Source organism: Pipistrellus hanaki (assembly GCF_964339955.1).
Source record: "Pipistrellus hanaki genome assembly, chromosome: 7".
Classification (NCBI taxonomy): domain Eukaryota; kingdom Metazoa; phylum Chordata; class Mammalia; order Chiroptera; family Vespertilionidae; genus Pipistrellus; species Pipistrellus hanaki.
The window spans coordinates 71,155,159-71,431,625 of record NC_140509.1 but is presented as its reverse complement, the minus strand read 5'-3'; the positions used below and the strand labels follow the sequence as shown (position 1 = coordinate 71,431,625).

At 39.3% G+C, this 276,467-nt stretch overlaps 2 protein-coding genes and 1 pseudogene across 6 annotated transcripts; 1 reads left to right on the top strand and 2 right to left on the bottom strand.

Annotated features, from left to right (window-relative positions):
• Positions 1-33,378: 33,378 nt before the first annotated feature.
• On the bottom strand, positions 33,379-158,510 carry ARHGAP18 (Rho GTPase activating protein 18). The gene is made up of 15 exons (XM_084889638.1): positions 158,292-158,510; positions 91,689-91,885; positions 88,146-88,381; positions 84,483-84,546; positions 78,596-78,774; positions 69,108-69,273; positions 65,085-65,176; positions 60,609-60,686; positions 57,597-57,756; positions 54,945-55,027; positions 49,333-49,539; positions 48,636-48,776; positions 40,754-40,878; positions 36,584-36,645; positions 33,379-35,426 (listed from the first exon to the last, which is right to left on the bottom strand). Exons 1-15 carry the CDS (start codon positions 158,402-158,404, stop codon positions 35,335-35,337), a joined length of 1,995 nt encoding a protein of 664 aa, XP_084745764.1. The 5' UTR covers positions 158,405-158,510; the 3' UTR covers positions 33,379-35,334.
• LOC311625422 (single-stranded DNA-binding protein 2-like) lies at positions 143,033-143,964 on the top strand (annotated as a pseudogene). The gene has a single exon. The product of its transcript is annotated as a single-stranded DNA-binding protein 2-like (transcript).
• Positions 158,511-227,338: 68,828 nt separating the features above from the next.
• Positions 227,339-241,609, bottom strand: TMEM244 (transmembrane protein 244). Of its 4 annotated transcripts, none has more exons than XM_084889757.1 (5): positions 241,369-241,602; positions 233,808-233,958; positions 233,093-233,166; positions 229,079-229,204; positions 227,339-227,821 (listed from the first exon to the last, which is right to left on the bottom strand). In XM_084889757.1, exons 2-5 carry the CDS (start codon positions 233,816-233,818, stop codon positions 227,763-227,765), a joined length of 270 nt encoding a protein of 89 aa, XP_084745883.1. In that variant the 5' UTR covers positions 233,819-233,958; positions 241,369-241,602; the 3' UTR covers positions 227,339-227,762. The 4 variants fall into 4 exon arrangements, 2 of the variants coding, with proteins under 2 accessions (XP_084745883.1, XP_084745884.1); XM_084889758.1 differs by having other exon boundaries at positions 233,808-233,893; XR_014795517.1 differs by lacking the exons at positions 227,339-227,821; positions 229,079-229,204 and adding an exon at positions 233,279-233,414 and having other exon boundaries at positions 233,110-233,166; positions 241,369-241,609.
• Between the last annotated feature and the right edge of the window lie 34,858 nt (positions 241,610-276,467).

Here is a 276,467-nt window from a genome sequence, read left to right as displayed (position 1 = left end):
ATAAATACAGCGACTCTCAACCCTAGCTAGACATTAAAATCGCCTTGGGAGCTTAAGAAAAGAAAATAGAATAAAATATATCTGAATATTACTCCAGGCCTTAAAGTATAGGTAATCCCTGCGTAGGGTTCTGCCTTCAGCATTTTCTGAACAACTCCAGTCAATTCTAATGTGTGACAAAGGCTCAGAATTCCTGAACTTCTACTGCCCCCTTGCTTTATGGGGAGAAGCTATTGTAGAAGGAGCCCAGGGAGATTTGATAGTGGGCTCAAAGTCTCAAATCAGTTATGTTTCCAAGTAGACCCAGGAAAGTCAATCTAAACCCAAACAGAATTCATTGAATCCAGTGTTGGCTAAATTTGTCCCATACCAATCCATACTATAAAGGGAAAATTTAATGGAAGAGAAAAGTTTCTCTAGCATATTTTAAATTAATTTTCTACCTCAAAAAGGTAGATTATTTTTAATCTCAAAACAAGATGAAATGTTTCTTTCACCCAACCTTATCCCCTCAGTAATGTCTTCATCTCCTGACACCCGCAGCAATCATGAAGAAAGCAGAATACTGCCGGCACCGGTTTGGCTCAGTGGATAGAGAGTCGGCCTGCGGGCTGAAAGGTCCCGGGTTCGATTCCGGTCAAGGGCATGTATCTTGGTTGCGGGCGCATCCCCAGTAGGGGGTGTGCAAGAGGCAGCTGGTCGATGATTCTCTCTCATCGACGTTTCTAACTCTCTATCCCTCTCTCTTCCTCTCTGTGAAAAAATCAATAAAATATATTTTATTAAAAAAAAGAAGAAGAAGAGAACAGAATATTTTTCATTTAATTCCCAAACACCCACTCCTCCCAGGTTGTCAGCCCTCTTCTTTAAGAAGGTGCTTTGTACTTTGGGAGAAAAACGTTGGCAAGGCGAGTTTTGTTGAAGTTACCATGGTGAACACCACGGATAAGGAAAATAAGAAACAGAACAGACTTTAGCCTCAAATCACCAGACTACTGCCAGGCACTTAAAACTTCAATTAGTGATTTTATAAATCATAACTACTTTCTCTTTCTCCACTTTAGCCTATTGCCCCCAAATATAGAATTCTTCTCACTTTTCTGCTTAATAACAGAAGAAAAGATGAGCTTGACAAGTTTCAAATTAACTGCCCTCCTCTCCTAGCCTGATTGCTCCTAACCCCTCTGCCTTGGCCCTGCCACCATGGCTTTGTCCAGAAGGTCTCCCGGTCTAATTAGCATATTACCCTTTTATTAGTATATATATATATATATATATATATATATATATATATATATATATATATATATATATATATATTAGAGGCCCAGTGCACAAAATTCGTGCATGGAGGCGTTGTCCCTCAGCCCAGCCTGTACTCTTTCCATTCTGGGACCCCTCAGGGGATGTCTGTCAGTTTAGGCGCAATCCCTGTGGAAATCCCTCTCACAATCAAGGACTGCTGGCTCCTAACCACTCACTTGCCTGCCTGCCTGATTGCCCCTAACCACTCTGCCTGTCAGCCTGATAGCTCCCTAATTGCTTCCCTGCCAGCATGATCACCCCAACCACCCTCCCCTGCAAGCCCAATCGCCTCCAACTGCACTCCCCTGCTGGCCCTATCACACCCAACTGCCTTCCCCTGTGAGGCTGAGGGCACTGGGGGGCTCCAGCTGAATGAGGAGGGGAGGCTGAGGGAACTGGGGGCTGCCATCTTGTGGCTGTGGTTGCCATCATCTTGTGATGGCAGTCAATTAGTATATTCCCTCTTTATTAGATAGGATATACCATCAGCACATTTCTGTGACCATTACCACTTATGTAAATGAATAGAAAAAAAGAAGACAATATTCACAACATACTTAAACAGAGGAAGTTGTTTTATATATGCTTGGGGATATTAGGAATAGCTACCTAGCAATTACAAATCAAAGAAATAACGTGTTACTTAACAACACTACTTATTGAACTTTTCAGTAGAATGGATTTTCTGAAGAGCTGTTTGTATATTCAGGTTTAGAGAACTACTCATTTACCCTTGGATAGATCAAAGTCTGCTTTATTCAGGAAAGTTGACTCCCTGGAGCTCAGTCCTTCTGTAGGGACAAGCTTAATGATAAAAAAAAAAAAAAAGGTAGTGGCAGTAGAGGTAGTGAAAAGTAATTAGATTCTGGTATGTTTTGAAGGTAAATTAATGTTTCCTAAAGTATTGCCTGTGGAGTATGAAGAAAAAAAAAATAAGGTACCGATAACGTCTAATCATCTAAAAGAATAGAGTAGCAAGTATTCTGGGATAGAGGATGGAGGCAGATGAAACTTTATATGGAAGGGAAAAGCAGGAGTGTAGTTGTAGACATGTTGAATTTTAATTTGCCATTAGATGTCTAAGTGCACCGTAGTGTTGGCCGTTGGATGTAGGACTCTCAGAGTTCAGGAAAGAGGTCTGAACTACAGATATAAATATGAGCGTCATCAGAAGGTTGGTGTTATTTATAGCTTCAAGGCTGAATGAGATCACTAAGGAAGTAAGCATAGATAGAGGCCTATGGACACTGTAACATTAAAAGTATTAAGAGTGCAGGTGTCATAAAAATTATTCAGAACTTGAAAATGAACAAAAGAAATTATTGGGCGTTCTTTTGGTTCAGTACTGGGCCTGACTTTCTATTGACTGGGCTATTTTACAACTCTGCAGGCTTAAATGTATCTTGTAGACTTTTGTCTAGTAGAAATGTAAATAATTTCTGTCTAGTAGAAGAGATAGCCCCCAAAGTAACAACTTTATATCCATCAGAAATATTATCCTAATATCTGTGCATGTGCATGGGAATTTATAGCTTCTCAAATGCTCTTTAGACCAGTTTAACATCTTATTGGTTCTCTCAATAAATTAGTTAAATAAAATCTTTGAAATGCGCTCAGATTATATTTGCCTGAGAGTCAGTATTTAACCTTTTGAAAACTAACTATACTTTAGCAGAAGAGAAAGAGAACAAGGAACCAGTTGAATTTTCCCAGCTTAATTTAAAACTAAAATCCAGGTCACACAATTTCTTCACTTATGATTGAATTTTTTTCCATTTCCTAATCCTATGTTCCCATTGCTACATTTTTTATGAAGTAAATATTACTACAGGAAGTTTAAATCATGTTTAAAAGCTTAAGAAAAGAATTACAGCTTTTTACTTCACTTTTTATTGAGAATTACTCTCTCTTGATAACTCAGTCTCAGCTTTTACGAGCACACATATAAATTGTCTTACCTGCTTGGTCTTGTTGGAACCAGCAACAGATTATTTGTGGCCAAATACACAATGGATGGATTTTTATGCTACTTTACAATGAACTTTTGATATTTGAACTGTCAGATAGTAATACATAATCATAAGAACATAGAGATAATTTTTAATCATTTCTTTACTTTTGAATTATATAACACCAAACAATGATTTTAAGTAAAAAAAAAAAAAATTAGGTCAGCCTGTTACTTAATGTTATTTTATATAATTTGTTTATATAATATTTCTAATAAAATCCATTCACTTACATATAATTGAAATAAAATTATTTATTGTTTTGTTTTTTTTTTAAATCACAAAAGAAATATCTAAATAGACTTAACCAAAATGGGAGGGTGTGTTTGGATTGGCTGGCTTAAAATGCAAGCTATGCAGACTACACAGAACTCATCAGTGATGTCCCAATGGGCACTTCAGGGAGATGGCCCATCACTCCTAAAACTGAAGTATCGGCATTAGAAACAGTTGACTGCTGGTGGGGAAAGACATGCAAGACATACTGACACATGATGAACAAATATAAGTCCCATATCAAAGCTCGATAAAGAGATGCTACAAATGTTAGGTAAGCATGTGTTATTGAGATACGTATTTTGCATTAGCAAATCTATTGAGAACGTTTGAGGATTAGAACCATCAAGGATTGTACTTAAATACAATATATAAATGAATCTTCCAAGAGGTATAGGATAAGCCAGCTAATCTCTTTCTATAAAGCAAGTGAAAATAGAGATAGAGAGGGAGGTAGGGAGAAAATGAGAAGGGAGGGAAAGAGAGAAAAAAGATTGAGAGTTAAGAATAAAATATTCCTTAAGGTTTATTTTTAAAAATTTGAACTAATGAAAATGTAAGTAACAATTGTATGTGCTCCAGCATAATAAACTATTGAGGAAGATAATCTTCCCACATCTATTTCCCTTTTCCTGGGAAGAATCCCCAACATTTTCTTTGAGACTAACCCTTTCTTTCCCACTATCCCTGCTGAGGAAATGGGTGCTGACAATTTCATCAGTAAATCCCACCCCATCCACCAGCCTACAGTAGCTGGGATGATAAGAAATCCAATCAGAACTAATTAGTTTTCTGATAGGCCCATCTGAAAAGACACGCTCCTCTCCCTCTCCAGCGTTAGGCACAGTGCACATAAGGATGTGACAGCTGGGACTGTTGCATCCAATTTGCTACTAAGTGGGGAGAGCACAGATCTGCCAAGGGACCTCAGAATGGAACTGGAGGATGAAGCTGATATTGCAAAGTGACATTGCAAAGCAGAATGGAGAACCCATAGCTTCCGTGAGCAAAACCCCATCTGAAGGCTGTCATAACTCCTGCCTATTCCACTACACGCACCAGGATAACTCTTTTGTTGTTAAAGACAATATGAAAGCTTCCTCTCACTTGTAATGCTCAGTTCTAAGCGATAGATGCTCCAAGTATAGGCTCTAAAAACACAATCTCCAACCTAATCCTCTCAATAGTTCTTAGGGCAGCACTCTTATCGTCTCCATTTTATATGTGAAAAAACAGATGTTTAACATAATATGCCCAAAGTCACCCAGCCAGGAAGTCCTGGAATCATGAATGATAAATTGGAGACGTTCAAATTAGGTTCAATACTTTCTGAAAGTAAAGTCTTAAATTATTATTTTCCTTATATTACTTTTAAAAAATAAAACTTGCAGGATTAAGCTAGGGTTAAAAAGTAGTTATTGAGCCAAAACAAGTTTGGCTCAGTGGTTAGAGCATCATCCTGTGTACTGAAAGTCCCAGGTTCGATTCCAGTCAAGGGCATGTACGTTGGTTGGGGGCACATCCCCAGTGAGGGGTGTGCAGGAGGCAGCTGATGTTTCTCTCTCATCGATGTTCCTAACTCTCTATCCCTCTCTCTTCCTCTCTCTAAAAAATCAATAAAATACTTTTTTTTAAAAAAAAGTGGTTATTGTGAGTCCAAGGCTGTTCTCATTGAGAAGAGAGATAAAGGCTATCATTCTTGACCTTTCCTTCCATAAATATTTTTAAATCCTAAAATGCACAGGCATTGTTGAAATGAGAAACATATATCTTATCCATGATTTTTTAATACATAAGTAAAACCATCCAAGCTGTACAAAGGTGTATATACCAGAATAGTAGGGTTTTTGTGGAACCTATGGAAAGAACAGAAGCCTGACCTTGTACGGACATGTAATTAAGGACTGAAAGCTAGGAGGTTTCCCCAGCAACTACTCTGCCTGCATCTCTGTTTCCTACTGTATTGCTCCTTCAGTCTTCTCTCTCTCCAGATGGAATCCCCAGCTATGGCTGCATGTAACTAGACAACCTCTGATTAGAAAAGTTATTTTCAAGAAACCTACAGAGAAAAATTGTTGCTCTTACTCCACATTTTAAATTCCCTGGAAACAAAGCAGGATTGTCTGGGCATAAATCGAGTGTTGACCTCTTGTGATCAAATTAGCATGGCCACAGGGAGGACCAGGGGGTGCCGATGCACTTGCACACAATGCTCCTGAGGGGCTGAGAGGAGGAGCAATCCTGGAGAAGAAGGAAACTGTCTACACAAAAGCCCAAACAGCTATTTTACTGCAGCATGGCAGGAAGACAAGACAAGACAATGTCAGTGCTAAATTCAGGGCACACAGACACTCGGGGGAGAAGAGGTTCTGAGAAGTCAGGAAAAGTTTTGAATTCCTGATGGGGGCTGATCAACAATGATTCTGTACCCAATTCCAATGTGTGGATTTTTCTCCTCACACCACAAGCAATTATTGCAGTCAGCTGGGTGTTCTACAAGTCAATGCAATTCTGATATTATCTCCCTGGAGATCATACAAGATGACCCCCTATCCACTTCAGACACCAATCACCAAGTCCCAAGTCCATGTTGTCATCTGTGCTTCTGACTGACTGGCTATAGATCAGAGGTTTCAATGACCTCCCTCTTGGGTTTGATTAATTTGCTAGGGCAACTTGCAGAATACAGAGAAACGTTTTGCTTCCTAGATTACTGATTTATTCTAAAAAGGCACAGAGCTTCCATGCCTTCTCCAAGGGGGCCACTCTTCCCCAATCTCCACATGTTCATCAACTGAGAAGCTCTCTGAAACCCATCCTTTCATGGAGGCTTCATTATATGAACATCATTGATTAAATCATTAGCCATTGGTGATTATTTCAACCACCAGTGCCTCTACCCTCCTTGGAGGTCAAGGGGTGGTTGTAGGTGGGAGGGATGGCGGGAGGAATAAAAGTTTCAATCTTGCCCTGGCTGGTTTGGCTCGGTGAATAGTGTTGGCCTGAGGACTCAAGGGTACTGGGCTCAATTCTGGTCAAGGGCATGCGCCTTGGTTGTGGGCACGTCCCCATTGCGGGGTGTGCAGGAGGCAGCTGATCTGTGTTTGTCTCTCATCGATGTTTATAACTCTCTATACCTGACCCTTCCTCTCTGTAAAATATATATATATATATATTTTTTCAATTCCCTAAGCACCTGGTTGGGTCTCCTGGCAGGGAGCCCCCATTCTTAGGTTACCTAAGTGCTTGCCAAAAGTTGCGATATTAACATGACAAGAGACACCTTAATCACTCTCATCACTTAGAAAATTCCAGTGGTTTCAGAGCTCTGTGCCAGAAATCAGAGGAAAAACCAACTATATATTTCTTATAAATCACAGTATCATAGACCTGTACTTGGCCATAAGGGATTTGGGAAAAAGAAAGAAAGGTAACCTAAATAGAAAAATCTAAATCTGGACTCTTACAGAAATGATCAGATGAATGAAAGTATAATAATTAATAAAATATGTAACAGAAATAGGCACCAAAAATAAAAAATAAAATAAAAAAGAACTGACATGTTGCAACTAGAGCTTTTTGATGTTCTCAAAGAGATTGTAAGAATTATGTGGTGTCTCTTAGAATTCTTTCAAAGAGACAGATGACAAATAAGTTTCAAAACCAAGTACTGGTTTTGAAATGAAAGTTTTATCACCACAACTAAAAAATATATATTTACTCATTGATTAAATGATAATGAGTTCTTGAAATTCTTCTTTCTCCGCTGCTTCTAAACAACCTCCTATGCCTGATAAATCAATCTAAATTGCTTTATAATTTAAAGGCTGAGTGTCTGCTCAAAATGTTTGATTTGTAGTGTTTATTGCAGTCCACATTGTGCAAATATGAAAAAAAATTTAATTTTCTTAATGAAAGGGCTATAATTGACTAAATCTAATGTATTTTTGAACGATTAATAAAAGTATTTTCCTCATGGCAATAAGACAGACATTAAATAAAAATATTTCTCAAGAGTGAATAATAACCTAGTAACCTCTTTCTCATTGTCTGCCAACTCTTTATAAATATACTAGAGGTCCATTGCACGAAAATTGTGCAATAGGCCTTCCTTCCCCTGGCTGCCAGTGCCAGTTTTTCTCCGGCACCCAGGACCTAGGCCACAGAGGAGCCAAGCCTTCAGCCTTTAGGCTTGGCTCCTGCCGCAGCAAAGCCTTTAGTCTTCAGTCTTCAGTCTTCAGTCCTCAGTCTTCACTCGGGCAGAGCCTTCATTCTTCACTCCGTACCTGCATATACAAATTAACCCACCATTTTGTTGGATTAATTTGCATACTCACTCCTGATTGGCTGGTGGTCATCATGGAGGTACAGTCAATTTGCATCTTTCTCTTTTATTAGTGTAGATTCAAGTTGGAATATGGTCACTAAAACCACAGCCAATTCCATAGAACTAGACAAGATTGTTTTCCCACACAAATGGAATAAACCCTATAAAACTCATATACTGCCCAGGTGGCATGGCTCAGTGGCTAAGCATCAACCTATGAATGAGGAGGTCACAGTTCGATTCCTGGTCAGGGCATGTGCCTGGGTTGTGGGCTCAATCCTGAGTGTGGGGCATGCAGTAAGCAGCCAATCAATAATACTCTTATCATTGGTGTTTCTATCGCTCTCCATCTCCCTCTGTGAAATCAATAAAAATATATATTTTTAAAACTCATACAATAAATTTGATGCTTTATAGATCAAACATTATGATTCTCATAAGTGATTTTTAATATTAATATTCATTATAAAATGCCTCTTTCACCCTTTTCTCTCACTCTGTCTTTTCCCCTTTTCTCTGCTTTTCCACTATGCCACTCTCTCATTTTCAAATAACTTAATCTTGATAAATTCCAGGCTCAGATAACTATTATAGATATGGCTATTTAAAATAAGAAAAAGAAAAGTTTGTCACTCTTCTCTAGCAAGCTGCTGAAGACTGTATATTGAATAAGACAGATGGAATCCTTTGTGAAAGAGACAGGTAAGCAGAGCAGTAAATAAAATAATATAAAACCTTGTAATAAGTGCTATAGGGAAACAGACAAAAACAGCGAGAAACCAGTGGGAACCGATTTTAGAATGAGTGCTCAGGGAAAACTTTTCTGAGCAAGTGACCCTTATACTTTGGGGTGTGGTACAGCAGCTCCTAGTACCACACCCCAACAGCTTCATGACTAGCTTCAGTTTGAGAATTCTGGTGTACAATGCTCTACTCAAATGTGCTCAGATCCAAAGGCTGAAGTAAGCGAAACATCATCAAGGAAAAACCTGACTCTCAACCACTGAGCTAGACATTCTAATTCTATTTACAAAACCACAGAGTTTTTATTAGCAGCCATTTGGCAGATGTATAAATTCTGGGTTGATTTTCATATTTAATCACCTGTTATTATTTCTCACACATGCACACAAGTGCTCACAGTAGGGGTTCCTTCATACTGTAATTGTGATTAATTTTTTACACCTACATTTGGGGTTTCACATTTCATCTTACAACTTTCCCTCCACAATGTCCACGTTGTTTTTAGAATACATGTTCTGCCATCTGGGTGAAACAGATGGATGGATGGATGGGTAAAACATCTAATAATCCTCAGTAGAACAGTGTTTTATAGTCAGCAATGCTGTCCTAACACTATTTCAAGCTCTGGATCCTGTTTCTATTATTTGCTTATCATTGCCCTACTTTCCTTCTTTTTTGGAATTTGCAGGCAGTCATCACTAGGAACCAAGGAAATTGCAACTGCAGAGGAAAGCTTACCATGAAGAAATAATAATTTATGAAGTGGTACCCGGTGGCCTGGGCCATTATAGGCTCCCCGTGAGCCTAACTCCCTTCGGGGGAAAAGCTTATACAGTGGGAGGGCTGAGTCCATGCATTTCTGATTCTGCAACCCCTCCTGGCACAGGGTGTGCAATAAGCAACTCTGCTAAGTGATCAGGTTTCATGGCACATGTAATGAGAGCGCAGCGGGACTTCAGCAAACAGCAAACATGGGAAACAACTATGGAGAAGTTAGGGATCACACAGAGGTGGCTCCTGAGTCAGAATATTCTTCCTGTTTCAGGCTGAAGTCTAGGGAAACATAAATACAATGGTCTATTATTGTAAGACTGTCCAACAACAATGGGCTTTGGTCGCTACCAGCCAGGGTATGTTGGTACCAGGCCATCTTGAAAGTAATTCAGCTGGTTATTAGTCTCTGAAACCATCCTGCCTTTCTATAAGACATAATGATAGTAATAGTAATGATAATACTTTTGAAAGTCTTACAATGAGCTTTTAAAAAAAATCAGCATGCTCTAATTTCTAGAAAAATAAGATGGGATAAGGGATATAGTATCAGATAACTCATCTTTCAAAAGCTTTGGGGGGTTAGCATTATCCCATTGGATACTTGAGACTATGGTTTCCATTAAATGAATTATCTCCCTCGAGATAAATTTAACAGGTGCTAAGAACTCGATTCATTTCTTCAGTGACTTTTTCTCAAAACTTAAAGGACTCCTGTGTGTGTATTTAGACTCTAGAACTAGTAGTATTTCCTTGTGTATAATTGTCCTAAAGAAAAAAGGCTGTAAAACTTCCAGAGCTCTCTTTTTGTTGTTTTTACCTTATTAATGTCCCTTCCATGTCTCCAAACACTCCCCTTTCCAAACTTCCTTCTCATTTTATTTATTTTTTATTCATTTAATAAAAATCTCTTACTTGGCTTCTAGTGGTGTTTAATCCATACCTTCTTTTAATAAAGTGAATATTTAGAAAGAGAAAAGAAATCATTACCGATTCAAAAATGTTGTCAAAGCCATCAACATCAGAAAACCCAGAAAAATAACATTATTATCAACTGTCTAGCAACCACAATGATCCTTTGTTTGTTTGTTTTGTTATTTTTAGCGAACAATATTTTGATTGCCTTTTTTTTCTGGTAAAAAATATAAAATATCACATTAACCATGGTTTAGGTGCTAAAGACCACCGTTTGTCCCATGCTACGTCTTGATTGTTTCGAACAGCTCCCTCGTGAGTCCCAGTTTAGGTTTGAAAGTTTTGAGCCAAAGTCCCCTCTAAGCAAAGAGGAAATTGCTTCTTCGTCACTTTCACGAGTGTGAAGGCAAAAAGATTGGGCAAATCAGTCATTAGGTATAGACCAGAGAATCCCAATTCATAGGTTCTGGTGGCCTCTTGCTCTCCTTTCTAAGGCTACGCATACCTGAGCTGTGAGTTACCTTCTGCACAGACATTAGCATGAGCAGGTTTCTCACCTGGTAGTGGCTACTGTAGCTGCCCCGTGTCTTGGGCATTTGAGTATGTTGAAGCAGGGTGCAGAGAGGGGGATCTTTAGCTCAAAGAAAACAAACAAAACAAAAAACCCCTAGCAAACCTACCAAGTCTACCAGACAAGCAGTCTCTGACCAGGGCAGATGAAGAAGTATGGATTCTCATTGACTTGAATCCTACAAAACGGGCTGGATCTCAGTTTTTCTGTGTTAAGACTAAATAGCATTTCTTTTGTGATGCTTGCTAAGAAACAGACATGAAAAATAAATACGAAAACTATGCTGACCTGAAGAACTATTTGCCTGGTCTTCTGCAGATGTAATTTGAAGGAGCTGGTGATAAAGAAACTAGAGTTCCTTAGAGGCCTCCATGTAATTGCAAAGGAAACACTTCCAGAAAACTAAAATGGCAAGTATATTTAAGGTAATTCCCTATGAATGGCCGTTGGCCGCCACCATCCATTTTATTATTGCTTTTCTAAATTGCTTTCTTGCTGTTTCCTACCGGAGCCTCCGATCAGTCTCTAGGCGTCGTTGGGAAGGCTGGTTCGAAGTAATGACACCTGGCACAGAGCTGTAATTGTTTTATGTGCAGGGCATGTTGCCCTGTGCGGCGAGTCCTTTCCTTCATTAAGAGACCTTGAATCTCATAGTGGGCTTTAAGCACAGAGGAGGGCACCTTGCAGCAACTGCTTCAGTTTAAATGGAATTTCTCCAGGAAGCCAGGAGCACAGGGTCAGCCTCATTCAGCGACTGAGAGGTGGTTGGGAGGTGATGAGGGCACAGTGTGAGTTCCCCGTTGATTACCTCGCATCTCCAAGTCCACCTTCCCCTCCCTGCTCTGCAATATTGGGGCTGAATTCTGCAAGCTCTCTCCTCTGCCCGCTGGCCCAGTGTCTGGCTCTGAGAGGGGAGGGCCACGGGACGGGGTCTCTGCCTGGACCGCGGTGCTCAGCTGGTTGGGCTGCTGCCCAGTGTGGGTTTTTTCCAGCAATGCATGGCTGCCAGTAGCAAGTGACCCGTCTATGGGTGCTTCCCAGCACTGTCCCTTCACAAGTCATCACAGCGGTGTCCATAACGGGGCGTTCACTGGGGTCAGTTTCTCTGCAATCTCCTTCCCCCAGGGGAGGACCACTGCCCAGCACATCCCGTAAACAGTTTCCCCGCTCACACCCCGGGGAACCCTCACAGCAGGCACTTCAACAGCTGCCTCACCCGCCCTCCCCAGCCTGCAGAGTTCGGGGCTCAGCACCGCTGTGAGGTGGCTAACCCCGGCACTCCAGAGGAGAGGTTTCCAGAAAACCTCACATGCCCCGCCAGCTTCCACACGCCCCTCTGCAAAGGTCTGCATCTCTGTCCTGGGAGATGTGGCCTTCTTCTGGGGACCTCCATCTCAGCACCAGGGCTGGTGGCCATTTCTGTATCTGCTAGTCTTAAACACTGAGTGGCCAGGTTATTATGATCTCTGAATGCATAATAATCTGGCCACTCAGTGTATATCCTATATAATAAAAGGCTAATATGCAAATTGTCCCCTCCGCCAGGAGTTCGACCAGCAGGCGGGCCGGCCAACCGCCCATGTCCCCTCCCCCTGGCCAGGCTGGACAGACCCCACCCATGCACGAATTCATACTGAATTACTGAATGGCCAGATTATTATGAGTTCAGAGATCATAATAATTGGCCACTCGATGTATTTGTTAGCATTCTCTTGATTTGGATGGACCAATCCCTTATGATAACAATCTTCTGTTAAATGTTTATGCAAACTTTGTTCAATTTCATGTGTGTTTTCTCTCTCCTGCTGGACCCTGACTGACCATCCCTCGGTGGGAACGAAGAGAGGTAGGTGCTCAGTGGGTAAAAGAAAGAAGAGCTACTCCATCCCTGACATTTCCCTCTCACGTGACTACCTGCCTGCAACCTCCGTGGCCCCCTTGGCTGCTGTCTGCCAATGGTGCTCCCTGGCTAAAACCCATCGATGCTGGCCCCTTACAGGCTCCCGCTGCCCTCACTCCTAAGAGCTTCTCCGAACATCTGCCCATCTCAGACACATCTAAGGGGAGAGAGTAAGAAGAATCACTTTAATTTCTACATTAAATGTACCGAGGTAAAACCTGTACTTTGACCTTTAAAAACATTCACTGCTTGATATTTTGTAGCAGAGACTTAAATAGAACTTCCACCTGATCGATATTGCAAATTGCCAAGGTAGTGAAAGCCCCAGAAAATCATGCTGAGACATGGCAGAAATGTGTTCATGATGTGAGGGTCAGTCAGGAATTTCTGAATTGCACTGGACAGTATCACAACCACGGTAGCCTGGCTTTGACACTATAATCCATCTCCACACGGCACACAGCAAATCAGCGCTCATTATATAATTTTTCAGTGCATGACCAAAGTCCTGACAAATTGACTTCCCAAGATGACCATAAATAAAAGAAATGCACTGTGAAACTCTAGTGTGGTCGCCTAGAGGTAAGTTAAACATTCAAGTTAGAGATTCTAAATGAATACTAGAGTTATTTCTTTTATCTATTCCCTCTACTGGCCTTTACCCTCTTGACCCAAATTAGAATTATGCTCCAATTTTTAGGTAACTTTAATCTCAAGTAAGAAAGAGAGAGAAGCCGAAACCAGTTTGGCTCAGTGGATAGAGCTTCAGCCTGCGGACTAAAGGGTCCGGGTTCGATTCCAGTCAGGGGTATGTACCTTGGTTGTGGGCACATCCCCAGTTGGAGGTATGCAAGAGACAGCTGATAGATGATTCTCTCTCATCGATGTTTCTAACTCTCTATCCCTATCTCTTCCTCTCAGTAAAAAAAATCAATACAATATATTGAGAGAGAGAGAGAGAGGGAGAGAGAGAGAGAGAGAGAGATTCATCTGAAAAATTAAAACCTGAGCATAAAATATGAAATAGACAATGGGCTTTCTTCCCAATAGCAGAAATACATGGCCAGATTTTGTTCCACTATCTTCTAACTTAACCAAAGTAAACGTCACTTTTCCATTATTTTCATTGTTGTTGAACCTAAAACAGTGAAGTGGTTGTAGACTCCTTGGTGACTGTAAGTGCCTTGAAGTGCTGATTTAATGCTTTCAGGAATATCCTACTTTGTTTAGGTTGGGCATATTGATTGTGCTAAAGCTATGGAATTCTCCAAAAATATACACTTATGCCTGGAATATAACTCTACACATTTGGGGTGGGTGTTAGGATAGAAAGCAGATAACATTAAATGTTAAGGTTCTCTGCGATTCTAAATGCCCCCATACACCACCAGCCCATTTCTCCCTTTGTTCTCTTTAATGGTTATTCCTGAGTTACATCATCACCAAACTTTCTAACATCTCTTTTTACTTGAAAGCATCTAACTAAATATACCTATATGCTGTCATTTGGAGTATCTTGTTTCATTCCCATTTGCATGTGTACCTCATTTTAAAAAATAATACTGCTATATTCCCACTTCCTTTGATACTTTCCACGTATTGGGTTCCCAACCATCAAGAGTAGCTTTATTTGTCCTTCTCCTTTTGTTCCACAAAACCTCCCCCTTTTCTTTCATCCTCATAAAGACAAACTTCTCATCCATGGCACAAATACTAGTAATCAAGTTGAAATTTACTCCCATGCCAGCTTGTTTATAACAATATCGGTGCCACTCATTTCCAGCACTAGTTTTTCTTCTCAGCAATTCAGGGGTTATCAGATGCTTCTTTTTTATTCTCTTTGAGGTATTGACATGGTATAGACTTTAGAAAACATGAGAGAGAAGAATAACAGGGACTTTTGGACAAAAAAAAGGGGGGGGGGTGGTAATTGGGACCATTAGCCAATCCCATTTTAGTGAGCCGGGTCACACAATTAGTCTTCTTCAATAGCCATTTCATCAGGCTTTTCAATTTTGACCAAGGCAGCTTTGGAATAATGAATAGTTATGCCCTATATGCTAACTAATCTGGGCAAGAGGCAAGCATGCAAGAACGAAGAGAGATGTTCCTACAAGAAATTTATAATAGCTTACTTTTCTTCAGATCACATTTTATATAACCTTTCACAGCTTGTTAAATGGCTACCAGAAACCATTTCCAGCAAGCTCAGAAAATGTCCTTCACCCTCCTCTTTCTTACTTTGAATGGACAATTAAAAAAAAAACAATAAATTTAAATATGTCTATGTATTGTAGTTTTAAAAAGTAAAAGAACTGGGGGCTCTAAGTTAGAGTCGAGTCCATCAATTTGCTTGATGACCTTGGGTAAATTGCTCTGCTGCTTTGAACCTAAATGTCCTCATCTATAAATGAGAATATCATCTGTTCCTAAAAACCTATCACAAGGAATACATGAAAGCTTACATGAAAGGATTTCATAAAATATAAAATGCCAAACACATGGTAAGTGCTATCACCCAACCCAAGCCAAAGATTCGAGTGCAAGGACAGCTTGTCAGATGAGGTGGGAGGTTACAAAATGTGCTCTTGGGACTTTCACTCCTCAGACCACAAAATGTCCTTATTTCACTTCAGCATTCTCATTTTTCACTTCTTAAGGAGTAGATATCTTCAGTGGCGGTGCGTAGAGATATATGGGTCTCTGGAAAATGACCTTACTGTGCTGAAAGTATAAAAAAATACCCAAATACTGATACTTAAGTGAACTTATAGTATAGCATTTTGTTAGAGGAAACCAAAAATCAATAAGTAAATGATGCAAAACTGAGTCCTTTCTCATAGATAAAGAATATCTCCCTCTATGTAGAAATAGACAACAAATTTTCCAAGGTAAAATATTTTCTTCCTATACATGTTGCAATCTTTTGACTTTCCAGTCACCCCTTATTTGTTTTACTCTAATCTTCACAGAGGAGCCTCTGCATACCCCCATCCTGCTTCCATCTCCTATGCCTCTCTTTTCTTTCATCATCTAAAATGTTATATAGATGCTACCCAATCCCAAATAAATATCTCCAGCTTGAACTTCTCTTGAAAGACAGACTTTAATATCCAGCTGCCACTCATCACCTCCAGTTGGATATCTATGTGACTCACACTTAGCATTCCCCAGATTGAACTCCTGATCTCTGCCCTAAGTCCAATTACTCACAGTGTTCTCCACTCTCCCTTTGATTACCCCGAAAATCTTGGAGTTGCATTTCTACATCCAGTCTGTCGGGAAATCTTGTTGCCCCTACCTTTCAAAGTATGTCCAGAATCTGCCGAAACCGGTTTGGCTCAGTGGTAGAGCGTCGGCCTGCAGACTGAAAGGTCCCGGGTTCGATTCCTGTCAAGGGCACGTACCTTGGTTGCTGGCACATCCCCAGTGGGGGTGTGCAAGAGGCAGCTGGTCGATGTTTCTCTCTCATCAACGTTTCTAACTCTCTATCCCTCTCAATTCCTCTCTGTGTAAAATCAATAAAAATATATTATAAATAAATAAATAAATAAATAAACAAACAAAGTATGTCCAGAATCTGACTACATCTCACCAATCCCATAATATCTCTCACCTGGGTTATTGCAATCACTTTCTCACTGGTATCTCTTGTTCTCATCCTTGTTACCCCCACTTCCACCCTAAACTTTGAATTTATTGTCAAAATAAGAACAGAGTAAATCTTTTAAAACCTGCATCAGGCCTGGCTGGTGTTGCTCAGTGGTTGAACCAAGAGGTCACCGGCTTGATTCCTAGTCAGGGAGCATGGCATGCCCAGGTTGCAGTCTCGATCCCCAGTGGGAGGCATGCAGGAGGCAGCCTGTCAATGTTTCTCTCTCATTGATGTTTTCATCTCTTTCTCCATTTTCCTTCCTCTCTAAAAAATTCAATATACATATTAAAACCTGCATCAGTACACCCCATTTTATTCAAAGAAGAGCCTTACATGACCAGCTTCACTATCCTCTCTCTGACCTCATTATGTTATTACTCAAGTCTGGCTCACTCTGCCACAGCCACACTGACCTTTTTGCTATTCTGGGAATGTAGCAGGTGCATTCCCTTCTGGTGGCCTTTGTATCAGTTTGTCTATGACTGGAGAGTGCCCTTCCCTAAGTCCATACATCTAACTACTTCCCATTGCTCATTTTCTCAAGGAGGCCCACACTAGCCACCTTATTTAAAATTGTAATCTTCCGCTGAAACCGGTTTGGCTCAATGGATAGAGCATCGGCTTGGGGACTGAAAGGTCCCAGGTTCGATTCCGGCCAGGGGCATGTACCTTGGTTGCGGGCATATCCCCAGTAGGAGGTGTGCAAGAGGCAGCTGATTGATGACTCTCTCTCATCGATGTTTCTAACTTTCTATCTCTCTCCCTTCCTCTCTGTACAAAATCAATAAAATATATTTTAAATAAATAAATAAATAAATAAATAAATAAATAAATAAATAAATAAATAAAATTGTAATCTTCCTCTTGTTTTTTTATTTTTTCTCTAAATCCATAGCACTTATAACACCAACATGATAGTGTTTATTTTCTGTCACCCTCTATTAGAATATAAAGACCATGAGGGCAATATCCTAAGTAGAGGACCTGGCATGCAATAGACATTTGTTGAATGAGTGTCCTCAGTATCTCAGTTACGTAAATCTTGAAAGTTGGGTTGGATGGCATTTTAGTTTCCTTTTACTACTCTGACAAATCACCATGAACTTAGTGGCATAAGACAGCACACATTTATTCTCTTGCAGTTCTGGAGGCGAGATGTCTACAATCAAAGTGCCAGCAGGGCTCTGCTTCTACTGGAGGCTTCCGGAAGAATCCAGCCCCTTCCTCCCAATCTCATGCTTCTGTGACCACACCTTTTAATATTTACTTAAACCTCCTGCCTCTTTTTATAAAGACCTGTGGGATTCCATTAGGCCAACTCAGATAATTCAAATTATCTCCCCATCAAGATCCTTAACTTAACACATCTGCAAAGTCCCTTTTGCGATATAAAGTAACAATCATTGGTCCTGGGAATTAGGATTTGGGAGCCCATAACTCAGCCTACAACATGTGGAAAACAGTTTCATGGGCTGAGCATATGAAGCATGGCCTAACTATTGCTGAAGAGATGTGAATGAAACTACTATATTCGCCAATATACCAGGCACGATAAGGAATAGCCAAATAGGAGATCAAGCTTCAGTGAGATAACTTGGGAGATACATAATATAATTTCTATTTAAATAGGCACATAGCCAGTGTGGCTCGGTGGTTGAGCATCGACCTATGAACCAGAATGTCATGGTTTGATTCCCAGTCAGGGCACAGGCTCAGGTTGTAGGTTTGATCTCTGATAGAGGGCATGCAGGAGGCAGTTGATGGATGATTCTCTCTCATCACTGATATTTCTCTCTCTCTCTCTCTCTCCCTCTCCCTTCCGCGCTGGAGTCAATTATATATATATTTTAAATAGGCATATCTGGAGATGGAAAGAAAGCCAGTAGAATTGAGTTAGAAAAGTTTTGAACAAAAAGGTAAGATATAAAGCCAAGAACTTAGTTGGAGGTGAGACATGGCAATTCTCCTAAACCATATTAAAGATGTTGGACTTGGTACTAAAGGAAATTGTAAACCACTGAGGGAACTTACACAGGAAAGTGGCTTGATCAGATTTATATTTAAAAACATATCACTATTGCAATAGGGTGAAAAAAAAATGAGAGAGCAAGAGGGTATGTGAAGCCAAAACTGGTTTGGCTCAGTGGATAAAGCGTCATCTGCGGACTGAAAGGTCCCAGGTTCTATTCCGGTCAAGGGCATGTACATTGGTTGCAGGCACATCTCCAATGGGGGGTGTGCAGGAGGCAGCTGGTCGATGTATCTCTCTCATCAATGTTTCTGGCTCTCTATCCCTCTCCCTTCCTCTCTGTGAAAAATCAATTAAAATATATTAACAAGCAAACAAACAAAAAAAAGAGGGTATGTGAAAAGACCAGTTGGAAAAACGATGCCATAATCTAGGTCAGTGGTCAGCAAACTGCGGTTCTTGAGCCACATGCAGCTCTTTGGCCTGTTGAGTGCGGCTCTTCCACAAAATACCTCGGCCTGGGGAGTCTATTTTGAAGAAGTGACATTAGAAGAAGTTTAATTTTAAAAAATGTGGCTCTCAAAAGAAATTTCAATCATTGTACTGTTGATATTTGGCTCTGTGGACTAGAGTTTGCTGACCACTGATCTAGGTGATAGTGGCTTGCTGTTCTATAGAGTCTTGGTTTTCTCTCTGTAAAACGAAGATCATATTATTAACCTCACCTGATGATTGCAATGCTTCAACAAGAATACATTTAAAGCACCGTGTTGGGCATTTAAACTGTGCTTGCTACTGACATTGTAACTCTGAATCAGACCTAGCTACCCATTCCTAACAGAAAATTACAGAGATACTGCTTAAAAGGAAATAAGGTATTGATTACATCTAACACAAGGTATTTAAAAACCAATAAACCATTAACAGGAGCACCGTGGGATAAAGAGCTGGCCTCTATCACTTAATTAGGTCAAGAAGGCATGTCTGTAAACACCTCCTGCTGAAGGAAGCCAGAGATGACCAGGAACTCTGAGAGAATTTTCAGTCCGGATTTCAACGTGTTAACGAAAAAAAACATTGAAACCTGAAAAGAATTTTTGTGAGTTTATTTTAGCCAAACTTTTGACATATGCCGGGAAGCTGAACCTCAAGGGATTGAGATAATGCTCCGAAGAATGGCGGATTACTTTTCTCTATTTATACACTGAAATCAAAGGAGAGACATAGGTGGGTTACATGAAATTCATTGGTGATGGAGTAAGGAGGCGGGAGAAAGCAAAGCGGTGGGAAACTCCTGGGATTGGATAAAAAGTAAAATGATGGACGTGTACTCAGGTGAGTGCAGGAACAATTAATATGATAACGAAGGAATTCGAGGCATCTGTCCTGGCGCCCATTACATTTGGTTGTGCCCAAGGGCTCCGGAAAAAGGGAAGTTACAAGTTACCCAGACTTCTCATAGATATGTTATCTTAGAGGCAAAAAGGCAAATGGGCTCAGTAAAAGGATCTAAGTTGAACTTTGTCTGGGAAAATATTGGCCTAGAACATGACTACCCACTATAACATGTTTGTAGTTAGATGTTTAATTTTCAAAACATCTTTTGTGGTTATTTTAGGTCTCTAAGTTTGCAAGACTGCCACGCAGGCCTCCCCTGAGCTTGTCAGGTTAGCATGTGGCTCTTTTCTTTCACAGATGTCAGTGAAACAACGAGAAACAAAATCACCACTGGGACTTCTGGCTGCCAAAGACTGAATATTAGGAAAATGAAGAATGTGGAGGCGTCTCAGAAGGGCTTTCTTAGTGTCACCAGGCAATGACTTATCATAGTATTGTATACAGACTCCTAACATGGGTATGACAAGTGGGTTCAAGTCTTGGTTCTGTCACACTAGGTTTGCCACTGGGAAAGTCATGCAAAATCTGAGTCTTAGCTTCTCTTTCTGAAAGTTGAGGTAAATATGAAAAGACCTCATACATGGGCCAGACATTTTTTTTTTAAATATACTTTATTGATTTTTTACAGAGAGGAAGAGAGAGAGATAGAGAGCTAGAAACATCAATGAGAGAGAATCATCGATCAGCCGCCTTTTACACACCTCCTACTGGGGACATGCCCGCAACCAAGGTACATGCCCTTGATCGGAATCTAACCCGAGACCCTTCAGTCCACAGGCTGACGCTCTATCCACTGAGCCAAACTGGTTTAGGCCATGGGTCAGACTTTAATGAGAAAATGCTTACACAGTGCTAACAGGGTATGCATAGAACACAAATGGTTGCTATTGTTATTAAGAATACTATTAATTACTGTAGCTTTTTTTCTTATGTTTATCAGTCCAGTACCTTTCAGGGAATTACAAATAGCATCCTGAAAGGTAAGAGAGGCCGGAAAGAGACCAGCAAGCAAGCATCACAGAGAGTGTCAGGGTCAATAATACAAAGTCATCTTTACCAAACACAGATCATGCGCACCTATGACTCTAGCAAGGATTAAAATGTGTTAGCAAACAGCAGACTAAGAGCCAGGAAGGGAAGATGTAGGCAGGAGCCAAAAAGAGAGAATGACAGTGTCGATGTGCCAAGAGAAGCTCATCTCCTAGAGTGTCTGGCTCCCTGTCACCAGGAACTGGGCAGTAGACAAGGAAAGGGGGATGAATGAGAACACTGGCTGCTCTCTCAGGGCTGCAGCTGCCTGCTCTGGGGAAATACAGCCACATTAACCCTCCTTGAATGAAGGGTGGTAAGAAGCTGTTTGCAGGCTTCTCCAGAGGGCACTGTCAGAGTATGAAAAAGAACCACTTAAAAAGAACAAGATAGCCCAAGCAGGTTTGGATAGAGCATCGGCTTGTGGCTAAAGGGATCCAGATTCAATTCCAGGCAAGGGCACATGTCCAGGTTGTGGGCTTGATTCCCAGTAGGGGGCGTGCAGGAGGCAGACAATCAATCTTTCTCATCATTGATGTTTCTATCTCTCTTTCCCTTCCTCTCTGAAATTAATCATATTTAAAACAATAAATACATACAGACAAGATGGCTTTGTCAACAAGTAAAATTCAGAAGACAATCTTATTAGATATTATCAAGACTAAGAGAGCCCATGTTTCTGAGCTTTCCAACAGATTTGAATGGCCAAGCTTTGTAAGTTGTATATGGTCAAGGGGGGAAAAAGGGAGATAATCTAATTTTCCAAAGCCAAGGAGGTAAGTGTAAGTCAAGAATAAGAAAAGGAAGGGATGTCTACATGATTGAGCCTCATCAGAAAGGAGGGGAATAGGGGAAGTCCCCCGGCTGACATCTTTGCTTTTGATGTCTTGTGAACTCAGGCTGAGCTGAGTGCATTAGGAAAGAGAAGTGCTTCGGTTTCATCTCAGCAAATACATTAGAGCAGGCACTTGGAATGGCTGTCATAAGATGAATTTAACAATTTTTAGAACTAAGAAGTATCAGATGTCTTTGGCAGACTAGATATGATTGATTATGTGTCACTCTCGTACGGAAAAGAGTTCAGTGGCTCCCCATCGCCTCCCCATTATAAGGGCTTTGCCCTGATTTTGGAAAACTTCCCCTTTCTCTGCTACATCACCATAGCCGTGATGGGACAAGGAAACCCTGAGTACAACCCAACTGGCGCAGAGACTAACAAGAGGATGATCAGTCTAAATTCTAAATGCCAGGGGAAACTATCAGACCATCTCAATTCACGTGTCTGCTTTTGGTCCAAATAGACATGGCAACTAGCACGCCACAAACATGCCTTGGGGAAGGGAAACCGTGAATTTGTAAAAGATCCCAAAGTGTGTCTAGCCTGCCATCATCCTCTCTTTCTTGCCTACTCCCTGAACTGAAGCACATTGGGCAGTTTGCCATTCCTTTCACTTCCTTCCTCTGTTTTTCCTCCTGGTACAATGCCCTTGTTCTTTTTCTTTTTCTTTTTTTTTTCTTCAAATATATTTTTACTAGAATCCCAGTGCATGGATTCATACACATTGAAAGGAAATTAATTAGAAGGTGACAGGTGGGGCAGGACTGGATGAGATGGGCCAGACACACCCTGGAGCTAACCTTCCATGGTCCCTCCCTGGCCAGCTTTACGTGGGGTGGCCCTGGGGCTCAGAGGGAATCTGCAGAGTGAGTGGGGTCCCTCCAGCAGGTGGGGTCCCTTGGCCTGGCCCATGGGGATCCAGCCAAAATTGGCAGTCCAACATCCCCCAAGGAGCCCTGGAGTGTGAGAGAGTACTCTGCAAAGTTGCTCTCTCTTGGCAGCTCCTGCATTGTCTGCTCCCGGGTGGTCAGTGTACATCATGGCTACCAGCCAGTTAGTCAGTCATCTGGTTGCTTAGCCTTTTAAATATATAGATTGATTTCAGAGAGGAAGAGAGAGGGAGAGGGAGACAGTAACATCAACCATGGGAATCATGGATCATCTGCCTCCTGCACACCCACTCTGGGGATTGAGCCTGCAACCCAGGCATATGCCCTAACTGGGAATTGAATTGTGACCTCCTGGTTTATAGGTCAATGCCTAACCATTTAGCAACACTGGCCATGCATGCCCTTTTTCTATAGGTCTACTTATTGGGGGAAAAACAATCAGACACAGCCTTCAAGGACTAGGTTAGGAATTGATCAGAATACACGATTAGATTCGTAGACCTTAAATCATATTTTATGGTGGTAAGCTTAAAGGACATGGATCTTAGTAAAGATTACAACATGATATCCATTGGGGATGTGTTGTTTCCTTACCTGGAACATGTATGGATGCTGGCGTACATATCACAGAGGCCTGCTACTGAGGTATTTTAATATTTTTGAACCCCAGCCATTCATTTCAAAATCACAGCATTATCATCTTAAAGAGATCACCTGTGCTATAATGTTGACTTAGTCCCAATTGGCATATTGACTGAGCCTCGTGCACAGTCACAGAAGGACCACCAGCCCTGAGTGGTCACTCATCTGCAGAACCACAGGGCCGACAAGGCACTGGACAGGACAGGCTTGAGCGGCCATGAAGCCCCACCTCAGCACCATCTCGTGGGGCTCCTCTTACTTATTCAAGTGCTTCGACATCTCCCTCTTTCTCATTCCCAGAGCATTTTTGGTTTTACCTTCTGGATTAGGTCATGAACTTTATTGGCTCATTGTGAGTGGATGTGCTTTGCTGTCCATAAGAATCCTGGCACAGCCACTTAACTCACCTGGTGGAGAAAGTGTCTCACTGGTAAAACAGGGGATAAAAATATCAGCCTCTTAGATGTGGTGTGAAAATTACATGGCAACATATATAAAACACAGAGCAGGTTGCCTGGTCCAAAGTAACTAACTACCCAATAAATCTAGTAACATCATTAAAATCTAATAAAGCTAATAACATCATTATTATTTCTTGAGGGAATACTCTATAGCTTAACCCCAACTCTGCCACAGCAACAGAACCCCTACTCACTCATTTTCATTGCCACAGACCTAGTTCTATTGAAAAAAAGGAAAAAAAAGAAAAAAGATTTAACTCATTGTTTCCAGCCTGGTCTATCTGTGGTATGCTACCTGGGCTTCCCATTTAAACACTGCCTCTTTTAACAATTATCCAATTAATGTGTCCTTTCTCTGTGCTCCAGTTAGTTGCACCTGTTCCTGCCTCCCTCAAATCAGAATCCATTTGCTGTGAAAACATCCCCTATCACCAGCCTGTATCAATGCTATCCAAAAATCTAAATCTAATCTCCTGTGGGATGCATAATACTATTGATTTTTATATCACCACAATATAAAGCCTGGTGTAGCACACAAGCATGCCCTAAACGGTTCAGAAAGACATAGAAAGAAGGAGAAGAAAGTGGAATAAATGGATAGCCTTGTTTCTCTCAGAACCTTTAACGCATGCCTATTACCTCAACATCGTCTTAACGTAGTATCAAGTAATGCATAATCATTTATTAGCAATCAAGAATGTTAATTTCTTCTTCCTCCTTAACATGAAGACAAGGATGAGTATGATGTCCTAGAATATGTTTCAAGATTCCTGGACAAAAGGTGATGCATGCATAATCTCTCAATAGTTAATTCTTTGTGTGTTCTCTGTAGAATTCTCGCTTGACAAATACAAACTGGGTGATTCCAGCAACCAAAGCTGAGGTGCTTCAAGATTCTTCCCATTGAAATGAGAGTTTTAGAGGTAATGATTAAATCACTTTTTTTTTTTTTTTTTTTTTTTTTTTTTTTTTGTATTTGTAAGAAGACTACTGTCAAGTGACAGAAAATTTTAACTGATTGACCATTCAGAACTGGGCCACTCTCTGCAGCTCGCCTTTTGAACCCCTCAACAGGGAGGAATTCCTGTTCGCTTTGGCCCTGGCATGTGACTTAAGACAGAGATTACATGAAAGCCACCATTTAGTGCAGGTTACTAGAGGTGCAACAAGACAGAACTGAGCTCCCTCGGTGCAACGAGAGGTGAACATCAAAAGAGGGAGACAGCGAAGAGTGGGGGCTGCTTTCTCTGAAGCATCTCTGGGTGCCGCTGGTTGAGAAATCAAGACTTCAAGTCTCCAGATGAAAAGCTTGCTTGTGACAAAACCAGTGCACATGGGCTTTGGTTGGAAATATCACAGAAGCAGCGTTTCTCTTACAACCTGTGTTTCTCTCCTACAGCATGTGCTACCTGTGAAAGTGACTTCTGAAACCTGCAAAGAAGTTCTTTTTCATGGAGGACTCTTTCTATCAGAGCCAAGGCAAAATTTTATTATTGTTCTTGTTCATCTTCACCCTAGGATTTTTTTTTCATGATTTTTAGAAAGAGTGGAAGGGAGGGAGATGGGGGAGAGAGGAGGAAGAGTAGGAGGAGAGAGAGAGAACAATTGGTTGCTTCCTTCCCCAGGTACCTGACCTCAATGGGAAATCAAAGCCACAACCCTTCAGTGTGCGGGCTGATGCCCTAACAGTAACAACAGCCAGGGCTCCCATGCAGTAGTTTAGGTCAGAAGTTAAAAAAAAAAAAGAAAGAAAAGAAAAAGCTGGATGTCAGGTCCAGATGCAAAGATGTGAAGTCAATTGAAATGAAAGAAAACATTTTATTATTTTTTATATATTTTATTGATATTTTACAGAGAGGAAGAGAGAGGGATAGAGAGTTAGAAACATCGATGAGAGAGAATCATTGATCAGCTGCCTCTTGCACACCCCTTACTGGGGATGTGCCCGCAACCAAGGTACATGCCCTTGACCAGAATCGAACCTGGGACCTTTAAGTCCACAGGCCGACGCTCTATCCACTGAGCCAAACTGGTTTCGGCAAAATGAAAGAAAACATTTTATTGCAATATTTATTAAATATAAGATTTGAAAAATGACTGACCCAGAAACAAGACAAGACAAGAAGTGGGCCTCTGTCAGCAGGTGCCTCTAACACCAAACGCCCAGGAATGCTCCCAGGAGTGAAAAAGAGATCAGAGGGGAAATGCACTGGGTAAGAGTTTGTTTTCTTCTTAAGTCTTTTGGTCTGGGATACAGGGAGAGATCTTTGTCCCTTAGGCCAGTCTGCTTACCTTAAGTAATACAAATTATATTTAAAGTTGAGTTGACCTCACTTGAAATAGAAGGAAAATGTTCTGCAATTATTTCTGTGCCCTGTATAGTACTACAGATACCCTGAGGAAGTATTGCCACCAATTTTCAGGTGGAAAAGTAATATGCTATTGGAGCCAACAGCCCCGAATGAGAGAGATAACATTGATAATTGATAATATTGATTATATTGCCACTAATAAAAAACACTGAAGTTTATTGAATACTTACTATCAGGAAAATATAGAATGGGCTCTTTATATGGATTCATTAATTCTAGTAAGCTTCTAAGGAATAAATATTCCTTTATTTCTCATTATGCAAAGTAGAAAATAAGGCACAAGTAAGCACCTTGTCTTGGGTCACATTAATTAACCCCAGGAGTCTGGCACCAGTACCTATGTTACCTTCTTAAAATATTATTTAATTGCATACATTTAAAAAATGATTTAACCCAGCATCCAAGGTCCCCTATACAACCTCCTACTTCTGCTGCTGCTTACTGGTATCGTATTTATTTTCTCTTTTGTGTAGCAGCAGAACTTCCTATAAGAGATACCCAAATTCACAGCTTTTTATATTTTTTCACCTACTCTCTCAACCCTACTAAAACCAGACTTTCTCACTTTACCTAAACTGCTCAGTAAGGTCAACAATGGCCTGCACATGGTCAATTCCTAGACTTTAGCTCATTTGAGTAGTAATTGGAAGATGCTATTACATCACTCCCTTCTCCTGGATATCCTCTCTGCTCTTGGCTTCTGGCACATCACAACCTCTTGGTTATCTCAATGGTCCCTTCTTCTAATCTCCTTGCTGGCTCCTTCTCACCTTTTTAACCTTTTACTGAGTAGCTCCAAGACTCTTGGATTTCCTGTGATCTCACACAAGCTCATGGTTAAAGTTGAAGGACCGTTAACAAGCCAATGATTCCAGGCCAGACCTCTCCCACTTCTGCACAGATAACTGCCTACTTGACATTGTCACTTGGATGTCCAATAGGCACCTCAAACTCAACACATCCCGAATCCCTCCTTCCTCTGAATGTGGGGAGCGGCTACAGTGTTTGGACAGGTTCAAGCCTTGGATTAATGAGAGAGCACAGTCCTCTCGTGGCCACGTGCAAATCCCAGCTTGGAGGACAGAGCCCTCTCAGCACAATGATAGCCAACAGCTGTAGCTGTAAGCATGAACCTATGGTCTGAACACGTGGCCCCACATGCTTGAGTGATGTAGGCTTGATAGAGTTCAGGTGCATGTCATTGAGTAGGATTGAAAGCCACGAGAATGTTGTAAACATCTTGACCACGCCCTTACTTTGCCTCGTGGCGTCTGCTATAAAATAAAGACACAGCTTGTGGGTGGCGGTGCTGTCTCTCAGAGAAGCAGCGTCCCACTGAGACCCAGCTTTCATTCTCTTGGCTCTTTTCTAAGCCTTCCAGCCACCCCCACGCAGGGTCACCCTTGGCCGTGATGGCCCGGCACATCTGAATACCTGAATAACCTTCTCTTGTTAGGAACTCTAGGCTTCAAATTGCTCAAATAAAAAATCTTGTGGTTATTCTCCATTTAAAGTGCATAATCTTTCTCTCATTACAGAAAACCTGTAGGTTCTGCCTTCAAAAATATATCTAGAATCTGCCACTTCTTATCACTCCACAATGACTATTCTTACCAACTGTCCTCTATCCCCTCAAAAATGTCCTAATTTGAGTAAATTATAGCTCCACTAATAAACAGAAGGCTCTCCATGGTCTCAACCCCATCGCCACCCGTGTTACTGTGGGCCTCACCTATCACTTTCACTGGCCCTCACTCCACCAGCAACGCTGCACCCTTGCTAATCCTGGGTGAGCCAGCTACACTCCTGCCCTTGGGCCTTTGTTCCAGTGTACCCCCTCTGCCTGGAATGCTCTTCTCCTGGGTATCCATGTGGCAGGTTCCTCACCTTCTTCAAGTCTTTGCTCAGTGATTAGCTGTCCGCTGAGACCCTGGTTCCTAGTGCAATAAGCCTGTCCTCTCTGGTTCCATTGCCTTGCTCATCTTTTTTCTGTCTCCATTACACTTATACCCTTTTTCTTTTTTTCAGATGAATATCTTTTTTTTCTTTCACTTTTTTATTAAGGTATTATATGTATACGTATCTTACCAATTCCCCCCCCACTCCCATACATGCCCTCCCTCCCCAGACTTTTGTGTCTGCAGTTAATACCCTTTCAACATACACATAATTTTATCTGCTTATTAATGCATTTTATTTCTTTTTTTTTTTTTTTTTTAAATCAATCTTTATTGTTCATATTATTACAAAGGTTCCTCATTTCTTCCCCCCTCCACCAGGTTCCCACCCCACCCTCTGCCCCCTCCCCATCCCCCATTGTCCTCATCCATAGGTGCACAGTTTATGTTCAGTCTCTTCCTCCCTCCCTTTCCCCGATAGTAAATCCCTTTTCAGATAGTAAATCTGTTACTTAGCATTTTCTCATATCAATAATACCTCCACATGCCCAATGATACACTTCACACAAAAGACATTTTCAAATAGGTCAACCAGCCTCATCCAGGCCCCACCCAAGGCACTCCCAGATCAACACCCCAGCGTTATACTAACTCAACACATCCAGATCTAAGCCTTCATCACTTGATTCAGCAGACCCTCAAGTTCCCGCAAAAGTTTCCAGCCATGTCTGAGAGGCAGCCGTGGGCAGGTACAGGCGAGGAGCGAGCTGTTTCGGGCCTGGCTGCTCCGGGCCTGGCCTCTGTTGCTCTGGTTCGTTCCACAACCAGCTGCTCCGGGTCTGGTCACTGCCGCTCCCGACCTAGTTGCTCTGGGCTTGGCTGTTGCTGCTACAGGCCTGGCCGCACCCGACCCGGCTGCTCTGGGACCGGTTGCTCCGGTCCCGGCCGCTCCGGGCCTGGCCGCTCCCAGCCTGTCAGCCGCTGCTCCTGGCCTGGACGCAACAGACCCGGCTGCTCCGGGCCTGGCCGCTCCCAGCCTAGCAGCTGCTGCTCCGGGCCTGGCCGCTCCCAGCCTGGCAGCTGCTGCTCCTGGCCTGGCCGCACCAGACCCGGCTGCTCCGGGCCTGGCCGCTCCCAGCCTGGCAGCTGCTGCTCCGGGCCTGGCTGCTCCCAGCCTGGCAGCCGCTGCTCCTGGCCTGGCCGCACCAGACCCGGCTGCTCCGGGCCTGGCCGCACCCGACCCGGCTGCTCCGAGCCTGGCCGCTCCCAGCCTGGATGCTCCGTGCTTGGCTACTGCTGTTCTGGGCCTGGCTGCTCCCAACCCGGCTGCTCTGGACCGGGCTTCTCCGGGCCCAGCCACTCCGTGTCTGGGTGTTCCTGGCCTGGCCACCCTGGGCTTGGCCGCCTCTGCCTCAGGCCTGGCTGCCACTGCCCCAGGTCTGGCTGCTCCAGTGCTGGCCGTTGATGCTCTTGTTCTGGCTGCTGCTGCTCTGGGGCCTGGCCACTGCTGCTCCGGGCCCAGCTGCCACTGCCTTGTGCCTGGCCATTCTAGGCCTGGTCGCCGCTGTTCCAACATTCTGTCCCTATTTTATCTTTTTTTTTTTTCTTTTTTAAAAAAAAAAACAAAACGCATTTATGTTGCAATGTTGGCTGGTGCGTTGAGTTCTGACTTAGTCTTTGATTTTTCAAGATCTTCTTTGTATTCTTTCTTAAGTAATTTTACTATCATTTGCTCTCACTTGATTTCTTCACATTGAGAACTTCTTTGGTTTCTTCCTCCTTGTCCTGGGAGCTCAGCAGGTTGGCCTGTGGCACCCCTTTGTTCTCCGCGGGCTCCCACGCTGCTCCAGCCTGTTGCCGGGGTCGGCGCCGCCCAGGAAGCAGCCCCCGTCCTTGGCTCCGTTGCCAGCGCTCAGCAGTTGAAGGCTCAGGGGCACCCCCCCCACTGGGGGCCCCGTCGCCCGGCTCCTTGCTGGCGCCCGGCTGGCCGGTGTCCGGCAGGGGCTCCTGCTCCTCGTGGCGTTCCTCCAGTCTGGAGCTTTCTTTCTCCCTCCCACTAGGGGAGTCCAGGATCAGAGTCAACAGACTGTCCTCTGCGCACAGTGTGCGGGACTCCGGGGGCTCGGCCTTTCGCAGCGCTCCCAGGACTCCACCTCACAGCTCCGTCTCCCCCTGCCCGAGCCTGGGTCCCCAGGGACTGGCCCAGACCTGGAGTTCGGGGCGGTCCGGACTGAGGCTCAGAGCTGCCGCCGGAGGCTTTGTTTCTTCCGGCTAGGGTAATCCAGCATCAGAGTCAACATTCAGTCCTCTGCGCGCCATGTGCGCGCGACTCCGGGGGCCCCGCATTTCGCCGTCCCCCGGGATTGTCTCCCCCTGCCGGAGCCTGGGTCCCCAGGGTCTGGCACATAACTTGGGGCTCAGTGCTGCCGGTTCGGGGGTTCAGCCCAGGCTGGGGGTTCTATTTCCTTCCTGCTAGGGAACGCCAGGCAGCACCCAGCCCTCTCCTCCTCTCCGGCTGCGTCCTCTCCGCGCGAGCGTGCGTGCGAGTGCGCAGCATGTCTCCGTACCTTAGGCTTTCCTTCAGCTCCTCTGATTTTCCTTCTGGTTTTCTCCCTCCTTCCTATTGTAGAGTTTTCAGTCAGTCGACTACCTGTAGCTCTGGGCAATGTCCACTCTACATTTTAGTTGTATTCCCTTGAAATTGTTGTGAGCTGCTGCGGCTAGGTGTATACCCGAGCAGCCATCTTGCATCCTCCCTTGCATTTTATTTCTTATCTGTCTCCCTCCACTAGACTATAAGCTCTATCAGAGTAATTTTGTTCACTGATGTACCTCAAGAGTAGGCCATGCCTGGCACATATACACTGAGTGGCCAGATGATTATGATCTCTAAATGCATAATCATCTGGCCACTCAGTGTATATCCTATATAATAAAAGGCTAATCTGCAAATTGTCTCCTTGACCGGGAGCTCAACTAGCAGGCAGGCTGGCCAACCGCCCATGTTCCTTCTCCCTGGCCAGGCTGGCCAGACCCCACCCATGCACAAATTCATGCAACGGGCCTCTAAAAGTATATATAATATATATGTATATATGTGTATGTATATATTGGGTCGGCAGCTAAGTAATTGCGGGTTTCACACACATATGGCTTCAGTTGAATTTTTAGGTTTGCAGATGTAGTACAAATGTAAAACACATTTTGTTATTGATAGTTGGCTATTCAGCTGTTAATCAGTAAAAAAAGTTTTTTGATCTGTTTTGTAGTTTTCGTTTGGCGTTCGTTGAAAAATGGAAAATCAAAAGGAACATTTTCGTCATATTTTGCTTTTTTATTTCCGCAAAGGGAAAACGCATCGCAAGCTCATAAAAAGTTATGTGCTGTTTATGGTGACGAAGCCTTAAAAGAACGGCAGTGTCAAAATTGGTTTGCCAAATTTCGTTCTGGTGATTTTTCACTCAAAGATGAAAAACGCTCTGGTCGTCCAGTTGAAGTTGATGACGCCCTAATCAAAGCAATAATCAATTCGGACTGTCACAGTACAACACGTGAGATTGCAGAGAAGCTTCCTGTATCACATACATGCATTGAAAATCACTTAAAACAACTTGGCTATGTTTTAAAACTCGATACATGGGTTCCTCACGAAATTAAAGAATCACAGTTAACACAACGCATTAGCAGCTGCGATTTGCTAAAGAAACGTAATGAAAATGATCCATTTTTAAAACAACTGATAACTGGCGATGAAAAATGGGTTGTTTACAACAATATCAAGCGGAAAAGATCGTGGAGCAGGCCAGGTGAACCAACTCAAACAACATCAAAAGCTGATATTCATCAAAAGAAGGTTTTGTTATCAGTTTGGTGGGATTACAAAGGAATTGTCTACTTTGAACTCTTACCACCCAACCGAACGATCAATTCTGATGTCTACATTGAACAACTAACGAAATTAAACAATGCAGTTGAAGAAAAGCGGCCCGAATTGACAAATCGAAAAGGTGTTGTATTCCATCATGACAATCCAAGGCCACACACATCTTTGGTCACTCGGCAAAAATTAATGGAGCTTGGTTGGGATGTTTTGCCACATCCACCATATAGTCCTGACCTTGCACCATCTGATTACTTTTTGTTTCGATCTTTACAAAACTCCTTGAATGGTAAAAATTTCAATAATGATGATGATGTCAAATCGTACCTGATTCAGTTTTTTGCTAATAAAAACCAGAAGTTTTTTGAACGTGGGATTATGATGCTGCCTGAAAGATGGCAAAAGGTCATTGATCAAAATGGGCAATACATTACAGAATAAAGTTATTTAGTTCCATGAAAAAATTGTCTTTGATTTTCTTTAAAAAATCCGCAATTACTTAGCTGCCGACCCAATATATATATATGTGTGTGTGTGTGTGTGTGTGTGTGTGTGTGTGTGTGTTTTCTCATTATGATTCTTCTGCTTGAAATAGACAATGCCAAAATGTCTAATTTTCGCCCAGAAAAACCTCTTCTTCACCTTCCCCACTCAGTAGGTTAAGGATAAAAGCAGACTAATATAGGAAACATAACAATTCTGAAATGAATTATAATTTACAATTTTCAGAATTAGTGATTAAAGTGAGAGATCCATGGTGTTCTTATCTAACCAGCACCGAATCTGAACAGCTTACATTTGAACTCAAGTTCACTTTCAAAGCTTCCCAGTTTAGCCTCAAAGAAAACCCTGACCAATACTGCCACCTACTGATCAGTAGGTGAGAAATCAGGACAATGAGGTTGAAATTGCAACCCAGTTTAAGTAGGAAAGGGCAATAATGAAAAATCCCACTAAGTCATAAAATAAACTGCTTTTCCCAAAGAGTGCAGGGTAACCAGTTTTCCATAAATACTCTCTCTCTACTTTTCACCAGCAACTCCCTTAAAAATTAGGATGTTTGAGGCTCAAAGCAAACATAGTTGCTTTTATTTTCCATCACAGAGCAAATAAAAACTAATCTACTCTCAGTAAAATTAACTAGAAAAATAATTACAAAAAAGCATTTGGGCCCTGGCCAATTTATGTCAGTGGAAAGAGCATCGACCTGAGGACTTAAAGGTCTTGTGTTCGATTCTGGTCAAGAGCTGGTACCTCAGTTGGAGTGCAAGCAGGAGGCAATTGATGGGTCTCTCTCACATCAATATTTCTCTATCTCTGTCTCTCCCCTTCCCTTCCACTCTCTCTTTAAAAAAAAAAAAAAAAAAAGTGGGTTAATTCTAAGGCAATAACATATGAGGCTCTACACTATCAAGTTTCTCCTCTTTAGAAGTGTAGCTAGACGTCTATATTAGTCAGTTAAATGCAGCATTGTTCAATGTCAGTGAACATGGGTCATGGGTCATGAGTTCTAAGAAAACTTCAAAATGACGTTTTCATATTTATTTACCAAGATCTGGCACTTTTTCATTCCATCCCCACCCTCCGGGGGTTGTAAATATGGTAAAAATTAGTTGACATACGATTTAGGATACCATTTATCTAAATCATGATATTCACTAACTGCTTTTTTTGAAGTTGTATACCTAACCTGCTTTAAGTCTTTGATTTTGCTTTTATGTTAAGTGCTTTCATGAAATTAAACCATTAAAACTGCTTGCCAACTGGGAAATTAATATATATCATCAAAATCAGAACCAGAACACACTGTGTTTTGAAAAATGTTAAAGAACAGAAATTTGCTAAGAAAAAAAAAAACCAAAGAAGGAAACAAGTTTCTCCCACAGGTCTTCCCATTTAAAAAATTCCAAAGGAGCAACAGGGGCAATAAGAGGGTAGAAATGTCTTTTAACAAAAACAAAATTAGCCCATTAGTACACTCATGAACACGTAGGATTAAAAGTAATAATTCCAAGAGAAGATAATTTAGAAAAATGCATTTAATTATAAAAAAAATTTTAAATAAAAAAGCAATGGCACAAATCACTAAAAAGTTAAACGATCATATATCCACAGGCCGTTCTTGTAATTATATGCTGAAAATTTATGACCGTTCTCATTAACAGCATTTTCCCTCCTAATTAGAGTGACATCGAGAGCTTCTGAGAATGTGTCATTTTTCCTAAAGTACTACTAAAAGTATCATAAACACGGTTTGTGCAGCACTCATAGACATCACCTTTTATTTACTACACTCTACACTCATAAAATATTGAACATTTTTCTCTCACTTTATTCCTCTTATTTACAGAGAGGCTCATCTCTTGTCACAATACAGTTTGTGCATTAAAATCCCTGGGAATAGTACTTGTCGCAGCATTTTAATAAACCTACTCTGATTATTTAAAATAAGTACACAAACAAAAGCTTGTTCATATAACTGTGTCATACCCAGAAGAATAAGTCTTCCCGCAGACTTACTTATGAGTTAAAAAACAAAACAAAACAAAAAAAACAAAAAAAACCCCTCTTTGGGTAGAATACATTCTCAACAATTCCTGGATTAGACTCTCATGCATATTTATATCCCTAGTATGACAATAGGTAAAGCTAGCTAGGACTTTTAAAATTTCTTTTAGAAGAGGGCAGCATACATGAAGTGATTTGGCTTTCACTCGCTTATTATCCATAATCCAGTTATTCCACATGGACATATTTTATTTATTCTTAGTATACAAGTCTTTAATGGTTCCGGGGTAATTGGCAGTTTCTGACAGTTCTGTTTTTTTGGTAGTGGATACAGCTCTGTGCACATATGTCAGATGAACTGGAAAAAAAAAGCAAATCACTTCATATGATACAGCAGGGAGAAGGAGAATGTTATCTTTTGAACAAATGATTCAAAGAGATGAATAGTCAACATTTGACAGTCACAGGAATACTACTGAGTTTGGGCTGTTTTAAGACGTCCTAATTTCATAACTGGCCATACCTGGCATTTGTTATCCTTTCTGTTAAAAAGCAAACCTAATTGGGGTCAGGCAGATGTGAGGAGGAAAGGTAAGAAAGTATATATTACCGTATACATGATTTTAGGAGAAAAAAAAGTGAGAGGGAAGAGGATATATTTCATATAAAACAAACAAACAAACAAACAAACTATGTCACATCTGGGCACATTTCACAGGGTACATGAAAACAGCCTACAAGTTCATTAAGCCTCCTTCCTCTCACTCCAGAGATATTTATTTTCTAGTAAGGGTCAACATAATAATTAACATAATTCTGGCAGCAGCACAAATCTCTAACTTTTTGAGACTTGGGAGTGTCACTGTTCAATGGTTGGATGCATCCGAATAGCAGAAGAGTCCTGCCCTTTCTTCCTTTACACTCTTGACCAAGCAAGTATTACTGAGGAAGTCCTGGGGTTAGCTCAGCAGGTCTTCTACGAAGGCTTGGACTTGATAACCCATTCGGCATTCGGGTTGAGCTGATATAAGTCCTTCATGTAAGTGTTATCATCGAGGCAGCGTTCCCCTATTAACGACAGGTTGCATTGGTTTCATACAGTGGGGTCACTGGGATGCAATTTTAAATGTAAGCCTATGTCTTAGACTTTAAATACTTTTCATCGTTTGATATCTCCCATAAAATTATACTAGTAAAACTGGCCAAAAAACATTGGAGAAGCCAATTTCGTGGTCTTTCTATACATGCACACGTTTCGAATTAATTTAGGAGGTTGAAAGTACTTTGTGTGATAGGCTTTTAAATGGTTCCTTAAAAGCATATTCATCTTTATGAATGGTGACAACAGTTTTGAATCCCCCTAAGAAAGAAATCATTCTTAATTCCCCAAAATCTAAGAGTAAAATATAAAATAAAATACATTAATATTTAAATATTCTTTACTAATCCAGGTTTCTACTGGAGCTGTGGATATTTAAATTTTAAAAAGGAGCCTTCATGGTTCTGCATTCAACTTTTAACACTTACTAACATTTTTAAGTCCTAAAAAAAAAAAAATTCTACAGAACTTACCTTAAAATATTTTCAATTACTATTTTGAAATAAACACCATTTCATTTATTTGTGAACAATTTCACCCTTACCATTATAAGGTTCAAAAAATGGGGGAAACATGTATTTTAAATTTTAATAAATATATGAGTATAATAAATAGGCAAATAAAATATAAGACATGGTCAAAATTAATCCATGTATCCTATTTCTGTTTCCTAAATTACTAACATATATGTGTGTACTATTTAGTAGGCAATCAGCAATGGCAAAAATAACTTCTGCTTTCACTAAAAATATCTAGTACTGTACTATAATAAAAATGTTATCTTGGTCTTAAATAAGCTCAACTACTTCCTTTATTAAGATGAAACATAAGCATATAAAAAGGAAAAACGTTTTGAAAAACTTAATTAACCATTCTAGAAATTATATCTATTTTAGGAAACTTGCCTTGGCCAACCAAGATTCAACATGGATGTGGATTTGTACAGAGGAGCTCCACGTCTGAAGAGAAAGGCCAGACCACTAAACAAATCCATAATACTCACCAACAATGTACGTTGTGCTCTATGTTACTTCTTCTACCTTACCTTCCCCCCAAAGTTATAAATAATAATGAATGGCAATGTCCAGTCAGCATATGAAATACAGAGAGAGAAAAATACGCTTACCAATATTCCCTCCAATTTCATACAAAAAAACTTCCCCTTTCTTGAGCGTCTGGGCGATCCCACTGTTAGGGGCAAAACAAACGGATTAGTTATATCATCAGACAGCTTGCAGGTAAATCACTTTAATGTGCTTGGGGAATTCTGGCTTGTATGGAAAATTCATAACTTAGACACACTGTAATTATCTCCACATTTGTATTTTCCCATCTGTTAAATGTGCCTAATATGTAATAAAAATGTCACACCTGTAAATTAAAATAAACAAATGGCAGAGGAGAGGCAGTGGAGGGCGGATGCATAGGAAGAGATCAATCAAAGAATTTATATGCATAACCCAGGGTTACTGACAATAGGGTGGTGAAGGCCTGGGGAGCGGTGGAGAGTGGGCTAGAAGAAATCAATGGTGGTGGGGGAGGCGGGGAGAAGGGGGACAAATGTAATACTTTCAACAATAAAAGATGAAAAATAAATAAAAATAAACAGGTGGAATCATATATCTAAAAGCAGAATAATAAGTGAAATATCTAAATTTGTAAAATTAAAAAGAAGGTAACACAACATTTTAATTTGCCAATAAAATAATATGATCATCTACTTAGCATAGGGACCAAAAAGGTCTCACTAAAACTATGAAGAGAAATATCTGCACCTTAGTTTTCCCAATACTCCATAGTATTTATTATCAGAGGTTTGCTGGGCTGACAGGACTGATGTGATGTAAGATAAATGTAAAGAATTGGACATGGCTCATAACCCTCCCATATATGGCCATCCAAATATGGGAGTACATACACTCAAAGCAGAAGTGAATACTTTGCCATAGCGTGCATTCACAGGGTTAAATTCAAAGGATAAGCTATTAGAGACATTAGGGTCAAACAATAAAAACGTAAAATTTGGTGGTTTTCGAAACTCTGTATACTAATTACCTGCAAAACCTGCTAAAGATTCTGTCCCAGAGCTCTGAAAACTCTGAGTTAATATGCTAGATGAAGACCAAGAGTTTTTTTAAATGCTCCATAGTGGGTGCTGATGCATGGGAAGGTTTGTGAACCACTCGTATAAGGCCCTGAAGGCACATTCCCTGGGACTGAGAAGAGAAAACCAAGACTGACTCTTATCCAAACTGTTATGAGAAATATGGTACGGCAGAAGCTTTCCTAACCAACCATGTAATGACTTAGCTGGTTATCCAACTCTGTCTACTCTACTCCGCGCAGGGACATATAATGTCCTCACGCGTAAGAACCACCTGCTGGCTTGTATTCTAACTAGGAGGTTTTGTTTCTGAACAGGTCGAACCAGTGTATGCATATTTTTGAAATTAAACAATTTAATAATTTTATTTTTTATTTATAATGTAGTACATTTCCTGGTAAATTATGAGTATACCAAGAGTATCATTATTCCTAGGAAAACAAAATTGAATGTTTTGGGCGACTAGATTTTTAAAAAATCTCATCCAATATTGCTCTCAGATTGCTTCCCCGTTATCTGTGTTCTTGTTCCAATTGAGAGAAACATAGATTTCCTGGTACACGTAACCTTTTACGTAATGCTAATCAACAAGCCCACACACAAAGACAAGGAAGCAGCCTTTACCAAGACTGGTGAGTGAATGTGCAATTTATTGTGCATCTATTTTATCTCATTTATATGCTCTTGGCTTTGGTAGAAAAAGTAGAGGAGGATGAGGATGGACAAAAGTAGGATTTCTAACTGCCCCCACGCAGATGGAATGCAAATGAGAGAAGGGGAAATAGTGGAAGGGGGGATATATATATATATATATATATATATATATATATACACATTTATTGAGCATTTCAATTATTAGATGGTCCAGCCAGACAGTGCTGTGTGCTTCATGTTTACTTTCCTAGTTAATCCTCAAGACTATAATGTAAGTCCTATCATGGTCCACTTTTATAAACGAGGAACCTGAAATTTGAAGACATTATAAAAACTAGCCTAGGATGAAATAGGAAAAGCTGGCATTTTAATCTAAATCACTGGCCTCCAGCGCCCCCAAGCATAAGGAAAGGGGCTGAAGACTTGTGTGTGTGGGGGGGGGGGAGAGGAAAGGAGGCAAATGGGCAGAGTTCAGTGGACTTCCCTCTGGGTGGAGCAGGATGGGGAAAAAAGGGGAAATAGAAGAAGGACTCTGCCCCAGTAGATAGCAAATGCTTATGTAATAAAAGCACCACCAGCAGAAAATCCAAATACACAGAAAACAACTGTCACAATGCTGGTGCTTCTGATAATACCCTAAATATTAAAAGGCACAGTTGAGTGTATTATACAACATCACAACCACATCTTGTAATATGTGCACGCAGAGGAACAAAAGTGCCAACTGCATTGAGCCCTGGTGTCCTGAAAGTGAATGCTCTGTAAATTAGCCAGACCCAGCCTGGAGGAGCGGCCGCACCTCCAGATACACTCTCTGGGTAGGGAAGAATTCTTCCCACAGTCCAGTGGGGTCAATGGCAGCAGTTGGCATCTAAGCCATGGCAGGGGGTAGAGAGGAAGCGGGTTAACTGCATTTTAGGTCAGAGACCCTTTAGGGAGCAGAGACATCTGAAAAATGCCAACTGCTCCCAGGACTTAATCCTGAGAAATTCTAACTGCCCCTGAACTCAGTCCCCCCAAATTCCATCTGCTCCCAGACTCCGCACCAATAGCCCCAGATCAAACATGGTCTCTAGCTAGACCCTCTAGCCCATCTGGACAGTGGTTCAGGATTTAGAATTCGGCTCCACTGCCTACAAAATGCATGGTCTTGGGAAGTCTCTCTCCTCAGGAAAACAGAAGTCATGTGAGAACTTACTATGGAGCGCTGTTGAGAGGGAAGTTCACGCTGGCTTACTGAAAGCCCAGATATTACCAATAAGCCTCTCTTTTATGTCATCACCATCTGCTCGCTATGCAGGCTCATCTCTTTCCCCACTTTGCAAAGCTCGAGGGGAGATAGTTTAAAATATACGTTTATATCCCTTCCAACACTGAGCAGAGGGCCTTCCACGGAGCAGAGACATAGTGAGTGTTGGGGGTAATTGTGTGGCAATCCGGGAGCATTTGAAGAAAGCTGCCAGGGGGCCTCTGAATGTTAACGTGAGGAGATCAAAGTCTATGGAAGGCTAAGACCACCTTCCTGGGTTGAGATGGCAAGGCCCCGGTTTCCCTGGCTTCTTAAAAATGTATATCAGTTCGTTTTCAATGAGTGGACGTGGGGAAGGGGAGGGCATTACAAATATAACCTTAGTTAAAAAATAAGAATTCAAAGGCTAAAAACCGAAAACCCAATACACTTGTTTGAACCTTGGAATGTCAAGAAAAGATAAATGTAAACTTTGATATCATCGGAGAGATGCCAATGGCTTTCAAAGGACTCCTGCCCTACCTGCCTTCAAACAGAGGGAAGGCTGGGCAACTCAGTGAGGGCAGGAGCTCAAGGGGCTGGTTGTCCTCCCTTAATTCTTCACCTTCTGCTTTTAAACATAAGGATTTTTTATACATTATATTTTATAGGAAAAGAAATGTCTTGCTGAAACTGGTTTGACTCAGTGGCTAGAGCATTGGCCTGTGGACTGAAAGGTCCCAGGTTAGATTCTGGTCAAGGGCATGTACCTTGGTTGCGGGCACATCCCCAGTGGGGAGTGTGCAAGAGGCAGCTGATCGATGATTCTCTCTCATCGATGTTTCTAACTCTCTATCCCCTTTTCTTTCTCTCTGTAAAAAAATCAATAAAATATATTAAAAAAAAAAAAAAGAAGTGTCTTTTATTTGTTTGTTTTAATCCTTCTGTATCCCAATTAGTGATCATGCTAATACACAGTAATTACCCCCGAACCACCACAGTCTGGAAGGACAGACCATGTGGTCTCATGAGCCAGGCCCGGGCAGGCCGTTGAAGGGATGCTCGGACACCCCGGCTTGAAACAGGCTCCACGCAAACACAAACTCCGTTAGGTGAACTTGACTCCTTCCAACAGTCGAACTGTTAGGTCTGCTCCTCCTCTCTGCTGAAGAGACAACAATCCTATGCACTTCATACCACCCCTAGTTTAAAAAAGGAAAAAGAAAAGAAAAAGGAGGGGCAAGGAAGGGAGGGGACAAGCGAGCTAGTGAGTTATTCCGTGAAATAATTAAAACAAAACAGGCCTCTACCTTTCTTGGCTGAGAAACCTGGCAAGCACGTCACTGGCTCTTAGTTCTTCCGTGAGCTGTATTGCCATGGAAACTTTGGAAAGATGAGGAGCTTGCACTCGAATCACTCCCTGAGGAACGTCAGCCTGCAAAGCAATAATGACACTGGAACAAAGCTGGCGGCAGCTGGAACTTGTAACTCTGTGCGATGCATTATATGGTAAGTGTGCTTAACTGCTATGCGTTTTACTTCACTACATAAAAACCTTAACTACTGGATAATGTAATTTGCTAAATTACATCAAACCTCAAATATCCTCTTAATGGTGATAGGGGAACTTTATAATGCCTGTGCAGTAATGCTTAATTATTTTTAAAGATGTAAAGAATGACAGCAATAACCATTACTGCCATATTAAGTGCCGACTTCGGAGGGTTATCGAGGGGAGGGTGCTTCTTCATGCAGCAATTTATGACATTGAGTCAGAATAGGTATTTTGTGCGCTGTTTCAATGGGTGCATTTTTTAAAATCTTCCGGCGCATTCACAACATTTGACAAAAAAATTCTTGTTCCCGAGAATATTAAAGTAAAATTAAAAAGAAACACACTTTTCTACACATTGCCATTGTGTTGGATCCTCACTTAACTAATGAGCTTACAGGGTGACCACATACTTTGAACTTATGGTTTATATTTGGAGGGATATCAAGGAAATATTTTAAAGATTATAATATCAAAATATCAGCTATGGCATTCAAAATATTAGGCTTAATTAATCCCCAATCATTCTGCCAAACGAAATAATTTATTACTTATAACCATATGTCTTAGTAAGACCCTAGAAAAAAACAACCTGTACAAATGTTTAAAGATAACGCTTTATACATTCCAAGTACCCTCAAACTTATGAAGCATCTACTAAGTACTAGGCATTGTGCTAGGTCTACCTATCTAGCAGATAAATAAGACACAAGCCCTTTATTGCACAATATTCTTTTGGGGCTCACAATAGTTTTTTTGTTTGTTTGTTTGTTTGTTTTGTTTTTTGTTTTTTTTTAATGCACATGGGCTTGAATTGCTTTATTTTCCCAAAATATACAGCATGGATATAACACAGGAGGAATCAATGTGATTTCAGAGTTCATCAAAAAGAATATGGCTTCCTCATTAGGCTGCCTAAAAATGTAGGCGTCTCCAAGAGATTGAACCCTGCTCCTCAGAAACACCTGGGATGAGCGTCAGGAAGGAAGCTACACTGCAGAAGACTGCACAAGGGAGCACGGATGAGACCTACACCTGTTCCACCTGCAGAGAGACCACAGAGGGCCTGGTGGCAACTCAGAAACCCTATCACGGTCACCTGACCACTCAGTGAAAGGCACCAGTTCAGTTGACCACACAGTATTCCCTCCCCTCCTGGGAACACACAGGAAAGAAAGAAGAATGGGAACCAGAATGAAAGACACTACATGGATAATTCAGTCGTTTCCTCCTGCAAGGAGTCACCAGCATTAACCTGCGTCTGTGTAAGGATGCAGCCCCTTTTTCTCGAAGAAGCTCACGGAGAAAGGCCCCATAATATGACTACAGCCTACAGGTTCTCAGGGATCATCCTTTGGAGAGTATGGCCATCCTTCCCTATAAAACTCAGCCCTGAGGTCAGTGTGGAGTCAGTTCCATAGCTGACACAGGAACCCAGAGCCTCTCTGATAATTCCAGTTTGGAGGGAAGAGGCCCAGGCACCAGGTATTGGGGCACTTCTGGGTTCTCATGCGTATCTGAAATGTTAGGTAACTGTCATGTTATGGCTTTGTAAGTGACACTGGTACAGGTTCCTTGTGGCTTTGGAATTAAACATTTCTCACACCTTTCCCCTCAGTGAGCAGGGGGTGATGCCTGACCAGCTCTGGGTGAGTTTAACCCTTCCCAAAAGACTAACTATAATTTGGACTCATTTCACATGGGAATGGAATATCAATGCTCTTGAAAATCTTTTCACTGGGCCAATGGCACACCCCACCTTCCCAGGCTGACTGGCCACATTCCCTGACAACTAGGAACCTGTGTTCTACTAGGAAGGTGAGTGCCCTGGTGGGGATAGGAACAGCTCTCAGAGTGTTCATTTCTGTGGTATCATATCCCATCCAAATTCTCACAACAATATAAAGACTGAGAGGGACTCAGTGTGGACTCTACCGTGCCCTTTACAGTTGGAGAAGAAATGAGTTTAACGGATAAAGATGAAGCAACTGAAAAGTGTTTCTGGAAAGTTTTTCCTGGATATCTTGACAAGAGTGGCCAAATGATATTTACTAAAGATGATAAACAATACGCAGTGCCAAAGCTCTCATTTAAATGGTGTATGACAATTACCATTAAGCTCCAGAACCATGTTGTATCAAACACTAAAGCTATTAGTATACTAATTACACTGAGCTGCCAAACTTTGAACATACACAACATGCCTGATCATTAAGCCAAACAGTCTGTTATTAACCTGAGCCATAATAATAACAGGATCTCTGAATAATATTATCATTGTAACCTGTGTGTGTGTGTGTGTGTGTGTGTGTGCACGCGCCCACGTGCGTGCTTATGAGCTGAAGTTATGTGATGCACAGCAAGACTAGAAAAGAGCAGTATTTGACTAATACACCATTAAAATTGAGTCACAAAGGATTTTACAACTTACAAAACATAAGTTAATTTCTTATGCAGGCAAAGACTATTATAATAGAGAAAATTATCTCCCAGGGTTGTTACATGTTTTACATTTTGAACTCAAGCATATTTCTAAAAATGTGGTTTTATTTATTATTCTTTGGATAAATAAACAAAGATTTTGGTTGTTTTTTTCCCCCATAAGGTATAAATACTACATTAGTCATATTTTGCACTCTAGAGATTAGAAATATAATGTCAGAGCTTTAGAAAAGGCATTCATTTTTTTAATTAAAAGCTAATTTAAATGAAAAGCTGACATTTTTCATGCACAGAGAAACCTTTTATCTTCAAAAGGGCAAATTGGGAATACAGCTATCTCAAAAAACAGCCAGATAGCATAACACATATTTTAGAAAATTAAACAAGGACATTTTAGCAAGGTATCTTAAACTAAAATGGCATATTCATCACGTTGGTCTGATTGGAAGTAAAAATATAGAAGGCATTCTCTACTACCTTGAACTGTCTCTATTCTCATTATAATTGGGCCTTGATTACCCAAATGCTGAAACTTTACCCAACTCACAGATTCAGAGAATTTTAAAGAAGGGTCAGAAAGAGCTTTCAGAGTTAAACATTTAATTTACAAAGAAATAAGCTCTGAATGGTTTTCTCTTTTAATATGGTATTTTTATGCACTATAAAAAAATCAAAGGATATCTTAAAAAGAAACATGATTTTGTTCCTGATTTTGTAACTTGATTTTCCACATGGGTCCCCAGGTAGATCAAAACATCAAAACACAGACCTAAAGCAGATGCCTATAACAAGACTGGCCACAATACTTGGGTCAGAGCTGTCAGTGAAACCAGAGATAGACGAGATAGACTTCTAAACGGAGATGTGACTGAAGACACACAACCCATCACAAAAAACCCGGAGCCCACACTGCACTGCCCACTCCAGGGTTCTTATGGATTTCTTGTCCATGTCCAAAGCTCTAGACCTTCAAATGTTACAAGATTATTCTGGAGCTTTTGGCCAGTCATGCAAGCTCTCTGAAACTTGAGTTCCTCAACTATCAATGAAACGTATGACACCAGATCACCCTGAGTTAACACTGAAGTAACCATAGGAGAGAGGACTTTTGTTCCCTCTGCTAGTGAGGACAGATGTGCTAATCAGTTTGGCTTATTTCACAGACTCTCACAAAGCCCACATGCTTTCCTACATGTGCAGCTTCCTTTTACTTTTAGAGGTGAGCTTGACTGACAGAAAAAAAACAAAAACGCAAATCTAACTCCACCATGGACTGGAGGGTTGCAGGATCCAGTAATTCATGACTAGATGTTCACCAAAGCTGCTCTGGATCCTTATCAGGCAAAGATGCAATCTACGGCCATTATGGAGGAAAGAATGGAATATCTCTATTTTCCTTAAAAATACCAAATGGAGAAAAGGTGTGATGAGAGACAAGATAGAACAAGATCAGAAAAATGAGTCTGATTATTGGTGATGGGTTTATGGGGGTTCATATACTATTCTATTTTTGTGTATGTTAGGAAAATCTCGTAATAGTATATATAGAAATGTCCCAGTGCAAGATGCTGCTAGCTATACTTATGGTTAAATCCCATTAATCCGACCTTACCCTCTCATTTTATAGAAGGAACTGAGGCCCAGAGATGGAAAATGACTTGTCACTACCATCTTACAAATAGCAGAGCTGGGCTCTGTCTGCAAGCACATGCTTCTGATGTGTGATGGTGTGTACATTCGTGTGTGCATGGTGTGCTTGTGTGTAGGAGAGTGTAATACCAATCCCAACTATATAATTGAAGGCTATCATTACATGGTTATTTGTAATGGTCTATCTTTTTGTTATTCTTTTACAAAGCGTTTCTTCCTGAAGTAATTAAGAGATGAGATGAGTCTCATTAGTATTTAAGAAATTCAAAAATTTACATTTGTACCAAACAATTAATATGCTGTAGTCATTAAAAAATATGTCTTATTAAGTAGATTGAGGGTGTCCTTTACAACCTGGTTTATACTATTCATTTACCTAGTCAAGCATGTCTTAATAACATAAATGCTTAATTATATACACTGAGTGGCCAGATTATTATGATCTCTGAATGCATAATAACCTGGCCACTCAGCGTATATCCTATATAATAAAAGGCTAATATGCAAATTGTCCCCTGGACCAGGAGTTCGACCAGCAGGCAGGCTGGCTAACTGTCCATGTCCCCTCCCTCTAGTCAGGCTGGCTGGACCCCGCCCATGCACAAATTCATGCACTGAGCCTCTAATATATATAGTTATACACACACACACACACACACACACACACACACACACTGAGTGGCCAGATTATTGTGCGTTCAGAGATCCTAATAATCTGGCCACTCAGTGTATAGTTAGCATTAATAGCATACAGAATGCTTTAAAAAAATATGACCTTGAAGAATTTTCATGATCTACAATCTCCTGTCTTACATCCTTCAGTCTCTGGCATCTGGCTTCTTCCATCAACACGCAATGACAATGCTTTGGAGAAAGTCACAACTGGCCTTTCAAATACAAGCTCCAGTGGACCTCCATCCAGTGTTAACATCACTCAGCTTCCCTGCAGAATCTGGTGCCACTAACCAAGCACTGTCCCTTACTTCCCTCCACCTCTGAGCTTCTAAGACCCTACAATCTTCAACTTTCTCTTACGTCCTACCATCTGTTGGCCTCTTTCACAGCTCCTCTTCCATGGCCAACCACTTAAATATGGGCACATCAAATAGTAGTTTAACAAACAAATAAAATATCCGCAGTTTTATGCCCTATAGTTTTGTGCTGCATATTCAAATGCTTTGGGCAATGAGTCAGGAAACATAAAATAAGAAAGCGGCAAGGGCGGGAGTGGGGAGACAGTGGCTTATCCAGAGTAGTCGGCCCATGTTCCACCCAAAAGGAACGGTTGCTACTCAGATCCAGAAGATGGTTACCCTGCAGGGAAGGCCCCCTACTGAGAGGGGGCCACAGGCATGCTCCCACATAAAATTTGTCAAGTTAAGATGGAAACCCAGACTTATATGTTAAACCTTTTAGCTTTAAAGTTCGGGCAACTGATGGAAACTTATGCAGAAAACTCTGATTATTTAGTGACTCACCACATACCCATAGTATTGGATATGATCTTGTGCTTTAGTTCTTGCTCTGTAATTGTTTCCTATGTATATTTACTCTCCCTAATAAAATAATAGACACTTGAAAAAAAAACAAACAAAAACTGTGGCAACTGATTAAAAATTTTCAACCAAAGCAACAGGCCAAACGAACCTCCATGGGCCATGATCACATATAGCTACAACTCCGCCAGGAAGCTTGCTCTGCTAGCAACACCTGTCTCTTCAGTTTGCTGCCATAATAAAACCTAGAGTTTTTCACATCTCAGCTCTGCTCCCAAGTGAGGTCTCTCGAATGCCCATTTCCTGTTCTGTAGCCCAATATTCCAGGTTCGGGCTTCCATCCCACTCCCTCTCCCTTCTACGGTCAATCCTCTCCTTGCTCCCCGTGGGTGAGCACCAGCCCCATCTTCCTGTGAATACCTGGCAGGGAGTGTGGGCTTGGAACCAAGGAGGCACTTAGCAGCATTTTGTAAAGAGAACTGCTGAATTTCACAGGAGAGAAAACCAAAACGTGGGGAAACCGAGTCACGCCTAATACATGATACAACCGAGATTTAAAAATCTCAAGTCTTAAAATGACAAAACAGCTTCTAAAAAGTACAGAGATCATCCTCAGACCAGCTCTTGCTGTAAATCTAAAGAAAGCCAAGTAAATGCTGTTTTTCTGTAAATGACAAGAGTATTTACATGCTACCAAAAAGTAACTCCTAATTTTTATTTAAAAACTTATTATTACAAAGGTAAAGCACAAATTCAGTTTCCTTAGCTATATACTGGGCCTAAGAGTATCATGTTATTACTGCCATCAAAAGAAAAAAAAGGCTAGAAAGTCACCTAAGTTAATATGAAAAGCAGAGGTGCAAAACACAAAGACATTCAAATACTTATAGTGCTTTTAGAAGAAGTAAATATCTGAGTTAAATAGAAATGATCTCAAGAATCCTTTCTAACCTAGATCAAGCCCTTTCCCCCCCCGAAAGGGCTTGATCTAGGTTAGAAAGGATTCTTGAGATCATTTCTATTTAACTCAGATATTTACTTCTTCTAAAAGCACTATAAGTATTTGAATGTCTTTGTGTTTTGCACCTCTGCTTTTCATATTAACTTAGGTGACTTTCAGATACATAAAAATTGACCAAAAACCTTTAAAGACAAGAAATTTTGTTTTGTAAGAGTAAGAGCTATCGATGAATAAAGGAGGGTTTTGTTGTTGTTTGTTTGTTTCAATTATTAGATCCTTAAGTAGGCCAAAGCAGAAATACCAAAGGCTAGTGACTGCATTTCTATATTATTCCACAAGATGGCACCATGTAACTGACTAACATCAATGGTGATGGGGGGGGGGGGGTGTCTTCACTGTAAATAGAACAATAGAAACCCTTTCGTTTCACGTTAAGGTTTCAAGTTAGAGCTTTGGTTAACTCTCTTCCCAAATGTGTTTCATGCAAATCTCATGATTTTAAACCCAGATTTTAATGTATTCTTACAGCAGTCTGTAAATATTTCTTTTTTCTTTTTTTAATATTTTCGTTTTCTCCACGTTCTTCTTATGATCCAATGAAGAACCTTTAAGTACTTACTGAAGTCCAGGAGTGCCCCAGGCACAACACAAACATGGACCTCCCTGTCTTTGTGGGTTAGTTCTTTTTCCCCATTTCACAGATGAGAACATTCAAGAACAAAGACCGGAGTCCACACAAGGGATTCTTGGCTCACTAGACATTCCGCATTCCCTGGGCAGCTGGCGTCTCCAGGAAGTGCTTTGCTGTGTATGTGTGGGTGGGTGTGTGCTGAGACATTCTGGTCTTATCTTCCTTTGTTACCAATTAACAGCTCACTCCTTGAATCCCCAACACCTGAGCAACAGTCCGGACCAGCATTACCCGGGGCAGGAGTACTTACCGCCACGGATGCGTCTCACTTACACGTCCTGCTAGGACCTAAGACTGTGTAGAAAGCCACACAACAAACACACGCAGACCTCTTTGCTGTGTGTGATACTAAAAACAATACCGAAATCTGTGCAAACACATAGCTTCAAGGTTTTCTTACATCATTTGTGCTTCTGTCTTGCTTGTCATATTTTTCTCGGTCGTAAGCCATTTTCTTCAGCAATTTCTTCACTGTTTTCTTATCTTTCTTAAGATTTTCGGTGTTTTGCTTCCTCACTTGGTTGACAAGAAACTTGGGAATCTGTGGAGAAATACAACTAAGTTTGGGGAGGTAAGAAAAGCTGCAGCATTTTAATCTATGGAAATAATTATATACTCAGTAAGGGCTTCGCCTCTTGGATGGAACTATGCCATTTTGCATGCCCTCTGCATTAAATCGGTGAAACAAAATGCACTGTATTATTCATTCACTATGTGCACAGGGAGTCTTATCTGCAGGACGCAACTCACCATCTACTGTGCAAAGTTCAGCTAACCTGCAGTCCCCGTCTAATGGCCATCCAGCTCTCCCAGAAAGAGAGAAAGAAAAACTCACAAATACGTGAGAGCTGACAGGTATCTAGCAATAATCCCAGAACAACCGGTACTCAAAATATTTTAGAAGTGACCAAATTGAAAGAATAAAATAATGCTGGCATTTTAAAAGTTAAGATTTAACACATGGATATTACATTTTTTAAAATCACATTTGAAATCGCCTACATTGGTTGGTTACCTTTTTATGGAGAAGATAACAATTAATAAAAAAGACTTCAGATATCATCACTCATTAACAAAGCTTAAAAATATATACTTACTGTCCACAGAATATTTTGATACCTAATCATTAAGTGCATGGTATTAGCTGTCCCAGCTGCCATTGCAAATTCTCGCTGTTCGCTGGACTTCAGACCGAATGCATGACACATGAAGAGGTTGGGGGCCATGACCATGGCCACATTCATGACGGTCATCTTATTTTCCTCTTTATTGTCTATTACTCTTTGGAGAAATTCAAGCAGGGCCTGAAACAGAAATGACTCTTGGAGATTTGTGCTGTATGTGAAGATGAGAGATTAGAGCACTGTAGCACATGGGATTTTTATTTAGTTTAAAAAAAATTTTTATTTAGTTTTTATTTAATTTTTATTTAGGATTTTTATTTAGTTTAAGAAAAAAATTATGCTGAGCATAATTTATGCTCAGATTGATGCCAGCCACTTCCCACCTCTATTGAAAAAAAGTTATGCCCAGCCAGTGCGGTTCAGTGGTTGAGTGTCAACAGTTCAATTCTTGGTCAGAGCACATGCCCAGGTTGTGGGCTTAATCCTCAATGTGAGTGTGCACAAGGAAGCCAATCAATGATTCTTTCTCATCATTGATGTTTCTATCTCTCTCTCCCTCTCCCTTCCTCTGAAATCAATAAGATATCTATTTTTTAATAATATATATAAGTTATGCATAACTACAGCTCACTAGCCACATCCAGCAGCCTGGCATGACAGCTTCTTCATTTGGTAAATGTGCTCGGAGGTGAGGCCTGTGTCTGCTCAGGACTCTGGGACTAGGACGAGGGCAGAAAGGTTCAGACACAGGTGGTGGGGACAGGAATGGAGATGTGTCAGGCCAACAGCCTGCCAGAACCAGGGAGCACTGGGAAGCAGTTTAAAATATGGTACCAACAGTCAGTTGCTTCAGGAAGTGTGTTCTTTTAACTCCAGGGATTAAAAAACAAAACGATCCCCTTAAAAAGACTCATTTAACCTTAGTTTCATTTGCTCTAAGGCCGTGGTCGGCAAACTGCGGCTCAGGAGCCACATGCAGCTCTTTGGCCCCTTGAGTGTGGCTCTTCCACAAAATACCTCAGCCTGGACGAGTCTATTTTGAAGAAGTGGCGTTAGAAGAAGTTTAAGTTTTAAAAATGTGGTTCTCAAAAGAAATTTCAATCGTTGTACTGTTGGTATTTGGCTCTGTTGACTAATGAGTTTGCCTACCACTGCTCTAAGGTCTTCAATAGCTGCCATGAAATCTAAAACAAATGGGGGTGATGATGGGGAGTACAAGGAAATGAAGAGAGACAAAGAAAAGAGGGTCTTGAAAAACACATGAATGAATGAATGAATGAATGAATGAATGAATGAATTGGACCTTTTCACCAGAACAGGCTAATTTATGCTCAGATTGATGCCAGCCACTTCCCACCTCTATTGCCAACACTCAGGGGTCCTCTGAGCCGTCCTGCCCCCAAGTCACAGGCAGATGACCCTCCTCCTGAAAGGGCCTGGAGCTCTAAATTCTTCCTTTGCCTTCTTGCTTGATTGATGTTGCTTCAGAACAGTAACAATCATAGGTATTCAGTGTTCTCTATGGGTGAGGTTGCTTTGAGTACATCAGGGAGCTCATCTCACCTAGTCCTTGCTGGAGATCGATGCTGTAATTATCCCCACTTTACAGATGAGAAAACATTGGCTAAGAGAATGTAAGCAACTTCCCAGGGGTCATAGAGCTAGCAAATGGTGGAGAAGCAATTTAATGGCAGGTCTATTTGGCTTTTGTTTCTGATTTCTTAACTACTAAAAGAAATCAAGTTTTTTATTTAGCTTCAAATCCCTACCAGAAAAAGGTCAAATAAACTATACCAAAATGGAAAAGGGGGTGAGTGGGAAGGTATTCATCTCCCACAGCATTTCAGGAGGGAAAAACTCCTAACAGGTTGATCTTGAATCAGATTTAGCTGCTATACAGATCTGAAACCTTTGAAACAAACGAAAGGCATAGCCTCAGTATCTAACAATGAGATTTATATGTTTAATTCCCAGTGGAGTGCTCAGAAAGTTAAATTGTAATCCAAGCATAAGGTTTTATAGAAACAATACCTCCTCAAATGAGGACAAAAGATTAATCAGTGAGGTTTGGGGGGAAAATATTTAATTCTGTTCCATAGAGCAGAATAATTATTCAGGGATCAGTGTATCTCTTTCTTTAGGAGCATAAATTACAAAGATTAGGTAATGAACCATTTTAATTGTGGTGTGCATATGCAATAAGGTTATTCAAAATATTACTGTCAGAATATTAGAATGTGTGTATGTGTAGATTTGAAATTAATAAAATATTAGCTGAGCCTTGCTGAAAGAACTTCATCTTCAGATGTACTTTCTCTTCATCTAAACTCTAAGAACTGCCCTTTAAAAAAAAAGGTAGTTTTTTTTTATTTTATAAGTATTTTATAAGTATTACTGGACCCTTATAAAACAGGTTTAAAACCCAGTTTAACTGCCAGCAGTTACTAAATTCTAGCTACGTGTGATTCTAGCAAAACCTTTTGATGTCTCTACTCATTGGTAAAGTGAGAATACTAATCTTCTAGCCTGCCAGGATGAAGTGAGGGAGTATATGTTAACAAACTTCCTAAAAAAAAAAATTAAGGCTAGATCTACCATATGATCCAGTAATCCTCTTCTAATAATCTACCACCAAAATTTAAAAACACTTATGTGTAAAGATATATGCACCCCTACGCTCACTGCACCATTATTCACAATAAGCCAAGAGACAGGAGGAGCCCACGTGTCCCTGATGGATAGAGATGTGGCACATACACAGAGTGGAATGCTACTCAGCTGCAAATGGGGAGATTTTGCCATTTGCAGAAACATGGATGGATCTTGAGAGTGGGTATTATGCTAATTAGACAGGAAAGAAAAGAACCATATGACTTCACTCAAATGTGGGATATAAAACAAAAAAAGCAACAAATGAACAAACAAAACAAACTCATGGACACAGACAACAGAACGTTGGTTACCAGAGAAGAAGCGGGGGTGAGAAGGAGGAAGAGAGGGTAAAGGGGGTCAAACACATGGTGATGGAAGGAAATTAGAGCACAGTTATTGTATGATAAAGTTGTACACCTGCAATGGATATAATATTACCAGCTAATGTTATCCTAATACACTTAACATTTTTTTTAAACTACAAAAAGGATAAACAAATGCCAATAAATATATTCATATGGATCCCTTATTGGTATCTTAACATCAGTCTTTGTTACTCTTCTAAGTCAAAAAAGGTATGATTACTGATCAAAATGCACAATAATCCAAACTAAAAAAAAAAAAAAAAAAAAAAAAAAAAACAGAAAGGAAGAAAGAAAGAAAGGAAGGAAGGAAGGAAGGAAGGAAGGAAGGAAGGAAGGAAGGAAGGAAGGAAGGAAGGAAGGAAGAAAGAAAGAATATCCTGGTCAAGCAGCTTGTCCAAAGACACCCAGAGCCTTATGCTTAACCAAGAACATGGTGTTTAACCCAGCACCTCCTCTCCCTTAAATATGCTGTAGAAATCGTCTACACAAACACTCACTTCCCTCCAATGGCACTTGAGGGAGTGGTCTGAGGGCTGGAGAAATGGGAGAAGTTTGCATTAAGCTTCCTGAAAGTACTTTCAGACGGAGTTCCCCTGGTCCTTTATGGAACTAAATTTAAATGGCTTATTCTCTTGTACAAATGGTACTTGTTCCACTGTTTCTATGATGAGAAATCTTGTTTGAAACCTTCATCAGATTGGCTAGTTTACACTACTAAAGCTTATGTGAAATGGTAAAATGACTTGTTTGCATTTTCCAATGTTTTTATCCCCAAAACATATTTCCAACCTTACTTATGAAATTGTACTCCCAGTCACTTTGCATATAAAAATTAAAACCGCTCACATTTTTTAAAAACATGCATTCTTAAACAGAATTTTTTAAATGATGGTCCTGATTTTGAAGGCAAACTACAAAAATGAATTGTAGACCAGCCTTGCCAAGTAGTGACCATACTGGAAGAAGTGTTTCCTCCCACAGCTGTTTGGACTCATTGAATGCAGGCGTATTTTAAGTCCATCGTGTGTCGTTCAATTCCCGCCTTCTATTGGTCATTTGAAGGCCCACACACACAGACAGGCAACTCCATGTGAACAAGAAAAAGAAGGATTAAACCCCCATTTGCAGGGAGTTGAAGCCTGTGTTATGGGCACAGCCAGCATCGAAGGCCCACACACACAGACAGGCACCTCCATGTGAACAGAAAAAGAAGGATTAAACCCCCATTTGCAGGGAGTTGAAGCCTGTGTTATGGGCACAGCCAGCAAGCAGAGGACAGACTAGAACCAGTCCACTTCATCCTGAGCCAGCTGTCCCTGCGTCAGCCACCACAGCACACCCCTACCACGCCGCCATGGTCACACAGCGCTTGAATGTAACCCTGTCTAGAGCTGGCCTCTGCCTCCAAAACAAAACCAAACCTGATGCTCTCATGACTCATCTGACAATCATTTAAGCACAGATTTTTTTCTGACTTTGTCATGGGCTTAACTCTTTGGGAGTTCTCGTGTAGCAATGGAGTGTTTTCACTCCAGAATCCTTAAACACTGCTTTAGTCCAGACAAGCTGAGGATTAACATTCATTCATGGGCCTGGAAAAATTACCCCTCACTTAGTGTCAGTTCAAGGAACCTAAATGAGATTCAGGAGAAAACTTCCAAAGATTTGCCAACTGGTTGTTTTGTTTTCTTGACATGAAATTTCTTGTCATGATATTTCATTTTAAATAGAAAGAAAAGTAGGGATGTAGAGGGTAAAAGGGTAGGGGTTCCACCTTTAATTGTATAAAAACAATCTTTTGAAGGCAATGGCAAAACTTAAGATTAATATTCTTTCTAAATTATACTTTTATTTTTATTGATTCTTTTTAAGAGAGAGAAAGGAAGGGAGAGGGGGAGAGAGAGAGAGAAACATTGGTGTGAGAACCCTCTGCCCACTTCACACACACTTAACCCAGAATGAAACCCAAAATCGGGGTATGTGCCCTGACCAGGAATCAACCTTTCAGTGCACGGGACAACATTCAACCAACTGAGCCACACTGGCCATGACTCTAAATTATACTTTTGACGTTTTCTCTTGTTCTTTTATAAAAGTTTACTACCCTATGGACTCTCATCATTAAGGAAAATAAATTAATGTAGAGCAATCTACCAATTATTATAAAAGACTGACAACACTTCTAATAAATGGAATTAAATCATATAATATTAGACCAAAACGTTTTGAAATCATGGTAAACATCAGCAACTCAGGATAAGCCCTCAGGGAAATAACTAGGATTTCTTTGAGTTTCTCTGTCTTTAGGCTAAACGAACATTTTTAAATCATCATTTTAACTTAGTCCAAACTCCAAACAAATGTAACAACTTTAGGCAACAGTGGGTTATATGTGATGACTAATAAGGAAGGAAGAAAGAGAGAAAGAAAGAGTGAGGCTTCCCCAGGTGTCCTTAAAAGCAGGTTTTTTCTTTAAGGGTTCCTACTGATATTTCCATGACAACATCGGATTGTTTTGCCACAAACAGTGGCTCTGAGGGACAGGTAAGGGAAAGGAGTCCAGCTGACCTTCAGTGTGTCACGATTCACATCGGGCAGGAGGAGGACGAGAAGGTTCAAAGCCTGTAGTTGTTGCTTCTTGGTTGGAAGATCTGCAGACAGATTATTAAATAAATGGGAGTCCTTTTCTTTGCTAAACATTATCTGTGCTTTCTTTTTTGTGTTGTATGAAAAAAGTTATTTAGCATAAACATCACTGTGAAATGTAAGACCACAACCTTGGGGAGTGTTTGTGGGAGATCAGGGAACCGCCCCCCTCCCCCATCCCTTACAGAGCTTCTCTCTCAGACGCTCACTCCAACTGCGATCATTGGACAATCGGCCCCACACATTAGTGCTTTGAAACCAATTTCAACGTCTGCATGGAATTGTGCCCCCATAAAAAGACATATGGAGGCCGAAACCGGTTTGGCTCAGTGGATAGAACATCGGCCTGCGGACTGAAGGGTCCCGGGTTCGATTCTGATCAAGGGCATGTACCTTGGTTGCGGGCACATCCCCAATAGGGGGTGTGCAAGAGACAGCTGATCGATGATTCTCTCTCATCGATGTTTCTAACTCTCTATCCCTCTCTCTTCCTCTCTGTGAAAAATCAATAAAATATATTTTTTTAAAAAAGATGGAGGACAGGACAGTGCATGTATGGTGTCAGGGTGAATCTGCAACAGTAAAGTCTGTTTCTTTTGATGATGAGTGAACAGATTATGTGGTAAGAATCCATCAATTCCAACAGGAACATGTAACACAGAGCCTGAGCTCAATAGGTGTTCAATAAACATTTGTGGGATGAATTGGAAAACCAACCAGCAGTGGAAGAGTCTAAGAGGTACATGATGATCATCATTGATAGTTATCACATTTGGTAGCCCGTGTAACATTGGAGTGACAATCATGGGTATTTGGAGTCATCCTGGCATTTGTTTGTCAGGGATAAATGTGGTCCTTTAATCCACATCCAAGGAATGTGTGTAAAAGAGCACAACTGAGCCATTGAAAAAGTATTTTAAGCAGAAGATGATTTCCATCACTTCTGCCCAAGAAATTCTTAAGAAATGTCATGCTATGACCCACTGGAATCATCTCAATATTATTACATGCTTGAAGAATAGCTTGGAATACAACAGAATATTATTCAGTCATTAAAAAGAATGAGATCTTGCCATTTATGACAATGTCGATGGACCTTGAGGGAAGTATTCTAAGTGAAATAAGTAGACAGAAAAACAAATAACATGATCTTTGCTTATATGTAAACTCTATTCAAAATAAAAAGCCAAGCTCATAGGTACAGAAAACAGATTGGTGATGTTTTGATTGGGTGGGAGCAAATGAGTGAAGGGGACCCAAAAGTACAAACTTCCAGTTATAACAGAAATAAGTCAGGGGATGTAATATACAGCACATGTCATAGTGACTACACTTAATAATACTGTGTTGCATATGTGGCATATGTTAAAGATTCTAAGAGAATAGATCTAAAATTTCTCCATCACAAGAAAAAAATATCCGTAACTATGCATGGTGACATATATTAATTAAACTTATTGTGGTGATCATTTCACAATCATACCCTATATACCTGAAACTAATATGATATTATATATCAATTATACCTCAAATATAATTAAAAAAAAAAAAAAAAAGCTTGGAATAGTTCTGGTTGACATTGTAGCTCACCATAATTGTTAATTATGGTTCCCTTTCTACCCTCAAATGTGAACACATCTGAAACCAGTTTGGCTCAGTGGATAGAGCATAGGCCTGCTGACTGAAGGGTCCCAGGTTCAATTCCGGTCAAGGGCATGTACCTTGGTTGAGGGCACATCCCCAGTAGGGAGTGTGCAGGAGGCAGCTGATCAATATTTCTCTCTCGTCGATGTTTCTAACTCTCTATCCCTCTCTTTCTCTCTGTAAAAAAATCAATAAAATATATTTTTTTAAATGTGAACACATTTGGAAGTGAAACAGCCGGTCACCAGGACGTTGCATTTTCCCTTTATTGTTAGCCTCTCGGGACTACAGGGATAATGATCCCAGCATATAGATCTCATAATAAGATCTCTGTGCTCACTAGAAAGGCATGGAGAACTATCTGAGACGTCAATTTGGAGCTTGCCCAAACCTGCAAACTGGCAAGACAGACGTAAGGAGCCCGCTGCCCTCCACCAATGCGGCCGTCACATGACTTGTTCCCCATGTCTGCCTGGCAATTTCAAACACTTGACTTCTCAGAAAATAATCACAGACTCTGCCAGATCCCCTCGCGCTCTTGTGCTATAACTGTTAATCCACAGCTTCTCCAATATAAGTGTTGTTTTTAACACTTGGCAAGAAAAAAATGTATCAGAGATCTTGCGTGACTCATTCTATTCTAAGAGAAATGCAATGTTTCCAGGTTTGAACAGGAAAATATATTGTATTGCTTAAAGGGCATGCAATCCGTCTGTTACCCAAAGAGAACATTCTGTTTTCTGTTTGCCCAGAGACGTGTAGTTAGAGAGGAAAACGACCGTGTGGCATTGGAGCGCCCGCTGACACCAGTGAGTCACCAGGTCTACCCAAGCATATCTGGTCCCGCTTGTCACGAAAGCGATGAACAGGGTGGCAGCACCCAAGACTGCCCCCCCCCCCAAGTCCACCCCCGAGGGGGCCAGCACTTACTCTGCACGGCCTGGAAGGCTTTGAGGTACTCGCCACTGAGCAGCGGCTGGGGCAGCTCGCGGATGAACAGCTTCAGCAGGCTGGCTGCATCGTGCTGCTTGACACTTTCCCAGTTAAAAGTCCCTTCGTAAAACTTTGCTTCCAGTTCTTGGCAAAGACTCTGAAAGGCAGGAGGAAAGAAAAAACAAAACAAAACAAAACAAAACTACCAGTAAGTGCGGTCCTCTTTTCCTGCAGAGTGTGTGATGCATTTCCCACTTTACAAGCGATTCTGCTCCTTGGAAAAGACTTGTGAAAAGTACCCACGTGTCCAACACTTGTCCGTCACTCAGAAAGCACCCCGCCCCTCCCTGCAGGATGCTTTTCCAAAGGAAAATCATAGCCAAGCCAAGAGGTTCAGAAACTTGACACGTTTTCCTGGACACGCTTCAGACCTCCGGCAGTAAAGGTTTAATGAAAAGATTTGTTAAAATGGTCTTTACATTGGGGGGGCTTTATTTAGATATTATAATTCTTCATTAAATTAACAAAAGAAAATCATTCATTGTTTAAAAATACAGTCTGTATTTCAAATGATTTAGCAGTTCATTCCATAACAAAATGGCAATCCATCTCTGAGCCTAGAGCAGAAGGCTGCCCTGATCAGTCACCTCAGGGAAATAGAAAGCCAAGTTCTGCGGCTAATGAGGCATGGAAATACATCAATACACCTGCCCTCGAGGCAGGGGCCTTACGTGGCACAGCCACCCGCTGCCAGCTGCAGAAAACGGTCTGATCTGTGTGGAACGAGCACTGCCTCGTTCATTTACCTCAAGGACCCTACAAAGGTTGCTGAAGTATCGGTAATAAATCAACTTAGTTTCACAATTACTATTTTCTACATGCCTTTCCACTGCGGCGTACATCCTATTATGTTAGAAATCTCTCCAAGTCCCTGCCACTTTCTCCTATTATTTGAAATGGTTCTCCCAAATTAACGGTCTTTGTTCTTCGTACAAGGTGAATTTATTACACTTGCTCTTCCCAATTCCACTCTCGTCTCTACCCTAATTATTTCTGTAATTGGTGAAATTACATAAAGGTAAACCTAGAAATGGGGGGATGGCGGAAAGAGAGGTGAGGGAAGAGAGAGGATGAAAGAAGGGAGGAAGAAGGAGGAGGGGGGGGAGAGGGAAAGAGAGAAGAATAGGAGAAATGTTGTGGGGCAGGGGAAAAAAGATAATCAATAATTTTGCATATTATCTTTATTTATAATGGACCAGCTGCTGCCTAGTTTGTAGGTGACAACAGGCTGGGTTGCAGGGTAGAACCCGCTGAATCCACTTAATTGACCTTAGGAACGACATTTATTTGGATGCATTCTCTGCCAGCAATCCAGTCAAAATATCAAATACACATCCCATTGGGTGCCACAGTGAACGTGTTCATGACTTGTGAGCTGGCCATCTCATGCTGCTCATGAATGCTATGGACAGTGAGCTGAGAAGCAGTACTCTTGCCAATATGGGTCCTAGGAAGTCCCAGTACCTGCTTTTGAGTCTTTCTCTGTCTGAGATTGTGCTTCTCCACAGAACAGATCTCAGAGTCTCACACAGCACAGCCGTGATTGACTGGTGGTGAAATTGCCGTAGGTGTTCACAAATGAACTGAGACAATGGCAACTTATCACACTCACAAGGGCCCCAGGACAGTCCCGGGACGTCTGTTCACCAAACACCAGACCCCAGGGACACAGGCTGAATGAAATTTGTGAGCAGGGAATATCAGGTGACTGGAATCTGATCAAAATGAGATCCCAATGCAGTAAGAGCCAAGTAGGCTGAAACTGGCCTCCTAACTTGAGGCGGTTTATCAAAGTGAGAGGTGATGGGAATGCGGAAGGTATGAATCTCAAACCCACTCCTGGCAGCACCACTGCCAGTCACAGGGGAAGAGGGTGTGTACCCGCCGGGGTCCCTTCTTTCTGCTCCAGCTCTAAAGGTTCCCTCTGGGTGGGTCTTAAGGAAAGGAGCAGAGAAAATCTCTTCCCTCTACCCCAAGTTCTTTGGGATTTGCAAAGTCAGGAAGACAATACATTGGATGTGGGCAGTTTAGAGCTACAGCTGAGTTTGGAGGAGGCAAAGGAAGTTGTTAATGACTGCTAACCCAAACTTTCCTAGATGCATTTCCCAGACGGAGCTACAATGAGGCCCCATACAGTGCAAATCCCCTGAGAGGCCTATGAATCATGCATGGCCCGTAGGGTAGTTACACCTTGGCCATGCACTCATTGGATGCCTTAATCCCCAGATCAGGAGCTGGGTAACAGACAAAGGGGAGGATACACGGCATCCTAGGAGAGTGGGAAGGAAATATCATCTTGAGAAAAAAAGCAAGGGATGGATCAAGAGAGGCTCCAACTGGGACCTCTGGAATAACCTTTTTCACAAGCCAGACTCTGGCTACCCAGAGGCCAGGGAGACAGGGAACTGTGAAAGTCAGGAAAGTGACAAGTCAGAGTCTCATTTCGGCATCTCACTGAGACTCATCATGTCAAGTCTCCTCTTCTGCTCACCTGGTGGAGTTTGTCATCCTGCCTTCTTCAAAAACAAACAAACAAATTCCACTGCTCTGGACATGCTGACTAAATCTGTCACCAGCCCCCTATTAACATTTTGACTCATGGTGTTCCCTTTTCAGAAGGATGAAACTACTCATCGTTTGCCTGTTGACTTTTGTTCCTATGTTATGTTTGCACAGTAGAGAGATTGTTTGCCGCTTTGTTGATTACGGTATTATTATTACATGTAACATGGTGATTTTTGAAAAGAAGGAAAAAAAGAATCAAAACTTACACAGAAGTCAGAGGAGACTACAGGAGAACTAAATATAAACTGGATGTCAAGAGGTGTTATTGCTATTGAGTCTACTTTGCTAACAACAGGGAGAAGGGTTGGGAGGGCGAGTTAACTTTTAAACTGTAAAAGTATAACGAAACAATAAAGTCTGACATTGAGAGAACCGAGAGAGTACCTTGATTCGAATGGCAGCTCCAGGAATTCTTAAGAGGCCTTCGGTTTCCAAACCTCCCTCTTCGATTCGGGAAATCAGCTGTGTGTAAACAGAAGGACATTCTGACTTTGGTATTCAGAACAGGTACAACTCCAGATTTAACATCTGTTTCACATACGAATAAATGAAACTGATTACAAGGACACGGAAACAGGATTCTGTGAAGTTCTGAAGGAAACTGCACTACCACTACGCTTTAACCAGTGAGTCCCAAAACTTGCATTAGAATTTAGAATTTAGAAAAAGTTGGGTCTCATACTCCTTTGTAACAGAAGTATATCATTTCACGCAACAGCTGTGGGACTCCAAACAAACAGAAACTGAAATTTTTCATTGTTTACAGGCAACTAAAACCATCCATTTCTTCTGCTTTTCCCGAAACATACTTTCCACAATCAAATAAATCTTAGGAAATTCTAGTATTTGCACATTTACATCTCTTTTTTAGCTTGTTCCAAGAAAGAATTATTTATGGTATGGAGGCAAAAAAACAAACTGTTTGCAAATATTCATTTTTAAGCCTATAAGCTTTTCATGGCAACGGTAAATAAAAATTAGTAAAAAAGAAAAAAGAGAGAGAGAAGAAAATAGGGCTTCTAAATCATACTTCATACTCTATTATTAATGAATGTAGATCTCTCTACTTCTAGAACCCCATTAAATTAACAAAGGTTTTGTTTTTTAATGTCTATGTTTGCCTTCTTGCCCACTACAAAAAGGCAGACAGACATTGCAATGACATACGTTGGAAGGTATAAAAGGTAGGCAGGCAGAGGGATCGTTCAATTGGAATATGCATTCCCTGGGCAGTATATGGAGGCTTTATAGGGGGACACTGCTATTTTAAAGAAACCAATTTCCTTGTCCCTCAGTTTCAATATAAGACATTTACTAGCCCCGAATGGGTTTTCCTTGCTACCACTCATGCTCCCTGCACAATAGCTTCCCCTCCTTTATAAAAAGCAGGCAGACTCTTCAGTCATCCCTAATCCTGCTGCAGCACTCTCTGCAGACCCTAAAGCAAAAGATCTCCCTGCGTGCCAAAAGAATGTAGAATTGTCATTTTTCCCCCCCTCATGGAAACCTCCTTTAATGATTAACCAAGGCTCTAGAAACTACGTACAGCTTACTGTTTCCCCCTGGGTTGTAAGAGTGTCTTAGGAACAAAGCATAGCATCATAAATGAGTCTTTTGACCTTTGTCTAGATGTTCTAAAATGAGATATCCTCTCTAGCGTGTGGACACTGGACAAGATGGCATTTTTTCTTTAATGACCTTATCTCTTCTATCCCAGGATTATGGCCAAAGAATGAACTGATCTTGAGGGAGTTAGGTAAGAATAAAACAAAAAATAGCCTCAACATTCTCCAAAAGATTTATTATAGTTGACGAGAGAAGCATCTTTAGGCAATCAGTCAATGCAGTACATAATTTTTTGAAATTCAACTGCAATATTTTCCAAGCCGTGCTTTTCCAATTACACTGGATAAAAACCCACATCAAAATAATTAACATAATTATTTTACATTAGACAGGCATTATTCAATAAAGTGTTTAAAACCAAATTTACCAAATAATATCATGTAATAGTTATTCAATGTACAAGCAATATGTGCTTTATTTACTCTTATACAATGTTTAAAATGTTCTAGTAACAAAAGATGAAATTATATCCTAGCAGCTATAGCAAATTAGTTTTTACCAACATAGGCCTTTGCTCTCATTAAATACAAAGGAAAAAATTGATCGTGATTTCTAAATAACTGACTGAGAGTAATCTTTGAATTTTTTATATTTTAGTCTTTTTTTATTATTATCTAAAACTGAATACTAGCACTAGATTGGGGTATATGTACAGATTGAACGAATGTCATGTTTTCTCATATTTTTCACTAAGAAAATAACATATTTTAGCTCCCACATTATATTGCATTATTAAAACATACTAATAATTTACAGCTTTCCTTTCATTTCCAACTTAATACAGACATGAAAAATAACTATATTGATCTAAATATTTTCATCCTGCTGTTTTTAGTAATTTATCTTTCAGGACTTAGTCTGTAATTTACCAGCAATTTTAATGGCATTTCCGAAAATACATTCTATATACTTAAATGAATTAAAAAATCAATTGACAAAGAGTATATTTGATTTGGCTGATTGGTTTGACAGTAAGAAAAGAATTTGCTCATTAGGTATAATTTTTCAATAGAAAAAAATTAAGAATATTTTTATTTCCCCAAATCTTTCTGAAAATATGGTTTAAACAAATGTGCCTCTGAGGAAAAACAAGAAATAAAGCTCACAGATAAGTCTTACTAAAGCCCTTTTTGGGAATATTTCTCAATAGTTGAGAAAATATAATCCTCTAAAGACTACTAACAAATCTCTTTTGCAAATCAGTGGTTTCTAACTCTTTCTTTTCCACAAAATTGAGGTAATACCTAATTATTCAGTTTTTCGCTGATAAATAAAAAAACTATTTTTATGATAAAACACTGTGATTTTTTGGTTTATAATTCAGAGAGGATGCAAACAGATAAGTATTTATTTAAGAATAAGCTCTTTATATGTCCCCCTTTTTAATGAATCAAAATACTTTAGGGCTATTATCCAATAGCCCTAAATATTATTCAAACTAAGGGGCAGCCAGGGTCTCCAGAAGAAACCACAAATGTAAACTAACTACATGAGAAAACAATTTCAAGAAAAAATGACAAGGGATTGGATGCAATCCTGACCCTAGTCAGGAGGTTCACCAAACTTTCGTGGAGACCGAATCTTCCCCTTCCCCAGTATGGGGTGAATTTGGTGTGTTAACTCAGGTACTATGCCCAGTTATTTGGTCAAGTATGTAGACTCTGAATAAAGAAAATTACTCTCAGCCGAAACCAGTTTGGCTCAGTAGATAGAGCATCAATCTGCGGACTGAAAGATCCTAGGTTCGATTCCGGTCAAGGGCATGTACATTGGTTGAGTGCACATCCCCGGTAGGAGGCATGCAGGAGACAGCTGGTCGATGTTTCTCTCTCATCCATGTTTCTACTTCTCTATCCCTCTCCCTTCCTCTCTGTAAAGAATCAATAAAACATATTTTTTTAAAACGAAAGAAAATTACTTTCCATACTGTGGATGGGCCTTGTAAGAGCAAAGAATGAGGTTCTCAAAGCAAAGACTGCAACCCAGAAACCCGGCCTTAGTTTTCAACTGGCAGACTTTAGACTCTAGACTGCAATATTAACTCTTGCCCAAGTTTCCAGTCTGCTGGCCTGCTCTACATACTTCAGACTTGCCAGCCCACACACTCTCATAAGCCAGTTCTTTAAAATAAGTCTCTTTCTCTGGAGAATACAATTGGTAGAAAGGATGGTACTGAGATCCCTGCTTTGTACAATCATCTGTGTAGAGGAACTGACACCTTTTATTGACATTAAAAGAATTTGAATAGAGGACTTACATTTGTGAACAGCTCTCTGTTATTCACAGGCAGTGTTGATAACTATTTAAACAGATACAGGTTCTACTGGCAGTGACTAACAAAGGCTGTTGAGTAGGATTAACTGTACAGAGGAAAAACATTGAGAAACAGGTTTGGATACAATGGAGAACATGAAGAATAAAGGAGTCTGAGGTTAGCAGGTAAGATGGGCAAAAGTAAACAACTGGCTTGGAATAGCAGAAGAATAAGTGCCAAGTAGGTTGAGCTTTAGTATTGATGATTTTATCGAGTCAATCAATTGTGAAAGTTTCCCTTGCCATTCTTTCCAGAAACTGTGATATGCCTGGTGTGTTGCTAAGGATCTAGAGCTTGGGTTGTCCATAACTGATCTGACCTGCCTTCTCCATTGTGCATTCCCTGGCTTTTACCATATGTAATCTGTGTTTCTGAACAATGATGGCTCAGAGATTAGACTGAAATTCTTGCATTGCCATAGATAATCCCCTTAGGGATAACTGAGAGTTGACTAGACAAGTGACTTGACAGTTTAACAATCATTTTCTAATTCTACTTTATGGTTTCTTGGCCTAGTTTGGAAGTAGTCACTGGTAAATTAAATTGGACATCCTCACTGTAAATAAGAATGCCTGGAATGAAATATTCATGAAGATTCAGTTCCCTAGAAATTTATAAGCAGTTTCCATTTCTATGTATTATAGAATCGAAATCTCAATTACATAAAGCCAGCTAATATAAGACGGGAAATTGATGCCAGGTAATCACAGTTACAATAGTAACACAAAATGCATCACCATGAAATAAAAATTATGAGCCCTTGAAACAAATTTGCTTCCTGAATAGAAAATCAAAGTACAACATAAAAGAGCAGATCAATTGGAAAACTATATTATAATAGTATGAATGCAAAAATAAAAATGAAAACACTATTAGTTCAAGTATGATTTTTCAATGCTGACTCATTCAGGCCTACTTACTTTTTGAAATATCAAAGGTATTCGAGTTCCTGGGACTTTCCTCTGATCTTGTTCTAACAATACTGTCAATGGAACACAAAAAAGGCCAGAATCTGCAATGAAAAATAAAATTTCTTCACTTCCATCAGTCCATAAAAGGTTAATGCAAAATGTGAAGGCATAAGACTTCTAATATTGTCATTCAATCAGACAACTATTTATTGAACACCTATCAAGTGAATACCAGTGCGTAGTCTTTAAGCATATACCTCCCCAAAGTAAAATCCTGGCCTTGCCTTATAGAGTAATATAGCAAGGAAAGACAACTAGACAAATGATCGCAAATAATCTCCCGAAATAACTACAAAAGTATAAACTGCTGCATAAGAGAAATGAGAGTCCTGTGGGAATACATAAATATGTAAAAATTTACTAAATGCAGTCAAATTGAAAGTTTTGGCTTAAAGCAAATGTCACTCATCTCTTCCATACTTCACTGGCATATGACATTCTACAATACAACAAACTATCAACACTCACCTTTGAGAGATCAGCGAACATTATGATCTTGTTTTACAAACATTTTTCTTTAGAAAGTATAGTAGATGTTTAGTATTCTTGAATTTAAATTCATAGTTTACATATCTGGAAACAATTCCAGAAAGAATAACAGGTAATAATTTCTAATTTTTCTAAATTAAAATCATATGCCTTAAGTCTGATATGAGCATAGCTTGTACCCAGTACCTCCCACCTCACCCCCATCACCGAGTGAACGGCTAGCAAAGGAGGGTCACACACATCATCAAGGGAGGTATAAATCACTGTGAACATGGAAAGGGGAATTATCTTTGAGATGTGAGCAGACACTGAAAACTGTGACACTCAATAGAGATGCCATTCATAAGAATGGCAGTAATCCACTAAACAACTTTCAGTTTAAAAATTAAGAAAAGATGTAATCTTCAAGAATGTTCAGTCTAGCTTATACGATAAATAGCTTTGATTAGATGTAAGAACACTTAAAAGGATGGAAAGAAAAATCTGTTCATAGTGATACTCTTAATAAAAATGACAGAATTTCTCTTAACACTGGCTTCTCTTAACACTAATACTAGTTAACCTGTTAACCGGGGAGTTCCCTTTTTAATTACGCAAAGTACAACGGGCTCATACTCTTTCACTAGGACGTGTCAGTACGTCACGCCCAGTGGATGTATATATTATAATTTTTTAAATTTATACTTAATTAAAATAAATGAAATATATATTTTTTCGTTTATTTATATATAAAGCACAAAGGAAAATACAAAATTACAAACAAATAGAAAAGAATACCAACAAAAAAATGAAAACATCGAATTAAAAAATTATAAATTTTACAAACAATTATAAAGATTAAAAAATATATTTTTTTATTTCTATACACAATAAAAAATATTAAAAAGTTAACAATTACAGAACAATAAACAAAAGCACACAAATAAAATAGAAATATTGAGTTTAAAAAATTGAAATATAGATGTAAAAATTCAAAACTCAACTTCCGTGTGATATATTTTAAAACAATTGTTGATACATAGTGCTACCTTACAATCTGGACACCAGTATGTAGATTCTTTCCTAACACCTTTTTTGTAGCAAACTCGGCATTTCCTGGATTTAGTTTTTCCTATATCTCTTTTCATTTGTTCTGGAAAATGCCTTTCAACTAAGCGTGATGGTTTAGATGTAGAGTTGCTTGTTGATATCTTTGGGTGGGTTTTCACTATGTTGTTATCTACCAATTTCTCTACACACTCTATCAAAAAGTGTAATCGATCCAAATGACCTTTATCTTTTTTGTATATAATATATGCATTGAAGCAGCACATATCAATTAATCGTAGAAAAATTTTTTTATAAAATTTTTTTACCCTATTACGGGCAGCCATGTAGGCCACCATAACTCCATCTCCCAAATCTACGCCGCCCATATTCTTGTTATAATCCAGGACAATATTCGGTTTTTCTTGCTTTCTTCCTCTCTTTTCAATCATTGTCTTTTCGTCATTATGAATAGAACTGAGCATCAATATGTCTTTTTTATCCTTACATTTTAAAGCCGTAAGTTTGTCTTTGATTCTTAGTATATGTTCATTTTTCTGTAATTTTTTTGTTTTTATTTCACTGGGGATTCCGACTCTGTTTATCCTCATTGTTCCAACAATGTCTGTATTGTTTTGACACAAGAGTTCAGCCAAATGAATTGACGTATAGAAATTATCTAAGTAAATCCTATACCCTTTATTCAGTAAGTCATGTGTTAACTCCAAAACAATTCTTGTTGATTGTTTTTCTTGTGGGTAGTTCGAACCATAATTTGTGTCCTTGCCTGTGTATAAAATTATATTTTGTACGTATCCAGATTGGCTTTCACTCAAAATAAACAACTTCATTCCAAATCTAGCTCTTTTTGTAGATATATATTGTTTCCAAGATAAATTCCCTTTCCATAATAAAAGAGATTCATCTACGCATATTTCTCGTTCACATACATAAAAACTTTTAAACTTTTCTAACAAATTATTGATGATTGGATCAATTTTATATGTTTTTCTGTTATATAAAGGTTGGAGATATAAAAAATATAAGTAAATATATAATACGAAAATAGGTAGGTAAGTGTAAGTACATACCCGTCACTGCTCACCCAGAACACGTCCACCACTCTCAACAGCGAAATTATGCTGATTCCCTCCATGTCTTAAATTCATGTCGAGACATGTATGGATGACTAATACCTTTGTTGTTCGGAAATATACGTCCCTCCCGTTTCAGGGCGCAACATATATTTCAAGGACATATTCATATGTCCTACCCATATCAGATATTGTTTGACGTATTTATACGTCCCGTTCGGTTAACAGGTTAATAGTGCTGGGATGCAATTCTAAAACATAAAAATCTCCTCAAGCCACTTTTAAAGTCTTGTGCACAGCTATTTAAATTATATTTTCACTTTATATTTGGAGAAGGCTTTGTGATAAACTTCTAAAAAAAGCATGTGAGGTCTTCATTATCCTCAAAGGACGTGCGGAAAACCAGAAGCATCATTTAATTCAGAAATTCACCGTGCCAAGCTTTAAGCTAAAATACTCAAAGGAACTGAGCACAAAATGAGGTCTTCTGGGGCCCAGCATGGAAGAGGGCCTGAAGGGAAGGCACACTTCAGTCCTACAGAGAAATTGCCTCTAAAACTTAAATCAGGTGAACACTTGTCTTTGCTAATGTTACCATGGCAACTCAATAATCCTCATTCTTGGTTTCTCTTTAGGAGATACCGTTAAGGTAAAACAAGAGGTCTGAATTTCCTAAACAGTGAAGCTTTGTCAACAGAGAATTTTCTGGATTTCCAAAACAATAAAATCTTGGAAAAACAAATATTGAGAAGCTGTATATTCTCTAGTATATTATTTAGAATACTGTAAATTTATAAAATGGGTAAAGCTGCATACAAAGGAAAAATTACACACATCCATGATGAATACAATTTAGTGGTATTATGCATCACATAGCATATTTTTCTTAAGGGAGAACAGAATGTGTTTGTAAAATAGTTAGAAGTAGAATGTTAATGAACAAAAGAACTGCTAACTACCCTATGTATTTTCCATCAAATAAATAAGCAAAAATAATTTATCAGAATCAACCATCTTAAAGTCATTTTTCAAGATTTTATTTTGGAAATAAATAAGTATTATGTAACAAATGCATTATTTAGTTTTAAAGGAGAGAGCATGTGAATTAAGATTACTTGATTCCTAATTTCCTTCTACAGTTAATTAATTTTTTGATTATGCCTTTATTTTCAACACTCTAGGAGACAGTGCATTTTTATCAAAGTATAAATTTTTGAAGGCAGTGTTTTAGAATCTATATTTTAGATACCTTGTAGAGGTGATTTGTTTTATAGATATTTTGCCCCTAAAAATACGATTTAAAAAGCTAAGCTGATCCTTGCTGTTTTAGAAGTAAATCCAACCGTTTCTCATTTCCAATTACCTTTTGTTTTGATCTTCACAGCTTTTTGTTGTTTCAGTTCAATACCCAGGACATCATAGAGGGCAGTCAGTTCAATCAGGGCTAAATGGCAAACCTTCTTCATGTCCTGGGGCGCCAGGTCACCAATCCTGGTGGTGCCTGTCTTGTCTTTTGGCAATCTGAAACTCTACAACAAACACAGTTAATTTAGTCAAGGTGTACAGTATCTACCCTTTTCTTTTTTTAAAATATGTTTTATTGATTTTTTACAGAGAGGAAGAGAGAGGGATAGTCAGAAACATCCATGAGAGAGAAACATTGACCAGCTGCTTCTTACACACCCCCCACTGGGGATGTGCCCACAACCAAGGTACATGCCCATGACCGGAATCGAACCTGGGACCCCTCAGACCACAAAACCCGACGCTCTATCCACTGAGCCAAACCAGTTTTGGCTACCCTTTTCTTTGTGAAAGTTAAAACTGCTAGTATAGAATAGTGACGATGAAAGCTATGGTATGATTTCGCGAGTCAGGATAGAGAGCTAAACTCTCCCGATGATGCTCCCCAAGTCTGTGGGGAGTTTAGGAGTGAGTATCTGAAGTCTGACAAAGAATGGAACCAAACCATGGCTAAGAGAAGAAGACAGTAGACCCAAAGGAGAAAAAGAACTCTAGTTAACGGACCATCAAGAACCAGAGAAGATTAGGAGTTCGGTACAAACCAGAAGGAAGAAGGAGGGAAAGTGAAAGAGAAGGAGAAAGAAGAATAGTAACCACTAATGAGTGCTTACAATATGCCAGATACTCTTTACCTACATTTGATATGATATGATATACGATATAACATATATAATTGTCATTAAACCCAAATAAAGTAGGTACAGAGGAGCTGTACAGCATCAGGGAGGGAAGAGCTATAGTAATTAATTTTTTTATAAATATGGCTATTTTTCATAAAAAAGAGTTAACTGTGGTATTGTGCTTTAAATTGAATTTTTTTTTAATTTCTCAATTTTAATTTATAAGGTAAATATCCATAGGTATAACTACCATAAATGATAGTCCTCCTCCCATTTTTTAAAATCCTCACCTGAGGATATTTTTTCCATTGATTTTTAGAGAAATGGAATGGGAGGTGGGGAGACAGAGAGAGAGAAACATCAATGTGAGAGAGACACATCCATTGGTTGCCTCCTACATTGTGCCCTGATCAGGGTCAGGGATCGAACTTGCAACCAAGGTACATGCCCCTGACCAGAATCGAACCCACAACCTTTCAGTCCACTGAACCAAACTAGCCAGGGATCCCCTCCCATTTTTCAAACTGTTTATTTATTAAAAGAACTATTCCTTTGTCTGCATATTCATGTTTTATAATTCAGGAACACAGGTCAGCGACAAAATTCCGTGGAACTCAATCCAAAGAAATTCTTTACATTCCAAAATCACTTTGAAACAGCCTTGTTCATCTCAAAACCTTTCCTGGAACCACAGTTTCTGTAATAATCTTCATACCCCTTTGTTCTTGTTTCAGTCACAGCAAGCATAGAGAGCGGCAAGTCCCAGAGAGACAGCCAACACTCCAACAACATGAATTTGGAGATGCCTGGCCTAAGGCCACACATCCAGGGATTCATCAACGTCTTCCTGACTTATAAACCAAAAGCTTTTTGAGGACCTCCATAATTTTTAAGAGCCTAAAGGGTTATGGGACCAAAATGATTGAGAGTCACTGCTCTAGAGCACATCCTAAAACCCACCACTTTTGGTAATGGAGGAGCTAACTCCTTTCAACCAAACTCAACTCCAAGAAAAAAACCCTTCAAGTTCATTATAGGAGAAAGAAGCTGTTTCTTAACTCTTTGTAGTACAGTTGTTTTTCCTATGAAAATGTTCAATAAAACGGTAACAGACTTGATTGAATATGCATCCTAAGTGAATTTCCAGCACAAGGGTTAATGGCCTCCATGGTGCAGTGCACAGGGGTTGAGAAAGTGGGGCCAGACTCCAGGTAGCAAACCTTGTCTCCATCACCTACAAGTTCTGTGGCCTTTGGCAAACTCCATCATCTCTGTGTTTCAGCCACTTTATCCCTAACATGGGAATGATAACAGAAACCACCTTATAAGGTTGTAGTGGGGCTCAAATGACAAGTAGTAAGCTCTCAAAAAGTATTAACTACACTTTTTTCACAGAAATTTTAACTACATTAATTTCATGATTTCATGGTTTTCCCTTTCTCCTGAATATTACTGCAAGTTAAGAAAAAATAATGATGCAAATAATAATAACAATTAGTATTTGATAACTGACTTCTCATTCTATTCTGCAAAAGTCCCCATATGGTAAGAATTATTGCAGCATATTCTAAGGAGGGAAACTGAGGCTCAGTAAAGGGACTTAAATAGCAGCCAGTGATGTAATAGGGATGTAGCTCAGATCTTCTAAATCTTGAGTTCAGTAATCATTCTATTCTGCTCCAGTTTTCCACCCACCGCAGTCTGCAGGAAGGTGTCTAGGTTGATGGCATTCATTTAGGACTGTGAGGCCCTCAAGAAGAGGAGCCATGTCTTTATCAGCCTGTAAAGGTGTTCCGTCCGTCGATTCAGTGAATGAAGATACACACCCTACAGGCAGAACACACAGAATCCAACTCAATGAGGGGCAGGGCCACCTCATTTCCTGTGATGTGTACTGAGCTTCACCTTTAAAATCACATAAGACTCATCACCATTTCCTCATGCTTGGTCCCAGAGTTCTGCTAATTGCTTTGTTTCTTGAGGACTGAACCCCATCCTACTTCACAAGCCTTTACTTTTTTTTTTTTTTGTAAGTCCGAAATGTTTCATTAAAATCAGTTGCTTTTGGTCTAATAAGCCAAACACATATGATATAATTATTCAAAGCATTACCCGAGGTACATGTTTAAAGAAACCTGAAGTATTATCAGTTCAAACATTTGATTTACCCTAGCAATACAAGTCATGAGCTTTATTTATTTACTTATTTGTTTAACATTGTGCTTAATGAAAGGACTTAGTTTCTTTATCCCAATGTTTAATTCATGGCAGCTGCTTTAAATATTTATGAAGTTTCCTGTCGTTCCGTTTAGTTAATAGACTGGATGGCTCAGTTCCTTGGCTAAGACAAGGCAGTGCAATTTCTGCAAAGGAAAGCTCTTTACATTTTAAAAAATGTGATTAAAGAAAAGAGTGAAGTACAATTTTGTTTTTGAAAAACATAAAGTCTTTGGATCTCATGTGTTACCATAAATTAATCAGATAGCTCTTTGGTGCTGTACCCCTCTTTTGTAGGCCTTGTAACATGAGAGGTCCAATAGGTACTTCATTAGTTATGATGGAGTAGACTCTTTTACTCATCAAGTCACTCGAACTTCAACTGGGAAAGCAAGGGAATTCGTTCTCTCCTGGCCAATTTCCACAAGATAACTTTTTTATATCCTCTACTAGGAGATTCGTTTCCTAAGATTTTTTTTCATATGTAAAATGTCATTTTATTATCGTACTAGAGGCCCGGTGCACGAAATTTGTGCATGCATAGGGTCCCTAGGCCTGGCTGGCAATCAGAGCTGATCTGTGGAGCGACCTGTGAGGCAGTTGGGGGGAGAAGGGTGGCACTGCTGGTACCCACCTTGGCTGGCCTGGCACCATCCATTCACCAACCCCACCCCCTGCTGCCAGTAACCCCCTTTTGTTTTTAGTCTCCAAGAGTGATATTAAATTTCTATTTTATATGACAGACCAAGTAAACCAAAATCATTTTATATCACCTCCCAAGCTATCCTAAACAATTTGCCTATAGCACCAATAAAATAACACAGTGATCCTCCCGATATTTCCAATACCCTACTGGTATCATACATAGTTATTACAGTATTATTGACTATATTCCCTATGTTGTACTTTACATCCCATGGCTATTCTATAACTACCACTTTGTACTTAGTCCCTTCACCTTTTTCTCCCAGTATCCAAACAACCCTCCCTTCTGGCAAATATCAGTGTGTTCTCTGTATCTATGAGTCTGTTTCAATTTTGTTTGTTTTGTTCTTCAGATTCCACATATAAGTGAAATCATACGGTATTTTTTTCTCTGACTGACTTATTTTACTTAGCATAATACCCTCTAGGTTTATCCACTATTGCAAATGGCAATTGAAAAATTGAACACACATATATATATTAAAAAGGACACAAACTCACACTTACTGGTAAATTCAATGTATTAAATGGCGTCAGCATGGTTTTCCAGGAAAGACTGGCTTCAAAAGCTTAGTCACTGAAGCCAAGCCTTGGCACACCATGTAATCTCTTAACCTATTTCCTTGTATGAAAAATAGGAATTGGAATAGCAACCTCATAGAGATCATTTGATAAATAAATGAAATAATTACAGAGTGTACTTCCTGAGATATGGTGGGTACACAACAACACAATTAGCAGTTAAAATTTTCAAACTAAAGCACATTGAAAGTTATAAAACCTGATCTCCAAGTTTAAAAGGAGACATTTGAATCCACTGTGACATCATAAAGAATTAACAAAGACAGTTTGATGCAGAAAGAAAAAGGAAGTGAATATAAAATGAGGTCAACAGAGAACAATGTATTACATTAAGCCCAAATGCTTATTGACAGAAGCAGAGGAGCATGGATAGAAATGGAATGTGAAGCTTTCCCTGCTTACACACCTGCCTGAGTGGTGGATATAAGTATTCACTTCATCAAAAATGCTGAGGACTTGTGGAAAGCTTACATGTCCATGCCTACTAGCAGACACGTGGATAAATGACTGGTAGAGAACAGATGCGTAAATACACACATGATCAATTAGAAATATTATCAAAAACATGGCATCTAATAATTTCAAGGATGATTTTATATATTTTAGCTATTGTGAGTTCAGTTAGGAAAGACTTTGAACAGTAAAGTCAAATGCTGGGCTCGACCCCAAAGGACTGGCTAAGGCTTTCATGGTAAGCATGGAGCAACAGAGTGGTAAAAATGGTAAAGTCATTTTAAGCTTGGGGCTCCACATGAATAAAATCAAGACAGTCTGTGAGCCCAAATCAGTTTATTAAATTGGAGACTAAAATGAGAGAGGAAGTTTTGTTTTACATCTATCAAGTAAAGATTAATTTATCTTATTCCCTTATTTGAATCAACAACATTAAAGTAAACAATGTCTTCATTTTGTTTAATTAGACTCTATTCTCTGTCACTTTAAACCCTTCCCATCTGTTGAGATGAAGATTGTCACTTTTAAAAGGTGTTTCTGTTCAGACTAGTCTGGGAGTGTGGATCATCTCTTTAGGCATACTCCTTTACTTTCCCCACTAGGCATACAAGTTCTTAAAGGCAAATTCTTAAAAATATATGATAAAACCTGGAAACAACCCAGATGTCCACCATTAGGAAACTGGTTGAATAAATTATAACTGTGATACATTATCTCAATGAGTACAATCCTATATAAAAGGCTAAAAGCTAATTGTCCTCACAGGTGGGAGTTCGACCCACCAGGAGTTAGACATGTGCTGACCACCAGGGCGTGGCACGGAACATGGTGGATATCGGCAGTGGGTACTGATAGCGGGCAGTAGTGGAGGCGCTGGCAGCCGCGATGGGCCCCGATGAGAGTGGGACCATGCCGGATGTAAGCTGGAGCCCTGATTGCCCTGCCAGTTGCTCCAAAGATGGAAACTAGCAGTGGTAGTGTGTGGCGGGGGCCAGCGAGCAGGTGGCACCAGGCCAAGGTGGTTGCGAGTGGGGGCCCCCTGATTGCCCTGCCAGTTGCACTCTGTGGGACAACCAGTGGGGCAATCAGCAAGTGGGTGGTGCCAGGCTAAGGTGGGTGCAAGTGGGGGCCCTGATGGCTCCACCAGCCACCCCACAGATCGGCCCTGATCGCCAGTCAAGCCTAGGAACCCTACCCATGCATGAATTTCATGCACCAGGCCTCTAGTACATCTATAAAAAGGAATGAGTAATATTGTTCTATACTACTGCGAAATAATCTCCAAAATATACCACTAATTAAAATCAAACAAACAAGCAAACAAACAAGCAAACAAAAAACCTCAAGGTGGAGAAAAGTGTGTATAGTGAGGTACCATTTATCTAAGAAAGAAGGATAAACCATAAAATTATAATAAGAAATTTACCTGTGAGGAGAGGGAGAACAGAGTGATGGCTCAAGGACAGAAGCCAGACTTTTAATATACCTTGGTTTTACATTTGACTTTTAGACCATGCAAATATTTTACATGCTTATGAAAAAAAAATCAATTTTTAAAAAATTTATGATTAAAAATTGGAAATAAAATGAAACAAATCAACCCAACCAGGTATGCAGTTGGTGGTTTAACCACATGGAGAATAACTATCCTAAGCAAACTAAAACAGCAATTTTATGGTTGCATAACTTTTAGGATATACCCCCAAGGATACAAACAACTAAAGAAAAAACAAAAACAAATATAAACTCTTTCTGGTAACCAAATTATTGCTGGTGGTGTTGGTATTGTTAGCTGAGAGTGCTGTGATTAATGGAGGATAAAATAAACAAGCAATTATGTGATACTCTAATCAGATTATCTGATGCATCCTAAGCACCACTGTTCTCAATGTGGAAAAGAGAAGCCATGGCTACACTATGCCCTCTGAAAAGACTGTAAGCAACAACCACCCAGAGTCAGGAGTACTCCTGGTGTCTCAATCAGTCATAAAAGTTTATTTCTACTAAACGGAACGAACGCTTCTTAAAACAGACAATTTTAGGTCTGCAGCATAAAATAGCCCGGAAAAGATGGGAAATTTTTTCTAACATTATGTCATATGTCTAAATCCATGAATTAAGATGCTAGTTTTACAAGAAAATTAAAATAAAACAACATTAATTAGTCACTAGTGAAAGATAATAGGAAACAAACAAAACAAAAAAAGAAAAAGAAAACTAGTAAAGGAAAGGAAGCAACCACTTTAAGAATGTCTTCCTTAAAAGATGTATTCCAATTAATGAATTTTAAAAAGAAGTTAGCACATCATCCTGGAATTATTAATAAGCTAATAGATCCAAGCGTTGATCAGAAAGAGCTGCTATTTTACAAAAAGGGGAACACAACCAGACATTTTGTTTCTCTAGTCACACCTGAAATTGTTCTCACACTCAAAAAAATGAACCTGGATATGATAAATCTAGAGTCAATCAAGTAACAGGAAACAGAAAAACATGGGAATAAAATTAGTCAGAGGGGGGACTTCTCTATGAATTAATAACTACATTTTTTTTAAGAAAGAAATTTCAAAGAAGAGAGAGGGAGGAGAAAAGAAAGAATAGGGGATAAGAGAGAATGTAATGAAAGAAAAGAGAGAGGAAGAAAGTGAGGGATAGAGAGACAAAGGAGAGAGAAGGAAAGGGAGAGAGTTAGTTAAAAAGTCTTAATCGATATATCAACCAATTGCAATGCATAAACCTTATGCATAGAATCCTAATTCAAACAAACTATAAAAACATTATGAAATTTGTGATACAATTTGAAATCTGAACAGACTGAATATTTGAAATTCAGAATAGTTAGCATTTTTAGATACAATAATGGTAATATGAATATGTTCTAAAAACCCCTCTTTAGCATTTAGAAATACATACTGAAATATTTATAGAAAACAAATATAATTCAGAAATTTGTTTCAAAATAATACAAAATAGGAAACTGATTATGGGTATGTATAGGTCAGGACTAGCCATGTGTTAATAAATGTTAGGGTAGGTGATAAGTATGCAGGGGTTCATCACACTATTCTTTTCAATGTTTGCATGTGGGAAATTTTACAAAATAAATAAATAAATACTTAAAAAACTAAGGCATTCAGTAGCATTGTGAACACTCAGTACCTACAGCTTGATTTTGAAATACAATCTATCAATAAAAGGAACCAGTCCTCCTTGAAGAAATAGATTCTGTCAACTCTGAGGGGAGGAAACTACAGGGCGCGCCTGAGACATCTTGTACGAGAAAGAAAGTCATAAATGAATGATGAGGGCAGGTTACAATGACATAGGAACCAGCTCAAAGGGCTCCTATTGGTCCAAGTTGGGTAAACTTGGACAGCAAAGAAACGTAGTGATTTATAAAACACCGAATGAAAACAGGAACCTTCAGCCCATAGTGATATTCAATAAAAAAATAAAAATAATCTACTCTTATTATAGTAGATTGTTGCCAATCAATGTAGAATTGTCACAGAATTAGAAGATGAGTATTTCTCAAACACCAGATTTGTTATTGTCTCAGGCAAGGATGACAAATGTATGGTGAGTCCTCTGGGGGATAGCTTATTACTGACAAATTGGATGTTCACACAGTTTCAAGGACCACAAATTAATATTAACTGCATATAGGCAAAGTCATCTTCCATCCCCAATAAAGAAACCACCTCACATCATGCCCTTCTGATGATGCAATAGGAGGCATAAACATCATCTCAGCAGAAGTGTAGGTGAAAATGTTTAAATGGAAATTTAGTCATAAAAAAAATAGACAAAATCAGAAATCTGATTTGGACTCTTCAAAACTATTAAAACCAAAACCAGGTCACCTGACTTATATTAAAATACACACACACTTGCATCAAATGCAGCATATAACCTTTGTTTGAATACAGATGGGGGTTGGGAAGGGAGAAACTATAAAGAAAAATGTAATATTAGGAAAATCCTATCTAATAAAGAGGAAATATGCTAATTGACCCTCCCACCATCACAAAGATGGCAGCACCCACAGCCACAAGATGGTGGCACCCAGACCCCTCAGCCCCACTGGGGCAGCAGGCATGCAGCTGCTCCCAGATGGGTCCAGCAACTCCACGGGCCTGCCTCTGGAGTCCCACAGTCACCTCAGCCACCCAGCTGCCCAAGGCCAGCCCGAGGCACAGGTAAGCCTTGGATGGCGGCTGCCTGGGTACCCAGGGCCACCCAAGGCTCAGGTAACCAGGGCCAGCCGAGCTTGCACTGCCAGCAGTGGCAGCATCAGAGATGTGATGGGGCTTTGCCTTCCCCTGATCATCAGGTCACCTCCCACCCCTGTGAGGACTCCCAGACTGAGAGGGAGCAAGCTGAGTTGAGGGACCCCCCCTCCTCCAGTGCATGAATTTTTATGCTCCGGGCCTCTACTTTTAATATAACCATATGTATATATAATTTGGTTTTATCCTTCAACTTCTTAAGTATTTTGAAATTGTGTTTTGTTAAGCTTTAATAAGTTAGTGTTTATGTTACCAGATAAACACAACCAATACATAGGTAGATACAGACAGAGAGAAAGTCAAGGTTACAACATGTGAATTGTTGAATGAATCTACATGAAAGCTGTTTGGGTGTTTGCTATACCATTCTTCCAACTTTCCTCTGGGTCTGAAATTTTCAAAATAAAAGGCTAATTAAAAGCAAAGTCTGTTTAGTGACATCTGAATAGTGTATTACGTACAAGTAACGGCACATCGTTGCCTTTGTTCCTCTGGGTCCTATCCTTGGAGCTCTCTTTCTGATTGACAGCTTGCTCTGCAAATGACACCTCCAGGTTGATATCTGTTACAGAGGCAGGTGCCTCCTCGGGCACCAGTGGCGTCAGCTTCTTTTCACCAACAACTAGGCTAGACTCCGGGTCTGGGGGTAAAAACAAAAGACCCAAATCATATGCTTTATTTATTTATTTATTCATTTATTTATTCACTTATATATTTATTTTTACTTCTAATACATTGACTATATAAAAACCTTTGAGAAAAATACTATTTACTACAGGCAATTATTAATGGCTAGTTTAATACTAAAAAGTATACTCAAGAATCCTACCAATGGTATGTATGTTGGCGGGGGGAGGGGGAAGATAGAAGAAATGGGATCGCCAGAAATCCACAGTTCAGTTGTGAAATCTTTCTTTGAAGTCCCAATTTGTAGCCAGAGTTCACTTCCAAAACATTGCTGAACAATCTCAAATTCTGAATGACAAAACCTCACAAAAAATTAATGGAACCCAATGAAAAAATGGACAACAGACCTAAATAGATACTTTTCGAAAGAGGACATTCAGAAAGCCAGGATACATATGAAAATATGCTCAAAGTCACTAATCATCCGAGAGATGCAAATCAAAATGACAATGCAGTACCATCTCACACCTGTCAGAATGGCTATCATCAATAAATCAACAAATAACGAGTGCTGGCGAGGATGTGGAGAAAAAGGAACCCTCGTGCACTGCTGGTGGGAATGCAGATGGATGCAGCCAATGTGGAAAACAGTATGGAGTTTCCTCAAAAAAACTAAAAAATCACTCATTCTCAGTGATCCCACTTCTAGGAATATATCCCAAGAAATTAGAAACATCAATCAAAAAGGATATATGCACCCCTAGGTTCATAGCAGTATAATTTGCAATAGCTAAGATTTGGAAACAGCTTAACTGTCCATCAGCAGATGAATGGATTAGAAACTGTGGTATATCTACACAATGGAATACTAAGCTGATGTAAAAGGGAAGAGAATTCCTTCCATTTGCAACAGCATGGATGGAGCTGGAGAACATTGTACTAAATGAAATAAGTCAGTCAGAGAAAGATAAATATCACATGATCTCACTCACTTGTGGAATATAATGAACAACATAAAGTGATGAAGAAAAACAGATCCAGAGACAGAGAAGCATCAAATCAGATGCTCAAACCTCAGAGGGAAGGTAGGGGAGGGTGGGGATAAGAGAGAGAGATCAACCAAAGAACTTGTATGCATTCATATAACATAACCAATGACACAGACACCAGGGGGGTGAGGGCATGAATGAAAGTGGGGTGGGGGTGGGGGCAATAGAGGAATAGGGACACATCAATAAAAAAATAAAATATTTTTTAAAAAGTATTTAAAAATTTAATGGACTTCATCGTTGTTTTATTGAGGTTAGTTGTAATCTGTTTTAGAACTAGCAAGATGCTATTGAATTTCCCCACAGTAGAACAGATTCCTGGAATAAGACCATTTCCACGCCCTGCATTTTTTCATTCTGGAATGTTAACCTACCTATCATAGTAAAAATTTCAAAACAAGAAATATTGCCAAAAACTTATCACTGTGGGAGTCAGGCCTAGAGGCTGCTGGTACAGGAATCAATAGGTTTTTGCATCTGATTCCATGAAAGACTTAAAGGTCCTATGACTATAAACCTAGTCAAATAACTTCCAGACATTAACATCAACATTTCAGAGTATAATGAGCTTAACATTTTGCTGTTAATTCTACAGGGAAAAAATATTTTAAAGCCTCTTTGCTGAAAACACCAGGTTTAAACTTTGGAGAAAATATTTCTAAATTTTTATTATTTTGTAAGTTTTTGGTTTTAATACAACTCACATTTTAAAAACCCTAGGACCAATGATAGGATTGCTTTCATTTTCTCATTGCAGAGCTTTCATTCATGGAGAGCAGAACTGAATTATAAAACAAACTTACACAGTACATTTACATATTATATACTAATATAACAAGGTAATAGAAGTTAATGTTAAAACGTAATAAGTATGTCATATGTACATTTTATTAAAAGCATCCTACCTTTAGGAAAATATATTTATAGTCGTTTAAATTTTTTTTAAAAAAATTGGTTTTACTCAAAAGAAAATGAAGAATCAATGCACATCTAGTCTGATTCACTCCCACTCAACAAGCTGGCTGGCTTCATGGTCATGTGACCTGAGCTCTCACACAGGACTCCAGGCTCAGAAGGGCCTGCGCTGGGATTGATGCTCTTGCTCTTGAAATTTGAACAAGAAGCCCTTCATTTTCAGTTCCACTGGACCCTGCAAATAATATACCGGTCCAGGTGGCCTCTCACGGCTAAGAAAGTGACTAAATATTTTCCTATGTCAATTCCAAAATAAAAATAAATGTGAAGCTCCATGATAGTATTTATCTGCTGTCATCTATGCCACATTGGATGCTTTTCAACAGCATCCAATTTTTTTTAATTTGAATAACCGGATCTTCATTTAATTAATTTTGAACGTGAGTTAAATGTCAAAGCCCATTTTATTTTCCCACTGGTTTAGACTGCTTTATGTTTTGGTGTGAATATATAGGTTGGTTTCTTAGGAAACCATTTTGAGAGGGAAAAGATTAGCCATTTTCTTAAATTAGAAGCTGCCTTTCCAGAATGTGAATGCTTATGGGCAAGAATTTTAAAACTATCCCCTTTTCTTTTCAACACCCCAGGTTAGAGTTACAGTAAATACCACCTCCCAACCATGAAATAGCCTGTACCTAATTCAAAACTGAGTAGAAATTTTATAAGTTATAATACAGTCAAAACATAAATTTCCTCTAAAACATGGCAAAAACATGCATACATATAAACATAAAGGTTAAAATGGTAAATCAATTCAGGGAAGATAGTAGGAAAAACAGTTGCAGGGGTAATGTAAGGATTTCGCTACAAGAAATGAATACTTAATTGGTTGACAAAAGTACCTGACACACACATACACATGCATCTATATATATGTAAATGTGAATATGCACACAAACATCAATTATCTAGTCTCAAAAAAGAAAAGTTAAGCCTGGCCAGCATAGCTCAGTGGTTGAGCATTGTCCTATGAACCAGGAGATTACAGTTCAATTCCAAGTCATGGCACATGCTGGGATTTTAAGCTCGATCCCCAGTATGGGGCATGCTAGAGGTAGCCGATCAGTGACTCACTCTCTCTCTCTCTCTCTCTCTCTCTCTCTCTCTTTTTCTCTCTCTCCTTCCTCTGAAATCAATAAAATATTTTTTAAGTTAAGAGAATGCTGAGATAAACCTCTGGCTCTTAAAGTCCCCAAGTGTAAATACTAAATTTCTTTAAACTATTCTCCTTTGGTTTTAAAGAGGTCAATTGCACAGGGTTACAAGCATTTTACAAAACTCCTTGAAGTTTTTTAATTGTCCAAAATATCCCAAGTGCCTTTATTTTTTAAAAATAAATTTCCTTCCTCGGTGGAAAAAAAAATTAAAATAAGAAAATCTACATATTAATATGAAAGTTTAAAAATTATTAGGGCATTATGAATATATCTAAATGCATGGATTTAAACACTTGGTCTTTCATATACATAGAGTTGTAGAATTTGATAAAACATTAAGATTACTTAGCAGTAGATTAATTTGAAATGTGACAATCTTTGCAACATTATCACTTTATAACTTACTCATTTAGACTAAGTAGCTTTGATTGAACATGTTTTTATAAAATCCCAAGTGTAGGGAAAACATTTACAATAGACTGTGTCATACACGCCTTCAGATTTCAAGCAGAAAGAGCTCCACATTCGAACTGTAGACTATGTTTTCCATGCATTTCATCTAGAATCTTTCAATGTTTGCATAACATAACACTGGCTAATGCACTGGCCAGCAAAAGAGCATGGCACTGCCCAGAACAGGTGCAGTAGTAAGTGCTCAATGACTTGGATGGCATTACACCCGGGCTCCTGTCATTCTGATTGGAGGCTCTCTGCCCACTTCATAGCATTCCAGCAAAAGCAGATGTAAATCAGACAGCAAGTTTGCCACACTTCACCCGCCTGCTGCAAGCCAGGCTGGAAAGTGCACCTACAATGAACATGTCTTCCAGGACTTCTGTGTACATAGCCTGCATCACCATCTCTGGCAAGGGAGGAAAACATCAAGAAAAGACAATATTTTCCTCAGTGTTCATTTAGCAGTCATCAGTCACTGTTGCCCAAAACCTAAAGCATATTGACATTGGCACAAAAGTTCATCTGTCTCTCTTCATGACCAAGCTCTCTAGCCAGCCAGCACTAGGGATTCCAGTTTGCTTGCCATTTCAATGTTTGCTGGTATGTAGACTTGGGGAAACATCTAGTAATTTCATTCTGACAACACATACACACACACAAAACTAAAGAAACCTCTACACAATAGTAAAAGCAAGTGCTTTTATAGATATAAATATACAGACATATTTGTGTGCATGCAAACATTTACAGATATACAGATGTATGTGTATCAGTGTGTGTGCGTGTGTGTGTGTGTGTGTGTGTGTGAGTGTGAGTGTGTGTGTGTGTGTGTGTGTGTGTGTGTGAGTATGTGTGTGTGTGTGTGTGTGAAAGACAGGTGCAGAAGAGTTCTCAGAAAAGTATGGAAGAATAAAAAATATAGACTCTGGATACTCCAAGATTTCAAAATGCCTCATGTAATCTTGGACTAACTCCTGATTTTTACAGAACATTTGGGAACCTTTCCTAGTCTTCCACAGTCTACCTGATACTCCTGCCCAACTATTTCCAATCCAACTACTAATGGCATGGACATTTCAGGCCCTAGATCTTAAGAACATCAATGAAATTTTGTTAAGTTTTTAAATAACAACACATTAAAAATCAAATTTTTAAGCTTAAGACTATTACTACTTTAATTTCAAACATTTTCCTTTTTTTGTAAATAAATGAAATAGCTGTAAATTCTTTCTTTTTTTAAAATATATTTTGATTTTTAACAGAGAGGAAGGGAGAGGGATAGACAGTTAGAAACATCGATGAGAGAGAAACATCGACCAGCTGCCTCATGCACACTCCCTACTGGGGATGTGCCCGCAACCAAGGTACCTGCCTTGGCTGGAATGGAACTTGGGACTGTTGAGTCTGCAGACCGACAATCTATCCACTGAGCCAAACTGGTCAGGGCTGTCAATTCTTTCTCGATAAGTACTAATAAAGTCTTAATATTTATATTGATCCATACCTTGAATTTCTAATCTACTTTTCAAATAATAGGTATAAAAGCATAAAGGAGAATTATAATCAATTGTCCAAAATATCTTAAATATTTTAAAAATAATTTCTAAACTTTCTGAAAAGCCATCCTTTCATAAATTAAGAACTTATGATTTGAAAACAAGATTTCAAATTCTCTGCTCCACTTGTTAGCTGTATAGCTTTGGGAAAGTGATTTTACCAGTTCTCTCATCTGTAAAATGGGTTAAAAACAATATCTGCTGCATAGAGTTCTTGAGTGTATTAAATTAGGTAAACATCTCCATACAGTACCTGGCACATGGTAAGCTTTCAGGGAAAGTGACCAAGTATAGAGATGTTAGAACAGATTAACACACAAACATTAACTAATCATCATCATCATCATCATTACCATCATCATCAAAGGCTCACTATGTGCTCAGCTTTCTGTTACTAACTACTTGGGTACTTACTATCACTAATTTACTAAAATTTTCTTACTAGAATTGCAAGTGCATGGTTTAAAAGGCTGTCTCTGTTTGTTATACTAATAAATGGGAAAATACAAGAGAACTGGTCCAACATACCATCTTTTCCTTGGTGTTTGTTTTCATTTGTTCTGGCTGACTGTGATTCAGTGCCATCTGGAGCCTAAAGATAGAAAATGGGCCATTTAGTCATCTCCAACTCACAACCAGAAAAATGGTATTGTAAATAATTCCATTACTAACCTTTAGAAAGAAGAAGCGTATTCAGAATTATAGCAATCACAGGGGAAAATGTACCATGGTTATAATCAATAAAATATTCGATTACCCACAACTTGTAAGACACAATACTAAGCATCATGAGGAGTATGAAGAATGCCAAGAATGTCCCCACTACTAAGGAGGCCGTTGTATAGTTGAGGGGAAAAGACAAACAAATCAAAAAGCCAGTGATATCCATCCATTGATGAGTACACAAACAAAATGGTCTAGTCACACGATGGGATATTTTTCGATAAAGTACTGATGCATGCTACAGCATAGATGAACCTTGAAAGTTACCAGCCATAAAGGCCATATATTATATGATTCTATTTCTATGAAATACCCAGAAAAAATAAACCAGAGAGACAGAAAACAGATAAGTGGTTACCTAGGGGCAAAGAGGAAAATATAAGATTGCTAAAGGTTATAGGCTTTCTTTGGGAGATGATGGAAATGTACCAAAATTGATGGTGGTGATGGCTGCAAATATGTGAATATACTAAAAAGCACTAAATTGTAGACTTAAATGGATGAATGGGATGGGATGTGCACTATATCTCAATAAGGCTATTATTATAAAAGAAAATTACAGAGTGACAGGTGGGTAATAAAATAGAAATCTTCTAATTTAAAAAAAAAAAAAAGCTAGTGATGTGAGATAAATTAAAACTAAATTACCAAATGGGTAATAAGAGCACAGATATTCAAAGGAACCCCTTTTTTCAAGGGGTTGGGGCAGTGACATCTGAGGAAAGCAGCCCTCGAAGGGCTTAGGGACACAGTCAAACCTGCTGACCCTCCTCACCAGTGAGTGTGGCCAGGCGGCTTCCTCCTTCCCATGGTGGGCTCCAGAACGAGCTCAGGAAGCAGGAAGAGGGGTCTATCAATCACACACAGATGTCTAATTGAATGAATTGTTTTTAAAATAATCATTCCATCGGATTTTCATCTCTACACAAAAGAAGGTGGCCTTTGGGGTCGCCCTCACCATACATTTCTCCTCAAGCTGTGAGCCAAGGATCTCCCTCCCTGCAGGCCAAAGAAGAGTCTAGAAACACACTGGGTCAGGTGCATAGACACCGTTCCTTCGGGACTTAGAGGCTGGGGCACCCGGGAGAGTGTATGGCAACTACCAAACCCCAGACATGGCTCAGGGTCATGGCTCACTCCAGTCCCCCTTGAGACTGGGCAATACCACCCCCTCCCTCTGCCCACAAGCCCTCCACGGCACAGTGAACACAGGGAGTGATCCTAATCGTACATACGAACACACGCTTTAGAGCATGTGGTCAGAATTGTTTTCCTCAGCAATTGAAGATGACAGAGCAGATGGTACTCATTTCTGTATTATGTTTCCTGGTGTCAGCAAGGGCTTCATAAGGAAGCATTTAAAATGGAAGAGCTGAACACGGACTTATTTGAGAACAGAGGAACTGGGGGTGAAGATGGCTGGCTCACGTTTGCTTGAGGGGTGGAGGATATGGCTCTAATGGGCGGCGGTTTCAATTAAAAGGCATGCAGTGTAAGCAAGTTAATGCTATTTTAAATTACATGACTCCATCCGATGATACAATCTACCAATTACCTTGAACTCAAACCATGTCGTTTAGGCATTACCGGGGATTTGCTGAAAAATCCTGCTTCTAGCACCAAGTAGCAACAGCCTCTTGGAAACTGGCATGAATCCCACAATATGTATTTTGCTCAGGCTCAGCTCTGTGTCCCCTTCCTCTTTGACTTCCTCTTGCTTTTCTTGGTAATACTATAATTCCTAACCATTTATTTTTCTAAGAGCTGGAAACCTAGTTATGTTCCTCAATTGCAGTGGATGTCCAGTGCGGGTAAGCAAGTGCTTGACTGCCTCAGCTCCAAGACTCCTGCCTGGAACAATCCAGTGACCCCAAAACTGTAAAATGGACTGGATATGCCCGACTGGCATGCCTCAGTGGTTGAGGGTCTACCTATGAGCCAGGAGGTCAGGGTTTGATTCCCAGGCAGGGCATATGCCTGGTTGTGGGCTTGATGCCCAGTGTAGGGTGTGCAGGAGGAGGCAGCTGATCAATGATTCCACCTCATCATTAATGTTTCTATCTCTCTCATCTTCTCCCTTCCTCTCTATATCAATAAACATATTTTTAAATTTAAAAAAAAAGTGACTGGATTTGCCTCACAATTGACATGTAAATGGAGAAGAAATCTGCAATTATCCAAGATTTCTTAGAAGAAAAAAATGTCTTCCAAAAGCAAAAACTACATGGCAGAAAACTACCTTAAATATAAGCCTTTTCATTCCCTCATTTCTATAAAGAATGATGAAATTTTTGTTAATTTTTATTTATAGTGTAAATAGTCTCACGATCTGATTACTTACAATCAGAAGAATGTATGGAAACCCAGATATAGCAGGAAGCATAGTGGTTAAAAACACATACTAGAGTCAAACAAATTTGGGTTTACTATCTACGGGACATTGAGCAAGTTATTTAAAGTTTATGAGCCTCCGCCATGGAAGGAAAACAGTAAATTTATCCAAAAGACAGCTGTAAGGATCAATTAGTTAAGGCAAGGAAAGTAGTCAGCACAGTGAGTGTTCAGTAGTGTAAGCAATTATTATTATTATTGCTGTTATTATCACTGCAATCGTTGTTCACGATGCCTTTTGTTTGCACTAATTCATTCCAACTGCCCCACTGGGGCCAGAGCGATTCAAGGTCATTGAGAATAGGCATCATTTAGTTCAGTGATTTTTTGGGGGGGGTGGGGGAGGGGGGGAGGGGGAAAGAAGGGGTTCTAAGACTTTCCTGATGAAGGAACGAATATTATTTTCTACATAGCCTACCAACTGTTTTGAGTAGCACTGCTCTAGGCAATATAGGTCTCCTACTTTCCCATTCTTCCCTGACATTTTTTCATTCACGAGTCCCACAGCGTCTACCAGACTCCACTAGCTTCCACTAATAAATTCATCACCTTAACAAATTTTCAATCAAATCTTCCATGTGCTGGGCACCGTGCTAAGTGCTGGATACAAAAGGGACATTGTTTCGTGTTTCGGGGTCCCTGCTTTCTAATTCCACTGCAGTTAGCTCCCTCACTTCTCACTTCCAATCATCATCAAATGAGTCTAGGAAAGAGCAAACATTCCTAGAAGAGTTAATAGCTAAGGGAGAACCCCCTCCCTCCTACTTCTCTGTAAGTAACAATTAGTAGTCACGTGGCCTGGTGTGGGCGGGGGCACTCCTAATGCTCCAAGGACTCAGACGGAATTGTAACTTGTTTAATTTTCTGCCCCATCAGCATTCCCCCCTAGAAGGAGGACAGGGATCAAGTCCCTCTTGATCGCTGCCAGAACAGAGCTCCAGTGCCTGGCACGTACTGTGCTCATGCTGTTTTCCATGATTTAAATTAAACTGGATCAGTCTAGTTGATTCTCAGCAGTTATTCCTTTGCCTTAACATAAAAAACAAAACAACAACAACAAAAGCCAACACCACCTACTTTTTCTTTGGACTCTGCCTGTTGAGCAAATATGTCTCTGACGTCAGGAATGTGGTACTGTTTGTTCTTTTTCCTCAAGGTCTGGGTGACGGTCTCTACCCGTTTCTGTACAGCTGCTGCCTGGGTCCGGGTTAATGTTGATAGAAACACCATGCTTTCTTGGGGATCTCCGGCAGACTCCGCAAAGAGGTTAGACAACCCAGCCTCCTTCAGCCATTCTTCTTCCAGCTCGCCCTCTGAGACAGAGAGAAATGGTATTTAAGATCCCAAAATATGAGAACTTGTACATTTTTTAAGCTTAAAAAAAACAAAACAACAACAACCTCTTACTGAAACTCTTCTTTTACAACCGAACCACAGTGCTAACAATCATTATCTGGAACTTGGACAAATGCCATAGACTCCAGCTACAAAGATACCAAGTTTTAGATCCATTTCATACATACTCCATTAAAAAATTTAAATGGCTTCACATGTAATTAACCTCTATAACTTCTCTGCAGATGAACTGTGGGAAGATAATACTGTTCCCTTTCCAGAGATGAGCAAGCAATGAAAGTATAACTTATTTCCATCAAGGTATAGAAGGAAGTCAATACTGTGGAGATCCATTAAAGCCCTGCCTCTTGGATTAAATTCAGCCCTCCCCCCCCCTCCCCCCGAGGTCAATGCTAATTGATGGGAAGTTTTGTTTTCTCTGTTCACTATTGCTGACAGGGAGTGTGACGAAGAAATAAAGAGCATCTGGACAGCAGGGACCAATCCATTTCAAATTAATTTTTTAATTCCTCTGGTCAGCACATCAGACTCATGTTTTCTACAAATTAAACAAAAACATACACACTATTTTAAGAAGAAACAAACAAACAAACAAAAATACTTTATAGGCAACAAATTACACAACTAGATCAACTTAAACCACTAAAAGTAGGATGTAAACAGTAAAGCAAATATTGTCTGAGAGCTAATAAAAATGACAGGGAAAAAAAAAAAACAGAACAGATTTACACCAAACACCAAGTGTATAGAGCAAAGTGAAAGCCTAGTTCTTGGAACACAAAAGACCTGCATCCATACCTATGTCTGCACCTCAAAAGCCACATCACTTTGGAACAGTCACTTAGCCTCACGCTGACTTCTTTTTCTCATCTGTAACCTACAGCACAGCTGTCCCGGCTGCCTCCTGAGCAAACGTGAGAATGTTATATGGGACGAGCTTTGCAGGGCTCCATTACAGCTTATATCACATGATGTAGCACTGACTAGTTTTGCCTGTCTATCCTTCTACACTATGTAAACTCCTTGAGGGTAGAAATCAAGTATTAATAACCTTGACTTCAAGAAACATAATGTAATGCCAGACATTTTGCATGCCCAGCAACAAAAACTCTTTACTACTGACATAAATTCAGCCATTCTTATTAATGCTGTTAAAGTAGAACTCAGGAAGGTGTATAAAACCAAATTGCCAGGGGAAAAGCTCATACTGCCATGATAAACAATACTACGATATCAAGTCATTTATTCCACTAAAAAGTAGAGGTAAAACTCAATTTAAAGTCAAAGAAAAGGCATGGACATGTAAAAACATTCCTGGTTTTCTCGTTAATCACCTAATGAACAACTATCTATGAATTTATTTTCATCTTGGAAAAAGATGTGGAATCTAAGGAACAAAATAACCCAATGAACAAAATAGATCCAGAGACATGAAAGCATGGAACAGACTGATGAATTTCAGAGGGAGGCAGGGAGGGAGTGGAAGAGAAGAGATTAACCAAAAATGTATATGCATCTATGCATAACCCATAGATACAGACAATAGACAAATATGGGAGGTGGGGGGGAGGCTGGAGGTCAGGTAGAGGAGGTCAATGGGAGGTAAAAAAGGGACATCTGTAATACTTTTAATAATAAAGATAAATTTTTAAAAAAGAATTCTCTCATTGTAAAAAAAAAAAAAAAGTGAAATAGCTAATGACACACGGGAATGTATCAGGCCTGAATGCTGTTTCCTGTAGAATGGTTTCTCCTTATTCAGCAGGTCACTGTTGTGCTGTGTCTACTGAGACAGGCTGAGATGCTGCTATCACAAATAAGTCTGACTTTACTGGTAAAGTGAGAAAAAGAAATGAAAGAAAACCCAAACAAAGGAATGAATGGGCTATAATTTATATAAAGAAAAATCTGCAATTTTCATTTTTAAAATATTATTGGTAAATTTTCCAAGCAATACTATAACAAAGGAGAAAGAACTGTTAAGGTAGATTTCTCTGCTCAAACAAATCAATGCTCAGTCATTTCATGAACAAGTCTTCTATTGAAAAGAAGATCACTACTAGTGGGTAATGAGGTTCTTACTGTGGCTTTTACTGTGGCATAGAAAGAAAACTATATAATAAATGTCAAAATTGGACATTAAAACTTAATGACTGCTTGAATTTAAGATTAAAAGATGTAGTATGGTGTGTCATCCCCTGCACCAAAAGGTCACAGGTTCGATTCCCAATCAGGGCACATGCCCAGGTTGCTGGTTGGGTCCTCTATGGAGGTGTGTACAGAGGCAACCAACTGATGTTTCTCACATGGATATTTCTCTCTCTCCCTCTCTCTTCTTCTCTCTCTAACTAAAAACAGCCAAAACCTGTTTGGCTCAATAGATAAGAGCGTTGGCTTGGGGACTGAAGGGACCCGGGTTTGATTCCGGTCAAGGGCATGTACCTTGGTTGCGGGTATATCCCCAGTAGGGGGTGTGCAAGAGGCAGCTGATCGATGACTCTCTCTCTCATCGATGTTTCTAGCTCTCTATCTCTCTCCCTTCCTCTCTGTACAAAATCAAGAAAATATATATTTTTTAAAAGTTACTAAAAACATATTTCTAAGAATAGTGTGAAATTTAAGGGATGGGGGGAGTAAAAACCTCCCACAAGGAATAATTCACAAGAATCTCTTTTCCTTCTAGAAAGGACTTGGTGAGCAACAAAATAACTCTCTTCCAACATTGGAAAGGCTATCATGTAAAAATAGAATAGACTTGTTCTACTTTTTCAAAACGCAAAACTACAGCATGTGAGTCAAAGGGGGTATAGCCAATCATAATCAATGGAATAGAGATAATCAAAACAACTCAAGCTGACTGACTGGAGGAAAAGCAATAACGCTGTGAGGCAGTGAGCTTTCTGTGAGCATCTACCGTCACTGGAAGCCATGTGACCATTTGGCTAGGATACTACAGAAGGAATTCAAAGGGAGGTTAAATGATTCCAGAGATCAAGTCCAACATTAAAATTCTATGACAGGGTGAGCTCAGCCCACAGGATTGTGGCCTTATAAGCTGAAAGGAATTTACTGATGCCACTTGAATTTGGCAGCTGCATCCATAAATCTGTCACAGATGGTCATTCTCAAGTGGAAAGGCAACCTGCATTATGTTTCTCCGGTCGCCCTCCCTTTAATTATTTGTTGTTGTCCTCCCCTTCTTCCCACGCATTCTCCCATAAATGCATATGCAAAGCAAACAAATTTTACTTAGTTTGTTCTTACCATCAGGCTCTTTGACAACCACCACCTCTTGATCTTGTCTGTTCTCACTGGATTTCTTGATATCGTCTATTTCATTCCAATAGTCCTCCATAGATGACAGCTCATCCACGGAATCCTGGGAACTTGATCGATCAAATGCAGGCTTCTCCTTCGCTTTGGAGGTTTCTTGGTTCATAGTGTACTGGCCATATCTGCGACTATAAATTCAAAAGAAAACATGGTTCGTTTTAGTGCACGGGGAAGTGCTACCGTTTCTAAAATATCATGGCACTGAGCTGAAAATTTGGAAACTCCTTAATAAAACCAGAAATATATATTTTGAAACCATTTATCTTGAGATGCTACTAATTATAATATACTTGTAGAAGGAACTGTTTCATTCTTTACCTCCCCCAAACAGTATGGTGAAGAACAAATAACAATGTAAGAAATAATTTTTTCATTTCCATTTCACTTAAATAATTTTGACTTCTTTATACCTGAAATTTTGTTCTTAGAAAACAACAGGTTAAATATTTATTAGAGGTCATTAGTTAAATAAATTGGAATTGAATTTGTACACAGTATTTCATGTTTATCATTTATATCTGTCAACCAAACTTGGTCCACCTTTATGTAGCAAATATCTGAAATCAATTAATTAGGTGCTATTTGAATTTACATTTTATTTTGGAACCAAAACATAAACAGAAGAATAACATATTAAGTCCATTTTGCTATAGAAAGCAACATTTTTTAAAAATATGGTTTTATTGATTTGAGAGGAAGAGAGAGAAAGATAGAAACATCAATCATCGATGGCCTGCTTCCTGCATGCTCAATCCTATTAGGGAATGAGCCAGAAACCCGGGCATGTGCCCTGACCAGGAATTGAACTATGGCCTCCTGGTTCTTAAGTCAATGCTCAACCACTGACCCACACTGGCTAAGCTAGAAAGCAACTTTTTTGGTACCCATTACTGATACGTATTTTTTAAAGTGATGAAACTTTCATTTTTTGGAAAAATTAACTTATGGGTGATTCTGAATGAATATCTAGGGTTACCACTTAAACATTTATTTCAAATATCATCTATGGCTAAAAGGATAAATTGAATAAGTGAAGGTATTTTTATGACTTTAAGTTAACTATATTTTTCTTTATAATTCACATCTCACCTTCTACTAAAATTTAATTAAAGGACCTTATAATAAAAATCCACATAAAACAGAAATTTTAAATTCTTGTTTCATATTATTTATATTGAGATAAAGGGACAAAGCCCAATTACTTTTAAAAAAGGAAAATTATCATTTATGGTGCCTGTCCTTTATATTCAATAATTTTAAAAAAGTACAATTTGAGTGGGGACAATAATTGGTAAACTGGTGTTTTGTTATTCTAATTTCATATTGTTCTTTTATCTTCCAGAAGATGTTAGGAAGCAATACTTTGCTAGACTAGTTTTACTAACTGCACATAGAGAAAATAAAAAGAAATGCAATAAAATGAAATTCTTTAATAGCATGTGAACATTTTTACATTTAAACTGGCCTTTCCTATCATTATTTTAAATAGTCAGATTTAATACTACATAAGGGAGAGAGGGGTCACTAATCTCTAGTCAAAGCTACGTAGCCATTAAATTTGAACGGTTTCTTAGAAAAAGTCCAAGAATTTAATTGCCTATTGATGCAAATAAATGCAATAGAACTGACTACTTAAATGTAATACGCTAATCGTCTAGTTTTATTCCTTGAAAGATGGTTCTCTTTGCCTTGATTATGCACTGGTTGCATTAATGAGTGCACAATCGCTATAATCTCAGCTCAGAAGCCGTGGAGGGTGGTGATGAATGAGTGTTAGGACGAGGGCCAACAGGAGGAAGTCTGGGCATGTTTTCTGTGAATCTCTTTCCTCCAGTCTCCATTGTCCATTGTTTGCCTCCCCCATCCCTTAATTCAAGGACCACTTCCTCCCTCCCTGCCCCTACCGTCCTGTTTACATCCCTGTATCCCAGTCTCTTCCCCTTCTCTCACCCAAGTGGCCTCGATAAAGTCACTGTTCTCATTTGAGAGTTCACACTGCTTCTTGAATGAAAATGTGAATGAGAAAGCTCTCTCTCTCTTTAAAACAAATAATTGTTTTTACATTTCTGTGATCATCAGCTCAAATTCCTTAATTCTGCTCCATCAGGGTAGCTAAAGGTAATTTACATTATGTCTGCCACATTCATTTTGGGTTTAGTTCATGTCCCATAGAGGCCCTAACCTTACTTTTGCTTTATCTTTCACTGTAACATAAGATTGTCTACCTTATTCCTACCTTCTACAACCCTCAGCACCTGGAAGACTATGACAAGTACTGTGGAATGTGTGAAGCATAATGACTAATGCCAAATAATTTGGTTTATCTGCTCACAGGAAGGAGGTGCAGTTGAACTTAAACTACATTAAGTCTTTCATTCCTGAAAGAATGTGTTTATTCTGGCAAGAACTTTCCAGTAAATTTCCATTAAGATAGTATGTGCAGAAAAATGCAAGGGCACTGAGTAACAGCATTGTTACGTAAATGCACCTTCTATATCAAGCCCTGCTTTCACAATAGACACAAAGCAAAAATCTAATCGCTTAGTGCTGATGGATCCACTCAATATTTGGACCTATTCAAAAGCTGAATAGGTTTTCTGTGAAAACCTGAAGAAGATACTGAGTCATGGAAAGATTGATTTTTTTAAATCATTGGTATATGTCACAAGGGAACATTTTTTTTTTTTTTTAATAATAGAGGATGCAGAGTAAGGAGGAGATAAGAAGATCTCCATAGTCAGCATGCCATGCATTTTATATTTTCTCTGCAAATGTAACTGAACATTCTTTAATTACTATTTTCATCAATAAACATATCTTTTCAGAATATGTTCTACTTTTAAACTCCAGTCAGGCAATAGCTAAAAAACTGGCCCTTCTTAAAACTGTCCTGGTAAGAGGCCAGTTAACTAGTTTTCTCTCCTCTGTGTTTAGAAGTATGTATTATGATACCACGTTCATTCTGCAAATTGGGTTCAAGAACATAAAGCAACATCTGCTACACATAATGAAGTGCAGAGCAGAAATGTTTTATATTTCCAAAAGATCCAAGCCAACACATAGTGCTGAAATCTAAGAAACACAGTCTGTACCTCAGGCAACTACCAATCATCCCCACCTGACTTACTGGCCAAAGACTGTTCTCATTCTCTCTCTCTCTCTCCTGCTCCAGAACCCTATGTGCTAATCCCATAGCCACTCTTTAAACACTCTCATTTCTCATCTTTGACAACTACCAACAAAACTGGACACCGTCCTGTAAAAGAAGTTGATTCCTAGGTAACTGCAAGAGTCATGATCTTGTGCAACTAGCATTCCAACACATTATAGTATTATCACTTTGCCCCTTCTCCGTGGGCACTGTCACCAGCAAATACTAACTTTATAGACCCTAATTCAGGAAATGTTTTTCTTTTTCATCTTGATAGCAGGATCCCATGCTATGTTTATTAAAAAAATAAGGCTTTATTCCTACAGTGTTGCCTGCTGGTTAGAACATCAGCCCAGACAGAAGGGTCATGGATTCCATTCTCGACAACCAATCAATGATGTGTGTCTCTCACATCTCTCTCTCTCTTTCTCTCTCTCTCTCTTTCTCCCCCCTCACCCCTTCTACTCTAAAAATATCAAATGTAAAAAATATACATTGTGGGGCTTTTTGCCCCTATATTTTTCCCCAAGTATATTTTCTCCTATTTTCCTGTGATATTTTTCACTAATCAGTGAATTTTGCATGAACCAATATTATTCTAAGTATTAGTAATGCCTGTTACTCCTTTTGTCACAGAGAATAGTAAACTGGTCTGACACAAAATGCTCTTCACAAGGAGGTGGAAGTGTCCAGGCAATACACTGTGCTCTAGTGGATGAAAACAAGCCAGTTAATGAGTCATCCTAGTACCAACACCGTCAGTGAAAGAACATAGACCATGGGGCTGGGAGTGCTAAGTACCAAATGGCTCCAGTTCTACTTAACCATCTCTGTGATCTGGGAAAATCACTTAACTTCTCTCATCCTAACTTTTCCCATAAAATGGGAAGAGACCAATAATCTGGACTTCTTTGCTTGTTATCAAGTTAGAATTCTTCCTGAAGTGCCTCATAAGCAACCATAAAGAGGGCACTTAAGTTAGCATCTTTGCGAACATCTGGTTTAAACTGCTAACTCCATGTAACTGCCCTCCCACCGATTAGTAAGATCACCTGTACCCTCTTCAAAGGTTCAGATTTATTTATCCTCCAGGACAGCCTTTCTTAAGCCTTACAAGGACTCCACACTTAAAAAGTTTAAAGTAATCCCAAAAAGCTTTGGCTTATATAGGTTACATCTATTAATGTGTATACTATTATATATTAAAATGGAAAAATTACATACCGATTTACTTAATAATAACAAACATCTTAACATTTTTTTTAAATCTACATTTTTCCATACAAAAAATATATGTATATAGTGAGATGAGTAGCATTGTTTCATTTTTGAAACTGTCTTGAATGTCTGGTTTAATAGAAGACATCTGGATTCTCGCATCTGCTTCTGCATTCAATCTTTCGCCATATTGCATGTCATGTAGTCTCTGCCAAACTCCACTGTATTCTTATGAGAGAATGACAGTGAGAAGGGCCAGTAATGCTGTGGTGTTGCTATGAAAATCGTTTTTATCTCCTAGACCCCTGAAAGGACCTAGAGACCCCTAGGTATTCCTGGACCACACTTTGAAAACTGCTGCTCTAGGAATTCTCAAAAAACAGCACCTAATGCACTTCTAAAAAGCACTTTTTAATACCGCGGGCAACCCTCCAGAAAGCCTTACTGAAGGAAACAGACATGCTTTCCTAGTGACTCTTGACCTACTTCTTTGTTTATTTTAGTTTAGTTTTACAGCCTTTCATCAAAACGAGGACTTAATCCAATGCTATATCCATATTTAACTTACACTACAATGAGAAATAATAAAAACGTCATTGAGAAACCCCTGCCTTGCCAACGTCTTTTATCATTTGCTTTTATCCGTCCCTATAAGAGGAAGAAGTTCTCTCTAAGCTTCCCCTTTTGGCCAGGGCACCTGAAAATGTGTATTTTCCTTAATGCTCCTTTGTCTTCCTACAACCAGCTCAAGGAGATTATTTGGAGCGAGGACATTTCTCTGAGCCATCTGGCCCAGCCTCTGCTCGTTGTATGTGTCCACTCTATCAAGAGGCCTGTTGCTACACTTCACAGCCAGTCTGTCTCCTGTTTCTGCCTCATCCAGAGGCATTTCTGTGACCCACAGTCTGTTTTCTTGAAGTCCTTTGATGCTAGGACTTGGTTTTGTTCTTTTCCTAAAAAGTCCTTTCTTAAAGAGATAGTTTCTTTCATGCTCCTCATCAGACATGTATTTCCAATGCAGGGGGAAAAAAAGTTATTGGGTTGGGAGATGAAGACCGAAAAAGAAGGTTGATATTTTGTTTTGTTCTGGTTTTAATGTGAAGGGGGGAAAAAGTGTTTTTTCTTACTCAGATCATGACTTATCATCAAACATACGGACCAAGTATATTTTAAATGAAGTCATATTTATTGACATGTATACTTTAGAATGATATTGGATGGACCCTAGAGAGTTAAATAGATCCCATCATTTTCTAAGTGAGATAATGAGGCTCTAGGGTTAAATTTTCCCAAAGTCACCAGCAAAGTGGTGGTAGGTTAGAGTCCACATTTCTTTTTCAGTGGTAACCTTATTATACCAAACAGCCTAGAAAGGGGAGAATTTATTTTATTTTATTATTATTATTATTTATTATTATTATTATTATTATTTTTTTTTTTTGCATTAGGTGCTTCAATCTCTCTGGTCTGTATCTCACCAAACAAAAACCAGAGTGATCCTGTTGACAGGCTATAATTAATGTTTTTAAAGGACCACAGCATTTATCTAGAGAAAAATACATTTAACCATCATACCATACCTCTTTAAAATGCATAGAAACCTTTTCCAATGCATTTTCTTTTCTTTTTTTAAAAATATATTTTATTGATTTTTTATAGAGAGGAAGGGAGAGAGATAGAGAGCTAGAAACGTTGATGAGAGAGAAACATCGACCAGCTGCCTCTTGCACACCCCCCACCGGGGATGTGCCCGCAACCAAGGTACAATACATGCCCTTGACCGGAATCGAACCCGGGACCTTTCAGTCCGCAGGCCGACGCTCTACCACTAAGTCAAACCAGTTGCGGCTCTAATGCATTTTCTAAGATACGGTTTTCATACTGGAGTATAACTTCAATATACCCAGTGTGTGTGCTTTTTTTTTTTTTTTTTACTGTTTTGAAGATGTTTAAAAATTTTTAAGTATCTTAAAAATTCACTCTGCTTTTCCATCTATATTACCTTTATGCTGGGGGAAGGGAGGTAAACAGCATGAATTTCTGATGTGTACATTTTTCTTTTTCATTTTGGCAGGGATATTAAAGAAGTAATCACTGCCATAAAGGGATGGTGCCACTATTAATACTCTGTAATAGCCCTGTCCATCAGAATACACTGGATTTGAATGACTATGAAGAGCTGCAGCCTATGAATGACCCAAGTCATTTTCCCCCCTTGGAAGTGAGTGCCTACTATTGTTTAGCTGAAAGCAGTAATTATTAGAAGTGGCTCTGACAACCAGGAAGAAAGAGCGCTGACAAAGCCTGGAGGTAGTAAGAAGCTGATTAGAAAGCAGGGTCACACTGGCCTCTCCTCACACCAGGCAGCCTTCAGAAACAGGGGAAAGGACTCCACATCTTCTCTCCCACCCAATCGCTATAGTTTTTAAAATATATTGTTAATTTTCATGCTTCAAGTAAACTTACTTTTACTTTTTGCATACTTTACCCCTTTGATTTAGAGGGAACAATAAAACTTATTCATTACTGCTCTCAACTTCCTTTTTTCTTTAAAAATAATACTCCCTTCACATCTGTCTAGCACTTAATAGTCTTTCAAAGTGTCCACCCAATTTTGAATCACAGCAAAACAATGAGCAAATGAACTGATTATTCTCTTAAAAACGCAACATTGCCTAAGCGAAACTGACAGAAGCAGTCCATTAGTGACCCTGTTGAGAGATAGCTTTGATAACTTGGCATTATCCCTCTTACAGAAAATTATGGCAAAACCAATTTATATGAGAACATCACCAAAATAGGGATATAGGCAGTGAGCACCACCTAGACTAGTAGCAAGAAATAAGGCAAGGTACAAGCCAGAAAGGCATATGGGAGAGTCGGCTGGCAGTCAAGGTAAGTTGAGAACACTCCCTTCCCATTTAGATACAGACACAGGGTGCGTAAAGGGGAAATTATGGGCTATCACTGGCCACCAGTCATGGGTCTTTCCTACTGTAGAGTTCTAGTTTTGGGTGGAAGTGAGATCCTCTTTGTTCCCCAAATCTCTCTCATGAGGCCGTTCTTCCTCTTCAGTTGGGGAGACAACAGTAGCCAAATGGGAACCAAGGGATCGGAATATCAAGTCTTCTTCCCAAACAAAGGATGAAAGTATCTGCAGTGGGGCTTTGACATAAAAGGTCAAGATCTTGCAACATTGGTTCAGAGCATAAGCGAGTGTTTGCATATGCACTTCAATTATCTATCACACTCTTTTCCAGTTTGGGGGCACAAGGAACATAAGCAGCAGTTTCCCAGGACACCCTCTATGAGGTGGTCCTGCTCTGGAAGTTGTCATTGCTTAATTTCATAACTTGGTACCTCTCTGCATGGGGGCTAGAATAAAGACAGACATTTCCTCCCTTCTTCTGTCTCTCCACAGCCCTCACCACATCCTGTGCTGATATTCACACTTGTCTCTCTACCCCTAAATCCTGTGTTCCTTGGGGCAGGTGTTTTTCATATGGTATCCCCAGATTCAGCAAGGTCTTGCCATAACCGATGCTTGGGGACTGTTCAGTTAATCATTGCTGCTTCTAAAACAACAACCTCTGCTTAATTTCTAACGTGTTTTTTTTTTTTTTTAATTTACTTGCACAAAATTATAAAGGAATAATAATACCGGGACATGAAAAGTAGATAGTAAAGAAATCAGTCATCAGAAAGCCCTGAAAGCTCATTGATAAGTAATTGTTCTAAGCATCTGTAACTCTTGGATGTTTAGTTTGAAAGCAGACGTCCTTGTCAGGGAGAAGAAAAATACAGAAGAAAGGGCTGATTTCATATCAGACTGTATCTAATATTAAAGTCACAAACAAGCACTGGTATACAGTTTGTTAAGATGCATTGCCTGGTTCCATTAGGTCAACTCAATCTCTAAAACAAATTTTGAACTCTCTGTTGGATGCCTACTATATATTGAGCACCTTACCTGAGATGTTAATTCAACCAAGCTATTCAAATGTTTGCCAGGAGACAGATTATACATGACACTAACACCAGGTACGGGTGGAATTTTCCAGTTCCTTACTGAACTAGTGGCCCAGACAACTGTCCAGCATGGGCCTCTGGGTCATGACCTCCCCTTTAGAATCACCTCTAACACGCTTCAGGCCCTGCTGTGGTATACCATTCCTTCCCCAGTAAATTTCACTTCCTCTCTCGCTGCCACTGCTACCCCCTCGCCTCCACCTAGTCCTCTGCTCAATCATTTCCATAGGTTCAGACCAGTAATTAGACTCGAGGTTTGCCTCCCTAACTCATCCTAAGATCCCTCCCTCTCCCTCAGTTTCCCAACAGTCCTCCTGGGTTTGCACTCACTGGTCTATTAGTAAGACTGTTCTTTCTGAGCTGGAGTCCAGCTTCCTCACCACAATTGGCTATACAGTGGTGCCTCACACAACGAACTTAATTCGTTCCAGGAGCAAGCTTGTTATGCAAAAAGTTTGTTATGTGAAAAGCGTTTTCCCATAACAATACATGTTAAAAAAAATAATTCGTTCTGTAGCATAAAATATGCTAAGATGACATAAAAAAAATATGCTAAGATGACATATTTTTATTTAGATACATCTAAAAACATAATTTTTTTTAAAAAAAAAACACACATTTTTTTAATTTTAAGACAGACTAAGTAGAGTCTACCGAATCTTGCACATCTTCATCCATTTTCTGCTTTTTGGCCGATGGTTTCATGAAAAACCTGTCCAAAGTTCGCTGTGTGAGGCGTTCGTTATGCGAGGCACCACTGTACCAGGTTCTTGTTTCACAAAGTCATCGGGCTTCAAAGGTAGTAGTTATCAGCATCCAAAATTTTCACCAAGCTTTTAACCATTTACTTTTATTGCTCCTGACAAGTCACATTTTTTGCCTTTTCCATTGCAAATCTGTGCTCCTCTGTTCTTTCTGAGAAATCAAAGTCCTCAACACATTTTCAGAGGAGAAATGAAGAAAAGGATTCACTAATGAAGACCAAGAGTCTTTCCATCTTCTCTGATACATTTGAACCCATCATTCAAAAGTCCCCTGTCATGCCATCTATTAGATTGGAATCTCATTATTATAATTTACCAATATGCCTTAGACCCACATTAATATAAACAGATAAGTTTTTGCCCGCCAGTGTACAACTCTCTCACATATTAAATGTAACATACTTCAAGATCTGGAACCCAGAATAGATGTTTAACTGTTGGCCAGAAATTTCATTCCAGGTGCTGACTGAATACAAGTTGACAAATTACAATTTTATGACATCCCCCCAGTTCACGAAGTTGCTATTGATTTATAGCGTCTGCCATCATATGGGTTCTAACAGAATATTTGTCGATATCACACACAACATATAAACATTAATATCTTTTAACTTAATTTTGGAATAGTATTGGATATAATAATAGTTTTACTTATTTCCTATGGGCAATTTTTTTTGCCTTTTCATAAGACTTTTATGTATATATTAGTGGTTGAGTGCACGAAATAAATTCATGCATGGGTGAGGGGTGTCCCTCAACCCGGCCTACACCCTCTCCAACCTGGGACGCCTTAGGGGATGTCTGACTGGCCTCTCGCAACCCGGGACCACTGGTTCATAACCACTCACCTACCTGCCTGCCTAATCGCCTCATTAGCAAATTACCCTTTTATTAGTATAGATTAACACCAACTTTTCTATGCTAATAAAAACATGGACAAAAGGCAAAATTAGGTGAAAAAAAAAAACAAAAACCCCATTTTGGTAATAACTAAAGCTAAGTAAGTGCACATATTATGGAAGAGATGTGGGAATTATTATCAGACCCTTCATAGTTCTTTGTGACTATTTATTGCAATAAGTAGGGAAATCATCTCACATATCAGGGAGGCCATAGAGGCATAAAGGCAACCTTTCACCAGCAGCAAAAGGCAGACCACAGATAAACAGTGGAAGACAACATTAAAAGTGAAAGGATATCTGTGTTTCAAGGATATCAATGAAAAGAGAAAGGATATTTAAAGATTATTTCAAGGTAATGCCGGTGGATGTAACAGTAGAACAACTGGAAGTAGCAACGACAGCCTGGCAAATCCTGCGCAGGAAAAGAGAAAGCTGCTGCACGTGGACTGTGAAGTGTCACTCCAGGGAGAGCTCCACGTGACCTTCAAATACTATAACTCTCCACCGATAAGGACTGAAGGCTGGGGAGCATTTTGTAGGCCAGGTGCTAAAAGGCAGCTCTACCGAGAAGATGGAGAGGGTGGAGAAACAATTTCCAGCTAATCCAATAATTTAGTCAAGCTTAGAAACAATTCACCCATAACATTTTCCTCTGCATGTCTTTAACAAGTCAGTAACCAAGTAGAATATGTGGATATTACAGGATAGTTTTTTCCCTTTTTAAATGAGATTATCTAAGGCTGCTTTTTTTCTTAATATATTTTAGAATCTCTCTGAGATGACCCAACACGAGACAGATGGGAATGCAAGTTGCCTAAAAGATACATGAAATACGGGATATAAGAGATCAACCGAAGGACTTGTATATATGCATATAAGTACAACCAATGGACACAAAACTCTGGGGAGGGAGGGTATGTATGGGGGGAGCAATGTATGTATGAGGGGGAGCAAAATATGTACACAGATAATAATTTAATAAAAAAATATTTAAAAAAATACATGAAATACAAAAAAGAAATGTGGGAAACTCAAGGCAATTTCCAATTGTAAAATACTGCTTGGGGATGAGGACTTTAAGCTTAACATTAGAGGGGGGAAACCAAAACAAAATAAAAATCCCACAAAAACAAGTGTGTTCACCAAAAGTCACAGACTCTCTGCTCAGAGGACAGATCTCTATTCACAAGGCAGTGACTATGAGGTTTTGCAAGGGTTATATGGAAAGAAATTGTGAAAACCTCAGTGGGTGAGGTAGCAAATGCAGACAACAAAGAAAAAAATAATTTCATAAGTAAAGATAACTGAAGTTGTTCCTTAGCATTACCACATACTCTAGCACAGTTGTGGACACCTGGAGCTCTGGCAAATGCCACCAAATTCCGGGAGGATTTAATCTCTCCACCTAGCTGAAACCGGTTTGGTTCAGTGGTAGAGTGTCGGTCTGTGGACTGGAGGGTTCCAGGTTCGATTCCGGTCAGGGGCATGTACCTTGGTTGAGGGCACATCCCCGGTAGGGAGTGTGTGCAAGAGGCAGCTGGTCGATGTTTCTCTCTCATTGACGTTTCTAGCTCTCTATCTCTCTCCCTTCTTATCTGTGAAAAATCAATAAAATATTTTTAAAACATAAAATAAAATAAATCTCTCCACCTGGAAGGTTCTGTCACTGTCCGTTTAATTCCTATCCTGGTCACCTTCAGAACCCTTAAGTCTCAGGCTCAACTCCAAGCTTAGGTAGACTATTGTTCACCTGCTGCATACATGGGACAGCAAAATTTTCATGTATCCAAAAGCAAGAGAGCTTTTGCTTCCAAAATGCCATTCCATGTGGGAATTCAAATAGGCTAAGAAGTCCACATGCAGTTAATGACCTCGAGTGTTTCCTCCCTACCCACAGCCAAGGCTATTGGCACTCTTTAAAAAACCGATGCTTAATCAACATCCAACTCAAAGATTTCCACCTCCAGTCATCCTCTGCCACGTCTCTAATTCTCTCCTCCTCCCTTTCCATTGCTCCATACCTGGATTCTCCTTTATGCCCATTACTCACCAAAGAAGCAATCCAGGTTGTTTGATTTCCCCCCCCTCTCCCCCCTTAACAAAACCTGCTGGATCACCATTCTGAGCCCCATATTCTGCACTGGCCAAGACTCCTGGGACTTCACATCCCAGGTAGGTCTGATTCCCCTACCCTTCTCCTTACCAACAAAGACAGTGGGAGAAAGAACTGTTGTCTCAGGAAGCTAGCACTGCAGAAATATCAGCCAATTGGACTGTTGAAAAGAGAAGAGAGCCTCTAGAAACAAGAACAGAGTCTAAATTTAAATTCTAAAAGGAGAAGGTGAAAGAATTAGGAGAATGTAGTATGCCCAGGGCAGAAGGACACATTTGTGCAGAGGGTACCAAAGCCATAGTAATCAGGGTGGGTGATGGCATCAAAGATGAACTTTCTTTATTGTCTTGCCAGGATAACTCTTCAGAAAGACCCAGATAGTTAAAATACTCTACAGCAGTGGTCAGCAAACTGTGGCTCGTGAGCCACATGCGGCTCTTTGGCCCCTTGAGTGTGGCTCTTCCACAAAACCACGGCCTGGGCAAGTCTATTTTGAAGAAGTAGCGTTAGAAGTTTAAGTTTTAAAAATGTGGCTCTCAAAAGAAATTTCAATTGTTGCACTATTGATATTTGGCTCTGTTGACTAATGAGTTTGCCGACCACTGCAGTATATATCCAAGACTAAAATCTTTTTTTTCTTTGTTTTCTTGTTTGTTTTTTTAACTTCAATGTTTGAGTGCTAACTATTAAGGGTTCCTATCTCATCAAGGACTTTTAGTTATTTGCTGAAGCTGGTTTTATAGAGTAAAACATAACTTTTATATTTGTGAAACTCTTAAGTATATGCCAACCAGTCTAAAACACACATGTTAATTTCTGAGTCCAATAGCTTTATGAATACAAAGTTTCACTGAACAACAATCTCCACATTTATTCGTTAGTCTTCCTCCATTATGGATGTTGGTCAAAATGCTGTCCGTTTTGTTTTTGAAAGTCATTGTGGTTACGGTTTCACAATCAAATGAATCCACATAAGGAAGTATATTTTCCATTTCAGGTACTAAAGCGGACACTGGAAAGACCCCAAGAGTTGGAGTGCAGTCAACACATCAATGTTTTAGTGGAGTGATGCTATGGAGCTTGGGTTCTTGTTGGTTAATAATAAACAGATAACTAAGTTGTGATCCATACATTCATTCAACAAATATTGACTCCTCGTTAACTGTGAGGAGTCCAAAGTCTAAAGAAGCACAGGTCTTCACCGCTGATCCCAGAAAGTCCATATTATAATGGAGGTAAATCATGTAGGGAAATAACAATACAAGGCAGCACTGGCTTCGTGGTATGTAGGTGATACAGACAGCAGGCGCTACAGTGCTCACTTCCACTGAAACAGAGACAGGCACAGATGCCAGAAAGGGTAACAAATGTTTGAGCTCTGTGAGAAGCTTAGAAGGGAGATTCCAGGCCTTTGCTATACCTCATTCTAATTTTATCAAGCTCTCTCCAGAGCCAACAATGTCTTCCTGTTATTTGATTCAACTATACTTTCCTCTAATTTAAGTTCATTTCCTCTAAGCAAATAAAGAATTCATCAGTATCCTATTTATATCAACCCCTTTGCTGGGAAGAGGTTTAAGCCATTTCTTTGCTATACCTTGAATTGGCCAATGAGTTTATTTTTCCTTCTATATTTTACAAAGTGGTGTCTTAGAATTATAAACATATATATATATATATATATATATATATATATATCCTATGAGTACACATTCTTAACAGCATCTGAATTATGAAGAACTACCCACAGGTAACTGCATATAATCTTTGGTTTGAAATTTTCCCTTTGGGTCTTTTTTGGATTGGCTCTGCAAGTGCACCATCCTGGCTGTTGCTCATTTTAAAAACAAGTACCTGTTTAGGCCCTCATGGGTGGTCCTTGGCCCAGACACCAAAGTTAGAAACCTAATCATAAATGCTTTTTCGTCCTCACTAAAAAGAAGTGAGCACTATTATTGTTTCCTATGGCTCTGCCTTCTTTTTTAAAAAGCCTTTGCTGATCATTTGCATTAATATTATGCTAATAAAAGTAAGGGGATGCTAACTAATTCAGTCTCTTCAGTAGCAACTAAGGATCACAGATAGAGAGAGAGGGAGAGAGAGGGGCAATTTACATATTTTCATGATTGGAGTGAATTGGCGTTTAAATACTTGTCACCATTTCTGAAGAATAATAATACATGTTGGGCCAGCCTGGGCAGAAGTAATTTCTCCGGTGGAACCATCTAAAGCCCAACCATTTCAAGAGACATTCTGCTTCTAAGTATGCATCTCAGATGACAAGGATGAGCATTCAAACACAGGGCAGCCATCTGCATCATAAATAGATTTCAGTTCCTCCCCGCAAAGGGAATTCATTTACTGCTGAAGGCCATTCACTTTCACTTCTGAGTGCTTATTCCTCAAAAAGCTTCCAAGTACTGTGAGAACAATGATTAAAAGAGGATCTTTCCATCTGCACCACATTAGACTACAAGACAGCCCCTCCTGCAAAACTAGCTTTGCATAATTCATTGTGCCATTGTACACTCTAATCAGGGAATGGCAATAAGCTGTGGAGTGAGCACAGAGGAGGAAAAACCAACACTTACTGGCTCCCTTCTAGGTGCTCACCTAGCTCTCACTTTTGGCTACTCTCCATGAATCATAGTACATGGACCCTCACCTTATCTCCAATAGGTTCTTAATCACACCTGAAGTGCTGTCGTCATTTTTAGTGCATATTAATGTCCCAAGAAAGAGTATTTCCTAGGTGATTATCACCCGATAGTGTAGAAAAGAAAATTCTACTGGCAGACAAGAGAACTTGGGCCGACTCCAGCTCTGCTGTTTCTTCTGTGCGCATGACGGATACATCCACCCTACAAAAAGGAGGAGAAGACCTCGCCTCTTCCAGTCCTAAAAATTATATAAGTCTCATCTGTTCACACTGATTTTCACCTATACAGCCTTCCTTTAACTTGCCACTTCCCCTTAGGGTTGCATTTTTCTAAGGAGGAGAAATTAAGGCGAGGTAGGTTAAGGCCTCTCTAGGTTGCCTCACTTGCCCCTCAACCATCGCAGCTTCACACTGATTTGTTTGTTATTTGGAAATCCATGTAAGCAGAAAAAGGAATCTATGGAAAAAGAAAATTCGAAAAACAACTGCTTTCAGCATCTCAAGTTTACATTAAAAACTTTTAAAGTTATATGCTTTTAAACACTGAAAAATTAATTAAGCAGATGGTTTTCACGATGAAATGTATAGGATTTTTAAACCAGAAACAGTAGTGAGAAATTATGTGGGCAGTAGGGTTAAAGCCAGGGAGCAAACTTTATACCAAAATTTCTCACTTTCCTTTTCTTATTACTCCTAGGGCATGGTAAAAATAAATAGAAAAACATTTTGAGTTTTATATTTACAGGCAACATAAATGTATAGGTGGCATATGGTAAGGTCACTAAGACTTAGTCTGATAGTTCAACAGGAATGGAAAGAATTGTCCCACAAGGCACTGCAACGTGAACTGGATTCAATTGCAGTGTCTTCACATAAAATGATTTTACTTTCCAATCAATAACTCATAGCAATTGACAACTTCACCCAACTCATTAAGCAATTGACAGAATCTTAGCAGGAAATCTTCCTGAGTAGTTTTGACTGTGACAGTAAATTGCTTTACACCAGTGCTACCAAAATAAAATAAAATAAAGTCAAATAAAATAAATTATTGGGTCGGCAGCTAAGTAATTGCGGGTTTCACACATATATGGCTTCAGTTGAATTTTTAGGTTTGCAGACGTAGTACAAATGTAAAACACATTTTGTTATTGATAGTTGGCTATTCAGCTGTTAATCAGTAAAAAAAGTTTTTTGATCTGTTTTGTAGTTTTCGTTTGGCGTTCGTTGAAAAATGGAAAATCAAAAGGAACATTTTCGTCATATTTTGCTTTTTTATTTCCGCAAAGGGAAAACGCATCGCAAGCTCATAAAAAGTTATGTGCTGTTTATGGTGACGAAGCCTTAAAAGAACGGCAGTGTCAAAATTGGTTTGCCAAATTTCGTTCTGGTGATTTTTCACTCAAAGATGAAAAACGCTCTGGTCGTCCAGTTGAAGTTGATGACGCCCTAATCAAAGCAATAATCAATTCGGACTGTCACAGTACAACACGTGAGATTGCAGAGAAGCTTCATGTATCACATACATGCATTGAAAATCACTTAAAACAACTTGGCTATGTTTTAAAACTCGATACATGGGTTCCTCACGAAATTAAAGAATCACAGTTAACGCAACGCATTAGCAGCTGCGATTTGCTAAAGAAACGTAATGAAAATGATCCATTTTTAAAACAACTGATAACTGGCGATGAAAAATGGGTTGTTTACAACAATATCAAGCGGAAAAGATCGTGGAGCAGGCCAGGTGAACCAACTCAAACAACATCAAAAGCTGATATTCATCAAAAGAAGGTTTTGTTATCAGTTTGGTGGGATTACAAAGGAATTGTCTACTTTGAACTCTTACCACCCAACCGAACGATCAATTCTGATGTCTACATTGAACAACTAACGAAATTAAACAATGCAGTTGAAGAAAAGCGGCCCGAATTGACAAATCGAAAAGGTGTTGTATTCCATCATGACAATGCAAGGCCACACACATCTTTGGTCACTCGGCAAAAATTAATGGAGCTTGGTTGGGATGTTTTGCCACATCCACCATATAGTCCTGACCTTGCACCATCTGATTACTTTTTGTTTTGATCTTTACAAAACTCCTTGAATGGTAAAAATTTCAATAATGATGATGATGTCAAATCGTACCTGATTCAGTTTTTTGCTAATAAAAACCAGAAGTTTTTTGAACGTGGGATTATGATGCTGCCTGAAAGATGGCAAAAGGTCATTGATCAAAATGGGCAATACATTACAGAATAAAGTTATTTAGTTCCATGAAAAAATTGTCTTTGATTTTCTTTTAAAAATCCGCAATTACTTAGCTGCCGACCCAATAAATAAAAGGCAAGCCTCAAAAATGATGAGCTCAGTTTGGACCTGCTGAATTTAAAATAAGTGGAAGACTCCTGGGTGACATCAGGACACCTACAGCTCACACCATCTTCCGTGAGATTCATTTGTCTACCTCTGTGCCTTAATCAATGGTCCTTTGGGTGCAATGTATTCCCAGGACCATCAGCACCAGCATGCAGAGGCAGAATCCCAGACCCCTTCCCTGATCTGCTGAATCTCAGTCTGCCTTCGCCCAAGATTCCCAGGTGTATCCTAGGCACACTCATGATAAGCAGCTGACACAGGTACCGCCTGAAGGGAGGATAATTTTAGAAGGCATCCACCCATACTGGAGTGGCAATGAGCTCACAGGAAACAAAGCAGTTTAAACAGGATAAAAGAATCTGTGGGGCTGGAGGAAGAGGTTTCACCTTTGGAATTTGAAAAGAATCATCATAAAGGTAAACAATGGCTCTCCTTTTTTTTTTTTAAAGGACATTAAATAAAAACCAAACCAAGAAGAAAAGGAGGAAGAAACAAAGGAAACAAACTCTTGAAAAATAGGGGGGGGGGGGGGGGGGGGGGGGAGAGAGGAGGAGACAAACACAAGGGAATCCATATTTAGGCTATAAAAAAATTTCTATTTAGCCCTAGCCAGTAGCTCAGTTGGTTGAGGTGTCATCCATAAACCAAAAGATTTCAGGTGTGATCCTACAGAGCAATGTTTCTCTCTCTCTCTCCCTTCCTCTCTCTCTCTAAAATCAATAAAAACATATCCTCAGATGAGGATTAAAAAGAAACAAAAAACAAACACTTTTCTTTAAATCCAATACATTAATTTGAAAGAATATATGTACACCTATGCTTATTGCAGCATTATTTACAATAGTCAAAATTTGGTGTCACCCAAGTGCCCATCAGTAGATGACTAGATTTTAACACAACAGAATACTACTCAGCCAAAAAAAAAAAAAAGAAGAAGAAGAAGAAGAAGAAGAAGCAGCAGCAGCAGAAGAAGAAATCTTACCTTTTGGGACAGCATGTACAGACCTGGAGAGTATTATGCTAAGTGAAACAAGCCAGTCAGAGAAAGGCAAGTACCATATGATTTCACTCATATGCGAAATCTAGTGAACTTAAATAAACTTGTAAACAAAATAGAAACAGACTCATAGATAGAGAACAGACTGACAGCTGTCAGAAGGGAAGGGGGATTGGAAGCTTGGTAAAAATTCTAAAGGGATTAAGAAAAAACATTTTTTCAGACACAGACATCAATATGGTAATTCCCGGAGGGAAAGGTGGAGGGAGGAGGTAGACGAGGGTAAAGTGGGGATAAATGGTGACTTGGGGTGGTGAATGTACAATACAATATATAGATGATGTATTATAGAACTGTCTATCTGAAACCTATATCATTTTATTAACCAATGTCACCCCAATAAATTCAATTAAAAAATAAAAACAAATCAGAGAACTTTATTTTAATAAAAATAAAGCTTCTATATATGTTTAAAATAAACTCATATCAATGTTCCTGAATATTCAAGGATGCTGAACAACGAATTCATTTGTTGAAAAGCAAATTTGATGGGAGTGGAGGAAGAATAAATGGAAACTTGGCGGCCACTACTAGCAGGGCAGAGGGCAGCAGAACCAAGAGAGAATCAGAAGGCCTGAACTCTAGGCTGGCTTCCCCAGGCAGGCACCTTGCCTGCACACCAGTCTCCCCAGCTGCGTGATAAGAGGTCTGGAGAACAAGACATTCTCTTCTCAGACTCACCAGCTGAGACTGGCGACGATTAAGCTGGCAAAAGGTGAAGTTCACTTTTTGCCTCCAAAGACTCTCTGACAATAACATGAAGAGAGTTCCATCCCCCCATCCCCCTCAGCCCAGTGCAACTGCCTCATCCCACCAACTCACCCAGCGAACAACTTTCCTGAAGTTTCGTTCAGAATCCAACAGAGACGCAGAGGTGATCTGCAGCCTACCGGGCCGTCTTCTGTGCCCGGTCTCCCAGGTGACACTGCCGTCCCTGGCCGGGTTGCCACGCACACACCCGGGAACACACCCAGGAGCCTGAGTCCTTGCAACCAAGGGCCCCTCCCACGACCTGTGCAGGCCGCTGCTCCCTGCGGGGCGAGACCTGCTTCCGAGCGCTTCTGGCCAGGTGCCAAGTGATTAAACACCACTGTGCATCATTAGCATTCCATGTAGAAGTCTTTTTTAGAACTTGGTCTTACCGCAGGTCACTGCAGCAGAGCTGGGAATGGCACGCTGTGCTTTCATGTGGGGAGCGTGCACAGGAATACAAATATGGCAGGAGATGAAAGCGCGGCACACAGACAAGGACAGGCCGCTCTTTCAGCAGCAGGAGCCCCGCTGCATGGCCATCAGGCACCATGCCCACTTCTCGGCAACTTGGAACGCGTTGTAAACACGCACTCCCTCTGAAGAGAGTGCAACGTGTCTAGTGCCATCTTCTTGACCTAAATGACGCCCCAAGATGGATCTGGAGAGGTGGTTTGTTCTTCCAGAGCAGATGCCCTTCACATTAGCATGTGAAAGCTACTAAAGCATCTCCTGCAATGAACTCTTCCCTCCGCAGGAAGTTGCATCGGATGGTCCCCTCCGAGAGAGAGCAACCCCCCCTGTGCATGCCTTCTATCTGGTCCAGTGTGCACGGGGTCAGCTCTTCAGTTAGCATCAGGATGCCTAACAGCTCACACCATCTCTCATGCCATTCATTTGCCTTTACCTCTGCGCCTTTAGCATGGGGAACCATTCAAACACAGGGGCACACTAACCCTGCCAATTTTTATTCCAGATCTCAGTTCCCACAGAAAAATTTAAAAGCCCGAATCTGCTGGGAAATGGAGGAAATTCTCATCCTGTATCTCAAATGTAAATGCTAATTAAATTTTCATTATCTACGCCACACAGTCGCTGCATTGCAAGGATAAAAGGAGCACTTGATCATTTGCCAGGAACAGCGATCACAAGACGAGGTAAGTCAGCACCATCAGCCCCAGTTTAAGGATGAAGAGACTGAGGCTGAGGAAGAAATCAACAGGACACAACCTAGGCCAAGTGGCCCCAGACCCCATACCTCAGTCTCTGCAGGAGAAAGGCATTTGAAACCTGTTCTCAGAAAGTCGGGTTATGATGGAGAGAGAGCTGGAATGAACCTAAGGATCGCTAAGTCAATTCATTGTTAACCGGTCTGAGCTCCACAGCCAGCCCAGGAGAGGAAGGGCAGTAAATCCATTGCAATTATCAATGTGCTAAAGACATAAGTGAGACATGCAAGCACTCCAGTCTGTCTTCCTCTAACACAGGCTTTATTTTTTAAGAGCCAAAGAACTGAGTCCAAGTTCAGCCTGAAGCCCTCTGCAACCTTAGTTTCCTAGGTCTCATAAAGCCCAGCCCTTAATTATTCAAATGTGAACCTGGCAAGGTAGAAAAATTGGATGCTTTGCCCGGTGACAGACAGGTAGTTAGTTGCTGCACCAAACCTCTAAAAAGGTTTCTGTGTCCCAGCCAGTAAATAGCATAACCAACTACCCTCCATTAGGACAGATGGTATGATGACAGAGAAAACACATTACTCTCCAACTTTATCACCGGGGCAATAAAAACAGGCAATAAATACTCTTTTATTGATAATTATTTTCCCTCTGTGAACTTTGAGAGCCTAACCCACTGATCCTTTGGCTAGTCTAAGGAACGATTAACCATAGTGTTACAACTTCATATATTTGCCAACATATTCTCACCTTTTGAAAATAACTCCTTTGGAAAGAATGAGGCTGTTAATATTAAGACTTTGAGACATCACAAACTAGGAGCCTTCAGGCTGGATCTGGCTGGCAGAAATGTCTGTTTGTCCAGCAGGTGCTTCAAACACTTTTAGATTGGCTCCCCACGTTTTTTCTCTTGCAACATGTCCTTCTGGGCAGTCAGCAGGTGCCATGGGGCTGGGCCCTATGAATAGGGGATATCATTCTCCAACCCCAATTGGGAATCCACATGTGAGGAGGGCTGACAAGTTATAAGTGGATTTCAACTGTGCAGGTGGCTCCCCAACTCCCTGAAATGGTTCGAGGGCCAGCTGTTCTTCCAGTTTGCCATAGTTCCCACCAGTCCTGTCTGGATGGTATGCTACTTGGTGGTCCCGATGGGCACCCGGTTTTCAGTTTCTGCTTTCCTGCATCAATAGTACGGCATTAAAATCACATGACCCACTATTTCAAACCCATCAAATATCTAAATTCCGCATCAAAATAGGGCTCACTTTATCAAGAAGGAAGCGGATGTAGGAGGATGGCCGAGGGATATGAGTGAACTGGGAGGTTGGGTATCTTGATTCTGGTTCTTCCTCCATCAGGAAATAACTGTATTACTTTGATCCAGTCATCTAACCTCAATGGATCGTGGTTACTTCCTCATTTATAAAATGGACAAGTTGGGCTAGCTACTTAAGATTTTTATTTTTCCAACTAAAATCCTGTAGCATGTCTCTTATTCCCATCCTGTACAAATATAGGCATTCCCCCCCCCCAAAAAAAGGGGGGGTCTTAGTGATGGGGCACATGAGAGATTCTAGTTGCATAAATCAGAATTTGATATATGGTTTCTATGTTTTTCAAGAAATCTTAGGCAAGTTATCTAAAACTCTTTGTGCCTGTTTCCTCACATTCGTTCATTCATTCAATTTATTGAGCATCTAATATGCAATGGGTACCTTCTAAATCCTGATGATTCTGCAGGGAACAAAACAAAGTCCCTGCTCTCATGAAGCCTACATTCTAGTGGCAAGAAGACAGAAAGTAAGCAAATATTTACAATCTGTCAGATGGTCAGAAATGCTATGAAAATAAATCAAGTGGGCTAAGAGAATGGGAGAGGAGAGGTTGGTTGGATTATTAGAGATGGGAAGAGAAGACCTCTCTGATAAGATACTGGAGTAGATATCTGGTGAAGTAGGGAGTAGGGGAGGTTTAGACACGCAGCTATTTGTGTATAAATTGTTCCGGGCAAAATAAATTGGTAGAGATTGCTCTAGGAGTTATAAAAACTTAATGATGCAACTGGCAAGCAGAACTCCTGACAGAGTCCTGTGATGAGCTGCTTCCTCCCCCACTTCCACCCTCCTCCTTCCCCCTCCCCTAAACAGGTAGAGTCTTCAGGATGTACTGTCTGCCTTTACTCAACACCAAAGACTGCAAAGGAAAGCAGGCCAAGGGTGAGAAGACCTCACCTCTAATTCCATGTTCTAACCAATGACAATCTACAACTGTCAAATCCTATTTTTGAAACAGCACCGAATCCTTCTTCAGCTGTGTTCTGAGAAAAATGCTTTCATAATAAAGTACTCCAAAATACATACACGTCGTTAAAATTTATGATCTGCTCTCCTCGGAGAGTGGGAGACGAGCACAGAGGTTAACATCACAGTCTCCATGTCAGAAAAACCTGGATCACGTCCCAGCTCTCTGCTTGTTGCCTGCATGACCTTGGGCAAGATCTAAACTTCTCGGAATCACAGTCTCCATTTTTTCACCTGTGAACTGAGGAAGAGCAATGTTAGCTCCTTTCAGAGTTGTGGTGATACTTGAATGAGCTTATGTTCCTAAAGCACGTGGCACTTTTTTGGCACAGAGGATAGTGCCCCGTGAGGAGGACCTATTTCTTTCAGGGCTACGGTTTGCAAGTTACACACATCAATTCTGATTAAACAGGAGCAAAGTTATTTTAAAAGCTCACTGGCTGGTTCCCTAAATGTCCAACAGCCAGGAATAATGCCCCAAATCTTGCCATGGAGTGGCCCGGGGATATTGACACAGCAGACAATGCAACACACACACACACACACCATGCCTGCAACACCAGATACTGCCCTGTTTTTCAGTAAAAGGAGAGCTCTGCCTCCCAGCAAAGTTGGGGAGGGAAGGAAGGAATTCCCCAAACCAGAATGAGAACTCAGATGCTGGACAATCAAAAGCACTGGCAGTGCCCAATGCCACCACTATTGCAATATACACATCCTTTGGAGTATGTGCTAGTTTGCTCATGCGCCTTCCTCACCCAGAATGCCTCCGGCCCCTGCCCTACAGCTCAGCCCCATCCCGGAGGCTCCTGCGCTGGGAAGCCTTCCAGCCTGACTCCGCTGCCTGCTTCAGCCCTTCCCGGCTAATGCTCTTACAAGGGACCTCATTATAAACTGATTTACACCCTGACTATGCACACACCTTCACAAACAGACACAAACCCTTTGGCGAATACACAGGGCAGAGATTAAAAATAAATGCACATACGATTATAAATAGCACTGCCTGGTTCACTAATCATCCCATGAGTGTATATCTCAACCCACCAATGAGGCCGTAACTCCTTGTTGACAGGCAACACCAGCCTTTTCTCCTGTCCCTGTTAGAAGCCCATTTCCTGTTCTTTGCCAATGCTTAATACCTCCTCCTTTAAATCTGGGATAGGGCACAGTTTTTACATTGAGGGCCTAGTATCTAATGAATCTACACCTATTCTTTTGTTGAGAATAGATTCAAACCACCATATAGAATGGGAAAAGTAATTGGTGTCAACAAATTTCACAAAAGATTAAAGCACTGTAACTAATAATAATCACTTCATAAAATCATTTTACTTCTTATTTTCAGATTAAAAAAAACAACAACAACAACACAACAAACTCACTATCTTCCCACTCTAAAAAGTGGGGGAATCCCACACTGCCCCATTTTACCAAGGAGGAAAAAACAAAACAGGCTGGTAGTTTTTTCCCATGGAATAATATCCCCATCTTGTGGGCACTGTTGTTTAATGTTTTTAAAAAAAATCCTGGTGACATTTTCAGAACTGTGACATCTATTAATACTGTTCAGTGTTAGATAGAATTAAACTACAACCCCTATTTGGCCCAGAAACATAACCCTATGTCTTTAATAAATGCTTTCTGCACAGAGCACTTACAAACTTAAAACAATTAAAAGCCTACAATATTGAGGCAGGCATCAAGCAGGTTTACAGAAAAAGAAAAGATATATATATATATATATATATATATATATTTGGATCCAGAGATACCTAAAGAGGAAGTCCTTCCGTGAAAGGGTTCTCTCCTCCTAGTGAGTAATAAACTCATTGAGGAAACATTTATTGAGTTTCAGGGTGTCTAGCACAGTTTTGGCTATTATGCTCGGGCCAGGATCCGCCAAGCAGAAGGCAATATATAAGTGAAGGGCAAGGAGAAACTGACAAGAACCCCCGTGGTTCCAGCAGGCTCCTGACCATGGGCAGGAGGCTGATAACATCAGCCTGGGCTTTTGTCCAAGGGAAGCAAGGTTAGCAGGCATTCAGAATATGCGTGTGCAACAAATATGAAAAACAAGAAGGGAGAGGAGGTGGTGAGACAATGGAACAATGGACAAGCAAGAGGAGGAAGCATTGGTAGTATCCATTTCATCAAGGGGACGAAAGGGCATGCACATCTATCAAAAAGAAGTAAAGACAAAAAATGGGAAAAGAGTCTGAGAACACTTTCCATCTCTTTTTTTTCTGCACTTCAAATGCCCCTTGAGAATCTGAGCAAGTCTGCAACTCACAGGTTCCACGGATATTTAAAGTGCCCTTGTCACTTCCTCCCATCCTTTTTGAGATAATTATCATGCAACAAGCTTATTTGGTCTTGCATATATTCACTTTCCTTCATTCAGATCGCCTTTTAGTGGAGACAGGGGAATTGTGCTTCCCAAGCCAGACATGATGTCAACCCACCGTTTGGAGCCATCATTTGCTTCGGAACAACCTTTTCTGTTAAGGAAGGTTATCACTGCAATGCAGAGCGCATGTGCAGAATAAATGCAGCATGCTCAGCCATTAGTCCCCAAACCATCCTTTTATCCAAATATTGACCAAAAATATGTACAAACACCCTAAATTCGACAGGTTTCATCATCTCCAACTTCTCTCTTCAATCTCTTTGTAAACCATAAAAGGAGTCAGCACAAGAGCAGCCTGGTCCAGTCTCCCATTCAAGACCCTCCGCTGCCCGAACTTTTTGCCCCCCATCCAGACTGAGGTCCATCTCCCACTTCTCTCTTCAAGGACCCAACTGGTCCAAAAATGCTTGCTTGCCGAGCAAACCCCACCCAGGTACCTCTCCTGCCCCAAGAGCCTCCTCTGCACTCCTTCTCACACCCTCCCTACTTTTCCTAACGCCCACCACAGCCATTGGATGCAATCCCCAGTTCTAATGAGATCCCTGTCATGAAAAAGCCTGGTGTCATAAGGACAAATGCAAGCTTTTAAAAACACTCTTTCAATTACAATTGATATTCAATATTATATTAGTTTTACATATACAGCATAGTTAGATAATTATATAACTTATTAGAGGCTCGATACACAAAATTTGTGCAAGAGTAAGCTTCCTTCTCAGAGCTGATGGTACCAGCTTCCCTCCGGCACCTGGGACCTGGGCTTAACCTCGCAGCCCTGGCTTCATCTGGAAGGTCCTCGGGAAGGATGTTCAATCTAATTAGCATATTGCACTTTTATTACTATAGATAGATGTGGTGATCCCCCGACAATTCTACTACCCACCTAGCACCGTACCTAATTATTACCATATTATTATGTTCCTTGTGCTGTACTTTATATACCCATGACTATGCTACAATCACCAATCTGTATTTCTTAATCCCTTCACCTTTTTCACTGAGTTCCTCAACCCACATCCTACCTGGCAACTACAAGTTTGTTCTCTGCATTTAAGAGTTGTTGGGTTTTTTTTTTCGTTTTTTTTTCTTTCATTTATTTTGTTCTTTAGATTCCACATGCAAGTAAAATCATAAGCTATTTGTCTTTCCCTGTCTAACTTATTCACTAAGCACAATATCTTCTAGGCCCATCCATGCTGTTGCAAATGGTAAGATTTCATTCTTTGTATGGCCAAGTAATATTTCATTGTATATAGAGGGTGTCCCCCAAAAATGTATACACATTTTGAATAATTATTAATTCTAATGGGTTAAAAGTCTGACAAGCAAGAAATATAAAAATGTATGCATATCTGATAGCTAATAGTTTAATTATATTTCTTGCTTGTCAGACTTTTAACCCATTGGAATTAATAATTATTCAAAATGTGTATACATTTTTTGGGGAAACCCTTCTTTATCCCTGTCTATAGATGGGCACTTGGGTTGCTTCCATACCTTGGATATTGTAGATAATATGGCAATGAATATAGGGATGCATATATATTTTTGAGTTAGTGTTTTGGAACAAATGCAGGCTTAAGTCCAACAACACTGCCATTCACTACACGTAGAAACTTGGGCAAACCATCTAACCTCGCTAAACCTCCCTTTCTTTACTGTCAAAATAAAATAACAATACCTACCTTGCATGGCTGCTATGGGGATTGGAAATAATTTATATAAATGGCCAAATGCTGCAAAGTAAATACTCAGTAAATGAGGGTTGTGATTTTAAAAGGAAACAAGACTGTGAGTGCATAAGTCCAGAGAAATGAACAATCGCACGATTGGTTGGCTGTTGCACCAGCTGTGGACTGCTGGGGAGCAGGGCCCATCCTTCTCCATGAACTCTGTGCTCCAACCACCACACCTCACACTCAATAGGCACTCTTTAAAGAGCAACAACAACAACAAAAATGACTAAAATAACATGCAACAAAACATTAACATAACTATTTTCGGTACTGGTTTTTTGTTTGTTTGTTTTGTGGTGTTTTTTTTTAAATATTTTTTTATTGATGTCAGAGAGGAAGGAAAAGGGAGAGAGAGAAAGAAACATCAATAATAAGAGAGAATCATTGATCGGCTGCCTCCTGCATGCCCCCTACTGGGGATTGAGCCTGCAACTCCAGCATGTGCCCTGACCGGGGGTCCAACCACAGACCTCCTGGTGCATGGGACACTGCTCAAACAATTGAGCCACACCCTCCAGGCAGCACAGTGTTATAATTTAAAAATAAAATAAAAATTCCAGAAGAAAAGGAAATCAGTAGTGGGTAGCCAAATTATTTGAAAAAACTCTTACATGACCTACTTCACATCAAAAGGAGAATCATCCAGATGCACCTAACAATATGAGTGTGAAGTCGTAACTCCTATATTTTGAATGCCCTGCCCCCACTGAGCCCTCCACTCAAGGCTCCCCTCCTCTCTGGATTGCCAAGCCAGCAGACCCTTCTTCCTGTCATCCCATCCTCCCTCATCAGCAGGAACCTGGTTCTCCTCACAGGTCTCTCATGTCCCTCCCCTCGAGAGAGATCTCAACCTCTTCAGCCCCACTGCAGTCACAAAAAACTGCTGATTTCCTTCCGGTACCCATCCTGAGGCTGTTTTTAACACTTCCCAGTATACACATACTTCTTCAAATCCTAATATTCATGAAGCCGTAGTATTTTAGAAATGTCAGAAGCTAGAGACATCAGAGATCCTCTAATTAAGTGGTCCTTAACCTTAACAGACTTGACCTTCACAAAATAGACATTTTATCAACTTCACCATTATTATACTGAAGGGAAATTCAGATAATTTATCTCTACATAACTTTACTAAGATAAATGTGTGAATGTACATAAGGCCTTCAGCATATTAGGAGAAATAAAGAAATATAATTCAGCTGATACCGGTTTGGCTCAGTGGATAGAGCGTCAGCCTGAAGACTGGGAAGTCCCGGGTTCGATTCCTGTCAAGGGCATGTACCTTAGTTGCGGGCACATCCCCAGTGGGGGGTGTGCAGGAGGCAGCTGATTGATGTTTCTCTCTCATTGATGTTTCTAATTCTCTATCCTTCTCTCTCTCCCTTCCTCTCTGTAAAAAAATCAATAAAATGTATTTTTTAAAATATAAGTCAAAGATTATACATTTTAATAAGTGAATTAGTGCTTATAGATACTAGAAGACATAAGGAGGGGGTCAACTGCTCATATCTACTAGTAATGAATGTGTTTAGATTGGGGGGGGGGACAAGATCAGAAAATACTCCTCATTTAAAAAAATATAGACTATAAGATAATAACAAAGGGACAGGTGGCACATGGAATTAAAAACTTGAGTAAAGGTAAGAAGAGATGAGACATTTTAATATGGCATCCTTCAGAAATGCTCACTGGGTCATTCTTAAAGCCATAAAGGACAGTAGACAATTCTGTTTGGCAGAACTCTCTTGAAACTGTAGGACGTCTAACACAGCTGAAACCTTCCCTAGAAAGAATGAGACAGCAAAAAACACTCCCCCAAATTTCCAAAATGCCATTGAAAGAGCAACATTGCCCCCACTGAGAAGCAGATACAATTCAACTTTATTCATCCTCATTTTGTTTTTGAGAACACAGAAGCCCTACGAGGTACACTCACAGCAAGTTACTGACGAGGACACAGCTGGTTTCAGAAATAAATCTCATAATCACCACATACACCTACCTACACACACACACACACACACACACACACACACACACACACAGAGGCACACATATGCACATGTGCCCCCACACACACTCTTCTCTACTTACTCTCTTGCTTACTCAGCTCAGATTTTTCACCCCTGCCCTCTGCAATCATCGCCCTTAGAATTTTAACATCTGTGTCACTCTGACCCCACACTTCACACCTCTTGCTTAATTATGCATGCTCACTTATCCCAGTGCACATCAAGTCTCATTAGTGGTCAAAGCCTGTGTCTTATTAACTCAAGTCACAAAACTCTCTAATTCACGGTTCCCCTTCCTGAAGCATGACCAACCTGCTCACTCTCTTGGGGACTTTCCAGTTCCCAGCCAGCCCATTCTGTCAGCCTCTCTTCCTTCCCACATCGCACTCTCTCAACACGGCTCCCTCAGCTCTGCCCATCCTACATTCCTTGGCTCTAATGCTTTTCCTTAGTCCTCCCTGCACAGAACTGCAGAGTATGTGAATGTCCACATCCCAGCAGACCTGAGACACTTCATATTCATTAGCTACGATATAATCTATGCAAAGTAGCCCTGTGTAGCCACTGGAAAATGTCCTTCCATGGCTGTCCCACATCTCCTGAACCCATCCCTGATTCGATGTACAGAATAAAGGACTTTTACAAAAATCCCGCAACAAGCTTTGAGGATGTCTCTGCCAATTATGTCTCTGTTCATGCTGTATGGCCAAGTGGAATGCCCTCTTTTTGAAAAACCAAGTTTTATATTTCCCTTAAAATCTGGTTCTTGTTAATATCCTCAATAAAGCTTTCAAGCTCTAGGCCATATGGATCTTTTAATTCTCAAATTATTAATGACAGGTTTGCAGAGATGAAAGAAACTTTTAGATGACCTAGTCAAATCATTTTATTTGGCAGATGAAGGAACTGGGACTCCGAGGTGAGGAAGCAGTTTCTGGTCATATAACTGGCTGTTTGCAGACAAGACTGCAACTCACGTCTCTCCCTTCCTGCCCAGTTTCTTTCAAATATACCAATGGGTAATTTAATAACATTTATGTACCTTTGAAAAACCAGAATGTTTTTCCTTTAAACAACTTTTTAAAATAATAATAATTATTTTTATTAGAGAGAAACATTGTTTAGAGAGAAGCATCAATCAGCTGCCTCTGGCAACCCCCACCCCCTGACAGAGAGAGAGAGAGAGAGAGAGAGAGAGAGAGAGAGAGAGAGAAACATTGTTGAGAGAGAAGCATCAATCAGCTGCCTCTGGCAACCCCCCCCCTCCACCAGAGAGAGAGAGAGAGAGAGAGAGAGAGAGAGGAACATTGTTGAGAGAGAAACATCAATCAGCTGACTCTGGGAATCCCCACACTGGGGATCAAGCCCTAAACATGGCCATGTGTCCTGAAAGGGAATCATCCCATGACCTCTCCGTGCATGGGATGATGTTCAAACCAATGAGCCACACCAACTAGACTAAAGAACTTTTTTTAAATTATTATTATGATCTCAGAAAAAGGAAGGGAGGGGGAGAAAGAAAGAAACATTGACGAGAGAGAAACATTGATTGACTATCTCCTGTATGCACCCTGACTGGGGGATTGAACCTTCAACTGGATATGTGTCTTGATCATATGTATGTATATAGGATGATGCTTCAACCATCTGAGCCACACTGGCCAGGGCAGAAAATGTTTTTCTTTAAACACATACTTTTGGGTAAATTTTAGAAAAATAATTACATTATGCTTCACATTGTCATTTATTGAGCACTTACAAATGGAAATGTTTTTATTTGCTACATATTTTCATACTACATGGAAATTTAATGTGAATGTGTCTGTGTGCTATGACATTCAATCAGTTCCAACTTCTGAGGACCCTGTGCATGGGTGATGTCCACAATGATCTGTTCTCAACAGCCCTGCTCAGCTCCTGTAGACTCCTGCCTATGGCTTCTTTTATGGAGTCACTCCATCCCACACTTGTCTTCCTCTTTCCTGCTGCCTTCTATGTTTCCCAGCATTATTGTCTTTTCCAATAAACCCCTGCCTTCTCAAGATGTGCCTGAAGTAGGACAGCTTCAATCCAGTTCCTATTTCCCCTGTTCATTTCAATTTTTTTCAAGTCAAAAACTATCTCCAGCTTGCTTTCCAGGACAATGGAACCATGCCAAAAAAAAAAAAAATCTTCAATGGAGTAGCCAAAAGAATGTCCCAAGTGATGTGTTTTACATCATTTCGGATTCAAACCAGGTTTAGTTTATAAGTGTTTTTCCTCTTTATTTTATGACTAACTAGGAAGGTTGGAGTAAAGAAAATCACAATATTGAATCTGAAATCATTTTCTACATTTCTAAAAGTGTGCCTTGCACACCTTAATTATTGTTAATTAAGTGGTAATGATCAGCACACTTTGAAAACTCACAATCTCTGTCTCTTTGCAATTTTTCAGCCCTCCAATCATTTATGTAGTAAACATTTAGGATGGCCACATTAGACTGTTGCCATTCTTTTCATGAACTTACTTTTACTCTCTGCTTCTTTTAAATTAATGGACCATTAGTTGATTTCGTTTGATGGTATTGGAAGAGAAGACCACACCCAAAATCCAGACGCATTTCAGAACCTTCAGGTACAGAAAACACTTTCCCAGCATTAAAAATCTGAGGTTTCGCCAAAACCAGTTTGGCTCAGTGGATAGAGCGTCGGCCTGCGGACTGAAGGGTCCCGGGTTCAATTCCAATCAAAGGCATGTACATCCCCTACCGGGGATGTGCATGAGGCAGCTGGTCAATGTCTCTATCTCATTGATGTTTCTAGCTCTCTAGCTCTCTCCCTTCCTCTCTGTAAAAAATCAATAAAATATATTTTTTTAAAAATCTGAGGTTTCCATCCTTTGAAGAACTCCTACTCTTTCAAGCTATTTTATGCTTGATTGTATGTGGAAAAGGAAAGTGGATATTCTCCCAAATCCATTCAGCTGAATGACAAAATAGGAAAAGGTTTCAAAGATACTGGCTCAAATTTCATTTTCTTAATCTCTTGGACTCACAGAGTAATTCACACACACACACACACACACACACACACACACACACATACACACACACACACACACCTACCTACCTCTTTGAAAAAAGGTGTTAGTCGCTGATTGGTTTTTAGCTTCTCCCCAACTGCCTTAAGCTTTTAATCGCTCCTTTCTCATTAAAGAATTTCACCTTACTGAAGTATTTTATAAACTGTCTAAAAATTTCAATTAGCTTTTTTTTTAATCTACATGAAAAGTGTCAGTGAAATTTTCATTATTACAACCATCCAATATTGAAGCAAATTAGTGTAAGATATTAGCTAGGCAAGTGATACGCAGGTAGCTCTGTAATACACATCTATTACAGGAGCGGGGCCATGGGCTGGCTGCCTGACTCTATTATTAACTATGTAATCTTAAATATATCACTTATCTCTCTGGTTTACTCCCTTCCTTATAAATCAAGGGAGTATAGAATGTGAACATGATATATGTTCAATTAATTACAAAAAATTACAGCAATTACAAAAAAAAAAAAAAAGAGTAATATATTTCTGTAACATACCTAAATGAAGAATATATATTTGGCCCCTCAGTAGAGGCTTTGCCTAAGAGCTAAACTATGAATCCCTTTTGCTTATAACACCAGCTCATTATCACATATTAAATGTGTCCAATTGAATCTACAAATAATTTACAAGTTTTATTATCGGAAGGTGTCACTGCTATTTTTTTATTTTAGAAATTTTGACAAATTGCTAGTAAGAGAGCAAAAGAGTCAAGAGGGAACAGAATAGCAATGATCCCAATAGCTTGCACTCACTGAGCTCTCCCCAGCAGCCAGGCGCTCTTGAGACGTTTGCACAGGTAATACCTTGCCAATAAGCAGGAGAGCTCTCCCCAGGCACTGGTGATGCACCGTCAACTTATTCAGGTGGCTAGCCTCTCCACCTTCCAACACCTAATTAAGAGGCTGAGCGGCAATATGAAGTCCTCACACTAACCACTACAGAACCCTAAACTTGTTTTCTACATCGACAGTGAGAGTGGATGTTGGAGCATTCCACTACCCAGCGCTTTACTCTGAAAAGTCCATCTAAAAAGACTGGCATTTCTCTATGAAACACAGCCATCTGCTGCTTGCCCTACTTGGTATAAATGGCTGTATAACCAAGGAAGCAGCCTTGGTTGCAACCTTAAGAGATTATGAGAAACTATTTCAGAAGGAATAAGAAACAGAGGCTTAACAATTTTTCCCGCCCCTTGTTCTTTGGACAATATTTAGTACTCAAGGCCCCTCCCTATGTCCCTATGATACCTGCCCTGCCAATCAGCTAGCTCTTGGTTTCAAGCAACACACTCCCAGCTCAACCAATAGCCCTTCATATCACCCTACTCCACATCACCTTACTCAGTGCTTGCCCACAATTGGAGGAAGCAATTTTATACCATGTAAGGGCTGACCAATAGGTGGCCTAGCATTATTTAAATAGCATCTTTTTTTTTTTTTTTCCTGATGAAAATATAAAACATATCCACCAAAAAAAGAAAAAGAAAAAGAAACCTGGTTATCGTCATTGTGGTCAGGTCCTCAATATAGTATAGCCAGTGCCAGATTTTGATTCTTTCCTGGCTGTACCCAGAGGAGGCTGTTGAACAGTGAGAAAAGTGGGTGAAAATTAGGAGAGCACAGAAGGCCAAGCCTCCTCACATCAGACACAGTTGGTCAGTGTTCTTGCCATAAATGGGAAAGTAATAAATCAGTGGCAACAGCTGTCTATGTCTTTTTACAAATGGCAGTGGTGAGGATGGTTACTTCTGCTTTCTGACTACCCATAAAGGTGAAATGACCCCCATGAGCTGCAGAGGGACAACAGGTCAACCACCACTAGAACCTATATCACTGGGTAACTCATTAAATATGGCTCAAGGTATTTAGTTGAATATTCGTAAGTCCATACAACCACCAAAACATCCAAAATCAACCACTGATTATCTATAAAGGGGTGAACATGCCATGTACCCACACCCTTAGCATCTGTAAAGTTAAGAGATCATGCAAAAAAACATTCCTTTTCCATCTTTTATGATGATGGGATGAAAACACTCCACCCATCCATGAAGCTTAATATAAATACTACAGCTTTGGAGACCTTTAATTTTAGATTGTTGCAGCAATATTCTTTAAAGTGCCTAGACAATAAGATGCATGCAGCAGGCACTTCACTTAACATTCATCAGGGATTCCAGGTTCTGTTCTTCCAACACCTGCGGGATGTGAGTGACCATGAACAGCCACTAAACATTCACCAGTGATTCTGGGTTCTGTTCTTGGTTCCAGCACCGGCTGGCTGTGGGTAACCGTGAACAGCCAGCTAGCTACCTTATGTCTCCTGACATTATGTCTCCTCACCTCCACATCCTCACATGTAAAAGAAAGAGACCAAAATGACACTAAGTCCCTTAAACATAAAAATCTATGATAACAAGGTAAAATTATTATTCTTGAAAATGACCTAAGAATCAGTGATTTATCTGAAAACAGGTGAAGAATTATTTATCTGGAAACAGGTAAATTGGTTGTACATTTACAAAATTTTAAGGAAAATAGAATATTCAGGACATGAACACCATTAAATTTTTATATCGCCAAACCAATGTAAGTAAATTACAAGACCAGATATAAAACTGTAAATTAAGAGATACTGTCAGGCTCCTAGTGCCAAAGGTCAGGTTTAAATAAAAAGTTACTTTTGTTGACGGATATACTCTTTATTGACCTTTTTTGTTGTGCATAAATATCATATTTGCTTATGATTCTGTGAAGCTCATTTAATTCTTACTTGTACTAAGCATGATACACACCTTACAATTCTGCCTCTGAAAGAAATAAGGCACAGTCTCAAAGCATTTAGATTCTACCTCACGGTTAGATTGGATTTATGTGGGCTATTTGTCAAACTTTGGAGCTGTCCTAAAATTGAATGGTGATGCTTAGAGAATAATATTCAATGACAGACACAAAGAAACAATGGTCGAACTAGTTCTCAGAATCTCCTCACCACTAAGAGGCACTGAAAAGGCTTGCTGGCTCTTTCCTTGGATCTGCATCCCCAATCGCCTTGTCTGTTGCCAATGACATTCACGAGTCTCTTCTTCCTATCATCACATTTTCCTTGTCCTCACAAAAACATTTACTCCCAATCTTCCCCACTTCCACCCACAACTAGAACTGAAGCTTCCCGCAGAGAAACACTACTAATCGCAGAGTTATGAGTAATGTTAACTTGTACGGGAAAAGGAAATGGGAGATGGTAATAAATGAAAAGTAAAACATAAAACGTGTGTATTGAGTGCCATGCCCACTTTCTTTACCAATTATGCTTTACATTTCTACGTGTGGAATGAAACATGTTCTTGCAAGAAAATGGAAAGGCAATTCCAAGTGTGTTGAAGAATACTAGCTGATCCTAGTGGAGGGGCAGCCTTCAAAGCCAGGGTTTTTTCAAACTACACCTCCCTGAACCACAGGGATCCATATGGGTAAGCCCTTTGGGGGTCTCTGAGCAATGTTTACACAAAACACAAAATTGAATTCCACCTTACAACTCTGCACACATGTTGGAACCTAAATGAATCACTGATGAAAAAAAAGCTGCAGTTCTACATTAATCTTTTTCGAAATCCAGGGTGACACATTTGTGCTCAAGAAAGACTGTCTATGTTAAGACTTCACTCAGACACATACAACGCTCAGCAGGTGCCCGGCAACCACACCATTGATTAAGTTCAAGCAAGAAACAGAATTTTATCTATTATCTCCTCTGCCCAGTCTTCCTCCTAGGCACTGGCCACACGGCAGTGAACAGAACAGACAAAAACCCCTGCCCTTGTGCAGACATAGCAACCAAGTACATTGTAGTTTAGAAACAAAAACAATTCTAAAGGGCATCTGGGGAACCTTGAATATAGATTGTGTATTACAGCAAAATGACCTCTGTTGTGCTAACAGTATGTAGTGCAGTGGGTTTCAAACTAGCCTGTACATTAGAATCACCTGAGGACCTTCAAAATGATACTGATGCCTCGGCCCCCTCAGGGATTTGGATTTAGATTGAATTACGTAGCCTGGAGTGTGGCCTAAGCTTTGAAATTTTAAGCCTTTTAAAATTAAAACTTTGAGTCCAGATGTAAGATTTATGTGTACTCATTATCCATTTTAAAACATTTCTAAGTGCGAAAATTTTTCATGATTAAAGTTGGGGAAACAAAATCAATCATCTTGTTCGCCTGATCGTCTGAGACAGGATATGAATACAAAATTCTGCAATTCACAAGCAGAAAACTACTTTCAGATGATGGGACATGTTTCACCAAGTAGCTTCATTTCAACTTACTAAAATAACTTTGCTCCAAACTTTTTGTTGCCATGCTCTTCATTTAAAAATACTTGTAAGAGGTTTAGTCCAAAATTATCCCAGCTTTGAAAGAACAGTGGCTCACTGACATGATTGTGAACATGGACTTCCTCTGCAGAATGCTGCAGGACCATGATGCATTTGGGCTTTATCTATACTGACCCTAAAAACATGCTTTATACTAGACTTTAAAATAAAAAATAAAAAATGTTTTACTTGTCCTAATTTTCTTCTTTCTCCTGAAGATGTAACAAAAGCTTCCATTTAATATTATACCATTAGTCTAGTCTAGTTCCATCTGTCATCTGGACAGTTATTATTCATAAGGGAAACTGTACTTATTATTCATTATTTATACTCACCAACTTGATTTTTTTTTTTTCCTGGCAAGAACATAAAAAAAAGAATAGTGAGAAATATAGCTGTAAAAGTAGATTGGAGCTCTGATTAGAAAGATATTCATACTTAAAGCTGTTCTCATTTGGAAAATATTTAGTAAGAACCTACTATTTGCCAAATAATGTGGGTACAATTATAAACAAGCCAAACAGGATCCCCAAATTATAGTCACGCTGGGAATATGGACAAACACCCATGACACAATTAGAGCACTGCTTTTTAAAATACACTAGACCAGGCTTGCATTAAAAGTGTACATTGTACCATGTGAGACTGTACACTGTATAACTGACCATGAAAATAAACTTTAAAATTTTAACAAATAAAAAAAAGAATACATCACACTCACATAAATAAAAGAGGATGCTTCCTAAAAATTAAATTGGGTTATATAGTCCTCGTGATTGAGTTGCTTTCCATTTCCTTTTTATTACTTTCCTTTTTTGTATTATTTCATGTGGCTGCAAATGACTACAAACTTGGTGGTTTCAAATGACAACCTTTTCTTTTTTTCCTCTTAATTCTGGAGGCTAGCGATTCAGAATCAGAACCACTGGAGCCCAGGTGTCAATGGAGCTGTACGCCCTCCAGGGCCTGCAGGGGATTCACTCCTTGCCTCTTCCGGCATCTGTGGGCACCAGCTTTCGTCTGCTGGTGGCCACGAGACTCAGAGTCTCTGCCTCTTTCGCATGCCTCCTGTGTGTATGAAATCTCCCTCTGTCTTTCGCAGGGATGGCTGTGCTCCCATTTGGCACCAACTAAATAATCCAAGATAATCTCCCATTTCAAGATCCTTAACTTAATTACATCTCCAAAGACTTTTATTCCAAGGAAGGTTTAACATTCATAACATCCAGAGATCCCAAGGATTAGGCCCTGAAGCCTTTGGGAATTGTCAGACCACCACACCTACATGGAAAGCCTTGAACGGAAAGAGGACAACACCGGGAAAACCAAGGTGACTAAACCAGAGCAGCTCCAGTTCTGCTGAAAACACACCTGATGATTGCATCTGCCTCTGTGCAGGTCCCAAGTGCAAGGTGGTTTGCTCCTCGGAGATCTTGTGTTTGTGATGAGAATTTAATTAAACGAGATTGGAAAGCGCCATACAAATGACATGTAATATTGCTTGTTTTTCTCTCCTCTGCCTCCTGAGTCATACTTCAAATTTCATTGCAAAAACCCCTTTAACTTTCATTTACCCACTTCTGGCTTGATTTTTCACTTTGGGAAGGGCAGGGAGAGAGAGCACCACAGAGTTCCACAAGACAGCCCAGCACAGGGCCAGTTCTCAGGGGTCTTTAATGAGGGGGGGGTGAAGCTGGCAAGGCCAAAGCCTGGTCTGGAAGAACTCTGTAGGTAGGACCTATTCAACCTCTAATCCTGGGACAGTGACATGGCTTTCAACCTGGGGACATCCTAGTTATAGTCACTTTTCCATAATCACAAAAGTCAAGCTTGGCGAGAGAGATGCTAAGACGTCTAAAGCCAAAATTATATGGACAAGAAGAGTGGGGCAGGGAAACTTCAAGATTTCCAACCAAAATGCTGAGGAGCCATTATTGTGCCTTTTGTACTTCAACAGCCACAGTAGTGGAGGCAAGGCCAAATCTTTGCTTTCCTGACCGAACTATTGAGTAGTCACAGGAAGTGGAGAACTACTGCTGTTCTAGAATCCACGAAGCCAGTGATTCTTTGCTAAAAGTCTTAATCAGGAGTATTTCCTAATATTGTTAGTACATAATAAGGGTATCCTCTGTAAATGAAACCACCCCGATGTAGAAAATTTAACATGTAGAACTTAACAAAATTTAACAAGTCTATATAACATTGGTTTGTATATAGACTCCATCTACTTTTCTCCCACTCCAGATGTGCACTAGTATATAAATTCAATCCCTAGACTCCTAAGCAAGAATAAAAATACCACATCATATAATGATGATGCCATTACAAATATACTTCCATTGCATTTGAGCTATTTACATTTTTTGCTTTTATAAAGAGTAAGCAAAACAATTCATTTCATTGTCACATTGCCTTAAAATACAGCATCCCTGGCGGGGTGGCTCAGTTGGTTGGAGTGCCGTTCCATACACCAAAAGGTTGGGGGTTAATTCCTGATCAGAGCACATACCTAGGTTATGGATTCAGTCCCTGGTCAGGTTGCCTATGGGAGGCAAACAATTGATATTTCTCTCTCTCTCTCATCGATTCCTCTCTCTCTCTCCCTCTCTCTCTCTCTCTCTCTCTCTCTCTCTCTCTCTCTCTTTCTGTCTCTCCCTCTCTTTCTCTCTCAGAATCAATAAAAACGTATCCTCAGATGAAGATTAAAAAAATACAACAACATGAAAGAAAATGCAAAATTACTAACAAACTGAAACCCAAGAGTTGTCCGACGTAGGACAACCCTTCTGGGACAGCGCGGAGACCTAAAACCAGGAATCTCACCTGCCTTCTTTCCAAGAACATGGGGAGCAAGCTCACAGGTCAGGCAGCCTATCATCTCCGCTTCCTCAATAACTGGCTGCCTTCACGTAGCGGATGTTCCAGGCAGCTACAGAACACCTCTATTGTTCCCTCTCCACTGCCTCACTGTGCACTATCCTTCCGCTACCGTGGAATATATAAGATTATATTCTCTTACAGAACCTATTTTAATGTATTAGATTTATGATGCAACAATTATACCAACAGAAAACACTGTTAAACAAAATAATAATAATAATAAAATTTTAAAAAGGGAAAAAAATAATAAATAAATAAATGAAAACACTGTTATTACAGAATCATGGGCTTTTTAAGGGAGGGTCACTGAAGATCCAGGGTGTGAAAGCAGACATTGCCTCAAACCCAATCACACCTTCTGGACCAAAGTCCTTCTCCACCGTGCCCCCCTCCCCCACCTCCCCAACTTTGGCTGAATCAAGGAAAGGACAGGATTGGTATCTCTAAGTATGAAGGCATGCAGTCACAGAAGACATACCTCCAGTTTGGGAATTTAAAACAATCCATGCGATTTCTCTTTGCCCAGCCAGAATACTGATATGACCCCTGAAAGTCCTTTGCCTCATTTCCAAGTGGCCTCAGGCTAGCTTCCCTTTCTGGCCCAGTTCCCAAAGCAAAAGAGCAGGTTTTAGAGCCAAGTAGCAGCACAAGAGGAATGAAACCAGAGCTGCCACCAACACAGGCTGCAAATGAAATCTCCTCGTGGACACCCAGATCTCGTATCAGTGGGTAGTTATTCAAACATACATTTCTGACACTGGTGCTAGAGAATCAAGTTCTTTTGTTCTATTAGGTTAAAAAATAATAATAATAAAATAAAATAAAACACCAGAAAAAAGAAAACGTAGAGGTACGAAGAAAAATTTTTATTTCCCAAAACATTGTCATGTACTCGGCAATCATTTATTGACTATACACAGCATGCTTGGCATTATCTAGATGGTGGGATGCAGGGATAAATAAAGAAAACACTTTCACTGCTTTTATGATTTGTATTCTAAGATGGGTACAATAATGTACACATATAACTGAGAACAAGGAACTATACAAAAATATTTTTTAAGTCACACAAATAATGCATTTTTGTCAAAGAAAAACATAATACATTTTTGTCAAAGAACATAGCTTAATAATATTACTCTTCTATTAGCTGTCCTTTCTTCTATTTCTTCCTCTCTTCCCCTTTTGCTTCTCTTTTTCTTTTTTACTGCTATGATTTAAAGCACTTGTTCTTAGACTTACTCCAGAAAAAAAAAAAAAAAGGTATTTAAAAAAATGTTTTATTGATTTTTTTTTGTGGGGGCGGGGGAAGGGGGGGAGAAGAGACATCAGTTTGTTGTTTCATCTCTTTATGCATTTATCGCTTGACTCTTAATTGCCCTGACTGGGGATTGAACCTGCAACCTTGGTGTATTGGGACGATGCTCTAATCAACTGAGGTACTCAGCCAGGGCCAAAGAAGGGCATTTTTAAAAAAATATATATTTTATTGATTTTTTTACAGAGAGGAAGTGAGAGAGATAGAGAGCTAGAAACGTCGATGAGAGAGAAACATCGACCAGCTGCCTCCTGCACACCCCCTACCAGGGATGTGCCCGCAACCAATGTACATGCCCTTGACCGGAATCGAACCTGGGACCCTTCAGTCCGCAGACCGACGCTCTACCACTGAGCCAAACCGCTTTCAGCAAGAAGGGCATTTTTAAAAAGAAAAACTATATCTAATTACACTAGCTTCATTTAATTAAAAGAACATGTGATCATATGCATTCAAGTATAAACCACCAATAACAGGTCCTTTTGATTGAAATTTGAAATTAGAGAATAAGAAGAATACTCAGTAACAAATAGAGAAAAGCCCTGATGGGTCAAAAATGTAATGGAGAATACAGGTTGGAGATAGCGATGATTTTTCATATGTCACACTTTTTACCAGGGCCAGATCAATTTACCTGTAACAATGCAACAACGAAGAACCAAGGCGTGTCTTTGTCCTGCATGGAGTGGGTGAGATGAAGGGGGATACCATCAAGCATCTTACAATGATGTAGGGATAACTGGAAAGTCATCCAGAAGTGTCACCATGGGGGAGTTTTGATAAGAACATAATGCAGAGAAACACACTTGTGAGAAAATTACTTTTTTAAGAGAGGCCGAAAAAGAGAAGAAGCCAGAGGCCAAGAAACAGAAGGCAGTTGAAGTGGCGACCAGGGTGCAGCAGCTGAAAAATAAAGGTCTGAGAAACTCGAGGAAGAATAAAGTAGCAGAGCTCAGTAACAGGCCCGCTGAGCAGGCCTGAGCAGAGAGATGTCTGTGATGACTCAGATGTCACGAGTGGGACCCTGCAGGCCAGCAACAGGATTGCCCGTGCAGGGAGGAAGTAAGAGAGGAAATGATGCAGGAGACAGCTAGGAAACACTGTAAATAGTTACATTTCTGTGGTTTCTTCTGCAAAAATGCATGTGTCAAACATTCTGCATTCTACACCTTGGTTGAAATATAACTGAGAGAATAACTACCTGTTAACCACACATGCTTTGAGATAGCACGTCTAAGAATGTGTGTGAAGGGAAAAAAATATACTGAGGAAAAGTCCATGGTGGCTAGCTCTGCAGGAGTAGATGTGACCTTTAACTGTCTTCTTGGCGTTTAGTTATTTTTTTTTTCAAATGTTCTGTAATGAGAATGCTATTTTGTTGGTAGAATTTTTGAAATTCCCTAACTGCCTGTGTTAGAACATTGTGTGTTTCTAAGTTTCATGGATACACATACACACACAAAATGTGTATACCTACTTTATTTTTTTTTTCTTTATTTTTTGTATTGTTTGAAGTATTACAAATAGTGGTATATATGTCTCCCCCCCCCCCCCCCACCTCCCCATTGACCTCCTTCTGGCCTCCCCTATCTACTTTAAATATTCTGGAACTTTTAGCACTCGGAGGGGGAGGGGCACTCCAAAACGCCATGACTATATCCGTAGATATTCATGTGGATCATCGTGGCGGGCCATCTAGGGAATTTCACATATAAAGACATGTAACCGAAGTACACTGATTGGTCATATGTCAGGCAAAGTTCATCATTGAAGCCAAGAAATTGCAGCCCATGAAATAAGTTCTTTAATCTAAAGCCTGACACTGTCAAGGGCCAACATCATAAGGAGCTTTTCACCAAAACCCGTAAAAAGCCACTTAGGAATTATAGAGGCTATCAGCCCTGAAATGCTCTCGTATTAAATAAGGTGCTTCATGGTCATAAGTGGAATGGGTACAGGGCCCAGCCAGTAGACATAGTAAAGTCACTAAGAGAACAGACTTCAGAACAGACTGCCAGGGTTTTGAACCCAGTTCTACCAATTTCCTAGTGTGTCATCTTGAGCAAGGTTCTTTACCTCTGTGCCTCAGTTTCCTCAATTATAAAACAGAGATAATAATTATCCCTACCCTCATAGTATTGTGAAGTATAGAGGAATCAGTATTCACATATAGGATACTCTCTAAATCACACAGGACAGTACCAGGCAAATACAGGGCAAATAGAGTTAGCTATTGTTATATATTTTTCATCATAAAAAAGCCCAGCCTTCTCAAATATTATCCTTAAAAGCAACTGTAAATTGTTAATCAAGTTGGTGATCATTTGATACAGTTTTGCCATGTTCAAAAATATAAGTTGCTTTCTTCCCTTCCCACTTCCTCTTTTTCTGTCCATCTCTGAGCTACATACAAAGACTAATCTGATCGATACTAGAGTTCCTCAAAAATAAAGGCATCCCAAGGGTGAGAGGCCCAGATGGGTTTTTCCCCAGTGTATCATGCTCTTCCTTGCTCGAGCCCTCCCCTAGGAAACCAAAGAAACTTCTTTACTCAACAATCAGTATGTTGGCAACAACTTTCAAAATCAAAAGCCAGCTGTCCCACTGTAAAATAAAATTCTGTCCTAAAGTAAAATGAAATAAACATGTTTATTACAAAAGGCTGTATTATCTAGATCTCCCTCAGAGCAACACAGCCTCTCAGAGGCCAATTCAGAGAATTTCCTCCTACTGAACTTGCCTTCCCATGCTCCCCATCCCCCACCCCCTCCCATTCACCGGAGCTCCCTGAGCATGCCACACATGATTATCAGGGAGCACTAGAAAGTCAACCCACTCCACCCCGAAATCTGACCAATGACAGTAGCTTCTAGCCTAGCTCTCTACCAATAAGATGCCAAACCAAAGGTTTCCTGGTAGGTAAGCTGACAGATGCCAGAGGCTTACCCAGAATTCCCTTAGCTCCTCACAGGTAGTTGAGTTCTTCCAAGGTCATCCTCTTCCCTGGGCTACTAGGAAGGCCAACCAACCACTTTGATATTCTAGCAAAATGTAGGCTGAGAGCTTCCAAATCCTCATAACTGTAACCATGATTTATATACTCTGGCTTTCTCCAGATTCACATTTCTTTCAGAAATCAGAGACGTCACCTCGTCAACGTTCACTGAATTATCTCCTAAAAACCATCTTACCTAATATTATACAAACATGTAAATTAACCATACGTCCGCTACACCCACAGCCAATCAGAGTGAGTATACAAATTAAAAGGCCAAAGATGGCAGCCGCCCAGCTGCTCCAGGCACAGAGTGGCCAGGCAGGGCAGGACACCTGCTATGAGAGGGAGAGAGGAGCGGCCAAGGGATCTATAGGAGTGGAGTGCCACAGCAAAGACAAAGAAGACAGACTCTGGCTGAAGCAAAGGCCTGGGTCCCGGGTGCTAGAGGAATACTGGTGCTGGAAGCCAAGGGAAGGAAGGCCTACTGCAGGAATCTCTTTGTGCAACGGACCTTTAGTTCTTTATAAGCACAGGTTTCATCACTTTATGATGTCAAATGGCTGCAAATGCTGAGCAAGCACTATGCTTACTCGTTAAGGATCAGCCCAGCTTCTACATACCACATCCTCAAGACTTGCAACCCTAGTCCAGGAGTTTCAGGGGGAAAAATCATAAACTACCAGTTTCCAAACTTACAAGTAACTGCAAATGGTAAACCATAGTAACACAAAGGGTCTGAGAGTCTACAGACAGAGCTTGAGCCCACAGAGTTAAGAAAGTATTCTCTGCCTGTCTGCAGCAGACAAGCCATAACTTCTTTCTTCTCCTCTGCACCACCCGGACCCAACAGGGCACCCCAGCTCAGGCTCAAAGCCCATTCCTTAATCCTCAATGCAGGTACTTTCCTACCCCAAAGCAAAATCCTGCCCAAACCACTCCAACAAGATGACACTTTCTCTGATCTTCTTAATTAAATGTAAGATGTCTTTCCTCTGCAAATGCCCATAAGAGGTTGTTGATTTCTTTAACCTCCATTATTGTGGTCGTAACTTCCTGTTCTGCATCAGATGTGACACAGCTCATCATCCATAGCAGAAATGAGAAAACCCTTATAGGAGTCGATCTCTGACTAGCATAGGGCAGAACACAAGTGCCTGTTCAACCAACTTTACACAGGTACCAAGGAGTTCACACAGGTACCAAGCAGTCTGTTGTTGTTTTTTAATGATGTCTCATCATAGACAGCTGTACTGGGTAATAAAAACACAATTCCTACTAGTGACAATGAGTCCATCTTTTGGAGCTTACACAAAACTGATTCTAATGCACAGCATCTAATAATTGTCATATATATATATATATATATATATATATATATATATATATATTCTACTTCCTTGAGAATCACAATGTCATAAGGCCCAGAGGCAGATTCCAAGTCATTTTTTACCATCCAAAATGTATGTGCTGTTACTCTTCTTTGTCTGGAATTTAACCAACAAGCTGAACCAAGGGGGCTAATCTAACATTTCTAGGGGATTAAGTCCTTGTTACCACTAATGACCGTTCCCCAGACAGGCCTCAGGGGCCTCAGAGCAGTTGGGGAGCAAACTTATCAATCTCTATCCTAAAAGACAACAGCCTGGAGAAACCCAGCAGCTACCAGGCAATGATTCTCCCAGGTGAAGGCGGGAGCTTCTCCCAGGAAGGAGAAATGCACAGATAATGTTTCAACATTTGAAAATTTCTCCAGAGGACTTCAAAGAGAGATACAGGGACAATAATCCATATATATATATATATATATATATATATATATATATATATATATATATTGCATTAAAAAGATTTTGGCATACATAATTTTTGGCATAGTTTCAGAAATCATTCCAAGTGTGAAGGCAAAATACATACATAGAGCCACCTCCTGTTCCTCTTTTCATTGCTCAGAAAAATTATACAATTTCGACTCACTTTTCATGGGGATCTGAGACAACAGCCCCCCTGGATAAACAATCCTTCCCATACTTCCCGCACTCCTGGCATCCCAATCTTCAATTTTCCATTCTGAATTCAGAACCTACAATTCTGAACCTACCATTTAAGTCAACTTGTCATTTAATTTTAAAAGGGCGATGGTTAATGTCTGTTTTTAAAATAATTACGTAAGTTCAAATTATGAATCTAATGTTAATAACAAGAAAATCTGGAATTGCTTTAACTAAAGAGTCCATTCATAACATTTTGTTCATCACAAAATCAACACAAATTTCCTGCCCATGTAAATTCATATGTACATAGGTGAAATGATTTGTATGGAAATTATAAGTAGAAATAAAGTTATTCATAAACTGCTAATAGTATCTTCATGTTAGTATAGTGCTTCAACTGGTACATGCCATTAAAATAAATAAAACTACTGCTAACTAAATATATGCTTATCAGATATATTCCTACAAATGCTATTCTTAAAATGAAAAAGCCCTAAATATCTGATGTGTAGATTTTTACACTAGTCTCAAGTCATCTGTCATTACATAACCATGTATATTCTCCAAATGTAAAATGATTCATGTTCCAAACATAATAAAACACGATGACAATTCAGAAAGTAAAGAAACAACTGATTATTTACATTACTCACAGGTACAATTTTAGACACTATAAATAATGTTTATTTTCAAACAAATAATTAATATTGTCCTTCTTTGGCACATAAGGTAATGTAAATAAAATAGTATGTCATGTAAATATTTATTTTGAAAATATCCATGCATAGGAGAGGAAAATATTCACTCATATCAATAATGCAGCATTATATAGATTTGTAGCATTTAATACTCCTCTCATAAAGAAGGAAAACATTTTGTTCTGTGATTTCATGAGTTTAAACCACATATGTCACAATTTATGAGCTTCATGAGGGTCCAAATAAATCCCTAATGAAATTCACTCTTTCAATCATTTCTTCAAGATGCTTGGAGTATTAAAATTTCAGGTGAAAATTTGAAGATGAGTTCTCCCCAAGCATTAAAACTTACTGGCCAGAGATTCCTCAAAACAAAATTCAATAATAGACTTTTTTTTTTAATATGTATTTTATTGATTTGTCACAGAGAGGAAGGAAGAGGGATAGAGAGTTAGAAACATCGATGAGAGAGAATCATCGATCAGCTGCCTCTTGCACACCCCCTACTGGGGATGTGCCTGAAACCAAGGTATATGCCCCTTACCGGAATCGAACCTGGGACCTTTCAGTCCGCAGGCCAACACTCTATCCACTGAGTTAAACCAGTTTCGGCCAATAATAGAAATTTTTAATTTTAGTCCTATCAATTAAAAACAACACCTGTCTCACTGGCCACCACCCAGGACGCTTATTTGAGGGGATGTGAACTACCCCACAATGGCAACAAACCAAAGGTCTCTAATGGATACCCCCTCTCTGTAACTATAGGAATCTTCTCCTACCATCGTCTGTTCTCAGGTCTCCCCAAGGTCACCGAGGGGTTATGTGCATGCCTCCCTACACCCAAGAGTGCTGGTAACTGCTATGCCTCAGGTTCTCACTCCTTCCTGGTCAGCCCTCAGCAGCCTCCAGGCTCCTTGGATGCCCCTGCAGGCCCCCTCCATTGCCACCTATGTCTCAGGTACAACCTCTCCTGCAGCCACCATGGCCTGCCTCACTGCTGCCACTGCTGGCACCTCTGTAAGGTGTCAGCAGCAACTGTCCCTTACTTCACATATGCTCTCCTTTCTAGTCTCTGCCCATGTTTCTGTTCTTCGCCTTGATGCCCAGGACCACCACCCCACGTCCTTTCCACTGGCCTGAGACAACATACATTCTTCCTTCTCCCCAAGGAGACAGGGGTCCTGTCAAGCAGCCTGACAGGACCCCTTTCTCAAGACAATCCCATCATGCCAGGGCTCCCCGGCAGCACAGGGTTCATATATCCTTCCCCTTTGCTGCACTGGGGCTGCAGACGTAGCTGTTTGAGAAGATCGCTCCATGCAAACCATTTTTCCAGGTACAGGGACAATGGACACAATGTCAAGAAGCTATAAGGACATGTCAAGGGGCTTAGAAGGCACAGAGTCTTGGGAGGCAACTGGGAGAGCAAGCAGTCTTCACCCAAAGAACTCTACCTGGGACAGCAGTGCAGGGTGGCATCCCTCAGAGAGCAGGGGTGCTCGGAGTGGGCACAGAATGCTATTCTTGCTAAGATTAGCAACTTGTGGCAGGAGGATATGTCATGCAGGGACACCTTGGCCTGTGAATCAACTATTTATAAAACAGGTCTAGATTTAGGACCAAGAAGGCAATTCCCCAACCTCTGGCTTCTTGTCAAGTTCCAAATTACTTTGCCGAAAAGCAGGCAAGCTCCAGAAAGAGCTGTGGTGAGCTGATCACTTGGTTGTCAGTTATAAACTAAGAAATCTATTTGCATTTTAAAAAAATATCCATGGCTTAAGCTCTGCAGCCACCCAGCCAGCCCTTGCTCGCCACCTCCTTCAATCACCTTCTTCAATAGTTTCTGTAATTTAATGAAAAGCGCTTTTGAAACAGCAAATAAGCCATTTCATTTTGATACTTTTGGGTATGTGGTAGGCTAAGACTTTAATGCTGTTGTGGGCCCTGGAGTATTTGAATGACTTTATTAAGTGGACAGAGTTGTTTGTTAGCGAGTGTGTGACATTTCCACACTTGCACAGTGGAAGAGAATTGCTTATTTGGATTCCAGTGGGAAGTTCTCAAGTAACAGAGAACAGGGCACTGGGACCGGCTAGTCAGGGAAGACCTGCAAGCAAGGTAGCTTCACAGCTGTTTCACTGTCCTGTTTCAAGGGTTAAATATGACTGTTCAGCTTTTGTAGAAAAATACAACCATCAAATGGCAATGATGGTTGTGGTAGTGGCGGCAGCAGTATATTTTAAAGGTATTATCTTGTCACTGCGTCACACTGGAGATTTTTAATGCATTTGAAGAGTCTCCAGTTTATAAATGCCAATGGGTAGAGAGAGAAGAGAGGCCCCAGACCAGGTCTCTGTCCTCCATTCAATATACCGGTACTTTTACTTCTCCATCAGCTCCTGCGCCCCCAGCACAGCCCAGACTGCTACTTTGACAGAACCAGGTCACAGCCCTAGCTGGTTTGACTCAGTGGATAGAGCATTCTATGGACTGAAAGGTCCTGGGTTTGATTCTGGCAAAAGGCACATGCCCCGGCTGCAGGCTCGATCCCCATTAGGGGGCAGCTGACCAATGATTCTCATCATTGATGCTTCTCTCTCTCTCTCTCTCTCTCTCTCTCTCTCTCTCTCTCTCTCCTTTCCTCTCTGAAATCAATAATATATATATATATATATATATATATATATATATTTTTTTTTTTTTTTTTTTTTTTTTTTTTTTTTTTAAAGAACCAGGTCACGGCCTTCCATGGCAGACCCTTCCCATGACCTAGGCCCCACTGCCATTCACACCCATGCTCTGAACGAGAGAAACTGAAGGGAGAGAACAGCAGCATCTAGGCCTCTCAGTAGAATGCAAAGGACCCGGTTCAGGCCAGAATTGATCCACACACAAGCTGTGTGACCTGAGGCCATCTGTTCCATGTACGTGAGCTTTCTCTTCCTTAAGACAAGGATAATAATTCTCACCTATGAGGATCAAACAAATGCTATTTTTAAACATTGGACAGTACTCAATAAATATTGGTTTTTCTTTTCCTCTATGTGATCTAATTTGCCCCAGTTACATGAATAGCTCGCCACAAAATGCCAGGAGACTCCTCTGGGCCACACCGAATTGTTTACTAAATGGCAGAATTTAGTAAAACTATTTATTACCTGTGGCAGTAAATGGTATCTTGGGGCCTGAAAGTAGTGAAGGTGGTCTCCCAAAGCACCGACTTTACCACCAGCACATGCTCAGAATGCAGGTGGGATAATCCTCTCAATACCAAAGAGAGCGGAGTTTTTGTTATTATAAAAATGAGCACAAACGACCAAACAATCGAGCACTCTGCTGTGGTTTATCTTGCTCTGTATCTACTTCTAGAAACCACATTCAGTTTACAAAAGTTCGAAACAAATAATTTCTGTGAATGACCTAGTGGGGAAGACAGACAGCAGACTGCCCAAGTTCAAATCCCAGCCGTGCCACTGTCTCAGCTGGAGGACCTTAAGCAAGTCATTTTAGCCTCTGTGCCCCCATTCCTTCAGGTGTAAACTGGGGATATCGCCTACCTGCTTGGGGTGTAATGAGGATTAAATGAGTTAACATAGCCTCTAACTTGCCTGAAAGCCTATATTCTGAAAATTTAAAAAAAAAAAAAAAAAAATTAATTAAAAACACTGAGATTGTCCTATTCTTTTAAATGCAAAAAATAACATACCGCCGAAACCGGTTTGGCTCAGTGGTAGAGCATCAGTCTGCGGACTGGAAGGTCCCAGGTTCAATTCCGGTCAAGGGTATGTACATCGGTTGCGGGCACATCCCCAGTAGGGGGTGTGCAAGAGGCAGCTGGTCGATGTTTCTCTCATCGTCGTTTCTAGCTCTCTATCTCTCTCCCTTCCTCTCAGTAAGAAATCAATAAAATATATTTAAAGAAATAAATAAAAAAATAGCATACCACATTTTGACCCTAGACCCTCAACACGTTTTTTAAAACATAATGCACAGCAAGCCTCCAACACGAAATCAACAAATGATCATGTTGAATGCAGAATGCTTAAAATGCTACTCACTGAAGATCAAGAACTAGTATGATTACTTGTTGTTTCTGGGCAGTGACAGGGCAGATGCCCTCTGGACCAACAATGGGTATGTTTTCACCATGTCCACAGCATACTGAAAAAATAACTCGAGATATTTCCCCCACATCTGTGTTTAAAAATTCATACTGGGTTTGCAGGCATACATATAAATGCTTCCTCTAAAAAAACATAAGCTGAAAATTGTCATATTAAAAGACTTATGTGCTGTGAGGCTTGGTATTAAAAAGTAAACAACATTCTTACTGTGGAAACACGTTCACTAAGGGGTGACCCTGCAGGGCAGGCCTGTGTGGGTGAAATGGATGGTGGCCAACAGAAGAAGGGCAATTTAACATTAACTAAAAATACGTTCCTGATTCCAAATTATACAATGTTTCTGCAAATTAAGAGAAAGCAATATTTTGGATTTCACAAATTGTGATCCCTGGAACAGCAGTAATAAATGTTCTTAACAAAAAAAGCTCTTACTAATACGCTTCTTGCTACAAAAGTTTTTAGAAATTCATAATACATGCTAAGATATTACATGCTACAGGAAGTTTGTTTACACCAAAACATTAGACCACAAAGCCCTTTTTCTAATAGAACACCTAGTAACAGTGTTCCACACACAGTTTGGGAAACAAAGACCCAACAATTTGGCTTATTGTTTGGAGAGATTTTGCTTTAAGCAGATTACCAAACTCAGGCTTACTGAAATATGAAATCTATAGAAAGTTATTAGAATGGGCCTTTCGCTTTATGGATACCTAGCTTGGACTATGATTTCAAGCTTCTGGCTTCAGACTGCGCTCAAAAGGGAACACAATTGACCCTTGAACAATGGGTTGGGGGAAATGGAGTGGGGACACCACCACCCCCAACCCCCACAGTTGAAACTCCACTTACAGCTTTTGACTCCCTAAAAACTTAACTACTAATAGCCTATTGTTGACGTGAACCCTTACCGATAACCGACAGTTGGTTCACATGTATTTTGTATGTTTCATGTATTATATACTGTATTCTTACAATAAGGTAAGCTAGAGAAAAGAAAATCATAAGGTGGTTTTTTCAAATTGTCACAAATCGCCAACAAATTTCCAATATATTTATTAAAGAAAATCCACGTATATGTGGGCCTGCGCAGTTCAAACCCATGCTGCTCATGAGTCCACCTGGGAGCTGCTCTCGGCACAAGCATGTGCGGCAACGGCAAGAGTAACAGCAGTGCCGTCCCGTCCAGCACCAGGCCTGGGGTAAGTTAGCACTCTCCGTTTATGAATACCTGGTCCATGTGCAAGAGCTCAGAAATCGGCCCAGACATTTCCATCAGAGATGAGATGGGGGAACAACACCACATTAGGGGAGCCGCCAGGATTCCTACATTCTTGGTGTATATTGTGCGATCTCTACTGTGCAGCTCCAGAAAGACAGGAAACATGTGGACATTCAAGGGAAGCAAAAGCCTTTCATGATGATAGTGCTGCAGCAGCTCCCCAGTCCAGTGCCAGGAACCATTCCCCCAGGAGGTCCTGTACCACCAGGGTCCTTTCAACCTTTTACATCACCTCGGTACCCTGGAGGTCCAAGACGCACAGTGAGGATACCTACCTAACCAGGCACTTAGAAGGATCCCTGGAAGTCAGCCATCACTTCCCAATATGGTGGGCCAGTGCATAGAATGGCACCTCCAAGAGGAATGGTGCCCTTAGACCACAGAACTATGGAGGTGCAATGAGACACCCACTGAATGTTTTAGGTGGCCCTGGAATGCCTAGAATAAACATGGGTCCACGTGGTGACAGACCTTGGCCAAACCCAACAAATGCTGATTCAGTACCATACTCCTCAGCATCTCCTGGGAATTGTGTAGGTCCTCCAGGACATGGAGGGCCATTATCCTAGTCTAACAGATTCAACCAATTCTGGAGACAACTTGTATACATTAATGAATACAGTACCTGCTAGACCTAACAGGCCTAATTTTCCAATGGGCCCTGGTTCAGAAGGACCCATGAGTGGATTAGGAGGAATGGAGTAGCATCACATGAATGGCTCGTTAGGCTCAGGAGGTTTGGAGGGTATTTCCAAGTTCTCTCCTACTTGGAATAGCATGACAATGAGTGTGTGATCCATCACCAAGTCTCATGAAAACCACAGTGAGTCAGCCCTTCACAGAACTACTAGGGAAGAAAATTATTCATCACACTGTACAGTTTAACAAAGGAATCTCAGTCACACCAAACCAACCTTTTTATTTCCTGGTCTCTCCCCTATTTTGTGAAGAAAGTGGGTTCCAATGTGATTCAAACAACTGTACAGAGCAGCATGTAAGAATTACCCTAAAATGAACTGCAAGTAATTCTCTGTGTGTGTATATATGTGTGGGAAAGAGAATGTATTATATATGTGCATATATTATATGGTCAGATACACATGCATACATTGACCCATAAAACACTGTAAAATGTTATGACATGACATCTTAAGTAGAAATAAGTATGGACTTTCATTCCATCCTTTTTTCACATTTACATTTTAATTTTTAAAAATTGTTCCTACCCCTCCCTGAACTATGTTGTACTGTTTATATCACTGCTTTATGTATGTTATTTTTTAAGGTGATTCAGATATTATGGTTTGGTAAGTGTCTCAATCATATATAGGAATAAAATAGTTTATTTGAGAGCTTTCATTAAATTGCATCTGATGCAAGTTATCCTGGTTGGGAGGTGGGGGAGGAAGAGTCAACTTTCATTTCTTTCCTTTGCTTGAAAAATGGAGATGATATGATTATCAATCTGTAGTATAAGAATGAAAAAAATTTAGTGAAAATGTAGTTCTCTAAATGACCCTAAAATCTGAGGAATTAAGTTTTCTGACAAAACATTATCATCATTCTTATAGATAAACTAGAGGCCCAGTTTCTCAGGATAGTTTCTCAGCCCAGCTGGGACCCCTTGGGGGATGTTCACCTACTGACTTAGGCCTGCTCCCCAGGAGATTGGGCCTAAGCTAGCAGTCAGACATCCCTGTGGCAGCCTGGGAGCCCTCAGGGTATGTCCACCTAAGTTGCAGTCAGACAGCCTTAGCACTGCCGAGTGAGAGGCTCACGCCACCACTGCTGCGCTCGCACCATCAGCCTGACTTGTGGCTGATCAGAGCTCCCCCTGTGGGAGCACACTGACCACCAGCTCCTGCATTGAGCATCTGCCTCCTGGTAGTCAGTGACCAGTCATTTGTGGTCTCTGCCTTCAGGGTCAATTTGCATATTACCCTTTTATTATATAGGACTATATAGGATAATTTAAATTGAGGCAAACAATGGCAATCATAAACTGAAAATACAATGTATTTTTAAAGAAATGTAAACATATTCTAATCTTAAGGTACAATTTTTTTAAAAATTCCCTTCTTTGAGGGAAAAGCATTCTGGAGTTCAGAGGTTATCCTAGCCATTTATCTCCCTCCTTGCTGTGTCGGAAGTGTGGCGAGAGGCAAATACAGCTTAATAATAGTTATAATAAAGGTTTGTAAGCAAGGAAGAAAGGAAATCCTGCAGTGATGCTACTGAAGTGTAAAGGCCCAATGATAACAGTTATGAGACAATTGCTAAATGTAACTCATGTCCTGGGAGTTGAAAAACCAAGTAATTCCAATACTAATAATTAATTTTCATGTAGCCTCTGGGATGTCTTCCATATGTACTATACCATCTCAAAAATATCATGTACTCCAAAGTACCACATCTGGGTCCAATAGTCCCTTAGCATAAATATCACTGGATAGATGTAAACAAATAAGGGCCTTTGGCAAGTTTGCTGCTATCAAATAAAAGGAACATGTTCTTTGCAAGGAATATTTCATTTCCCAGGACCCTATTCTTTCCAAATTCAAATTTACATCCTTTTTTGAAAAATATTTTTAAGAACCAAACATAAGCTTTTGATGGGAAGAAAAAGAAAAAAAAAAAAGACCTGTACTAAACTACAAATAATAAAAACCCAACCCTTCCAAAATATCAAATATCAACTCACAAATATAGAATATGGGATCTATCTACTGCTAAGGATAAAGAAAAAATAGGGCAAAGAAAAATGCTCTTCTAGTGGAAAATTTTGAAGTCAAGCTCCAAGGAACAAAAGTTCCTAAATTACAAAAAAAGCTACCCTGTTTCTCCGAAAATAAGACAGTGTCTTATATTAATTTTTTTTCTCCCAAAGTTGCGCTAGGTCTTATTTTCAGAGGATGTCTTATCTTTCCATGCACTAGGTCTTATTTTAGGAGGATGTCTTATTTTCAGGGAAACACGGTAGTAAGCCCAGGAAAGGCAGATAAGGACAGATGTTTGTTGCCTGCTGCTGATGGCTTCCCTATGTGAAAGCCATTCCCTCACTCAGAGGTGAGGTCTATTATTCCATGATCCTGAATCTGAGATGGCTAATAATTAATTTGCCAATACATTATGGCCAAGTGGCACTGAGTAACTTGTGACGCTAGGTCCTGAGAAGCCTGGCAGGTTCCACCCAGACATTATAGAATGCTCACTGTGGGGTAAGCCAGCAAGCGTGTAGGAAGTCTGACTACCCTGATACCACCATGTCATGAGGAAGTCCACGCTGATCATGAGGAGAAGCTGTCAAGAAGAGAGATAGAAGAAAGAGATGACCCAAAACAAACCTGGACATAAATAAGCTTTGGTGACCCCACCTCAGGCCTCCTTGCTTGATGGACCTCAAGAAAGAACTTGATTATAATCCTTAAGAATCAAGAAAGAAAATTATTATTTTTTTTTTTTTTAAAAATATATTTTATTGATTTTGTACAGAGAGGAAGGGAGAGAGATAGAGAGTTAGAAACATCGATGAGAGAGAGTCATCGATCAGCTGCCTCTTGCACACCCCCTACTGGGGATATGCCCGCAACCAAGGTACATGCCCTTGACTGGAATCGAACCCGGGTCCTTCAGTCCCCAAGCCGACGCTCTATCCATTGAGCCAAACCAGTTTCGGCAGAAAATTATTTTTAAACCACTAAGTTTTGAAGTGGTATGTTAAACAACAGATAGCAAACAACTACCTTGAGGTTCAAGATAGGGGTTAAGGGTTATGGTGCCTGGGCCAGATCTCACTTGCAGACAAAATTTGACAGGGTGGGGGTGAGGTAGGGGATTTAGTTTAAATAAATAAATAAATAAATAAATAAAAATATACATATATATATATATATATATATATATATATATATATATATATATAAGTTTACTTCTCCCTTGATCCAAATAACTTCTATCAGATGATAGCTTTGACTGTATTATTTGAACCAGAGAGAAATAAACAGACACACACTCAGTAACTCTAGTAAAAACATTAATTATAGAATAAGTTGGTCGAGTTACATGTTTCTAGACCACCTATAAATAGCCAAAGTTCCTTTCAACTTTCAGTTGCCAATATCTTTCCTTACCCAAACCAAATCTCAATTACTCAACCACAAATTATTTTAACATTTTATACCTTAAAAGAGAGAGCCATGCCACAGCTTCCTAAATATGATACTGAGAAAGTTGTTTTAGAAACCATTTGAATTATATGGGAAGCTCTTCAGAGCAGGAATTCTTACATTTATTTATTTTAGGCTTATCGTTTACACCCAGCAAAACTCTTCACAGCTGTTTAGTCAAAGTAGGTACTTTTAAAAATAATTTAAAAGTTAAGAAATTCCATATTTACATATCCTAAATGTCTATCTAACCTACCCAAATCTCTTTCTAGGTAGGATTTTAATGTTATGCTGCTCATCAACAATATATGATCCCTACTATTTGCCTCAAAATATGATGGTATCTGGCAGACATTAGCATGGAGAGATACACCAGATCCCTAAAGCCAAACCACCCAAACTTCAACATTCTTTTTAATGTGAATCCCAATATTTTTCTGCACACTTCCAGTTTCATAGCAGCAAGATGTTAAGCTGTTTATTTCCCAGTTTATTACATTAATTACATCATACAGTTTTAATCTGATTCAAGTAGGATAGCAAGGCCATATATCAACTTTCACCTCCTTAAATTTTCCAAAATAAATGACGCATCTAGACATGCCCAATCCCTAATGGGAGACAGGCATATTTGGGAGATGTGGGAGGCGTATTTATGGGGGTTTGCAGAGCTCCCCTGTATCTTGTGAAACACATTGTACTCAGAAAGGTAAAACTAGAGGCAGCAAAGGACACAGCACCTTCACTTCTCAGGCCACAAAGGTCCTGAGAGGCAACAAAGAAATATGGAAAGATAACCCCCAAGTTAGTTAAGATTTCATTTGGGTTTGAAACATTTATTTCTAAGAATGTTATTGGAAAGTAGTTATATAGCAGCAATGCCATAAATAAATGGTGCTTGGGGTTTCTCTGGCTGGTGAAAAAAAATCTATTAATCCATAAAATGTCACTATTGGAGAATTTACAGCTCAGTGGAATTTAAGTATAATTTCTGCTATTCCCCTCCACCCTTGAATGCATTTCTAATTGGCATATGTCTCTCTTCTGCCTCCAGTTCAACTTCCTCTAGATACTCCCAAGGAAAATGTCCCCAGTCTCAGAAGAGGAAGCAAGCAGGCTGCCCTTGTAAGCCATTTGTACGCAGGAGTTGCTGAGTTCCTAGCAGCTTCAAGTGCAAGATGTGGGGAGGGCTTTGACAAGAACTGGCTAAGCAGACAGTTTTCTAGCTCAGAAGCCAATGAGCTTTAGGCATTCAAAATAAATGTATTATGTATGATATAGATGAGGAGAAAAATCAACAGCTCCGTTTTCAAATGTGTGCCCTACATGGGAAAGGGGGTGGGGCACAGGGATCAGGGGAACAGGGTGGGGAAACACACACCCCCAGATCTCTGCCATGGATATCACACCCAGCTTAGCCCTGCTCCGTGAAACAGCACTTCTTAGTTATGAGATCAAGAGTTGTTCATAAAGCACATAAACATGTTGTAAGAGCAACAAAGGTGAAAAACTATCCTTCCTTTAAATATTTTACTTTAGCCAAAACCGGTTTGGCTCAGTGGTAGAGCATCGTCTGCAGTCTGAAAGGTCCCAGGTTCGATTCCGGTCAAGGGCATGTACATTGGTTGCGGGCACATCTCTGGTAGGGGGTGTGCAAGAGGCACCTGGTCGATGTTTCTCTCTCATCGACGTTTCTGGCTCTCTATCCCTCTCTCCTCCCTCTCTGAAAAAATCAATAAAATATATTTTAAAAAAATAAATAAATAAATAAATATTTTACTTTAGTTACAGTGATTACTTTTACCTGCAAGAATTCAAATAACCTAAAGTCAATTTGCTCACTGAAGAATATGAAGAAATAATTTTTTCTTGCTCTACGTGACATGATTTTCCATCTTATTAATAGTACAAATGATTTAGAAATTTACATCTGCCCAAACTAAACTATGAAAAGTAATTCAAAATAGGCACCTGAGCCCAACATTCAATATTTTTAAAGCCCTTTTTGGTATTCTTGGTAATCCTATATAATAATATAATAAAGAGGTAATATGCAAATTGACCATCATTCCAATGCACAAGATTGCCGCCCCCATGTGGACACAATATGGCCACCACAAGATGGCTGGCAGAGGAGGGCACTTGGGAGCAACCAGGCCTGCAGGGAGGACAGCTGAGGGGGACCAGCCCTGTAGGGAAGGGCAGTTGCAGGGGGGGGGGGGGGGACCAGGCCTGCAGGGGAGGGCAGTTGGGGGTGACCAGGCTGGCAAGGGAGGGCAGTTAGGGGCAATCAGGCTGGCAGGGGAGCCGTTAGGCATCCATCAGGCTGGCAGGGGAGTGGTTAGGGAGTGATCAGGCTGGCAGGCAGAAGTAGTTAGGGGCAGTCAGGCAGGCAGGCAAGTGGTTGGGAGCCAGAGGTCCTGGATTGTAAGAGGGATGTCCCAGATTGGAGAGGGTATAGGCTGGGCTATTACATCAGGTCTCTAGTTATTGAAATAAGCAAGTTCTGAGATATTTTTATAACTCATTTCACAAATGTTATTTTTAAAATTAAGACATTACACTCCATGTATATTAAAGCAAACATGCTCTTCCCAAGCCATTTACAAATTAATCTCAAAAATCTGACAGCCCTGAATCATCACATAAAATTGTTGTGCTTTATACAAAGCACTCTTCTGAGTACATCACATGTATTAACTAATTCAAAACTTATAAACTCTTGAGTAAGATATTATTATCCCCAGTTTGAAATAGGAAAATAATCTGAGGCCCTACAACATTAAACAAACTGTCCAGGACTCTGACCTGGACAGCCTAGCTCCAAAGTCTGTGTGTGTAATCACTACACCCCACTCCCTCCCACATTCTTTCACTCAGTCCTTCATTCAAACTTTTATTAGCACAACAATTCTGGTTTGGTGAAATGTCTAGGGAAATTTTAAGATACTGTATTAAAAAGGATTTACAAAAATATTCCTCATCTTCATATTTTTTAAAAGCCTCCAAAGCTACATATTTGATCTTTATAATTAACTTTGTGAGGCAGACAAAGCATTGTTGTGCTCATTTCATAGGTAAGGAAGCAGATAAAGGTATGTTTTTATGGCTTGGCCTAGATGCTACCTTCCTTCTACAGGCTGCCCTACCCACCGGCTACTTAAAAAGACCCCAAAGACCCTCAAAAGGTCAAATCATGGGCTGTCTGAGGCAGCTTAGAAAGATTCATGGGCAAATATGACCCCCTTTCATAACTTGAAGTTAGAAAACAACAATATGGGTCTGCTGGCTAGGAGACGTAAGACGATAGAGGGCAACAAGGCTGAGGCAGCCATTAAGAGACATGCTCAAGCTCAGAGTAATGAAATTATAAGGCCAGTGGACTGCAGAATCTCAAAGATAAAGCAGGCATGCCACATGGCCGGTCATAGAGGGAAGAAGACAAGCAATGTTTCCTTGCCCTATGACCCAAATGCCTGCAAGAAACCTCATTCTCCCTAAAGACACTTAAGTGTTTTTTGTAGCTAAAAAGCAACTACCAAAACACATGTGTAAAGGCAATGACGTTTCACACTTCCTTTTAACACAGAAATTTCGATACTTAGGGGACTTGAGTATGAGAAAGACTACAGATGTCACACTGGGCACACACGTCTCCATGGTTTCTGTTTATTTCTTGCAAAAAAAAAAAAAGTGGGGGAGAGTGGGGTGGGTGGAGGATAAACTTGGCCAGCTCACAGATCACAGCAATAATCACAGAAGTTAAATACTTTCAACAATAAAGATTTTTTAAAATAAAATAAAAAGAATTTATCTTCAGAGTTACCTACACATCATCCCTTTTGTTCCCTCTGCCCTAACTCACTCCCAAGATCTTTATTCATCCCCACTCTCCTCCCATAAGGAGACTTCTTATTCTCTACCTCTTCTTATCAAAAGAAAAAGAATTACATTAAATATTAATACCAACCAAAGGCAGCTAAGGAAGTGAGACTTCACTGATGATCTATGACCATGAAGCATAGGGAACTTCTACTTCAGACAAATGTGGCCTTGGCCTCTAGAATAGTGGGGTCTTTATCTAATATGTGAATGATGCCCATGTTTATAGCTAACAGGGAATTTATATATATAAAAGGCTAATATGCAACTCCCTCTGGAGTTGGACTGGGAGACCGAGAGTTCGATTGCTCACTATGACATGCGCTGACCACCAGGGGGTGGCACAAAACAAAGGAAGGCCTAGCCAGCAGGCAGGGAAGAAGGCCCCAGCAGCAGCCAGAAGGCCCCCATGGACCCTGATCGCCAGCCAGGCCTAGCAACCATACCCATGCACAAATTTCATGCACCAGGCCTCTAGTTTAAAAATAAGGCGGGGGGGGGGGGGGGCGGGGGGGCGGGGGGGAGGAATCATTTTACTGATCCAATAATTAAAAACTATTTAAGCTTAAATGCCATGCAATCCAATAGCAATCAATTGTATATCATTAAAGGCATTCATTTTATGAGTTCATTTTGTTGCAATATTCTTAAAAGCCTGATAAATACTAAGAACTTAAAACATAAAAAGAACAAGCACAGCCGAGACCAGTTTGGCTCAATGGATAGAGCGTCGGCTTGGAGACTGAAAGGTCCCGGGTTCGATTCTGGTCAAGGGCATGTACCTTGGTTGCGGGCATATCCCCAGTGGGGGGTGTGCAAGAGGCAGCTGATCGATGACTCTCTCTCATCGATGTTTCTAACTGTCTATCTCTCTCCCTTCCTCTCTGTACAAAATCAATAAAAAAATTAAATAAAATAAAAATAAATAAATAAATAAAAAAAGAACAAGCACAAGCCCCACTTGGGAAAGTGAGAAATACAGTGCAGGTGGACAAAGAAAGAAGTGATCATGGGATACAAGGAAAAGTTTTCAGCAGTGTTTTGTGTTGTCTTTTGGGGTTTTTTTTTTGTGTGTGTGTGTTTTTGTTTTGTTTTGTTTTGGTGGGGGAGAGGCATATCTTGAGATTTATGAATCCTTATATATTATATGAAAGGCGTAAAGATAACATAAGTCCTTTACATTAAGATGGCTTTAAACAGGCCCACAAAAATCACAAGCCTCACAGATGAGGGCTGCTAAAAGTTAAATAACATAACTAAGTAAAGTTAAGACCTGCCCATTTGGAATACCGGGTGTGTCTTTTCACAATTCAAGAGAAAAATATAGATAAGGCCTCTAAACTGTATGATAAAGAAAGTCACTCCCACCTCAGGAAATGGAGGATTAGGTTGATTCAGAAAACAGTAATCCATAGATAGGTTAAAAATGATTTGGTCAGCCAAAACCAGTTTGGCTCAGTGGTAGAGCGTTGGTCTGAGGACTGAAATGTCTCAAGTTCGATTCTGGTCAGGGGCAAGTACGTTGGTTGCGGGCACATCCCTGGTAGGGGGTGTGCAGGAGGCAGCTGGTCGGTGTTTCTCTCTCATCGACGTTTCTAGCTCTCTATCTCTCTCCCTTCCTCTCTGTAAAAAATCAATAAAAATATTTTTTTTAAAAATGATTTGGTCACCAAATCCTACAAGATTAGAATGAGAAAACATGCCCTAAATCATAAGGTTACAAACATAAAAAGACATGTAACTTCAATTATTGCATAATTGCATTGTAAAAAGTCATAACCATCCCCTCCTTCACCAAAAATATTCATAATTTCAGATAATACACAAATTCAGAAGGAAAAGACTCTACTCATACTATAGCACATAGCTGTTGTTGTTGTTTTTTAATGCTTTGAATTTGAATAAAAACTGACTTACAAAGAACAACAATCCCTTTTCCTTAAAGCTTCTCTCAAGATGTTTCTGAGTCACATGTCCAAAACTGAGCTTCAGACCTTGCCCTGTCTACCTTCCCTTCACTCTGGAAGTCTTCCCGATCTAAATGAATAGAGTTGCATAGGCCAAACCTTGCAACAGAATTTAACCAGGCTCATTTGCTCACATACCACAAACATCAGGAAATCCTTCAGGCTCTACCTCCAACATATGTCATGCTCACCACCTCCATTACCTAAACAACCGAAACCTTGGCCCAACAAGCCATCACCTTACCCTCCCGAGTGGTGTCTCTTCTACAGATGACATTCAACCAAACAGCCAGAGGAACCTTTTAAAGCTGAAATATGCTCTGTCTCCCCCATGTTCAAACCCCTCCCCACTCACTGGCTTCCCATCTCACTTGAAGCAAAATTAAAACCTCTTTCCTTAACTCTTGCCCCCATATATCTGCAAGGCGCACCTGCTCAGGTCTTCATTTTCCACTCCAGGCCCTCCTCTTCCCAACCCAGGTGTTTGTTTTCATTGTAGCCACAGCTCCTACACAACTGTCTGGCACACAGTAAGAGCTCAGTAATTACATGTGGAATGACTGCGTGACCGAATGGCTGTGCTTACTCAGTAAGTTGTTAGAACCCAGAAATAGGAAAGCCTTAAAAAGTCCAGAACTAAGGCTAAGTATATGAAGAAGGCCATCATCTTCCATTTGGCCCTTGGGCAGTGGTAGTTCTTTTTTTTTTTTTTTTAGGTGTTATTTAAAAAAAAAAAATTTTATTAATATTATCTGTGTACATATTTTAACATTGCCCTCCCCCCCATACTTACCCTCCCTCCCCAGAGTTTTGTGTCCATTGGTTGTACTTATATACATGCAGTGGTAGTTCTTAAGGAGGGAACGTGGAGGCTGTCAAAAGAGGACCCACCCACATTCCACCTGGTGCTAAGGTCAATGTTTGCAGGCCTCCTGTGTGGCTCACCCATGCCCCCAGGCAGGCCTGCTAACTTTAGTTCAACTTGTAAATGTGGCTCTAGTTGAAAAGGACACTTGTAAGATCTTTCAAACTCCAAGGACTGAACTTTTGCATGATGGTTAATTTTCAGTTATGCCATTTTTAGTTAAGCACATGGATTACAGCCATGTTTCTTTACTCATGACAAAATGTTTATGAAAATGTAGCATAATATCTATGTTATATGGCGCAAGGCTCCACCATTTCCTTCCTTTCCTTTACCTGCTGTGAAGGACAGAAGCAGCTAGCTATGAACCAGGCACTGTTTTGTGGGCTTTGCATGGATCATCCCACTTAATCCTCCCAATGAAGGGAGAGCAGTTACGAAGTTCAATTTAATAAGCACAGAGTTAAGACTTTCTCTAAGACCACACTGCTAACGAGGGCAGAGCTGGGATTTGAACCTAGGTAGGCTGGCCACAGAGCCCAGAGATTCAGGATGTATGTCACGATGACAGAGTGCCTCTTGGTTCTGCTTATTCAGCATGGAGGCACATGTGGTCAACAAAACAAGACCCTGCATCACGAATGCTATAACTTATTCCTAAAAGGCATTTTTTAAAAACCTCATCTATCAACTAGAGTTAAGTCCAATTTGGAGGAAAATATCTTTGACATCAATATTTATCAAAGTATTAGCTGAAATGATACTAAACAAACAAAATAGTTTTCCTTAAAAATGATAGGAAAGTCAAGGGAGAACAGTAAGAATAGACAAAATGCACTATTCTTGGAAAAACTGCTTTGCAAAGATAAACATAAGTTAATCTGCTTGAGCCCTGGTAGGGTTGTTCAATGGTCAGAGCATCTGGCCCTTGAACTGAAGGGTCTCAAGGTTTGATTCTGGTCAAAGGCAAGTGCCTCAGCTGTAAGCTCAGTCTTCCTCATGGGGGACCAAGAGGTGAGAGGGGAGAAGAGTCGATGTGAGAGACACATGGATGGTCTCCTCTCTCTCTCTCTCCCCCTCCCTTTCACTCTCTCTAAAAATCAATGCAGAAAATAGCCTCAGGTGATGATTAACAAATAAATAAATAAAAATAAAGTGGTTTCTACAACCGCCATCCCCAAATATTAAAAAAATAATAATAAATAAAAAAAGACCTGCTTGAAAATAAACAGGTAAATAAAGTTTTATAAATATAGCTACTCATAAAGTGGTTTCCTTTGTAAACATTTGACTGTGTACAAGTCAGAACAACTAATATTAGCATGTATCTTTAAATCCTAGTGTTTTAATGGGAACATGTAATCCCAAAAAATTGAAAACTGGATTCAGTAAATATTTGAGAGGCTCTAAGAGTAGGAGTAATTCTTTTACTGGCATCTAATGAATGTTTCCTGATCGAGAGGGCTAATGCAATAGAGGGAATTTTAGATGCACAGATAACTTACAAAAAGATTGCCGAAACCGGTTTGGCTCAGTGGTAGGACGTAGGTCTGCGGACTGAAAGGTCCCAGGTTCGATTCTAATCAGGGGCATGTACGTTGGTTGCGGGCACATCCCCGGTAGGGGGTGTGCAAGAGGCAGCTGGTCGGTGTTTCTCTCTCATCGACATTTCTAGCTATCTATCCCTCTCCCTTCCTCTCTGTAAAAAAATCAATAAAAATATATTTTTAAAAAAAAAGATTAATTCCCTACTATCTCAGCGTTTCCAAAGACCAAATAAAATAGGACTTGGTAAAGTAAGGTTAAAAATCAATCACTTTCTATGCATATCCTTAATCATACACATAGTCCTTTATACCTTTCAAATGGCATATACATGAGTTCATCTTATTAAACTAAAAGTTTGATTAAGTAACTCATCAAAGCTCATACTATTTTGAAGAGATGAAATCTTGCAATTAGCCACGTTAGATTTCGGCACTCCCTCCTGTAAGTTTTCAATAGGCAGTAGTGCGGGTGAGGATAGGAATGGGGAGAGGTGGAGTCGGAAGGACAGAATCTAACTTTTCCCTCTTTTTAAGAATTGTATTTCTTTGGGTTTGGTTTTGCCTTCTGGGAGCTTTTTTAAAAATAGGCATCAACAATCAACTCTGTGCCGAGCAGCTTCCCACTGGCTGACCAACCTAGCCAGAGCCAAAGTCCTATGCACTCCCTCCTCCGCCACCAACTTCAGCAAGTCAAATTCCTACCCCATCCACCCTCAAATCACTCCTCCCTCCATCCACTCCCTCCCTCCCACTTGCACTATCTCAACCCTTCCAGGCTAAACAGGGTACCTCCCAAAGTAACACTAAGCTTATCTGATAAGTTATTCCCTGCTTAAGGGACTGGTTCTGCTCACTCCACCCTGCCTTTCCTCCCAGCCCTCAAACCAGAGCTCCCATCTTCTCCGGCCTACATAACTGTCCCTAGGACTCAAATTCGGTGGTAAGAATTTGGAGTCAGTATGAACAAGCAATATGGCAGCCAGCAGGAGCACTCACTGAGTGAGCAGTGCCCAGCCTGCCACATGAGTGCCTCCAGATTCTGCTTTAGCTGAGACCAGTCTGTTCCTCTCTTGTGTTCTCTCAACCCACAACAGGCTGCAGAACTACCGACACAGGATAAGGCCTCCAGAACTGGATACGCAGCCCCAGGCAAAGGCCTAGACCCACAGACCCACAGACCCACAGACCCACATTCCTGGGGTTGGCGTCCTCAAGGGGAAAAAAAAAGTCTGGCCTCACTTCCCTAAGGTTCTTCTACTCTCACAGTAAAGATCCAAGATGTAGCTCAGCTCCTCGGACCACCCAGAGGAGAATGTCACAGGAAAAGGTGCCAAGCTGGCTCAATTCTGACAATGGTGACGGTTAAAGTGGACTCGGAGTTATGAAAGGTATGGGATGGGGCTGGGGTCACAGATTGCTTACTGCTGAGAGGTTACACCACTGTTCTATAAAAGATAGATGAAAACACTGCATGATCTCACAGAAAGTACTTAAAACAACAGGAAATAAAATGGCAATGTGCCTAAGGCCCAGGAGGCCGGTCCCTCTGGTCTTTGGAAATGGATTCATTCTCAATGGAACACACACTGTGCTTGCTACAGAAGAGAGGTTCTGGTCAGCCTGGGTATCTTGGTAGAGCATGGCAGGCAGGCATTCCTTTAATTTGTACTCCCCTCCCCACCCTACCCCCAATTTGGGGATTTTTAAAACAAGTGAAAGAAGGCATTATTTCAGCTTAAGGCATAAGCATAAGTCAGTCACATAAGAACAAAGGAGGTTTTATTATCACATTGAACGTCATGGAAGAAACGTGCTTGCTGACAACTGCTGTAGTGTCCCACACAATCAAGCGTCCAGGCCAATATTTACCATTTCTATCTAAGGCCGAGATGAAAGTATTCGGATAGTGAGAAGGTCACTAAGGGAACGAAGAGGGGGGGAAAAAAGTCCTTGAAAACAGCACCAAGTACACAGGTAGAAAGGAACTTCGCACCTCAGTGGTCTGTGGAACATTTGTCCTTTCCACCTATAAAGTGATTTAACATTAACCGCATTTCTCTGCCCCCCCCCACACACACACAAAAAAAAAATCCCTTTTGAAACCCCCCACCCCCACACATGCACACACCCAATTCCACATACACAAAAAAATATGAAACATACTGCCTCAGGCCAGTGTTTTAGGCTTTTTGCCTAAGAAGTTTGCTTTCAGCAAGGAGAGAGGGAAAGGGAAAAAAAAAAAAAAAAAGACTCTAACAACAACAGCTTGTACAGTGAACACCCCCCTGCTGTTGGCACACTCTCCCAGCTAACAGTTCCAGCGCTGAGCCTTGAGCCCATTCAAGAATTCCACCTCATAGGAAGTGTTTCAAGCACAGTCATTCGATCTTTCGGCGTTTGCAAATGCACCTGCTAAGCAACAAGTCTGACAGCCATAGCCTCAGCCCTCCCTTACCCTGCCCATCTTAGCCAGCAATTACAGGGGGGCTGTGTTCAGACTTGGGACTAGATGGGATGCAAAGTTCATAAAAGCCCCGCCAACCACGTCTGCGTCGGCAGGAGGTCCTCTTCCACACGCCGGGTCCCTCCTCTGTCCCTTCCCCAACGCTACCCTGTCACTTCTTTCCTGGAGCAGGTGAGCGGGTGTTTTTTGTTTTGTTTTGTTGTTCTCTGGCTTTCCAACGCCAGGGCTTACCTGGAGGCGGCTTCCTCCCCTCCCTGACCATGGCTCTCCCCCACGGCCCGGTCCTTGCTGCTGTGGTGGTAGGCGGTCAGCACGACCCCCTGGGAACTGGAGAGCCAGCTCATGGTGAGAGAAGGGGCATAATTCCCGCGGTGCTGACACTGAGAAGGGGAGTGAAGTTCCTGGCTCGCCGGGCAACTCCGCTCATTAGCATCGGCCGGCTCCTCCTCCCTCCCGGGGCCAGCGATTGGCACGGGAGGGGCGGGGCCTGGCCCCTGAAGGGCTGCCCGGCCGTCCAATCAGGAGGCCTGTGACTCAGTATTGTCTCAACCCCCGGGGCCCTTCCAGTGTGAATGCTTCTGTCGGTTGGAGATGATAGAGGGGTGGAGGATTCCTGGTGGCCACCACCCAGGAGGAATTCAAATCTGATTCCACTGCCGGGCTGGGCTGTGGCCGCCCCTCATTCCAAAAGAAGCAAGCAGAAGGCGCCGGGGCTGGGAAACAAGGAGTTACCGCAGAGACTTGTCCCCTTCCCAATTCCTGTTTCCATCTGATAATTTCTGCTGCTTCATGTAACACGAGTAAGGGCATTTCTTAACCCCTTCCCGGCCGCCGTTACCATCCACCACGGCAGAAACCAGTGAACCTGCTGCAAAAAACGGTGCGGGTGACCGGTCCCCAGAGAGACCTCACCTCTTGTGTCAGGTTCAAGTGTCACAAAAATGATGGTGTGCCCTGCGATGTGGTCTTCTTTCACATAAAAGTCCGTGCCAAGTTTCAAAACGCCTTTCAGGAAGAGGAGAGACAGAGAGACAGAGAGAGAGACAGAGAGAGAGAGAGACCTATCTACCAACACTTAAATGAAATCTATTCCTGAGAATAACAAACAAAATTTAGCATTTGTGAAGCACTTACATATGAGGCTCCCTGTGCCAGTATTCAGTGTAACCCTGTATCTCTCTATCTTTATCTCTCTGTCAAACACATACCCTATATCACAGATATCTTGTGTATTTTGCAAAATATGACAAAAGTGAAGCTTAACATACAGGTTAAGTAACTTGTCTACCATAACATAATTGTTCTGTGTCAGAAGCTAGGTTTGAACAGAGTTCTGGGCTGAATTCCACTTTTTTTTTTTCTTTTTTAAACCAGCATGCTGTTCTTTGTCTTATAGATGAGGAAACAAGCTCAAAAGTTATGAAAATACAAGACACGTTTCTGTTCTTTCTCCCTTAAAAAAGTCTACTCTCTTCTACATACCTACAGTTCTAGGTTGAAGTGGAATATTATTGATCTATCAAAAATTCCTCATGCCCTGACCGGTTTGGCTCAGTGGATAGAGCGTCGGCCTGTGGACTCAAGGGTCCCAAGTTCGATTTCAGTCTGGCACATCCCCAGTGGGGGGTGTGCAGGAGGCGGTTGATTGATGTTTCTATCGATGTTTCTGACACTCCCTCTCCCTTCCTCTCTGTAAAATAAATAAATAAATAAATAAATAAAGCAAAAGCAAAAAAATATATAAATAAATAAATAAATTTTAAAAATTCCTCATGAACAACTTTTCAAAGTCATCATTCCATAAATGGATTTATACTTTTTTCATTACTTAAAATTATTATGAGACACAGACAGTGTGGTGAAGGCCTAGGGTGGGGGTTGGGGGGTAGAAGGAGGAAGTGGGGAGAAAATAGCGGACATCTGTAATAATGTCAACAATAAAAAATAAACTTTAAAATTATCACGAGAAATAATTACTTTATAGATACTTACACACACTTAAAGTATTTAAATTTATTTTTTAATCCTATCTTATCTTGGGAACTGTCATTTTCGAAAGCTGGCTGGATGAGGAATTAAATGGATTTAATATGTCCTTAGAAAGTATACTAAATTTTAAAAATTAAGATTGGTAATGTTTGACAAGTTGTTCCTATGCGCATACCAGTGTGTGAACCTATGACGATGATAAGTTCACCAGTTTAGGCAAAATGAAAAATACAGGAAGAGCCCTAACCAGTTTGGCTCAGTGAATAGAGCTTCAGCCTGCAGACTGAAAGGTCCCAGGTTAAATTCTGGTCAAGGGCCTGTACCTTGGTTGCAGGCACATCCCCAGTAGGAAGTGTGCAGGAGGCAGCTGATCAATGTTTCTCTCTCATCGATGTTTCTAACTCTCTATCCCTCTCCCTTTCTCTCTGTAAAAAAAAATCAATAAACAATATATTTAAAAAAAAAAGAAAAATAGAGGAAGAGGGGCAAAAGGTAAGCTAATTGGAGTGTGTAAGTTCTGTCTTTTTAATGTCCTTATGTGGAAAATAATTAATGATCTGAATTGCAAAACTACAGGAATAATCTGTCTTATATAATTACCAATGGTAGGCCATACACTCTACCTCTTGGAAACTCTTTGGTTCTCTTTGTTCCTCCATCTCACTCCTATTTTTCCTTTACTTCTCTGGATCTTTTTATCTTCATCATTTATTGTTCTTCTATTTTACCTTCTTTCTTTACTATATCCTCATGAGCACTACCATCTCTGATGAGACAATTCATGATAAAGGGAGATTCTGCCCAGTTTTAACCAAAATGATGAAGTTACATCTTTCCTATTGATACTCTTTCCACTTTTTAAGTAATAAATCACAATATGCAGATTGAGATGTAACTCTTTTACAGGTTCAAAATAAATTTGGGGTTCACAATAACCATGCTTTTTTAATTTTTGAGGCTGAAAATAAGATGTGGTATAAGTTGATTTACAGAGCTTAGTTCATAGAATTTGAATCCTACTAATTTACTTTTCAAGTACATGGAAATTCTCTGCCCACTAAGTAAACCTTGTTGTTATTGTCTGAGAATATTAACTACATAAAATAAAAATAAAATAAAATAAAATAAAATAAAAACAGTTAATAGGATTGTGCCCTGATGTTCACGGCCTCACATATAAGCTCAAGTAGATTAAAAATGGTTTTCAGAATTTTCTAATGACCATCATGGAAGCAAACTTTACTACCAATATGCTTCCTTGAAACGCTCTTCCTTTCCACAGCTCAAACCCTACCAAGATTTAGCTAGAGTTCATCCCTTATACCACACTACCCTTTCTCATAGAGACACAATTTATTTCTTTCAAAAAGTACTCCCTTCCCCAACCACTATAAACAAACACCAGGAACCTAATGTCCTTGAAAACATTAATATTCCAGGTCATTAATGCCAAACACTTTCCTGTTATGTAATATCGTGGAAAGCAATTCAATAACAGCAAGAAGCTTAAACATTTATTTCATTCATTCCTTTTAAATGGGGTGTACTAGGTGACATAAGCAGGAAGAAGGAAGACATAATTTACATACCCAAATGGTTATTAAAAATAGGGTGGAGATAGTACTGCAGCCTCAGACAATTTCACAGTCATATTAAAATATACTAGAAAAAAACTCTAGCAGTATCAAAAGGTCATTACTGGTTTTTATATTTTGATTTAGAAACCTTCTTAGTAATATAAAATTACATTTAAAGGGCACTATAACTACAGTGTGATGAACACATTTATCAAAATTTTGCTTAATCATTTGCTGTCACTGTAACTGGCATTGATTAAGGAGAATGTGTATTCAAACAAATTCTATAAGGTGACTAAAAGCCTGTATAGGGAGGGACACAAGGCCGCGTGAAAGCTGACCTTTCAACTGGCAAAGTTAAACTCAATTTACAATAATATATTATAGCAAGAACTTGAATAAATTAATCATCAACTGTGAAGTTAAAGTTTTACATAGATGATAAAACCTAGATTCATACAGTAGCATTGACCAATAAAGGAGTGTGCTAGTATCCCCTTCCTGATGTATTACCAAGGCTTTTTATGAATAATTCTTATAAACCTGCAAGCAAGCCAATTCTGTACTGAGGAACTGCAGACTGAAATGTATTCCACGTACAGAATCTAAACTTACTTTCTTGGAAATTGCATCATTGTTCCTAATTCTGCCTCTGGGGAAACAAGGAAAAAATCTTTTCCCTCTCCCCCAGCAGCTTTAAAAAAATTCTGCATTATTCTCAGGTTTTTTGTGTGTTTTTTTGTTTTGTTTTGTTTTTTTTTAACTGTTCCTCCAGGGAGAGAATACTAGCTGGAATAATTTATAACTGCTATTGCCGCAAGCTAATTTAGGCTACTTAGCAAGTATCTAGTAAAGATATTTTTTACAGATAACGAGTTAAAAAGTTTAGTGCCAGTAAATAATAATAGCTACTATTTAACTGTTTACTCTTTGCTAGACGTGGTACACAGTCTTTCATTTAAGTGTCACAATCCTGAGAGACACGAGAATTATGCTCACTTTATAGATGAGAATTTGAGATCACCCAGCTAGGAGGTGGCAGAAGCAGCTCATGTAAACCTGGATTAATATGACCATTGAGCCTGAGTTCTTAAATATTACAGATTACAGCTGTCTCGAACTGACACTATGAAAAAAAATCCACATGAATATTTAATGAGGTAAAGTCATTTACAGCAAATCTAAAGTGTTTAACCAAATGAAATATTGATATAAGTGCAATGCTACGAAGATTAACATTCAGACACAAACACATTCATTTCTTTCCTGGTATTTTGAAACTTCTTGTTTTTATGTCAAATTATCAGGTGGAGTATGGCCTAGTATACATACAACTATATAGGTCATCATCAGTATGCCATCACATCTAAAACTCTTTCTGCTAATAGAAATAAAAGTATTCTGAGCATTATGATTATAAGCATTTTCTTTAAAAAATATATCAGGCCAAGACAGATTAAGGTTTAAGGACTCTGAAGCGTAAAATGTTTCATAGGTACAGAACTTTGAAAAGGATCTTGCATGAGCAAGACTCTGAGGGTTTAACTTCATTTTGCTTCACGGTAAATCCACCTCTTTTATCAAAATCAGCCTTGATTGCACAATTAGTCAAGGCAACATGCTTTTCATTGGCTTTTTATTCATTGCTGAATACAAGTGGACCCATGTTGCAAACAAAGTTAGGAAGAGTGAAGTGCATTCCGGAGGTAGACATGTTCTGAAATGTAGCATTTCGCTTATGAGTAAAGACTCAATTTAAAACGTCTAGATTCATATCAATACTTAGATTTGCTCCAATTCAAAAGCCTTGGCTTACTAGTAAAGTAGATTACAAAAGGATGCTGATCTCCTTGTCAAGTGAGAGAAGCCCTGGGTGACGTGGTGAAGCTGAAAGGAAGGGCTAAGTTGATTGGTGACTCGGGAAAAAACAAGGGAATGGAAGCTATAGTTGTATTTTTAAAATAGAGGTAAAAAAATAAATAAATAAAAATAAAGGTGGTTATTGCCCAGCCAGCATGGCTCAATGGTTGAGCATCAACCTATGAACCAGGAGTCAAGGCACATGCTGAGATTGTGGGCTCATTCCCAGTGTGGAGTGTGCAGAAGGCAGACGATCAATGAGTCTCTCTTATCATTGATGTTTCTGTCTCTCTGGCCCTCTCTCTTCCTCTTTGAAATCAATAAAAATATACATTTTTTTTTTAAAGGTGGCTATTTGTTCCAAAATAAAGGTTATTTTATAATGTTTTAGAGTAGTTCTTGGAACAGTGATATTATTGTTATGAGCCAAAATACTTGATAAATCTTACGTTGGGTATATTGTATTTATTTCATTGTTCATAATTTACTTATTACATTGAAAATGCATTTCTTTGTAAAAGAATATATTTCCAGTAAAATAAGTAAATTATATTCAAAATTTCAGATATAATTGTTTATACTATTTTTTTTGAGCCAGACAGAGTCCATAAGATTCAACATATTCTCAGTATGCCTCCAGCAAAGATACACAATGTAATGCTCTAGACTTTACTGTAAAGGCTTGTCACCCAAATGCCCATGCCTCACTCTAATTGAGAAAAAACCTCCTTATATAATATCCTAGTCCCAAATTATTTGTGGTCCAGAAATATGCTCTGAAAATATCTACAAGATACTTATTTAATAATTTGGCTAGTTGTTTTGTTACAAAGGCTCAAAGAACATGGCTTAGAGTCATGAGGATCTTGGCCTTCTAAAATTTTTAAACAGAGTCAAAATTATAGGGTTGAAGTTGTCCAGAGTTTATAGCTAGTGTAAATGGCCTTTTTTTTTTTTTTTTTTTGACAGAAGCAAATTAAAAAAAAAAATTATGCAACAGCTGGTCAGCCAGATGTTTACAGAGCCAGGACTCTAAGATTTGAGGAAAACATCATATCCTGGCACCGGAATATTTTCTGCACTATAAACTGCTCAAAGACAGAGAATGCCTCAACACAGTCCTTGACTCAATCAAAATGTCTATTGTAGCTTTTATGAATCACTCCTAAACAGTCCTAAAAATTTCTATCTAACGCTTACCAAAAAATCTATAAGGGTCTCTACAACTCAAATAGTGAAAAAATTTGAATTCTACTACATAAAGTAGAAAATATCAACTTGTCTTGCCACTAACTATATTTCATTTTTGTATTCTTCTTTAAAAATATGTGAGATATATATTTTTCCTTTCCCAATAATTAAATTGTATGTTTACTATCAGATATGTCATATTTCTGTAAGTAAGGATTAATATGTAGCAATAAACATAATAAAATGCCTTCCAGTCATCATCCTTCAAGCACGCCATCATATATTTTATATACACATCAATACCCACAAACAGTGTAGATTAGATATATCCATAAAGAATGGCTTTTATTACAAATTGGCATGAGAGAGAAGAAAAGCAGGAAGAAAAAGCACCTCGGTGGGACAAAGGTAGATTCTTCCATCAGAATTTCCATATACTCTTTATATCACATTGTCTCTTCCTCTTAAACAGAAGTAGTTTTTGAAAGATCTTCTAGAAGGTGAGTGTAACCTTCCCAGTCTTTGAGTTTAAATCATACTATATGATATTCTGGGAAATTTATTCACTATCGTTATAAATAATTCAAATCAAGTCAGTAGAGTCACATTTTTGGTCACAAAAAAATGAGACAGATCAGAATTCTGCTTAAGGCCAGTCTTCCCCTCTCAAAGGTAATACTTGCCTTACTTTGCAAAGATCATGAATATACCCCTTAGAGAAAACAAATTGAAATAGACAGAGACCTCTAGGATTTCATTTCTTTCAAGAGAGATTGTCTTTATAGTATTCAATGCAACCTATTGTAAAAGTTCACATATTAGAGGAATATGAAAGAAACTTAGAACCACGATCAAACACTTTTAAAAAAAGATTCTTTCAAAGGTGTCTAAGTGCAAAAATTTTACCACCTAATATTAACTAGAGGCACAAAATAAGCCTGGTGGAGACTCCTCAAATGTCCTAAGAGCAGAATATCTTATTTAAAGGTTACCAGAAGTGGCCTGCTGTCTGAGGGAGGCAAGTGGGCTAGCCTCTGAAAATCCTAATAATTTTCCAACAGCCCACAATCTCAGCACTGACATCACGTCATCTTGCAGCCACTGGCTCACTTTAAACTGATAACCTGAGGGAGGTATAAGCTGAGTGAGATATAACCCAGCCCGCAGGATTTTGTCCAAGTCAGTGGTTGTCTGTAATTGTAACATCAAGCATCCTATAATCAATGCAAAATTGAATGATTGAATTATGAGGGAAACAACTAAAATGAGGCAAATAATTCCAACATCTATTAAGGTTTTAAGAGAGAGGGCACAACTAAAGTAATATGCATGTGTGATGTTTTCCCCTAAGCTTTCTGTATTAAACATTTATTATTCTGCAATTAGAGACAATTCTAGTAAACATATATCAAGTAATAACACCTCCTGGGGTGTTGAATTAGGGTGGGGAGAGCAGGGCTTCCACAGGAGAGAGAACAAAGGAAGCTAAGGCAGATTCCTGCTGACTGCTTCCATAGAGTCCAGGTGTGCTCACTGCCCAGGTGTGTTTACAGCCAACATGCGGTGAAAGAGGCAAGATGGGGAACAGGAGCGAGATTTGGAAGACCCAACATAAAAATACATAAATTCGTACTAGATGTTTAGGGCCTTCCTAGTGCCTTGCAAGTATTGGTTCTGTATTTCATAAGCAGTGGGGAATAATGAAAGGTTACTGAGCAAGATAGTAACACAGCTCTACTAGAAGAAAGATCAGCATGGTGGCTATAAATAGCAGAGATGGGAGGAACAAGATGGAGAAAAGCAATCCATTAGGAGGCAGCAGTTACAGCAGAGCTTGTCAGGTGGGAGGGTGCTGAAATACACCAGCAGTGGCAGAGCTGTCCATTCTTCATCTCCTCTCCCAACCCATGCAGCATACCCAGTGGCAATCCTCAGGGATATTGTAGCAATAGAATCTTTGGGACCCGGTAGATTTGTGGAAGTGAGAATGGAAGAGGGAGGAGTTCCTAATTACCACATGACTTCGAACTTAGATAAATGGAGATGCCTAACTAATGCTTAAAAGCAAAGATGCTTTGAGGACAAACTCTGATAAGGCCCCTCAGTAGGAAGGCCTGAGACAACACGCTGTATGAGTACCTACAAAGGGCTGCGTGGGACAGCAGTAGATAAAGAAAATGTGTTGAAAGCTTTCCTTACATCTTTTGGACCTCTAGCTAGCTCTCCCAAAGAGAACTAGTTGTCCAAAGGGTTTTGCCCTGTGCCTGTTTCATGAATGAGCACTTACCCATTCCTCAGGGATGCTTAATTTCAGCACTAGGAGTCTACTTAGTTCCATTAAATTTCAAAACTGTCTCGGTAGCTCAATTCGTTAGCACATTGTCATTCGGATATGCCAAGGTTGTGCATTTGATCCTGGTCAGGGCACAAAAGAGAATCAACCAATGGCCCAGCCGATTGAACAACCGATTGAATATGGTTGAGCATCCACCTATGAGTCAGGAGGTCACAGTTCAATCCCCAGTAGGGGTCATGCAGAAGGCAACCAATCAATGATTCTCTGTCATCGTTGATGTTTCTATCTCTATCACTCTCTCCTTTTTCTCTCTGAAATAAATTTTAAAATATTTTTAAAGACTCAACCAATAAAGGCATAAATAAGTAGTCAACAAATCGATGTTTCTCCCTCTTTCCCTTTCTCTGTCTAAAACCAATAAATAACAAATTTTAAAAACTATTTCACATGACCAAAGTTTTTAATTAAGGATAAAGGATTAAAAAGGGAAGGCAAAATAAAGATGGGAAATGTGAGCTTATTGAGCACCTATTAAGTTTTGGACACTTCTAGGCCCTTTAAAGTATTTTCACTCTCAATCTCATCTTATCTACAGGGATTATAAAGCTGTAATTAGTAACCAGCACATCGCCCACTACCATACAGCTAGCCCTTGGCAAAGTCTGGAAGCAGCTAGCCCCACTCAGAAACCTAACTTTTCATTTCAAATAAGCACCCATATCCTTTTCAATTAATTTTGATGCTATGTTATTGCTGAAGTCCATCTATTGATAGTTCCTTGTTATTTGATCCATTTGCAACCTAACCAAAAATGTGATTACCAAATAGAAAAAAAGAAATGTTGCGGCTAAAAACAAAATCTTGTTATTGAAATATCTCAGGCTAAAATGAGAAAATATAAAAGTGGTTTCCTTTGCACCTACCAGTGATTCACTCAGGATGTTTAAGGCCCTGAGGTCTAATACCTACCATCTAATACCTACCAGATATTGGTCTGTCACAGTATAGTACTAATGGTTTGGCACCAAGCCCTGTGATTTCAGTAACAATCTTTAGCTTCAATCCATCCTCATAGTTTTGTTCTATCCAAACACAAGAATAGTATGAATTGATTTGTGGATCATAGTCATTTTGAACATTTGGTTTACACCATCTTGAATCAATTTTCTGTGAACAATGAAAAGAGGAAAACATCTGCTCTCCCAAATGTGAGGCCAGGTGATATAATATCCTTTTCCCTCTTCCTTTTCCTCTTCTTTAAATAGAAGCGCCTCTTTGTTTACAGGATGAGGGCAAGAGGTAAAATCCTTTCCAAAAAGGATGTGGTGTGGGATATTGTTGTGAAGGTATTGTGTAAAATTGTTACACAGGCTGCTTAAGAAAATCTAATCAGCAACAAAACATTGCTCAGCTCTCACCTATGTCTAAGTTACCTGTGAGAATGTCTAATGGAACATGGGGGTTTGTGGAAAATTAGAGGTTTCAGAAAGCTCTCTCTTAACTCATTCATTCTGCTAAACCTCTGTTTCTGAACCTGAAAATGAAAATTACATGTTTCTACCAGACAGGGCTATATTCTAAGATATAAATAAGCTGGTAGAGGAGGTATAGAGAAAAACAGGAAAATGCATTCATTAAATTTGTTCACTGAATGTCTATATAACAGAACTCTAATATAAATGCTTTATACCCATTGTACAGATGGAAATGCTGCACCTCAAAGATTAATTCATTCAGGGCAAGCTTGGTGTTCAAATTAAAAAAGAAAGTAAAAAGGCAGAGCCAGGATTCACAATAAAATTCTTTTGATCCAAAATATATGCTTTTCCCATTATTCTATTGAGAGTATAAAGCAGCATATGCATATTAAGATGAGTTTTGTGTTATTCTAGTTTATCAAATTTAAGAAACCTGTCCTTATTAATAAGATTACCATCCATTATTCTGTAAATCACTAGTCATAAAAAATACTGCCAATAAAATTATGAACACCATCACTTGTAAGTTGTATCCCAATTTCATAATGAAACTAACATATATTTTAGAATTGATGAAATATAAAAAAAGGATGAAACAGACCATTTTTTTTCAGTCTCACATAAAAGTCACAAATTTGGTTCTCTTAAGATTTGCCAGGTATATGAATTATATCTATATAGTCATTTATTCAATCAATAATTTATACATTTATTTAAAATACCATGTGCTTAGCACTGTCTCAACCCAAAGAATATATACCAAAAATAACAATCAAGCTACCAAACATATGACCTAAAACATGTTATCCGAAAATGGTTCTTACCAAAACCAGGCGACAGTGTAAGTGCCCTGGGTATGGGAAAGAAGACTGCAAAGGTAAGAGGGAACACAAGGCAAGAGTAGCCAGTTCCCCCAGGAATGGACCCAGTTGTCAGTCTCTCGTGGAAACACAGAGGTTGAGTTTCTTGCAGCAGTTACTTGCCTCCCCATTGCTCTTGTAAACAACTGATTTCAAATGCAAAGGTCTCATTATTAATATGAAAGCCACTACTCTATCCTTGTTTAAGTTTAAGAAGGCTCATGGGCCTTCCAGAGCAGTCCAGCAGTCCTTACAATGGGAAATGGTTTCACTGGAATCTGCTGAGGCCTGGACTTTGCAGGTCACCCCTGTACCCATTCTGTGCCATGCCTTGGTTTAGGGCTCTTGGAAAGCCACAGGGGTTGTCCCCCGGGTGACCCACATCTCACATTTTCACTGGGCTCATTTTGTTAGGCCAGGTTCCGTGTGCTGTAGCAATTCACAGGAACGCCCAGGGAAGGCCTAAAAACCATCCGATGTGCTCTGGACTATTTGGCAAGGACATAGTTATTTCCTTCCAGATTTCTGTTCTACATGAAGCCGTTGACCTATTGTAGCCTGACGGATTTCAGATAAAAGCATTAACTTCACAGCACCAAGCTACTCACCTGTCCCATTGAGACAGCAAACTAAATTAATTAATAAAAAGACAATTCCTAACTAACTTTTGATAGTTTTGGCATTTTCTCGTCACTCTCCATTTCCTAAATTAATGTGAGAGTCACTAAACTGGTCCTAAGATATCACTCATGGCATCAGTATTGTTAGTTCATCTGACTATTGTTCTATGAGGATGCGTTCTTGGCTGCTTATCAGTTAATTCATTCCTCAAATACTTGTACCATGTACCTACTAGTGCCAGGAGCTATATTAGTTGATGGTGATGAATTGATGAATAAGAATGAAGTAATAACTTGCAAAAAGCTAGTGGACCCCATTCCTTAGATTCACCAGTTGGAAAAAAAAAAAAAAAAAAAAAAAAAAAAAAATATATATATATATATATATATATATATATATATATATATATATATATGTGTGTGTGTGTGTGTGTGTGTGTGTGTATTATATATATATATGCACTTATTAAATGCCACTCTTTGCTATTTCATTTCCATTGTCTCAGTTAACCCTCACTTATTTGCTTCTGTTTCACAAATGAAGAAACTGAAAGATTAATCATAAAGATTAAGCAATTTATGAGAGAGAGAGAACTAGCAGGACTCACATTTGAACCCAGGTCTCCTAACTTGATATCAATCATCCAATCTTTTGACTAAGGCAGGCTGCTCATAACATCCCTTCAAAAAAATATATGATTGTTCAGTTAAGTTCCAAGCAGATTTGTTTTGAGTTGTTCTGAGCATTGTTGTGTTTTTAATGGAGGCCTGGAGCACAAATTACTAGCAACTACGCACAATACTAGACCTCCAGTACTCAGGACACCAGTTAAGACTCTATTTTTCTTTTTTTTTAAAATATATTTTATTGATTTTTTACAGAGAGGAAGGGAGAGGGATAGAGAGTCAGAAACATCGGTGAGAGAAAAACATTGATCAGCTGCCTCCTACACACCTCCTACTAGGGATGTGCCCTTGACTGGAATCGAACCTGGGACCCTTCAGTCAGCAGGCCGATGCTCTATCCACTGAGCCAAACCGGTCTTGGCAAGACTTTCAATTGAAAATGTAGACAACCAAGAGACCCTCTTATTTATTTTGACAAAAGAGACACATGGAGCCATATTTCAATCATACAAGTGCGCTACACATTTTCTCTGTAGCAAGGTAGTCTTATCCTTTCAAGAGAAAAATTAAGCAATTACTACTTCTCAGACTTTGTAAGTGTTAAAGCTATAATATAGTCATGGAAACTTCATTATAATGAATTATGGGTTTATAACAAAGGATCGTTACAAAGGTGACCCACTCTTACACTGATACTTGGTCCCAGTAACTAAATTCTCTTAGGTCAGAATCAGCTATATAGCGCAAAGCACTTATTAGTATTTGTGAACCAGATATGTCAAAGTACTCAAATAAAAGCCAGTGACCTGAACAAGGACCCAAGTAAAAGCCTCAAGAGTCCCGCTTCCCACAGAGGTGGGTAGACAGATCAGGGCAACCCCAAGCACAGTGTAATGGAGAGAAATGCAGCAGGTTTGGGTCTCTGCTAGGCTTGTTTTATAGCTGATAAAGTGTTGGAAGTCTGTGGTAAGAATAAGCTATTCTTCTGAATCAGTCATTGTTAACACAGCCCTGTAACACCTGTGGAGAAAAAGCAATGCTAACCATGCATTCTGAAACAGAAAGGAAAAATAATCATTTTCACTCTACCCTTTTCCCTCCCCTCTCCTAAAGAAACCAGAATCGCTATCACACTAGAACTGACTTATCGGCCAATAGTCTCATCCTGTCTTTATCTCACTGAGCCCCAGAAGATATGATAAACATGCATCAAAAGAAGAACCCAAAGTCCATAATTCACTACAGCACAGCAGTAAACCACTGCTGCCAACGCTAATCAGCAACTATAATTAAGCCTGATTATAAATTACAAGTATCTAAATTTAGAAGACCTTTGCTTTATAAAATCCTAGATGTTAGAGACGTTATTAACTTAGCTACTTGAAATTATTCCACGGCTGGAAACAGGCCTGTAATCAGGATCCTCTCCTCGGACTGACAGGGGTCAGAGGCAGCGATCTAAAAACCCCTGCCCCCTAGATCCTGGATGGCCAGGAGTGACGGGCAGCAAGATAAATGGGGGAAATGTTTGCTGCTCTAGCCTCCTAGTCTTTGCAAGGCCTTTTGTAGGAAACTTCAAATCATTGAGGGGAACTTAGTTAAGGATAGAGCTTAAATAATTGAGTGTCACTAACTCTTTTTTCCTGACACGGTAGTGATGGCAGTGGGTAGCCATTCCTGATAATCACAGGACGATAAACACAGGTCAGGCATGCTGGCGGGTAGGGACGGTCTTCCTGGAGAGAGAGTGACGTAGAGGGACTTGCTTTGGAAAAATAAAGCTAACACCAGGAATTCACTGTTTCGAGTTGATTTTATCTCAGAGCATGTCAGCATCATGTGCCTGTGCTTTGATCTGGACATCTTTTGTCCGTGCAGTCATCACAGCACCTGCCACTCCCACTGCCCTGCCCACCGTGCCAAAATAAGGGGTAGGTAATCTTCAACAGCCATCCGCCTCCAACCAGAGTTTAGGCTTAATCCAGGGATACAGGCGTTAAAAAAAAACAGTGGTGCCCTGGCCAGGTGGCTCAGTTGGCTGGAGCATCATCCTCTACATCAAAAGCTTGTGAGTTCAATTCCTGGTCAGGATTTAAAAAAAAAAAAAAAAAAATTACACACACAAATCCACAGTAGACACTCCACTCCCCCCCCCCCCAATCACATAAAAACAGATTAAAAATAAAAATATATGACCATTCTATTTTATTAACTGATGACTTAACTTTTTACGCTGCTTCTGAAACTGCCAAATCAAGTGAACAAGTTCATTACTTTAAACACATCTCCACAGTTCCTCTGACAAGCCTCTCCCGGAGCATGAGAATGATGCTCTGATAAAAAGCCAGGCAGCCTTGCTCTGGCCAGTGTTGTTCCTTCAGTGGTTAGAGCGTGGGCCCAGTCAAGGGCACGTACCTTGGTGGCAGGCTGGTTCCCCAGCCCAGTAGGAGCAAGAGCAGGAGGCAATCAATGTGTCTCTCCCCCATCGATGTTTCTCTCTCTCTCCCACTCTCTCAACTCCCATCTCCTTCCACTCTATCTAAATGCAAAAGAAAAATATCCTCAAGTGAGGATTTAAAAAAAAAACAAAAAAAAAAAAACGTAAGGCAACCTCAAGAAGATATTGGCATCAGGTTAGAAATACTTTAGGGGCCACTCCACTTCAGACCCACATGTTTTTTATCCACCTGTCATTTCCATCAAGTATTGATATGAAAAGGCAAGATGTTTACCAGTTATCTTAATGACAACTCTTCAGCTTTAATTTGATTGCCACCTGCTGGCTGCAAGACAAAATCTTCCCTCTGCAACAAAAACTGCTTGGCAACTCAGAAGGACAAACGTAAACAAATGAATGCTCTGTCATCAGCAAAGCCAGTTTGGGTGACATCAGGTTACCGAATAAAGGGAAAGGAAACCAACATGCAATGTGTCTGTTGTGTGCCAGGCACTATGATGGTGAGGCAGGACAGAAGCCAGGAAAATTCCCTGGCAAGTGGAATGGGGAAACAGACAGAGAGCTGAACTGGCCCGACAGTGTCAGCCAGCTGCAGATGGTCACGAGGGCAGAAAGCTCTGAGTACCTAGGGACAGGCAAAACTGGTCCTGAGGTTCAGACCCCTGACCTTTCCTCCACAGAGATAACATCTAGGCCTCCATTGTATTTCAGCTCCAGGCCCAGAAAAGCAGCCAAACCAGGAGGACAACACCAGAGCCCGCTGCAATGACTAACTGCACCCTGGCGCTGACCAATCAGTGCAGACCATGACCCTGCAAGAGCACACTGGAAAAGCTGATGAATATTCTATTGTATTAAGACCCTCCCTTAAGACCTCCCCTAAGCTCCTTTAAAACCCTCAACAGGAAAGACCTCAACTAGTACTGTCTCTAGGGCTCTCCCTCCAGGGAGTAGACCTGGGCCTTCCCCTCTTCCCCCTCCCCCGCTGCCTCTTCCCCACAGGCCAGCATGCATCTCCTAAAGTTGGAGGGTCCCCAAGACACTTACATCCTAGGGAGCAATGGGCACTGGCAGCTCATCCAGAGCTAACCCCCCCAACCTGTCTTCAAGGCCCCTTTGTTGCTGCTTCTGTCCTAAGCCCTTCCTTGTTCACTGTCCCCAGCTGTAATAAACTTCTTTCAAAATCACCTAGACTCATGTTGTGAAATCTTTCCTGCACTAAAGCCAAGAACACACATACTACAGGCCCCTGAGGCAGACCCGCTAGGGCCAATCCCTGTCCAGTAACACTAGGTCCTGCAGAGATTATTATTACATTTTATCAACACCACCATTTTAACTGGCTTCCCATTTCACAACTAAAAAGCGGTAATGAATTCAAAAACAACTGTCAGATATCAGCTTTTCTTCATCATCACCACCTGCTCTTTCCATTATCCCATGATTCTCGCCTGCCATGGTGTGCCCATCTTCTCGTACACTGTACAGAAGATACCGATGAGTTGGGGCTTTGGGGCAGAGCTACCCACTCACGGAATGGTCACAAAGCCTTCATGAGATTTCATTTTAGGACTGAAAAGTTAGTCCTAATCACTTTGTAAATTTATCAGGGAGAGCCAGCAATGATTAGTCCATGTAAAATAGAATGAAAATAAAGCGATTTCAGACCATCAGAACAAATTATGAATTTCAAAGTACCATTCCGAACATTCCATTTTTTAGCAAAAGAAGAGAAGAGGGTTAAGTATTTTTCTTTGATCCATTTAGGTAATAGCTGTGCACCTATCTCCGCATGGTCTTCTGTGCTGAAAGCTGTGTGGCTTACACACATCAGCTGGCCTCAAGGAGCTCTCCATCTAGATGCTGAGAGACTATAAAGGAAAGCTTCCGTACTCAGAGCCCCTTTCTCATCTACTGTCTCATGTGTCTCTGAGAGGCACTATCATTGAAAATAACAATGGCTACTATTTGAGGGTGTCAAACACTGTTCTAAGCACTTTACATATACTCACTAACGTAACCTTCATGCAATGGTATGAGATAACCAGTATCTTTCATCTCTTTCATCAATAGCAAGGGTGAACAATTAACCCCAAATCACACACCTATCTTAAGGGATAAACTGGTGTCCAGTACTTGGCTCCATAATTCATAAATTTATGCAGTCCTAAGAGAAGGATGATTGTCACAAAGCCTTCATGGTATGTCACAGGTTAAAAAGAACCAAGCCAGATAAGCACTTTATAAAACTGCAGGGATAGGCAGCAATGATTAGCAAAGCACGGTGGAACAAAAACATTGTGAGACCCATGGATAAAAGGCCCTACACTTGGAGGAAGCATCTGAACTCCATTTACATGGTTTATCAAATTAGAATGATCATCAGCTTCTAAGGAAAATTCAAAGGCCTGCTTTATGTTCTGGAATCAATTGGAAAGAGGAGAATTAGAAACCACTCCGAACATCCCTCTGGAAGTAACACCTTCACAAAATCATTTTCCTGAGATGAAATTCTACTTGGAAGTTTTAGGAGGAATAACCATTATTATTTAATAACCATTTATTGTATTCAACTAAAATTACTATAATTGGAGGATGTATTAACAACTAGTATTTACCACCAATGAAATAAAATATTGACACTGAAGATGGTATGTGTATGATAAGATACACAGACATAAGTCATAGCCAAGAGTCAGCAGGGAGTAGACCTAAAGGGATTTGATAAGTGGCTCTATGGTTTTCTTTATTTTATTTATTTTTTTACCATATAATGATTATGTTTGTTTTTCTTTATGAGACTAATGGGAAAAAGAAAAAGAAAAATGCAAGTGAAGAAAGGGAAAAAGTACATTGGTAAATGTAAATTACTCCATGAAGAATTTTTGTTGTTCTAAAATACATTACAATCATTGTCAATAGCTTGAAGACAGAAATGCCATGGTCTGTCTTTCAGCTGACAAACTGTATTTGTTTTATGCCCTTGTTTTACATTTTAAGAAAAATATGTATTAGAGGATATATTTTTTATTGATTTTGGAAAGAGAGGAAGGGAGAGGGAGAGAAAAACATTAATGTGAGAGAGAAACATTGATCAGTTGCCCCTGACCAGAGTTCAAACCATAACCTGGGTATATTCTGACCAAGAATTGAACCAGGGACCTTTCGGTATAAGGGACAATGTTCCAATCAACTGAACCACATCAGCCAGAGCTATAACTGAATTGTTAAAGGTGAAATCAGTGTTACATTCCTGAATTAATCCCAACTTGGTCATTATATATTATCCTTTCACAATCACAGATTTGGTGTGCTAGTATTTTATTAAGGATTTTAGTAAGGATTTTTGCATCTAGTGTTATAAATAATATTGTAACAATTATTTTTAACTAGTACATTCAATAGTAAGATCTAATGGTGATTCTTATAACCTCCATAATTTCAAACTAGTGATAAGCACAAACAGCTTTTAAAGATATTTACAACAATAGTTATGTGGTATGAAAATGCCTGTGAGCTCTATTAGTGACAAGGTAACCATGTTCTGCTAATAATACTGTGGTTTACTACCTATGTTCTTAAAAGAAACATTCAATTTCATTGAGACATTAATAAAAATAAATTCAAAATGTTTTTCTTTTCAAGTTCAAATATTGGTTAAATAAACAATAAATGAACAGTAAATTATGATATAAATCAAAATGAAATAGTTGTTAGATTAAGGTATCTATATTCTTATTTCATCAACTAGTTTGTGGTGTTAGATTTCTTATTAAAACTATATTTCTGAATGACTCCAGGTCCCCTTCCCTTCTTTTTATCCAGTTAAAAAACAAAAGTGACTCAATGCCACTGAATTGGATACTTAAAATGGCTAAAGCAATAAATTTTACTTGTGATGTTTTGCTACAATTTTTAAAAAAAAGCAATGGGGCTGAAACCAGTTTGGCTCAGTGGTAGAGCATCGGTCTTTGGACTGAAGGGTCCCAGGTTTGATTCCGGTCAGGGGCATGTACATTGGTTGCGGGCACATCCCCGGTGGGGGGTGTGCAAGAGGCAGCTGGTCCGTGTTTCTCTATCATTGACGTTTCTTGCTCTCTATCTCTCTCCCTTCCTCTCTGTAAAAAAATCAATAAAGAATAAAATAAAATAAAAATTAAAAAAAAAAAAAAGCAAATGGGATCACAAAGTATTTAGGAGGTTTTTGTTTGTGGGTTTTTGTGGTGGTTTTTTTTCTTTTTTTTTCTTCAGATTGTTGGGAGGCAGGAGTATAACAAAATGGAGGTATACAGTAACTATATATTTTTTAAAACAGCAATTTATTTGGATAACCCAGCAACTTAAAACTTTGCTGAGCTAAAAATGAAAACAAAACTGAGAGGAAAAATTAAAGAAGTGAAAAAAAGGTAAGAAATTCAGTTAATCACATAAAATGTGCCTACCACAAAACAGAAAAGACACTTTCCTAGAAACAGTAACAACATATCAGGAAAACAGCATCAATAATAACTTTTGGGGGGGGGGGGGGACCAAAAAATTCTATAATTTTTTCTGTTTATATCTTGTAGCTGTTGTTTTTCTTAATCAAATGTGAAAAGATACAAGTGTTCATTATGAAATTAAAACACAAAGAGCTCCTTAATTAGAGAAGCATTACTGCAAATGACATCCCCATTATTACCACGTAAAAGGCAAGAGACAGCTTACAGCTCACATGTGACTATAAAGCACGTTAACTGGCTTTACAATAAAACACATTCTAGTACCACATAAGAATTGTCTATGAGGGAGATTTTTATGTGGCTCATGAGTCTATTCCAAAAGATATTCCAGTGTAAGGGTTTCCAGTGCACTTTGATCTGTAAGAAAAACTTGTACTAATGATCCCCAAGGCGTTCACTCCTCATAAATTTTCTTCAAAGGGACACCATTTCTGGTTTGTTTTAGAATAATCAGTAGTCACTTTATAGGCAAACTGCTTCTTTATTCTAGAACCTTAATAAAAAAATAAAAAAAAACACCTCTAGTATTTAAAGATATGTAGAAAAATCAACTACATTTAAACTTGATCCATCCACAAATACCTAAATCAGACAGGTGCTGTGACTTTTATTTTTGTCATTCTTAAAAATAGAGCACTCTTTAAATTGGCTTACAATTTTCCAGGTTTCCCTTATAGGTAAGGTAGCATGTAACTATAAGGAAAAATAATCAATGAAAAAGAAATTCAGTTAATCACATAAAATGTGCCTACCCCAAAACAGAAAAGACACTTTCCTAGAAACAGTAACAACATATCAGGAAAACAACATCAATAATAACTTTCAGGGGGGAAAAAAACCAAAAAATTCTATAATTTTTTCTGTTTATACCTTGTAGCTGTTGTTTTTCTTAATCAAATATGAAAAAGATTTTTTTAGAAGTATCTATTTTCGTGATTTTGGCAGGCGGCAATAAATTTAGTATTTTGTTACTTTGTTTTTATTAAAATTAAGACCAAAAATGTCTGTACTTTTAACTTGTGATCTGCTGCAGAAATTGAGTTAATGAATCCATTTTTCTCTTTACTTTTTGTAGATAGAAAATCTAGGATGGTAAATGAGAAGAAACCAAGGCATCTAGGAAGAGTGAGTATGTTCAAGAGGCCATCAGCTATTACTTTGTCCCATTGAGCAATTACTGAACATTTGAGCTCCAAAGACACAAAAATAGAACATCATCACCACCTCTCACTTCTGCTTCTAGCTTCTGTCCCCTTTAAAGATTTAGACCAAAAGACTTTTTGCAGGTACTTAAATAACGAATGAGAGGAGTATAAAGGAAAATGTATTTATCATTTCCGCATGAGCAGACATGCCCTTTCATTCATGGAAGCATAACTTTCCCCAATGACTCTATTATTTAATGCCAATATATTGCTATTTGATCTACTATTAAGGCCTAATTTTTGGATCCTGACACATGGACTCAAGCATATCTTCCATTCTCCTCACCATGCATTTCTATGCCTGATTCCTTCACCCTCTCTTTTCAGGATTCTAAACTTTAATGTCTAACTCATCCCTCTTGAATTCTTGGAGTTGACAGTTTATTTGCTGTCTAAATCCTGTCCATCTCTCTCCACTTAGCTAACTTCCGCCAAGCATAACTTCTGACATGCCACACTTATGATATCATCCAGCACATATTCTAGCTGATCAATTCCTAATCAAATCAACTTTAATTTCCAGACTAGATAATCCACAAAATAATGGATTTGACTTTATTTTGCAGTAATTCTCTAAGCTTTTTGAGAAGTGGGAGAAGAGATACATTTGCATAGCCCAAGACTCCAACTTGATAATCAGGACTCTGATGCAGGAAGTGACATATGCCAATGGAAAGACTACATCTTGCTAGCAGAATGTGAAACATGCAAGAGATTTGACAAATTCAACATAAAATAAGGTATATCATCAAAACATTAGTGAAGAGCCCTAGCTGGTTTGGCTTAGTGGATAGATTATAAACCAATGGACTAAAGGTCCCGGGTTCAATTCTGGTCAAGGCCACATACCTCGGTTGAAGGCTCTAAGCCCACCCCTAAGCAGGGCATGTGCAGGAGGCAACCAATTTATTAAGTGTCTCTCTCGCATCAATGTTTCTCTCTGTGTCTCTCCCTCTCTCAGCTTTCCTCCTTCCCTTCCACTCTCTCTAAAAAAATCAATGGGAAAAAAATGTCCTCAGGTGAGGATTAACAACAATAAAAAGGCTCCAGGCAAAGGAAATCTTAGAGCTGCTGTTGCCTTTGGCTTTTGCAAGAGTCCTGGAAGACACTGACTCAGCCTGTCTCACTTCATGGCTGGCTTCATTCTGTCTTAATTAATTTGGTTTTACTTTAACTTACACACAAACATACAAGCCACACAAATATATCACTAGAAGTAGTTATTACTATGCTTAACATTTTTGTCAAGAGCATGTATTCTAAGCCTATCAAAAAATGCAATTATTTCTCCAGGGAAGAAAACAGTTAATTACACACACCTGAAATAATTAGATTATTCAGATACTGTACATTCTGTAATGCACAAAAACAAAACTTTGAGTCTCATGGTATCGGAATCAGAAGTCAAACACAATAATCAAATAATTCAGCAGAATTACATGGTTTGCAAATTACCTGCTTTCCATTTTCCTTTTCTATATCCAATTACTGAAAAGACAGGCAATGTGGTGTGGGGGAAGAGTTCTGAACTTGGGCATCAGGAGTCCTGGATTCTAGTGTTGGCTCACACTGACCAAGTGTTACTATGGGCAAGTACCTCAACTTCTCTGGCCTTAGTTTCCTTATATGTGAAAAGGGAAGACAGATGAACAAATAACTCTAAGACCTCATCCAGTCTTAATCCCTCCAGTTCTAGCTTCCACTTTGGGGCCCACTGATCCAGTTATGGCCCTGCTCCCTACTTTAGACTTTTACTTGGACCAAGTGTGAGGTTTTTGTACTGCTGTCCAGCACCCCCTTTTAGAAAAAAGGCCATTCTATTATAAGACTGACTAAACATCTTCTCTAATTTTCCCCTAGTTTTATTAATATATTATTGACAGATAGCATCATATTGGTTAAAAGCATAAAACATAATATAAGTAACATATATATTGCAAAATGGTTACCACAATAAGTTCCATGAACACCCATCACCTTATGTAGTCCCTTTCTTTTTCTTGTGATGAGAACTTTTAAGGTCTACTCTGTTAGCAACTTCCAAGTATACTGCACTGTCACCATTCTGTACACATTATACTCCTCAGAATTTACTTATCTTATGCGCCATTGACCACCTCCACCCTACCCTCTCCAACCCCCCATCTCCCAACAACCACTAACCTATTCTGTTTCTATGAGTTTTACTTATTTATTTTTTTAGATTTCACATATAAGTGATATCATACAGGTGCAATAAAGAAATACAGAAGAAAGAAAGCAGGAGAGATGAATTACTGCCAACTTCTGTGTGATATGAATGTGTAGGTAGTTGACAAAGGATGATAGTAGACTGTTTATAATTGCAAATGAGGTTACATATTAAGCAGGTTCTATTTTGCAGCAAATAACAAGAAGACAAATCTAAGCATGCTGGATCACATCAGAGAATTCCCTTGGCTCTTTTAGGCATGCTTGGAAGAATAGGAGTCACTTGGATTGTGTGTTCTATCCTTGAGCTCCCAAAGGGGAAGGAGGGCAGGAAGAAGAGTGTTAGTCACTGCAATTAATTACTCAAGGAATTTTCTAAGCTATGATCATCTATCCTTTGGAGCTTTCATCTAAGTACCTCTAAGAACTTTTGAATATTAATTATTATAACACTGTCCTGAAATAATTTTGGGCTTTGATTAAAATTACATGCCCTACTTTTGAATACTCTCTTCAGGTGTGGAGCCTAAAATAATCCTAGAGGATTAGAGCTTGAATGGACATTAAAGCTCATTAAGCCCACCTTCACCTTTTTCAGATGAGGTTCTGAGACGAAGAGGTTGAGAGACTTGCTTGATTTCAGTCATGGAGCAGACCTCGCCACACAACAAATCACATCCTGCTCACCAAGGTCTTACTTGATCTTGTGCCAAAATAACATCCTATATAATAAAAGGCTAATATGCGAATTGTCCCCTCAGGAGTTCGACTGACCAGGAGTTCAACCACTCACTATGATGTGTGATGACCACCAGGGGGCGGTGCAGAACAAAGGAAGACCCTGATCGCTGGCCAGGCCTAAGGACCTACCTATGCACAAATTTCAAGCTCTATTTTATAATCATCTTTACCCATCCACCTCCTAAGTTACTAAAAAATGTATTTATAGATAACTTCCTTAGAGACAAGGCCAGTGTGGAAGTGGGAATGCCTGCTGACACATCATGGGTAATCTGGGAACCTAAACAAAACATTTTCTTTCTGAGATTTCCAATAGTTGTGCTACACTCTCAAAATGAGAGAAATCAAAATTAGATTCATTATCTCCACATGATGAGTTGCATACAATTTTGGAGTTGGAAGAGATAGATTGTGTTCAATGCTAAGAAAGCAACCCCTAAACATCAAAGAGTCCACTTGATCTAGCTATTAATATTAGAACTCAAAAGCTCAAGTTCCCCTAGGAAACAATAGGCCACCACTGAGGGAGGTGAGGACTCTCTGAAGGATGAGTGAGAAGAGGAGAGAACATTGAAAAGAAAGCTAAAGAACAATCAAGTAACTCACATTGTGGCACAACTCTGCCCCTCAAATGCCACCTTTATCTCAAAGGAAGACCAAATGTGACTTGATTCAAAGTTGAGCATTAGGAATTAAATAGGCCTGGCTCCTCTAATTGGTGGCCATGAGACCTCGGGCTTTTTCATTTCACCTCCTTATGCCTCAGTTTTCTCACCAAAGTGGTGGTAATAATAGGAAACTCCCCCTAACAGAAGTGTTGGGAGAAATAAATGAGATGATGCAAATAAACAGTAGTAAAAGTTAGGCAATACTTTATTTAAGTATTCAATAAATTAACTCTTAAAACTCACTTCAAAACTAATAGCCTATTTTTTCTCCAAATACTTAACTCTTAATAGTTTCTGTAGTTGTGAAGTACAAAGTCACTCATGAGGATTTTCCTTGAAAGATGCTATTTTCCTTCTTTCCTAGAGAGCTATTTTTAAGAATGAACATAGGAAAATCCCTTTCAAAATTTTTATTTTATGTTGAAAGTATAGGGCTTCAACTAATCCTTCCGTCCACCAATTTTGTTTTGTTTTGTTTTACCATTGTTTTTTTATTACATCTTTAGAGACATTCAGAAAACGAGATGAAATTGACCTGGGTGGCATTGGAGCATCTAATCTGAATGCTTCCTTCTTTGTTTCAGCCCCTGCAATTTCTTCCTTTGTTTCCCCCCCCCCCCCCCCCTGTTGCTCTACTCTGTCTTACGAGGCTCTACAACTCTTCACAGAAAGCACAGATAATCAAAAGAAAAATGGACGAGAAAAATCATAAGTAATAGTTGAAAATACAAATAAATTGAGTTAATCGAGTCCAAGGCCTGGCAGTTTCATGATCTAAAAACAAAGATCCCTAGAGAATTAGTGTGTCCCCTTTTTTGGTTTGTGCCCTGAATAATGTCACAAACCCTGCATCCTTGGTAACATATACATTGAGTGGCCAGATTATTATGATCTCTGGTATATTATGATCCTATATAATAAAAGGCTAATATGCAAATTATCCCCTCTACCAGAAGTTGGACCAGCAGGCAGGCTGGCCAACTGCCCATGTCTCCTCCCCCTGGCCAGGCTGGCCAGACCCCACCCATGCACAAATTTATGCACTGGACCTCTTAGACACACACACACACACACACACACACACACACACACACACATACACACACACACACACATACTGAGTGGCCAGCTTATTATGCATTCAGAGATTATAATAATCTGACCACTCAGTATATTGTTATGTCTGAAAAAGCATAGAAATTCATTTTATGGAGCTCATAGGAGTATTCCTTGACTCTATCATGTTTTCAGATTTTCGATTTACTTTGATTTTGCTACAGTAAGGCCAGAGTTACTGAATAGAAATAGTGCCAGGAGATCCATTTGGTTAATCTTCTGCGAAAAATAAAGAACTGGCTTTCTACTTCGATTTATCAAAGTCGTACTCCAAATTGGAGATAAGGCAGAGATTTATACTGGCAAAATATCAGGTCAGGTGTTCCTCACATTAGTTATCGGTGGCCTGAATCATTAATGATTCATTATAGAAAATAAATTCTACTGCAAATTGGAAGAGGTTGCTTGTAGCCTATAAATGTCTCCCATCTCTTTTGTTCTCACACGCCATCTAGTGTTCCTTTAAGGGAATATTTAGCTAAATTCTCATCCTGGCTGGAGAAGTGAATGCCTTAGCTTGGAAGAGATCTATCTAGTCAAAGCCCAGCCTTCATTTTTTTTTTTTTGTACGACTCCGACTCACTAATTTCTAGAAGTGAAACACAGATACTTTCTGATAGGTATGGGATTCGAGTTTATTTTGGGATAGTGGAAGGCGTCCTCTGTAATATCCCGTTGACTTTACTGTATCTACTGTTCATAACCATCGTTTATTAACAGTTTCAGTCGCACAGAAGTGAGATGCATACAATATTCCTCATAGAAACTTAAACAGTGGTTCTGGTGTGAGACCAAAGACTGTGATTTGGATAAAGTGATATACTTTACTCAGCCTCAGTTTCATCATCTGTAAAATGGGAACCATCATATCTACATCATCATTATATCTATTTCAGAAGGTTGTTATGGAGAGAAAGAGAAAAAAAAAAGAATGCATGAAATTCCTAATAGACTTTATGCTCCATGGAAGCCATGGATTAATGGCTATTTTTAATATTGTCTGATTATCCCTATAAAATGGAGTTCTCAGTAGCCAATAATTGATTGGATCAGAACCCATCTGGGCAAATCAAAATTAGATTTGTACAATAATGGAAGTATCTTTTTTTTCTACTAACAATTCTCCTGTGGCATATGCAATGCAGTGTAATAGGTAACCATTGTGGCTCTAACGTTGGCAGGTGGGGCTCAAACCCCAGGTTCTTTCTCCAGCCACGGGACCTCAGACTTTCTACTTGACTTCTCTGTGGTAAAGTTGCAACATCTGCCATAAATGGATAAATGATAATACCTATCTCACTGTGTGTGTGTGTGTGTGAATATTAAATAACAAAAGCCATTTACTTGGCATTAATACCAATAAAACTGTTGTAGAACTACTGATATTTAACTAAACCTAAGTTTTCAAGAAAAGGATTGCTGCAATATAGACACTGATTTCCTTAGCTAGCAAAACTTCTATGTTTTAGGTGTTTCTGGTAAGTATTGTTTACAAATGTCATCTTTTTTTTTTTTCTTTCAAATGTCATCTTCTTGGAAGATCTTTTTGGTAGAAATAGTTCTGTTTCAGTGTAAACAATAATTTCCCATGATTTCTTGCTCTCTGGCCCGCATGCTGTAGTCATGATGTCATTTAGTCCCCAGGACAATGCCTGGGAGGAGGAGGGCGTGACCGTTTCCCTGATGTACAGATGAGGAACTGAAGCCTTGGAATTAACATACCCCAGTTCATGGAGCTAGTATGTATGGAGAATAAATAAATAACCAGGACTCCAATCCAGCAATGCTTCTAACCTCTGGGCGAAATAGCCTCTCCACTTATATGAATGGTCCTGTGAGTACTTCCAAGTGAAATAATCCCCAGGTTCTAAAGGAGATTGCTTAACTTCTCTAAGTCTGTTTTCCTCACATATAAAATGAGAGTGATTTAAATAGATGGTCCAAAAAAAACTGAGAACTTAAAAAAAATATTTATTAAATGTACTAGGGGCCCAGTGCATGAATTCATTCACCTTGAAAGGAACTATGGGCTGAGAGGCTGTGGTGGGCTAGGAGCAGGTCTCAGCCCATCCTCTGCACCCCTGCCCAGCCCCCTCCTGTGGCAGACCTGATACCCTATCTGCCAGCAGTCCTGCTCCCACCACCATTGCTCCCACATGCTGATAGTGCTGGCACCACTTGCACCTGCTGACAGCACGGAGCTATTGGGGAGGGCACCAGCAGCAGATGCAAGCGGGGCCAGTGCCATCAGCAGGTGTGAGCGGTGGCTACTGCCTGATTGTCCCTCAGGAGCAGGGGGAGGTGGAGAAGCCCTTAGGGGCAATAGGGGCCGGCAGCCACCGCTCACACCCACTGATGTGCCCAGTGATCAAAACCGGCGCTGGGTGCCGGCAATGGGTGCGAGTAGTGGCTCCAGCATGGGTTGCGGGTGTGAGTGGCGTCTGCCAGCCCAATTGCCCCTCAGAACTTCTCCACCTCACCCTGCTCCAGAGGGGTGGGTGGGGGTCTGCAGTTACCGCTCCCGCTGACAACGCCGAGAGATCAGGGCCAGTGCTGGGCACCAGCAAGTAGGTGTGAGCAGTGGCTCCAGCACTGGCAGCCGGTGAGAGTAGGGCTGGAGCTGCCAGCAGATGCAAGTGTCAGGCAGGACTATGGTGCACGGGAGCAAAGAATTTTTAGTAACCACCAGAAGCTCATCCCAATGACAGCGACCACTGCCTCACCTTGGTCTGGCGCCCTGCTCACCTTCTCCACCATCCCTCTGTGGCCTACACCTACCATGTTCCATGCTCTGCAGCCTGCTGCCCACACCCACCATGCTCCACACATGCCATCTGGTGGTCAGCATATGTCATAGTGACTGGTTGTTCAGTTGTTCCGCTGTTCAGTCTATTTGCATATTTGGGTTTTATATAGATAGATTGGGGTGACATTGGTCAATATGAATGTATAAGTTTCAGGTGTGAGTTTCTGTGTTACAAGATGTATATACAAAAATGTTAGAATTTAAAACAATTATTTTTTACTTCATGAATCTGGTTCGTGAATCTAGAAATGTATTTATTTAAAATTTTTAAATATAATTCCTCACAACTTTTTGGTTGGATTCTCTAATTGGTATTCTAAAAATTATAACTCATCTACATCAGTATAACTAAAAGTTAGATTTGATATTATCTAATTCAGAATTTTAAAAAGTATAAGGATATCCATCCTTATGTATATAACAACTTAGCTCTGTATTTGGTACCACAATTTATATACCCAGATTTAAATATAGTGTGTTAAATCTGTAACAAAATTGTGTAATAAGACTTGCTTATTGGTTCTACCTATTCTTCTCTTATTCTGTAATATTTAATGTTAAAAATCTCTTTACTCATTAGCCAGTCCCAAATTCTTTATATTAGTAAATATCAAACACGGGGGAAATCTGCCACAAACCAACCTGAATATCAGCAGGGGGGAAAATCACCTGCTGCATTTTGTTTTTCTTTCCCTCAAGGCAGCCCAACACATTGAAATTAAAAGGAAGATGGCAATATTAGTTTAACCTTACATTCTTTAGCACTCAATTAACACACATCCAACAGCTGGAATGGGGCTACTTGCTGTTACAGTTCTGACATAATAGGCAGCACTGAACTTAGGCTCAGCCCCATAAATCATCCTACACAGCCCAGCCTGTGGGTGGCCTGGCCCAGAACGTGAATTCTTCCGTAGTAGTTCCTTTGCTGAGGGAACTGAGTCCTTGACAAATTAACTTATTCATGTCGTAATTACATTTGGAGTAGAAAGAAGGAAGAGGACACGCCCCCACATCTTCGACCACCCATTGCAATGTCCGTCATCTTTCACACAACACGGTCGGCATTCTCTTCACAGCACTCACAACTCTGGCATGTTGATGAGCTGTCTCTCTTTCCTCATCAAAAGTCGGGCTCCATGACATCAGGAAGTCAAGTATGTCTTAATCTGAAAACTCTCCACGGACCGAGATAAACAGCGATGGTTGGTGTTGAGCTGTTAGTGGCCTTCTCCTGCACTCAGAAGATGCTGGCTCTGCCAAGACACCATTTTCTTTCTGGGCAGGGGACATTTCAGGATGGTTGTGCGACTCTCCTCTTAACCTTCTTTCTTAGGTATTTCTCACAGAAACTCTCATGCAGCAGCATGGACTTCATACATCTCCATCATGTCTGGAGTTTCAAGGGTCTTTACATACTGAGATTCTTATAAGCATCTTCTTGTTTCCTTAAGAGCTGTCTATAACCTGCCCTGTGATGTATGTAATAAGATGTACTCCCACACTGATGCCTCGCTTTTTAAATAAAACCTGGGAATCATTTAGGACTGGGAAGGATGGACAAGCCTACATCCACAGCTCCCTTTCGGCACCCTCTGTTCCACCTCTATCTCACCCCTCCCCACCCCTACCCTGTGCCTCAAATCATTAGTAGTTCTGGCAAACTACACATCTGAACTACACATGAGCTAACCATCTGTTCGCCTTTGATTACTTCCACTGGGGAGTAGACCTCAGCTTGCTGCCAGACCTGAGAAGAGGCCAGCAGGTGACAGCAGCCCAGGGCTTTATGCTGCAGCCTGGTTTGTAAGGCCAACCTTCACCTTGTATTTAGGGAGCCAGTGAACGTAAGTTGCACAGAGTACCGTATCCCTGCCAATGGGGGCATGAGTAATGGAACAAATGGTAGCCGTGCTGGTATCACACAATGTTATCCTGGACTTGGGTGTGTGGCACTTATTCTTAGCCTCGCTATTTCCACTGTCTCCGAAATTTCCCTTGATAGCACCTGAAATAGGCCTTTTTTTTTTTTTTCTTGACAACTTAGATAAACCAGAAACCTACATCCACTGCCGGGTAGCATCCCACAGGCCTGACAGAGCTTTGTGGGAGGCCCTACCCAGGCACAAGTAACTAACGAGCGTTTCTAAGTGCACAGATCCCTGGCCTTTATCCTCAGGAAATGTTGGTTCTCAGGAAGAGTAAAGTTGAGCCTGAGAATCTGAATTCTTTCAAAGTTGTTCACAAATCTCAACCCTCCACCTCACTATATCGGAAGCATATCATTTTGAGAGCCCACACACTTAAACTATGCTCCTAGGAGCAATGCAAAAAGCAACAATAACCAAGTTCATTTTGCTCTCAGAACAAAGGGAGCATTTATTCATTCATCTGTGCATCAGGCACCATGCTATTGTAAAAATTGGCAGGGAAGATAAAGATGAATAAAATAACAGTTCCTGTAGGTAGGAGAGACTACAGTGCTATGGGGTCCAGTGCAAAATAAAAATTCAGGGTTTCTTGTTCGAGTAATAGGCATTTCAAGACAGTGACAGCAGAGCATTAAGCCAAGCACAGGGCCCATCTGACCGCGGGCAAAACCTATTCATTTTGGAAACCCACGTTCCCATGAGCAATGAAAAAAGAAATAGGAAGTACTTCGTTCTACTCCCAAAACAAGGAAAGCCCTCAGCTACGCCCATGACACTGGCCCTGCCAGCATATAAAGGAGGGATCTAGAGCATTCTCAACTGACAATTAAAGTTCAAACAGGCAAAAGTGATGAGCTAATAAAAAATTTTTTTTTATCATTAGGAGTCTTCTATTTTAATCAATTTTTCTATGTAGTTGAATAACTAGTCCTTGCACTTCCAACGAAGGTACTTAAAATCATAACAGTCACAGGATAACAAATTACTATTCTCCATTATATTGGGGTTTTCCTGGGTGCCACTGCCTTCTAGAAGCTATAAAAATAAATCCCTAGGAATAAAAGCTTCCCTTTGTAGAGCTGACTGAGGCATAGCAAGTGATATCCATGAAAAGGAAAGAATAACAAGTCTTCATTTCTGCTTAACTCACAATAGCTTCTAAATATCCTTGCTAATCTCCTAATGAAATGCAAAAAAAAAAAAAAAAAGTAAAATTTTTACGTAATACAGCCAGCTTGAAATTTGAATTAAAACTCCAAAAGCATTTAAAAATGAGCCCTTTTATACTTCAGAGCATTATTCTGGGTAAGCATTTGCCAAACTCCTGTTGACACTCCATGTTAGTAATCATCATGATTTCATGATATAGGATTCTGTCTGCAGTTTAAGAAGTTGATGGCTATTTTGTTATATGAATTTGGGGATCTAAAACCCAAATCTTGGTATGTATTCTTATCCTTGTAAGGCCAGAGTATTTTTATTTGCTTTTCTGGTTATTTTTTTCTGTTGTTGTTGTTGTTGTTGTTGTTGTGTTTTTAAAGTATAGACCAAAGGCATGACCGAAATGCTTGGTCTTCAGAACCACAGTGCTTAAGAGTTCTTCGTGTGGCCCATGACCGTCGAGGTTACTACATTACCTGGCAAAGTACCAAAGGTTTGGTTCTACAGGTATATTCATGGTTGTTTTTCCTGATTTGTATTCTGACATAAAACTAGCTTCAGAACATTACGAATAGCAACCAACAAAATTAAAATGAACACAGCTATATGGTATGCTGAAACAGTGACGGTGGGAAAGTGGATCTCTAAATAAAAGTACATCCAGAGCAACAGGGGTTTATTGTTGCTTTAAAAAAAACAACACAACTACCCAGATGTTCAGGGATGTTTTCTCCCTGCACGCACAGGAGGAAGAGCCAGGAAAGAAAACTTCTCTAGTGCCATTGCTAGCTATTTCCAGAAGGCACTTATACATTTGAACTTGCTCCCACTTAACCATGAATGGGTAATGAGATGTGAGCTATTCATCCCTCCCTTCAAAATAAAACCTCACTCACTTTCAGGAAAAGTGGAAAGGGAAATTATCAAGTATATAATTACAATTAAATTTTCATAGTAAAAAAGTAAAACTTACAAACTAATACTTACTAAATTTTACTAAGGAAAAGAAAAAGAATTTTTTTTTTTTTTAAATTTTTTTTATTGATTTTTTTACAGAGAGGAAGGGAGAGAGATAGAGAGCCAGAAACGTCGATGAGAGAGAAACATCGACCAGCCGCCTCCTGCACATCCCCTACCGGGGATGTGCCCGCAGCAACGTACATGCCCCTGACCGGAATCGAACCTGGGACCTTTCAGTCCGCAGACCGACGCTCTACCACTGAGCCAAACCGGTTTCGGCAAGAAAAAGAATTTTTGCTGAATTGAACACAGTGTACCTTTTGGACAAAAGTCCTCTAGAAACTAAATGCAATGGACATGTAATAAACAACATTTTACTTTCTAGTTTTTCTTCAAACTGAGACTGTAATGAAATCTATAGGTAACTGGAACTTCAAACTTAGTAGTCAAAACATCTTATACAGACCTTGACTAGCAAAGCCCATATGATAGTTAGAAAACATGATGATGAAATAAGTATTCATCAAAATCTTTCTTTTAAAAATACAGACCAACCCTGGAGAATCTGATTAGTAAGTCTAGAGTGAGGCCCAAGCATGTTTTATTTTTTAAAATAGAATTTTAAAAAATCCAGGCTATGACCAGCATGGCTCAGTTGGTTATCCCATGCACCAAAAGGTTGGCAGTTCAATTCCCTGTAAGGGCACATGCTGGGCTGGCAACCTTAATCCCCAGTAGGGGACATGAAGGAGACAGCCAATCAATATTTTGCTCTCACATTGATGTTTCTCTCTCTCTCTCAAAAATCAATTTTAAAGGTCGTTCAAAAGATTCCTTAGGTGTTTCTGGGACATTGTTTTCAATGAATGGTTCTCAAAATGTGGTCCCCTCACTAGTAGCGTCAGCAACATCTGAGAACTTGCTTGAAAATGCAACTTCCAGCTTTAGCACCCAGATCTACTGAATTGGAACCTCACTGGGAGAGATTTAACAAGCCCTCAAGGTCATTCCGATTCATGTTTGAGAACAGCTATTTAATCCAAAAATGATCTAGGTCAAAATCATCATCATGTAATTACTAAAATAAAGCAACCAGAACTTTCACTAGATTTTATTTATAGTTTCCATATTCAACACACAGATCAAAATCAATCTAAGAAATGTATTTCTCTATAAAAGGACCTAACAGCTGCTACTGCAGAAATGTTCCCACAAGTGATCACTGTTGCCACTTTGACCTCCTTCCCTGGGTTAGAGCAGAGGTCAGCAAATGTCTGCTGTGAAGGCCCAGATGTCAGTGTCTCCAGCCCTGCAGCTCATATGGTCTCTGTCACAATCACTCAGTCTGTCATTCACAATATATAAATGAACGGGTGTGTCCGTATTCTAATAAAACTTGGTTTACAAAAACAGGTGTCAGGCCAGATTTGACAGAGGACTATAGTTTGCTGAGCCCTGAGGTTAAGTAGTGATGGCAGACTAGCTGGGGAGGGAAAATGAAACATAACATCTCTCAGCCATAAATGAACACTCTCCCATGAGCACAGATTTATTCAATATGGAAGTTTCTCCCAGGTGAAAAAGAACAGACTACAAAGAAAAGGAGAAAAGGAGAACATCTTTTGTCTCATTTATTCACTTATCACTTTTTCACATAGTAAATACTAAATAGATTCATACTACGTGCCTGGAACCAAATCTCAAAGCCCTACTCCCATAAACCCAAGTCCAACAACAAGAACAAAATATAATTAGAAATAGACAGTGTGCTATGGTACTCCCAGACAATGGAGTATTATTCAGCAATAAATAGAATGAACGAACATGTCATGAAAAGAAAATGGGAAAATAAAATACTTCTTACAAAATGAGTGGAGACAATCTGAAAATACCATATGATTCCAACTATCTGACATTCTGGAAAACACAAAACTATGGAGATAAATAAGAGGTAAGTGGTTGTTAGAAATTAGGAGAAAGGGAAGGATGAATCAGAAAAGCACAGAGCATTTTTAAAGCAGTGGAAACACTATGTATGAGACTATAATGGAGGATACATGCCTAATACATTTGTCCAAATCCATAGAATGTACAACACCAAGGGTGAACCCTAATGTAAACTATGGACTCTGGGTGATTATGGTGTGTCAATACAGGTTCATCAGTTGTTAACACGTGTATCACTCTGGTGGGAGATGTTGATAACAGGGAGACTAGGCATGTGTGAGGGCAGGGGGTGCATGAGAAATGTCCTTTCAACTTTGCTGTAAACTTAGAAGTGCTTAAAAAAATAAAGTCCATTAAAAAACAACAACAACAAAAACAACAACAATGTTATATATGCAAGGAATGAGAAAAGAGCTCTGATAGGATTATTAGTTGAGGGATCGTAGAATGTAAAAATAATGCCAGTGAGACATCTTATACCATATTGGGTTTTTTTTTTTTGTTTTTTTTTAATAAATATATTTTATTGATTTTTTACAGAGAGGAAGGGAGAGGAATAGAGAGTTAGAAACGTCGATGAGAGAGAAACATTGACCAGCTGCCTCTTGCACACCCCCCACTGGGGATGTGCCCGCAACCAATGTACATGCCTTTGACCAGAATCGAACCCGGGACCTTTCAGTCCACAGACCAACGCTCTACCACTGAGCCAAACCAGTTTCGGCTCTTATAATATACCATATTGTTGTTCCAATTGTGATAGTTCTATTCCAATACGTTGCACTCTCTGGCCCATTAATTCGGAAATCTCAGCTCAGCTCATGGTTTCAGGATTAAGTGAAAGAATTGTTTAAGTGAGCCCACTCATCCCTGCATCTTCCAGAACTAATGAAGTATCTGGTACTTAGAAGGCATACAATCAATATCGGGTAATAAGATGAAGGAATAAATTACCACTGAGTGGCTACTAAAAACAAAACAAAAAAGAAAGAAAAGAAACAATGCTTTAATAATGATATAATTACTCCAGGAATGTAAAAGGGATGATTGATGAGCTCTGACGAAGCTAATGTTAGGTCTGGCTCTCCAGGAATGAATACAATTCTGTAACTTGGGGAAGGAGGAGAAAGATATTCTGGGTAGAGAAAACAGTAGGTACAGAGGTAAAAAGTTCAACATTAACACACAGAAGAAACAAAGATCAACACAGCTAGACCACGGAGTAAAAGGGTGAAAAGGAGAAGGAGATGGACTTAGAAAATGAAGGCAAATTGTACCTTGAATATCTCAGAAGTTCAGAGATTATCTGGATATGTGTCATTGATCCATATAATCTGGAAACCGTTATCATCAAATACTTAAAAAAATGCCCCATAGATGACTGTCTGAGCACAGAGGGCCAAATAGGCGAGCATTGAAGGAATGCTTAATGGACCCCATTAAAGATGGAAGGAATTTTTTGAACCAAAATAATGTTCAGTAGAATGGATGAGAAGAAAAATTGGGGAGACTTTTCTGAGCCTGCATAGATAGTTTTTCCTATTAGATCCTAAGAAAACTATCTCCTTTGAGTCAAGCAACACAACAGGAGAAGCAACCAAACCAAGATAAATCCTACTCTGTTATAGGTATGTTGAATTTCAGATGTTTGGTAAAAGATCAAGTGTAGTCTCAAATGTGTATTTAATAGAGTAACCTATATGAACCCATTCTGAAAGCTTGAAGACACAAAGCAAACAAACCACTAATATTTTAAAGCAATCAACAAGATATGACACACTTGTAAAATGCATTGCATTTTTAAATCAGGATAAGAGGTGAAAAGGGCACATTCTTGGAAAGCCAGAGAAGACTATTGCAAAATTACTCCCTTTCATCATTTAGGAAAGGAGGGAAGTCCAGTTCTTTTCTAACTGCTAAGTACTTCTGGAAGGTAAAGGAACCAGGAGCAAAGTCCTTAAAAGAAAAATCAAAAAAAAAAAAAAAAATCATCCATGTTTGGTCCTCCCAGCTCCAAAGATTTCCTCAGTCCATTATAGGCCAGAGCAGGCCTCCCAAGTTCAGCCTCTTACCAGGCTAACTCTAATGACAACATTCCAAAAATGGTGTGGGAGTTCTAGTAAGCAAGTCTTTGCAAAAGCAGGGATAGTGAATAACGCAATTTACATATACAGCCCTAGCAGGTTTGGCTCAGTGCGTCAACCTGCAGACTGAAGGGTCACGGGTTGGATTCCGGTCAAGGGCACCCACTTTGGTTGTAGGCTCGATTCCTGGCCCTGGCTGGGACAGGAGGCAACCAACCTATGTGTCTCTCTCACATCGATGTTTCTCTCTCTTCTACTCTAAATAAATTAATTAATTAATAAACAAACAAACAAACAAATAAATATTTACATATACAGTCAGAATGTCAAATCCAGCCTTCCTAATCCATTGGAATGGAATGATACCAATCTGAGATATGGGAGGTGACAGCTACTAAAGACAGAATAGGCCACAGGTCACTGAGCCCAAGGGTATTGTGTACAGTAACACAGCTAATGAATAAATGACTCTATGCACATGAACTTATTTTTTCATCCAGACTTAGAGCAAGCTGTTTTCTAGTATAAGCCAAAAGAGATGTTTTATCTGAATATCCAGAATAAACCAGTTTCCTAAAAATAATATGTTGGCTTCAAAAAAGAGTTCACAGGATACCAAAAATATCATATATAAAATTAAGTGGTAAGATGATAAAACATGTCATTTATTTTGGGGCCAAGTCTCAGTGTTTTCTAAGTTTTCTATAGGACAGATACCAAAAATATTACATTTGGGTGGTGGGATTATGATTTAGTATCTTTGGGAATATTCCGTGTATTTTCCAGGTTTTCTACCACCAAAAAAAATACATTATTTCTGCAAATAAAAATAAAATATAATTTAACAAACAAAGGAAGTTTACACGTGCTGGCTTCCACCTCCACTGCTACCTCCTTAATTCAAGTTACCAATTTCTTCTCTCGGCCTACTGCTATAGCATCTTCCCTGGTCTCCATACTGTCCCTCGTAGCCCTATAGTGGATTCTCCATTTAGCAACCAGAGTGCTAAAGCCTTAACGTCCTCCAGTGGGTTCAATGCACTAAAAAAAACTCAGTCTCTGGGAGACCCATTGACCTGGCCCTGGCCTATCCATCTAATCTTAACTCTTAACTTCCCCTTCTTCCCACACCGGTCCCTAAATCTTCCCCTCTCCACCATCACGCTTTCCCCTAACTTCCCCCACCCCCAATGCCTTTCTTTGTTTTTGCTACATGACATCGGTCTCTAGAATAAACCAAGCAACTACAATAGGAACATCGTACACAGATTTCAATTTCATTCTCATCCCAGATCAAACATATCTTCAGAGAGGGATACCCTGTGTATCCCACAGAAAGTCACACTATTATTGACAGCACTTACAACACCCTGATATTATCTTATTGTCTCTTTCCCCATGTAGACCACCACCCTCTCCCACCACACGGTAATTAATATAAGCCCCTTCAGACCAAGAACTTTATCCATCTTGTTCAAAAATCTACTTTTATTTATTTATTGTCATTGATTTTAGAAAGAGATAAGGAGGGAGGGAGGGAGGGAGGGAGAGAGGAAGGGAGGGAGGGAGGGTGGGTGGGGAGGGAGGAAAGAAGAAAGGGAGGGAAACATCATGTGAGAGAGAGCATCTATTGGCTGCCTCCACAGGCATCCTGACTAGGAATTGAACTCAACACTTTCTGGTGTATGGGATGACACTCCAACCAACTGAGCCACACAAGCCAGGGCCAAGCAGCTATAGTTAAATATCACAACAGAGCTCATCAGATACATCTCTGAACACATAATAATCTGGCCACTCAGTGTATATCCTATATAATAAAAGGCTAATATGCAAACTGTCCCCTAGACCAGGAGTTCGACAAGTAGGCCACTCATTGTAGATGCTCAATACACATTAGGTTAGGAAGGTGGGGGCAGCTATCAACTGGAATGGTTTTACCTGAACATTGCCTTCAAGTTTAGTTCATAATGTGCTTGGGGGAGTGATTAAGATTGTGCACTTTCTTTCTCAGCACGCCATGACATTACCATGGCCAGTTTGTGTGATATACTGAGTAGAAGCAGGAAATGGGGATTTCGTTAGGGATGTTCTTTTGCATGCTTCTGTGGGGGACTTCTTAAAAATGAAGGTCTCCAAGAGATTCATCAGGTTAACTCTGCAATGACTTAAGAGTGATTTAACCAAGACATTCAAATACAGTAATACAAGAAACTTAAAGATGAAGGAGGAAGAAGTAGAAAATAGACAGTGATTTGTTCCAAGAAATGCAGATATTCAGATTCCAACATTTTTTAAAAGAAGTCATCGTGAACTACCTTTATCCCTCCCATTCCACAGAAACAATGTCACAGAGAAACAATACCAGCCTTATCTTTATTATGCTCAAACCTTCTATGTATCTGTGTTCCCAAGATAACTTCCTAGCATTGACAATTTGAATGTGGCTGGCTGGGCTAAAAGCTAACTATGCCCTTGAAGAAGACACAGAATCCCTGGAATGCTGTAGATGAATATATCAACCCTGGAACTAATTTGATATTTCTGGCTTCTTGCCTAGACTCCAGTTAAAATTTGAGTATTTCCAGTTCTATGCAGGTACAATTATCCTTTCCCCAAGTTGCTAAAACCACAGCTAGAAATCACCCTAAGACATGGAAAATTCATTTATTAAATCAAAAGCCATAAGCGTTAAGAACTTACACTTCCATGCTATAGAAAGATAGTTGATTAGTTTCTTTAGACTGCTATAAAAAATCTGAAGTGGGGGTTGCTGAGAAAGTTCTAAATTTTATTAATATTAAAACATTTCTGACCATGTGGTTCCTCTCTTGAAAATACTTAGGCTGTATTTTAGTCTAGATTTTGAGAATGAACAAACATGACCAAACCCTAAACATTACAGTAGTTAAATCTATCTCAAAGATAATGGTAAAAATAAAAAATCAGACATAAGTTCTTCCTTAATGAAGGAAAAGGCAGGAAAAAAAAATACATAATGGGACTTAAGTTCCGATACTCTTTTATTGTTAAAGGAAGAAAAAAAATCCACTGTAAATACATTTGTTTCACAGACAAAGCCACTGTAAGGGAATTTGTAAAATTCCACTTTTTTCCTATCTGATATGGAAGAGACATCAATGGAGGGTAGTGAGATTGGTGGGCAGGTTAGGGACAGACTCAGAGGGTGGGAGGGCCTCACCACCATTTCCCACCACCATTCTCACCTCTTAAAAAGGGAAATGTAAGGGCTTGCACTGAAATAGTTTTACTTTTCATCCCATGTCATACCTGGATGCGAGGGGAGGGAAGGTGTCTACCTCAATATCCCTCCACTCCTCAATATCCCGATGTGGGAATAATTTCCCCCCCGTTTTTTTCTTCCAGCTGATTGCTAAGGCACTGTTCTAGGTGATTGCTGATTGCAGTTCTTAGCAGTAAAAAAAACCTCAAAATTTAAGTCTAACAGAACAGGAATGATCATCACTGATTAGGTGGCAGGAAGCACTTCCCAGAAACCATTCCAGAGAGAGAGAGAGAGAGAGAGAGAGAGAGAGAGAGAGAGAGAGAGAGAGAGAGAAAAGTAGAGAGGTTTTGGAAGTCAGTGTTTCTCAGTAAAATTGTGGGTCATTGGGAGCTTCCAAAAAGGATGCTTCTTATGTTAATTACACTGAAGGACACCTGGGTTGGGACTGGCTGACCTCCAGCCAGTAGAATAAGTAAAGGTCAGAAGCCAGACTGTATTAACATCCCAGTATCCTGGCAGCAGGACAGCTGAGATCTCAGAACTTGGGGTACTGCAAACTCATAAAGTTGAGGTATTTACATCAGAAAAGGGAGGAAGGAATGGATTTCTCCTAGTCCCCAGGCTAGTAAGGAGACTTTAAAGAACTTGGTTCCTACTATAGAAGAAAGCTGATTAGACTGAATCCCTACAGAATAAACTAAAAATAGAAAGTTTTACCTCCAACACAAGCTACATCCATTATCCTTTCTCACTAGAGGCTGTTCACTTGGTCATAATTAAATGGGCACGCAAGAGAATGTAACCCAACACTAAATTATGTTTAAAAGAAAGCTTTAAATGTGATAATCTGTCCAGAAATTCCAACTTTTCCACCCCTGTCAAATATTTACCATTCAACATCAAGTATCTTCTTGTCTTCCCCTCACTCCTCCCTTATCACCTCCTGATTGGTAATCCTGTTGTTTTTGTTTTGGTAAGAAAAGTTTTTTTACAGTCTTAGAGAAATAACTCCAGGCTACAATTTTAAATGGATTGTTACTAGTAAATTTATGTTTAGATTAAGCAGGAAGTAAACCTAATATCAGATTAAAAAGAAAACATTTTTCCTGCCCCATTTGATTACAATTGCTACATGTTAACCTACTATTGTTTATTCATTTAGGATTGATGTGGAAGAGTCATCCTTTCAAAACTTCCAGCCAAATTAGTAGTAATGAAAACTGTAGCTTTTATTTCATGGCATTCTGGATAGTGTTTACTTGGTAGCGCAGAGTTAAACCCATTTGTTGGCAAGGTCTTGGTTTATGTTCCCACAGACTCCTCTCTCTCACTTTTTTTTTTTTTTTCTCTTACCTGAAGAACCATCTGAATGTCATCAAAATGTCATTTTGCTCCCTAACCAGTTTGGCTCAGTGGATAGAGCATTGGTCTGCGGACTAAAGGGTCCCAAGTTCGATTCTCCTCAGGGGCATGTACCTTGGTTGCGGGCACATACCTAGTGGGGGGTGTGCAGGAGGCAGCTGATCAATGTTTCTAACTCTCTATGCCTCCCCCTTTCTCTCTGTAAAAAAAGTAATAAAAAATATATATATTTTTAAAATGTCAAGTTGCAACCACAAAATGACATTTTGAATGTTTTTGAACTGATGCCTCTGGGGGGAAAGCCATCCTGATCAACACCCAAAGAATACGAGGGGTGCTAATTTTTTACTTTTCTTTAAATTTGTGGGCTCCTATTTATTTCAAGAGTAAACGCTGAGCACTTTTTATTATTATTATTATTATTATTATTATTATTATCAGTAACCGGATAACTGTAGCATGATTATTTCCTTTCCAGTCAGCTTAAGTTCAATGCTGATCACAGTTGATGCAGAATTTTAATATTTTCAATTTTTCTCTGTTAGCTGTAATAAAATCATACATACTCTGAAAAGGCTCCAATTATGATGTCCATTTACCTTTTCCCAGAATATAATAAGAATCTTATTTGTTGTTGTTAAGTACTTTGAACTTGGTCTTGCAAATAGAGGCCTACATTTTACCAAGCAGGTCCAGAATAGGGTCAAGAAGAATAACAGGGCTAAGAAATTAACACTAATGATTATTGTCCACCTCAACCTGAAAGGACTTTGTAAATCGTACCAAAAAAAAAGTCCCTTTTCTCAGGCTTCCCTAAGAACAAACTTGTCACGTGAGAACAAGGCTACCAGCGACCAGACCTTCTTCATCTGTGGACCCCAGAGCTGATAACCGCATCGCAGAGAGAAGAGCGGGCAGGGGTGCCCTCCTTACCTGAGGTGGAAGCAGTGCACCAACTTCGTGACCACTGTCACCATCCTCCCCAGGGCCAGCGCCAGCAGCGCCAGGGTGGCAAGAAGCGAAGGAGGAAACAAGGATGATCGGAGTTCCCGCTGCAGGGATCTTCCCAGGGCACTTTCTTCCGAGTCACACCCCCTCTCTCTGGCTCCGAAGTTGCACTCACTCGCGCGTCACGGTCATTTCTGCTCCATCAGCGGCAGCTGCTGGAAGCGCCGGCTCCAGCCTGGGCACCGAGTGCGGGGTCCGGGGCTCCGCGGGCAGCGGGCGGGGCTGGCGGGCTCCCGGGAAGCCCGCTGGGGCGGCCGCTGCAGCTGAGGATGGAGGCGAGAGCCGCCGCCGCTTATTGGGCAGAGATCCGCTTTCCAGGAACGGGATCTTCAGCTGCGGCTGGAGCCGATGCCTCCCCAGCCCAGCAGATGCCAGGGCTTTGCTGTGAGCCAGAGAGCGGCTCAGCTACTGAGCATGCTCCGCTTCCCCCGCTCCGCCAGGGCGCTTCAGCGGGGCGTGACCGCTCTGGCCGATCTGAGAAAAGAATGAGAAGTGCGCAGGGTGTGAGCTTTGGTGGAGGCACTTGCTTGAACTTTGGTCCCCATCTATCCCCGCGGGGGAAGGGGGGGAAGGGGGAGGGGGAAAGAGGAGAAGAAGGAGAAGGAGGAGGAGTAGAAGAAGAGGAAGAAAAATAGAAATCTATAGAAAGGAAAAGGACACATGGCACTGACTTGGCAAACATTTTTTTAAATACATTTTATTGATTTTTTTACAGAGAGGAAGGGAGAGGGACAGAGAGTTAGAAACACTTGATAAGAGAGAAACATTGATCAGCTGCTTCCTGAACTTCCCAATGGGTATCTGCCCGCAACCAAGGTACATGCCCTCTACCAGAATTGAACCTGGGACCCTTGAGTTCACAGGTTGACATCCTATCCACTGAGCCAAACCGGTTAGGGCTTTGCTAAACACTTTGATTGCTAGGTTCATAGGGATGTGTGGAAGCTAACAGTAGTGCTTAGTCTTTAACTCTCTCCCTGCACAACTAAGCTGCCTCTGGGGTCAAGTATGTGGTGTAGACAGTGAAGGGCTTTTTAATCCTAACAAATCACTGTCGCCCAAGAAATTGGTATGGAATTGCCTATATTTGAAAGTATAGGCGATGGGTCACAAATGAATGGATCTCTACACAAGTGACATCTGCCTCTTAGACCATGACTTTCTTAAGTCTTGTGTAAAGTAATTGTGCAATTTTTGAAAATTAAATGTTAACAATCCATATTCTAACATACATTTTGAAGTGTAAATCTTTCAGATGGAAAGCTCAGTGGAGGCAGAGAATGTCACTTATTCATCATTGTGAACCCACGGCCTTTCTCCGTGCCTGCTAAGGGGCAGTGCTCCATAGATGCTTGTGGAGTGAAGTGTGGGTCTGTCAGATAACCTGTAAATCACTCACAGGGAGGCGGGACTTCTTGAATTTGATATGGGCTTAAATCCTGACCCTTGAGCTTCTCAGCTTTGCACTTGGGGCTGGCCAAGTGTTTGAAAATAGAAATACATTAAATTTTTGTCGTGTGTCTAATGCATAAGCAAAATTGGCTTTTGAATATGATTTTTATGTTTCTGTTGTAGTGTATGTGTCACCTTTTCTTTAAAAAATGTTATTAAAGGAAGGGAGAGGGAGAGAGATAGAAACATCAGTGATGAGAATCATTGATTAGCTGCCTCCTGCACCCCTCCCTCTCCCCCCCTCCCCCTTCACCACTGGGGATGGAGTCTGCAACCCGGGAATGTGACCAGGAGTGGAACTGTGACCTCCTGGTTCATAGATCAACACTCAACCACTGAGCCACACCAGCTGAGTGCCCCTTTCTTTTTCTTTCCAGCCCTCTAAGATGTTTTTGGCCAAGTTGAGCCAAATCCAGAGCATGTTCTCTCTGCTATTGAAGCCAGGGACATGGACTTCATGGTTTGCAGATAACAAAATAGTTTCATTTTGAAAATGTCTAGCCAGCCATTTCTGTTAAGTCTGTGGAAGGTGAATCCACGTGGCTGAAATGAACCTTTAGCCTGAGAGAAGGGCCCGTGAGAGTCTATACAGAAAACACGGGCGAGCAGAGAGTCAGGTGTTTCTGGAATCCTTACCAGGTGCCACCTGGCCCATTGATCCAACCTGTTAGGCCGGAAAAGCTTTCTCTCCCTCTTCTCCCCCTTCTTCCATCCTCTGATTACCTTGTACTCTCCCTTTAAGACTCAGGTGCTGCCTGAGTGCAGAGAGAGTCCAGACACCCTCCTGGCCCTCTCCGCTGAGCTGTCTCCAGTGCACAGTGTTATCACCACATTTTTTGGATTGTCTTTAGCTAAATCATGCCCACCTACCGCCAGCCATGAGTTCCTTATGGTTAGAGACAATGCTGGCTGCTTGCATCTATATCCTTTTATCCCTCTGCACAATGACCAGCTTCCCTGTGTGTACAGATAAAATTGAAGCTCAGAGGGAGTCCTTCTAATTGTGATGGCCATCGCTTCTCGGCCTTTTGGCTAAGATCAAGTGTCTAATTGTGATGGCCAGTGAGAAAACTAGAGGAGTTAATCTAGGGACATTTCCAAAAGGAAGTGATTCTAGAAGGAAAATTAATTTTTTTTTCAATGTAACCAAATCAAAGATTTCATCACTTGAAAGGAAGATGCAGATCTTCCGGTTTGATACATACTAATGACTAGGGTGGAGCTGTTGATGTTCTTTAATCCTTGCTTCTCTGTCCAGAATAAAAATAGAAGCAGAGCTGGAACCGGTTTGGCTCAGTGGATAAAGTGTTGGCCTGCGAAAAGGTCCCAGGTTCAATTCTGGTCAAGGACATGTACCTTGGTTGAGGCACTTCCCCAGTAGTGGGTGTGCAAGAGGTAGCTGATTGGTGTTTCTCTCTCATCGATGTTTCTGACTCTCCCTCTCTCTTCCTCTCTGTAAAAAAATCAATAATATATATATATTTTTTTAAATAGAAGCAGAAGTGAGGCCTACCTGCCCTTGCCATGGGCCATTTGGGCCACTCATTCTACTTCATAGCAGAGATTTCTTACACCATCTTCCTCATTCAGTTCCTACTTTTTGTTTTCTTCTTTTCTGTTCATTATAGTATTGCAGTGAATCTGGTTCTCAAAGGCTACCCATCATCAAAGCCAAGATTTTTTCTCAATTTGATGACAAAATTACAGCTATCTTTTCTTTGACACCTTATTAACTGTCGGGCACAGCTAAATTCTTCTTTTTTTTTTTTTATCACATTTAATCACCACAAGAAGTATCTTTTATAGCATCCATCACAATTTTACATTTTGAATTTACAGTATATGATAACATGTTCACAAACGAAAATAGGTAATGGACAGGGACACGAAATATTATCTCTGATATTACTTTGGGAGTCCAAGATAATACAGCGAATAGGTGGAGTCAGCAGTGAAGGCCATGCTGCAAAATGCATCAGCGCTTAACCAATCCAGATTATACCTCATTTCTCGGGCGTACCTGCCCCCAGGAGAGATGGCTGGTTAAAGCTGCAGGTGGCGGCCAATTATAAGTCAGCCTCATGCCAAAGCTGCCCCCCTCCTCCTCTACAGAAGTCTTTCTTCTTTCGAATTCCCTGACATGGCACCTTTCTGACTCCTTTCGTATGTGCGTGGTTTTTAGTCAAGTTTTGTAGCCTTCCATTTATTTATTCTGCTGTCACTGCTTTGGTTATCAGTTCTTGTGGTTGTTGCATTAGCTGTCCCACTAGCCACCTATTTTAATCTCTTACCCACAATTCTTTCTCTATCCTGTCCTTAAAATTTATAAATTTCCTTTACCATTACAGTGAACATTGTTGGTTGCCTTGGCGGAGTTCTCTCAACAAGTTCTCCCTTTCTCATAACAAGTCCCCCATTTTATTTATTTCTCCACTCTACCCCCCCAAATAGTCCAGTCGCCCAAGGAGAAGTTGTCTGGTCTGATTAGTTTAATGGTAATGCCACACCCCTGCCATTCATTGGTTAAGGAAAGGGTATGTGACCCAATTTTAACTCACAAAGAGGACAGGCAAGTGGGCAACAGGCTTTAGGAAGGTTTTTTTTCTCATAAGAAAAGATTGAAAATCTACTGATGTCTCATTTTCAAACAAGTAAGTATGTAACCCCTACTGCTACTGGAAACATCTTTTCAGCTTGAAATGATCAGCCTTGCAAAGAAGCCAGCTTTTTTGTGTGTGTGATCAATTTTTAATTAGCATTTTCCTTTATTAAAAATATAAGAAGAGAGAAAAGAAAATAGTTTTGCATTAAATATTAATATAACTTTTAACTCCTGGCTATGACTACATCATAAATATCAGCCAAACTCCTTACAGCACCAGATATAGAGCATTTCTTCCAAATAAGTTCACATAATTAGGGAAATGTTTTTCAAGTGAAATAGAATTACCTTGTTTACTCCGCTGCATGTACGTGTCTTTCATAAAGAGGTGTTTGGCAGTAAATCTAGCTGTTGTTCAATGAGCATTCCAAAATATTTCTTCGGAGACTGAAATTCTGCAAAGAGGGAAACATCCACACCAATTTTGCCTCTGAAAAGATATTATTACCACTTTTTTTGTAGTTAATCTAGAGACAAAAGATTGGGGGAAAATGTAATTTTATCAAAAACAAGTTATGAATTCACTTCCACAGAATCTTATCCTATAGATTTAATAAACTATAAAAAATAATGGGTTGCCGAAACCGGTTTGGCTCGGTGGATAGAGTGTTGGCCTGCGGACTCAAGGGTCCCGGGTTTGATTCAGGTCAAGGGCATGTGCCTTGGTTGCGGGCACATCCCCAGTAGGGGGTGTGCAAGAGGCAGCTGATCGATAATTCTCTCTCATCGATATTTCTAGCTCTCTATCCCTCTCTTCCTCTCTGTGAAAAATCAATAAAATATATTTTTAAAAAATAATAATAGGTTAAGGAAGGTGGGAGATGAGGGGATAAGAGATCAACCAAAGGACTTGTATGCATGCATATGAGCAGAACCAATTGACACAGACAGTAGGGGCAGTGAGGGATTGTGCTTGGGGAAGAGGGTAGTGGGGGAGAGGTCAATGGGGGGAAAAAGGAGACTCATGTAATACTTTAAACAATAAAGGATAAAAAACATTAACGGGTTAGGAAAAAGAAACTACCTACATGCCTCAGTGTATTTTGAAATATAGAAATTGGTAATTATTTACCAACCAGCAATCCTGGGTGAGCTCCCCTTGGGTAGAAATTCAGATGAAAGACTTAAACATTGTAAACTGTGTTTGTCACAGGAAGCTCTACAGATTCAAAACTCAAAACAAGCTGGCCCCACATCTGATTGGTGTTATTAGCTACTGTCCATTCAGCACTTTAATTTGGTTGGGTTTTATTACCAAGATAAATTTTGGGTGTTCACACATTATAGAGACTCTGTTTTAACTCTGCTGGTTAAAAAAAAAAAAAAGGGGGGGGGGATATTTTAACAGTTGAATTGTTTTATGTATAACAGCTTTTGAGCTTGTGTCTGAAGGTCAAATGCATTCCAACTGATACCAAGGGATTAGTCTAGTGGTTCAGAGCCAGTCTCTGCAGTCAGACTGCTTGGATTTAAATCCTGAGTTAGGCCACTATTCATAACTAAGTGATTTGAAACAGTTTACCTTCATTCTCTGGGCCTCAGTTTCCTAAATGATAAAATGGGACAGTAATAGTACCTATCTCAGTTGTTGAGAGCAGTATATGAGTAAACGCACAGTGTTTAGGACAGTTCCTGACGCATAGGAAGCAGTCAGTAATTATAAGCTCTAGTTACTAGTATCAGGTCAGAGACTTGTTAACACAACATGAAACTGATAAACAATGAGAAGGACACGGTTTGGCTCTTTGGCTGGGTCCATTCACGCTGCAGGGATATGGAGAAAGAACATACCATTGATGTGTTTTCATTTTGATAAATGAAGAGCAGAGATGGAAAACCTAGGTCCTCATAAAGTATAATTAAATTGATCTATCTACCCAATTGGCTCTGAAAATGGTCAGAGCCAATAGCAGGGGCCTGGGTCAGTTAAACTCGTGGCGGCTGCTGGAGAATTGGGAGGGCTTTCTCATGGCTGCCATGCTCCTAATAAATCACTCATTGGCCTTGCCCTAAATTCTATTTGTGATATACATGGTCTCTTCCTTCCTGGATTATAAACTCCTGAGAGGCAGGAATTGGGCTTATCTCTGTGTTCCACTGTAGGATCCAAGTGGAGTGTTGCCATGTTACTGAACTGAATTTGGGAATGAACTGCCTCCACTCGTACTAGCAACTTTTACAAAAGTAACAGAGATAATGCCCTTCTCAAACCCATGAGTACTTGCTGCCAGAAGATGTAAAATACTATTCCAGAATTGATATTTTTAAAAAAGAAAGAATTCAACCTTACTCACCTGGCTACTACACTTCTGTGCCTGCACTCAGAAGGTCTATTCTGAAACCTCAGTGTTCATGAGGCAGTGAAATTGAGCACTGACTGACTGATTAATAACTCATTTCTCACACACTTAATCCCCAAGATCAATGGATTATTGGAGTTTGGGGTTAAATTTGTAATTCACTCATTTATTAACTAGGGGAATAACTTTCTCTGGCGCGATACACTCTGCACTGTTTCTTCAACATTTATTTCTAGGGAATAAGAGAATGGATCTTTCAGGTTTATAGTCTAGATAAAAAGAACTTAACAGTGATTCCCCAAGGGAGAGAAGACAATTATAAAAATCTGTGATTATTTGGGGTATACCATGCATTATTAGGCAAAGAAGAAAAAACTTATAAATATAGGTATTTGGGCATATAATGAAAACACATATTGTGTTCTATGTAGCATTGTAAACTTAGGGCCAATCAATTCATTTATGGATAAGATTTTTAAAATTAAAAAAATTAAAAATAAAATAAAATAAATTGTGCTCATAAGTCAGGGTGCAGTAAGAAGACAGAAACCCCACAGTCACGAACCCATCCTTGAAGGCGGCCAGCGAATTTACTGACAGGAAGCTGGCCGGAGTGACTGGCAGAACACACGGAGAAGCTGCTGCATGGGGATGGGAAGATGCCACTAACCTCTCATGTAGAGAGCCAGCGAAGATGACCTGCAAACTGCCTGGGGAGGCACTGCTACCCCTACCACTGGAAGCCTACTGGGGCACTTTGGAATCTCATCGCAGACTTCTACAGGGGTAGGGCGCTGCTGAAAATCACTGAAGGTGAGTGAGCTCCACTGGAGGCCCTGCATGCTAGCCCAGCATTGCAGGCCAAGAAGGCTGCAATGCACACGGGAACCAGAAAAGCCATCCCTACCACCTGCAGTGTCCCTCCAGCGCCCTCTACTGACTAAGCATACTTGAGCATGGTGCCAGCTGGCAAGAGACATGTTTCACTCTCCCAAGCAGGCAATGAAAGATGGATTTGGAGCTGAGAGGCAATACATTGATCACCGGCTGCCATGGATGGTGCCTTTGTAAAAATTATTGTCCCGTATTGAAATGGCCACTCCCACACTCACTTGTCACTCATTTGTCTCTTCCACTAGCGGCTGATATGTGTTTCAAAGGTAAAAATAATCTTTGCATTTGATGTGAAACATAGTGTCTGGCACATACTATATTTTAACAAGCATCCATCAAAACATGGTCCTGCATATGTAAACATGGCATCCTGTGCTAAAAGGCTCAGTTGGTCTGACAAACACTAGATGTGCCCAAATTTATTGGGCATGAAGGAAAACCATTATTTTCATTACTTGCACAAAGGAGAGTTTCTATAGTGGTTGATTGACACACTGCACATCTGTAGAGTCACTCAGTTCTAAAAATGGGATTTTTGTAGTCCCTTGGATTTTTACTTGGATCTACTAACTGCAAATATTTGATGAATCAATGTGGCAGTAATTCTCTCTTCCTTTTAGAGGCAGATCATTCTGTTCAGAAATTTATTGAAAAATGAGGAACGCAATCTACTGGTAAGCTAAATGATGACCACTTCACATGGCTTTTAGTTAAATAAAAAAAAACAACAACCACAAAACTATTAAATATATAGCACAGTTATTGTGCTTAAGTTCTCATCAGCAAGATCTATTTGTTGTGACATTCTGATTAAAGGACTGAATTTCATCTTATGTTTGAGATTTTACCTGCACTGAATAAGTCTGGGAGTTTAATAGAGAGATGAATTTACTTAGTCAATGTCAAGTTTTGATCAATGCCTAAGGTAGAATAGGAACAAAGTATACTTAAAGTATAAGCATGGTAACTACCACATTGAGGCCCAAAAATATAGTGGCTCATCAAAGATAAAAATAAATTTATTTCTCAAGTTACAGAAATAAGGTAGCCTCTGCTCCATAGAGTCTACCAAGGACCCTGGTACCCTTTCTTTCATTGTTTGGCCATTCCTTATGGTGTCTTCTTATCCCCATGATAGAAGATGAGTCTCTAACAAAATTCACTCCATACTCTGCTTTAACTTTGGCTTATGGATCAGGGGAAGAAACAGCAACTTTATTCGTTAACCATGTGATCAAAGAGAGTGTCTTTATCCAATTCAATGACAAAACAAGCACATCTTTATTTTCCCAGGGTGGTTACCTTTTAAAATTCGAACAAAGACACTCTATGCTAGCATTGCCTTTGGCAGCACCTCTTCGTTGTAGCCTACATAAAAAAGGAGACAGATAAAATAGAGAATAAATAATTCTCTTTGAAGGAAATGATGTACCCTTAACCAGAATCAAACCAGGACCCTTCGGTCTGCAGGTCAACACTCTAACCACTGAACCAACCATTTAGGCATAAGATAAAACTTTTAGACTGAATGTTTACTGATTGCTGACATCAGTCACCATTCTCTATAGGATTTTAACAGGACCCAGTGCCTTATAACATAACTAGGGGCACAGTGCATGATTCGTGTATCTTGAAAGGAACTGTGGGCCATGAGGCTTTGGTGGGCACAGGTGTGGGTCTCGGCCCATCCTCCATGTCCCTGCTGGGCCCCTCCATCATGGCCCCTGATCCCCTGTCTGCTGGTAGGCCTACTCCCACCATCACTGCTCCCACACACTGACAGTGCAGAGCATTGGGGCCAGCGCCAGGAGCAGGTGCTAGCAGAGCCAGTGCCATTAGTGAGTGTGAGCAGCAGCTGCTGCCCTGAACACCCTTCAGGAGCAGGGACTGGTGGAGAAGCCCTGAGAGGGTCAATTGGGCTGGTAGCTGCCGCTTGCACCATTGATGGTGCTGAGCAATTGGGGCTAAATCGCCAGGTGTCGGCAATGGGTGAGAGTGTCCTGTGGGACCATAGTGCACAGAAGCAAAGAATTTACAATAACCATCAGAGGCTCACCCAACGGCAGGGACTGGTACTGCATCTTGGTCTGGTGTCCCACCAACTATCCCACCAGGGCCAATTCCCGAAATGTTTCGAGTGCGAGTCCTGCTGGTCACCGCATGTCATAGCAACTGGTTGTTTGGTTGTTCTGCTGTTCAGTCTATTTGCATATTAGGGTTTTATATATATATATATATATATATATATATATATATATATATATATATATACATATAAAACGCCCATGATACAATTCAAATTTTAAAAAGTACCAAAAATCTGAATATACAATCCCGAGTTGACGAGATGTGGGCATTATTAAAGACTACTAACTTGGAATAAAGAAAGACTGGAATAGTGATTTCTATAACAATGTGGATGAATCTCAATTGTACATGGGTACATTCTGTGCGATTTTATTTATAGGGTAGTCTAGAAAAGACAAAACTATAGAGATACTAAACACATCAGTGGTCGCCATTGGTTAGGAATATGGAAAATCACTAACTACAAAAGAGGAGCACAATGAAAGTTTTTGAGAAATGAAATTATTCTTTGTGGTGGCTTGACTATATGATTCCATGCATTTGTCAAAACTCAGAACTGTACAGCAAACAGTGAATATGTTATGTGAGTTTCTCTTCCCAGGACTTTGTGTATGATAATCATCTATGATCTGATTTGAGATATGCCAGGATTATAACTAGTCTGGAACCAACATTTATGTTAATTTATTGGTATATATCAATAGTTCCCTTAGATGACATCTCAAACCTTAAACTTCTATGTTGAGGTTTGTGATTATAAATTTACAAGAAATTATTCTTTTTCAACTAGAACCTTGGCTGAGACCAAAAGTTTTCCTTGGCACCTACATGTGTTCAGGTAGTCTACCTGAATGTTTAGTCTACCCTTGCCCATATGTGTATAGAATTTCTGTCTTCTTATCTTTCTGTAGTCCTAATGAACTTTTAGTCATAAACATCTAAAGAGTTGAAAGCTACAGGGAAAAACGTTTTTAAATATTGGAGAACTGCCAGCACAGAAATTCTTAAATGATAAAATTAATTAGATTACAAAAGGGTGGACAAAAGTAGGTTTACAGTTTACAGTTGTGAGTATGCGAAATATAGTTAATAAAGCTATTGTAATAATCCTAACCTGTGCGACTTCCTCCATAATGTAAGCCTACTTTTGCCCATCCCTATACATCTATTATAAATATTATATATTCAAATATTTAAAAGAAAGTAGGATCATGATGAGAGAAATTAAAAGTATAAGAAAAACTGAATATAATTCCTAGATATAGAAAACAATATTTGGCCCTTGCAGGGTACTTGCTTAGAGTGTTATTCCCATATGACAACATTTTAGATTTTAAAATGAGATAATTATTTTAAAAGGCATTGTGTAACTGAAATGTCAATAAAGCATTAGGTAGTCATGATAAATGGAATACTATAGCATAAGAAAATAACAACCTATGTTTTCTCACTCTGTTTTGAAAGACAAATTGACCCCAAAACTGTAGTGAACTATGGTCTTATGTCAAGAATTTGCCTGTGTCTAAGCAGGGACTTCTAGAGATGAAGATTTTAAGTATCTCTCGTCCTTTCTGTCTAATGTCGTGTGTAATGTCAGGGAAGGAGAGTGAATTTCACAAAGGCACCGAAGGCACATTCCCTTCAGGCCCTTGAAAACTACGGCCTAGAAAGTAACTTGCAAATAAAGCATAAAAGTACTGACTTGTAGGTGACTCAAAGTTTCCAGTAATTAAGAGAAGTCCCACTTAAAAAATAACAGATGGTTATAGTACTTTTTTTGCACATTTTATTGGTGTTACCTTTTTAGGAATGAATCCATTGGGTTGTATGTAATACTAATTATTATTATTTTTTATATTTTTTATTGATTTTTCACAGAGAGGAAGGAAGAGGGACAGAGAGCCAGAAACATCGATGAGAGAGAAACATAGATCAGCTGCCTCCTGCACACCCCCTACCGGGGATGTACCCGCAACCAAGGTACATGCCCTTGACTGGAATCGAACCTGGGACCTTTCAGTCCGCAGGCTGACACTCTATCCACTGAGCCAAACCAGTTTCAGCTAATTATTATTGTTGTTGTTGTTGTTATCACTGAAACTACCCTTTTGAGATGAGCACTAAGACCTATGCTTTCCAAGCTCTCCCTTGTCAGCTGTTGGAATCTGCAGTGGAGATACAACAGTTAGGAAAGGAAGCATAATGAGTCATTTCAGACAGATATCCGTGAGCTCCTACTAAAATATATTGCTGGTAGCTGTTTCAAGAAGCATATATCTCCTTTCATAAATATTTTCCAGATGTGTTCCTCTTGGTTGTAATCTAAAAATATGCCCATTTCCAAAAAGTGTCCACTGGGGTAACATCTTAACTAAAAATGATATACTACTACCAATTATGGAAGGCCTAAAACGTAAAACAGGCTCCATACGTGGTCTGTCACTATGACAACATCCCTCCAAAGTTAATATGATGGCCCTCCTTGCAGCAGAAAACAAATACTTAATCCATTCTGCATCTTGAATCTTATTACATTCTCTTCCCCTGTCTAACAAACTTGCTATTCATTCTGCAGCTTTGTCCTTGTTTCTCAATCAGCTTCATCTCCCCTGACTCAGAACTTTGGCACACCTTTGTGTTTCGGCGTCATGATTTTGTTTTGACTCACTCACAGACTCTCCTCATAGTTACCTGCCCTCTCCCCCACCCCCATGGTTCAGGCTAGCCCTTGGTTGCATTTTGCTAACCACAAGCGCCATATGTTTATTTAATAAACGGGAGGACCAGTCTAACAACCGTATCAGAAGCAGTCAAACCCCTCCTCCGTTCCATGCAGTTGGACATCTGCCTCACCCACCTGGGAAGTCTGGGGGCTTGTTCTCTGGGGAGAACATTTCTGGGCTGGGAGACACCTGGGCGCCACTGAGAGGCAGGAGGAACAGAATGGCAGCCACTGTTTCCTTCAGCGTTTGGGGAAAGCAGAGTAACTTTCTTGAACATAGAATTTCCTTCTTTAGAAAAAAACACATCTATTATATTTTCCGAGGTTATGTCAGGGTGAATTGACCAATTGAGCTTATTGGTCAAATAGTGGGATGGAGAGGGGAGAGATAAATTTTGCATCAGGAATAATGAAAATAGGTATCAATCAGGCAATGGACAGTTTATTTGATGATTCATCAACGTATTTAATCTTCATACCAACTGTAGGAAGTCGTTTTATTGAACCCATTTTATAGCTCTAGAAACCAAGACTCAGAGAACTAAAATTGGCCCCAAATCTCTCCGCAGGAAATGGCAGACAGACTGCTGCATCATATCAGAAAAAGCATGGTTTCAGGTATATCAGAGACCCAGGTAATCAAGCTCTTATCACTACGGAAGAGCTACACTTGTCAGCAAGTCTGTCCCCAAACACTCTGTGTGTCTGCTTAGCGGACCTCTGGGAAAGCAGCCTGATGAAGTCTTAGGGATACAGTCATGGCCGGGTCATGCCATAGGAACAGGATTTCCAATCATCGTTTTCTTGGACTTGGGCAAGAAAGGTTTCTGCCCTGGGGTTTGCCCCTCCTAAAGCCTCACATACCACACAATTCATGGGCACTTCAGTCCCTTTCCATCCATGCAGCACTCCGTGCTGACGTGTCAGAACCCGTAATCCTAAGCATGTGCTTTGGGGAGTAACACTTTTCATCCTCGAGGAAACACTACATCTCTTTTCCTATATTTTCTCAACACATGCTGGCCACCACTGAATGTCCTCACGGCTTGTGGGTTGTCACTGACACTGCTTCTGAGTGCAGGGAGGACTCTGAATGTGTCCTCGTAAGCACTGAGGAAACAGAAAAGGCAAATGAAACAATTTGTTAAATCCTTCCTCTCAGGTAAGTTATTGCATTTGCCTCTTACGTAATGAAGTGGTATTAAGCATCCATGCTCTTGCTTTCCTAGTCTACATTCATTGTTGCACAGGGTACCTCGCGAACATTTTGCAGTTTATATTACTCTTACATTTGTTAGTGAATATGAATATATCTACATATACATAAATATAGATGTAACATGAGTAAAGCATAATCTACATTTTTTAAAAGATGACTGGGTGGATATTAAATGCTAAAATTGCAAATAATTTTGCTTTTGTGAAAGTATTTAATAAAGTTGTATTAATTCTCCCCAAAGTAAATAATTAGATTCATTTATATAATTTACTTTAAATTTTATATTAATCATTATAATTTTGTTTTGTATTTTTATTTTTATGTATCTTTGAATATTTTAGAACATAACATTTTTGAAAACATATAAACAATTTTAATTTATATCTTTAAAGAAAATACAATCAAACTGAGTTTACTTTGAATATTATTGCATTTTATTTCTTTTTTAAAATATATTTTTTTATTGATTTCAAAGAGGAAGAAAGAGAGAAATGCCAATGATGAGAGAGAATTATTGATCAGATGCCTCCTGCATGCTCCTGTATGCCCCTGACCACCCAGCATGCCCCACACTGGGGATTGAGCCCTGTAACCAGAAACCAAACCGTGATCTCCCGGTTCATAGGTCAATGCTCAACCACTGAGCACTCAGGTTGGGCACATTTTATTTCTTAATCTTTTAGATTAGTGAGAATGCATTCATGTTGAGATCATACTAGAAATAGAAAATACAAAAGTAGAGTTCAAGAGGAAAACCTGAGAAGCATAAAGAAACAAAAATGTTCAGAGGCAGGTTGCTTAAGTTTTTAAAAACTGGAAACAATAAAAATGAGATTTATATTGAATGTGACTCACATAAAATTTTCAAACAGTACATTATAAATTCTTTATTAAATGTAGATTTATTTACTGATCAAAACAATGAAAGTGAACTGTTATTTTAAAAAAATACATTTTATTGACTTTTTACAGAGGGGAAGGGAAAGGTATAGAGAGTTAGAAACATCCATGAGAGAGAAACACTTCCTACTGGCTATGTGCCCGCAACCAAGTTATCGATACATGCCCTTGACTGGAATCGAACCTGGGACCCTTCAGTCCACAGGCCCACACTCTATCCACTGAGCCGAACCAGTTAGGGCTCATGTTATTTTTATCAGATCCACAACTTGAACAAATCAAATGAAATCCCAGAAATTTTATATAAATGGAGATTTAAGAAATTATTGTAAGAGATGGTGAAAATCACTTTATAAACTATAGAAATTTATAAGATGAAAATGAAATATTTCATAAATTTTTCTTTAATAATGTTTAAATTTTGTAAAATTTTTAATTCCCACATATGCAAGTTGCAAATTGTATTAATTTCATTTGCTATTCTTCATCTAATCAGTTTCTCCAAATTTAAATTTATTAAAAATAGTCTAAGAGCCCTAGCCAGTTTGGCTCAGTGGATAGAGTGTTACCCTGCAGACTAAAGGGTCCTGGGTTCAATTCAGGTCAAGGACATGTACCTTGGTTGCGGGCACATAACCAGTGGGAGGTGTGCAAGAGGCAGCTGAGTGGTGTATCTTTCTCATCAATGTTTCTAACTCTCTATCCTTCTCCCTTTCTCTCTGTAAAAAATCAATAAAATATATTAAAAAATAATAATTAAAAAATAAAATATAAAAATAGTCTAAGAACTACAGTGACTTGATTTGACATTACTGTAAATAGAATATAAATTATTAGAAAAATCTTAATTTTTAACAACATGATTAGCATTTTCTTTCCTGAAATGAAAACAAAATAAATAAATTGTATGGAATAATTATATAATAATCCATAAATTATGGACTCTTCACTTTATCACTTTATTACTCTCTCAAACATCACTAGCAATCACCAAGCATTCAAATTTGTGAAATAATAATAAAATTTCTGTTATATTTGACATATCATGTTTAACATATTTTTAATAATACTTATTGTTTTTTTAAAATTTATTGTTATCAAGATAGAGGATGAACATATTTTATTTAACTGCTTGGTAGCTTGATTATAATGTTTACATGTTTAGTAGTTGTTAAATCAACCAATTAACCTGACCACATATGGATTCATTAATTTAACCAAGGAATCCTGGAGAACTACCTGATAACCAACTTTACTACCACACAGGGATCATTTGAAAAGCAACAATGCAAGGCATTTAGCCTAAGAGATTCAGCCAGGGTTAAAGAAATCAGAAAAAAAGGAAGTGTGTAAGACAATCCCTAAATCACTGTTTCATGTCAAGAACCTTCATGAAACATTGAATAGAGTGGATACGTTGAGTAATTTTCACCCAAAAAAGGTTTGAGCAAATTATTTTTAGTTTCAATCAAATCTGGGGTGGCAATGAGTTGCTTATTTATATTTGTTATTATTTTCCCTAAAAAAAAAAATGAGTAGTGCTGGTACATGGAAGCAATTGCAATAAAGCATTTTAGATATGACTTAGTGGTATCATCTTCTCATTGAAAAATATCCCAATTTCATCCGATCTGTAATGGAAATAGATTATTTATTTAGTGCATATAATGGAAAAAAATTATGGCTGTCAGAAATGATAGCCTAGACTACCTTTATAAAGCATTTTCTTAAAGCTGTAAATCACCAGTGTTAGCACAATCTCGTAAATTTTCTCCTTATTCCTACTCCATTCTCCCTGTTTACATTCCCCCTCCTGTATTTCTTTTTCTTGTCCTCCTTATGTTTATACACACTGTCATTTTGAGTAATGCTCCTCATTAAAATTTTTAATTTTTTTTTTCATATTTTGAACCTATTAACCCTTGAAAATTTGGGGCCTTTGTGATGTAGTAATTTCTGTTTGGATTTACAGCATGTTAAGAAAAAAAAATACTTTTAGTTTGACATTTGAGAAAGTTTTTACCAGTATTAAAACATATGTGATCATCTTTATTAGGATTTTTTACTTTAGCATGAAAAATAGAAGCAAGAAAACAAAAATAGTAGCAATTGAGAGCACTGAGGTAAAATAGATCTGAATTTAATCTAAATTCAGATTAAATTTCTTTACCAGCTGTGTGACATTGAACAGCTGGCTTAACCTTCATGAGCCTGAATTTTCTCATCTGCCAAGAGGGTTTAATAATGTTCCTGTCTCATCGAGATGTGAGAATTAAACAAAATTATCTGTGTAAAGTGCTTAGAATTGTGTTAGACATTATTATTGATTCTGCCGTGACTACAATTATTGTTTATTACTTTTAACTGCCTCTGACCTTCTTTTATACAACAAAGTACCCACAATGGAAAATATAGATGGTAGGAAAGCATAAAATAGTCTTCTTTTCTAGCCTTTGCCATCCCTCTCTATTAATAGTTTATCATTTTTCCTGTCCAAAATTTAGTTTGGGAACCACCACATATACATTCTGAAACTACAAATAGATATTAGACTTCCTAGCTTATCTTGAACTTGTGTCACATAAGAATTTGTCTTGAATGTCTTTCTCTATACATACATATACATCATGCTTGTTTTTCTAATAACTGTGTCATGTTCTCTTGAACAAATGCTATAAGTCATATGACTGATCACCTTTAGTTGTGTTTGTCTTTCCACTTATGTCTGTAAGGAAAAGTCCTACCAGTAAAATTTCTAAATTAAAGTATGTGTTTTCAACTTTGGTATATTTTTGCCAAATTACCCTTCCTGAAAGTTTACACTAATCTACGTTAGCGGTATTTTGTGCATTTGGATATGGTCCTGAAAACATGTATATAAATAAATGGAAATAGATTTTTTAAATTAAATTAACTAGGTCTGTGATTTATGTTTTAGTACGGTCCATGACACTTCTGGATAATTTTTTTAAAATGTGGATTTTCATCTATCTGAAAATGTGCGGTCAAGAAAATGCACATGTTCACATATATTTAGAGGAAGCCCCTCTTGGGAGGCTAAACAATGGTCCCCAAAGATTCCAACATGATTTTATATTTTTATTTATTGATTTTAGAGAGGGAGAGAGAGAGAAAAAAAACCACAATGATTTGTTGTTCCACTTATTAATGCATTCATTGGTTGACTCTCTTATGTGTTCTGACTAGGGATTGAACTCAACGTTGGTATCAAGAGATCATGCTCTAACCAACTGAACTACCCCCAGTCAGGGCCTCATCCTTGATTTTAGCCCAGTGAGATTTGTCTCAGACTTCAGACCTCCAGAATCCCAGAATGAATTTGTGTTGTTATAAGCCACCAAATTTATGACAATTTGTTACAGCAGAAATAGGAAACTAATACATCATTTACGTAGCCCAAAATAGAATTCAATTATGTGCACACATGCCCTGTATTGTACTATATGAGAGCATAGCTTTAGAAAACAAACCAAAAAAAAATCAGTTCATACACAAAGCAGCAAAACTGACCTAGCTGCTCCATCTCTCCTGAGTGGGGACTAGAATAAAGAAAACTTTAAAAGACACAGCTAAGGTAAATAATGCATAACACTTGGGAAAATTGTAACTTTATTTTCCTATATTAAAAATGTGAAATATCCTCTGCCGGCAGGCTCAGTGGTTGAGTTTAGACCTATGAACCAGGAGGTCATGGTTCGATTCCCAGTCAAGGCACATGCCTGGGTTGTGGGCTCAATCCCCTGTGTGGGGCATGCAGGAGGCAGCCAATCAAGAATTCTCTCTCATCATTGATATTTCTATTTCTCTTTCCCTCTCCCTTTCCTCTCTGAAATCAATAAAAATATATTTTTTAGAAATGTGAAATATTCCCAAACATTTACAATTTTTATGAAGCCCTTTTCTGTAGTAGAAATTTTCTTTTGACGAATTACATTTCTCCATATGATGAATTGCATTTCTCCATAGATTGTATTTCCTCTCTTTTCTGACATTTTAACCACAGCTATATCTATGGATGCTGTTGTTATAGATTTATTTACTTAGCAATTCAAGTTTTTAAAGTCTGTGAAACAACAACCTTAGAAAGTGCCTTGCTTTTCCTTAGGATGTTGTCATAAAACTTTCTATCTCACAGTATATATGTTGTCACTTCTATATGATAATCTCTATAGCTCTAGAATGGTACCAGACAGCTTTTGAATTTATCAATTCAACTACTAAGATAAATCAATTGGAAAAAAAAATCCCATCAAATTTTAGATAGGAGTCTAATATTTAGACTGTAGCTATAACAATAACACACACACACACACACACACACACACACACACACTGAGTGGCCAGATTATTAAGATCTCTGAATGCATAATTATCTGACCCCTCAGTGTACTTATGTATAAGGGAAAGCTTCCAAATCTTAATATATCAAGAAACCAGGAGATAGTGGCCCCCAGACTCTGGCTAGTAAGTCCTCTTCTTCTTTCTAACTACCCACAATGCAGTTCTTATACATGGAAAAACCTTATTTTAAAATCCCAACTCTGTGGTCAGTCTACACTGAGTGGCCAGATTATTATGCATTCAGAGGTCATAATAATCTGGCCATTCAGAGGTCATAATAATCTGGCACTAGAGGCCTGGTGCACAGATTCATGGACTGGTGGGGTCCCTCCTTTGGCCTGGCCTGCAGGGATTGAGCCTAACCCAGCTCTCCGACATCCCTGAGGGGTCCCGGATTTTGAGAGGGTGGTTCTTGGTAGATGCACCCCAGAATCGGGCTCCCTCCTCTCTGGTCTGGGTGTATCACCTGAGAATGCGTTGAGTTTCTGCCCGCCGGTGGTCAGAGCGCATCATAGCTACAGGTCTGATGGCTGCTTAGGCTTTTATAGATATAGATTGAGATCACTATCAGCAAAAGTAAAGATATCGTTCATTTATTTGGAAAATATTTAAAGTAAACATTAAAGGATATGTAAATTGATTTATATTACAATATAACATGGTATAATAACTTTACAGCATACTTAGGAAAAGGTTATTATAAAAGGACGTAAAAGTATTACCTTTTTAAAAATATACAAAATACGCATCAAAATAGCAGATAGGATTCTACCAACTTAGGATTCTAGTGGGACATTAGAAAAGAAAAGAAAATGGATTTGATGCTTGGCCTTTGAGAAGTTTACGTATACTTTTAAGCAGTAAAAAACTAAAGTGAGTATTTGACATGTCTGATACACACTATTTTTAAGCTAAAATATGCAACCTAACTGCATTTTTAAGTGGTGTCATCAAATAGCTAATGATCATCACTTTAATGAGTAAAAAAGAAAACACAGATTATTTTTGTGATCAGGACAAAAAAATAAAGAAAAGGATTAACACAATAACAATTACCTGAGCAGATGGATTCCTAATCCTGAAAACAAACATGCTAATTAAGCTACTTACAATGTGAGGAGATATTAAGGTCTTCTGAGTCTGGAGAGATTGTTATTCTAATTTGCCAGTGCAACTTAATTCTCATTATATTAAAAAGGACTTAATCAACCAAATCATTTTTTAGCTACAATTTATTTAGCAGTTTTAGTGTTTCTGTACATTTCTTTCATGTGTGTGAGCTTCCATAGGAACAGACTTTGTCATCAGTATATTCATAATCTGTTCAATATTTGCATTTTTCATAGAGCGGGATTTTTTGTTGTATCTCTAACAAGACACTTGTTTTCTGAGTGCTATCAATGGGTGTTATTAGAGAATGAAAGATCATAATGCTGACCCTTTTAGAGCAATCTTATGTTGCCTTCTTTTAAAGATGAAAATAATCTTTATTAGTAATTGAAATTTGTAGTTCTTGGACTGATATTGATGAGTTACATATTTTTATACATCTAGGACAAAACATTTTGAAGGAAATTAACAGAAAAAAATGAGACTAAGGGATGGAAGACAAACATTTGTGTGAATAAGTAAATGTGAGGAAGAAGCAAGGGAGACAGTCACTATTTTCATACTTACATATCCATGAGAAGCTTAAATTACCTCATCAGTAACTGATTAACACAAAGCCATCTTTGGAATGTCACTTGGAATACATATAATTAGCATGACATTTCTTAGTAGTTATCTTTATGAAAGAAGTAGATGTTAGGATTAAAAGAGTCATCTAGGAAGAACATTCTAGAGCTGCTTTTGTTTAATTTCTAATTGTTTTCCAAAATGTTTGCATGTGTGAGTATGTGCATATGCCTGCCTGTGTATGTGTGTCTCTGTCTCTGGAGGGGGGTTTGGGGAGGGGGAAGTGTGTGGGGCAATGTGTGTTACTTTTCTGTCCTTTTCCCCATGCTTATGCTTTAGTTGTAACCATGGTATGCACGTCTACTGTATCAGGAGATATTTAAACTATATTAAAGAGTGGTAAATATTTAAGATACATATAAATTTAACTCATCTCAGTTGTAATTCCAATCCTACAAATATTTATTGAAAACAATGATATGGCCGGAACCGGTTTGGCTCAGTGGATAGAGCGTCGGCCTGCAGACTGAGGGGTCCTAGGTTCGATTTCAGTCAAAGGCATGTACATTGGTTGCAGGCACATCCCCGGTGGGGGGTATGCAAGAGGCAGTTGATCCATGGTTCTCTCTCATCAGTGTTTCTAACTCTCCCTCCCTCTCTGTAAAAAAAAATCAATAAAATATATTTTTAAAAAAAGAAAACAATGATATAAAAACATAGAATTGGCAGTACAGAGACATACAACCTAAAAACACCTGTAGAGGTTCAGGGCCCCTCACCCGGACTCCCAGAAAACAACTCCGAGACCATCTGGAATTCTGTAACAGAGAGAAATAGACAGAAGCACTCCAGCCATGAAGACAGAAGAGACACAATCCAGATATGGAAGATCCTGACGACGCCTCACCATACCAGCAGACAGTAGCTGCGGGTTGCTGAAGGATGCCCAGGACCAAACCAGAGGCAGGCGGACCTGCATTAGCACCATCTGTCCACCAACCAGATCTGAAACATCATGGCTGGCATGTACACATAAGGAACTATCTGGCATTGAAATTGGGACGCACAAGAACTGTTGGCCCAGAAAGGAACTCACTACAGACTGATTCATCTGCCTCTCAGCATAACCATTATGGCTTGTTGCAGTTTAGTTCTTACAAGGGTATTTCTTGGATCACATGATCTCACACATCTAGAGGAAATAATGAACAACACAAACAGACCCAGAAAAAAGAGAACCAGCGATCAGACTCTCAAACCTCAGAGGGAAAGTAGGGGAGGATGGGGGTAAGGGGAAGAGATAAACCAAAGGACTTGTGTGCATACATATGGGCCTAGCCAGTGGCCATAGACAACGGGGGTGGGGCATATCTAGGGAGGGGTTTGGGATGGGAATGGGGGAATAAGGACAATTATGTGAGACCATAATCAATAATAAATAAATAAATAAATAAATAAATAAATAAATAAATAAAAACACCTGTAGTCCCAAGCACTTAGATCTTGCTACTCAAAGTAGCAACATGAACCAGCAACATGGGCATTTTGCATGAATTGCTAGAAATACAGACTTACAGGCTCCACACCTCTCTTTTAAACCAAAACCAACACTGTACCAAGATCTCCAGGTGATTCAAATGCACATTAAATTTTGAGAAGCACTGTATTAGAAGATCATAAGGAAAGAAATAGACACTGTGTTTTTTTGAAAGACAATAATTTCATAAGTAATGCTCTGACATAGAAACAAATACTGTGTGATAATAATAGAATCAAATTTGGCTAGAGGGATTTGCTATCATTTTGAATCTGCATTCTCCTGTGTTATATTTTGCATATGATACATTAGCACAGTGGTCGGCAAACTCATTAGTCAAGAGAGCCAAATGTCAACAGTACAACGATTGAAATTCCTTTTGAGAGCCAAATTTTTTAACTTAAACTTCTTCTAACACCACTTCTTCAAAATAGACTTGTCCAGGCCATGATATTTTGTGGAAGAGCCACACTCAAGGGGCCAAAGAGCTGCATGTGGCTCGAGAGCCGCAGTTTGCCGAGTACAGCATTAGCATTTTCTAAAGTGTGGTCAAATATGTTTGAGAAACCATGCAGAAGGTATGCTACTGCTTAGAGAGGTCACGTTCACAACAGTAAAGATTTTGAGAAGTCCTGAAATAATAAGCCTGTTTCACTTAAACCCAGGATTCCACAAATATACTTAAAGATGCAACTTTTGCCTAGTTCTGTAGCTCAGTGGTTGAGCGTCGACCCATGAACTAGGAGGTCATGTTTGAGTCCCAGTCAACTGGGTGTGCAGGTTGCAGCCGATCAATGATTCTCTTTCATCATTGGTGTTCCTACCTCTGTTTCCCTCTCTGAAATCAATAAAAAAAAATTAGAAACAAATACAACTTTTATTTTCCTTGCATAGCTCTATTAACATCTTTCAGAACTAATATTCTTCAAAACACACTTTGAGAAACACTGCATTTATGAGTTTGCAACATTTTGCTCATAAATTCTTTATTAGAATTTTTCTGCTCTCTATGCACTTCTCTTTTTTCTTTTCATAGCTATAAAGTGTCTTGAATAAATTCAACTTTGAATGTAAGTATGAACAAATAGTACATTTTAGCTCTCATACAATGTATATAATAATATGGAAAGTCTGAGGCAAATTAATTCAGCTGTTTTGTTAAAAACCATCCAGGTATGGATAGATAAAGTTGTCTTTGAACAAACTGTGCTAAAATCTGGCCTCCACATATCATTGAAATTAAGCTAGATCCTGCAAGTAATGAAAGGGAAGTTTTGGTTAACTACCAATAATGAATAATTCATTGGAGAGATTATGAATAAGAACAATTGTCATGACTAAGAGAATGTGCCTGAAACTGACATAGCATTTGAAATAGAATAATTTATAGATTCAGCTAAGAGAGAGTGGGTATATATTCTGGGCTAGTAAATTGTTGAAATTCAAAACTACCTTCAGGGAATAAGAGGTCCATGCTTCTGTCAAATTCATAGTAAGGCACTCTTAAAACTCAGAAATTTAAAGGCAATGAAGTCAAAGCACATGCCAATGAATTCACAATTCTCGATTCTTTTTTTTTTTTTAGCTCTTCAGACCTGCCTTTTGTCTGTGTTGTTGACATTTAAAAATATTTTATAAGGTTATTTTCTCTCTAATTATAAAAGGAAAACATGCTACTAACTTGGAAAATATGTTTAATTATGTTTCCCCCCAATTATTTCATTATATAAATGTATTTATTGAAGTAATTAAAATACAAATACAACTGTTGAATTTGCATTGAGTTATCTCTACAATTCATGTTTTAAATAGAATGTCAAGGTATAACAATTGACATTGTTTCAAACTGTACACTGTTATTTAATTTTAAATGGTCAGTCATATTAGACCTCAACAATTAACTGTGAACTGCATTTATCTCTAAGAAGCCCCAAATCAATAATGATAAGTCTGTTTCCAAAACCCACTGCAGACACTCTTGAAACTCTGGTCAAGACTTCATAGATGCACAATGACATGTTAATTAAAAAAAAAAAGAGTCAATAAACTTTGATTGACTAAGGAGTACTGAGAAAAAAAAAATAAATAAATAAATAAATAAAAAACCATACATACATACAAAAAAAAAAAAAAAGCCATCAGCAAACAAAATAAACACTTTCACATTCACACATAATCAGACAACATTCCCACTGAACAACTCTTACAAACAAATAGCAGACATCGTTAGGCAACATTTTTTTCTTATACAGAAAAGCAAATATCAGTAGTTTCACCACAGAAGAGTGATGGCGACGGTAGCAGTTAGAGTCAAGTTCAGTCCTAATTCTACAAACCAAAGGGAAGAAATCATCAAAGCACCTTTCAATAGCTTAAGAAAGATTTTTATGTAATACTTTTGACCAGATGCTGGCTTGTTTTGTGTATGTCGAACAAAATTAAAAGCATAAGTTACCATCGCTATCACAGCTTAAAAGAGCCAAAAAAAAAGTTGCAACATAAAAGAAAGAAAACTAACAAATGCCTCCTTTGTATAAAAGTAGAACAAGACAAAACAAAAACCAAGAAACGTTATCATAATAGCAGGGGGGAAAGAGTGGGTCTTTGAATCAAACCATAATATTTTTAAGGCATGTTAGAAAAACTTCCCCTTATCTAGTTGCTAGTGTGATGAGGGTATAAAATAAATAGCAACACAAGGTCACCGATTTTTCTCTGTAGCCACTATTATTTCATGTGCCAACAACCTTAATCTTCCTGTTCTTAAGCTTTTTATTAACATCTCGACAAGCACATTCACTCAAGCTGAGCTATATTCATACCCGATGAAATACCAACAGCAAGAGCACACGAGGGCTTCCTGTTTCTGTATATTGCCATTGATGCTTTGTCACCAAATGTGTAGGAAACACTGGGATCAAGCAGCCAAGCCAGTTATTCTTAACATCTTTACAGTAAAGGCCCACTTTATTGTCTGACACAAACACTTATAAAGAAAGATCCAATTTTTAGGTAATTTTTTCCACCTTACATTTTGCCATGCCTTTCATATTATTAAACTTTTTTTTTTTTTGCTCTGTATAACAATCCATTATGTAATGTAGAATCTTGTGTGTTTTTTTAAAATATATTTTTATTGATTTCAGAGAGGGGAGAGAGAGAGAGAGAGAGAGCGAGAGAGAGAGAGAGAGAGAGAGAGAGAGAGAGAGAGAGAGAGAGAGAGAGAATATTAATGATGAAAGAGAATTATAGATCAGCTGTCTCTTGTATGCTCCCTACCGAGGATCGAGCTTGCAACCTGGACATGTGCCCTTGACCCTTGACCAGAAGTGAACCTGGGACAGTCAGTCCACAGGCCAATGCTCTATCCACTGAGCCAACCTGGCCAGGGCTGTAATGTAGAATCTTTAGAAATATTTCTAAATGTGTAATCTTAGTTGTCATAAATTGCTGTTAAATATGGAATTCTAAAAAACAAAATCATCCTGAAAAGTTAGAGGCTTCAAAACTCAACCAATTCACTAATAAATATTTCTATTTCACTAGATAAATCGTACTTCTTGAACAAGCTTTTCATTTCTCTACACATTGAGTTAAATCAACTGTTACACAATGAAATTTATTTCTATAAGATTGGTTAGAACTTCTTGTCCTATAAATAAGGTGCTTCATAATTGGGGTTTTAGAAATACCTATACTAAAAAAATGCAAACATTCACAACACAAAGGCATTTTTAAAAATTCTTTGTTGTTAAAAATTTTCGATGTCTCCTTTTCTCCCATTGACCTCTCCCTACCTGCTCCTGCCCCAGAGCACATGCCCCCACCCCTCTGTTGTCTGTGTCCATTGCTCATGCTCATATGCAGGGATACAAGTCCTTTAGTTGATTTCTTACCCTTCCCCCCTGCCTTCCCTCCACAATTCAAAGACTTTTACAACCCTGGCCTGGTTTTACCCACACACCTGTTTTCTCATTTATGAGAAGTTACTATCTGCCTTTTTTCTATCCTTTAAGCTTGGTGCCACTTTACTAAACACTTGGAGGGCTACCAATGATGTCTAACAAACACGTAAATAATTTAAAAGAAAAGGATTTTTTTGATACACTATATTCTGCAGCATGAATTCTCAGTATAGGCAATTATCACTGACTTGGGGCAAATTCTTAGGATATAAACACCTAGAATAAACACCTCGAATTCCACCTACCTGAACTATTTAGTTGTATAAAAATGGCCCAGTGATTCCAGTTTGTTTTAAAAGATTAATCCAGCCTTACATAAACCCAATGTTCCTTTTATGGCAGTGAGAATCAGACATCATTGAAGATAACGGGCCCTGAGGAAAGAGCCCTTAGTGAGCCCTCGCTGGTTTGGCTCGGTGGATAGAGTGTCGGATTGTGGACTCAAGGATCCCAGGTTCGATTCTGGTCAAGGGCATGTACCTTGGTTGCAGGCACATTCCCAGTAGGGAGTGTGCAGGAGGCAGCTGGTCGATGATTCTCTCTCATCGATGTTTCTAACTCTCTGTTCCTCTCCCTTCCTCTCTGTAAAAAATCAATAAAATATATTTTTTAAAAAGAGCCCTTAGTGAATCAGAAGCCTGAAAGACCCACACAACTTCCTCACACAAAGACCTTTCAAGTGTGAGACAAAGAGAGAATTTTCTAGATTGTTAGCCACTATTCTCTTATATCTAAATGTTTAACTCAAGGGAAAACAAAAAAGGTTACCTCAGACATCATTTGACAACTATCCTCTGAGTAATCCAACCCTGGTTACTGAAACTAAAATAGTCAGCCAACTATTTTAAGAAATTCTATTGGCCATCCCATTATGCCAAAGCGGACTCTCATATCAAGGTGACATTTGTTATGTGACTGAGCTGGCTACGGCTCAGTAAATTTTGTAATGTTAATAAAATCCAAAAAAGATAAGTTCTTGTTTTTCCGGGGGGGGGGGGGGTGCAAAAAATCTTTCCACTTACACTTATAGCATATGTATTTTTCCCTCAATTTATTAAAAATTTATATCTTTGAGCCCTAATCAGTTTGGCTCAGTGGATAGACTATCAGCCTGCAGACCGAAGGGTCTGGGGTTTGATGGTCAAGGGCACGTACCTCAGTTGCAATCTCCTCCTCAGCCCGGGCCCTGGACAGGGCATGTACAGGAGTCAACCAATTGATGTGTTTCTCTCACATCTATATTTCTCTGTCTTTCCCTCTCTCTTTTACCAGTGGAAAAAATATCCTCGGGTGAGGATTAAGAATAAAAGAAGGGATACAAAAATTTATATCTTTTAAATATATATACAAAATAAAATATGAGTACTTTGTACACATATTTTCTGTATGTGCTTAACAATATTAGAGAAAAGTATACATCTAATACTTGGATATGCAAGGTAAGCGGAGAATTAAACACCTATGAAGAGATTAGTAGGTAATATTAGTAATTCTGGTACCATAAACAGAAACTCAACTTTAGGGAAAAACATACGGTAAAGCGCTGCGTTTCTATTTTTCATCACTAAGAATAAAACTAGTTAGAAAAAAACTATTTCCAAACTTACTGAAAAAAAGGAAACCTAAAAATATTTTGTGGTCAACACCTGTCTTAACTCGAAGAAAAAGCTTTAGAAAAACCCATGTTCACTTGGTTAATGTTTTTATTAGATATATAATTGATAAATTCAGATGAGCAATTTGTGGGCAGAGAAAAAAATGAAATTAAACAGTTTCTCTTATTCTTGTATTACTAAAAAGACAGTACTGCCATTCATATGGAAAGAGAACCAAAAAATATGCCTCAGAGATGGTCCTAAGACTATCCTGTGTTCTCAATGTTCAGCTTTCTCTGAAGTTCTGAGCCACTTCACTCTGAACTCAGTTCGACTGAGCAATATTTGTTAAGCATTTTCTATGTACCATGTGTTTGACAATTAACTTGTAACGTTTCTGGGTCCAGAACCAATTGCTTATCTCAATCTTTAAGGCTGAACCACCTTATGCCCCCAAGTCCTGCTGTACATATCCTATGGCTGTCTTCCAGGAAGTATTAAGACCTAAAATAAAACAGAGATTTAAGGTGATGAGAGTTCAATGGTCCTCCAAGTTACTGAAAGAGTTTATGTCTCAGGAAATTGATGCTAGAGTATTGATATTCTGGCATTTTCCAATAGCTGTGATGCTGGAGTGCAGCAATTCATTTGGAAATTGTGTGTTCTTAAGTTAAAGACTGGTTATAACATTACTAAATGAAAGCACTAAAAAAATGAATGATTCAAGTTGTTAACAAATAATAATAAATTTGAATTACAACTGAGATTGATTACCATCCATACTTAGACTAGTATGCTTTTAAAAAAAAAATAATAGCACTAGCTGGTCTGACTCAGTGGATAGATCATCGGTCTGTAGACTCAAGGGTCCAGGGTTCAATTTCAGTCGAGGACACATGCCCAGGTTGCAGGATTGATCCCCAGTAGGGGGCATACAGAAGGTAGTGGATCAATGATTCTCTCTCATTGTTGATGCTTCTCTCCCTCTGCCTTCCTTTCAGAAATCAATAAAAAAATAAAAATAAAAAAATAATAGAAGACAAGGGAGAAAAAGTTACAATGGGTGTATAGATTTTGAAGGAATTGATGAAATTTATATCATTTACTCAGAAATTATTATATGCTAGACACTGTGTCAGACAATTTCTCATTCTCGCTGGAACTTGACTAAGTATCTCCCATTTTGTAGAGGCAACTAATATAAGCCATATTGGGACTTGCCTAAGACTAGACACTAAAAAGAAAAAAAAGTGAAACTTGAATTTGAATCCATTTTCTCTTAACTCCATAGATCACAGGTGAAAATAAATAGCCTTTAGTCTAAGAACCCAATAATCTTGTTACAATAACTAACTGGTATTGGGAAGTTTGCAAGCCTCCAAGTATAGACCTTGGGTTCCAGCTCCCAGCCTTTGGTGAACTTCTGCCTTAAAGAAGGATTTTATAGGAAGGGATTCCTAACAGAGGCAAACCCTGTACAAGTTAATGACAAGTTGAATGTGAAAGGGGAATAGGAAGCCCCTGCATTTCGGTACAGTTTTGAATTGGAAGATGTAGCCAGGCAATACCTGCTGAGGAAGGGGTAGAAGAGCTTTGCAGGCAGGATGCATAAGGGGAGAGGGGGAAGATCTTCCCTCATCAGTTTTTATTCTGGAGTCATCAGAGTATGCTATGCATGCAACGAAGTTCTTCTCTTGCGAAGAGATTTAGGTACAACATCAGGCTTAATACATTTTGTTGCCTTTATTTTATTTTGCTTACCAGTTGAAGTGATGGCAACATGGAGAACAGTTACTGAAATAGCATAATCCCAAACCCATTCTTCCACAACCAGAATGAAAAGCAACCCACAAACGAAGTAGGTGACCTCAGCTGAGACTAACAGCACTGCACATGAAAGGAAGAATGTAATTATTTGGGATTAGAGTAATTAATAATAATAATTCTGAAATGCAACTGGTAACAGGACCATTACAAGTTATTCTGCAAAACAATCTTGGTAGAAATTTTCTTAATATTCCTTCTCTTAACAATCCTCAAATTTGGAAAATTTTAATATTTTTCATCTCTTTATAAACCTTAGACTTATAGAAAAATAACTATATCATTTCTGTTTCACATTCTTCATACTTAGCATTTTAGAAGGTAAAATTCAATAAAGAAAAGTTACTATGTAACGAATGCATGCTGATCTGTAATTGGATTGCAAGTCTTATTTTTAAGATGTATTAAAAACTAATGAAAAAATTCAATTCTGCATTTTGAGAAATAAAAAAAAAAATGTTAAAGTTTAGTGGACTATAACATTTCTTTGGTACCAGTCATTACCTAACTTGAAAATAAGTTCTTTTGAGTCTTTGTAATAAAATGGTACATTCAGATAGTCACCTGGGAAACATAACCGATAACCATGGATGAAAGAAAGCCTCATAAATGACTCCTGTGGATGGAGGCGCTCTCCTAAATCCACCCGTTGTCTCAGAGTGGTTTTCCTGAACATGTATAAAGAGCCAGGACCACATACAGGTCAGGACCACAAATCTCTAAGAGTCTGGAAATGGGAAAGGTCAAGCTTTTGCCTTTGCTTTGATATGGAACTTGAAATCTTATAGTGATTTTAAAGAAGAGAGACATCAAACTTTAAAGAGACAAATAGATGTGATATGCTACCAAGATCCCTTAGTAATGATGTCATTTTCCATAAATATTACCTCTCTTTCCTTTTAAAACAGCAAATGATTGGTATATTCTTATAATTTAGAAACTGATAAATCTGAGCAAGTAAACTCCATAGTTTATATTAAAAGAAAAAGTAAAATAATCACATTATGCTCTGTTATGCAGAAGTAATTTATTAACCAGCAACCCAGTGATTGCCTACTGGTTGAGCAAGACACTCACTCACCAAGTGCAAGTCCCAGGTGCCCTTGTTTATAAAGGCCTCATACATACTCCTCTTTAATTCTATTTAATTTAACGGAACAGGTTTCAAAAGTTGAATGGACAAGTCATACTAGTTCCTTTTCTATCGATGGAAATGCAGTTCTTTTCAGCGTGTTCTGTCCCCCTAACACTGAGCCTGTGGAAGCAAGTGTATTCATGGACACCACCTCTTCCCATCACATTCCCACTCTTACCTGCACCGTGGCTCACAGAGCTCCACAAAAGACCAGTCCTATCCCAGACCAGGCCCAGCCCCACATTATTGCAGAGAATTAGGGAACAGATTAACCAAAGAACATATATGCATATATGCATAACCCAAGGACACAGACAATAGTCATGTGAAGGCCTGGGGGTTGACAGGTGGAGGGGTTAGTGGGAGGACAGAGGGGACATCTATAACACTTTCAACAATAGAGTTTTGTTTTGTTGTTTTTTTGTTCAGTTTGAAGTTTTTGTATTTACTTTCTTTACTTCCAGAATTACCTGGCCTTAGTCAGAGGCACAGGCTCTTCTCCCAGCTGAGGGCCACACCCAAGGTCTGATGACTTTTAGGTTTTCCCTTTATCTTTCGTTCAGTTGATGTGGCACCCATTTTCCTTCCTTTAAAATCTTCCCCATTGCTTGTAAACAATCGGAAATTGTTTGCTGAGCAACATTTAATCTTTCTGCAAGTTGTTTTTTTGAGTTTGGCACACATCTTCATCCAATAATGCTTGTAATTGTTGGTCTTCAAACTTTTTGGGTTAACCTAGACATTCTTTGTCTTTCACATCGAAATAATCACTTTTAAAGTGTTTAAACCAGCACTCACAAGTATCTTGAGATGGAGTATGTACACCATAAGCTTCCCGAAGTATTCAGCAGCACTTTTCTTCAAAATAAAGTAATGAATTATAACTTCCAGCAAATGTTCTTCTTCTTTTTTTTTTTTTTTTGGCATGAAATACAACATTTTTTAAGTGTAAAAATACCTATGATGTTAACTCCTTCAGCAAATTTGATATATGAAGTTTTGAAGCTTGCTGTCGATACAACAAAATAGCATACATATCTAATCACATATATATCAACATGTGTAACTCCATCTATTGAAAAAAAATCCGCATTATTAACCGGTCACCTGATATTCTTCTCAGGTTCAGGGCAGAATAGTAAGTCAGGAATGCTACTTGGTTTAGTGCTGGCCTAGAAACACGTGGATAACCGTTCACCTTGGCGGCCTTGTTGGCCTTGTCTTGTTTCTCTCTTGTACACAAACACCCACATGACTCTGCCAACTGCAGCTCAGCAGATGGAAATATGGCTGGTCCCAAGGGTAGAATGATGGGAGAGGGGGGCTGTGCAGCTCCTCCCAAAAGCCATGACAGACCTGGACCTGCTGGAGGGGGGCGGGAGGTGGTCCAGGGTCTTGGTTTCTGTCCCCTCTTTGCCTCCTGTTGACACCAACCACTCTCACCTCTCCTGTGAGGCTCCAACCACTACACCCATAGTCCAAGAGAAGTTTTTAAAAAAGAGAGAAATAGAGATGGCTTTTTATCAGTGTTTACAGAATTTATAGGTTAACTCTCAGCTGCTCAGAGATAGCTTGAACAAGCTTTATTTGCATATATTGATAGAAAATACCTTTGTTTATGATATGAGAAAAAGTATGATCTAAAGCAATGGTTCTCAACCTTCTTAATGCCGCAATAGTTGAGAACCGCTAGCAGGGTCGCCTAAGATCATCAAAAAACACAGATATTTACATTATGATTCATAGCAGTAGCAAAATTAGTTATGAAGTAGCAACAAAAATAATTTTATGGTTGGGGGGTCACCACAACATGAGGAACTGTATTAAAGGGTCGCAGCATTAGAAAGGTTGAGAACTACTGATCTAAAGGAAGTAGTACAAATTTTGAAGTCAAGATACCAGTGTCCTAGTTTTGCTGTATAGCTTACGAGTTATAAGACCGTGAGCAGGATTTTAACCTCTGGCTCAGTCAGTTTCCTTTTCTATAGTTGGGAAGTGGGGTACTATTTATCTACCCCCAAAAGTTGTTGGGAGGATTTTAATTGAAAATGAAAGCAATTTGCAGCTTACTTTCTGCAATACCCTTTTCATGTCCTTCCTAAACATCATCTCCTTGGATGACAAAATTGCTTAAACAGACAAGAAACTTGACCCCAAATACACGCCCAAGGTTCTGAGATAGCTCATCCATTTTTATCTCCAAGATTAAACAAGTCTGGATTCACACAGTAACAACTTTGAAGAGTCATGGCACTTATCTCCCTGAGCCCCAAATTAAAGCTCTAATAGGTTGAAGGTTTATTGATATCTTTGTACAAATGTTAGTGCTCTGTGAGAGGAAAGGACTTTGTAAGTAGTGCCAGGCATCCTGGGATCTTCACTAATCTCTGCTCTGTGAAAACACAGCCTTGTCCAATAGGCCTGCATCGCTGTCCTATCTTTCACTGGCTGACCCATTTCATATCTCACAAACTACATCGTTTTGTGATTCTACATCAGTACACTAAGCCATTCTCCCTTTCATTTTTGAAAGGCGCTTAATACACAAAGGTTTGCCCATAATACCAACAAATAAAAATTGAAATAAGAACACGATCCACTTATTCCACTTACTCCATCCCATTCTGTCTTTTAGAAATAGCCTCTTAAAAATTGTATAGTGCTTTTCCATATTCATTTTTGAAGTCAGGTATAAGATGCAGATGGCTGAGAGAAAGGCCTGATATTTCAAAACATTTTATAAAACAAAAACTGTTTTGATTTTTGGAGGCAATTAGTTCACTCGCTGACAAAGACTGAAAATTAAAGTTGATTACCTTTATAATTTGTGTTGGCCCAGGAGGGATTTGTTTGGAAATCAAATGGTGCCAGGACATCCAACTCATCCACCCTGGAGATGTTACAAATGAAAATAGTTTACACTGGAGGAGGCACTCCATAACTTTGCACATCAAGGTCTTGTACATTGCTCTTCACATACAACAGAAAGTCATTAGCTTTACCTGCTTAAACCGGCTGACTTGAATGGCAGCCAAACAACCTCTTTATCTGCATTTTCTTCTTTGTCCAATTAAGTCCATACTGTCCACTGAGTGTAGTTCATTGTATTTGAGGCCTCCCCTGTAATCTTGGAAGTCCCTGCCAACAAATGTGGGAGGAGAACCCAATACTGTGGCAAGAGTATAGGGCTTGGAAACAATAAGAACCGGGTTCTAATCCTGATGGAGTTGTTAACTGTGCTTTTGGGCAAGTCACTGAACCTTCTGGTTTTAATTTCTTATCTGTAAATTGAAATGATTAGTCTCTGAAATCTCTTTCTGGTCTAAGATCTGAGTCCTTTAAGCATATATCTTCTGCTGTAACTAATTCTGTAATTGTATGCAGACATCATTTTCAAAGATGGCACATTTGCTCATTTTTACTTTAAAGAAAAATAAGGAAAAATACCATTTAAAAAATCTGCATCCTCTATTTCATAAAGACAGGTCAAGTATGAATGCAAATTCCTTTCATAGACAATGTGCTACTTACCTGAGCACCATGCAGCCCAGGCTCAGAACCACGTAGTACACAGAGCAGAAGTGGATGACACTTATAAGAAGGTTTTGCAAAACAACCTGCAGAGAAGACAGGCGTGAGCTCCAAGAGGCTGGTCTTCTTCACATGGTTGTTGGTAACAAGCCTGACAAACAAAAGATGATGAATGACTACTAAATAGTGCTGGCCAGCCTTGCTTTGCCTGGAGTCCCGCAGGGTGGGGTGGACTTCAACGTGCACATGGAAGTGTGCTGACTGGAGCAGCTGACATATTGCACAACCACATCAAGGGTTAATGCAGCATATAAATTCATAGCACATACCCTCCATCTCCCGCAACAAACTTCCTTAATGCCAATATTTATATTTTCACTTGATAAAATGTTTCTAAATCTCAGCTGTCAAAATAGTGAAAAAAATGAAGATGGCTAAGAAATTTCCAAAAGTATGAACCATAAACTACATAATAACACAATAATAATTAAGCCTGTGTATACAAATTCACAGAACAATTGGCTAAAGCATAATACATGATCCTAAAATGGACCCTACCACATAATGAGGCTTAAGAAAAAAAAAATCATTGCAGATAAATAGGAACCAGGTGAGTTATTCAACAAATAGCATTATGAAAAAAAATTTAACTTCTAAATAGAAAAACTCTTTTAGATTCCAGTCTTGTACCACATACCAACATAAACTTCAAATGCATTCTAGGCTTAAATGCCAAAAAATAGAATGGGATAAAACATTTGCAACATATGTCACAGGCAAAGGATTGATATTTATAATGCATAATATTTATTTTTTACAATAAAAAAGGCAAACAAATCAATAGAAAAATGAATAAAGTATAGAAATAGGCAATTTATATGACTAAATGTTTAAAAATCCAATAAACACATGAAAATGTGCTGAAGTTTATTATTAATCTTTTTATTTTATTTTCATTGTTTACACCATTACAGGTCTCCCCACTTTCCCCTCCTATTTCTACCTACCCCACCCCACTCGTACCCCCTGTTGTCTATGAGTTACTCATATTTGTTCTTTGGCTGATTCCTTCACCTTCTTTCATCCAGAACCCACTGTGCCCTTCCCTCTGACAGCTGTCTTAAAAAATATATTCTCATGAATATAACAAAAATGTTAGCATGTCACAAGGGAATTTTTCAGTTTATTCTTTTACTTTATGAATCTTTTTTAAAATCGTCTTGTTTAGCCAACACTTTAACACTTTGGGATTATTCATTTTCTCTGAATGACTAATTTACCAAGTTTTTTGCTTGGCTTGGGTACAGAAGGAGTCCTCTACTAAAGGCAAGAAGAGAAGAGAGGTAGTACAGAACATACAACGACCATGGCTAACGGGACCAAATTCACAGATTTACCAAGAACGTACTTCTTTCAACTGCCTAAAACATGAGTAGAGTCTTGGGCTTAAGAGGCATAGGAAACCAGGACTACAGGGTTCTGAGACCTTCAGAATCCCACACCCCAATGTCCCTTCTGCTCCTTACTACATCCTTAGCCCCTCCTACTCTCAGCCTGTAGACTTGTCTTTGTCCACCAAATCTCTTCTCTCTTTGCCCATCATTCTCATCCCCTTTTTTCCTCCAGTATCTTCCCCTCCTTGTCCCACAGTCTCCCCTCCTTCATGATCCTGAGTTTCCTTCTACGCTCATTCTTTATTTTAAAATTCATTTTATCATTTTTCATTGAAATATATAACATTGTATAAATTTAGAATATACACTTTTATTTAATACATTTATATATTGTAATATGATTGCCATTGTAATAAGGTTAGCACCTCTAATCATTATCATTTTTTCTGTGGATGGAATAATTAAGATGTAGTCTCTTAGCAAATGTGATGATTATAACACAATATTGTTGTCTATGTTGTTCACTATACTGTCCACTAGAACTCTAGAATTTATTTAGCTCTAGTTGCAAGTTTGTATGAGATAAATAATATATAAGGTAGTCTGTATATTAATATATATATAGTAAAAATTTGAGAATACAAGAATCAATTAACTTTTCATGTGTTACATTTGGTTGTTGTATCTCTTTAGTGTCATACCTTGTGGGTTTTTTTAATTTATAATTTTTTAAATTGATTTCAGGGAGAAAGGGAGAGGGAAAGAGAAATAAAAACATCAATTATGAAAGAGAATCATTGTTCGGCTACCTCTTGGATGCCCCACACTGGAGATCGAGCCTACAACCCAGGCATATGCCCTGACTAGGAATCAATCTATGACCTCCTGGTTATTGGTCCAACGCTCAACCACTGAGCCATGCTGGCCAGGCTAGTGTCATACTTTGTCTGACGGTTCTCTTGATTAGATTCTTTAGGGAGGAATTCTACAAAGGTAATATTGTGTATTTCCCATTGTACCTCATGAGGGGATACATAATATCATTTTGTCTCATTATTGATGATGGTCAGTTTGATCACTTAGTAAAGGTGACACCTGTCAGATCTCTACTTTAATTATACTGCTTATTCTTTGTAAATCATAAGTAATCTGTGAGGCAGCATTTGAGACTATGCGAATATCTTCTTTCCCAAAAACTTTTCACCCCTTGGTTTTAGCATCTGTTGATATATGTACCTTGTCTAAGTTAATTATTACACTGGTGTGTAAAATGGTAATTTTTATTTTATATTTTTCTTCCATAAATTAATACACATTTTTCCATAAAAAAGATTTTCCTTCTTACTCTTGAAAATATGCATTTATTGTTTATTTGTCTATTTTCAGTAACCCTTAGACTTTTATATTCTCTATGATATAATGCATTAATATTATAATTTTGATGCTAAAATTGTCCCAAATTTGACTAATCTGAGCAACTACAAGATACCTTCTGTGTTTATTTTACATATTCCCATCATTTTCTTTGTACTTCCTTGCTCTCTGTCACATCCTGACATTTTAAAAATGTCATCACTACATTTCCATTTGCATTTTGTCTATTTGTGAGCTTTCTATTTTCTTTCCTTGTTCTCTCTGTCTTTCTATCTATTCGTGAATCAATATCACACTGTTTTAATTTTGGACACTTTATAATAAGTTTTAATATGCTCACTTCTCATTGTTCTTTTTTTAGTCTTTTCTTAGCTAATTTTAGCTATATTTTGCCAATAAACTTCAAAATCTAGTTGAATAGCTTCATAGAACAAATTTGTTATTTTTATTGGGGTCATGCTAAATTTATTATTAAAATAGAAATAAATATAGCTTTATAATGGTTACTTTTCACCCCTTGGTTTTAATATCTGTTGCTATCCCAGAATAATTTCCAAATATATTCAAATGTACTTTTGTATCTTTCAAAAGTATTTCAATTTCTCTTTACATACTTCCTGTTCATTTTATTCTTAAAATTATTGGGTCGGCAGCTAAGTAATTGCGGGTTTCACACATATATGGCTTCAGTTGAATTTTTAGGTTTGCAGACGTAGTAAAATGTAAAACACATTTTGTTATTTGATAGTTGGCTATTCAGCTGTTAATCAGTAAAAAAAGTTTTTTGATCTGTTTTGTAGTTTTCGTTTGGCGTTCGTTGAAAAATGGAAAATCAAAAGGAACATTTTCATCATATTTTGCTTTTTTATTTCCACAAAGGGAAAACGCATCGCAAGCTCATAAAAAGTTATGTGCTGTTTATGGTGACGAAGCCTTAAAAGAACGGCAGTGTCAAAATTGGTTTGCCAAATTTCGTTCTGGTGATTTTTCACTCAAAGATGAAAAACACTCTGGTCGTCCAGTTGAAGTTGATGACGCCCTAATCAAAGCAATAATCAATTCGGACTGTCACAGTACAACATGTGAGATTGCAGAGAAGCTTCATGTATCACATACATGCATTGAAAATCACTTAAAACAACTTGGCTATGTTCAAAAACTCGATACATGGGTTCCTCACGAACTGAAAGAATCACAGTTAACGCAACGCATTAGCAGCTGCGATTTGCTAAAGAAACGTAATGAAAATGATCCATTTTTAAAACGACTGATAACTGGCGATGAAAAATGGGTTGTTTACAACAATATCAAGCGGAAAAGATCGTGGAGCAGGCCAGGTGAACCAACTCAAACAACATCAAAAGCTGATATTCATCAAAAGAAGGTTTTGTTATCAGTTTGGTGGGATTACAAAGGAATTGTCTACTTTGAACTCTTACCACCCAACCGAACGATCAATTCTGATGTCTACATTGAACAACTAACGAAATTAAACAATGCAGTTGAAGAAAAGCGGCCCGAATTGACAAATCGAAAAGGTGTTGTATTCCATCATGACAATGCAAGGCCACACACATCTTTGGTCACTCGGTAAAAATTAATGGAGCTTGGTTGGGATGTTTTGCCACATCCACCATATAGTCCTGACCTTGCACCATCTCATTACTTTTTGTTTCGATCTTTACAAAACTCCTTGAATGGTAAAAATTTCAATAATGATGATGATGTCAAATCGTACCTGATGCAGTTTTTTGCTAATAAAAACCAGAAGTTTTTTGAACGTGGGATTATGATGCTGCCTGAAAGATGGCAAAAGGTCATTGATCAAAATGGGCAATACATTACAGAATAAAGTTATTTAGTTCCATGAAAAAATTGTCTTTGATTTTCTTTTAAAAATCCGCAATTACTTACTTGCCGACCCAATATTTTTTTTTTTGCTATTGATTAACCAAAGTGTAGCTGATAGTGCAATGCTTATTTCATAAAAACATCTTGTGGCTTTTCTTCTTTTGCTATACTCAGAAATAATTTCAGTAGTCTTGGGAGTATATGACCTTTGCAGATTTAGGTGAATTCCCCTGTGAAACCTGGGCCTGGTTCTTTTATAATAACCTCCTTCATTAAGTCTATGAAACCTGGAAGTTCTCAGTGCTCCCATTAACTAGAGCAGCGTTTCTCTTTTCTACGGAGGGAATGCTGCCTCTTCTTCAATGTCTAGCCCAATATCATGGTCACACTCCACCCCCTACTTAAGGACAGAATCCCTTCCTTCCTACTTCTTTGCATTCATAGCGCTGTGCACATGTCTTCCAGATTGGACCACCTGTGTTGTAGTGTACTTATTTTTTTAAATATATTTTTAAAATATATTTTATTGATTTTTTTTTTTTTTTTTACAGAGAGGAAGAGAGAGTGACAGAGAGTTAGAAACATTGATGAGAGAGAATCATCGATCGGCTGCTTTTGCACACCCCCTACTGGGGATGTGCCCCCAACCAAGGTACATGCCCTTGACCGGAATCGAATCTGGAACCTTTCAGTCCGCAGGCCGATGTTCTATCCACTGAGCCAAACCGGTTTTGGTTGTAGTGTCCTTATTTATGGAGGTTCCTGCTTCTCTAGACTCTCAAAGACAGATATAGTGATTTAATCACGTTTAATTCTTCAGTCACAAAAAAATGATGCTTAGCTCTTGCTAAGTGTTCAATAAATATATATTTAATAATAATGACTGAAGAGAAGAAAACAAATGAAAACCCACTTCACTGAGAACCCTGGTCAGTTTATTATAAATGTGGCCCCTAGGGTCAGTTACACTAGGATTTCTTTTCCAGCTCCTCATTGGCATGTGTGTGACATTGGCCACTTACACTCTGCATGTTGTTTGACCCATCTGTAAAATCTCATGGGAGTTTTGTTTTCAGCACATGTGTAAAATTCCCAGCACAAGTGCTATATCTGCCTAGCCCTCTACTTCTCCCCATGTGACAGCCGGCTGCCTGGTTCTTTCACCAATGCCCAATGTAATCATGAAAGCAAGCTCTCTCACCTGTGGTATGACAACACAGGATCCAGCCTGCTAATAGTAGTTTCCTCTGTTCATGTCTGTATGGGTGAAAATCTCCACGTCAGGTCAACAGTCACTAGGAAATGCAGGAATGGGTTGTGCCTCTGACATTTTTACATGAACATTTGTTTTACAGTTGTTATCTTATATGAGTTTACTGTATTTATATAACACGTATTCCACTGGAGTTCTGAACAACAAATGCATTGTATTCCGCACAGCATAGCTGTCCTCATACCTGGGCTTTCTTCCCAGTTCCTGTGCAATTTCCCCAGACAGCAAATTAATTAAATGGCCGTTGGCCATGACTCTTTCCCTTGAGTCAGCTTTTCTCTCATTTGAAATGTAGGGATAGGGGAGATTTAATTAGCCCAATGCCTGGCACATTGTATGCACTCAATAAATATTTGTTGGGTCTTGGAACTCTCTTTAGAAAAAAGGTCACTTTTGCTATTACTATTGATTTATGAGCATATCAGTGATTCCTGTGCTGATGATAGTGACACTGAACAGGACTTCAGAAAAGTTAACTCATAACTTACAGGGATGTAGCAAGAGAATTCAGATTTTCAACAACTCACCTAGTTTAAGCATACTCACTATTGATCTAATGTTCTAAGGTTGTGATTTCACATATAAAACTCTGGGATTCTAAAAATGTGAAAAACTGCAGCAATTACCTGGGCATTTACACCAGAAGTGTGTGTGTGTGTGTGTGTGTGTGTGTGTGTGTGTTGTGTGTGTATGTGTGTCTTTATGTAAGCTACTTAAGGGAATGGATGTTATATTTTAATTATTGATATTATCTCTCCAGCAATTATTATCATTGCTAGTTCAATCCCAGAACTATAAATTAGGAACAGTTTAAAATCCTCTTAAAACAAGTTTTTAAAAAATACTCTCCCTGAAATATTTTTACTGATGTATAAATTTTCCCCTTAGCTGTTGCTGTACTTAACATTTCTTACCATGGTGTGATGATGGCAGTGAACAGAAAAAAAGCGAGGATATACACCTAGTGCTGATATTTTACTAAAATGAACACAGCACTAATTTGAAATCCTAAATTAATTTTTAAGTAAAAATCTGCAGAGTGGCATTCCCTGAAGGCCAGATCTTTGGAAGCCCAAAGCCCGTGTGAATTTACTCAGCTGCTTCCAGGCTTTACAGATTTCCTTGTTTTTCCTTGTTTTAGGTGCTTTGATTTTTTTCTTTTAAAGAAAGAGTATTTTTATACTGAAATAAAATACAACTATTAACTACTGGCCTCAAGGAGAAAGAAAACTAACATACCCACAGCTTAAAATGTTTCAATACTTTGCCTCTAAAACCTTATGTGTCCTTCAGAAGTTAGAAAAATAAAAGCCACATCCTGCCAAAGAAAGATTGAGGACAAACTGTCATGATTTCAGAGAAGAAGAGCAGAAGTGCAGGTGTTAATACTAGAAAGTCGGCCTGTGCCTTCAAAACAACCACTATTTCATAAAAACATCTTGTGGCTTTTCTTCTTTAAATGTCTTAGAATCCTTTCTTGGGCATGGGTGCCTCCGTGTTGCCACCATTACCATATGAGCAAGAGTGTTGCAAAATGTTTTCTGCAGGGTACCCAGTCAAAAGTGAAACAAGTTGCTACGGAAAGAAAGGCCATTTATAGAACGTGATTTGCTTACACCAGTGCCAGGGAGTAACAGAAAGAGAATGCAGAGAAGTTATCTTTCTTTACCTTGCTTGGAGCAACTCTGACCAGGAGACCATGTCACATCCTATGTCAACGAGGTGGTGAAAGCCACTCTCCTATGTGGACGACATCTGGAAGAAGAGGCAATCGTCAGTCACTGTGAGCTTTTCAATTACTCCTGAAGACCGAGCGTGAGACTCAATAGCGCAGGATGATTGGATTATACACAATGAGACAGAAGCCATCTGTGAGCCATGCGTAAGCTGCTGAGTGCCAAAATGAACATCCTTATTAGACAACTGAGTTCTCAGACCATTTTGTGGTTTGGTCAAATTTGAAAGACGAGTTGATTGTTTTTAGACGGCGCTGCAAACAGGCAGAGACTTGGAATCCTCCCGGGCTGCATGAGTAATTACTGTGTCATACTTAACTCAGAAGCACGGGTTTCCAGTAAGAAGGGCGGGAGGTTGTCTTCAGAGGACGGCACTGCCATTCATGGTGTAGCATAGTCTATCTTCTGTGTTTCATTCCCAAGGACTGCAGACTGGATTTTAGCTGGAAAAAAGAAATTATGAAACCCTTTTACATCATGGCAAAGGGGTATGAAAATTCTGACATTATGTTGGAAAACAGAAAGATTCCCATGCTCTGAAATGATAGCCTCTGTACAGTCCGGGCAATGTTTCTAAGAACTGCCAGCATGCAGTCCTGGAGCTCTGAGTCTCTGTGCCCAAGGCTTCAATCCAGAACCAATCTGTCACCGACCACATTTCATCCCTTTATCTTTTGATTGGCACCTCTTGTAGATGGGTGCATGATCATGTGTATTCTGTGGTCCTTTTCCCACTACAGCATCTTAACTTCTACACAAAGCACGTTCTGCAAATCACATCTCATACATAAAATCATGGTTTTGCTAAAGGTAAAAAAAAAAAAAAAAAAAAAGGTTTTCAGTAAGACCACAGTTTAATATTTTTCTTCTGGAAATGTTTTTACCTTTGAGTTTCATAATGCATATTAATAGCACTGTCAATGCTCTTTTATTGATATGCTTTAGATGAGTGCCTTAATCTGTGCTGCCCTGTGTCTCTGCCGTCATGGTGAGTTCCTTTAGAGCAGGGCTCTTTCTCCTGCCTGCTAACAACTTTGTAATAGTTTCCAATGTCTGCTTCCGATTTTGGCCTGGGTGCACCCTCAGAGAATGTGGAAGGGCTGTGCAAAGCCTGTGCCTCCCCCTGTTTGTAACAGCCATGGGGCCAGCCTTTCTCTCTAAAAAGGTCAAGGCACCCTGGGAGTGAGGCCTTTGGTCATAACAAAACCTGTGCTTCACTTGCTCTACTTTCAACATATTCAGTATGTTGTTGCCTGAAGCCAATTCCAGTATGTCATAATTACAAGAGTTTTATCAAAAGGTTGATGAAACTTGAGGGCTGAGTCACATGTATAATTACCTGTGGGAGTGGCTAAAGGGCACTTCCCCTACACCTGAATAGGATGATTGTTTGCTTCCAGACAGCTGAGGACATCTTGATCTACATGGTATTGCCTCCTGTTGGCCAAACACCTGAACGGTCTATAGACTATTCCCCAATCTGACAATTCTTCTGGAAACCCTACCCTTTGAAGTGTGTTATCTCCACCTTGCATAATTAGGACAAATTATGTTAATAAAAAGCAGGGGTCCTGAGACAAGGAGAACTAAGAACTAAGAACTTGGATCTTTAGCTAAAGCTCCTCTGACCCCCAATGCCTTTCAAAAGTATCTTTCATCTTTGGACTCCTAGTTAATCTACATACAGCCTTTCTCCAGATTGCTGAATCCTTCATAATGCTGGAACAAGAACCCAGGCATGTTATGTACAACTCAATCCCTTTGGAATCCTCCAGTTCAACAGGAACTACCCAAGGTTTATCCTCTTAGGAAGTTGGTTTAATAGAGGGGAGACAACACTAATTGCACTGCCACCACTCCACTGGATATAATATTGAAAAGAATTAATTTTCTATTTTGTTTGTTCATTTATATTATTCTTTAGATTCCATATATAAGTGAGATCATATAGTATTTGTCTTTTTCTGACTGACTTATTTCACTCAAAATATTACCCTCGTCTATCCATGCTGTAACAAATGGTAAGAAAAAAAGAAAAAAGAAAAATACTAGTTTTATATAATCACACTAGAAAAAATAAATGGCCAATATATTGGGTGGAGATTGTGTGTATGTGAGTACAACAATAACCATCTTTTATTTCAATGAGTATTATGATCTAGTTTGAAAATAAGTCAAGGTATAGAGACAAACCATGCATATTCAATGGCTCTACTTCTGTTTCCCAAGTTTGCCATTAGATTGATAATGTGTACATGTGTACATAGTATGTATGTACACATGTACACATAATATGTGTGTAAGTACATTTAATTCTTATTCATCACACTCATATGGAAGTTAAGGAATAAAATATGGAAAATTCTTTCCATTCTTGGATTCTGAATTGTGCCCCTTGACATTTTATCATGTTTTACAGTATTTTCAGTCCCTTTGTATAATTTGTATCCAGACTTCTTTTTGATAAGACCTAACTTATCTACTTAGTAGAGGCACTCAGAAGCTTCAAGATTTTTAAGAGCTATTTTCAAGACAATAGTACATAAGTTAGAACTTCTTGATAAAATCGGAAGAGAAAATGAATTCAGCACCACAATCAGTAAACCTCCTCTTTGGGGCTGGATGTGTTTTCATATTCAGAAAATTTTAAATTTTAGACTGCTAAGGGGATACATATAATAAATTATATCACATATCCAAGAAGTCTAGAACTTTATTCTGTACTCAAACACATTGTTTGAGTGGGAAAATGTATGAATTTTCACTTTTAAGTGGCACAAATAAAAACTGTAAATAATTTAGTGTCAATTCAGGTAAGGTTCTGCCAAAAAACTATTTCAGATCAAGTAATATTCTACCATCAAAAGAGTGATAAAAATAATTTCAGAGATTTTTAGGTTTTGGCTTCATAGATAATTGTGGCCAAGCGCAATTTTAATCATAAGAATCAAAGATTGGTGTTGATGATAGAACTTCACATACAATTTTAGCCCCAAGACTTCTAATCACTCTGCTTGGCTCCATGCCAGCAAGCCGGGCTCCTCACCCATTTAGAGTTTGACAATAGTTTGAAATTGTTTCAGCCCCAAGACCTCTATAAATACAATTTTCAGTGATACGATGAAGATGGTGGTGGTGATGATGCTATTTTAACAAAATCAATTATTCAGAAGAAGTAATGGAGTAAAATTCCTTTGCCCCCAGTGTCAGGATTAAAGAAAACCAGCTCCCATAATGCTTTCTGCTCCTTCTGTCATTGTCTGCTTGGCCGTGAAAGCCTGGTACTATATATTTTTAGATTTGCTGAGTCTCTTTAACCCATTTTTCCCATGCATGGCCTTCTATTACATTTGTTGTTCTCTGCCTTCTTGAGATTAAAATATAGTTCTCTATATGATATCACTAAATTATAAAAAAAAAAACATTAAGAACAAGCAGGCTTTATTTTATTTCAGGGAGCTATGAAAATACCAATCAAAATTGAGGTAAAATTTTGTTTGCGTATGCCCTTATTGGAATTTCCTGTAGGTTTGGGCCCACATTAAAGAGAGGATATATGTGTACATGTATAATTACATGACTATTTCATGGTTTCACATTTATTGAGCAATAAATTATGTCTTGAAAGATAAAGTCACAATAAGGAACAATATGTCTAAATAGTAATGGCACAGAATAAAAGAGCAATTGGTATGGGATAGTGTTTATGAATAGCTAAACTCTTATTAGGTATCAATTTTATTACTTTCTCCCATAAACCTAAACCAGTGTTACTAATAACTGCAAATATGAACACTAATTTCAGTCTCTCACTTTACTTACTTTTAGGTCAGTGGACCACAGATCTGTGACTTGAAATGGGCCATACAGAGTGGAAGAACATTATGAGGTTATAAAAAAAACACAAAAAAACATACATTTTGTCAATTTTAAATAATGCATGGGAAAGAAACCTGCAAGTGAGGGCAAATTTGGTATTGTGGTCACAGAGTAAAAACAAAGAGTGAATGACAAATATAGAGTCCTTATTTTAAGAATGGGAATTGGATTTTCAATGAGAACAGAATATAGAGTGGAAGGAAAGGGGAGGGCATTCTATTATAAATAAGAGAAACATAAAGCATAAAGGAAGTGAGATCAAGCCAACAAGATCTGCGTTGCTAGAAAAATGAAACTAAGGCAGTAAAGGAATAGTGATTTGTGGAGGCCTCAAAGGACAAACAAGAGAATTGTATTTTGGTTCAAAATAAAACTGCACTGGTCTTGAGCAGCACATGACAGCTAAAGTCAGCATATAAAAAATTATTCTAATATAGAAAGGACATTGCTTGGTCTGTTGGAAAGACCTTATGATTTGATGTTTAGTGACTTAGAATAAGTGAGAAGAATTAGATTTTTTAAAACACTGCGGTTAAATTAAAAAATGGGCAATGGACCTAAATAGAACATTTTCAAAAGAAGACAGAAGGAAGGCCAAAAGGCACATGAAAACATGCTCAAAGTCACTAATTGTCCGAGAGATGCAAATCAAAACAACAATGCGGTACCATCTCACACCTGTCAGAATGGCCAACATCAACAAATCAACAAACGACAAGTGTTGGCGAGGTTGCGGAGAAAAAGGAACCCTCGTGCACTGCTGGTGGGAATGCAGACTGGTGCAACCACTGTGGAGAACAGTGTGGAGTTTCCTCAAAAAACTGAAAATGGAACTCCCATTTGACCCAGTAATCCCACTTCTAGGAATATATCCCAAGAAACTAGAAACACCAATCAGAGAGGATATATGCACCCCTATGTTTATAGCAGCACAATCTACAATAGCCAGAATTTGGAAACAGCCTAAGTGTCCGTCAGCAGATGATTGGATCCAAAAACTATGGTACATCTACACAATGGAATACTATGCTGCCATAAAAAAGAAGGAATTCTCATCATTTGCAGCAACCTGGATGGAATTGGAGAACATAATGCTGAGTGAAATAAGCCAATCAATGAAAAAGAAACACCACATGACCTCACTCATTTGTGGATAATAATGAGCATTATAAACTGATGAACCAAAAGATAGATATAGAGACAGTATATCAACAAGTAGACTGTCAAATTACAGCAGGGAGGGGAGGAAGATCTGGGGGAGATAATAGATCAACCGAAGGACTTTTATACATGCATATAAGTACAACCAATGGACACAAAACTCTGGGGAGGGAGGGGATGTGTGGGAGGGAGGGAGGGGGGCAAAAAAAAATCAATAAAATATATTAAAAAAACAAAAACAAAAAACACTGCGGTTAGAGCTCTAGCTGGGTAGCAGAGTTGGTTAGAGCATCGAAGCATCATCCAGACACACCACTTGATTCCTGGACAGGGCACATACAAGAATCAACCAGTGGATGCTGGATGCATAATGTTGTTCCATTTATTTATGCTCTCTCTCTCTCTCTCTCTCTCTCTCTCTCTCTCTCTCTCTCTCTCTTTCTCTCTCTCTCTCTCTTCCTCTTTCTCATTCTCTCTCCCTTTCTCTCTCTTTCAAATCAATAATTTTTTTAAAAGGTCCCAGTTGAAGTCAGCAGTACAAATTTAAAAAATAAATTAAAACATCACGATTACAAAATGGCAGTCTTTATGATGGGGGCTAAAAAAGAAAAAGAAGAAAAAAAAAAGAAGAGTAACACTGACTTTAAGGTTTTCACAACAAAAAGTAAGGCAATTATGCTGCCATTGATAAGAATGCTGAGGTTAACAAAGCAGAGGATACTCTTAGAATGGCTCTTATGAATAAGACGGAAAATAATGAATGTTGGAGAGGTTGTGGAAAAAAATGAACCCTCATTCACTGTTGGTAGGAATGTAAACTGATGCAATCACAATGGAAAACAATGTAAAGGTCCCTCAAAAAATTAAAAATACAGTTACCTTATGACAGTTACAGCAATCCCTCTTCTGTGTATCTACCTGAAAAAAAAGTGAAAATTCATAAAGGTATCTGTTCATTGCAGCTTTATTTATGGTAGCCAAGACATGAAAACAACTTAAATGTCCTTTAGCAGAGGATTGAATAAAGAAAATTCAGTACATATGTATAATGGCATCCTCCTCAGCCATAAGAATGGATGAAATCCTGCCATTTGGTACAACATGATAGCTCTTGAGAGTATTAATGCTAAACTCAATAAGTCAGAGAGAAAACGACAGGAGCCATATGATTTCACTCATGTGTGGGATATAAAACAGAAAGCAAAAAAAGAACAAACTCACTGACACAGATAATAGGATGGTGGTTACCAGAGGGGAAGGGGTTGGGGGAGAGAATGAGGAGGGAAAAGGGGGTCCAATATATGGTGATGGGACGAAATTAGACTATAGGTGGTGAGCACACACTGCATTATCCAGATGATGTATTATAGAATTATACACTTGAAACATACCTGGTATATAATGTTATTAACCAGTGTCACCCCACCCAATACATTTAATCAAAAAAATAAAATAAGATGGGAAATGGAAAGCAAACAGTTGGATCCAACACATTAATTTTCAGGGCCAGTTAAAACTCCAGCGAGCAACAGAATCACCTGAAGGGTTGCTAACAGATTTCAGGGAGCCACTCACAAAGTTTCTGAGTTAACGGGTCTGGGTTGGACTCCGTGTTTACATTTCTGAATACCACACTTTCAGAACCACTGATGTAAATCATGTCTTCCGAGGATGAAGGTCTGGGGCCAACTGCATCAAGTATGGGAATTACCCACACCCAGGTCATTGTTGAAACTTTGTTGTGGAACTTTCTGATTTATAGCATTTTCCATCATTTTTATATTCTCTATCATCTGTTTCCTTAATTATATTGCTGGCATTAAAGTGAAATAACTGTTCAGTCCCTGGCAGTGGGAACACAAGGGGCTGCAAGCTTAAGAAAGAAAAACACAGACTCTGAAAATAGACGGTAAATATACAATGGGAGAGGAGAGCGCAGCTTTTGAAGGATGCAGCAGAGAGAGCTACAGGCTCACACTGCCGCCAGGCATTATGGGTAGGAGGAAAAAGGACCTCTAAGTACTTGACACTCTTTTCTAGGAATTTCCTCTAACTCTAGGTGAAGAAGCAAAAAAGTAGAACATTCAAAGGAAAAGTTAATAAGGCTACTTTGTATTTTAATTATTGCCAAGTACCCAGGTGCTCCAGTGAAGAGTTTCATGTACATGTAAATTACTTCTGTGCCCTAGCACATTTGCAGAAATCTAAATGAGATGTTGTTCCATTTAAAATTTAAATAACTCCCTTGAGAAAATGCCAACCAGATTGCTTCAGCGAGAAGTCAATGCATAAACATGTATTTGTTATTTACTTGTTAATGTGTTCAGCATCTTAAAGTATTTCGGTGCTTTTGCGTGAAACCTAAAGTCCTCTGTAATGTGAGTTCATGACCCTAAAATGATGTGTAAAAAAAAAAGTAAACAAACAATACTGTGGAAGATGCAGAATACACCATTTACAGAAAGACTTTTCTCCCCTTTTGGAGAGAATGACTACCAAGAGTGATACTGCATTGTTCGCAAAGGGCTCAGACATTGCACAGAGCGGCAGGTCAGATCCACGAGGGCACCTTTTTGAACGGGTGACTCAGCAAAAGGGCGATCATTTGAGATCCAGTGCTCAGGACTAAGGGGTGAACTTGGCTTTCTTTGTTCAGCAGCCGGCTCAGGGTAGACGGAGTCAGCTTCAGTTCTGGGAAGGCAGCTGCCAGCAGAAATGTGCAGTCATTCCACATTCTCTCTATTCTGACTGGAACTTACCTCTTAGAGGATTGTTTGACGTTAGGAAGAGGATGGGCAGAAGTTCAAGTTCATGTTTAATCCTTGACAGTTAACTTCTATGCTCCCCTTGGGGAACATTTCGACTAAAAGCAGATTATACTTTTAAAAAATAGAGCTAGGATTTCTTGGACATAAACTTGTGGGGCTTTTTCCCTCCTCTCTCTTTAACACACACACACACACAACAGCATGATGAGTTAAGAGTGAATGAATCAGAAACATACGGATTGCATTTTCCCTGAGATTCGCATGGATTTGGAAGTCATGGAGAAAAGGGCACTTGGCAAGATGCATTTGAGATTTTACCCGACCAAGAACATTTGAAAAAGAGTCTGCGGTGCTTTGGTGGACACAGACCTGTGCCAAATCCTTTCATTTTTATGAACTGTACTAAGTAAAAAAATAAAAAAATAAATAAACAGAATAAAAGTGATTTAATTATAATGTAATAAAGACACAGAATGCCTCTGGTACAACATCTAGAAACTCTGCAGGCAAGCGCCAGCTCTCGGAGGGATGGGCTAAGGGTGTGTGAGAGCAAATCGAAATGAAGCAGGGACAGCAGTGCCGAGGACTGACATGCTCAGGGACATGTCAGGAGACAAGAGATGCTGATGCTGAGAAGAGAACATTTTAGTTTATGGCCATTCCCCACCCCCCTTCACCTCAATGAAATGAGAATCACAACAGTAATGCAAACATTATTTTAAGAAAAGCAACATAGCGATTCTTCTCTGCGTGCATTGCTGGATTTCTGTTGGTTTTGAGTGCACAGCCTGCCCATCAGCCTACACTCTGGGGCTGGGACGGTGCTCTGAAGGCTTCAGGTACGCCTGTCAGGTAATGCAGAGCCAGATTCACACACAACATTGAGTACTTTTTCAAGTCAAAACAAGCTTCAAGTTGCTTCATTCACATGTTCAAAGCCTTTAACAACATGATTTAGGAGAAAAATACTTTAAAAAACAAACAAACAAACAACAACAAAAAAAAAAACCACAACAACTCCGTTCTGTTGTCTTCCATGGGCTAAATATGTTTCAGCCATAGGAAAGTTCTTGGTGTAACGTTTTTCCCAGGCCTTTTGGTCTGGTGGCTCCATTACTAACTTTTCATTCACAGAAGGATTCACATAAGAGCCTCCTCAATGACTTGCACTTACATAATCGCTTAGAAAGGAGCTATATAAAGACAGACATTTTCTAAATATTCGCTGCTGAGCTGAAAGGAGAGGTAAGGAGGAACAGAATGCACAGGGAGAGCTTTTATAGAGATGGAGACCAGAAGGGATGATCATCTTCGTAGTGTTTTACCCGCAGACCTAAAATTAAGTTTGTATCCTGGGCACAGGCAGGAACACCAGCAACCCCGACAGGCTCCAGATTTGGTCTTGACCCTGGGCATGTGGATTCACTTTTTCTTACTTTGCCTGTGGGTTTTAGCTCCCCAGAAGGAAGGCTCCTGTGAACATCCTAAGATCTATCAGAAGCACTTCAGTTATGACTGATAAGCTAGTAATAAGGGCAATTTAAAAAAAAATTCTTTTCTTTATTGATTAGGGTATTACATATGTGTCCTTACCCCCCACCCCCTTATCCCCTGCCCCCGTGCTCATGCCTTCCCCCTCCTGGTGTCCGTAGCCATTGGTTAGGTTTATATACATGAATACAAGTCCTTTGGTTGATCTCTCCCCCTTACCGCTACCCTCCCCTACCTTGCCTCTGAGGTTTGATGGTCTAATCAATATTTTTTTTGTCTCTGGATCTGTTTTTGTTTATCAGTTTATGTTGTTCGTTATATTTCACAAATAAGTGAGATCATGTGATATTTATCTCTTTCTGACTGGCTTATTTCACTTAGCATAATGCTCTCCAGTTCCATCATGTTGTTGTAAATGGTAGGAGTTCCTTCCTTTGTGTAGATGTACCAAAGTTTTTTAAACCACTCATCTGCTGATGGGCACTTAGGCTGTTTCCAAATCTTAGCTATAGTGAATTGTGCTGCTATGAACATAGAGGTGCATATATCCTTTCTGATTGGTGTTTCTAATTTCTTGGGCTATGTTCCTAAACGTGGGATCACTGGGTCAAATGGGAGTCCCATTTTTAGTTTTTTTGAGAAAACTCCATACTGTCCTCCACAGTGGCTGCACCAGTCTGCATTCCCACCAGCAGTGCACGAGGGTTCCTTTTTCTCCGCATCCTTGCCAGCACTTGTCATTTGTTGATTTGTTGATGATAGCCACTGATAGGTATGAGATGGTACCGCATTATCGTTTTGATTTGCATCTCTCAGATGATTAGTGACTTTGAGCATGTTTTCATATGTCTCTGGGCCTTCCTTATGTCCTCTTTCAAAAAGTATCTATTTAGGTCCATTGCCCATCTTTTGATAGGGTTATCTTTTGTTAAATTGTATGCATTCCAATAAGGGCAATTTTTAAGTGAGATCCAAGATGAACTAGGGAGTCATTTATGGAGCAGATCCTGCTGGATGTGTACATTAATACTCGGGCAAACTAAATTAGTTGCATAAATTTGAAATATTTGGAAGTCAGTCCCTCTGCCTTCCTAACTCCGACAACATCATACCACAGGCAGGGAGGGTGACCCGGAAAGGGATTTACTCAGGAGATGGGAAGAGAGACCCCTCATCCAAAAGCTGAGGTTCCTACAGTCTTTCTTTAGAGAAAAATATCATATCCATCCAAAGGCCTTTGTATTTCCAGGGAGGAGGACCTGAGCCTTTGTGAATGCTAAAATGTGTGAATTCCATTATGATTTTCCCACAAAACAGAAGCAAAAGCACAAGTGAACATCTACATACCTCTTTAGACATGTGGTGATTTATCTCTCTCCCTTAGTAAGTATATTTTAACAGTTCTGGTGCATTTTGACTCTGTCTTTCAATCTGCTTTGACTTGTTTCCTCATAGAACCCACAGGGGAACTCAGTTCCCTCACCGAGCAGAGCCGCTGCAAACCTCCATATACCGCTTTCCAATCTATCAGAGATTTCTGTGTTTTTTTCTTTTTGTTGCTGTTTGTTTTTGTGTTTGTTTGTTTGTTTGTTTGTTTGTTGCTAAAAGCTATTAATTTATTTTTTTATTACCTAATACAGTTTTTACAAGACAGAAATTGAAAAAAATGGAAATGTTAATGGTAAAAAGTATGGTAAAGATAAAATGTAACATCTCAAGATCTAGATGGATATTATTAACAAGCTGAAAGCAGTAAGTTTTAGCCTCAATTGCTTTCTCAATGAAATTTAAGGCAGTCAACAGTGCGTTCAATGTTGAGGAATAAAAGAAAATGAAGAATTTGTAAAATGAATTAATGTAACTATTTCTAAAAGTTACATGTTTAAACCTCTCTGTCAGGTTTAAACTTACTGTTCAACTTTTGCACATTCTTGATATTATTCATATTTTCATACTTTCAACTGTGTGTATATATAGTTCTTTAGTAAGTATGGCATCCCAGTAAAGGACTTTAATATTTAAATATTTGAATGTCCTTGAAATACATTTATGCACGTACTAAAACAGTGAGTTTTTATTATGTTCTGGGTTCTTTCCTATGTGCTTTGGTTATAGAAATGAACAAACCAGATCAGACACAGTGTTTGCCTTCATAGGGCTTATCATCCAGTGAGTATGCAAATAAGTGAGCAGGCAAGCACAATGGAAAATTACAAGATCAGCAATCAATATTCAGACTGCCACAGAAACTTGCAAGTAGAAGCACTAAGAAGGTAGGTGACTTGGGTTGGGAGAGAATATTGGAAAATCCCCCTGGAGGAGATACTCAAGGTTCAGACCCAAGTTTGAGTTGCATATGCCTTGAATTCATCCGTGAGAACTGGTCACCTCACTAAGGTGTGAGCCCAGACATTCATGCAGCAGCCTCCCCTCCATGCAGCATCTTTACTTTCTCTAACATGGTGCAGGGAGGAGGCAAAATTTGACTTTATTTAAAAAACGTAGCCTTGGAAAGGAAGCCAGTTGTGAAGGCTAATGAAAGTTGTGAAGGCTACGATAAGAAATGGAAATGAAGCCAGGACTGGTTTGGCTCAGTGGATAGAGTGTCGACCTGCGGACTGAAAGGTCCCAGGTTCGATTCCAGTCAATGGCTTGTACCTTGGTTGTGGGCACATCCCCATTGGGGGGTGTGCAGGAGGCAGGTGATCGATGATTCTCTCTCATCGATGTTTCTAACTCTCTATCCCTCTCTCTTCCTCTCTGTGAAAAAATCAATAAAAGAAAAAAGAAAAAAAAAGAAATGGAAGTGAAGATGAAGTGAGCTAGTATAAGAAATTAATGGCTTTACGTCATACTCATTGGGCAAAAACTAAAACCATTTCCCCTAAGAACAGGAACAAGGCAGGGATGCCCACTTTCATCACTCCTGTTTGACATGATCAGACAAGAAGAAGAAATAAAAGGCATCCAAATTGGAAAAGAAGTAAAACTTTTAGTATTCACAGATGACATGAAATAGTACATAGAAAACCCTAAAGACTCCATAAAAAAAACAAAAACAAACTACTAGATTTAATAAATGAACTCAGCAATGTACAAACAGTGCTTTCCGGGCTAGGAAGGTGGTAGTGCCCTCACAGCTGAGGTCTGGCAGGTAGCGATGGACCTCCACATGCAGCCCCTCAGCAAGGCTCTCTGGCTCTTCCTCCTTAGTGTGCCTTGCATGTGTCAACTTTTCTTACTCTGTTATTACTCCCTAGTCAAGTCACCATCGTCCCTCCCTATGCTACTGTGCTTGTCTCCCAACAACCTCTGCTTTTATTTTTGCCCCATAGTACCCCATTTACCACAGAGCAGCCAGAGAGTATTGTAGAAATAACAGTCAAATCCATTAAAAATCCACGTTGGCTTCTCACTGCTCTTAGAAAGAAGAATCTGATTTCTGATTCCAGTGTGCAAAGTGCTCCCTGACGGGGCCTCTCTCTGAACACATCTCATGCCGCCCTCGCCCACTCTTCTCCTGCCCATCAACCTTCATTTTGTTCCCAATGGGCCCAGTCCTTTCCTGCCTGTGGCCCTTGCACTCTGCTCCCCCTGCCTGTGATGCTTTCCTTTCATCTTTGTCCTTTTCTTCCAGATCTGCCCTCCAGCGCAGCCATCTGACTCTAGCACGTCTTCCTATTTTGTAACTCCGCAGAGATGTAGTTATTTTCTCTTTTTTGTTGTTGTTGATTGTCAGTTTTCCTCACATAAAATGAAGCTCTTTGAGAACAGAAGCCCGTCTCTTTGCAGGAAGTGGAAGCTATTGGCTAGTGAGTAGTTCTCAAATCTTCTTTCTGCAAATGAAAAGCTGATTACATTCTTAAAAAGAAAATCATGTAAGGAGGATTCTCAGTGCAGACAAACTCCCTTTGTCTATGAGATTTCTTTATTCCATGACTACATAGGATTTAGGATCAAATGCATGTGAAGTATTACAAAAAAAACAAAAAACTATCTATACAAAGGGGTAAAGGGAGTGGAAAACACAGAAAATTACATACAAAAACATTAATGCAGTAACTATCCTGTATTAATGTTTTTGCATGTAATTTTCTGTGTTTGAGATGCTGCATGGAGGGGAGGCTGCTGCATGAATGTCTGGGCTCACACCTCATAACTATCACATGTTAGACACCAAAATCTCTTCCCTGGTCCAGGAATTTATCACCCATTATTCACTAATCCCTTTATTCAGTCACTCACCAGAAGTAGTTCACCCAACCCCGGGGCGCCAGTAGACACTGATTATCAAAGGAGCATGTCTTCAGAGAGGGATAAGAAGTAAATCCACCAAAAACAGTTAAAGGCTAGAAAAGCTAACGAGGAACTTAAATGGCCCAGAATTAATACATTCAACAGGAAAAATTTTCTAAGTCCAAAAATTGGATACACGGGTGTGGGAGGATCTGGTGTGTGCTTGATCTCAGAAGCACTATTAATTAATGTTCTATACTCTTAACACTGAGGATTGAATCTATAAATGTGCTAAATATTATTTACACTTAGATATATATTTAAATATTATTCTAGTTACTATTATGGTATAACAAATTACCCCAAACTTAATGACATAAAATCATGATCTATTATGCATCCATATTCTAGGCTAGTAATTCAAGAAGAGCACTGCTGGTTAGTTCTCACTGAGGGCTCTGTGATAGCTGCAGTCAGATTTTGATTGGGATGACAGTCGTTGAAAGCTTGACTGGGACTTGAGGATGTACTTCCAAGGTGGCTCCCTCACAGGTGTGACAAGTCGACCAGGTGCCTCAATTCTTCTCCATGTGGGCCTCTCCAAGGAGCTGCTTTAGTGTCCTCATGGTGGCGCTTCCCTCAGAATGAGTGATCCAAGAGGTCAGGGGGGAAGGTCCCTGCCTTTTACAATCTTGAGAGTGACATACATTGTCACTTCTGACTCTGCTGGTCACACGGGCCTAGTCTGGAATCGCTGTGAGAGGGACCAACTTAATGGTGCAAATACCAGGGAGTGTGGATCACTGGTGGCCTTTTTGGGGCCATTTTGGAGGTTGCTAATGGCAATATCATTAAATGCTAACATTTTGTGTAGTTAATATGATTAGAGGATGCACATAAAAGGATTTTTCCATTACTAAAGTGAAGAGAAAGGAATCAATTGTAGCAACCAGTAATATAATTTTAAAAATGTTTTGTATACTTAGAAACTTTTAAAATATAATTTTTTAAATAAAAACTATTCTTAACATGTAAAAACACTTAATTGTATAAGAGAATACAAAAATTGTAGTAATAACCGAAAATTCCAAATATCTTTATAGGTGGGTTCATTTATTCATTCATTCTTTGACCTACCCAAGCGTATACTCTACTAATGTTTATTGAATAACAATTAGAGGCATAGTCCAGTGAAAGCAGCTGTGAAAAAGTGATTTTTGTCATTGGTTTTTCAAAAATAACTTAAGTCAACAACTTACAAAAAGAAATGACTCTTTGTATAGATTGCTGCCTTTAAAATATTCCAAAAAACGTTTTGGAACATTTAGACCCGTTTCCTGACAATTTTCCACTGTTCTTTCCAGTGCAAACCAACAGTCAGTACCAGGAGGTAGGGTGAGAGCATTAAAACATGATTTGAATAATCGTAAGGTTTAATGCATAGTTGTTGTTTTTTAATTATTTAAAGGCTCATGCATGTGCGTGCACACACACGCATACACACATGCTTATGCACATCCCTATAAAGTATTGGTTTGGCAATAAGCTGTGCAGCTGTGCAGCTGAATTTTGATCTTCAGGTTCTTCTCCCTAAAAATCAAGTCCAGATGACTCCAAACCAGCTGACGGTAAGAATGAGAGAACAGTTTTTACCAAATTTAGACCCACTCAAAGCCTCATGAAATCTAAGTTTAGAATAAATCAAATTTTCCCAGTCTCTCCAGATTTTGCTTTGCCTGGCACTGGGAGTGCAGCTTTCCAGTAATTCAAAAGAAAGCAAAGAGGAGAAACAGTGGAAGCAGTCTGTGAAATAAATTCTGCAACTTCTTCGAAATTGAACAGATAAAACAGCACCCTGATAACATGAGAGTTAACTAAGCCTCTATCTGTAGAGGGATTCCGTTACCCTTTAAGGAATGTGTAGTTCCAAAAGGTGGGGATAGGAGGCTATTTGGTAAAGTTCTTCCAAGCTTTACCAAACCTGCACATTTGAAAACTTGTAAGTAAATGAGCCCAAACTATCACTGGGTTTATAATAGATATTGTGTTACAGAATTAAGGATATTTAACACTTATGAAAAGAATCATTCAATAATACCGTTTGGACTGCCATATTGCAGACAGGTGTTCCATACATACTGGTAAGTCCCTAAACTCTGTTATTTGCATTTCAAGTCTGGTTTTCTTGTGAAATTCAATCATTATGGCGCCTGAGTCTAACAACTCAGCTGAACACAGTTGAATATATGCAAATTTACATAGAAAGTTTTGTGCCAACCAGGGATCCTTATGCTTATATATAGAAGTGACATTCCTGGACAGCCTGATATTTTGCATTAAACCCCAGATGAGGTCAGGCTTGATACATAAATTAAATTAGGCTAGCTTGAAAATTGCTATGATATGAACAGACATAGTTTCTTTACCAGGGGTTAAAAAATAATGATCTATTTCAGGAAGTGAAACCTGATTACATGAAACTAAACCCACGCAAAACTGAAGCTATTCAGACAAAGTTTCCGCCAAGAAAGCTCTACTATACTCTTCTCTAAGACATTAAATGTTCAGTTTTGTGTTGTGACATCTAAAGTGATCGATCAAAAAACTTAAAAATGAACATTTGTCTTTAAAAAGTTCTTTGTCCCTCCTCCTTTCAAGTGCAAAGCCACATTCTGTTTTTTATGCCAGCTTCCTTTTGAGAGCATGTCCACCACATAAGAAAAGCTAGAGTTTGAAGAAAGTTGTGTGTTTTCTTTTATACACACCCCTCTCTTTGTCAATATTCATGTAAATATTCATCCACAGGCCTGCTCATCCCAGATCATCATGTACCCTGACATACATGGCATTATAAAGTCGACTTGTGAAGATGTCTCTTCCTTTCAGTTACTCTAAAGTTTTGCTTTGAATAAATGATTTAACCACTCAACTCACAGTGATGAGTTAGACATTCGAGGATTACTGAAAGGAAAAAAAATATTCTATCAAGCTTTCCCTCTGATTTTACCAACATAACATGATGAAATCATGGCATGATCCCACTTAAATGTGGAATCTAATGAACAAAATAAACTGATGGGTAAAATAGATCCAGAGACATGGAAGCATGGAGCAGACTGACAATTCTCAGGGGGAAGGGGGTAAAGAGGTAGGAAGAGGTCAACCAAAGAATTTATATGCATCATCCATAGACACAGACAGTAGTGTGGTGAAGGCCTGGGGATGGGGGAAGGCAGTAGGGTAGAGAATGTCAGTGAGGGTGCGGGGCAGTTAGAAAGGGGGACATCTGTAATACTTCAACAGTAAAGATAATTCTTTTAAAAAAATAGGTAATGGCAACGAAAACCAAACCCAAACAAAACAGGCCAAACTGAGACCAGCAAAGAGAGAGATGTGTCTCCATTGCCTAGGACAGATGTAATGGCAGCAGCACCAGGTCAGGGTAGGAATCTGAAAAAAAAAAAAAAAAAAAAGATATCAAATTTAATGGTAACCCAGAGTTAATACTTAGAGAGAAGACCAGAAAATGTGTCAAATTCAGTTAGGTAAATTAGGGCAATATGAAAATTCACACACACAAAAAAAGAAATTAAAATCTACACATAATGTCACCCCTGTGATATACTCTTCACAAGATTTCAGAGTATTAATGGAACATTACTGTTACTTAAAAAAAAATAGAGGAAATCCTATATAATAAGAGAGGACTATGCTAATTATCCATTACACCGGACTGGATCATGAATCAGCAGGAGGGTGGGGCAGCCAGCTACAAGCAGGGGGCAGAGAGCTACAGGAAGGGGCAGGGCAGCAAGCAAGTGGGAGGCAGAGTGCTCGAGGAGGGCGGGGCAGCGAGCTAAGAGCAGCGCAGAGCTACCAGCTACTGTGGGTGGGTAGCCAGCTGAGTCAAGCAGCAGCAAGATACTCACACACGGATTCATGGGCAGGGCTACTAGTCTTTTATAAGCATTGCTGTTTTCATGTGTTAGTAACTATTCTGTATTCACATCAGCTACATGGTATGGACATATTATTTTACCTCACAAACCCCTCATCGATGGACCTTTACCATATACTCAAGTTTGGTTGGAACTATTGCTCTTGTACAATTTTAAAGGATGCTGTGATGTGAACTACTTTATGATGGTGAATGAATCTTCGTATGAGATGAGTTACTAAAAATGAAATAACTGGATCTGTGGGTTTGCACAATTTCCCATGCACCTGTGGAGTCCTGAATACGTTCCTCTAGAAAAGTTGTGTGACCGATAACTGCCAGTGTAGGCAAGGTCCCAGTCCTTGCAATTGTGCCTCTGTGGTTCTTAGATGGATGGTACCCAAGGCTGGAATTCAGGAGCAGGAGGGGAAAGCCCACTAACCTTGTGTGTAATCCTGCTCCTTCAGCCGTCTCTGTTTACTACATGCCATCTTATAAAAGGAACACGTGACACCTAGAATTGCTGCTCAGTGCCAGGTGGTAGAAAGCAGGGTGAAATTATGCTTCATAATTTTTATCTAAAGACTGGGAGAGATATATTGACTTCCTGAAGGTACTATAAGCAACTCAAGACTTGACCTAAGAATAAAATGCAGGCTAGTGACTATTGAGATAATTACCAAACCAATTTTTCTTATCCAAGTTTAATTTCTAGGTTAATTTAAAATTAATAAAAGATGTCAGATGAATTGCTTAGAAGGTTCCTGCCTTCCTAATCTATGATCCGAACAATAGCATGCTTCTAATAGCATCATTCGCAAGTGAGCTGAAACTATGTCCTCTCCATAGCCATAACTCAGGATGATGGCAGAATTATATGTGTCTCAGAAATCCAGCCAGATCAATATCTCGAGCCTTTTTAAAGGCCCTGATGAATGGAAAAGTGGAGGGGAGGGTTAGACACCCAGACAGGCAATGTAAATCGAAGCGATTAAATCACTTTAGTCATGTTTAATTATTCTGTGGTCATTTTACCCCAGATTATCTCCCTTGGTTTACTTTCTGGCTCTCTTCACATATCATGTAAGTACAAGACAGCAGTTTTGACGAGCGCACTGGACAGGGAAACCAGGATTCTTGGCTTTGCTGCCAAGTGACTGGATGATTTGGGGTAATTCCCTTAACCTTTCTGGTTCCCAGTTACTTAATTTGTCATGCAGTGACTTATAACAAGCAGATACCACTAATCAATACAGAGATGAGCCAGGGTAGCCTAGGTGGTGATTAAGGTATTTGACTCTGAAGTCTAATTACAGGTTCAAATCCTGGCTTTCTGCAATTTAATAACCACACGACTTTGGGAAATCTGCTCCGCCTCTCTGTATGTCAGACTCCTCATCTGTGAAACAAGGATAATAACAGCATCCACCGGTCAGTCCATGAGAGAACCCAGTGGTATGGTTCTTGCCTGCAATACCGTAAGCCCCTGCTAACTGCAAGCTGTCAGCAGTGTATACGCATCGTAACATGGCAGAACTTTATCACATAAGGCCTCTCAATTATTCTAATTTAGGAATCCTTTGGGTTAATGTTGTCATTGCACCTATTTGAGCACTGTTTAGTCAGCCCTGTATCTTTACTATCCATAATGATTTGCTTCTATGTCTCCTGGTTAAACAACCTCCTTTCCTAAAAAAACAAAAACAAAAACAAAAAAACAAAACAAAACTTTTTTCTACTTAGAGAGGCCTCATTTCATCTTTTTTTGTAATTTTAATTTAGAGATATTTATTTTTTTATTGTACATTATTATATCTTATGGATCACTATTGAATTTTATTCATAATAGATTGGTGGTAAAGATAAATTCATTATCAAAATGTTCCCTTTTTTTGAGACGACAGTACAATACTGAAGTTTTTTTAAAAAACTGATATATACAAATTCAATTTAATTTAGATTGGACAAACTGTCAAAGTTGTTGGAAATAAAAAAAAAACACAAGCAAACCTTGAAAATAGTATCTTCTTTCCTCTTTCTCCCCCTGTTATTTCCTCTCCCCCTCTTTTTCTTCTCTTTCTTTTAAAAAAAATTTTTTTAATTAAGGTATCACGTATTTGTCCTCATCCCCCATTCCCATCCCAAACCCCTCCCCATGTATGCCCCCACCCCCCTGTTATCCATGACCACTGCACTGGTTAGGCTTATGTGCATGCATACATCATTTCATCTTTATCTTCTTGTTTCAGACGTGCTTTCAACAAATACTGACAGAGCTGCTTGTATTCATAATATAATTATACTCAGTTAACTTTTAAAGTAAACTTCAAAGTCACGAGATCCTAAAATGTGTACCTTCATTCTTAAAAATTATCTTGAATCCGCTGAAACCGGTTTGGCTCAGTGGATAGAGCGTCGGCCTGCGGACTCAAGGGTCCCGGGTTGGATTCCAGTCAAGGGCATGTACCTTGTTGTGGGCACATCCCCAGTAGGGGGTGTGCAGGAGGCAGCTGGTCAATGTTTCTCTCATCAATGTTTCTGGCTCTCTGTCCCTCTCCCTTCTTATCTGTGAAAAATCAATAAAATATGTAAAATAAATTTTAAAAAAATTATCTTGAATCCTATCAGTCATCCTGTTGAATAAAAACTTAGGTTACACAATCGGTGTTGAAATGAGCATTGCGTGGTGCCCTCTGGGCCCACTTCTGAGGCCAGCCGGTTCCTGAGCTGACGGCAGAGAGGCCTCCTTCCAGCGTGATTCACACTGCGAAGCTCCTCCCGCTGTTCCCAGGGGGCAGCTGATGAACAAGCAAGGCCTCAGTGTGAAAGGAATTTTATTGAAGTAGAAAGACGTTTATTAGTATCCAACATTTAATTCCACATCTTAAATTACTTCCGTTTCCATGCGGTAAAAGTAAAATTAAGTATGCTATCAACATAAATGCAAGGATGGCCTTGCACAGATTACATTAATATTTTGATGGTGGAACAATCTTCCATGTCAAGGAGAAACATGTTAAAATAAGACAAGGCATTAAAAGGCTCTCTTTTTTGAGTTGATGAAAGGGTGGCAAGTCATAAAAGGCATGGGAAAAAAATCTGTTTATCTATCCATCTGTCTATTTTTCTACCTACCTACCTATCCAATTATACCAGATACAAAAAGATAAAACTGTTACTATCCCAATTTGTGATATTTTAGGAATTTGTAATATTTCCAAGACAATAAGATAAAAAAAAAAACAAAAAAAAAACACACTCTTGGAAAAAAGATTCTCCCTGCCCCGACTTGGTTAGAGAAAAATAGATTTCCCCCTAAAATATTGTTATGTTAATTTTTGAGATAAGTAATTGAAGTAGTTATAATTTATGATTTTTGCCTTTAATATGAATGTAAAAAAAAGGATGACTTTGTGTATTTTTAACTCCTTATTTGTTATACCTAAGTAAATTGGGGGGTTATTTTAAATTTTAGATTTAAAACACACAATGTAGGGAAATCAGAGGAATAACTAAATTTTACCATCAAACATTCTGATGAGGATCTCACCTCATCAATTTGAAGTGTTTTCTAAATATGCAAAGTGATTGGAAGAGCAAGTCAAAGGAGTATTTCAATCGAAATTTTTGGTAGTAAAGTGTTTCTGAAATTCAGGAAATAAATGGAACTTATCTTTAATGTTTTCTCATAAAGCTTCATATGATTCAAATCATCACGTTAATTTTGTCCAAACTAAATTTTAAAATCAATTGCATTTGGAATTCATAACCTGACAGCTAAAGATGAAAAGGAATATGTATGTAACACTGGATCAAAGCATTTAGTGAGATATAAAATTGCCAAATGTATTATGTGTGGTATAACAACACAAAAATAGAAAATAAGGTTTTGTTCTCAAGATAATCCATACACATGTGAAATTTATGATGTAAGCCAACATTTCAATTAAAAGTGTTAAGATGCAAGCATTAAAGTGAAGGGGTTGCAAATGCTAAGTGGGTTCCTCTGAAGAGTAAGCTATGCCTCCATATACTACATAGTCTAATTCTAATCATTGACGACTATCCAAAAACCATGGACTTGGACCGTGTTATTTCATTGACCCACAAACCTGTGTTAACTGGATTTTATTGTTACCTGACTTTTCACTGAGAAACTTCTTAAGACATACTGGTGTAGCCGAAGCCGGTTTGGCTCAGCGGTAGAGCGTCGGTCTGCGGACTGAAGGGTCCCGGGTTCGATTCCGGTCAAGGGCATGTACGTTGGTTGTGGGCACATCCCCGGTAGGGGGTGTGCAAGAGGCAGCTGGTGGTTGTTTCTCTCTCATCGACGTTTCTAGCTCTCTATCTCTCTCCCTTACTCTCTGTAAAAAAAAAAAAAAAAAAAAAAAAAAGACATACTGGTGTAAACTGCCATTTCTGGAAATACCACCTGCTTTGTCTCTCACTGCCTCTTTGGAAAAAGCTCTTCTCCCTAAAGAACTTTCTCTTTCCTTCTAAAGAAAATGAGATAATTTCTTTTCTTTTTTTCCCTTTGTCTTCATGGAAGTTCAGCAGAGCCAACGTTGTTCTCAAAATATAACAACTCTATTGGATCTTAGGACATGCTTGCGTGTATTTTTACATCATGTTCTCTTTTTTTCCTCCACTGGATCTGTTTTTACTTTAGTGTTTAATAAATTCTTTGTAGACAAAGGTCATGGCTGGATAGCTAGCTAGATGTGATTGATGGATCTGAAGAACCTGGTAGGAATCAGTTAGTTGAGGTTAATAAACAAAGTCTACTGGGAGGGAGCAGGTTATTAAAAGTAATATTTTATGCAGATGGTAAAAGTATAATGTTCCTTAATGAAAATGCAGACAAATTAAAAAAGGAAGATAACATTCCCATACTCCACACCACCAGAGACTTCTGCTGTTAACTTTCTGGTGGTTCTGCCCTGTATTTTGTCTCCATGAAGGATATGAATAAGACGCCCCTCTTCACCTCCCATGCTCCCTCGGGGCAGCACTCCCACTGAGCACTCAGTACAAGCAGGCCCTGACCCAGGCCATTCCCAGAAAACATCGCCTCATCCTCACATCTAGAGGGTGATCCCTGCCCCCTCCAAGGGATCACCCTCAACCAACCAAGAGGGAAGAAACTGAGACACACAGAGATTATATAATCGGCCCAGAGCTAATCATGTGAAAGCTCTGCTTGGAGTCTAGGAAGACTGACTTGAGAGCGTGCGCCTCATCTCTGCTCTGTGCTGCCAAGGAGGACAGTTGTCACATTTATTAAAAAATCCTCCTAAGTTCAATGTACCGAACCTTCTTCAGTGCTTAGTTGGAAGCTCCATCTTTTCCTGAAATGAGCTTTATGACAGACCCCTCTGAGGAACCCCAGGAGAGATGCCGCTTGGTTGTGCATGTTCAGGGGCCCTGCCTTCAGCTCTGCACCTCGATATTCTGGAGCCACCCTGGCTTCTTCATTCTGTATTACAGACATGTTGATGTCTGGTTGCCAGGCCACTGACTCCACAATGTCCACTTGGCTGACACGGACTTCCACCAACCTGGGAACTATACGTGCACTACCTATGATAGACAAAAGCGTACAGCTTTAAGACAAAAAAATTGGCAATCAATAAAAAAAAAGCTCACTAAGAGAAACTGGCAAAGGATAAAAGACATAAAAGGTAGCTGATAGAAGTGAAAGTATTATCACTCTATAATTATATAAAAAGATGCCAACCTCTCCCTTTAATTTCTAAAATGCAAGTGTTTGTTGATAAATTGGCAAGGAAAAGCACTTGTATGTGTGGGGGAAAAGTACTCTAAAATAGACTGTTAATAAGAGAAAAATTGGTATACGCTTTTGTAAAATAACTTGGTATTATTTACCACGTGTTGAAAGGGTCTGCCTTTTGATTTTGGACCATCACTGCTAAGCATGGATCCTGAGGCTGTATTGCACCTTTACACAGAGATAGAGGATACATGCAACAATTTTTTATAGCAATTTCTATAATAATAAAAAGCAGAAAACAACCTAAGCATTTACAAATAGGATAGTAGGTATATAGACTGTGGTCATTCAGACAATAAAATATCACTTCGTTATTAAGAAGGATTATGTCTATGTAAACATCAAGATTTACTTTCACTTAGCATGTGGCAAATACAATTTTCTGTTCTTTTTTAGTTAATGACACATTAGGAGTGTTGTATCATTTTATTAAATTTTCTTTGAAAATATGATTTTAATAACCACTCAATGTTCTACCATGTACACACAGCACCACACCCTCAGCTGTTTTCTGGGACTAACTGGGACTAGTCCAGAAGAGAATGAAGTCGGATGTCCTGGGCAGCAGACCTGCTCAGTGCATCTATGGCCTTCCTTTTTGTTTTTTACTGCCTTATGACCGTGGTCAGCAAACTGCAGCTCGAGAGCCACATGCAGCTCTTTGGCCTCTTGAGTGTGGCTCTTCCACAAAATACCACGGCCTGGACCAGTCTATTTTGAAGAAGTGGTATTAGAAGAAGTTTAATTTTTTTTAAAAAAATGGCTCTCAAAAGAAATTTCTTTTTTTAAATATATTTTATTGATTTTTTACAGAGAGGAAGGAAGATGGAGAGAGAGTTAGAAACGTCGATGAGAGAGAAATATCGACCAGCTGCCTCTTGCACACCCCCCACCAGGGATGTGCCCGCAACCAATGTACATGCCTTTGACTGGAATCGAGCCCTTCAGTCCACAGACCGACACTCTACCACTGAGCCAAACCGGTTTCAGCTCAAAAGAAATTTCAATCGTTGTACTGTTGATACTTGGCTCTGTTGACTAATGAGTTTGCCCAACACTGCCCTATGACATTCTTCCCTCATCATGATAAAAATGCAGGCAAGAATCTGGCAAGCTAATTCACTTTAAAGTACAAATTACTGATATGGTGGAGACAAAAAACAACAACAAAACACCAAATACTGATATGGAGAAAAATGATTCTACATGTAACAAGGAACAAACCATTAATATGAAGGTTTAATTTCAATAATCAGGGAGAAGAATGAGAGAAGCATTGAGTAGAATGGAGGAAACATTTACCACATTTGTGGCATGGGTGCTGTAAATGTCGGTTGAATTGAGCTATTTGGAAGGTGGCACAAATAGGCCTTCAATATATCTTCTCTTTATTGTTGCACTTCGCTACAGCATACAGACCATGGGAAGGCAAACAACTCACAACAATAACAGGAAGCCACAGAGAGTTCTCAAATATAATATATACTAGTCTTCCAATTCTGTCCACTCACGCTTTCTGGCTTTGTTATAACCTTAGGTAAGTTTACTTAACTTTTCTGTGCCTCACCTTCATCGTTTACTCAGTATGACCTGCCCTATCAAGATAGTGTGAGACGTCAGTGCTTAAAATGTGCAGTTCTGTGCTTCCTGCTCTCATCCTTGCCTTCCTTCTCCTTGGGGGAAGATTGGGTGTGAGAGTAGACAGCACATAAAACCCTGGGCAATAAACAAGTTTTTCCTTTAACACATACTACCTAAGTGGACAACTAATCTCAACCTAACTTCGCTAATCAAAAATAAGCTAACTATATACATTCATGCTTTAACTTGATTGAATATAAATGCATATGTTGTCTATCGTCTGACTCTTTATCATCATTGGGAGGAGAAGCAGGAGGATAAAAATATATCTAACATTTTTGAGAACATAATATGAGCTGGGTGCTTTGGTTAATTACCTCTTTTAATCCTCAAAATAGCTTTTTAAGGTAGATCCTTTATCCATGCAGAGATTAAAATTTAGAGCTTGCCCAAATGCACCCACTTTGGGAGTAAGATAGCTGGAATTAAAATTCTAAGCTTCTATTTGCTGCTCCACACTGCCTGTGTGAGCCTCAGAGGTCTGTAAAGGCACATGCAAATTAAGCATTACTACTATATTACTAAAAAATTGTAGAACCAAAGTGTTATGAGTCACCAAAATGGGGTGACTCACTAACCTCTCTATTGTGGAAACTTTTTGTTCTGGAAATCTTCCTTCAACAAGGAAGGGACTAATTTATGGTGAAGTGTTTCATAAAATAAAAGCATGATATGTCAATGACTGTGGATATATATACCAGCAATAGGTGGATTTTTTGACATAAGTGATTAAGCTTATTATAAGTGTATAAAATATATTTCATATAGATATTACATGTATAGGATTATATATGTTATAATAGATGAAGGGTATATGGTTGGAATCTATATATTTTATATGTTTTATACCCTATAAAACTATAATTCATAAGTATACTTTTATACTTTTACTTTTTATACTTATTTACTGCTTACACTTTTGCTTTTATGAAGTGTATTTTTATAAGTATCTTTTAAAAAATATATTATTATAAATACACTTTCTGTACTTTATACACACCTGGCCTATTGTTAACTAAGATTGAGTAAAACATTTGAAAAATGGAAAATTCAGGTTTTTATGCTTCACTTTGTACAGTGAATGGCTCAGCTTCCTGCTATTGTCATGGAGAATCATCTTAGCTTTATGTCCATTCACATTATTTTGCCTTTCCCACTCCTGTTATTCCCATGGAAACCACAGAAGTGCATCTTACACTCCTGTTTCCTCTTCCCCCTTGCATGCAGCCAAATGTCTTGCCGTCCATTCAAAACACATTTCTGAGCTCCTGTTCTCAGCCAGTCGTTGTGCCAGGCAGAGCAAAGCGAAGCGCTGCTCAGGTAGACAGCAGGTTCCAGTTTCCCTCTCCAGGGACTCAGAGTTTCATAAGGTGAGATGCGTGTGGGTGGTGGTAATGGGTGCAGCTCAGAAAACTCCACATGCTGGGAAGCTGAAGAAGGGAAAGTCCTCTTCTGAAGACCTTTATTTTTTTTTATTGTTTAAAGTATTACATGTAATAGTACATATATCTCCTTTTTTCTTCCCCATTGACCTTCCCCCAGCCTCCCCTACCCCCTGTCGCATGCTCTGAGGGCTTCTCCGCCTCACTCTGCTCCTGAGAGGTGATTGGGGCAGCAGCTGCAGCTCGTACCCAGTGCTGGCACCAGCCCCAATCACCCTGCACCACCAGAGGGTGCAAGTGGGACTAGTGCTGTCAGCATGTGGGAGTGGTGGTGAAAGCAAGGCTGCCAGCAGGCAGGGGGTTGGGGGCCATGATGGGAGGGGAAGGGTGGGAGTGCAGAGGATGGGCTGAGACCGGTCCCTGGGCCTACCACAGCCTCTTGGCCCACAGTTTCTTTCAAGGTGCACAAATTCATGCACTGGGTCCCTAGTATATACATTAGTAGCCAAATTATTATGATCCCTGAACACATAATAATCTGGCCACTCAGAGTATATCCTATATAATAAAAGGCTAATATGCAAATTGTCCCCTTAACCAGGAGTTCAACCAGCAAGCAGGCCGGCCAACCACCCATGTCCCCTCCCTCCTGGCCAGACTGGTTGGACCCCACCCAAGCACAAATTCATGCACCGGGCCTCTAAAATATATATTTATTAGAGGCCCGGTGCATGAATTTGTATACACACACACACACACACACACACACACACACACACTGAGTGGCCAGATTATTATGCATGCAGAGATCATAATAATCTGGCCACTCAGTGTATATAAAGCATTTAGCCAAGTGCCTGGCATATGGCAAGTATTCAAACCTTGTATTTTTTATTGTTTTGCTTCTATGCACGTGTCATTCTCCTTTCTCTCTGCTCTATTCTTAATATCATTGCTTCTCATTTTATTTCTCTTTTTTGCAGCCTTACTTCCCCCTTCTCTGTTGAAAACTGCCTCGTGACTCCCTCACTCTGCCCAGGGCCACATGGCCCTCAGCCTGATGCAGCCTTCCCCTGAGTCCCAACCCTGCAGGGCCATCTGTGCCAGCTGGGTTTTCCCTGTTCCCACATCCCACTGCTAAAACCTGCCCTCAGGCTCAAACACATCACTACTCTGAATATTCTGGGGCTGTAAAATCAAATGTACAAGATAGGTAATGTGAGTATACTGACAAGGAGGGACATCCAAGACTTAATACTGAAGGAGAAAAGGGAGGTACAGCTCAAGATGTACGGAAGGGTCTAATTTTTAAACAAATATACTTCTTTATGGTTTAAAATTGTTCAATAAGCATATACTACTTTTACCATTGAGGGTATGTGTTCTTAAGGAAATTAAAAATACATGCAAGCATTATAAGGATGCTGGCAAAAATGGAAAATATGAATTAGAATACAGTGATAGTGGTAGGAAGTCTTCCTAAAATTGTGTTTTCCCAAGTGGCCATGGAAGGCTAATTTGGCAGATGTTAGTGTCTTTCTTTTGTAGAAACGAAGATGGCATAGTCAAGTAGGTCTGAGAAACACTAAGTCAGGCTTTAATGTGCTCACTTCCCCTTTGAGTGCAAAGTGGAGAGTGGATGGTGCTCTGGCACCACCATCTTTTCCTATGGAGCATGTCCAGCATCAGTTTTCATTCAAATCTCAATGTCCAGTGAACCTGAAATATAAATAACTTCAGGCTGTTTACAATTAGCCCAAAACAAAAATCATCTAGCTAAGATAAATAGTTCATTTCGCTGGGAGAAATATCCTTGTTGCTTAGGAGGGAAATTTTGGTTTGGTTTTTGTGTGCGTGTGTTTGTTTTTGTCTTTTTTAAGAAATACTTTTATTTTTTTTTAATTTTTATTGTTTAAAGTATTACATATATTAGTGCATATCTCTCTTTATAAAAAAATATATTTTATTGATTTTCTACAGAGAGGAAGGGAAAGGGAGAGAGAATAAGAAACATTAATGAGAGAGAAACATCAATCAGCTGCCTTTTGCACACACCCCACCGGGGATGTGCCTGCAACCGAGGTACATGTCCCTGACCGGAATCAAACCTGGGACTGAAGGAACCTTTCAGTCTGCACGCTCTATCCACCAGGCCAAACCGGCCAGGGCAGTACATCTCTCTCTCTCTCTCTCTCTCTCTCTCTCTCTCTCTCTCTCTCTCTCTCTCTCTCTCTTTTTTTATCCATTGACCTTCCTCCAGCCTCCCCTATCCCCTGTTGCATGCTCTCATCCCAATCACCCCCAATCTTGTATCCATTGGTGTGTTTCTATAGAAATACTTTTAAATGTGATTTTTGAATTCGGCACAATCATCATTATTACTTGGACCTCATGTTCAGAGATTGCATAGCTCTTCATCATCACTGAGCTCTCCTTTTAAGGCATATTATCGTCATTGATCCCTGCAAGGCCCTTTCCCATTAGCTTCGTTACTCATTTGTTTCTTCGCTTGCTCCCTTTTATATCCAGTCCCAATTTCATTTCCTTCCCCCAATCATTCTAATGTATTTATATACATTAATATAGAATATGGGGATTTTATGTTTGTGTAAAATGTGGGTTATTGTTTTATATTATGTATTTTAATTTACCAAGTGGTTTATATTGCATAATTTATTCCTGTCTTACCATTTTTACTCAGCACTGTGTTTTTAAGATCCACTATGGGCTAAGTATATATATGTAACTTATTTTAAATTGCTGCATAGTAGTTCATGGTGAAATTTCATTCATTTTTGCATATTCACTTCTCCAGTGATGGACACCTAGACTTTTTTTTAACATCTTACTTCAACAAGGACTGATGAATATCTTTTTGTATGTCCTTTACGGACTTGTGTAATATAGACTTTGGAGTATAAACCCAGAGGAAGGTGGAATAAACATATACTTAAGTGTTGTCATACTGCTGGCCTGAATGATGGCACCAGTCTACATTCCTGCCAGTAATGCATGAAGTCTTATAGGACACCATGTTCTTGTCAATTTTTTTTATTAGCCAGATTCTAATTTTTGCGAGACTAATTGATATAAATTAAGATATTGTGAAAATCATTTCAAGCCTGCTGCACATGGTTTTATGATATTGTAACTGTAAAATAACTTCTAATAAGATATTAAAAGTTAAAACATGACTGCCAGGAACAACAATTAAATCCCTAGAGTCACACAAATAAAAATGTGCATATAATAAATCAATACATTTTGCAAGTGTGAGTGTATACTTCGCTAGGCAATGTTGAATTCAAAACAGAAAACCACCATGTCTAAAGAACATTCTAGTATTGTTTGCTAAAAATTGAAATGTTCATTTTATCATTTTCTATATTCTTCTTGCAACAGGAAATGACTTCTGAATATACTGCCTCATCTATCATTGTCAAAGATTAAATATGAACCAAATTTGCAAGGTATTTTTTTAAAGTTTGCTAGAGCAGAATAATGTAATTGTCAACGCTTTTAAACATTTATGGCTTTAGAATTTTTCCTTTAAAAAATACAAGCATATTATCAAACTAATTAAAATTTATCATGAATATTAATGTTTGAGTTAAAAACAACTGCTACTACATATTAACCAATATCACCCCAATAAATTTAATTTTAAAAGAACTGCCACTAGGTGGCAAACAATCTACACATAGAATTATACAAAAAAAGGGAAAATTATAAATATACTATATTATATATGCATATTATGCTAGATAGTGCAATAATATCTGACCAATACATAATTGTACATATCATCAATAACATTACCACTGAAAACATATGCCTAATAGTACAAAGTATGGCGAATGATACAAAGTGACAAATTCACTTTGTGAAAAATTAAGCTTTCTTTTAAGCAAAAAATAAAATAAAATTAAGAGAATAGGATAGCAGATATTTGGTCTTAAAATTTAACATTGTCATTATTGCGGACTGTTAGATGGACATTTATTATTTATCTCAACTGTGCTCATCAATAAAGCATCTTTCTGCTTGAAGACACAGTGACGATGAAACACAACAGTCCTGGGTGACCTTGAACTTGTCCTAGGGCTTCTTGACCAGCTTCATGTGTTCTACATGGTTACACCATGTTGGCTGTAGAAGAAGAGATGTAATGTTGGGATTTTTCTTTCTCCGTTTTATTCTACTCTCTTGGAAGTAGGAAATGAGATGTTTTTGTGAAGAATGCAGACTCTGTGGTAAAGGCCTGGGGCAGGGGGAAGTATGGGCTAGAAGGGTCAGTGGGAGGGGAGGGGACATCTATAATACTTTCAACAATAAAGATACATTTTTTAAAAAGAATGCAGGTTCTGGGGCTAGATTGTCAGGTTGAAATATTAGCACAACTACTTACAAGTTGTATAATTGTAGTAGGTTTTATTATTATTCTCAAATAATAATTTGCCCTTCTGGTAAGAAAGTGACTTTTCTCACCCTGTTATCTTGGGCTTGACTTGCATTTGCTCAGGCCAGTGGCATGTGAGGAAATATGACATGTACCGTATCCAGCAACCAGTTTTGAGAGCAGTTGCAGGCTTCTACCATCTTTCTTGCTTTCCCCTCTCTACCAAGAAAATGGCATGTACCTAATAAGAGCTTGCTACTTCTTCAGCCTTGGACCTGGATTGTGAAAACCCATAAGTAAAATGACTCATAGCTACCAAAGTATATTAAGAGTGAGAAACAAGTGTGTTGTTATAAACTACTAGAATTTCAAGGTTGTTATCAAAGCATTAACTGACTATTAAAATAACTTTTAGTTTCTTGACCTATAAAATGTCTCACAGGACTTGGGGGATTTTTTGTTTTTCCCCCCTAATTAGTCATAGACTAATGCTTTTGGAAAATATGATAAAAATGAGTTACTAGAAAATTAAGTAAAATGAACAAATTTAATATTTTAAAGGGGAGGTTTTTTTTTCTTTACTTTATTTTATTTTATTTATTTTCCATCACCATTTATTCACCCTAAACCTTCCTTCACCCTAAACCTTCCTTCACCTCTTCCTTCGCCTAATTTGCTCACCAAAATGAGCAAATTGTAAAAGAAACACAAAATATGATTCTATTCTTTATTATAAGATTCAAAACATATAAATTATATTATAATTACTATATTGGAACAAACATAACACTAAAAAATTTTAAATTATAAAGACTAACCACATTATTCAGTGAAAACATGCCTGTCAGTGGCTAAAATAGAAAAACCACTAATTTTACTTGTGACTTTTTATCGTTTCATAATTGTAACTAAACAAAAATAAAAAATGAAAAGCACTTTCCCAAATTAAACACCTATATTAAACACATACTTTAAGCTACACACATTTTCTAAAGAGACAGATTAGCTTGCTGCTTATTTGTTAATTTTATCTAATCTACTTTTGTTTTAATAACACTCATAGTATAAAAACGAGTCTCACATTTCTATGTTGATGGGAATAGAAGAAATGACTTTAAAGCAATTTCAGGATACTCATTTTAAGCTCTGATCCAAAATGAAGCAAATGATGCTGTGTATTCAGAATTTAAATATCATCAGAAGTCAAATTCAACAATTTATTCTGTAGAGTTATAGTTAAATTTAAATTCTTTTTAATTAAAGAAATGATGATAGATTTAACACTTTTGAATTGCACTTGACAAAATAACCTTAAAAATACCATGTTGCAATCAGGTCTTACTGTGCACAATTGGTAGGCATCTTTGAGTCAGTGTAGTATGAGTCCATGTAAGACTCGTCACACGATTTCAAGAATGAAATTGTTCTGTACCCTCCTGACTGAAATGAGTGAAACTCTCATGTGCTTGTAAGTTTCAGCAATTTTCTAAACACCTATGTTCTACGACCAAATCTGTCTTTGCAGACCAACTACTACAAACAATATGCTGACAACACTATTCTATGAAACATATCTTGAAAACCACTGGCCTGCGTAACAATAGGCGACATTAACAGATTTCAACCCGTGTTGGTTGACTAGTCTCTTTCATTGTATGAGGCCCTTTCTCTATGGGAAGTTGCTAATCTGTAGACAGAACATCTGCCCTATGGATTATATCTATTCTCCTGCCTATAATGCCTAGCAGGAACAGCTGGCTCACAAAAACTTGGAGCCAGGCACAGAGAGGATGGCTGGTTTAATGAACATGTGTACCTATAGGTTGAAGTTTGTATTGTATTGGACATTGCTGTCTGCATTTCAAACCCCAAAAAGTGACATTAGACCTAATTTCTTTGTACTGTCAGTTTACTTGCCAAATTTTATTGTAAGCTCTCCGATGGCAGAAATAAAAATTTAAGTGGTTCTAGAAATATGCATATCTGTAATTGATTGGTCAGTTGGCTGGCTAGTTGGTTGCCTTAGTTATGGCATTCAAAAATGTATTGGCAACCTAAATAAGCTCAAATTAATTTGCAGCATTGAAAAAAATAGTTTCTTTACTTTTGACTTGAGAGAGAGAGAGAGAGAGAGAGAGAGAAATTGTTGTTCCATTAATTTATGCATTCATTGTATGTGCCCTGACTAGGGTTTGAACTCATAACCTTGGCATATTAGGACAATACTAACCAACTGAGCTACCCAGCCAGGACTAAAAGATTAATTTTTTTTCTTTCTTTCTTTTTTTATTTCTTTTTTTTATTAAGGTGTTATATGTGTACATATCTTACCATTGCGGCCCCCCCCTCCCCCACTCCCATACATGTCCTCACTCCCCAGAGTTTTTCGTCCATTGGTTATGCTTACCGGTATATGCATGCATACAAGTCCTTCGGTTGATCTCTTATCTCCCTACCCTACCTGCTGTAATTTGACAGTCTGTTGCTTTATTGTCTCTGTATCTATCTTTTTGGTCAACAGTTTATAATGTTCTTTATTATCCATAAATGAGTGAGATCATGTGGTGTTTTTCTTTCATTGACTGGCTAATTTCACTTAGCTAGATGTTCTCCAATTCCATCCAGGTGTCTGTAAATAATAAGAATTCCTTCTTTTTTGCCGAAACCAGTTTGGCTCAGTGGATAGAGCGTCGGTCTGCGGACTGAAAGGTCCTGGGTTTGATTCCGGTCAAGGGCATGTACATTGGTTTCGGTCACATCCACAGTAGAGGGTGTGCAAGAGGCAGCTGGTCAATGTTTCTCTCTCATCGACATTTCTAGCTCTCTATCCCTCTCCCTTCCTCTCTGTAAAAAGTCAATAAAATATATATACTAAAAAAAAAGAATTCCTTCTTTTTTATGGCAGCATATTATTCCATTGTGTAGATGTACCATGGTTTTTGGATCCAATCATCTGTTGATGGGCACCTAGGCTGTTTCCAAATCCTAGCTATTGTAAATTGTGCTGCTATGAACAAAGGGGTGCATATATCCTTTTTGATTCGTGTTTCTAGTTTCTTAGGATATATTCCTAGGAGTGGGATTACTGGGTCAAATGGGAGTTCCATTTTCAGTTTTTTGAGGGAACTCCATACTGTTCTCCACAGTGGTTGCACCAGCCTGCATTCCCACCAGCAGTGCACGAGGGTTCCTTTTTCTCTGCATCCTCGCAAGCACTTGTCGTTTGTTGATTTGTTGATGATAGCCATTCTGACAGGTGTGAGATAGTATCCCACTGTCCTTTTGATTTGCATCTCTCAGATAATTAGTGACTTTGAGCATGTTTTCATGTGCCTCTTGGCCTTCCTTTTGACTTCTTTTGAAAAGATTCTATTTAGGTCCATTGCCCATTTTTTAATTGGATCATTTATCTTCCTTTTATTAAGTTGTATAAGCTGTCTGTATATGTTGGAGATTAAACCTTTATCAGTGATAACATTTGCAAATATGTTCTCTCATACTGAGTGGGCTTTCTTGTTGTTTTGTTGATGGAAAATTTGACATGTATGATATTCTAGGAATCAACCTGCAAGCACAGGCAGAGATTGAACCAAAAGATTTAAAACTTACTTCATCACCCAGGGCATTTTTTTTTTCAAAGCCTCAGTTCAATTTACTGTGAATCTTATTTTTTAAAATATATTTTATTGATTTTTCACAGAGAGAAAGAGAGAGGGATAGAGAGCTAGAAACATCGGTGAGAGAGAAACATCGACTGGTTGCCTTTTGCATACCCCCTACCAGGGACATGCCCGCAACCAATGTACATGCCTCTTGACCAGAATCTAACCTGGGACCCTCCAGTCCACAGACCGACGCTCTATCCACTGAGCCAAACTGGTTTCGGCTATGAATCTTATTTTAAAATGTAAGATTTTGCATTGCAAATATAAAGTCATTGAGTTTATATAAATTCTTCTTCATTCAACATGTACTTAATATAAGTGAAGGACTTTTACTTATTTGCTTAATAATAATTATAGTTAGTATAATTATTACATATTAAAATTGTTTTATTGGCTTCATTAAAATTACCAATTAATCTTTTCCTCCATATTTTATTTTTGTTTCTCTTAAACACTAAGATGTATAGGGTCTTACCGGCATTTCCACTAAGAGTCATTTAAAGTGTTATATATTTATAGTATTAAATATTTTCAGGATATAATAATAGATTTAAAGAACATATTGATTGGGGTTTTGTTTGTTTTTTTCCTTAGTCATAGAAATAAACAGGTGTTACAAGCTAGATTTGAGTTCCACTTTCTTAAAAAAAAAAAAAAAAAAAAAAAAAAAAGGTTCTCTTTA

Excerpts from the sequence above, each read along its gene's own strand:
- ARHGAP18 (XM_084889638.1), bottom strand. The coding sequence starts at position 158,404 with ATGAGCTGGCTCTCCAGTTCCCAGGGGGTCGTGCTGACCGCCTACCAC. Across the intron at positions 88,382-91,688 it reads GGTTGTCAAAGAGCCTGATG|AGGGCGAGCTGGAAGAAGAA; the intron begins GTAAGAACAAAC and ends TCTCTGTCTCAG. Across the intron at positions 36,646-40,753 it reads AGGTTTCTCAGCCAAGAAAG|TGGGATCGCCCAGACGCTCA; the intron begins GTAGAGGCCTGT and ends TGCCCCTAACAG.
- TMEM244 (XM_084889757.1), bottom strand. Across the intron at positions 229,205-233,092 it reads GGCCAACACAAATTATAAAG|TGCTGTTAGTCTCAGCTGAG; the intron begins GTAATCAACTTT and ends TTTCATGTGCAG. Across the intron at positions 227,822-229,078 it reads TGTTGCCATCACTTCAACTG|GTCTTAATACTTCCTGGAAG; the intron begins GTAAGCAAAATA and ends GTTTTATTTTAG.